The sequence below is a fragment of the Pristis pectinata genome, chromosome 2, assembly GCF_009764475.1.
Source record: "Pristis pectinata isolate sPriPec2 chromosome 2, sPriPec2.1.pri, whole genome shotgun sequence".
Lineage (NCBI taxonomy): Eukaryota > Metazoa > Chordata > Chondrichthyes > Rhinopristiformes > Pristidae > Pristis > Pristis pectinata.
In genome coordinates this window covers 122,206,354-122,494,711 of record NC_067406.1, presented here as the reverse complement: position 1 = coordinate 122,494,711, position 288,358 = coordinate 122,206,354, and the positions used below count along the sequence as shown (strand labels likewise).

General features: G+C 40.8%; 5 protein-coding genes across 10 annotated transcripts in view; 2 read left to right on the top strand and 3 right to left on the bottom strand.

The window, feature by feature from the left end:
• The window catches only part of LOC127586317 (short coiled-coil protein), a 16,570-nt gene extending 171 nt beyond the window's left edge, over nucleotides 1-16,399 (top strand). Inside the window, exons 1-5 of one of the 4 annotated variants that reach the window (XM_052044172.1) lie at nucleotides 518-691; nucleotides 4,724-4,888; nucleotides 5,678-5,749; nucleotides 13,533-13,616; nucleotides 13,717-13,847. In XM_052044172.1, the coding sequence (XP_051900132.1) occupies nucleotide 4,888; nucleotides 5,678-5,749; nucleotides 13,533-13,616; nucleotides 13,717-13,832 (273 nt within the window). In that variant the 5' untranslated portion in view covers nucleotides 518-691; nucleotides 4,724-4,887 and the 3' untranslated portion in view covers nucleotides 13,833-13,847. Of the gene's footprint in view, nucleotides 1-517; nucleotides 692-4,723; nucleotides 4,889-5,677; nucleotides 5,750-13,532; nucleotides 13,617-13,716; nucleotides 13,848-15,561 lie in introns of those variants that run through there. The other 3 variants (XM_052044164.1, XM_052044182.1, XM_052044192.1) reach the window with 3 other exon arrangements.
• A 14,596-nt stretch (nucleotides 16,400-30,995) lies between these two features.
• LOC127567325 (calnexin-like) lies at nucleotides 30,996-64,114 on the bottom strand. The gene is given in 17 exon segments (XM_052010089.1): nucleotides 30,996-32,177; nucleotides 35,558-35,664; nucleotides 37,604-37,730; nucleotides 39,257-39,376; nucleotides 41,025-41,240; nucleotides 43,271-43,321; nucleotides 43,324-43,429; nucleotides 44,548-44,561; nucleotides 44,563-44,662; nucleotides 44,846-45,035; nucleotides 46,850-47,042; nucleotides 47,971-48,052; nucleotides 49,710-49,851; nucleotides 52,268-52,326; nucleotides 52,476-52,549; nucleotides 54,077-54,230; nucleotides 64,029-64,114. Coding segments are annotated over 16 exon segments (1,803 nt in total). The 5' UTR covers nucleotides 54,218-54,230; nucleotides 64,029-64,114; the 3' UTR covers nucleotides 30,996-32,096.
• Nucleotides 64,115-71,651: 7,537 nt separating this feature from the next.
• On the bottom strand, nucleotides 71,652-208,710 carry LOC127587105 (alpha-1,3-mannosyl-glycoprotein 4-beta-N-acetylglucosaminyltransferase B-like). Its single transcript, XM_052045329.1, is given in 16 exon segments — nucleotides 71,652-71,697; nucleotides 74,885-74,997; nucleotides 75,643-75,730; nucleotides 78,104-78,182; nucleotides 79,947-80,140; nucleotides 85,725-85,832; nucleotides 95,654-95,784; nucleotides 102,199-102,313; nucleotides 114,290-114,365; nucleotides 128,550-128,663; nucleotides 130,414-130,460; nucleotides 145,246-145,340; nucleotides 145,343-145,378; nucleotides 154,849-154,989; nucleotides 159,781-159,972; nucleotides 208,466-208,710. Coding segments are annotated over 16 exon segments (1,644 nt in total). The 5' UTR covers nucleotides 208,557-208,710; the 3' UTR covers nucleotides 71,652-71,673.
• Nucleotides 208,711-223,999: 15,289 nt separating this feature from the next.
• Nucleotides 224,000-244,201, top strand: elmod2 (ELMO/CED-12 domain containing 2). 2 transcript variants are annotated; one of them, XM_052042000.1, is made up of 9 exons: nucleotides 224,000-224,078; nucleotides 229,755-229,902; nucleotides 230,935-230,963; nucleotides 232,003-232,100; nucleotides 234,695-234,824; nucleotides 235,370-235,503; nucleotides 239,443-239,511; nucleotides 240,622-240,755; nucleotides 242,682-244,181. In XM_052042000.1, exons 2-9 carry the CDS (start codon nucleotides 229,758-229,760, stop codon nucleotides 242,834-242,836), a joined length of 894 nt encoding a protein of 297 aa, XP_051897960.1. In that variant the 5' UTR covers nucleotides 224,000-224,078; nucleotides 229,755-229,757; the 3' UTR covers nucleotides 242,837-244,181. The 2 variants fall into 2 exon arrangements, with proteins under 2 accessions (XP_051897960.1, XP_051897950.1); XM_052041990.1 differs by lacking the exon at nucleotides 224,000-224,078 and adding an exon at nucleotides 224,081-224,359 and having other exon boundaries at nucleotides 242,682-244,201.
• A 5,590-nt stretch (nucleotides 244,202-249,791) lies between these two features.
• Nucleotides 249,792-262,726, bottom strand: ucp1 (uncoupling protein 1). 2 transcript variants are annotated; one of them, XM_052037496.1, is made up of 7 exons: nucleotides 262,612-262,726; nucleotides 259,226-259,383; nucleotides 258,796-259,003; nucleotides 256,581-256,778; nucleotides 256,387-256,488; nucleotides 254,994-255,174; nucleotides 249,792-250,735 (listed from the first exon to the last, which is right to left on the bottom strand). In XM_052037496.1, exons 2-7 carry the CDS (start codon nucleotides 259,349-259,351, stop codon nucleotides 250,636-250,638), a joined length of 915 nt encoding a protein of 304 aa, XP_051893456.1. In that variant the 5' UTR covers nucleotides 259,352-259,383; nucleotides 262,612-262,726; the 3' UTR covers nucleotides 249,792-250,635. The 2 variants fall into 2 exon arrangements, with proteins under 2 accessions (XP_051893456.1, XP_051893454.1); XM_052037494.1 differs by having other exon boundaries at nucleotides 262,633-262,679.
• Between the last annotated feature and the right edge of the window lie 25,632 nt (nucleotides 262,727-288,358).

The following is a 288,358-nucleotide window of genomic DNA, read 5'->3' as shown; positions in this document are numbered from 1 at the left end:
GAACAGTCATCGAAGCCGTATCTTCATTACGGCTGCTCTCGGTTCATCATTAGGATAAGTGTTCAATGACATTTGAGCCTTTTATTGCAATTGAAGAGATGGGTGGAAAATTATTCGTTTGGAAACATTGTCAAACTTTGTATTAAAAAAGGTTTCTCAGCGTGGCCCTATGGTGACGTGGCAAAAGCATCTGTTTAGGCTTGATTTCCGACCATAGCTGGTTTGAGTTAACTTACTGATGAAAACAAGTTTTTAATTCAAAGAAGTTGTGATCAAGATTGATGGTTTGCAAATTCTTCTGATGTTTCTCTTTTGTTTGAAGTGGCTTTCAATGAATTAACACATTCATCGAAAGACATGTGAAAACAAAACACATAAGTGAAATAAGGCAGAACTGGATTGTTTAACTTGTTGATGCTGCACTGTTTTAATTGCATTGGGTTTTAACCGGGTGGGAGAGGGTTGTGCTGGCTTGCTGGACAGTGCCGGATGAGTGGCGCCGGATGAATGGCACCGGATGAGTGGCAGCGCCGGCCTCCGCCTTCCTGTTCGGGCGGTTCTCCCTCTGGCGGCCTTCTTGTTCATGGCAGTTCCTTCAGCCTCGACCTTCTCTAAACTGCTCCGAAGCCTCCTTGTTTTCCTTCCGTCCGGACGGACCGATCGGTTGACGGCTGGTGGCCGGGACAGGGAGGTGAGTGCCCGGGCAGGGAGGTGTCGGGTCGGCGGCCCAAGCAGGGAGTGAGCTTTCGGTAGGCGCAGTGCTGTCCCGTCCCGACCCGCAGTTCCATGGGCAGGGAAGGCCTTCCTCAGACCGAGGGGAGAAGCCCCAAGGGGGCAAAGCACCCGGGAGACGTGGGCAAACGAGGATGCAAGGCCCGCCTCAGTCTCTGACCAGTGACTCTTCAAAACTGGCCACTGTGCTTCTCCCTCAGTGTCTGTGCCTAGTTTCTATTCACCAAACCATGGTGGTTTAAAACCCTTGAGTGGAGTCACAGTGTATTTTGAGTTTTGATTTGCATAGGTAGAAATTGGATTACACAGCTTCCTTTTCAGCAGAATGTGATGGAAATTCCATTTTGTGCACAATTGATGCATTTTTTGGACTGCATCATTCGTGAAATAGGACTGGACATTTATGGTTGAAATCCATAAATGCCCAGTGTACTTGATGTTTCCTTTGCATCAGTCATTCATGTAGTTAAGTAAGTCATCGTGCAACATCATGTTTCAGAGACACCCACGTAAATTGTAAGATCCCAAGTCTGGCAAATTACTGTGAATTGGCATTTGCAGAGAGAGCGGGTCTCCATATCGTATGGGTTCCACTGGACTGGCAGTTGCATGGCACTCATCTCATGATGTGAAGTGCTGATAGGCACGTTTGATCTTTCCTAGAAGCACTCTCTGCACAACCTCAAGTGCTCAGGGTGGTTTCATACAGCATGTGTGTCAACCATCAACCACCCATTTACAACAATACTACATTAATCCTATTTCTTTATTCTACCCACATTCTCACCATTTCCCCTGTAATTCCACCAATCACTTACATATATGGGCAAGATGGGGTGGCCAATTAATCCACCAGTCAGCATGTCTTTGGGATGTGGGGGTAAGCCAGAGCACCCGAAGGAAACCCTTAAGATAATTGGGAGACTATCGAAAACTCCATACAAGCAGCACCCGAGGTCAGGATTGAACATGGGTGTCTGGTACTGTGAGACATGGGCTGTGTGCCATCCTATTACTTTGAGCTTAGTTTTAAATACTAATGTTTGATAAATGTTTACCATGGATGCTTCCATGATCATACTGCTGGCAGCTTTTGAATGGAAACTTCAAGCCAGATGGCACAGACAAATAAGGCAAGGCTAGTGACCCAGGAGGATGGGGTACAGAAGTGCTTGCGTACAAAGACCCTATCCTTATTGACTGTAGAGATGTAAGATTTCATGTCTTTGTTTCCAAGAAGCATTGTCTCTGCAGCTTTAGGTTTATCAAGCCAGCAATTACTGAGACATTTGACAGCATATATGCCAGTACTGCTCTAACAGTAAAGGACAAGGTCATGACTTCCTACCCCAGGATCAGTTTGGGTTTCTGTGGCTGATCAGTGTCATGCATCAGTTTGCGGCTCACTGTGGTGCTAGAGAAGGTACTAATGTAGCATAATAGAAGAGACAATATTTCATATATTTTGGCCAGTGGAGGGAATGTGGTCATGTAGCAGTGGATGTGCTAGCTTCATCAGAGTACGCACCGCCATGGGTGGCACTTAACTGAATGAACAGTAGGCGTCAGTTCTATGGCTCTCTGCTTGATGTATCTTGTGAAGTCATGATATGATTTTTGGGGGGGGTAGGTCATTGTGCTATGCTTCTGGTTATCACACTCTTAGAGGTCAGAATTTCCTGCGGCTCCTGATGATTAGCTCCCATAGTGTGTGTATCTCTGTCCCCACTCCATGGTGGTTGTAACGTGTTGGTCCTGTTGATTCCCACTGGAAAGTGCCTTTTAAGGAATAAGCACTACTGTGATAACCACCAGCAGTTGAAGGAAATTCTCAAAGGAACCCTCTGGATGGAAGTGTTTGTCAGGTTCAACACACTGTCATTTCTGCACATTCATTATGATTTTTCTAAATGGACACAAGTGTATGTGGGAGTTCCAAGCCAACATGTTTAGCACTTTGAAAAACAGAGCTAATGAATTCCTAGGCCATAGCGCTTCATATTTATTGAAACTTGAAATCGGAGAATAGCCCAAGGTCCCTTTCTCCATCAGTGCTGTTAATAGATCCCAGCTAAGGTAGAGAAGTTGGGAGCATCACTCTTGGAATTCTTGGTAAACTAATTGAGGGAAAATGGACTGCAGCTGTCAAGTGCTGTGGGTAGGATCAGGATGTATAATGAATCCTGTACACATAGACCATAAGATATAGAAGCAGAATTAGGCCATTTGACCTTTCAAGTCTGCTCTGCAATTCAATCTTGGCTGATTTTTTTTTCTCTTGATGCCATTCTCCTGCCTTTTTGCTCACCTTGAGGACTCTAAGGTAACCATGCTGATTTGGAGCAGCAGCTCTCTCTCAAGAGTTGTTACTATCACAATGGATGGCAGGAGAGAGGTGGAGATATGTACAGTATATCCATTTTTCCACTGGAGTTGTTGGAAGTAGAAGTGTTGAAATTTCTGAGGTCCTTTGTGCAACTTCTGATGTCCAGCCAGGAGCTTACAGCATTGACTGTTTCGTCCATCCCAGCATTCCCTCCACCAATTCATTCATTCCCCTGTTGTGCTCTTCATGATTGAGACATTCCAGCCAAATGTATGATGTATCTGAATAGTGCAGACTAATTTGACAAGACATGTAATCTGCCTGTGAGTGGCTGTTCCTGTTGGAAAAATATAATGGCTTTGCAAGGCGGTCATTAAAAAATCTAAGATCCCTCTCTTGTATGTCTAATCTGTCTTTAAATTTTCCACAACATCTGCATCCACCCCCTCACCCCTCCACCCGACTTGCTGCTTGGAGCAGTTTGTTGTACACCTTTGCCAGCCAACAAAGGTGGTGCTGTGGTAGTCTGGCGTACTGACCTCTACCTTGCAGAGGCCAGATGCCAACTCTCGGATGCTTCCTCCTACCTACCCCTGAACCTTGACCCCACCGAAAAATACCAGGACGTTATCTCCCGCACCATCTCTGACCTCATCGCCTCCATAACTGTGATCTGCATCTCCCCATTGCCAGTTGCTTCAACTCCTCCTCTCACTCCATCACAGATATGTCAGTCCTCGGCCTCCTCCACTGCCGGGAGAATTCTTCTGTCTTTGAATATAGCACAGCCTTTCCAAGATTTCTCCATTTAAAGTTAACTCTGCTGCTGTTCAGGCTCTCACTGGTAGTCATGCAGGTGAATGAATTCGCCAACCTATTCATATGTAAAATAAATGAGCAATGTAATTGTCACACATCCTCTAATGGAAACATTTCTTTTGTAATTGGTGCCAAACACACAGTTATTTCTACATAAATGTATTTGAATAGATTTTACATTGGTTAGGGTTCTCTTTTTTTAAAAAAATCGGAACTCAATGTTCTCTTGCTTGTAGGTTCTGGAAGAAAAAATGCTACTTTCTTTCTAGTATGTGCTTCTGTGCAATTGTTTCCCTCACTAAGTATCTGAACTCTTGCCTGGCAGAAGAGACATCTTGTGCTTCCGATCATTTATTTTTAAATTCTCAACCAACTTCTCGTGGAGCAACTAACAAAAAAAGTATTTTTTTAAATGGAGATGAAGAGGTGTTGGGTGAGATAAATTTAGCAGGGTGAAAGCGGTGGTCACTTTCCCAGCTACAGAAATAAAAAGCAGGTGCTGAAAATAGAACATCAGAATGAAAAGTCATTAATTTTAAATGTTTACTCTTTTTCTCTTTCCACAGATACCACTTGATCTGCTGAGTATTTCTAGCATTATCTGTTTTATTTTCGATTTTCAACAATATCTGGAAATGTCCCAGTGTTTAATGATGAGGACAAATGAACCAATACAGATTCAAGCTAACTCAAATTTTGGGCAAAATGGGCATTTGGGTTTGATGATTATGCTGAATAGATATTGCCCTTTTGAATAATTGTTGTAATAGCTTTCCATTTATAATTTTAAACTTGTACTATTTATATATAATGACATTCATTTTCTCCACTCCACAAACCCCCCAGCAATATTATTGAATTGAAAATCAAAACAACTGCAGTTCCTGGAAATCTGAAATAAAAACAGAAAATGTCAGGCAGCATCTGTGGAAAGAGGGCTGATGTTTTGATCAGAGACATGAATATGACTGACTTGATATAATTGGCTTGACAGAATCTGCTTCAACAGGAGTAAGTAAACAATACCAGTCACATACCACCCTTGCAAATTCATCAGAAGTATCTGCTTTATGGTGTAAGGTGTTGATTTTAAATCTGGTTCCTCAGCTGGCATTCCTCAAACTTTGAACATGGTGTTGACAGGCTTTTTGACGTTAATAGTGCATCATTACTAAATAATCCAGTTGTCACCTGATATCGCTAAATTTACACACTCTCCAGCAGAAGTTATTGATTTGTGAACAGGAGTAGGGGCCATTGTTAAATCTTTCCCCTCCCGAACCTATGGTGCTAAGTTTAACTGCTGTTCCAAATGATACTGAGTAACAGCATTCCCTCCACTACTTTGTACTAAAATTTGTTAATTTAGTAGAGGCTGGGGATTAAACCTGGGATTTTTCTCCTCTGACTTTTGGCAGCACCAGGTGGTATCCTCCCTTGTTTTTTTATTCATTTTTCTGGATCTGAACATTACTGAAAGGCCAGCATTTATTGCCAGCACCTAATTGCCTTTGAAAAGGTGTTGGTGAGCTGCCACCTTGAACCACTGTAGTCCTTCTGGTGAAGGTACTCCCACAGTACCGTTAGGTTGAGAGACCCAGGATTTAGACCCAGAAGGGATGAATGAACATCAAGCTATTTCCAAAGTGTACGACTTGGAGCAGAACTTGCAAATGGCGCTCTTGTACTTCCTGGTGGTAGAGGTCACGGATTTGGGAGGTGCTGATAAGCTGATGTGAGAACCTTCAGTGGTATCTTTAATATTCATAAAGTAAACTTTTGCTTTTTATTTCCTTATAGTGGACTCTGGATCAACAATCTCTGACTCAAATATTGACAGTGAACTGTTTACAATGAATGCTGATATGGAAGGTATGATACAAAATCTACAATGGCTGTTGTTACTTTTCAAATGTAATCTTCTCACCTCTTCTTGTTACTCGCTTTCAGAAAACAGAAGGTTTTTACTGTTCTCCAGTTATTTCTCACAGGGAAGGAGGAGATAGGGCAATTCTTACAAAATCAGCTGTTATCCTTTGGCATTCAGTGCCAAAATGTTACCCTTCTGTCTTCAATCTGGTGCCAGAATAGACATTAATCCTCGGAGCTGTTAAAACCCGAATTTGCATTTTATCTCTGAAATATCTCTATGCCAACACAGTAAGGAATTTTGTGCTTCACAAGGTTAGATAAACAGTAGTTAAGTGAATGACTAATTAATTGTTTTTTGACATTGGTTGAGAGAAGTGTTGCCCAAGGACACCATGCTGTTTCTTAGGTAAAGGATACACAGTAGGCCATAGATTCCTTCAAACCTGTTCTACTACTCAGTTGATCTTCTACTTCAACTTCACTTTATAGCCCTCTCTGTGTATACTGTAAATCTTTGTAGTGTTCAAAATCTTTTCAATTTTAGTCTTCAATTTGCTCAACAACTGAGTCCCCATAGTACTCTGAGACAGTGAATTCCCAAGATCTGCAATCCTTTTGAATGAATAAATATCTCTCCATTTTCACCACATCATCTGTTTCCATACGAGCAGTGGCATCTCCTCCATTGTGTCCAGATTATCAGATTACTTGTTAGTAATCTTGCTAGTACTTACCAGTACTAGTCGAGGGACTAATTTTTCCAATTAAATATCGTGAAGTTCAAAACCCTCATCACAAAATTTGTTCCTTAGCAATTGAATCTGTTTTTTTCCCCAGAAGCTGAGTCAGTCTGTTCACAAACTGGCCTTCCTATTTGGACCCTGAAATGAGCTAGAATAGATGAGAGAAAATCAGTCATGTGGATTTTCAGAAAGCCTTTGCTAAAATCCCACATTGTGTGTAAAATTAAAATGCATGGTATTGGTGTATTGTATTGGCAATGATTGCAAATTGGTTGTTAGGAAATGAGAACAGGAAAACAAATTGGTCTTTTTAAGGGTCCAGGCAGTAACTAGTGGGGTACTGCAGAGATCAATGCTTTGACCTCAGCTATTCATAACCTATGTCAATGGCTTGGATGAGGGAACAAAATGTAATATTTTGTTGTTTGCCAATGACACTGAATTGGGTGAGATAGTAAATTGTGAGTTGGATGCAAAGAGGCAAAGATTGTGAATTGTGAGGATGCAGCAAAGTGACAGATGAAGTGAGTGTGCAAAACTGTAGTTGAGGCAGTATTACATGAACAAATGTGCAGTTGTCTCCTTTGGTTGGAAAACAGGGATTATATTATTTAAATGATGACATGAGACTGCAATACTGGAATCTGGAGCAAAAAAAACAAACTACTGGAGGAACTCAGCAGGTGAGGTAGTATCTGTGAAGGGAAAAAATGGATAGTTGATGTTTTGGGTTGAGACCCTTCATCTGGACTGATTTGAAATTGTTGATGTACAAAGAAACTTGAATGTTCTTGTACGTTAGTCACAGAAAGCAAACAAGTAGATACAGCAAGCAATTAGGAAGGCAAATGGTATGCTAGCCGTTAGAGCAAGAGGCAAGGATGTTTTACTGCAATTATATAGGCCGCCTTGGATCTCCTTATCTAAGAAAGAATATACTTACCCTGGAGGGAGTGCAGCAAAGGTTCACCAGACTGGAGAAACATTAGGTAGATTAAAGTTGTGTTTGATTGAGGTAGAAGAGTGAGAGAGAATCTAATTGCAACCTACAAAATTCTGACAGGGCTAGACAGACAGGATGTGAGAAGGATGTTTCCCTTGGCTGAGATTGTAACAAGGGGTCATTCAGGACTTCATTGAAGAGAATTTCCCTCATTCAGAGAGTGGTGAACCTGTAGAGTTTGGTACCACAGGGGGCTGCAGAGGCTAAGATGCTGAGTGTGCTTAAGAAGGAGATGTTCACATTTCTAGACACAAAAGGAATCAAGGAAAAGAATGGAATATGATAATGAGATGGATGTATTGAACAGCAGAGCAGGCTCAAGGGACCAAATGGCCTACTCCTGCTGCTATATTTCTGTGTTTCTATGTCTCTGTTTCAGACTATGCCTTCACTTAGACCAACTACTTCTAGCTTCCATTACATTGCCTGACTCTGCCCATCTTCAGCTCATTTGCTATTCATCCCTCCCTTATGGTTATCTTTAGACTTGACTTTTCCAGCATACTCTGGGCCAATTACCCATGCTGTGCCTTCCAAGAATTTGAAATGATCCTAAAGTCTGCTGCCAAACCTAACTCGTACAGAGTCCCATTCCCTTATGTTTGCTCACCCACAGTGGCTGCTGATTAGCAACTACTCTTATTTTTAGTTTGTGTGAAGTTCTGAAATTTGTTTTAAAGTCCATCATGACCTTGCTGCTCCCTGCTATATTTGTAAGTTTCTATAACCCTCAGTTGCATGCATATCTTCAGCTCTGGCCTCATAAGTATCCCCGATTTTAATCATTCTATTGCTAGCAGCCATGCATTCTACTGCAAAGACCTAAACCTCTTCATTGCTACATTGCTTTTCTCATTTTAAAAATGCTGCTGGACACCTCCTGCATTTGGCCCAAGCCCCTCCACTCATTTCCTATCCATATACCTGTCCAAATGCCTTTTAAGCACTGTGATTGCACCTGCTTCTACCGTCTCCTCTGGCAGCTTGTTCCATATGCCCACTACCCTCCGTGTAGAAAAACTTGCCCCTCAGATCTCCTTTAAATATTTCCCCTCTCACCTTAAACCTGTGTCCTCTAGTTTTAGACTCCTCTACCCTTGGAAAAAGACTGTGAATATCTACACTGAACATGCTCCTCATGATTTTACAGACCTCCATAAGGTCGCCCTTCAGCCTCCTGCGCTTCAGTAAGAACATTCCCACCCTATCCAATCTCTTTTTGTAACTAAAGCCCTCCGTTCCAGGCAACTTCCTGGTGAACCTCTTCTGCAGTCTTGCTAGTGCTACCATGTTCCTTCTGTAATGTGGTGACCATAACTATACACAATATTCCAAGTCTGGCCTAAACAATGTCTTGTACTGCTGCAACATGATGTCCCAACTCTTATATTCAATACCCCTACCTATGAAGGCATGTAAGCTAAACATCTTCATTAATCTATCCACCTTTTCCAGAGACTGGTGAACTTTCACCCCAAGGTTACTATGTACATCAACGCTTCCAAGGTCTCTGTCATTTATTGTATGTGTCTTGCCAGTAATAGATGACCCAAAATGCATTACCTCACACTTGTCTACATTAAATTCCATCTGCCACTGCTACGCCAAACTTTCCAGTTGATCCATGTCCCTCTGTAACCTTGGGTAACCATCCTTGTTGTCTACAACTCCTCCAATCTTTGTGTCGTCAGCACACTTGATCTGACCACAAACATTTTCGTCCCTAAAATGACAAACAACAAAGGTCCCAGCACCGATCCTTGTGGTACACCACTGGTTACAGACTTTCTGTCTGGACAAACACTACCCTCTGCCTCCTATCACCAAGCCAATTTTGGATCCAGTTTGCCAAAACATCTTGGATCTCGTGTGACTTGATCTTCTGGACCAGTCTATCATGAGGGACCTTGTCAAATGCTTTACTAAAGTCCATGTAGAAAACATCCACTGCCCTACCTTTGTCAATCATCTTCACTGTCTCAAAAAACTCAATCATATTTGTGAGGCAGGACCTCCCCTGCACAAAGCTAGGCTGACTTTCTTTAATAAATCCATGGTTTTCCAAATGTGAGTAAATCCTGTCCCTAAGAATGTTCTCCAGTAATTTCCCTACCACTGATGTAAGGCTCACGAGCACATAGTTTCCTGGTTTGTCCCTTTTGTCCTTGTTAAACAAAGGAACGACATTGTCTATTCTCCAGTCTTCTGCGACCTTGCCTATGGCACAAAAGGGTTTAATGATCTCAGTCAAGGCCCCAACAGTCTCCTCCCTTACCTCCCTCAGTATCCTGGGATAGATTCCATCATACCCTGGTGACTTATCCACCTTAATATTTCTCAATACACACATCTCCTCCTCCTTAATATGGACATGCCCTAGAGTATCAACATATCCATCCCTAATATCGGCATCATCTATGTCCTTCTCCTTGGTGAATACTGATGCGAAGTACTCATTAAGGACCTTACCCACTGCCCTCTGTCTCCACACACAAATTCCCTCCTTTATCCTTGAGTGACCCTACCCTTTCCCTAACTACCCTCTTGTTCCTAATATACGTATAAAATGACTTGGGATTCTCCTTAATCCTACTTGTCAAGAACATTTCCTGGCCCCTTTTTGTTCTCCCAATTTCTTGTTTAAGTTCTTTCCCACTTCATTTATATTCCTCAGGAGCTTTGTCTGATTTCAGGTTCCTAAACCTTACATATGCTTTTTTCCTTTTGACTAAACTTAGAATCTCTCTTGTCATCCAAGATTCCCAAACCTCGCCATCCTTGCCTTTCATCCTCACAGGAACATGCTGGTCCTGAATCAGAATCAGGTTTATTATCACTGACATATGTCGTGAAATTTGTTGTTTTGCAGCAGCAGTACAGTGCAAGACATAAAAATTACTATAAGTTACCAATAAATAAATAGTGTAAGAGGTAGTAATGAGGAATAATGAGGTAATGTTCATGAACCGTTCAGAAATCAGGTGGCAGAGGGGTTGAAGCTGTTCCTAAAACTTTGAGTGTGGGTCTTCAGGCTCCTATACCTCCTCCCTGATGGTAGTAATAGAGGGCATGTCCTGGGTGGTGAGGGTCCTTAATGACAGATGCTACCTTCCTGAGGCACCGCCTCTTGAAGATGTCCTCGATGGTGGGGAGGGTTGTGCCCGTGATGGAGCTGGCTGAGTCTACAACCCTCTGCAGCCTCTTTTGATCCTGCGCATTGGAGCCTCCGTACCATGCAGTGATGCAACCAGTCAGAATGCTCTCCAGAATGCAAGAGTCTTTGGTGATATACCAAACCTCCTCAAACTCCTAATGAAGTAGAGCCACTGGCGTGCCTTCTTCATGATTGCATCAATGTTTGTGCCCAGGAACTTGAAGCTGTTCATCCTTTCCACGACTGACCCTTCAATGAGGACTTGTGTGTGTTCTCCTGACTTCCCCTTCCTGAGGTCCACAATCAATTCCTTGGTCTTGCTGATGTTGAGTGCAAGGTTGTTGTTGCAACACCACTCAACCAGCCGATCTATCTCACTCCTGTATGCCTCCTCGTCGCCAACTGAGATTCTGCCAACTACAGTGGTGTTATTGGTGAATTTATAGATGGCATTTGAGCTGTGCCTAGCTACACTGTCATGAGTGTAGAGAGAGTAGAGCAGTGGGCTAAGCACGCATCCTTGAGGTGAGCTTGCGTTGACTGTCTGCAAGATGTTATTACCGATTGGCACTGACTGTGGTCTCCCGATAAGGAAGTCAAGGATCCAGTTGCAGAGGGAGGAACAGAGGCCCAGGTTTTGAAGCTTGTTGATTAGTACTGAGGGGATGATGGTGTTGAACACAGAGCTATAATCGATAAACAGCAGCCTAACGCATGTATTGCTGTTGTCTAAGTGCTCCAAAGCTGAGTGAGGAGCCAGTGAGGTTGCATCCACTGTAGCCCTGTTGCGAACTCTGACCAGCCAGCCTTTAAAAGACTCCCACATATTAGATGTGGATTTGCCCTCAATCAGTTTCTCCCAATCTACTTCCCCCAGTTCCTGCCTAATGTTATAGTTACCCTTTCTCTAATTTAGCACTTTCACCTGAGAAGCTCTTGTCTTTATCTATAACTATCTTAAAACTTATGGAATTATGATCACTGTTCCCTAAATGCTCCCCCACTGAAACATTGTTCACCTAGACAGGTTCATCCCCAATACAAGGTCTAGTACAGCCTCTAACCCTTGATTATATTGTTTCAAGAAACCTTCCTGGAACTAACAAATTCTGCCCTATCTTTCCTCCATTTTTTTTTTAAGCATGTTAAAAGCTACTTAATCCAGTAAATTTCTCTTAATGATTTACTACTTTCCTGATACTTCAGGTATTGTATCCTCATCCTTTACTGAAGAACAATACCATGTATTTAAAGACTACCCTTTTTTCAGTTTGGAGATGACTTCCAAAAGAAGCACTTCTGTTATAAATGAAGTATAATGCTTCTGAAAAAAATAAACATGAGTTGAATGAGATTCGAGGTGCGGGGAAGACAAAATATAGATTTTTTGGGGTTTGTTTGGCATCTTTAGTTCATTCAAGGGTGATTGCAAAATACTGTTAAAATGGCAGGAGTTAATTACCCCAATTTGATAACTTGGAAAGTTATGATCTTGGATGTTTTATTCCCTTCAATCAATAACACTTGGAGTACTTATGCAAAAATACTCACTTAAATATTTGGATGGGATATAAAAAGGCATTGAACTGAAAATCAGTGGTTTCTGTACTACACCTGATTGAGCAGGCCAACAGACAATCTGCTAAGGCTTCTGCTATTGCTATTCTAGGACTGTCTGTTAAAAGGTGTGAGAAACAGGAGACACACTTTACTTTTCCTTTCTGTGGGGAGAATGTTCACTTCCTACTTCAGCTTCCACTTCAGATGGCATTATTAAAAATGCAAGCTTTTAGTTGCCATGAACGTGTGTACAAGACTGATCTTTAAACTTTTCAACTGCAACTTCATAAATTTCTTATTCAGAAAATAAAATGTTAGATGTTGCACAGATAAAGTTATGCTTTTGATATTGAATCAATTGTTAAACAACCAGGTTTAAGAATGTAATACAAAGCCTGTAACATTTGTGTATTTCCAGTGCTGCATAAACTGCTTTAGCAGTCATCTAAACTTTAAGTATTGCTGTCTTTCAACATGCTTCTAAATTCTTACATAACTTTTTTTGATTATAAAAACGCAGAACATGACCACCAGTCTGGTGTAGGTCTAATGTCCGATGGAGAATGTGTGACGCCATTATTGCCTGTTGATCTTTCAATGGGGTTAATATGCCAATACAACTGTAATAGAACTTGAAAGGTTATTTTGTCTTTAATCGTGCTAAAAATGTATTGGAACTTTAAAATAGTACCTAGCTACAACTTTCTACAAAAGCTAATGCTTTGGCCTTACTATTAAGAGAACCAGTCAATGTCTGAGCTTCTCTGATCTCTTTTCTCCTCGTAGATTTGAAATTTCAGTTGTGTTTAGGGAAGTATAACCAAGGGCTGCATTATTGGGGTCCTTGAATCCAGCAAGTAACTGAAACATATCGTGATTATTTCTATGGACAAAAGAAGTATAGGAGAAAACTTTTAATTATTTTTGAGGCAGTCTAATTCTCAGACTTGTCCTTCTCGGAGCACTTTTATTTGTACTGAGAACTTTATTTGGGCTTGCTTACTATAATGTTTTAATTCAGACCACCCACTATGGCAGGATCTGTACAAATAATTAAAGCCAATGGCTACAATTTGCATTCATTAGCTAGATCTAGCTTTGGCCAATTATAAGGTTTTGGCTTTCATCTTGAAAACCTCCTAATGATTAGCCATAGATCTCTTCATAATTGAGGGATGAAAAGAATGAAGAAGACAACATGGCAACATTTATTTTTAAAGTAACTTTGGATGTGTTGGCTAGTAGTCTTGAATCCTATTTGATTTTTTGTTTGTAGGCTTCTGTGTTTATGATTTGTAAAGTTGTGTAATCTTCCCATGCTAGTAATTGACCCCGAGAGTCAAGTAGAATTAGAAGAGAAGACACGGCTGATTAATCAGGTTTTGGAGCTTCAACATACTTTAGAAGGTAAAGTAATTTGTCTAAATGCCACATGTGAAACAATATGCCTTTTAATCCTCAACAGTCTTCAGTGTAAAGTTGCGTTTTCTCACTTTGCCATCTCCAGATTTTGTGTCCAGCCTCCATGAAGTTTTATCACTTTCTGTCCTTCTCCAACAATTGAACACCTGTCAGAGGACAATCAAATGTACTGCAGAGAAAGGTGGTGGTGAAGGGAAATAAACAGATGAGAGAAGAATATATTAATGGAACAAAAGGTATTGATGAGGGCAGTGCAGTTTAAGTAATCTGCATGGATTTCAGTAAGACCTTTGGAGACTGGTTCAAAAGATTATAGCCCATGAAATCCAGGGCAAGTTAGCAAATTGGATCCAAAATTGGCTTGGTAATAGGAGGATGATGATGGAGGGTTGCTTTTGGGAGTGGAAGCCTGTGGCTGGCGGGGTACTACAGAGGTCAGTGCTGGGACCCTTACTGAAGCAGTAATTATTAATAATTTGATTATGAATATAGGAGGTATGACTAGTAAGTTTCCAGCTGACATGATACAAGGTAGTGCCGTTGATGTGACGAGGGTAGCTGTAGGCTATACCACGATATTGATCAGTTGGTAAAGGGTCAATCTTGATAAGTGTGAAGTGATGCACTTTGGGAGATCTAATAAGGGTAGGGCTCACATGATGAATGTTTGGGTCTTGGCATGTATTGAGGAACAGAGAGACCTCTGTGTTCAAGGATCCCAGAAGATGGCAGTACAAGTGGATAAGGAAGTGAAGAAGGCATATGGGATACATGTCTTTATCAGCAGGAGCACAGAATATAAGGGCAGAGAGGTAATGGTACAAATTTATAAAACATTGGTTATGCCGCAGCTGGAGTTCTGCATACAGTTCTGGTTGCCACACTGTAGAAGGACCATGATTACACCGGAGGGTGCAGAGGAGATTCACCAAGATGTTGTCTGCGATAGAGCATTTTGGTTATGAAGTGGGATTGAATAGGCTGGGTTTGTTTTCCTTGGGGCAGAGGAGCCTGGGGGGGACCTGATAGACGTATACAAAATTATGAGGGGCATAGGTAGATAAATAGTAGGAAACTTTTCCCTGTAACAGGCATATCTAAAACCAGAGGGCATAGGTTTATATAGGGTAAGGGGTAGGAGGTTTAGAGGGAATCTGAGGAAGAACCTTTTCCATCCGGAGGGTGGTTTGAATCTGGAATGCACTGCCTGAGGGGGTGATAGAGGAAGAGACCTTCACAACATTTAAGAAGTAGCCATATGAGCACTTGAATTGCCAAGGCACAGAAGGCTGTGGACCAAATGCTAGGAAATGGGATTAGTATAAATAGTACATGATGATCAGTATGGACATGATGGGCTGAACAGCCTGTTTCTGTTTTGTTTGCTTCTGAAAGCATTGTTCTCAATCCTCATCCTTCTGTGTCACAATATCATTGCCTGAAATCTCAATGGAGAAACTACATGTAAGGAGAAACATTTTTGCGAAGAGAATCATTTTATTCCTGCTGAAAAACACGATGATGCTGGAGGAACTCAGCAGGCCAGGCAGCATACGTAGAGAAAAGCAGGCGGTCAACGTTCAAGACAGGTCCTGAAGAAGGGTCCTGACCTGAAATGTTGACCGCCTGCTTTTCTCCACAGATGCTGCCTGGCCTGCTGAGTTCCTCCAGCATCATCATGATTTTCATCTAGATTTCAGCATCTGCAGTCAGTCCTTTGATTCTCTCGTTTTATTCCTGCCTCTCACTCTAGCTGAAATGTTAAAAAAAAATAATTGCCTTTGGTCATAGTCAGCAGCATTTTGCTGGGTAGAATTGGCAAAGTTTATTTCTGTACCAATTTAAAATACTAGAGTACAATTCCACAATTTGCTGTCTTTTATATTCCAGTCAACTGTTAAGCCTTAATATTTCTCTTTTGCTTACTCAGAGCTGTCTGCACGTGTGGATGCTGTAAAAGAAGAGAATCTGAAACTAAAATCTGAAAATCAAGTTCTTGGACAGTACATAGAAAACCTTATGTCAGCTTCTAGCGTTTTCCAAACAACAGACACAAAAGGCAAACGAAAGTGAGGGCTGGCTTGATGTTCACATAGTATGTTCGTATTCTATAGAATATCATGATTCATTTCTTTTTCTTAGGTATTTACAACCTGTAAAACATGTCTGGCACGAAATTTTTAAGACTGTGTATTCTTTCTATATTGACCTCTAGGAATTTATCCAAGACCATGTTATTTGAAAACTCCACTGATCTTAGCTGGTTGGCCCCTGTTAACAAGCTTAAACTTAGTAACATGTTGAAGCATAATCCTTAACATTTAAATGCTTCCATAATTAACCTGATTATTACAGTACGTGGGGTATCTTGTTGGAAATACTCAGCAGGTCAGGCAGTATCTGTGGAGAGAGAAAATTGTTTCTGACCTCGAGTATTTCCAGCATTTTCTGTTTTCAGGTATCCAGCATTAATAGTTTCTCATTTTTCTTTTTTTTTTACTTTGTTGGTACAGCATGTCTACACTTTTAGTACTGGAGCCCTAGAATCAAAATAATTTATATGTTCCTGTTACCTCTAGTTTTAACTTGACTTAGGTGCAAGGTATAACTTAGATTAAGAAAAAAGTGCAATATAATGTTAACATTTAATTGTCTTAACATTGCATATGCTGATCAGAAAATGCATGAGATTTTTAAAACTGTACAATGGCCTCCTTCATGTATAGTGAGGTAATGCTTATAATTCTATGCTGTTTGTACTTGTCATATTAAAATTGGAGCTTATTTTTTAAGTTGCAGGGCTCTGTTGTTTCTTTAAATTCAAATTAATTGGCTAACTTTGTTCATAATAACTGGCATTTAACAGATTTCTCCAAGACACACATTACCACCACCAATGAAAATTTGAATTTGAAGCATGTGTTTTACGGTACTAAACAAAAGGTCAAGGAGTGCAGGAATTTATTTAAATACTATCTAGCGGATTCCCTTAAGTATTTTCCCTCCATACCTGTGAGACAGAAGTTACACTTGTGGGGGAAAAAAAAATAGGTTGTAGGATGTGTAAACAGGCTGGAGCCTGCATCCTTTGTGATTTAATTATGCACGTGCACATAAAGGGTAACCTAGTCCTGTAAAATAGAGATTTTCCACTTTGCCACCTGCATGAAGCACACATGGAGAAACTGCACATTTCAGCCAATATTTTTATTTCCTTTTCCCCCCAGTGAAAGGAGCATTATTTCCTGAAGTGCACCAGGAATTTATTCTCCATTCCAATAGCAGGCAGGTGACTTTCTTAAAAATACATTTGATCCCTCACATCATAAATCTTCCTTTGCAATGTTGGGTTGACAGCTCATTAATGTCTGACTGATTAGGACATACTGTGAAATTTAAGATTTGACCCCTGCTAAGGTTAATATTACTCTTGGTGAATTAAACATGTTTAAACAACTACTTGAAAACAATAATCTAAAACAAATTATCCTTAAGTTGTAATTTCTTTAAAGTAAAGAAAAAATCCAGTTGTGTTCACTGTCTTAAAATGGTTTTCCTAAACACCTTCATTCACAGTACTTGTTCAACAATTGGAGTCACTTGAGCCCTGGTGCACATTGTCGATCGTGCTTTACTTTCTATCATTTAAAAGATTATAGATTCTACAGCCATTTAAAGAAAAAGGAACCAAAAGTTACTATAATTATCACAATACATAATCATGCAAAACATAAAACAGGTATCAACTGTAACAGATGATGTATGTCGGTATGAGAACATGTAGGTGAGCAATAGTGTCTTTGGTTGTCTTTTTGAACTGATAAGACTGTTAGGTCCAGGGCAATATTAATTCTATCTTGGGGAGCTCAATGCCTGTTCTATTATGCATCACCGTAATATTATGGATAGGTTTCCCATTGGTCTCGTACTACTTCAGTTGCCAGTGGACCAATACCCTAATGGTGACTCTTCAATGAGCTGACTGCCATATGACTTCCACACATCTTTCTCCTATCTCTGGGCTTGCTTAGCTCACCTCACCATATCTCATTTGGGACACTTTCCCCAGACACAGTTTGTCAAAGCAACAGTTTATCCCTTGTATCTGTCTGGGTCTACTAGTATGTAGGTTCCCCATTTTATCCCCTGTTCCAGTTTTAGCCACTTTGCTCGCTTTTCTTTGACTTCTGGCTTTTGTGAGCTCTATTTGAAAGACATCTTTTAAGTATTTTTAATAGCCTCTAATTGGAAATAAATTAAAAATGCAACTTCATTATTTCTTTGTTCTTAGAGGACACTTGCATGTTGCTTCCCTTTCACAACTTCTGTTACTATAATAAGCAGGAATATACTGAATTGAGAATTTTAAACATCATGATTATAATTCTGTTGGTTAGTTTTCAACCTAATTCCCAGCATATTAATATATTGTAACTAAAATCCTATACATTTCCCTACCTTGAAAACATGACATATTTATCATGATCTCCCAATTAACCATTTCTAAGGCACTTGCTTGTACACATAAGCCCTCGATCAGACACCATAGGTAGCCACACCAGGGATATTAGGTTGATTAAGGCAAGCCCTTGAACAATTAGCAAGAGCATGCTCAACCAAGGTTTTTGACCAACATTATCACCATCAATTTCAGAACTTCCTTGCATACTTTATTTTGTTGGTTCATCTTAACCAGGTGCTTCTCTTGTCAAGGCATTGATAGTGACAATATTTTCCTCTTTGCAGATGTATGTATCTTGCATTATTTGGGCTTCATCTGTCCATGTTCATTGTCACAAGCTGATGATTCAGAGTCCAGGGTGAAACCACAGGCTGGTTTCCCTGAATTTCTGACATCACAATGGCTGAGGTACATCCTCCTCAGTTGCAGCCATTATAGCGAACAGTCAGAGCACATCCCTCCTCTTAATTCTCTAAGGGCTAATGTAGAAGCATCATTGGGGAGTATGTTTAATCCTTGTTTCGAGATGAAGGACAGTTGGGTTGATGAGTATGATTCATCCTGTCAGAAGCCTGAATGGAATCACCTTGTAGTGTTTAGTTGGCTGCAGCAGAAAATATGTATATTTTTTTCTCTTTCACAGTCTTTAATTGGTACCATTCACTTCTTTCCCTTTTCATCTGGGATCTAATCCAGGTATATTTCTACTCACAATGACGGAGGGATCCATCAATCTTAGGAAAATCAGTATCATAACTACATCTGTCTGGTACTCAAATGGCTTGATGTATTTGTTAAAGTACCTTTTAATTTGTTCCCTGTCTTTCCCAGCGTGCAGGGCCTTAGACTTATTTGTTTTTTGAATCTGTTCAATCACTACTTCGATTTGGCCCTTGGCTGTTCCTTGAGGGGATGGAATAAAAAGGTGAGCTGGACTGTTCATCAGCTGCGCTATCACAATCTGTGGTACAATGCGGGGTCACTCTCACGCCCTATCAGGTGACATTGTGCGGGGCAGTTTTCCATTGTTTTTGATTATTCCTTTCAATGTTCCTGCTGTCTGTGGGTGGTGCAATTATAACTACTTCCCCAAGTTGTTGGAAATCTGAGGGACATTTTCCCCAGTGAAGTATGATCCCTGGATTGGTATTCCCCACCCATAGACCACTCATACAACAGAAATTTTCCTAATATATGTGCTGAGTTTGCAGGGGGAGGCTTTAACCAATTTTGTCAAGACCAAGCAATTCTTAATAGCCTGAAAGCATTGTGGGCAGAGAGCTTAATTCTGTTCTCAAATTTCCTTTTGCTGTCTAGACAGCGGGCCACTGTGAATAATCAGCTTTAAGGCAGGTTTCTCTGAACAGTGGCCCCCAAAAAGGGTGAAAGTAGAGAAAGTTTCCATAAATTGATGCATACTTGACTCTCCGGATACCTGAGTTGGTGTTATGTCTGAGAACAAGAATCAAGCTGCAGGAGAATGGGCTGGAAAGTGGATGAAGTAGAAGATTTGCCATGATCTTACTGAATGACAGAAGAGGCTGAAGGGCCAATAGCCCAGCCTTCTTCCTATTGTATCCTTTATGTGCTGTGTAATGTGATAAAAATTTGTTTGTAGACAAGAGTGACATGAGGTACGCTGTTCGTTCAAATCAGGAACCAGCTTGTAGCCAAGCCTGACCTGTCACTAAGTTTTCAAAATCACTCAATGAGAAACAAAACCATATAAAAATCTTTCTGGCTTCCACCCTCTTCCTTTCCAGTCCTGATGAAGAGTCTCAACCCGAAACGTCGACTGTTTATTTCCCTCCATAGATGCTGCCTGACCTGCTGAGTTCCTTCAGCATTTTGTGTGTGTTGCTCCATATTCCAGCAACTGCAGAATCTCTTGTGTCTCTATGTAAAAAATCTGCTTAGGATACTCTCAAAATATGCTTGAAATCACACTGTATTTCTGATTTGCAGTTATGAGTTTTGAAAGTTACGTATCAAGTTTTGCCTAAACTCACTCTCTTACCACTGGACATAAAATTTTCCATTAATCTGCATCAGAGCAGAGGCCACCAGGCCTCAAGTCTATCAGATGTTGCTTAAGGAGAGAGGCTTAGTCACTTAATTTTCTGCTGATGATTTCAAAGTAAGAGAACACCTCACTTTCTGCAAAACTTGCCACAAGGGCTGATGTATCTGATTGACCTAATGCATAAGTTTTAAGCGAAGTGATTTAAATATAAGCAGTTTGCACTTCTAGTTAATCAATTGCATTGATCTGATTGATTTCAATAAATTTAATTTTGAACACAAGTTTAAGTGGACTGCAAATTATTTTAGGAAAACTGCAACTGGCAGATTTAAATGAACCTGAGTTTAATAATGCATAAATTTTAAAAGGGGTGATCTGAGCATTTTGCAAATTGGTTTAACTATCTCAGCATTGAATATTGTATAATTTTTAATCACTCTCCTGAGCAAGATGCCAACCAGTCTGAAAGTATTTTGTAACATTGCCATCCTGCCGCTGATTGATAGGAGAATATAATCTTGTGAATGGGGGCCTCCTGGACTTCCTCAATGAGAGTGAGGAATGGTGAAGGTGCACAGATGGCTTAGCTGAAGCCCATTCTTCATAGGCATTGAGGAAGCCAGCATGGTAGGAGTGGTGGAGACACTGGTTAGCTTCATGGTGAATGTAAGGCAGATCAACAGAGGGAAAACCTGTGAACAACCTGACAAAGTCAAGGAAGTTGAGAAATTTATTTCATTTCTACCATCACACTTCAGCTGTAAGATGGGGGTGAAGCAGCTAGATCATCATTCTGTTGGAGAAGATGGAACCAATCTATCCCTAAGTGTTGCTCCATGCACAAGCTTTCCTGTTGCCTGTCCCAGCCGGGTATCAGCATAGTACCAGGGGAAGGAGAAAGAGTGGAGGATTAGTCCCAATGAGCATAAGGCCATGGAGTTTAGGGAAGACACACCATCGCAGCTGTTGACAGTGTTAAAGCAGGTTGGGAAATCCAGTTGGCCGTTCAATGCCTGTTAGGCATCCAAATAGGATTATGACAGAGCACTGGCACTTACACACTGCATTCTCCTTCCTGGTAATGTAAATATTCTAATCATTTGTATTTTATCCTACAACACAGAGAGACTGAGGTGATTCTGCTTGAAACATAAAAGGGAATAACTCAGGGATGAGATTAGGGTTGGTGGGGTTGGGTGACACTGGTGTGGGGAACTATGCAACACCTAATGGAATTATGACCACTACCCCCATATTGCTCTCTCCCTCCCACTGCTTCCACTTTCCCTGGTCCATTCCCTAAAACAAAATCTAGTTCTTTTTTCCCTCTCGGCAGATTTATTATGTACATTGGAATCTTGCTTAGCGATCAGGATGCGAACCCAGGAACGAAAGCACTCATATAACCAGTGCTAAAAGGGATCGTTATAGCAATAGAGATGTGTTAGTGACAGCGTTGCTGTGACAGGAACTTAGCACAAATCCAGCAATGAACTGCCTCACAGCTCAATGTTGAGGTTGTCTGTGAGGGCTCATGTTGGGCAGACCAAAGTGTGTCGTATAACTAGGGAATGGTGAGATGTGCATTCTGACAGCAGGGTGATTGTGGACCATTGCTGGAGACTGGCAGTGACTGCCTCATGTGTTGGCAGACCACCTGGATCCTAATGTCTCTCTCATCACCCTCTGTTGGCTGTGATGGAAGCTGCTCTCTCCTCCTCTCTATGCTTGGCTGCACAGTTCTCCCTTCAACCATTCGGTTCTTCAACCAACCAGCACAACCATAATCACTATAGTTTAGCAACACTATGACCACTTTGATCACTTTGCACTAAAATGAACTTTATTTTTATTTTGTTCTTATTGTATTCTTTCTTGTAAAAATTCTGTATAATTTATGTTTAATTTATGTTTTTCTTGTGAATGCTGCTTATATGCTACTGTATGCGCCTATGACGCTGCTGCAAGTAAATTTCTCGTTGCATCTGTGCATACATGATGATAAACTCAACTTTGACTTTGACTCTAGTCCTAGATTCCCCAAGGGGAAACATAGCTACTTTGTCACCACCTCTCAGACTTTTATATGTTTTAATGAGATCCCCTGTCATTCTTCCTGACACTCTAAACCTTTCCTCAGAAGATAATCCCTTCATTCCACAAATCGACCTAGTGAATTGCCTTCAATGTTGGAAAATGAAACACACTACAACTCGGTTCTTGGTATTGGTATTGGTTTATTATTGTCACTTGTACCGAGGTACAGTGAAAAGCTTGTCTTACAAACCGATCGTACAGGTCAATTCATTACACAGTGCAGTTACATTGAGTTAGTACAGAGTGCATTGATGTAGTACAGGTAAAAACAATAAAGGTACAGAGTAAAGTGTCACAGCTACAGAGAAAGTGCAGTGCAATAAGGTGCAAGGTCACAACAAGGTAGATCGTGAGGTCAGAGTCCATCTCATCGTATAAGGGAACCGTTCAATAGTCTATCCACCTGTCTTGTTACATCCTCAAAGGACATAAATAAATTTATCAAACACTATTTCTGTTTTATAAAACCATTTTGTCCCTGCTTCATTGTTTTATGATGTTTTAAATGCCTTCCTTATTGCTTAAGATTTGATTCCAGCATTTGATGTTAGCTTTTGTTAGAAGTTAGCTTTACTAGCTAATAATTTTCTGCAGGGGTATACGTAACAGGGAAAGATGAATAAAGTGGGTCTCTTCTCTCTTGAGAGGGCTGACAATTATGGAGATTTTTAAACATGACGTAAGGTTTTGATGGAATGGATGCAGAGAGAAAGTTTTCCACTTGTGGGGACGACCAATATAGGATAGTCATCAAGAAATCCAATAGGAAAGTCAGAAGGAATTTTTCTTTCAGGTTGGTGAGAATGTGGAACTCACTACCGTAGAGAGTAGTGAATAGTAGGGAAATGTTTAAAGAGAGGTTAGACAAGCCACTCGAAATGAAATGAATAAAAGAAATAAAACAATTGTTTATTTTTCTCGGTGGAAAAGTTGTCTAGAATAGTTTTGTCCATTTAGTATGGTTTTAAAATTGAGGTAGTAGAGAATCAAAAGATACACTGGTAGATGAGCAAAGAGAGGAGGAAGCTTGAGGAGAATATAAAGGTCTGCATGGACTGGTTGAGCTGAATGGCCTGTTTCTGTGGTGCGTTCACTATGCAATCCATAACCCTCTGGCTGTTCACCCTTTCTGCCAGAATGTTCTGCAGCCACACCCTTGACCCTGACACCCAAGAGGCAACACATGATTTTCAAGTTTGTTGATTAGTACTGAGGGGATGATGGCATTGAATGCCAAGCTATAATCAATAAACAGTAGCCTAACATATGTTTTGCTGTTTTCTAGGTGCTCCAAAGCTGAGTGAAGAGCCAGTGAGATTGCATCAGCTGTAGACCTGTTGTGGCAGTAGGCATATTGTAGTGGGTCCAGGTCTTTGCTCAGGCAGGAGTCAATTCTAGCCATGACCAACCTCTCAAATCACTTCATCACAGTAGATGTGAGTGCTACCGGGCAATAAACGTTGAAGCAGCTTACCCTGCTCTTCTTGGGCACCGGTATGGTTGATGCCCTTTTGAAGCAGGTGGGAATGTTCAACTGCAGCAGTGAGAGGTTGAAGATTTCCTTGAACTCTCCAGCCAGTTGATTGGCACATACTTTCAGTATCCTGCTGGGTACACCATCAGGGTCTGACGCCTTGCGAGGGTTCACCCTCTTGTGCTGATGTCGGCCTCAGAGACAGAGATCACAGGTTCGCTGGATGCTGTGGGGATTTGTAAAAGTGTGGTGTTATTCTCCTTTTCAAAGCATGCATAAAAGGTGTTGAACTCATCGGGGAGTGAAACATCATTGCCATTTATGCTGTTAAGTTTTGCCTTGTAGGAAGTAATGGCATGCAAAGCCTGCCACGGCTGTCGTGCATCTGATTGTGTCTCTATCTTCACGTGAAATTGCCTTTTCACTCTCACAATGGCCTTTCCATAGGTCGTACCTGGACTTCTCGTGGGGTTCTGGATCGTTGGTCTTGAACACCACAGATCTAGCCCTCAGCAGACTGCAGATCTCCTGGTTCATCCAGGGCTTCTGGTTTGGGAAGACTCAGTATGTTTTGAAGGCACATACTCATCCATGCAGGTCTTGATGATTTGGGGTAGGTGTGGAACTGGATCCTGCACTGCACTTTCTCTGTAACTGTAACACTATATTCTGTTATTGTTTGTCTTTCGTACTACCTCAATGTACTTTCCACTGTGTCTCAGTACATGCGACAATTACCAATTCGACTGTTGGGAGCTGGGAAAAGAGGAGTAAGGTGGGAGAGGATTGGTGGTGAGGACAGAGGACAAGAAATGATTGGAAGGAGTTGGGATAGGATTGTGGGTGTAAAGGTGCCTGCCGAGTGGAATGAGCTTGGCAAAGCAGTATTGCAGAGAGAGCGCAGTGAGGAGGAAATCAGGCAGTCAAAGAAATGTTCAAGAGGACATGGAAAAGACAGGAGGCAAGGTGGTGGGAAGGAGAGATCTATGGGACCACAGACAACATCATCAGGGAGTGGAGGCCAATCACAGTGATAGGGGGATGGGTGAAGGGTACAGTAAACATGATTACTACAGGAGGCAAAGATTATATATAAAAAAAAGAAATGGCAACAGGATTGAAGCTTTGTTCTTCCCAGCAGTGGGGAAAAGCTGTTTAACGGTGGAGCTGGCCTCGGCTCAAGACCTACTCCAATGCTCGCAACCCACAAGGTTTGTGTTTTGTAAGTTGACACGAGTTCATGCATTATATGGTGATGACATCATACACATGCCCACACGCATGGAGGACCAAACTGATCTGGAAGCCTGGTCTGGAGGCACAAATTAATTGATTGCTAATTCTAATTGAATTTCAGATAAAGTCACATGCATAAAGCATAAAACTTTGTACTATGCAAGAGGAATTCTAGGTGGCTGCCTCTGATGATGCAACATCAACAACTTGCATATATGTACAGTCGTTAATATAGTAAAATATCCCAAAGTAATTCACAGGAGCATTATCAAAGAAAATTTAACACCAAACCACAAGTTATTGAGCAAAAACCACAAAATAGGAAAGAAAGACAGAGGTGGGGAAGATGAGGAAAGGATTCCTCAAGAAACAGGTCTCACTGCTAATTAAAATTGTAAATTACCATAAATCAGAATAGAAAAGTGCAGAGATCCTGAATTGTGTATGGCAGAGAATTTCAGATACGAGGAGCAATGATAATATTTAAATTGGGATATTACTGGCCTGAGGGATAACATTGATCAGCACTGGGTGATTGGGAGACGGCAGAAGTTAACATACTAGCAACAATTTTCAGGTTGCTCAATTCTAGTAAAGGATGGTTATCTGGAAGTCAGCTGAAATAGCATCAGAATAGTGGAAAGAGGTGTTACAAAACATAAATGAATACTTCAGCAGTAGATAAAAGGTGCAAGTAGATGCCGTCAATGAAGTTATGAATAGAGGGGGAAAAGCTCACCTTGGATTCAATAGAACAGCAAAGTCTGATTTTGCCCGAGGATAACTACAGAGGTGTTAACAGTTCCTTGTTAGTTTGTGGCAGCTACTGAAATCAATGGTTTTGGTTTCCCCAACCTCTGTGTATCAATACCAAATACCAGCCATGTATCATTAGACAGTTGAAAGAATAGTACTGGAAAACGGATGGGATTATCTGTATCAATGTGTAATCTGGTGTTGTATTTCGGATGTTGCCATTAAGTGGGAAGCATGTAGTTGGAAATAGGAGGCCAAGGATAATTCTTGGGAGAATTCTAGAGGTAACATCATGGGACGAGGAAGAGAGGCCATTGCAGGTGATTCTGTCTCTGATTGGAACTAGCCAAGGACAATCGTACCCAGTCGGTGGGTATAGTAGACAGTGTTGGAGGAGGAAAAACATGCTCAACTTCAAAGGGTGCAAGCAAGTCAGAAGGACAATGAGAGGTAGTTTTTCAATGATCACAGTTGCAAAGATGGCAATGTGAGAAAGACACAGGTCGGTGCTGCATCAGGATAAACCACTGATTGGAGGAGTTCAGCTATGTATTTGTGAAGAGATATATTTGGTCACTTTTGAGGGGTCTCCCGGTTGAAGTGACACGTATTGATTCTTGCTGGGTCAATACAGTAGACTTGCTGAAATTCACTCCATTGACTTCAGGTGGAATCTTAGCATTCTACTGCTGCAAAAGTATGAGAAGAGTACTTAATTGAAATTATGTGCAATAGGAATGGCATTGAATGCACATGTTAATGAGGATGAGAACAAAAAATAGGTGGAAAGCAGAAATTAAATGACAAAAAATCGTGATGGATAAGTAAGGAAACTAAAAGATCAAGCTAGAAGGGTAAATTAAAGTATATTTATCCAAAAATTCTGTTGGAAACCTTAAATGGAAGAGCTGATTATCTGAAATTATTGAACTTGCTGTAAAGTCATAAAGCCAAAAAAGATGAGTTCAGCAATTTCAGAAGGTGAGATGCTGTCCCTCATGCTTGTGTTTGGCTTCACTGGAGCAGGAAAACAAAAAGAGGGCAACATCTAGAAGAGAAATAGAAAATTTAAGTGGATTATACCTGTAACTGAACAAAGGTGCTCCAAAAGTGTTACTCCTGCTTTTAATCTCTCCAAATTTATTCTAAATTGAAAGCAGGACAAGTAAATCACTGCTTCATGTGGAGAGTGTTGGGAGGGAGATAAGGGAGGAAATAAAAAGGCCTGGGTTGCATAGGAAGGCATTGTGGAAAGTGGAGTGGGTCTTTATAGAGATGGTAGAACATCTCTGATGGAATGATCCATTTGGAATACCGAAGAGGAAGAGGTATGACATTATGGAGGTATTAGAAACCGAAAGGAAAGATTATTTGCATTTGGAGTCTCCTGGGCTCTGGACAGGAGGGATTGGAAGAGTGAGACTGATGGAGTGGGACCTAGAATGACAGTGCAACAGGTAGAGGCTGATTCACATGTAGAAAATAGAACAGTCAAGTCCCATGGAAAGAATAGGTAGAGACAGGAAGGGAAGCATGAGGAGGGCTGGTAGGCTTAACTGCATGTATTTTAATGCAAGTAGCCTCACAGGTAAGACAGATGAGCTGAAAGTGTGGATCAGCTTTCATCCACACTTTCAGCTCATCTATCTTACCTGTGAGGCTACATGCATCAAAATGGGATTATGATATTGTTGCAATCGTAGAAATGTAGTTAGGGAAGGACTAAACTGGCAGCTCAAATGTTCCAGGGTTGAGAAGTTTCAAGCATGACAGAGGAGAGTGGAGAAGAGGAGGGGGTGTTGCACTGCTGACGAGGGGGAACATTATGGCAGTACTTAGGGTGATATTCTAGAGGGATTGGCCAATGAGGCAATATGGGTAGATTTAGGAATAAGAAATGGCTGATCACTCTGATGGGGTTATACGACAGGCCTCCCAATAGTCAGTGGGAATTAGAACAGATATGCAAGCAAATTGCAGAAGTAAAAGCAATAAGGATGTAGTAATATGGTATTTTAAACTTTCCTAATATTGACAGGGATTGCCTCAGTGCAAGGGGCTTACATAGGGAGGAATTTAAATTGCATTCAATGAGGTTTTCTGAAGCAGTATGTGGAGAGATCTACTAGGGAAGGGATTCGTATTTGACATTATTCTTAAGGAATGAGGACAGTCAAGTGATTGAAGTGTTTGCTGAGGAACCATTTGGGAACACAGTTCAGCAAGCTTTAAGTTGGTCATGGAAAGAAAGTCAGTCCTCTAGTTGGCGGCCTAAACAGGAGGAAGGCAGATTTCAATAGTGTGAGACAGGACCTGGGAGAGATAGATTGGGAATAGCTGGTGAGGGGCCAGGGAAGAAGACACAACATCATAAAAATGGGAGGTGTTTAAAAGCAAGGAGTTCAGATTCAGCACGTTCCATAGTGGCAAGAGAAAAAGATGGCTAATTTACATCTTGATATACAGTCCACATGGACAAGGTGGGCTGCAAGGGCCTGTTTCTATGTTGTAGGTTTCCATGATCCTATGAGTAGTGTGGAGAGCCTAATTTATGATGGTAAGATATACCAGAATAACAAAAGGTGACACTTGAGGAAACTGAGAATTTCCTCCAACCACGTAGGTTACAGGAAGCAGGATGGGATGATTATGACTGTTCAAGATTTCTACATGTTTGAAGTCAGAAGAGGTAGTCGGGGAGGTCAGTCTCTTAATCAACAATGCAGAACAGACTTTGTGGGCATCTGGGATGAGGTCCATTTCCCAGGCAGATGGTATATACTGGGCACATAAAATGGAGAATAGTACATATTAAATAGTTAAATGATGCCAAGCCTGATGTTATTCACTCTGTTGACTTATGTTCAGTGTTTTATTAAAGCAGGCCAAGATTCTGCTCCTGCATGTTCATATAATGGGTAACTGAATTACATTGTGAAATACAAAATTGAATTACTTCATCTATCCCTTTTATTCGTATGCTGTCCAGACTGGTCACTCAAATGGCAACTTTCATTACTTTCTCATTGGGTTTCCTCAGTATTTTCCTCATCTTTATTGTTCTGATTTAATAACAGGTAATAGCAGCAAAATCAATCAAGTAAATAACAGAAAATGTGCATTAATAAGGATTTTATGCATTTCCTCAAAGGATAATGGATTGTGAACACCACTCTTATCTGTGTTGTTAGAAGTGCCACTCTTCACAAAAAAATAGGATTCTTTAAACTTGGTCTCTACAGACTAAGATCTTTAATGATGCAAAAAGTAGATAAACACCCAACTTAGAAAGCCTTATAGGGTCTAATAAAAATAGATGATATTGTAACAAAAGCAGATTTCTATGAAAGAAATTCCCATTAACAGGGGATCAATCAAGATTTCTTCTGAAGTTAAGATATTTTCACTTGAGAGAATATCCTAATTATATCACTCTACATTTTGATGTGTGCAAGGCTTCTAAACAGTTCTGATTTCTCATGAATGAATCATCTACCATTTATAAATTATGAAGACCCATCTTATGCTCCAGCTACTTATTTAACAAATTTTTTTGAAAGTGACCCTTCCTCAGTCCACAAAGAAATTCTATGTGATGGTGCCAATAATATCAGATATGGTAGGGATTGCATTATTTTATGCGCGAGGACCTAACAGATGTGTTATTCTTGGATCAGGCAAGAGTATTCTGCTCCTATATTGACCACTGCAAATTAAAAAAACTTATGGCCTTGGGATGTTTAGCCTTTAAACTAAATATACCCAAATGTTTACTCACATCAACCTGAAATTATGTATACCTGCAAAAAAAAAAGTAGATATTGTAGGAATGGACAGAAGTCAAAGGAAAGCCCTACAGTGATGGCTTCCTCCCATGATGCAATTTATTTTCATTGTAAGAATTTGCTTAGACATCTTATTCCCAATTTACTTTGTAGTGCCTTGATAACTGAACTGACAAGAAACAATAGCAGACTCATCAATACTGTGGGAGGGAAATGCTATTTACTCACACAAAATTATTCCCCTTCCATAGCAGTGGGATCAGTTCAAGAAAGAGGCACAGAGGTAAAAGATCAGCTAGGATCTTATTGAATAGTGGAGCAGGCACAAGGGCTGAATGCCTATCCTTGCATTCATGTTCCTCAACAAGAAGTCAAAGTTTCCAAATGGTTAACATCACACAAAAACTTCCCTGCCCCCCTCCCCCCACTCCCAAAATACCCCCAGTCTTTGCCCTTCATTGTCACAAACTCCTTTTCCCAACTTCTGGCTTATTCTGATTATTTTTTTTAAAACCAAATGGCACTGTGGGTCATTTTCATCACATGGACTGCAGGTGCAAGAGGAATCATCATCAATACTTTTAAGACAACTAGGATGGGCAATACAAGCCCTAAAGTCAAAGAATGAACATAAAAAGGAAAGTAAAGTACAACGAACTCAATTTCTTCAGCTACAGGCCTCGATCAATCCAGCTTCAGATCTCCACTCCTCTCACTCCCGTTTGTCATAGTGGGTCCCAACCACATCAGTAAAAAGTCAGGGTCAACTCCAGATGCACTTTTAGGACAAATACTGTGCAAAACAGAGCTCATAGCTACCAACATTGTTCTACCTCCTAAAGGGCACAAACCTAGATTACAAAGAAAACACACACATAATGGAGCAAACTTGAGAAATAAATCAGATGACTAAAAGTTAAAACAGAATAGTAAAATGGCAGGCAGTTAGTTAATCTCCTGCCTAAAATTCTACTACCTAGAGTCAATTCTGGAAAAAAAAGTTTCCAGGGAGAAAAATGCACAACAATTAAAAATAAGATCTGGTAAACAAAATCAAAAGACGAAAGTAATTGAGAAGTGATAGATATTTATAAAAACAATTAAGTAGCATTAGGGATACCCATTAAATGAATGAAGCATTTGTACAGTTCTATGTTCTGATGATGTCCAGTGGGATGCCAATGTGTTGGCTTTTATGAAACATAACTTGCAGTAAAGGGCATTCACCTCGAACTCATTGCTACTTTACAAAACATATTCTACTTGCAAACAATTATATTTTACTGCAATGCAAAAGAGCCTTCAATAAGAAAACATTTACTGGGGAAAATACAAAAGGAATCGAATGCAGGTGCTAAAAGGAAGAGGAATTTAACAGAACATTAAGGAATGGGTGCATCAAAAAGTACTTGCAAGTTGAATTTCAGGTGCCTGGAGTTCGGTCTTGTTCATCATCCCACAACACCAGTTTATAAAATCCAAGTCAATTACACTTGGGAGGTAGATTTAGTATGTAGTCAACACAAAAATAGCCATTATATTAAATATTTATTTCAAAGAGCAATTGTACATTTGCAAACATCAGTGTAAACAAGGATTATGCTAACCCAGAGTAACATTAAAACTATAAAACTCCAGAAAATTCAATACACTCCACACCATTCATCTCCTGAACTGCAGCCATTTGGTTTGTTAAATCAAACATCTGTATTCATAAAATTGAAACTCAGACAGAAGATGGTTTAAGAATGTCACTGCACTGTATTACAAATTATTTACCAAAATACACATGCACACAAAAAAAACTGGGGAAAAGAACTTTTCACAGCTAAGTTGATAATGAGTGCAGATCATGAGATGTTTTAAGTTAGTGGTAAAGATAAAATGCAACACAGCTATTTGTACTACATAGAAGTGTCAGGGCAGGGGGCAGGGGAAAGTAGTAAAGCAAAACACCCTTGTGTGTACCTGAACAATTCATATGTACAAAAAAATTCAGTGCATCTTTTGTTTTGCTACAACAATACAATCCATAGGAGACCTATTTAGGGAAGAGAACATTGGCACTAAAGATAAAACTGAGTTGTGCCAAGAGCTGCATCACATGAATTCATATACAGTATGTACATTGGAATTACGTTCATACTAATTTATCCTCCCCATAATAGGGTGAAAACATGAAATGAACAACATCAAATACCAGCCATAAAATGTCAATGCTTCTCCCCTTTCAATACAAATGTTACCATATAACTGTAACTACTTTTTATTTTATAATATTTGTAATTTTACCCTGGTTAACACTTTTCACAAAAGTTATCAAATACTTGCTACAACTTTACGATACCAGAATATGCTCTCATAACTGGTCATTTGGTGTTAGGCCACATTCTGATACTCAAAGTCAAAAATCAATAATATCTTCAGAGCATTTTTGTTTCTTGCCAGGAAGACTAAGAGGTTTGTAAATGAAGCAGGGAAGATAATAGTATGGAGACTAGGATTAGATAGGTACTTCTACCAGGCTGATTTATCACCCAGCCAAGTAGATCTGCATGCGTTCAGGAAGTACAGAGGGTGGTATGCCCACCTGGAAAGTGAGAATGCCTCTGTTCCAAGAGTACTAAAGCATTTATTCTTTCCTCAGTTTTTTCTTACGGCTCAGTTTTGTGGGACAGTCACCTGAGCCAGCACCTTCATCAGCTTCTTTCATCTAAAAGAAAAAGCAAAATTTATTACAAAAGGTGAGATCTCTGCCAAAGGAAATACCCTCATTTAGCACCATTCACCTCCTTCTGCCAACATACTGTTACCAGAACCTGAGTTATGCATCATTAAGCTTTTTAAATTGTTAGAAAGCTCTTTTCCACCCGATTATACATATGTATGCATGCAAGCTTTTCAATAGAAAGGCAAGAGGGCATAGAATTAGGCATCAAAATTAAACTTTATAATATTAACCAGTTGAAGGTAGCATAGTGGTTAGCATAATGCTATTACAGCACCAGCAGTTGGGGTTCAATTCCCGCTGTCTGTAAGGAGTTTGTATGTTCTCCCCATGACTGTGTGGGTTTCCTCTGGATGCTCTGGTTTCCTCCCACATTCCAAAGATGTACAGGTTAGTAGGTTAACATGGTGTAAATCTGGTGGCACAGGCTTGTTGGGCCAGAAGGGCCTGTTACTGTGCTGTATAAATATTTTTAATAAAAGTTTTTAAAAACTTTTAATCCAGTTCATTTTTGGGTTATTTCTCATTCAAGATCCTTCTCATGGGCACATCCCAACTCAACAACTTGAAAATCTGTTTGGAACAGGGATTTGTCATCAGGTATTTGGTGACCAGATCAGAGACAAAGATTTAATTCAATACTTAGTATACCCCATAAACTTAAAGAACAAGTTAGTTAACAGATCAAGTTAAACTGCTCCAATCTGTCCACTATTGACAATCAAATCATGTGGTTTTCTGGTTAGTAGTAGTCTATTCCTGGGTTACAAACACTCAACTTATGGAGGTGCATATGAGTGAGCTCCATAATATTAAAGTCAAAAGTCCAAATATACATACATTCCTATGATTGGTAGAACTAATTTCTCCCCTCGCCACTTTTAGTAATTGTTCTCTCATCATTCTCATGTTTTTAATGTCATTTGTTACAATACAGCGTAGGTATGTTTTCCATATCATGTGATTTTTGTGTATTTTCTGACATGGACAAAGTTGATTTACAGGCATCTGTAAAATCTGAACCTATTTGTTACCTATGGACAGCCTGCATGGTGAGTAGGGAACTGCACATGCTCAGAATATGCATCAGCAGCAAGGACTTGCATACTGGTTGCATAGAATGGTCTTAATATTAAATGTTTCTTGAAACATGAAGTAAAGAATTTGGTCAGAATGCAAATCTGGTGCCAATGGAAAAAAGATGTCGCCATTAACCTTCAGTACTTGTAATTCTTGTAAATCTCAAGTATAAATTTTTGTTTAGAATTTTAAAGAGTTTGATTAAAAAATTAACAAGTTTAACAAAAATAGATACACTGAAGCTAAGACAATCCAGATTTTTTAAAATCTGAACTGGAGAACATTGGATATTGTTGAGAGAGACACCACCCACCCACGCCCCACCCTTAAATCTGTCTGCAGTAGAATTCACAGGGTCAAATCTTTCTGGCTTAGCCAGATTTGGAGCTGGAAGCACTCAGACACAAGGGAGGGGGAGGAAAATTCAGACAATTTGATCTCAACTACAATAGCACCTCGTTCAGGACCTTAAATGAAGATGGTATAACAAATGGTGTAGAGCAAGGAAACCCAAGAGACATGGAAGCAAAGATTCTTGGAAACTGAACCTTTTACAATGCACTTAGAGGGATAGGGACACAGAAGACTAGCTAGAATGTCATGAGCACCTTGGAGCAAGTGGAGAACAGGACGGGGAGGTGGACAGAAGAGCAATGTGGTAGTCGTGGGGTTATCCAGTAGGAAACCTTGTGTGCACACAGGATCAAGAGTCCAATTTAAAGGTGTTGCAAGGGACATCAAGCTGGTTGAAATAATATTGGAGTGAAGAGGACAATTCAGACTTTGTTGACCATGTTGAGGCCAACCACAGAAAAGGAGGTAGGAAGTGCTATTTGGAAAGTACCAAGTGTTGGAAGCAGATATACCTACATTTGGCATAGCCAGATATTTTGCCTGGGGTGGGGGCCACAAGCACATGGCTAAAGGTATTATGTTAAAAAAGGATTCCATTTCAAGGGACACTGGCATCAGTTCCAAGAAGAGGAACTGGCCTCCCCCAACCATATGAACCATCCTCACACATCCCAGCACAGGTATAAATAGGATGATCACAAGGACTTTAAACTAGCAAGCTGGGGTGGGGGACTCATGTTTAAGTAGATAGCGTTAATTGTTCTTAAAATGGAAAAAAAGAGGTTAAAGCATAACGCTATTACAGCACCAGCGACCCAGGTTCAATTCCGGCCGCAGTCTGTAAGGAGTTTGTACATTCTCCCTGTGTCTGCATGGGTTTCCTCTGGGTGCTCCAGTTTCCTCCCACATTCCAAAGACATACGAGTTAGGAAGTTGTGGACATGCTATGTTGGCACCAGAAGCGTGGTGACATTTGTGGGCTGCCCCCAGAACACTCTGCACAAAAAGAGGAATTTCACTGTGTTGTTTCAATGTACATGAGACTAGTAAAGATATCTTGATAATCAAAGAGGATTGCAAGAGGGAAAACTAAACTTAGGAGGAGAGACAAGTAGTAGATTTTAGAGCAGATTAGACTACTTTCCAAACAAGCACACCTTTTTGTTTGTATAAACACGAGGGCAAGGGATTAAAAAATGTATTTCAGTTACAAATTCAATTTGAAAGTTACAAGATGTTAGCCACTGAGACATGGTTGCAAGACTAATTACAAATGGAACCAAATATATCAACTTCCACAGTGAAGGTAGAAGGGGTTAGTTTGAATAGTTAAAGATAAAAATCATTGATGGTGAGGCAAGTAGGTAGGGGAGATTTTATAGATGGAATAAAGAAAATCAAAAAGGATTTAAAGACTCCAACATCAAATCAGAATAGCAAGTGGCAGAATTCAGTAATTACACAAGTATACAAGCTCTTCCCTCTATCATTTTCCCTGCCTTCATCAACTAGTCTTCCAGCATGTCTCAGTAATAGCTACAGATACCCATCTCATACCTTCCAAACAATATGTGCCTGAAATTCATCCCTAACCACCCTCCACAGTCCATGAATTTGTATAGAGAATGCTTACTTGAGCTGCATGGTCCAAATTGCCTTTGTTCTAATTTTTCTTATTCATTTCTTATTTTTCCTTGGTTTGATTACTTTAGTTCCCCCCCCCCCCCCCCCCCCCCCACAACTTATCGTGCCTATAGAACCACTTCTAAATTATTTTTACTCTTCCTTTTTACATTTGTTTTAATCATGGAGCTTTAAAAAAATGCTTGTAGTCATATGCCCAAAATGCTGAGAAGTTGGATATAATTTTAAATCTTTGAGCATTAATTTATGCACTTAAAAGACAACACCCAACTGAACAAAATACTAACCTCATCCTCTGAGGCAGATTTTGATTTTTTGCCCTCTTCATCCTCCTCATCTTCTTGGCTGCCTTCTCCAATATTTTCATCTCCACTTGCTTTCCCATCTTCTGCTTCTGTACAAAGAAAAAGATAAAAGCAATGGACAGATACTTTGAAAGCCAATACTGGTACAAAAAGCAAATCAGAAGATAACTTGCCAACTTGTATTGCAAGGTATTTTTTTTGGTAGGTGGGGGAAGGGAGAGCGAGCATGCCATGGAGTAGCGGCAAGGTGATTGAATGAAAAAGGTGGAAGAAGTTGCACTTGTCTTACTTGGAGAACTGTACTCAGTATGAGCATGACACTTCAGGGAGGCTACTTTAGCCTTGGGAGGTATGCAATGCAGATTTACTGAAATTAGGCTTAGGAGGAATAAATTAGGACAGGTTGTATAAACTTGGTTTATATAATTCACGTACAAGAGACCAATCAGTAATTTCTGGGCTAGGCTTAAAATATTAAGGATGGAAAAGGGCAGATGTGGTGAACTATTTCCCCTCATTGAGGAATCATGATGAAAGGATCACATTTATAAATTCATTTTTGGGCTTCAATGGATCCAAATTTCAAAAGGCAGACTACAGTGAGCTGTGACCACTATACAGTCCTTTTTGTGAGGGCTACCATCCCAGAATAGTAATCTTCCAAACTAGAATTTAGCTGCCTAGGAATGAAAATTGAAAGTACTCCACTCCCCCACCACACACAAAAGTGTCTTCCTCCCCACACCTCCAAAAGACAAAATATGGAGATAAGGACATTGTAGCTTCCGAAGTTCATGGATTATTAGGTTAAAGTATTAGAGGATTTGGAGCAAAATGCAAGATGGTGGTGCAGATCAGGCATAATCTAACCAGATTGTAGGAGAACAAAAACTGTTCTGCTGTCCTTAAGATGGACCAAGGTTTAAATGTGGGAATAACAATATTATTACAATTGCAGAATCCTGGTTTGAGTGAAGGGCAGGGCTGGCAGCCTAATATTCTATGGTACAAAATCTTCTGGTGACAAGATTTTTTGGGGGGGGGGGGGGTGGGGGGCAGAGCAGGAGGGAAGAGAAGGGTGAGTTGTACTGCTGTTAGAACATCACAGCAGTTTGTAGAAGAGATATTGCCTTGCTGGAGATTACTATAGGCTTCCCAATAGTTAGTGGGAATTAGACAAGTGGATAAGCAAGCAAATAGCAGAAAGCTATAAAAGCAATAGGGTTATAGTAGTGGGTTATTTTAACTTTCCCAACACTGACTGGGAAGAGTGCAAAGAGCTTAGGTGGGGCAGAATGTGCTATGTGCATACAAGGCAGTTTTTTTTTTGAGACAATGTAGACAGCCCTACCAAAGAAGGGGTTACATTGACCTCATCTTAGGAAATGAAAACCAGGCAGATGATGGAATGTCACTTGGCAGAAGTAGTGTCAGTTGGGACCAGTGACCACAATGTTGCAAGTTTCAAGGCAATTAAGGAAAGGGATAAAATTGGTCCTCAAGTCCTAAATTGGAAGAAAGCAGATTTTGATAGCAAAAGAGGACTGTAATTGCTTTACAATGAAGGTCAATGAGCAAAAGGTGAATGGATGAGAACTTGGTGTATTCTCAAATCCAGGCTGCAGAGTTTAGATAAGCAAAAGGATAATGGAATAATAAATCAAGGTAGAGAAACAAAAGGACTGCAGATACTGGAATCTAGATTAAAAACACTATGATGCTGGAGGAACACAGCAAGCCAGGTAGCATCTGTGGAGAAAAGCAGGTAGTCAATGTTTCAGGTCAGGACTCTTATTCAGTAAATCAAGGTATAAATGTGGTATATCCAAATGTAACAAAGGGATTGACAGTTCATCCAAGAATGGATTTTGAACAAGTATTTTGCAACACAGGAAGCAGAAGAACCAAGACAGGTGGTGAATAAGTACTGTTGCCAATGCACAAATGGAAGCTGATACCCAGGTGTTTGCACTGTAATCTCAAATCAACAATTTTACATTAGCAAAATAAGTGAAAACATTCTTTTACCTTTTGTGAGATTATTACATTCTTTTTTCTCATCCATCACTTCTTCCTGCTCATCCTCCTCCTGTTCTTCTCCAACATCAGGCTGCACAGCATCAGTCTTCTTGTACTCAGCTGCAGAGTCTGGTTTCTAAAACAATTAGTTGTAATCATTTATGTTCCAGCTTTAAACTGTATCAAGAACCCCAATATCTCTTGAATAAGGTCATTCCTGGATTTTGGTATCTTTTGGCTAAACAATTCTGAACATCTCCTGGACTGTCAAAAGCTGAAGATGTAGTTGAAATTAGTTTTTCAGAATATTAGCACAGGTATATAAAACCACAATAGCAGTTGAGGCTACAGTGAACTACAACAAAAATTCCCTCCTCTCTCAACGAAAACTGACTAAGTTGGAAAACTCAGGAAAGCAAAATTCTTGTGCAATTCCTCATAAATAAAGTAGCACTTAACACATTAGTGAGCTTAAAGATGGATAAATTCCCAGGGCTGGAAGATATTTATCCCAGACTGCTATGGGAGGCAAGGTAAGAGATTGCTGCAGCTCTGGCTGAAATTTTTTTTTTATTTTATATATATATATATATATATATATATATATATATATATATATATATATATATATATATATATATATATATATATATATATATATATATATAAATAAGTCTTCACTGGCCACAAGTGAGGTACCAGATGATTGGAGGACAGCAAATGTGTTTCCCCTTTTCCAGGAATGGCAGCAGGGAAAAGCTTGGTAATTATAGACCTGCAAGCCTGACAGTAGTATGGAAGTTATTGGAAAAGATTGAGGGACAGGATTAATAATTGCTTGGAAAGGCTGGGACTTTGTCAAGGACAGATCTTGACTGACCAATTTGACCAAATTTGTTTTTTTGAGGTAACAATGTGTATTGATGAGGGCAGTGCCGTAGGAGCAGTTTACATGGACTTCAGCAAGACCTTCGACAAGGCCTCACATGGGAGACTGGTCCAAAAAGGTTAGGGCCCATGGAATCAAGGGCAAGTTGGATACAAAATTGGCTTGGCAAGGTGAGACTGATTTAGGGCAAGGGGCAAGAAATTAGTAGACAGAGGGGAAATTTTTCACCCAGTGGGTGGCAAATACTAGGAATACACTGCCAGAGAGACTAGTAGAAGTAGAAGAATCACTGACTGGATTTAATGTTTAGATGAGTCTTTGGATTGCTTTAGGCATAGAAGGCTAAATGGGCCAAGTGCTAGAAGGTGCAATTAATACAGATGGACGCCCACTGGTCAGTGTGGATGTGGTGCATTGACTGGCCCATTTCCATGCTGTATGACAATGACTAAGACTCAATGGTTGTTCCTTGCAAAGTCATAGTTCTAAACACAGCAAATATGCTTTATCCAACTGAATGTGGACAACAAGTAGTGGAAAACAATATGAAGACGAGCCATTGCAACAGATACTCACATTTCCAGCAAGGACAGCAAATGAACTTGAACCCAATCTATTTCTCCCATTAATCCATGAGGAGAGGGTTCTTAAGTCCAACCAAAAGAACCTTCACCCCCAGCAAGACGTAAAACCTGGGACCTTCCTGAATCCCAGCCAATCACTACCCAAAATCAGTCAAGAGCTATGTCAAAAGCTTTCAAATATTTCTTTACCTTGTTTGGCCAGCAGAACAACACAATTAGCCCCAAAGGCAAAACAGCTGTCAGGATGTAAATAATCCAAAGCCATGGACGCTCCTCTGCAGCAGTTGTCAACTGACCCAACACACCAGGCTGAAAAGGAAAGTCTCTTCAGTTAGATGAAGTCATTAACTTTTGCATTTCATCTTGATACCAATAAGGGATAATTTTTTAAGATGGAAATAAGATCACTGGATAAATTACACCAGAACTATACCTCCACGAATACATGATAGGATTGAATTGTGTACAACCTAGTTGTATTAACAGTTTGTTTTACCACTGGTATATTCAAAAATTTTCCTGAAATAGATGATCAGGGGCATGAAAAATAGTGAGAAATAAAAACTGATTAGATTAGTCACAAGGAAAAACAAGATTACTTAAAATGCAAATGCATACATAATTAAAATTACAGCAATAAATCTACCCAAGGCATACCTTTTAACATTTGGTTATTTTGAGTTACAGTTTAGTAGTCAGCTCAGAAAAATGTTTCCCTAGGCCCAAAAATCACTAAGCTAAAAATAAAACAAAACTGTCATTTGGTACAATTTGGAACAATCTTGAAATGTAATTAAGACAATGAAAATCCACAAAAATCAATGATATTTATGGAATTAATACAGAAGTGTCTTTTGCCATTGTTCTGCACAACATCATATTTGGTATAATAACTATTTATGCTTTTATCAGATTTAAACTGAGTGAATACTTAAGATCAACCTCAAGGGCACAGGCTGGTTAACATTAGTATCCCTTCTAATCCAGGGACATCCAACTTCATTTTCTTACAACAGAGACCATTTTGTCCATCAAGTGGGTTGACTTTCAGCAATCTCATTCTCCCACTGATTTTCTCTGCAATTTATTTTCTTTACATTCCTTTCAACTCCCTCCAAATTCTAACACTCACCTACACACCAGAATTTACAGTGGCCAACCTAACCACACACAGGTAGTTGGGATGGGGGGGGGGGGGGGGGGGGGGTGGGTGGGTGGTAGAGAGGGTGGGAACTCAAAGCGTATGTGCAAGCTCTACACAGACAGTACCAGAGGTCAGGATTGAATCCAAGTCACTGAAGCTGGGAGACAGCAGCTTAACTAGCTGCACCAGTGTGCTACCCACCTTGTAGCTGATGATCAAACCATCCCAAATACTTTATGGCTAATACTTTTAAAGAGCTGTCACTATTATAATGCATCAACCAATTGAGCACAGTGGGCTTCCACTAGTGACTACTGGATTTGTGGAATATACTGGAGGGATAGGGCAACCTGGAACACCTGCAGAGAAAGTAATATTTTTGTATTGTATATATGGGCACAAGATCAAGTGTCATGGTATAACCTTAACTGGTTGCAATATTAGAGCTGGCCCATACGACCCCACTCAACTCTCAGTGCACATCATATGAGCCCTGCGGGGATGATTATATCTTCAAGGAGAATACATATAGTTTAAAGCAATGATCATGCACATCTAAATCTCATCTGGGGCTACTGCACAGATGTGCAAAAATTATTCTGCTCTCAAGACTCTGCTTCTATGATTTGGTTCTACAAAAAGCTTGGCAGTATATCATGCAGTCACTACAAAACTACATGTTTACAGAAACAATGAAGGAAAAATTCCTACCTCAGGACTTTAAAAAAAATAACAGGGAGAGGAGAATGTTATAATGACTGGACATCAATAACCCAATTTATTAACCCATTTCATAATATACAAACTAGATACCTCATTTGCAGTAGCCACCATTTTCTTTAGTCCCCATCCATCAGCTGCCCACTGGTCAGACACTTTCCTCTCAGCACAAATGATAAAGTTGTCAAATAAGATGTCAGAAGTCATGGACCAGAGTTCGAGACCAATAGCAATGATTGGAGTCATCTTGTAAGGTTGTAAATCCTCAAAATAATTAGGATTTTGAATCTTCCTTGGAGTCCACATGCCCTGTATATTTAAAAATAAAAATGTAATCCAAGCAGTTCTAAGCTCATTCAAATTGCACTTTAACTTATTTTTAAGGAAAAAACTTTTCACCCCTGCAAGGAAGAATGACCGATCTAAATTTGCTTGTGTTCTACATCAAATTATACATTTAAAATGAGATGCTACTTAAACTGGTCTTTAATCCAGTAACAAGCTGCTCGACATCTCTTGATACTTCCTGCATGCAGTACTTATATCCTCTGTACAGCAGCTTTGACTCATTACCAAATCACATGTAGGTCCACCCATCCCCCCCCCACCAATATGGCCAAATCATCCTGCAATTTCCTTTCACAAACTTATTTCCTTTTTTTTTTAAAGATGCATGTCTGTTAATGGTCAGTGCATTAGGTCTCCAAATTGAAATGAAACCCTACCAATCTAAATAGCAAAGCATATTTAAATAAAACCTGGCTAGTGGAAGGGACCATTACTTTGGTTGTAAGTGGTGACTGGGAAAACTGGTAGGTGGAGGAATTTCAAGGCAAATCACAAGAAAATTAGAGTACTTAAAAGCCTTTAAGAGAAGAAAGGAGCCCAAGGGACACACTGACACTTGCTCACCCATACAGAATTCAAAAGATGGTTTCAAATCATTTCCTCTTCCCAATTAGTTTGTGCTGCCAACCAGGACTTCCCCTGCATCAATGCCAATATTACATCATAATGCCAATTATAGTGTATGAAGATACATGCCTAGCTTTGACAGGAGCCTCACCAAGATCCAGCATCAACCTTAAATGTCAGGTTTTCAAAATTGTATTTCCTCACCCAACCATTACTGCTGAATGGGAGTTAAGAGTCAAGGAGAATGGCAGCAGGTTTAAAAATGTAGGCCATTAAGCTCTAGGATCCAAATAAAAAAAAAAAAAAAAAAAAAAAAAAAAAAAAAAAAAATCGCTGAAGCAGATGTGAACTTTGAAGACAACTACATCAACTGCTCAGTGTTAATGAATTGTTATACTGTGTGAAGTGCAGGTAGATGAGATGACATAAAACTTTGCATTAAGACTTTGAATACAAATGTTAGTGTCTTAAGCAAATACTGAGACACTAAAAGTGTACATAATACCTAAGAGAAAGAACAGGCTTATCAAACATTGTTTTCAGACTTGGTTTCCCAATACACCAGGGCTCAGTCTGTTGATGCAAAACTAAAAATAAGTGAAGTGGCCTGTGTGAGAACAGGGCACTGACTTCAAATATTTCCAAAATCCTTCTGATTCTTAACAGTATGATCTACTTTATGTCAACATATACTTAACCTCTATACCCAAGATTGCAGTTAGACAACCACTTTTGTATTAATGGAAATCAGATTATGATGCTTTATTCAAAATTCACTCAAATGCAGAAGTGTCAAAAACTAAGCAAATGTGCTTCCATTGAGCCAATAGCAGACTAACTACTTGGCTAATATTAAGTAATATTAAAAAAGTGTTCTGCCTGATGGTATGCTCCCTAGCAGGCTGTGAAAATAGAAGAGTATACAAACCTGTATTCCACAATGCTTTTTAAAACAAAAAGCACACAGTAAAAGCTACTTAAACCAGCACCTCAAGTTTCATGCTAGTGCTTACACTGAATTATCCAATTAAAATGAGGAGTGATCTGAATAAGGTTTTTGCCACAGAATACAAGTAACGGTGGGAGGGGAGGGGAGGGGAGATAGATAGAAACTGAATTGGTCTCTTTTCAAATATCTTGTCAATTCTTGCGTAGCATATACAAGCTTGTAAACAGACACTGAATTGAACAATAGGGTGCAATTACCCCACCCCATCTTAATCTAACGATTCATGAGTATTTATCCAACCCTTAATTTAACACTGCCCCAATTCCTTGCTTCCTTCACACAATTCAGTCCATCAAAATGAATGCCTCTTTTTTACCTTTTACTTCCTCAAATGTTAAAACTTGAGTTTTATGGTCATGTGTGCCTGCTGCAGTGCTGAACGACTTGATTTCTGCCCCCCCCCCCCCCCCAATACCTGGTAGTTGGGATTGTCAATCATCGGTGGCTTCCATTTCCCTTTGTTAGTTAGGATTTGCTCATCATGGGTGGTTCCCAAACTCCACATCCAGGTGCTGTTTCACACTTTGGATTAGGAATCTGAGGAGCTTCCCACTCACCATCCATTTCTTCATCCCTGGAAATGGAAAGGATGTATTTAGTAATGCACACATACAACTATGGTCCCATGTTACTTTACTTTTGCCAACTTCAAAACACAAAAAACTTGGACTACACAAAACACTTTAACCACTTTGGAACTGCGATGTTCAGATGTCAATTCCCAGCCACTGCCACCTTACCAAATATTGGAACATCCTACCCTGCAAAATACATATCTAAACCCCCAAAGATTGGGTCACTCAAGAATTTTATTTGAAACCACTTATTTCTACCTGGATTTATGATACACACTGGCAACCAAACAATTGTGCTGCAATATAAATGCAGTTTTAGTAGGCTGAAAAGAAAAATGTTCAAATGTTATAATCAGAAACCACCTGCTGTATACTTCCCCAGTACTCAAACACAGTTAGCATTATCCATGCAACTTGTATGACTAATGGGTGGAAATCAAAAAGCTGTAGATACTAGAAATCTGAAAATTAAAACAAAGTGTTTGAAATATTCAGCAGATCAGGCAACAACTGTAGGAAGAAAACCAGTATTAACATTTTGGGGTAAAGACCCCATGTCAGAATTGGAAAGAGAAAACAAGTTGAAGGAAATATTCAGCAGATCAAGCAGCAGTTTCCCTTTTCACAGATGCTGCTGAACCTGTCAAGTGTTTTCCTTCATTTTCTGTTTTTTATTAGTGGGTACAGATTTAAGTTTGTTATCACTACTTTTCCATGGCAGACATTAAATAAGTGGTTATACAAACAGTTCTACTCACATTTCCACAAACATGCCTAAATGTATTAGTAATTTTAACCAAACAGAATACAGAAGTGTGTGGATGTCAACTCCACCTCTCTCCACACCCCCCCCCCCCCCAAAACACACACAATGCCTGATGAGCCGACATTAGAAATAGAACAGACCACCACAGCACAGGCCCTTCAGCCCACAATGTAGCGCCGACATTTTATCCTGCTCCAATATCTATCTAACCCTTCCCTCCCACATAGCCCCTATCATTCATGTGTCTAAGAGTCTCTTAAATATGTGCTTAAATAACCTTGCAGAATGCCATTTGTACAGGACATTAGACTTCAGAACAAATAACCCTAATCAAATGCTTAAATAAATTACCAGTCCTCTGGTTTCCTCTGCACTGGGATCAGAGATGTATTCTGCTTCATCATGAAGCCATCCCTCCGGTTTAACAGCATTTGGATCAATTATCTTTGCTGGTGCATCTTCATCCCTGAAAGAAGATTCTTTATTTTGAAGTTGCAACTGTATAAGTATTCAAATTATGTAATATAAAATCCAAGTGCAAATTGATAAAATGCAGAAAGTTTATGATGCCATGCATTCCCAATTAAAACATCAAAATAAATGTGAAACTAAAGCATTAGAGAAGTTTGCCCAGAAGGACTGTACTCACCCGTCTTCAGGCTTGTGTGCATCAGGATCAGGAATCTTTGGGTTTTCATCCCAGTCTTCAGGCTTCCTATCATCAGGGTCATCTATTTCTTTAGGAGGATTAATAGGTGGAGTCATGTCCTCCAGCAAATTTCCCTTGCTAACAACAGTTTGGTCAATTAACATCTCAAAGGTGTTATCTGGATTCAGCACTATAAAAAATAAAAACTGATGTTAATTCAAAGACATAGAACCTTATAGTCACAATGATCCCTGAACATTTTACTTCCTAACTCCAGCCAACACTGTAGAATCACATCTTGAAAAAAGTTTGGGAATACTTGCTCAGTCAAGAACATGTTTATACTTTTGAAAATTAATGACAGAAGCACGTAGGTACAATACTCAAAGGAAGTCAATTTTCAAATAATGTGCACTATTTGCTATAATACTCATCTCCTAATTTGACCATGGTGACAGTTTTTTAAAAAAATTTCATCTTCAATTTGTGTTCTCCCCTCCAGTATAATAATGTGCTCTTGATTATCAATTGACATCAGAAGCTCACTACATGGTTGCATTATGCACATTATAAACACTCATCTATGGGGGGGGTGGGAAAATATTTTTTTAAAAAAAAAAATCAGGAAATGTTGAATTATTTACATTTCTCCAGAGTTTTCAGAAGATATCCCCACCTTTTAATCCTATCCATCGGCAAGGTGTGTGCAACTGAAACAAAAAGATTATGGAGGGCTTGCTGTATTTCACTGGAAGGTGTGCTACATAGACTAGGCAAAATATAAAATTTTAAAGTCATCCAGTAGGTGACATACAATGAATTCAAAGCATTTGATTGGCAATTGCAAAGGTTAGATATTCTGTTCACGGATCTTCTGCCAGACAATTCAGAAGTGCCCTAGGCAGCCTTAAAAGGAAAGCTCAGTGTCGAGTACAAGATATTCCTCACCCACTTCCTGGGGGTCTAAGGTTCTTTAGACTGGCTGCATTTGGAGCCAGGTCTTACTGAAGGTGGGTGGGGGAAGAACTCAGTAGGATTGCAAATTGGGCCGTAAAGCACAGAGTTCAGGAAGAGGGCTACATTCCTGAGATTTGGCAGGTGGTAGTTGGATGAGTGAATAGTCAATTCACTGGCAGCTGTCTGTGATAATCAGGCAGCTAAAGGAGGGCCAGGTGATTAAAATTACTTTGGGACTATATAGGTGCACTGCTCTGGGATCCATGTGGGGAGGTCTCCTTTGCATACAAAGCAGGTTTCATGGGCATAGCTTCTGTATGCACAACTTAAAATTTCAAAATTACACTGCATTTTGTCAGATGTGGCTGTGTACATCCAGAGTCCATCATGCATTCACGCGTAGAACCAAGACGGAACACAGTGGACTTCAAGGCACATGCACCATGTCCAATTTTTAGTCATTTTGTTTCCATAAAAAGTGTCATGCACTGTTCTGCCACCCCATTTCCAGGTTAACATCTTTAAGTTCCAACTAGAGTTCTTGTACATGGTTTCATAAGTGGAGGAGGTCTTAGTCAGTATGGAAGGCCAATGAATAAATTGCAATTTTGTCATAACATGAACAATTCCCCTCCAAAATACTTGATGCATCTTTATCACCACATCTTATTTTTGTCAGATTTTAACACTATATAATAGCAACTAATGCTAAAAATGGATAATTTTTTGTTAAAAGATGTTTCAACAATTCACATGAGAAGCCAACATCCTGGACATTTGCCTACTCAAATGCCATTTTACATATTTGGACTTATGAATGGATACATAAAAGACAATGCAACAAAATTAAACGTGATACTAGGCAATATTTTATTCATGGATTGTAGGGCACTATCATTAACTAACTAACCTTGTTTTCTTCTCCCACCCACAGATGCATCAGCATGAACATTCTATTTAGTTTCCTAACTTTTGGACACAGACAGGTAAATGCAATCATGGGAAAAAAAATACAAATAATCCAAGTCGTTAGAGTGTATATAGTACCTAAAGTATATAGATGTGTGATCTTGTCTGTGTAGAACTTCTTTAGATCTACATCAGGGCGTTTAGCATGCTTTTCTTCATACTCTCCAGTTATTGGGTTCTTGTGTCTAAAAATGAAGTGTAATTTGTAGTCTTCTCCACATTTGTCTGGTCCAAACATTATAGTGTATGGAGTTTTGTCAAAGAATTCTTCCTAGAGAGAGTGAAGCAAAAAGTATTGATTTTGTAATAATATTTGTAATATCCTCTTCTATTAGCATAAATTGCCAATTAGATCTGATACTATCCATATCAACAAACAACTTTGCCTCCCATTAGTCACTTCCAAAATATATCAATTTTATATTGGTGTCCAGTGGCATTTCATAAATCAATGTAATTAGGCACCCTTTGTCAAGTATCAAAAGAACAATTTAATAACCAGCTCCTTAAATTGTCAAATTTAAAACACTTTCAAAATAATTAGCAATAAAATGTATAATGAGCAAGCAAATTCAGTATTCTGCAAAACCTTAGCTGATGGAATTTTCCACTGTTCATAAACATAATTAAAAATATTAAATTTATAACCAAGATATTCCCATGTTAATATTACAAAATAATTAATAGAAATAAAACAAAAATGGACTTATTTCACAAGGAGAAATTAGAATGCCAGACAACTGAAGCAATACTGGATTAAACCCTACCAATAGCAAGTCACACTAGAGGACATAGCTGCAAACAGAACATAAACCACAAGCCAGGTGTGTGCATGCAATGACTTGGATGAGGGGGTAGAAGGGTGGGTTGGCAAGTTTGCAGATGACAAAGGTTGGTGGTGTTGTGGATAGTGTAGAGGATTGTCAAAGATTGCAGAGGGACATTATAGGATGCACAGCTGGGCTGAGAAGTGGCAGATGGAGTTCAATCCTGAGAAGTGTGAGATGGTACACTTCAGAAGGACAAACTCCAAGGCAGAGTACAAAGTTAATGGCAGGATTCTTGGTAGTGTGGAGGAGCAGAGGGATCTGGGGATCTACACATCACTCCCATTTAAATACACTCAGGAAAGGCAGTCATGAAGTATCAATGCATATAACTCTTAAGGAAAAGAAGTCATTCACATATTTGTTACTTACTAACTTCAGGTCTTCAGTATGAGAAAGCAACTTTAGATAAGCCCCACCACATTCAATACCATTTTGGAAGTTTACTTCATACCTGCAAAACAATTTCAGACCTATGCATACAATTCATCAAATCTTTGACATTTCAACAGGAAACAGTTCAGAACAAGATACTTTGCACTTTCAACCAGAAAACCTTGACCCATTGATTTGTGCTGGGAAATATCCCAAGTACAATTTTGTTCTAGAGCAAACATCTAAAACTATAGGTCATGTGAATGAGATAATCTTGCTCTTTTCCTTTGTTCTTTATTTAGCCTCCAACTCAATGTGTTGCATTTTACTTGTTTGTACCAGTTTTACTGCTGCTCTTCATTTTTCCCCACTTCTGAACAGCCTCTGCAATGAGCTACCCACCTCCAGTTACCCAGAGCAGTTCCTCAGCTGCTCTTAGCAATTACTTTTGAGCATCTTGTCACTTAAAGCTGATTAAACTTTAAAAATAACAATGAGTAATGCTTGATGGCCAGATATGGTTTCTTGCTGTAAAGAGTTTACATATTAGAGCACATTACAATAAAATCATTTTCATTTTTCAGCATCCAAGTGAAAAAAAAGACAGCAATTCCTATCGCTGTAGCTGAGTGAAGTCCATTTCCATATTGATCTTAGATTGGCATTTACAATTTCACGTTAATTCATAGGTTATTCCTCACAAATTATCTTAGCAAGTTTATTAAGCTAACATCTTAATTTCCAACATATGCATATTGGTACTTGTGCCTTTCTGCTTCCCAAACCAATGCTTGAACAGTTTTGGGGTTTACAAATAAATTACAGCAAAAGACCCCTTATGTTCATAAATACCCTTATCAGGGGAGCATACAACAATTGAACACATGAAGTTGGTTTTTTGTTTCTAGTCATGTAAAGATATTCAAGAAAATTAAATTTATAATTTTTGCCCTCAACTGAAATTTTCAAAAGTAAATACTACAATCCTGGAAATCTGGAAAAGTGTGTTCAGGTGGGGCAGCCTCTGTGGAGGAAGAAATAATTTAATATTCTTCTAGTTCCATGGCCTTTCACCAGAACCTGGAATGAATAGATAAGCTGTTTTATGATATACAAAGAAAAGGGGCAAAGGGAGGAGAGCTCAAAAGAGAAGGCAGGAGAGATTAAATGGCAATGGGAATTTGATGCAAAGAAATAAATAAAAAGGGGCAAGAAATTCAATTTAAAGAATAAGTTACAAAAAGGAAACCACTGGGGATATTACAGGGACATTACAACAATCCAGACACAAACAATGGACTTAATTTCAGATAGAGTATTTTCAAAATTCTTTTACCATATTAGATTTCCAGCATCCAGTTTTCCTTTTTGCAAGTTCACATGATTCTGCATGCGCTATTTACAGTCCATCCAAATAATCTTTTGTTCCTTTACTTGTCTCATTACTACCCAATCTCACTTTGCAGACCACTTGTTATCCACTATCATAAATGTTCCTTTTTGTTCTCTCCTCCCCCTTTCTGTATTTTAAAACCCCCTTCACACAAACTTTTCCTTATTCTGATGGGAGCCTACTGATCCGATAAACAGATACCATTTCTTTCCCCACAAATACTACACAGCTTGTTGATTACAAGAACAAAAAAAAGTTTCAGCTCATGGAACATACACACAAACAGATAATTTTCAAAACTGACTTGCAAGTCTCCCTAAAACATCACCAATTATGTACTTACTGGACAATTAAAGGTTCACCATTGAACATAAAAGGCTTCTTCAGTGGAGCCGAAATTGCGTGATGCTTTGCTTTGGACTTCAACACTAAACTTTTGTCTCCAGGCACTTTGTTTTCCATCAACTCCTCTACTGCCCATTTTCCTACAAAAAGACAAAAAACAGAAATTAAAACTTATTCACGGGCTCATACAAACAAACCCTGGGAAATAAAAGGCACTTGGTTAACAATCCATTTTAAAATTTCAGCACTACATAGGATTTTGGATTTGGCAATATTACTTGCAGAAATGGTTATTTCTCCTTTGAATACTGTCCTGCTGAACAAAGGGCTCTATACAAGGAATAGGTCATTAAATCTCAAGATCAAAATTACAGAATGTGCACTCTAATTTCAATGCAAATTAATAGAAGCAAATAACTGGATGTGCAACTCAGTCACCCACACCCTAGTAAGCAATGCTGCCGTAAACTCATGATAGACCAAGATAATGGCTCTACTTAGTTAGGAGTTTGAGGAGATTTGGTATGTCAAAGACTCTTGACAATTTCTACAGATGTATGGTGGAGAGCATTCTGATTGATTGCATTACCTGGCTCCAATGTGCAGGATCAAAAGAGGCTGCAGGGGGTTGTAGACTCAGCCAGCTCCATCATGGGCACAACCCTCCCCACCATTGAGGACATCAAGAGGCAGTGCCTCAAGGCGGCAGCATCCATCATTAAGGACCCTCACCATCTGGGATATGCCATCTTTGCATTACTACCATCAGGAAGGAGGTACAGGAGCCTGAAGACCTACAGTCAACATTTCAGGAACAGCTTCTTCCCCTCTGCCATCAGATTTCTGAACAGTCCATGAACACTATCTCATTATTCCTCTCTTGCACTATTTTTGTAACTTAGTCATTTTTATGTCTTGCATTGTACTGCTGCAGCAAAACAAACTGCATGACTGATCAGTGATAATAAACCCAATTCTGATTAAATGTACAAAAAAGTATTCCTCAATCTTAGTCTTATATTAAGAAAACGTGGAATACAGAAAAGGGTGGAAAATTGACAAGAAAAAACTAATTTTTCCAAGTGCTTGTCAATATAGATAATACAATCCTTAAATTCCAACAGGAATACAAAATGCTCAGGTGATAACAGGACATAGAAAAGCAATTTGCACAGGGTTTTCCTTCAGGTATATTTCTCAGCCTATCGCTATACTTCTCTATGAAGAAAAATCAAAATCATTGACTGAACATCTACACTCTGAGAAATGGAAAATTCCAAGTTGTAGTCCTCAAGAAATTTCTCCTCATTTTAATCTTGTGCAGCTAACCCCTTATACTGAAACCAAAGCCAGAAAGCTGGACATCCCCATCTGACTATCCACTTCGTCAAAGCTTTTATTAATTTTATATATTCTACAGTGGAAAAATTCTGTACAACACATGAAGCAGACTGCTAAAGAATAAAGAATACAGCTAGGTCCATAGATCAGACATTTTAAAAATATTACTTCACTACCAGATGCTAGAAAATACCAAGTACTACACAGCAGCAAATGTAAATTTAGCCAAGATATTTTATTTCTTATTGGGTAGCCATTGATCATAGGAAGAAATAATTATGTTATCCTCAATTTTACTTTAGCCAATACTAACAACAACCAGAGATAGACCACGAGCCTCTTTCCCTATCAAGTCAATTTCTTCCAGGAAATCCATATGACACTGTGCAGGAATTTTAATAACTGGTGTAACTCTACAAGGTACTGCCAGATTTCCACATTAGCAGAAGTGAAAATTTTTCTACAGCACTTGAATTATTATTAAATTATTTATCCCTCTACAGTCCAATTTACTGACCATAGCACCACTCCTCCATTGGCTTTTCCTATTTTGTACAATTTCACTTTCATACAACCATTTAATTGAAATAAAACACCATAAGGGAACCCATCTAGCAATTTATACCATTGTAGGTATCATAGTAATGTCAATTACACCACTGCTTCATTACTTTAGATTGTTTGGTCCAGAGTGGAATTAGTTGAAGTAACTGAAAGCTTTCAAGACTTCACACAGATTATATATATTTTTCTCCCCTACAAGTTCAACAAAATTCAGCTCGGTACTTTTAATGCCGATTGTTCGTTGTTCACAGTCTTTGACCAGCCAAACTTGATTGCAGTAATGTTATGGAAGGTTGCCCATCAGTTTACCAAACACCAAATCAATTTGTGGAAAACAACCCAAAGTGGCAGAACAAAATTTTGTGATTACATAATTATCTACTTCCAGAATACAGCTGCTCAACTGCACTGAACATATATTCTTGACTAGAACAAAAAAATCCAAATAGTTGTCTCCTAGTAAAATCATACCAGGATCTGTAGTGCTCCAGCTTGTAATACCAGGCCTCCTAAATCCATTTCAGTGAAGTAAACAGAATGATTGAGACAAATTTAACCTGCTGATAGGACAATACATTATGTTTAACACTACTGATCTGAGACGAGTCTTTAGTTAACTATGTTACTTCATGTAATCTGAACAATACCCACCATCATATTTTGCAATATCTTCATCTGCATCATCTTTCTTTGTTGCGGAGAAAACCCACCTTTATGTGGAGGAACATAAAAGAGTGGAAAGTTATTTATTCCAAGATAATTTCTCTGATGCCAGTGTATTAGCACAGCCATGAGAAATGGTAATAAAGGTGTATTAAGTGGATCTTTACCGATAAGAACAGTGCAAATAAACTCTTACCCATCCAAATTTCCTCGATCAAATGTGTCAGCAAAATATACCTCGTCGCTTGGCACAGGTGTCTTGTAGGATACCTGCAAGTCCAATAATGTGTACCAAAAGTAAACTATTATATAAAACAGAAGATCATTTATATTTTAATAATGCTGTCCTTATGGATATACATCTAACCCTTTTTCAAATCATTTTACAAATTGGAAAATAAGTTCCGGTTATCCAAAAAGTCTGCAATGTTAACCAAAACTAAACATGAACAATTTCCCAGAAAAATACACTTTAAAAAGAATTCTCACCAAGTTCACATTATCAACCCATTATTTGAATCTGAAACAGTCAATTCTGGAAGAGACATAACTGAACATTTTTGCCCCTGTGAACTTGTCAGTTTCACAAATCAAAAAGACTGTAGAACCTCAACTAAAGCACAGTGAAGATAGGATGAAAAAAGGTGTGCATTAGGTGCACACTACACCCCCCTCCACACTACAATGCAAAAATCTCATGAAGATCATTAAAGAAAATGTAAGAAATGAAAAACTACGTGGTCTAGGATATTACCCTTTGTAGTGAAAAAGGTCATGGCTGTCATGTGACCGTGACAACACTGACCCCTCTGGCTGAGATGACACCATTGAGCACCTGACCAAAAGTGACACCACTGTCAATCAAGGTTTGGCTCCACACCACTAGGTAAACACCTTTGTCCTTGCTGGACCACTCGGATTGGTCTGTGCGAGCACCTTTGTCCTGGGCACACCTACCATTGGTCCATTTAAACACCTTTGTCCTTGCTGGACCACCCAGCCCCCCAGCAGCATAGAAGTGCTCCATGTTTGGTTCTCTCTTTCTGTCTCCGAGAATGTTGAGGTAAGCTGTGCACTACTTCAGGGCAGTTAGTTAAAGACTCCCGAGACCAAAGAGCCAATGTTTGTCCAGAATCAGGGTGTCCAAACGTTGTATTGTTTATTCCTTGATCATTTGTACCCAGTTATTGTGTGTGTGTGTGTGTGTGTGTGTGTGTGTGTATATACACGCACACCTCAGCCCCTGTTGTGATTTCCCTCCACATTCGCAATCTCCTGCTTGAGAGTGTGTGAGTGTGCATCTGTTCCCATTCATTCTGTCCCCACATTTGTCTTTGTTAATAAACAGTTTTTAAATTACAAAGACTGTGTCCAGACCTTTATCTTTAAGATACCAAAAGAACCTTTCTCACAACACCCTTAGACTAGAATTGAAGCTTGCTTTTGGCAAATATTGCATATATGGTCATATTTTGCTTAACTTGATTAATACTAGCATGCCCAAAAACCAAATTATTTCTACTACTCTGGACTGTCATCAACCCCTATGATAACCAGAAATGTGATGCATCAGGTGTACAAATACAAAAATATATATAGTTGGCAGTGTAGAAAAATGCTAACAAGAATTTTAATTTTCAGTTGTCTGGAAACCAAGGGCTGAAATTTCAACTTTGAAAATGTGTTACTTGTATACCATTTTCTTCTGTTATAAATATAAACATTACAATAGGTCACTATTTTCTTTTCACTGAACCATTAACTACCTTAGGCAAAGTATTCATAGTAAACAGTCACCTGAATTGTAGATTTACTCTCAGTATTTGTTTCTTCCATCTCCAAGACATCCAATTCTGGTTCATCATCATCATCTTCAGCCCAGACAGCTGCTATTATGAGCAAAAGTCCGAGAAAAAAATAATCCCATTTCAGCCTCATTTTGATCCCTTGCCTGTGTAGAAGACAGAACTAATGAGAATCATTTTGTTGTTTTTATTTCCCCTTTTAAATTGCACTAATTTTCTTCCTTCCCAGAAGTCAACTCTTTTTAGAATTCTCTGAACAGTTACTCTTATTCATGCATGTGCAACAAAATGCAATGAAAGAAGCTTAACCATCTTCAATGTTCAACTAACACCTGCACACATCAGACAGCATTAGGTCACCACAGCAGCAATCCAAGCAAACCACAAAAGTCTGACTTAAAATGTCACAGGCTATGTGGCTCAGCATTTATTGAGTGATAATTTAAAGTAGTTGCATGAATTTCAACATCAATGCAAAACATCCCACACTGAATGTGGACAGTCTTTTTCCCCAGGGTTGGGGAATTAAGAACTAGAGGGCATTGGTTTAAGATAAGAATGGAGAGATTTAATAGGAACCTGAGGGGCAACCTTTTCACCCAGAGAGTGGTCAGTACATGGAATGAGCTGCCAGATGACGTGGGCAAATGGGACTAGCTTAGATGGGAATCTTGGGTGGCATTGACGAGTTGGGCTGAAGGGCCTGTTTCTGTGCTGTATGACTATGACTCACATCACAGAAATACATCAAATTTTGCTTGAGTCATCCAAAATTATATTTGGACAATTGATTGTTGAGTTAGAGGCGCATTTCAAAAAAGGAAACTAAAAACAGGGTTAATGAGAGATTTCCAGTGCTGAACTTTTGTGGCTGATGGAATGGCCACCAATGAGAACAAGAAGCCAGAATCAGAGGAGCACACATATATATGTATATATAGAAAGAAACATTGCAGCACTGGAAGAGATTATACAAATCCAAAGATTCCTGAAGGTTTCAGCACAGGAGGATAAACTGGCATACAGGACGCTTGCCTTCATCAGCTGGAGCATAGAAAATAAGAACACATACTTAAACATCAATTAGGCCACAGCAGGTACATTATGTGCAGTTCTAATTGCCACATTCAAGGCAGAACAGGATTGCACTGGAGAGGGTGCAGAGGAAATTCACTATGTTGCTGCCAGCAATGGAATGTTTCAGTTATGGAGGAAAGATACAACTGGCAGGGCTTGTTTTCCTTGGAAGGGAGGAGGCTGATGGAGGACCTGATAGAACCAGGAATTGGTGTCCAAAATGGGAGTGCCATTTCACAGCCTAATCAAACAATTGCTTGATAGTTATATTTATAGAATCATACCTTAAAATTGATGCTCCTGGCTATCCCATCGATACTTGATACATTCCATCAGAGGACAGGCAGGAGGGAATGGATCTAGCAACCCTCAACATCTCCAGACCCCATAATGTTTCATGGCAAAAGATCAAATACACATATGGAAACATCTTGCTAATTACTACCTTATCATTTTCCTTCAGCTGATGGAGTTTTTTTTTCCCGTGATGAATATAGAAGAACCAGCAAGTGTCCAAGCATGCACTGCCTACAAAAAGGACAAGTTCGATCCAGCCAATTACCATCTAATCAATCTATTCAAAGTGATGGAAAGTTTTAATGACAATACTTTAATGGCACTTGTTCCTCAATAACCTGTATAGTGAAATCCAAATTGAGCATCACTATCATTTGGCTCCACATCCCTCAAGCCAATGAATTAGATTAAGTTGCAAACATGGACCAAAGATGAATGCCAGAGATGAGACAGCAATTGTCCTTGACATTGAGGCAGCATTTGATAAAATGTGGCATCAAGAAGCCCTCAAAACTCAGGATGGGATTGTAAAGTGCACATAAATGACAGTAGCTCATGGTGGCCAGTCATCTTAGCTGCAGGAGTTCCTCAGTTTAGTGTCCTAGGCTCAACCACTTTTAGATGCTATTCCCAATATTCATTCAATTGCAAGGCAAGACATGCAGATCTGTTTGCGAATGTTCAATTCCACTTGCAACACCTCCAAAATTGAAGCAGTCCATGACTGAATGCAGCACAATGTAGACAGTATTTGTGTGCCAAGTAACATACAGGTGATTAAGCTGGGAAGGGCCTAATTATGTACAGCATTTACACATGAACAAGCATTTGGGAGACCAGTGGGATGGATTTGCCAGCTGCTGTGGGATTGCAGGCATCTTCTGCTGTGGGAGAACTCTGGTTGCGGCTGCATTTCTGACTTGCGAACTATTCAGATTACAAACAGTTCACGGGAACAGAACGTCATGATGACCTGGTGAGGACCTGTGCCTGATATTTGTACATCATGTCAAATTACCTGCACTTTATATTCATTAGTATTACCATTCCTCAGTCTCCCAATCAACAACATTCTGGTATCACCCTTGATCAGAGACTCAAGTGCACCAACCACAAAAATCTACAAGACCAGACCAAAGGCCACCTTTGAGTATAATGGAAAGGCTTTGAAGGTTGCCAAAGTTACAAGAGTGTCGAAATACTCTACTGATCTGGATAATGCAGCTTCAACAACACTCAAGGTTTGAATTATTCACTCCCTTCACAATGGTACACGGTGGTTGTACTGTCAAACATTTTAAAAAAAGCACTGCAATTACTCAGCAAAATGCACTGCAGTTACTCCTATGGCACCTCCCAAATCATGGCCCACCAACAGGAAGAATAAGGGTTGCAACACATGGAACTATCTCCAAGGCAGATACCATCTGACTTCAAAATATAATCACCATTTCTTCATTGCTGCTGGGAATGAATCCTAGAATTCCCTCCCAAACAGCGAATGTCTTCATCAGGACTGCAGCAGGCCTGAAAGGAAGCAGTCTCACTGTCACCTTCTCAAGGTGAATTACGAGTGGGTATCAACTTCTGGCATTGCCAGCGATATTCATATCCTATAAATGAATGAAAAAACCTAGATGCCAATGCAGATTTGAGTAAGAGTTTTGGTTTAGGCTACAGCAGGGTTTTGGATGACCCTATGGTTAGAATGAGGGAAAAAAAAAATCAGCCAGGAGTGCACTGAAACAAGAATAAGGATTTTACCCCAGGTGAGCTGATGCACCAGCAGATTAAGAGGAATTATCATGGAAGTGCAGTAATAATGTGGTTGTGATCAGAAACTCATCTGGTGTCTAGTAGGATAACTGAAAAGTCAATGCACTACTATGCAAGTACTGCAAAGGATCTATTCCCAAGAGGAAATGTGCAACACCATTAATTATGAAAATAAATAGTTGCAATTCACACAAACAGAACCAATGCTACTTCCAAAAGCTCTTGTGAGGCTATAGTTTTATATTACAATAGACAAAAAATTTAAAACAAAGGCCAAAATGATCACTTCAATAGGGTGAATACTCTGCGAAAAAAGACAGAATTCCTGACCTTTATCTTTGTAACTGAGGGGAAATTTAAGACTTCTACTTTAAAAGATGTTTGTGCAAAGGTCCAGCGACCCAGGTTCCATTCTGGCCACTGTCTGTAAGGAGTTTGTACATTCTCCCCGTGACTGTGTGGGGTTTCCTCTGGGTGCTCCAGTTTCCTCCCATATTCCAAAAATGTACAGGTTAGGAAGTTGTGGGGATGCTATGTTAACACTGGAAGTGTGGCGACACTTGCAGGCTGCCCCCAGAACAATTCTAAGCAAAGAGGTGCATTTCACTGTGTTTTGATCTACATGTGACTAATAAAGGTATCTTATCCAAGCTATCAGTTTTTTTTTACTGCAAGATTATAAAGATCACTGACCTGGTGCAGGTTCAACAATGCCAATCATTTCATTGGAGAAGAACAAGTTTCAGATAATATACATCTTTTAGATTCAACTTATTAAATATAATTATATTTTTTGTTTTTTTTATTTAAACAAGTATGCTTAATTTAATGCCAAGTATTTTAATCAGCAAGTTTAAGCACAGAACAAAATAAGATCTTATTTATCTAAGCCAAGCAAATTCAGTGGAATGCTGCCTGGGTTCCAAATTGCTTGTGGGAGTTCATTGCAAATGCATAACAATTGAAATGATCCATATGCAAGTGCATTGTCCAATCACACAAGCAATTAACACTTAAAGTTATAAAATCTATCCATGAAAAAGGCCTTTTGGTACTTACAAATACTATTTAACAAAAACAGAATTCTACTTCTAATGGTAATCACAATGCTTTATGCATTTTCCTTTAAAAGCTTAAATGTATACTCAAACCAGTTAAGGTCCACAGAAACAGCATCCACATCCTGCAAATGAATAAAAAGCATTGTGACAGCTCATGCACAAAAAAGGGAAGTGATGAGGAAATAATGAAAAATGATTCTTGCAGTAACATGTTCCATGATCAGTGACTACCAACACCTACTATTCCTCAAGAGGCAAGATTCAACTTTGATTATATCATTGGCAATTATCTAGACGTGTCAGTAGATATGGGCACACAGTTCTCTGGATACAAGTCTTCTTTGGTGGCAAACATTCACTTAACAACTCTTTGCTACTGCTATCTGACTATTTGGAAATACCGATGGTTTGACATCTGGTTCACTTCCCAGGCCTCCAGTTCCCATACACCAAGGCCCTGTTACCCTTGCTCCTTTTAAACTTACCAGGTTCACTGGAAAATTTATTCGTCTGCTTAACATCTTTTTAAAAAAAGTGAATTAAAGATGCTTTGGAGCATTAATAACATCCAGTAGTCTGGAAATTTGAATACAACTGAAGTCCCAAATGTGCCAGATTAAGGGTATTCCTGTATTTTACATTCAGTCAGAATGGCTGGAAAGGCTGCCAGTGCAGATATTGCTGCTGCCCAAAGATATCCTGAAGGGTTGCAGAAGATTGTGTGCCAGATCAAGTGTTTAACAAGACAGGACTTGATTGGAAAAGATGACCAGACTATACTTTTATATCCTGAACTGAGAAGTCTATCTTGGAATTTAAAGCAACTTGAGATTGTTTGACATGTTCCCGAGGGGAGTGTTAGTGGGGGTTTTAAGTCTGAACTTTAAGTCTTATCAATCACTCAAAACAAAAAAAAATGGCCTTGAAAGGTTTATTAATGGTAGCTCTGTAAGTTTACTACAAGTCTAATAGAAAGGTTTGAATGACAGCAAGCATAACTACAAAAAAGGGATACATTGTACCTGCAACTGGATGACACTTTAATATATTAACAAAATGGATAATTAGGATTAATTGATCGTCAATAATGTCCTGGCACCAGAGTCCATCACTAAAGCATGCAATTTCATTGCAGTGATTTCCATCACCGAACATCACACACATATTGCAGCCAATGAACCAAGGTGCCATTTTGATACTTGAGACTTATTATTTTTCTATGATGCATCAAGCAACTAGGGAAAACAAGGTGATTCACTAATCATTCATTGCTAAATAGAAATAAACCTCAAAGGAGGCAATCAACACCTTAGCAGCCACTTGGGATGAAATGAAGCAACTGTCGATGAATGGAGTTTGTTGGAAGTTATGACATGAAGCAGTGAATGACTTCAGTGGTTTCCCTGATGTAACCAATGCCAAGAATGACAATTTTCCCCAGCAAGTTAGGCAGGCATTGATGGTGTCCACATGACATTTTGTATCATGTATTGAAGATATTCTAGAGCTAAGGCAGGCAGAAGCAGAGTCAGAATTTTCAAATCACAAATCCTCAAAAGATCTTAGTGGGAAAAGGTTGGAGGATTTATTTTCTAAATTAGAAGAGGGCTTTGCAATTTGCAAAGATAATGATTTCAAAATGAAATGCAACAAAGATTGATCATGGCATTGATCTAAACATTTGCTTTTACTGAGAGTTTTAGAGACTCAGCACAGATACAGGCCCTTCAGCCAAATAAGTCCATGCTGACCATGGTGCCCACCCATCTAGTCCCAATTTCCTGCATTCGGCCCATATCCCTCTAAGCCCCACCCCTGCATGCACCTATCCAAGTGCTTCTTAAATGATACTATTGTACCTGCTCAACCACTTCCTCCGGCAGCTCATTCCATATACTCACCACCCTCTGAAAAAGTTGCCCCTTAGGTCCCTTTTAAGTCTTTCCCCCTTCACCCCAAATCTATGCCCCCTAGTTTTGGACTCCCCTACTCTAGGGAATAGATTGCATGAAGATTGTATGAAGAAAAGCAGCAAAAAAAATTATGACTCGATACTTTCCTTAAACCATCATCTCTACCAAACTAGTGCCTACCATCATCCTAGACACCCACACCAGAACCAGTTGCCTCATTGCTTGATTTGCCCACCTGTCGTCTTCTCCTCCTCCATTACCACCACCATCAAACTACCAGTAGTCCTGGATATCTTCACTTGCTGAGTTTCACCATAATTCAGATGTCAGCACTGCTTTCAAATTAAATGCCGAGTTTCTGCTGTTTAACACATCAACTGCAGATTTTCTAATACCTTATCAGATCTAGACCCAATAAAAAGCTCAAAGCATTAAGAATTTCTTCAGGGAACTCTCCAAATCATCTTGCATTGTTCAATCAAATTTAAGATGTGTAATTGGAAAAATTCCCAGCATTGTAATCTTCTTGACAAAATTGCAGATACAATATTTTAACTGGACACCCCAGCTGCACCAACAATAGGAAACCAAGGCTTTATACAATGTGGTGTTAGCTGGCAACAGTCATGTGCTTACTTAGGAGAATCTGCAGACTTTAGTTCTGTCAATCTTTACTTCAATTCAATAAGTGGATACTGTTCCAAGCAGCTTCACAGATGTCCAATTAACACCAGCCAAATGGTACATTGGGAATGACCAAATCCTTGGTGAAACTGTTTTAAGGGTGATCTTAAAAGAAAGGCATGGAGAAATTAAGGAGGAAATCCCAATGTTTAAGACATAAATAGCTAAAACCACAACTAAAATGGTGCAGCAAAAAGAATGCACAAGGGACAGGAGAGCATAGGTCTGAAGGTTACAAAGCTAGAGGGATGATGCCACAAAATGGCAAAGCCATAAAGCAATTTAAACATGGATGTAAATAAAAACTGTAGATGCTATAAATCTGAAACATGAACAAGAACTGCTGGAAACACCCAGGTACATCCATGGAAAGAGAAACAGTGTTAATATTTCAGGTCCAAGACACTTTGTCAGAACTGGGAATGAGAGAACAAGTTTTAAGTTGCAGAGTGAGTGAGAGATGGAAAGAACAAAAGGGAATATCTTTGATAAGGTGAGACAAAATGGAGTAATGTAGCAGTTTGACGCAGATTATGCTTCTAGATCAGTGTTAAACTGTTGTTAATAGCAGGACTATGAGACATCATGATAGAACACGTCATTTGCTTTGACAGCGATAGAATGTGATAGCAAGTCAAAGAGGTCAATGGTTGAGGAGCATGTCTGCACTGTATCTGGTAAACAGAATGTTATCTGGGACAGCAGGTCTAGCAGTACTAGACAAGAGAGCAAAAACTGAGCCAAACAAAAGAAAAAGAAAAATCAGTTGGTTGACTGGCAATTGCCTGTTCTGATCCAGAAAGAGAGTTATTTAAACACTGGTTTCTCTCCCCCTTTTAAATTCTGTAGTATGGTGAACCAACGTAGGTCAACGAGCACAAGGGTAATGGGCATGCTGGCAGTAGAATTTAGGATGAGTTAAATTTCAGGAAAATGTGGGATGGAAGGCCAGCCATAAGAACATTGAAGTTGGTGAGGTAAGGAGATACAAAAGGTTTACAATTAGGCTTTCAGGAAGAGGCAGAATTGGAAATAGATGCACTTTTAGATGAACAGTAAACAAAATTAGATGTTCAACTTCCAGTCAAATCTCTTTACAACCAAAGTACTTCTGAACTGTAGTCAGTGGAGCAGTGATCTAAGAAACACAGCAGCTTATTCATTCACAGCAAGTCCTACAAACAGCACAAAATAAATGACCAGTTATTCTGCCAGTGGTGATATTAGACGAGAGAGAGAACAATTCACTGGGACAATTCCATCTCTTACTTTTTTTTGAAAGTGTGCCATGGCATCCTTTTTTCAGGCAGCTACATGGGGCCCCATTTTAATGCTACATCCAAGGGACGGCACCTATGACAATGCAGCACTCCACTAGAACAGCACTGAAATTTCTAGAGTTAATCTCGAACCCACTTACCAAGCAGGACTGGAAAGACTCAACAAATCTCAGAAGTGAGAACAGGACTGCTAGGCTGACCTATGAAAGTGAGAAAGTAGAGGATAATAGATGCAATTGACTACAAAAATTGAGGAGAGCTTGAGTGGATAATACAATATGATACATTACATAACGTCATTTGCAACTTTAACCAAAATGACTGTCATTGCTTTAAGCAGTGGCAGAACAGATAGAGTCAAATATTTGAGTCCCAAGGAAAATAAATGCCAAATTGTGGAAGGTCAATAGTTGGGGAGTGTGTGGGCATTGTATGTAGTTAAATAGAATATCAGTAAGGATCATTTCTATGTGGCTTTGTCTGACCAAAAACATGTCCAGGCAATTGCAATTTAGTAGATCTTTCAAACAAAAAAAGTTGTTTTTGAACAATATTCTTGCATGAGAAAATAGTCAGAAAAAGTACTCCAACTTTGTTAGTGCACTACAAAGATCCAGTCATTTGATTAAAAATTCACACATATTATTGAATTCAAAACCAAATTTCATCAAATTGCTATTACATTAATTAGGATTGCTGTCATATTAGAAACTTGCAAATTTTACAGTTAATATCAGTTATCTGGATAGCACACAACACCAGAAACAAAATACTGCAAATCCAAAATAAAAATAGAAAATGCTGGAAACACTCAGCAAGCCAACAGCTTCTGTGGAAAGAGAAATAGATTTAACATTTCAAGTTAAAGACCCTTCACCAGAACAGTAAATCTGAACTACAAGTAAAAGATGATGAAAATAACGAACAGGTTAAGAAGCACTTGTGAAACAGTATCACCAAACCAACAAATTACAGTCCCCTCTCTTTCGCCTCCCCTCCCCCAGCAATAGTTACTGCAGGGCCTGCTGAGAATTTCCAATCTTTTCCATTTACAGATGACAGCAACTAACTAGCTAAATTATATGCAAACAATTGAAGTAAACACCTCAACCCAATGGGTTAGATTTGTTTTGTTAACTTAAAATTTTCCAATCTGCTCATTATTTTATTAGTAGGTAAAGGATAAACATCTCATTTCACTTGGGTTTATCACCAACCAGGGTTGGACTACAGAATCTGATCAATTATATATACTTTAAAGCAAATCTTATCAAAACCAGATTTTATATTATACGTAAAATATGCCTGCATACAGCCACAACGGGATGTGAAATGAAAAAACAGAGTAGCGAGGCCCAAAGCCTTCTTTTGACAATACAGCAGAATGCTGAATACCCATTTGCCACAAGGCACATTTTCATCTTTATCAATTTGCCACAGGCACATTTTTACCAACATAGTCAGTTTTTATCTTTCGCTTATCCACACCCAATTCACTAACAACACCCCTAGTCCCCCAACCCCTCCAAAAAATTATAAACCTGCAATAAATATTTAACCCACATGATCACAGCTCCGTTAGTATAAAGTACATCACTAAAACAGCCGGCTTATAGGATTACACACAAATAGAAGGTTCACGATCAACAAATAAAGATTTGCCAAATATCAGGGATTTTAATTGGCAGCACACGGTCCAGTTCAGTAATGAATGGAAATGGAGTATCTGCGGTCCTGCTGCAAGCTCTGCAGAAAACACTCAGCAAGAGCTTCTGGATATTGTACCTCCAGATAATCACAACCCCCCGCAATATACCACGGGCCCCAACCTACCCTCTTCCCTGCATTACTCACACAGTATCAATGCGATGCTTTATTTTCCAACCACCTAATTCCTCACTCTCCCGTTACCTCTCGCCTCCTGCTCTCATTTATAACCGCCAGACTCCGCCTGCGCATGCGCACTGCACGTAGCGGCGGACGTCAGATTCAAACGGCAACGAAGGAGGAGGTGCGGGGCGGGTGGTGGGGGCTCGAGCGAGCGAGCGGGCGGGCGGACAACGGGTGAGCGGGCAGCGGGCGGGGCTCGAAGTGGCCCGGAAGGCAGGCTCAGCGCAAGTGCGCAGTCCGGCTGGTGGAGGGTCGGGGACTTGGAGAGAAGAGGCTCGAGGAATGGTAGTTTGAATGGTTTAAAATGGAGAGCTGGAGAAATAAGGAGAACGGACGGTGTGGGCACAGGAGGGGGTGTCTGACGGTGTGGGCACAGGAGGGGGTGTCTGACGGTGTGGGCACAGGAGGGGGTGTCTGACTGTGTGGGTATGGGAGGGGGGTGTCTGACTGTGTGGGTATGGGAGGGGGGTGTCTGACTGTGTGGGTATGGGAGGGGGGTGTCTGACTGTGTGGGTACGGGAGGGGGTGTCTGATAGTGTGGGCACAGGAGAAGGGTGTCTGATGGTGTGGACAAGGGAGGGGGTGTGGCATGGGAGGGGGTGTCTGACGGTATGGGTATGGGAGTGGGTGAGGCATGGGAGGGGGTGTCTGACGGTGTGGGCACGGGGGTGTCTGAGAGTGTGGGCACGGGAGGGTGTGTCTGTGTGGGCATGGGAGGGGGTGTGGGCACGGGAGTGGGTGTCTGAATGTGGGCACGGGAGGGGGTGTCTGACTGTGGGCACGGGAGGGGGTGTGGGCACGGGAGGGGGTGTCTGTGGGCATGGGGTGTCTGACAGTGTGGGCATGGGGGGTGTCTGAGTGTGGGCACGGGAGGGGGTGTCTGACTGTGGGCACGGGAGGGGGTGTGGGCACGGGAGGGGGTGTCTGTGGGCATGGGGTGTCTGACAGTGTGGGCATGGGGGGTGTCTGAGTGTGGGCACGGGAGGGGGTGTGGGCACGGGAGGGGGGTGTCCGACAGTGTGGGCACGGGAGGGGGGGTGTCTGACGGTGTGGGTATGGGAGGGGGTGTGGGCACAGGGGTTGTCTGACGGTGTGGGCACAGGAGGGGTTGTCTGATGGTGTGGGCACAGGAGGGGGTGTGGGCACGGGAGGGGGGTGTCTGACAGTGTGGGCACGGGAGGGGGTGTCTGAGAGTGTGGGTAAGGTAGGGGGTGCTTAAGGGAGGGACGGTGGGCAACTGAGTATGGAGGAGGCTGGGCAATGGTGTGTGGGCATGGGAGGAGAGTACGTAATGAGGTGTGGTCCTTGAGGAGAGTGTTGTGGGGGAGGGTCCGCAGCAGGGTGAGTGTATGGGAGGTGCGTATTGGGGTCTGACTACGTGGGGATTCCACAATGGGGTGCAGGATGAGGGTACACAGTGAGGTATGGGTACAGGAGGAGGGTGCAAGGTGGATTGCAGGTATGGGAGGAGGGTGCACTGCAAACTGGATGTGGGTGAGTATGTTGCAGAGTGTAGGATGTGTCAGCATGTGAGATGAAAGGTGATTACGTGAGGTGGGGATGGTGACTGCAAATAATATAGGAACTCTATCTTGGGTAGAGAAGAATGAATGACACAGTAAGGGTGGGGGCAGTAAGAGTAAATGACTGAGGGACGTTCATCAACAGTTTCAAGCAGTGTCAAAATTAAATTCTATTGCAGTGCAGGTCTGCCAACACTTTTGCTGCTAAAACAACAACTTGGACTTTTGTTGCCTTGTGTCTGCACGTAATTTTTTGACTTTAAATTCATGTCCACATATAAAATGGAAATTTTATGTGAGCTTGTTATAACTACATTTGCCTGGTAATGGTGGATGAGTTGTTCCTCGATCAGTGCAGTAGGGAGACATAATCAAATCCACTTTTCTTTGGAAATTGATTTTCTGTGTATAATGCCACAGGTAACTGACTTGGGAGAAGAAGCTATATGAAAGTGAAATGGCAATTATTCCTTTCAGGGTTTTGCAGGTTTCAGTTGGAAAATAAACTGTTTACATTTGTCCAAATGAGTTTTTATTTGTTACGTCGACAAAGTTATCTGTGTGCCTTAACTGAAAAACAAACAAAAAGATGCAGGGAGTTGGACATAAAAATAGAAATGCTGAGCTGGTTGGGCAACATCTCTGTGGAAAGAGAAATGGAGTTAACATTTCAGGTCAATGATCGTTCATCAAAAAAAAACATGCAGCTGCGATGGTACATAGGCACATAATACCTGGCTACTTATATTCTTTCAGCTTCACAGTGGAGATCCTGAGAGGAGAGGCATTGTACTACTTAGACCCTGCCTTTGAGAACCCAGACAGCCTTTGACTGAAGGCAAAGCTAGGGGCAGAGTTTTGATGTGAGTTCATCTGATCCCTTGTTCTTCCTTTGGACTTGCCCTTGATTTGAGTTGCATTCCATAACTTTGTATCTGGCCCCTCAGCTTTACAGTAGGTTTCGCCATATTCATTTGAATGGGGTTGCTGACCTTCATTAAAAATAAGGTTTTTAATATTTTAAATTATAATACTGTATTCAGGAACTGATGTATCCACCTGGGTCTGCACACAGGCTCAAGTCTGAGTTCTTGAAGTATAATTGAAAATGCTGGAAAAATTCAGCAGATCAGGCAGAGTCTGTGATGAAAGTAACAGGTAATATTTTAAGGTGATGGCTCTTGACTTAACTCTTTTTCTCTCTCCATGGTTGTTCTTGGGCCTTTTATGTATTTCCCACACTTTGTTTCATTTCATATTTCTAGCAGTTACAGTAGTTTTTCTGAGATCTTGTACTGTGGTTTGTAGTACAGTAATGCCCACAGAGAAGATCTCACAGTTGGCACATCCATTAATCAGATTTCCTATGCATTTGGAGTTCTGAGAGAAGACTTCACAGCTGCAAATTCTTGCAAGGAAGGCAACTTCATCTCCTGTCAGTTCTGCTCCTGGTGCAGGCACTTAAGTACCAGTGTAGTACCCTTTATCCAGAAGTTTGGGCTGCAGCATGGGTGGCATTGTTTGTGACCACATTCAGTTGGAATGAGGAAGACCTAGAGGGACCAAAAGGACTTTGATGGGAGCATTTGTCACACTGGGCTGAATTTGGTGCACTGCAGCAGTTCCTGCCTGTCTGCACTTGTTTGTGGTGGATATGCAGAGCTGATCAAGGTCACCCTCCACAACCAGGAAATGTCCAATGGGGCCTGAGTGGCAAATGGGCCTCAGGCGGTGTGCTACTAAGACCCTGCATCTATTAATGTTTTTAGTTAATTTATGTCAGTTAAATTTGTTGCTTTAATTTTTTCATAATTTAAAATCTTTTTCAACAGTTTCTCAATGTCTGATCACTGATCGTTTGCAAACACTGAAAAAGCCTTGTGATAGAAGGCCATCGGAGAAGTCTGTGGGCAGGGTTTTAGTTTGCAAATACTTCTGACCCCTCAGCTTTACACTGTGTATGGATGTTGTATTTGGCATGACCCCTTTCAATTAAATGATTGCTGATCTTGATTGGGTAAGTAGGTATAGGCATTTGGGGTCTACTGCTGGAGATTTGTTTCCACTTATGCCATTCTGCTCTGTAGGATGGTTGCGGCAATGTCATCCAGCATGATCAGACCTACAGAGCCACACAAAAAATGTGTAACCACAGAGGTACTCAGGCAATTATAGGTGGCAGGCCAGATTGATTGCTTTTGAATGTTTCTGAATGCCAGGAATGATCAGCCATGATCATATTCAACGGCAGAGCAGGCCAGAAGAGCTGAATGGCCTTCTAATTTCCATGTTTCTCACAACTAGTGCCTGTTCCAATTGGTTCATTATAAATAATATGCCCTTCTAATTACTCCACAGATACCAGCCAGGGTCAGTTGGAAAGCATTAGTGTGTGAAATCTATGCATTTTATACTTGGCTTAGTTTTGAGCAAGGAAACTTATAAATTATCATCTAATACTCTTAGCTAACGAAGCAATATTCAAGTTGAACACATCTTAGAAGAAGCACTGAAGGCAGAATATACACTGTGAGAAGAACGTGTGAGAGAACCAAAGTGAGGAGTAACCAACTTGATCTTATCCTTGCTCTGTCAGAAATATCTACATAATAGAATGTTGGAAGTGATTGAAGAATGGTTGTTGTGCAGACCAAATCCTGCCTGTGCTGAAAGCATGTTCAGTTATGTGATGAGACACCATTAAATCTGGCAATTCCAACCTCGGCATACATAAAGCAATGTTAGGCATTGGTAATAATAAATTTATATACCACAACAAGTCACTGACTTCAGGAAAGGGGGCAGTGTACATGCACCTGTCTACATCAATGGTGCTGTGGTCAGGAGGGTTGACAGCTTCAAGTTCCAAGGAGTGAACATCACCAATAGCCTGTCCTGGTCCAACCACGTGGACACCACGACCAAGGAAGCTCACCAGCACCTCTACTTCCTTGAGGCTAAAGAAATTTGGAACGTCCCCTTTGACACCAACTTTTGTCGATGCACGTGCTGGATACATCATGGCTTGGTATGGCAACTACTCTGCCCGGGACCACAAGAAACTGCAGAGAGTTGTGGACACAGCTCAGCACATCATGGAAACCAGCTTCCCCTCCATGGACACTGTCTATACCTCTCACTGCCTTGGCGAAGCAGCCAGCATAATCAAAGACCTCACCCAGCCAGGTCATTCTCTCCCCTTTCCCATCAGGCAGAAGATACAGGAGCCTGAGGGCACATGCCACCAGGCTCAAGGACAGCTTCTATCCCACTGTGATAAGACTATTGAATGGTTCCCTTATATAATGAGATGGACTCTTGACCTTACAATCTACTTTGTTATGACCTTGCAGCTTATTGTCTACCTGCAATGCATTTCCCTGTAGCTGTGACACTTTACTCTGTATTCTGTTATTGTCTTTACCCTGTACTACCTCAATGCACTGTGTAATGAATTGATTTGTATGAACGGTATGCAAGACAAGTTTTACACTGTACCTCAGTACAAGTGACAATAATAAACCAATACCAATACCTGTAATATCATAGCCTGGTATAACCCTCTTTCCTCAATTATGATCAAGCCAGATGATGAATCTTGCAGTATGAAGCTATAACTTGAAACTATATGCTTGCAGAATAGCATAGTGTACATAATGGTACATGAGGCCATAACCAACAGATTAGGCTAAATCTCTGGAACCTAGTTATATTCAGCCATAAAAAAAGAGGGTGATTTTATTGGCGATTTCAAGAATCTTTTCTTTAAAAAAAAGCATAAGTAATGTGACTGAAATTCTTAGTAGGACATGAATTTAGTCAGCTGGTTGGATCTTCTGTTTCCCCAATGAGCTCACTGGCCTCTCATCCAATTATAATCAGGCTTGAGTCTACATAAGTTGATTGAGAATATATATTTATTACTCCTTTTAAAGATGTTAAGAGGAATTAATGATAGCGAAATCTAGCATTGGAGTGGTGAAGGTGGTGTGTGGTGTTACCTAAAGCTTGGAGCTAGGCCTTTCTGAATTTCTTTGTCTATATCAGAATTGGCCAGTTCTGCTGTAGGTTTGTCATCTGTAATATTGCCTCATAGAGTCATACAGCATGGAAACAGGACCTCGAGCCCAACTCGTCCATGCCGACTATGTTGCCCAGCTAGCTAGTCCCATCTGCCTGCATTTGGCCCATAGCCTTCTAAACCTCCATGATCCATGTACTCATCTAGATAGCTTTTAAATGTCGCTAATGTGCCTGCCTCAACCACTATTTCTGGAAGCTCATTCCAAATACGCACCACCCTTTGTGTGAAGAAGTTGCCCCTGATGTCCCTTTTAAATCTCCTGCCTCTGAGCTTAAACCTATGCCCTCTTACTTTTAGCACCCCATCCCTTATGCTTTCACCCTGTCTATGCGCCTCATGATCTTATATAGATCTATCAGGTCACCCCTCAATCTCCTGCGTTCCAGGGAATAAAGTCCTAGTCTACGCAACCTCTCCTTGTAACGCAGGCCCCGATCTCCAGGCAACATTCTGCCTCAGTTTTTCTTTCTCAACTGGTACGGTCTGACCTACTGGGCATTCCATGCAACTCTATATTTCACAACTTATCTGTTCGTTTGTTTGTGTTCTCTCATTCTAACTGGCCTCATCAACCTATCATTTCATCAACAGCTTATCCCACTCCCATGCTGGCATCACCCGATCAGATATTCCATTTGTCCTATTCAAACCTTCCCCACCATTTTTGCAACTTAAAACTAAGTTGTTTTCTCCCAAAACTTTAACTTGGTTTCTTTTTCCACAGATGCTGCCTGACCTGCCGAGCATTTCCAACACTTTGTTTTTATTTCAAATTTCCTGGATCTGGAGTTTTTATTGATTTTCATCCTTAAGATGATGATTTTGCAAGAGAATAGGGGCTCCTCCAGGGAAATTCCCAACTGATAGCAATACCCAAAGTAAAAACTTTAAACACAGAACTGATATTATTAATGTCTGTACTTTTGGGCTAAATGTGGGAAATCATCCAGAGTTCCAGCAAGTCTTCCTATAAAATGCATGTATGTGAGTGAACATTGGGTGGAGTCAGGTTTCAGCTATGATGTCCTTCACAGAGAAAAAAATAACTTCACTGTTTATGCTCACCCTTGAAGAATAGGTTCCCAAGTTATTTATGTTACATGTTCAAGCCAAATCAGTGTCCTGAATCCTACTTGCACTGAAAACAACAGGCAGAATTGCACATGTACTTATGGTGACAAGAATGATCATCATAAGCAAAATTTAACACAATTTTATTTTACCTTTTTAAAATATACTGAATTTGACCTTTTATCTACTATCTACCAAACTCCAAGAAAACTCAGTTTAAATGATATCCACCTACATTGCTAAGAGTTTGCACTTTTAAAAAAAAATGTAAACAGATAAATGCCCAATTCAACATTATGGCCTTGACTCCTTCAGTGATAATGTCGTAAATTTTGTCAATTCTTTGGCAGACTTATCAAAGGTTGATGCAAGAGTGGAGTGCTTAATCTCTGAAAAATTAAAATAAAGGCACAAAATACCCTCTCAACTTATAGGACGCAATTGCCCAGAACAATGATCTAACCCAGCTCACACTTTCAGTTGGAAAGAACATTAATGGCAGCAGTGACAAAGAGAAAGTCTAAAAGAACCACCCCCTTCCTTCCATAATAAAGATAAAATGTAATTGGTACAAATGATAATCATAACAGTTCATTACAATTCAATGTTAAATTATTTATCTTAGTGCTAATTATGAAATAACCTTTTGTTTCTATGTAACATCACTGAAGTTTCATTAAAATGACATTTTTAATTAATAAATAAACTTCAATTAATTTGGTCAAAGATAATTTCAAATTTTGCATAGCTACAGTATCCCGCTATTGAGGTTTTTCTTGGTATGTGAGCAGTCTCACTGGATGATTTTTCACTTGATTGCTCTTTCAATATTGTCACACTAGATGGCGCAATTGTTGAAGAAATCCGTAATACAAACTTGACAAAAGTTCAAGAACTAGGTGCAGTTTTGATGGGGACCACAATTCCTTCCATTTATGTCGTTGCTTCAATGAATATCTGATTAAAAAAAATGCAGAATTTAAAACATCAAAGTTTTAAAAAATATTTTGTAAACTTTATTGTGAATCATATACTGTTTAACATTCTTGGGAACATGGGCTCACACAATACAACTCCAGGCATGCAATGGGTACTGCAGCCTATTGAAAGATGCAGGCTCCCAGACAAGGGCCAGCAAGTGGAGATCTGTTTGCAGATGAGCACTTGGAAACAAAGCAACCTCTGAGATACTTCCAGCATTCCTGAAAGGAAAAGGCATAATAGGCAGTGTGCTGCTTACCCCTCAAATAGTTAGACCTTTTATGTTCACCATATCACAAGTTGCTCTTTCTCACAAACACTTCCCCTGAATCGCTCAACAGACGTGTTGTTGCGGCAAGCAGCCCGCAAACTTATGATTAATAGTAGGAGTCAATCCAATGGTTTCCTCTGCCATAATTGTGCCTTCAGGGAGCATTCAGAAGCAAAAGAGACACCATTCTTATTCCTCTTTATGTGTCAAGTTCCATTTGAGGATAGGTGGAATCTTGATATCATTTAGCAATTGCTGGAAGTTCAGAGATGATTTTGGTGAATTTCCAGGTAGGTATTCACCTCAAATAATTTTGCCTCTTACAACTTTTCCTATGTGTGTATTTCAGATGCAAAGTAAACACATAAAGACCTAAATAGTTGAATGGTTGCACATGCATTTTGAGAGAAGCTGAACAGCATTTTATTGTCGGAGGTAGCACTCATGTTAAGGTTGCAGGGTGACAGGATTTAAAAGCAGGCAGCTAAATTTCAAGAAATCTGCAGGATCTGCTCATCATTATGATCAGGCCTGTTATTTGCACACCATTTGTCTACCGATTGATGTGGGTTTGATAAGAAATCATTTGAATATCGCCTTTACACCATCAACTTTAGATCATTAGACACCTTGGGGTGCTATAATCCATGACCTGGCAACAGTGTTCCTGATATTGACCTCATTGGTGATGTCCTCCCACATTCCTTGTCTCCTGAGAGATTAATGATTTATCTCCTCTTCCTATACAATGTCACATCAAAACACTTTTTCTCCCAGCTTTAGCCATTTATACAGTCAGTATCAGTGCACGAAGTCCAAATCTCCGTCCCCTTTAAGAGGGCTGAGTCCTCCTGATAAGTTTGCAGCCCACGAATAAGTGGGTAGCTTTGGTTGCATGCACACATTACTGGAAAGAGTGAAATGAACAGGTTGGCACAAGAAATTCTGCAGACGCTGGAATCTGGAGCAATATAGGTAAAGTGCCGGAGGAACTCAGCAGGTCAGGCAGCATCTATGGAGGGAAATAAACAGTCGATGTTTTGGGCTGAGACACTTCAGGACTGGTAAAGAAGAAGGCAGAAGCCAGAGTAAAGATGGGGGTGGGGGGAGGGGGAGGGGTAGGAGCACACGCAGGCACGTGATAGGTGAGTCCAAGTGAGAGGGGGAAGGTAGGTGGGTGGCAGGGGGGAAGGAAGATGTAATAAGCTGAGAGATGATAGAAGAGGCAAAGGGCTGAAGAAGAAGGAAATAGTTATGGGTTTCATAAACTGCCAATATTCCTATCAAATAGGCATGGGCTAAATCAAAATCACATCATCCCCTTACCATTCCATCCCCTCTGCCCCAAACACTGATATATTTAATGATGTTATTGAATTTCTAGGCTAAGTATAACACTTACGCTGCAGTAAAAAGTCTTTGGCACTTTACAAAAGGAAAAGGCAAAATACTTCTTAAAAAGCCTGGAATAATCCCTATATTGGACTACTCTCACTGTATGCAGTTAGAAGCACATTAACAAACCAGCATTTTACTTAAGACAGAAATGATTCTGTTCTAATAACTTTATGGTGATTTCAAGTTTCCCTTTATGCAAAAAATCTATTAAAAATAAATTTCAATGAGTAGATGTTTCCCAATTTGGCAGAAGTCTTTGTTTTTTCTGAACAGCAGTATTATAGAAATAGAAATTAAAGTGTCATGTTTCAACCAAAAATGAGTGAAGTCTCTGAGAGGTCTCTTATACCTCTGCTTTCAGCAGGGAGATGAGTAGGGGAATAGGATAAGAATAATAATTCAGAGACACCAAGCGGCACAAGCACACCAAGTAGCTTCCAAAACCTGCTGAATACCCATACCTCCCCGTCTGTAGAACTTAGATTGGCTGTTTCATTACAAGATACCTGGGGAGGGTTCCCTTACAATCCAATATCAGATTGTGAGTTGTACCAGCTCCTGGACAGCTATATCTACAACTCAGGAGGTTTCTCAAGATGGCAGATGTGAGCTCACTGTCAAAAGTATCCTGCCACCATGGTACTGTTTTGACAATAACTTCAATGTGATCATTTTTTGACGTTAGAGTCCCCTTCAAGGCCACTAAAACTTTTACCTGGATATACTCCCTTATCCAATTAATTTATTGCATTCTCAATTCACAACAAAGCTGACAACTTTTCTCGTGTTTAAGATAAATTTGACTTTCTAGAGTCTATTGTGTTAATGCTATTGGATCTCCCACTCAAAGTACAATCATCGGAAGTTCTGAGGTGGCTGAACCTTTGAAAAATGGGGCAATAGTTCATTCTCTTTCTGGAAAAAATTGGGAAGGAAATTTGCATTACAACATATAGAATCCAATCCAGTTTTCACAAGTCATATAAAATGGGGCTGAAAGCCAGTTCTTCCTATTGGCTTAGAACTTCCCATTTTTTGGGCCTCATTATATTTGGGTACTTACTTGCCCAATTAAGGACAACAACAGAAGGGCTTTCGCATTAATGGGTCTGATAACCTGAAGAAAACAATGTGAGACAATGCTTGGAATCAAATTGGTTACTTTGACAATATCAGCAACAGCACTGAATTGTTCATTTGTCGCAGAGGTGGGCTATCTGGAGTGGACCATGGACATGTAAAGCAGGTACACTAAGGAAAACTGGATTGGTTTTTGATTATGTTACATTGGTGTTTGAAGATAAGTGTTAGCGAAGGCGAGGAAAATCCATGTTCTGAAGTTTGTGTCTGATTGCTGGTTGCAATGACTGATCCAGGGACCAGTAATAAACTTTGTCTTTACTGCTGCTGGAACAAAGTATATTGGATGATTTATATGTCAACTGCATGACAAGTGTGGTACATTAGAATGATGTATCCTTTTTGAAATATTACCTCATTCAGTAAAACCCAGAAAGGGGAGTCTGAAAGAATGAATAATCGAATCGCCTCAATTTTTCCAATCGATCCATCGACTTCACCTTCTGCAATTCCATTCCTAAATGCATCTTAAAGTGTAAAATGAAACAAGATCACAATTTACACAATAAAATATTAACATAGCTTTAACTACCTACAGGAAGATCATAGAATAGATTTTCATATTCATTGCCTTAATGGAATGCAGAGATGATAGTACTGGGAGATCCCAGATCTGCAGTAGAACCTGTCTGCTTCATCAGAAAGAAATGATGAAAATTAATATATACTGTATGTATTAAATAGAATATTGAAAGAAACCGAGAAGCAGCATTAGTTCAGAATTATTCCTCAACTTATTGTCTTAATTTACCAATAAAATAATAACACCATGTTCAAAGCCTGGAGCAGAATTATTACAATATTTCACCCAAAATTATAACTAAATTCTATCAATAAAAGCATAGAAACTGCTGTTACTAGTGGTACTGAATGAATACCTAGTATATTTACGTGGTAGTTCTTTGTTTTTAATCCCTATGCATTTAATCCCTAGGCATCTAAAATAATCCAGTTAATTCTGTGTTAAAATGTAGTCAAGCAGAAGTTATTCAAAATTCCGAGCTGGTAAGGCTGACAGTACTTTTTATCAAATAACTGGAGATATCAACGTACATTTCCAAGTTGTATAATTTTATTGTTGGATTAATCTTGTTAAATTAAAATAACGTTACCTATCCTATAATAGCCATCATCTGTTTCTTTGTACTTGGAGTATTTTGTGCTATTGTTGTGCAGAGATTTCTTCTTAAAATCAATTCTCTGAAAAATTATGAAAAAAGGTTCATTATAGCAAAGGAATCACTTAACAAAATTATTGAATTTAAATTGCATTTACATCTTTGAAAAATCCTCATTTCACTGTTTAATACAGTATATACAAAGCAATTGGAGTGAGTGATTGACATTGTGCCATCATATTGCTTCCATTAAGTGCAACTTCCATTGCATTTCATTTTGTACAGGATGAAGGGAGTTTATGGTTTTGAACGTATAAAAGCTACTTCTGTGTAGCAATAGTTGAACTTAAATATCTATCTTTCAATAGCTACATAACATTTTCAGTTGTCATTATAAATACAACAAAAGCGGAAAATGAAATGATACTTCTCCCGTGGGCATAATTAAGGACAAATCAATCCTTTTCAAGTTGGTAAGGTGAGTGCTATGACATAGAGATTGTAATGGGGGGTGGACCTCAACTTTTTAACAATCTACATGAATAACTTGGACAAAGACACTGAAGCTATTGTTGTTTAATTTGCTGATGACACAAACATAGGTAGGAAAATAAGCTGTGAAGTGGACATAAGGCGGTTACAAATAGATATAGATAGGTTAGTGAGTGGGCAAAGTTTTGGCAAATGAAGCATATTATCGTGAGAAATTGCAAACCTCTGAGATGCAAAGAGATCTAGGTGTCCAAGTGCATGATTTGCAGATAGAACAGAAAATAAGGAAAGCCAACAGAATGCTATTGTTTATTGCAAAGGGAATTGCATGCAAAACAAATTGCATGCCAAACTATGGAGGTTATGCTTCAGTTATAAATGTGAGGCTTTATCTGGAAAACTGTCCGTAATAATGATATACTTAAAACCAGGGTGTTAACGCAATGAAAGCAGTTCAGAGAATGTTTATTGACTAATATCTGGAATGGGTGGTTTGTCTGATGGGGAAAGATTGGACAGGCTAAACCTGTATCTACTGAGTATAAAAGATTGAGGGGACAATTGAAACATGTAAGATCTTGAGGGGTTTTGTCAGGATGGATGTAGAAAGGATGTTTCCTCTTGGGAAAATCTGCAACTTGGGGTCACTGTTTAAAAATAAGCAGTCACTCATTTAAGGCAGAGATAAGCAATTTTTTTTTCTCTCAGAGAGTCATGGGTCTTCAGAATCTCTTCCTCAAAGGGTGGCAGAAGCAAAGTTTTTAAATATTTTCACTGTAGAGGTAGCTCTAGTATTAATAAGCATGAGGATGAAAGGTTACTGCAGGTAGATGAGAAGGTGGAGTCAAAGTTACAGTCTGATCAAGTGTGACTTAAATGAATGGGGGAGCAGGTGAGGGGCCACCCCTAACTATGCCTTCTGTCGAAAGCTTATCAAAGGTGTGCTGGGGTCAGTGGCACTTCACTATACTGCCTGAGGCCAAATCATCATCCGAGCCTTATCGCCCAAATTGACGTTGCAGATACTTAGCAAGTTTGGCCCTCTGCATTTCACCCAGCAAAATAGGAACATGCAGGACAACGGATAGGATTCTGGATCCAACACAGACTGGGCCAATATAAATGAGCTCTGTTGCTTTTACATGAAAGAGAGTAGATATATACAGCATATGTTTGCTTTTAAATTTTGTAAGAAGATGAATAAGGAAGGGATTAGATTTTTTCAACTGCAGTTAGAGAAAATGTAATCAAGAATATCATATTATGAAAGCTTGTCAAGTAGATGAACCGTTCACAGTGAACCCATGGAATTAAAGGTTTTTATCATTGGTGCACAGTGACATGATGAATTTTGATATGTTGGTTCTCCTGTCATATAATAATTAAAATAATGACAATGCAGCAAAATCAAGGCTTAAGGTCATTTATGTTTGGATGGATGTCCTAAAAACTGAGCATATTATAGCTGAGAGCATCTGATCACTTATTCGACTAGAACCATTCTAACTGTTAGAGACTTGCACAGTTACTTGAATGCCAACCTCCATTTATAGTTCTCATCACAAAGCCAGGCTAATGAATCAGTGGTACAGGCAGATTGTCCAGTTTTAATGGCTACCACTGATTCATCAGCCTGGTTCTGTGATGCCCATATAAAAACACCATGAGAGAAAACAGTTTCCTGGTTTCACACTATTTCTCTTGTATCATAAAACCAGCACCAATGAATGTCAGATTAATCCTGCAGCATACAACATAACTCTCCCAGTTCTCTTTCGTGGTTGTACTTGCCAAGGACATTTGCAAGGGCTACCTCCCATTCAGAGTCAAGAGTTCAGAGTCAGGAACTGTGAGGTACATAGTGGCAAGAGGAGAAATGGTTGCAGAAGTGAAGGACTTTTAGATTTAGTGCTTGCTACTGAAAACACATTTCTACCTAATATTTAATAAATGATGCACTTACATTAGCTGGTAGAACCTCCACTGTTGTATTAAAAAGTTTATCTCCCGGGTGGTCTATGTTGCCACTTCTAAAAAGGTATCTATGAAGTAAAGATTGCAAAAATAGTGATTGAGAGAGAATATGTACCACACTTTCACTGTTGCTGGAAAATTGTTGTCTGATGCACAGTCTGATTATGTTAAACTGTATGATGCCAGCAGATAAATGCTTAGCTTCTTTTGCAAAATTCCTTCTTTCCACAACTTCAGTGGAGTGCTAACCTACTTATTTTAAATAGGCTAATCCCTTTATTAAAATAACAGAAAGAAGAATTATAGATCAAACTGTTAAGTATTACAAGCCAGCGCTCCAGGACATAAGAAGGCTCACTTTTAAGAGTGCCATCATTTTTTTCCTCCCATCTCCTTATGGGGCCAGAATGTTACAATAAACAAAGAACATAGCACAATCCAGAAAGCCTTACAAAAGATCATATTTTCAAAAATGAATAGTATGATTATTTATTTGGCAGTTAATTAATTAATCAGCCCTGGTCTTCCAAGTGGGTTGAGAAGGATATGTGGAGTTCTGACTCAGCTGTGTGAGGTTTCAGCTAGTTTAACTCCCAGACCTCATCTAATTATGCCTAGATGTTGCCATGTGGCTGAATGGAAGGTGATACCCAGATTTGGAGGAGGCTACAGCTGGGAGCCCATGAGAATGTTCACAGGCAGTGAGGCAGGTGGATGGGAGAGGGGAAGTTGGAGGAAGAGATGTGGAGCAGCATATCTGCTTCCAATGCAACCTTCTAAAATATTATTCATGGCCCTCTATCCCAATGTTGGAGTGAATTAAAATAGTGAAATGTGATTTGAATTTAATGAGGTTCTTGCCCACCTGCAACGCTATGCCTTTATTTTAATCCACCCCCAATAACTCCCCACCCGCACCTATTTTCATTGGGCACTAGGTTAAAATCAACCCTAAATGCTTCACCTTTGAAAATATGTATTAATTCATTGGAAAAAATATGACTGACTTACTGAGATAATGATAAAGTTTTACTTAATTCCTCTTTTTCCACCTCCAATCTTCCTGTCTCTCCAGAAAATGTAATCTTGTGCTAGTAAATTGTTCCATAAATACTAGATGAATAGTTATTTCTTGCTAAATATCTGGGAGCATTTCTGTTTCATCTACCACCACTATGTTTGAAAACAAGTGCCTTTCACAGCCAAAATTGACAATTACTCTGATCATAGTGAATGAGGATGCAAGCAGGCAACCTATTCACAAATCTGCACCAAGTCAAGCTACAGCTTGATACTCAGAGAATTTCCTCAAAGAAGCATTGAGAATATGAAATATCTTTTTACTAGCACAGGCACTTCATGTTTAATGGTAGAGCACATATAGAAGGTACAAGTTATGGGTCAACAGGAAAAGCATTGGGTTTTGGATTGGATTGCCACACCAATTTTGTTGCATGGACTCAATGACAAGGCTGTTCTCAGTTTGCACCCTACGTGACTAAGCTTCCCCATTCCTGATCAAAATAAAAATATAATGTGAAACTCATGGACATTAACTATAATTGTCACACCACTTTGCTGCAGTTTATTAGTGCACCCGCATATGACTAGCCAGTTTAAAAGTCACATTTTAGAGCTTCAGCTCTTCTGCTAACTTGCAACTTAGTTATTTTGAGATATAATGGGAAATAATCCTATGAAACAAAGGTAAAATATAACTTCACAGTGGAAATGGCAAAAACTATTAGCAACCTAAATTGAAGTGAATATGGGTGAGTGATCTTCGCAAATCATCTATGAAACATGTTTACATAATACAAGTTTATGCCAACCTTTGTATTTTCAGTGGCTGGTAGAACCTAAATTTGATGAAGTCCCCTGCCACCGGAGTAAATGTCCAGAAGAAATCCTCTCCTGTGTAGGCCTTCTCCAGACTGTGATGTTGGTAGATTTTCAAGCTGCTTGTTAATTCTGCAGTAGGATTTGAATGTCCCTTGTGCAATAATTGTTTCTTAAAGTCCTTATCCTTTAAATTAAAACAAAAAGATTACAATAAGGACTTGAAAACCAAAAATCCTACCTACTCACGAACAGGTAGAGCTCAGAATCATTCAACTTTTCAAAATGAGCGCCAAAACATTGCCTAACCTCTAGTATGCTAAGGTTGTATAGTATCAATTCCTCTGCCTCACTTTGAGGGCAAAACTGAAAGGCATAGATTTCCTCTAACATTCTGTTAGCAAGTGTACGTGCAAGTGGGAGGTATGCCTGAAAATCAAATCCTTCGCGCTGGCGGCTTTACTTTCTTAGGAGGTTAAGGAGGTTCAGCTTGTAACTAAATATTCTAACAAACTTCTACAGATATACTGTTGAAAGTATCTTGACTGGTTGCATCATGGTCTGGTACAGCAATTTGAATGTAAGAAGCTGAAGAGAGTAGTGGACTTAGCCCAATACATCACGGACACATCCCTCCCCACCATAGGCAGTATCTACAGGAGGTGCTGCCTCAAGAAAGCAACATCCATCATTAAAGATCCCCACCATCCAGGCCATGCCATCATCTCGCAGCTACCATCAGGCAGGAGGAACAGAAGCCTGAAGTTTCACACCACCAGGTTCAAGAACAACTACTTCCCTTCAACCATCCGGTTCTTGAACCAACCAGCACAACCCTAATCAATAAAGCTTAGCAACACTATGAGCACTTCGATCACTTTGCACTAAAATGGACTTTGTTTATATTTTGTTCTAATTGTGTTATTTCTTGTAAAAATTGTGTATAATTTATGTTTAATTCATGGTTTTCTTTTGAATACTTCTTATCTGATGCTATGTACCTGTGATGCTGCTGCAAGTAAGTTTTTCATTGCACCTGTGCATACATGTACTTGTGCATATGCCAATAGACTTGACTTTGATGATATTACTTACAAATTAACAAGGTAATTACAAAAGGAAAAGGTTATCTTGATTCATTCTTCCAATCTTATCTAACGATATAACATTCATTAAATTTCCTGGTGTTTTTGACTCTACCATGCTTTCTGGAATTTTATTCCATACAATGTGAAGGCATTTCCTGGAAACCTTTCAAAAAGATTCCTTCATTAGTTTGAAACTGTAGCCCCAAGAATCTACTATCCTAATTTAATGAAAGTAATATTTTAACGCTGTTCAACTGTCATTTTAGATCATGACTGATCGGCACCTCTACTTAACTTTTTTCATATCCCTTGACCTACTTTTAAATTAAATTTTATTTACAGCGTGGTGACAGGCCCTTCCGGCCCAACGAGTCTGCGCCGCCCATTTTAAACACACATTAACCTACCTGTACGTCTTTGCAATGTGGGAGGAAACTGGAGCACCCAGAGGAAACCAACGCAGACATGGGAGAATGTACAAACTCCTTACAGACAGCGACGGGAATCGAACCCTGATCGCTGACGCTGTAATAGCGTCACGCTAACCGCTACGCTACTGTGGCGCCTCGTATTATTTAGCAAAAATCTATTTTTCTCAGTCTTGTAAATTTCAATCATCTTGGTATCCACAGCCATTGGGGTAAAGTTACAGGTCTGCTGTATAAGCTATGATTTCACTCTTAGCTGGTTTTGTTATTCATTGGTTCTGGTTAAAGTCCTGTACAGCTTCCTCACTGGTACATTCCGACCTTCTCATTCATCTTGCTGTTTGCCTTTTGCAACCTGTTCGCCAGGTTTTAATACTGTAAATTGTGTACACCTAATTTCTTTACAACAACTCCTACTCTTTCTCTATTACAAAAAAACCAACAAAATTCTCTTTCTTATACCCAGAGTGTCTTACCTCACATTTCCGCACTTTGAATTCTATCTTTCATAGTTTTGCTTCATCTTCCAGAGTCTGGTTTATGACTCTTGCAACTTCCCTTTTCCAGCTACTCACTTTACTTGCATCTTCGTGTCATTTACAAAACTTGCTTACTTGCTTGGTCTATGCACAGAGTGTTTTGCACTTATCTGCAATATTTCATTTTCCCTTATTCTGCTTGCCTATTTTTGATCTGCTTCTTCCAATTTTGCTTACATTATTTGGTTTAATTTGAAAATTTGGCCACTTTGCATTAAACTTCCTGATGAGCATTATTTATGTAAATTGAGAACAATGTTAGTCCTAGCATTAAGGTCTACTGGAATTCAGTCAGTACTTCCCTTCACTCTTAGTCAGGTCTTAGTCAGGTCAGTACTTATTCATTCTCTAAGTTTATTCTAAATTTTGTGAATGTTGAGTTTTATTTGTGAAGAAGTTTATCAAAGTAAATTTAGAAACCAAGGTGCACCGGAGTGGACAGCTTGGTAAAATCCATCTGGATCACTGAAACTAAACTGAAAATGCTGAAGGTAATCATCAAATCAGACAACAGAGCAAGAAACTGAATTAAGGTTTCAGGTTGATGACTGATCATCAAAACTAATAAAAGTTTAAAAAGAAAAATGGGTGAAGGGATGTGGCGATAATTGGGTGGGGAAGAATGTAGAGATGTTTTAACATTAAGTGATAGGGAGTTACTGCAAGAAAGTGATACTGAGGTAAAAGATGAGCCAAGACCTTATTGAATGGCACAGCAGGCACAAGAGGCCTTCTATTACTTATGTCCTTGTGTTGTTTTATAGAATGGAAGACAAGGGAGATGGAATGTCAAAAAACATTGATGATAGGGCTGTGGCAAGGAAGGTGGTAAATACATAAGTGAATAAAGGTGGATCTGAAGGAGGGGTAAATAGGAAAAGCTAAAAAAAATCTGAAATGATTTGTTGGAAAGAAACCTGAAAATCTTAAGGAGGGGTTTGGAGTCTGGTTGGGAATAAGGTTTATTCAGATGCTGATATTTTAACCCATGACTGTTTCCTGTTCATCAGAGTTGGGTGATCTTTAACTTGAAAACTCATCTTCCTATATGGATGTTGCCAAACTACTGTGTTTTGCAGAATTTTCTGTTTTTGTTATAGATCATCCATTCCTTTGACCACTTAACCAGAGGTTCATTGAGGTAGGAGTGAGCCTACTATGAAGTTGTTTGATTTTAGATCACTTTTCTGATCTCGTGGCTGTGGACCTCTGTGCTCCCCTTTAAATTGTATGATATTTTCTTTAATTAATGTTTCTGTAAAGCAGGGAAACATTTACAAGAAGGCACCTGGGCTCATTGCTTTGGATGGCAGAAATAAACAGGTATAGTTTGCACAGTTTTGCTAAAGTAGAATTGGGAGCAATTACACTATATGCTATGTGAATAGAGTTTAAATGCAATATATAGGTTGTTGCATTCTTCTCTCTGTCATCTATGATAGACATTCCAAGAAGATGTGTGTAGATAATTTGTCAGCTTTCCCTGGAGTTTTTTGGCATTACTACAGGGGAAAACATTGATATTCCAACCTAAACTGAATGCCAACAGGTTTGAAAGTTACATCTTTGTTATATGTCATCCTTTGCTTGATTCTTGTGAATGACCCACATTACAAAAAGAAAGTTGAACTATGCATGGAAACCTCCTTGCTAAAAGATTGACAGCCAGCTGGAGCCAATGTAACTTCACAGCCAGTATTGAATTTCTGTTAGCCTATTGTTCTGAGAATGACCTTGAGCTCTATTTTCAGAAGTCTCTGCAAATGATAAGTCAGTTGTTTGCTTATTTTTTGCTAATAGAGGGCTTTTTATGCATTTGGACTTGCATTTTGCCAATGCTTTCCTTTTGACCAAGGTGCTGAGTTGGTAACTTTGTGGGATTTATCCAAACAAAGCTCAGGTTTGCATGGTTTCAAAGCACATAGAATGTTGAATCCTTTAAGTCTGTTATGTGCCAAATGCAGTTACACAGCCGTTCTATGCATGTGTGGCTCTATTCCTCAAACAACTGAAATATCAGTTGGCTTCAAAGTCTTTCTCCACTATGATAAGATTATGCTGTGTTTTTCTCCTCCATTCAAAAGTCAAAGCGGAGTTTGTTGTCACATGCACAAGTACATGTATGCACAGGTGTAGTGAAAAACTTACTTGCAGCAGCATCACAGGCACATAGGATCAGATACACAACATTCCCAAGAAAAAAACATAAGTTAAACATAAATTATACACAATTTTTACAAGAAAGAACACAGTTGTAACAAAAAAAGTCTATTGTAGTGCAAAGTGATCATAGTGTTGCTCAATAAATAGTGTCATAGCCAACAAATCCAGTAATTCTTTCCCAAGTAACTGAAGTTCAGATAGGCATTTATCATTCTTTTTGTTTGTGTTTTAACTTAAAAGATCCACATAGACTTGGTAGATTGGATTCAAAGCTGGCTTGGCCATAGAAGACACAGGGTAGGGGTGGGTGGCGTTATTCTGATTGAAGGCATGATAACTTGAGGCATCCCACTACACAGATTATTTTCATCACTACTTGCTCTGTCCAAATTTCTATCCCCAGCACAGCAATGAAATTACCCTTATCTAATTAACAAATGAAACTGTGAAACAGAGGGATGGTTGACTTTTGGCTCACTCCTCCCTCTCATTTTTACATACGGGCTATCTTCCCTCTACATTCTCAGTCCTGACGCAGGGTCTCAACCTGAAACATCAACTATCCCTTCGCCTTCACAGATGCTGCTTGACTTGCTGAGTTCTTCCAGTAGTTTATTTTTGCTCCAGATTCCAGCATCTGCAGTCTCTTATGCCTTCAACAAATGACACCTTGTGTGATTGTGACCATTTTGTTTGATGATACCCCCACAAAATACATTGGGATGTGTTAAAGATGCCATACAAACAGAAGTTTCTATTCACATGATGCATTCTTGTACTCAGCCGACTCTTTGAGACAGGTATTATGAGCTTTGATTGGCATTGGAAACTGGAGGTGGCTATTTGCATAATGACAGGCACATGAATGTCAAATTTAGATAGTTCATGCTAGAATCCACGATGTTTCTACAGGCTTGAGACCTGTAAAAAATAAGGGAATATGCCCTATGGATTCCAGTGTGTTTGCTCTAGCCTGCAAACTGACTGCGTCTTGCTGTTGCATCCTTTTCAGACCATGCCTGGGACTGTTCCCTGTAACTGCCCTGTTTCTACTTGAACTGGCATGGGGAAGAGACTTTCTATACAAAACCAGAACTCTAGGTCTCTCTACACCTGCAGAAATTTAACTTTCATTTGCCTATGTATTAAATTTGCCTGGTTAGTCCTTGGTTAGCCAATGCTTAGGGTGGTATCAATGACTTTGGGGAGAAAAACACACAATGTAATTAAGCAGAACCAAAATTGTTTGTAGAGAAGAGTTCTAAACTGTAACAGAAACAGAAAACCTAATACAAGATGATTTACAGTTTCCTGACATAGAAAAGAAGAATTGCATCCACAGTCAAACACAGGAGGAAAAATAACTCATGGCATAAATTTGTGTGGTGGAGAAAGACTCTGGATGACGTCTGATGCTTTAACTGTACTGGTTTACTTTGAACTGGCAAAACATTTTTGTTAACAGCTTGCCATCATGTTAAAATAGTGCATGTAATCAACACACATCAAAGTAATATGCAATAATCTTTCACTACATAGATCCTTCTGCATACCTTTAGGTTCTGAATTTTTCCAGCCAATGAAGAATGAGTTCCCACATGCTGAAAAAGGGAAGGTCTGTAGCGAATTCGCAGATTAGCTTTCTGTCTTTCGCAATGTTTCTGAGAGAATGAAAAGGTGAAAAACATTGAACTTCCTTTAAATAAGCAAATTCAAACCATAGAGTTTCTGATTGATGGCAGGAAATTATGTAATTGGAAAACCAAAAGCACCATCTCCAGAATATTTTGAGACTGTAAATATTTATAAGTTTTCCTCTCAGATACTGCAAGGCAAAACCAACTACATATAACTTCCATCAAATAAACTGCCAAAAATCCCAACTATTTGCCACTCCTACTATTGTTAATTACAAATTTTCTGAATGCTGTGTTAAATATAACAGATATTGTGTGCAGAAACAAGTGTTCACTCAGCAGTTTGCAGTTAGCAAGTACCGGTGCATCAAGGGAGCACTTGTTAGGAACTATGCACTAACCCTGACCTCCATCATTCAAAAGGACAGAAAATCTGTATCTATTGGTGTGTGGATTTTCACCTATTGCTCCTCATGAGTGGCACTCCACAATGGAATTGGCCGAGATGAGTCAACTCCCAGATTACTCCCAGTGTGGAAAATACCAAGCCAAAAACTCATCCTTTCTTTTTCAATCTTTTTATTAGTTTTCAAATTAATACAGATTGATATATAACATCAATGTTTGTACATGTAATACAAAGAGATCAGGAGAACAATCATGGCATAGATAATCATGAAGAACAATAAAATATTTTTAAAAATCTGTAGATCCCACGATCTCTTAGTAAATGAATATAATATAAAAGAAAGAAAAAGATTTATTATATATATATAAAAGAAAAGAAAGAAATAAAAATCCCCAAATCAATAAGAAAAACTATAAACAATATATCAAACCAAACTAAACTAAACAGAAAAATTTAAAAAAAGACTGGACTGAAATTTCTCAGTAGAGACAGAGCAATATTATGTTGTCAACTCCGTTCCTCTAAATTGGAAAGTTATTGAAAGGGGATCTATATCATGTGAAAATATTGAATAAATGGACTCCAAATATTTTCAAATTTAAGCGAAGGATCAACAGTACCACTCCTAATTTTTTCCAAGTTTAAACATGATATAGTTTGAGAGAACCATTGAAAAGTAGTAGGGGGTATTGGATCCTTCCATTTAAGCAAAACGGATTGTTTGGCCATTAATGTAACAAAGGCAATCACACGGTTAGCGGAAGCAGATAAATGGCCAGACTCTATCCTTGGTAATCCAAAAATTGCAGTGATAGGATGAGGTTGTAAATCAATATTCAATACATATGAAATAATGTTAAAAATGTCTTTCCAGTATTTTTCCAAAAGAGGACAGGACCAAAACGTATGTGTCAAAGAAGCCACATGTGATTTACATCTGTCACATATAGGATTTATATGGTGATAAAAACAGGCTAGCTTATCTTTTGACATATGGGTCCTGTGAACTACCTTAAACTGTATCAAAGTGCGTCTGGCACACATTGAAGATGTATTAACTAAATGAAGAATTTTCTTCCATGTGTAAAGATGTCTGGAGTTCGCTTTCCCATTCATTCTTAATTTTGTCCAGTGATTCTGGACATATTTTCATAATTAAATCATAGATTATTGCTCTCAAGCCCTTCTGATAAGGATTAAGACCTAAAATTTTTTCCGTAATTTCAGTTTTGTAAGGTGTCGGAAAAGAGGGTATAGTAGCTTTTGAAAAATTTCTAATCTGCAAATATTGAAAAAAGTGTGATCTAGGCAAATTGTATTTGTTAGACAATTGTTCAAAAGATGAAAAACAGTTATCAATGAACAAATCACGAAAACATACTATTCCCTTTCTTTTCTATATGGAAAAAGCTGAGTCAACTCTGGATGGATGAAAGAAAAAATTAGATTGAATGGGACTTGACAAGTTAAATTTATTCAATCCAAAAAATTTACGAAATTGAAACCATATTTGTTTTGTATGTTTAACAATTGGGCTAATCGTATGTTTACTTAATCTGGTAAGTGCAAAAGGGAGTGAAGCTCCTAAAATAGAAACTAATGAAAATTCAAGTACTGATTGGTGCTCAAGGTGTACCCATTTGGGGCACTGAATTACATCTGAATCTTGTATCCAAAAAACTAAATATCTGATATTAATTGCCCAATAATATAATCTAAAGTTAGGCAGGGCCATACCACCATCCTTTTAAAAAACTCATCCTTTTACAGCACAGAAAGAAACAGTTTTCAAAATATTAGACCTGTGTTGGCTTATTAGCCCTAATCATTCTCATGAAAGTGGCTTTGGAAAAAGAAGGGAAGGGAAATAATGGAAGTTACTCGTAAAACGGGAAAAAATATGTTAATTGCATTGTTTCTTTGCCTGGTGACGAAGTGCTTGTTAATCAGCAACGCACAACTAAGTCTGCAGTTTGTAGAGCTTTGCTCTGTTGATTTTGTTGTGGGAGGAAATAGCCTGGTGTTTAAAGGGGATGTCTAAATCCTGGAGAAATATTAAGGAGTACAGAAGTCATTTGGCAATATCAAAGAACTCACTAAAGTAAATGATATTGTTGGAAATGTATTCTGTGCAACATCATATTTAGGTCAGTCAATGGGGTTAGATCGGATTTGTTGCTATAAATACAGCTAAGAAATACAGTTTCCTTGCAACTGTACCTGTAAATGTGCATAGGGTCACAGAGAGATACAGCATAGAAACAGACCCTTCGTCTTACCGAGTCCACGCTGGCCATGAAGCACCCGATTTTACACTAATACTATCCGATTTTATTCTTTCCACATTCCAGTCAACCCCACCCCCCATTCAGGTTCTCTCACACATCTACACAGCATAGAAACAGGCCCTTCGTCTTACTGAGTCCACGCTGGCCATGAAGCACCCGATTTTACACTAATACTATCTGATTTTATTCTTTCCACATTCCAGTCAACCCCACCCCCCATTCAGGTTCTCTCACACATCTACACATTAGGGGCAATTTATGGTGGCCAATTAACCTATCAATCTGCACATTTTTGTATGTTAGTCACATGCACCATCCTGATTTGGAAACTTGGAAATGTATCACTGGTCCTTTATCCTCACTGGGCCTAAATCTTAAAGCTCCCTTCCCAACAGCACTGTGAGAGTACCTTCACCAGGAGGACTGTGGTGGTTAAAGAAGGCCATTCACCATCACCACCTCAAGGGCAATAAAGGTTGGCCTTATGAGTGCTGCTTGGAACCAGAAAATGAATAAAACTCTAAGTGATCTAATTTCCAGACAATGCGGCAGGTATGGGAGAACGTGTGTATCTATTGTATAAAAGGCATACCATATAAAGAGATAAAGTATAGTAAAATAGGAGCAGGACTAGGCAATTTGGCCCTTTGAGCCTGCTCCACAATTTAGTTTGATTATGACTGATCCATATTGACCTTTTCTAATGCCATTGATAGTCTCTAGGTGTCCCGTTATTACATCATTTATAATAGCCTCTAGCATTTTCTACTTTTGAACTCATGAGCTTTCAGGATTATATGGCATCTAATTTGATATGGAAAATGATGAAAGCCAGCTCATCTTTTCATCTCTGTGCAGAACAGGCAGAAGAGTAAGAAGCAAAGTAGAATCATGTGAACATGTGCAGCATTTACGGATGTGGCAGCAGATATGTTGGCAAATTTATGCAAAGTACATTCTGTTGCTATTAAACACAATATACTGACACACTTTTGCTTAATGCTGGGTCACAGATAATGCAGAGCATAGGCAAAAGTTGATGAAGGCAGTTGCTAGAGAAACTTTATGTATATCAGAAAACATTGTTTGATCTTGCAAAATTGGTGGTGGGAGAATTAAAACTACAAGGAGGCATGTATTTATATAAACAGGAACTTCAACCTCCTTATATTGTAGCCTTCTGGATATACAGGTCTAATTGCATTATTCTTCTTGATTATTTTTTGTACTATCCCTGGCACTTTAAGGATGTATGTACTTTGTGGTATCATGAAACTCCACTGTTTCAAGCTATTCACAGGTTAGATAGTAGTCCAAAGAGTGCACCTTAGAACACAAGAATTCTATACCAGGTTTTACAGTCACTTGCATCTTCAGTCAGTTTCTTTTTTATCTGCAGCCAAATCCATGACTACTTCAAAGGGAATTGGCAGCCTTTAATGAAACAAAATCCAATCACAGGTAGACAGGGTGGTGAATAAAGCATTTAGCACGCTGGCCTTCATCAGTCAGGACACTGAGTATAGGAGTTGGGACATTATGTTGCAGTTGTATAAGTCATTGGTGAGGCCGCACTTGGAGTACAGTGTACAGTTTTGGTCACCCTGTTATAGGAAAGATGTGGCTAAGCTGGAAAGAGTGCAGAAAAGAGTTATGAGGATGTTGCCAGGAGTAGAGGGCCTGAGTAAGACCATAAGATGTAAGAGCAGAATTAGGCCATTTGGCCCTTCGAGTCTGCTCCTCCATTCGATTATGGCTGATTTATTTTTCCCTCTCAACCCCATTCTATAGTTATAGGGAGAGGTTGACCAGGCTAGGTTATTCCTTGGAACGTAGGAATGAGGGGCAACCTTATAGAAATGTTTGAGGGGCATAGATAAAGTTGATGGTAACAGTCTTTTCCCCAGGGTAGGGGAGTCCAAAACTAAGGGGCATAGATTTAGGGTGAGAGGGGAAAGATTTAAAAGGAACCTGATGGGCAACTTTTTCACGCAGAGGGTGGTAAGTGTATGGAGCTGTCGTCCTGAAATTAATTTTCCCCTTCTGTCCGCTGTAAGTAACACAGTGCCACGAGGTCGATTCGAACAAATACCTTTATTAGCAGTGCACCGCTAGGAGAATTCTCTTCAGCACTCACTAAGAGTCGCTTCCCGAGTTCTCTCCGCACAAAGGGCAGACAGGCATTTATACAGGAATTGTCACGCACATCCCATGCAAACGGGCGCCGTGAGTTTCGGTCAAGCTATAGAGATCCCGGGACAGCTATCACACCTCTTGTCTTAGTATAATTGAGTTATAATCAAGGCATTCAAAGGCAGGTATCACCCTTCATTGTTCAGACCAAGCCTTCACCTCGATGTTAATTACACCCAGTATCGCCACCGTCTGACATATCGGAATGGTCTGTTACCCGAAACAAAGGCAGTTAACATACTTAACATTCCAACCTAACTAGTGGGTCAGCAGCTTGCTAGTCCTTGCTAGAGAAATATAAATGCATATATATATATTTTGTTTACCAGTTATAGGTATGGTTGCAATTCTTAACCCTTCACTTCCTCAGAACGAGCTGCCAGTGGAAATAGTTGAGGCAAGTACAATAGCATCATTTAAGAAGCACTTGGATAAGTACATGGAGGGGCAGGACTAAGAGGGATATGGGCCGAATGCAAGAAATTGGGACTAGCTGAGTGGGCGCCGTGGTTGGCATGGACTGGTTGGCGAAGGGCCTGTATTCATACTGTATTGCTCTATGACACTTCTTAGAGATGCAGGGATCATGTTCTTAATATACTCAAAGCACAAGGCAACTAGTTCTATGTAATTATATTTTATTCTTGTTCCTGGTATAATTTTGTTCTGTAATGAGATCACCTTATGGGTGTTGTAATTAATATTCCATAATATATCAGCCTTGAATTTTAGAATTGCTTTGAAAATCATTTAGCAGGGTAACTAAAATATTAATATGATTCTTATTAATCAGGGGGGAGCTAGCTAAACTAAATTTGAAACATATTCTGTGATTAAATGTCTTCAAAACACAGTTAAATCATAGAAGAAATACTTATGTTCATTTTCTTATGTTGATTGATCAGATCATCCACAGGAGTATGAAACACAACACAACCCTTCTCTGGATAATGTACTCCCCAAACCCTGCAAGAAGCTGATGGCCATGTCTGCCACCTGATACTCATCAATCACGTTCTCATATTGCAGCTACATTAATATAATTTTAGAAACTGATCTGAGCACTAAGCAATTGAGAAAACCATTAGAAGAGTTGTTGCATTAAACCTACCACTTATTCCTAAATCCCTAATCACTTCACTGCTATCACAATAAAATCACCACAGCCTTACATCCAAAGGATGAGAGCATTAAGCACTAATGGATTACACATAGTTTGAAAGTCAGTACCTCTGGATGAAGCAAATCAATATTATGGTGTATCATGATTCCTTTAACTGAGGGATAATAAGACACATTAACAAAAGAAAATACATTCAACTTCTCCCATAATTGGTTAATTTAAAAACATAGAAAATTGAGGTCTCTCAGACAATGATTTCCTGACCATTATTTCTTTTAACCAAAACTCCTTCGGCCTGGGAGTCAGATGTAATGCCATAGGTTTGTATAAAGGAAGCACTCACAATTTCTTTGTATTGCACTATATGTCAGCACTAATTGCCAGCAAGAAATTCTTACAACTGTGGCTTCAATCAGGGTTATAAAGACATCTGATTAATTTATGATATCTTGAATAATTAAGACTTGCTAGCACATTGATGCAAAATTAGCACTTGTCAATTGGAAGTTCTATCCTTTTTTTAAATGCTCACAGCTCACAGGAGAACAACAGGATGGCATATCATGTGACAGATTATGCATACTCATGCATTAGGATCTCCATTATACATGAGCGGATTGGTTCTTTTAGGAGAACTTAGAACGTGTTGGCAATGTGGAGGTTGGACCAGATGGCAGAATAAGCGGTACATGTGTTACGAACTGGGTTACTATTGGTGAATGTCCCTTTAAGATAGAGCATAGTGGTGTGTGTGTGTGTGTGTGTGTGTGTGTGTGTGTGTGTGTGTGTGTGTGTGTGTGTGTGTTGGCGTGGTTACGAGAACAGAAGATAAAGAACGTAATGACGTTTTTGAAGCAGTCAGTCGGAATCAGTCAGAGAAGAGAGAGAAAGAAGAGATAGAGACACAGCAGCCTGCTAGTCTCCATCGATGGATGAAAAACAGTAACTGTGCCTGTCACTACAATCCACGTATGGATTTTTGGAGTAATCCGGTGGAGTCCACTTTGCTGCTAACCTGCAGAGGGAAACAGGTATTTGTGTGGACAGCCACATCTTGGATGCCTTTCGGGGTGGCAGATACTTCAGAACAAAGCAGTGGAGTTCACTTTGTTGCTGACCTGTAGAAGGAAACAGGTATCTGTATGGACGGCCATGATTCGAGAGCCTTTCGGGGTGAGGCAGATGCGGTGGAGTAGTCACTGCTGAGTAGACACTGAGGTGTTGTTTGGGTTCCAAAGTGGAACATTTGGATTTCGTAATATCTCTGTTTGCTCTCTACATTTTGTCTTCAGTCAACGGTGGTTTTGAAGAAGCCTTTGCTCACGTTTCATCTTATGGCTTGCTGAACTGAACTTTGACGTCATTACATTCTTTATCTTCTGTTGTCATAAGCACGCCAACACACACACACACACACACACACACACACACACACACACACACACACACACACACACACACACACACACACACACACACACACACCACTATGCTCTATCTTAAAGGGACATTCACCAATAGTAACCCAGTTCGTAACACATGCCACATTAATCTTAAACTTTGTGATTTACACATGCCTGCATGCCCACATATTCTTGCTATTTAAAAATGTAGCACAAGGAACACCAAGATGATGAGTAACTGAATAGCAAAGCATTAACTATCAGTACTTATTCTTAAAGCAGGTTTTTTGAATAGATATCCACACGGTGGGAGAAGAACAGATATTACTTAAAAAACAAAATATGATACTCTCTGCAAGAGACAGCTCCAGCTGTCTTCTATGATTGGCCAACTATTTTGGATATATTTGCATTCTGTTGTCAAAAATTCCAAGTTTACATATGTACTACATTTCCAAATTGCCAATTTATGTTGAACTCTAGCTGTGGATAAAGTTGAGCAATATTTCATTCAATTTGCCTGTTGTTAACTTTTACCCTGTTTCTGTTACTAATGCATATTTATCCTATTACCAATATTAATAAAAGCTAAAAGGTAATGAAACTGTTGAAAATAAATGCAAGCAGAAGTAAGATTGTTTCAAGATATAATGATCATTAGTAACCAGGGACAATTCAATATGCACAAGATTCCTATTAAGCATTTTGCTTTTGACAATAATTTCATTTTTAACAATCTGCCAATATTGGCTGTAGAGCTTTTGCATGACAATTAAGACATGCACATACTTATGTCCTGACTAGGAACCAGGCAGAATAGATCACCTACCTTTCCCAGACCATTATCCAACCCCTCCCTGCAATCTGCACAGCCAGAATCCTATTGTAAAAATGATACCCTTCTTGGAAGAGAGTAAGATATGGTAGATGATTCTATTTAAATGCCATAGGGCCAATTCTGTTACGTCCCACTCCTAGAGAGAAGCTGTGTCTGTAGAAAGTGCAGGTTGAAGAATTAGGGATTTAATGTTATACCAATGTCTCCTCCCCATGCATTTTGCCATCTGCTTAGAATTGTAGAACTGATTCTCATATCACACCACTGAGTTTCTTAAAAAATATGAATTATATCAAAAGAGCACAATGCTTTTATGTGACAAGCAAAATAATTTTATCAAAAATTAATTGTGTGTACTTTATGCAGACACAATGCACTTCACACACTGAAGAATGACTCGACCAAGGTTTTTGGATGAGCACGTTGTCAGCAATGAAACGTGCATTTTTAGCTTTTTGTGAGAGCTCTGGTGTCATTTTGAAAACTTGTTCTTTTTTAGTGCAACTAATTACTAAATATGGTCCGAGTAATAAAAAACAAGTTTCATAATTGCATTAACTGGGCAAAACTGCATTCATTAAGGGCAATTGAAAAATATTTTCTTTTGTTTGTTCTAATTTTCAACAAGGGATTTGAAAATGTGGCAAGAGTGTGTGAATTTGGAAGGGTTTCTAGTGCAGCTTTCTACCGGAGTTGTGCTGTTTCTCCCTTCCACTTCTTTGTCAGTCATTGCACATGGAAGAAAATATCACACTTACTTGGAATTAATAAAATTATACCTCATGTGATGAAATGTTAGGGACTTTCAGGTGAACTTAAAGAGCAGAAGTCACCAAATTGTATCATCTACAGTATATGGTGGTGCCAGATGTTAGTAAATTTTTTTTTTCATTTGGTGCAAAATCCTCTGGAAAGACTTTTCTGGATTTTGTCATGTGTTCAGCTGCAACTGAAATCATAGGCATATTTTATGAGCTTGTGCTCCTGGTATGGGTCTTCACTTAGCGGGAAGTTAACACGATATTTTGCCCTTTGGGCAATGGTGGGTTTGGGCTAGACTGTGCTGCCCTCATGATCCAATAACCTGCTTACACTTGAAGAGTGGCTTTCCACATCTAGTAGTTGCGCTAGAATCCCTGGAACAAGTATCCAGGTAGAAATTAGCACCTTATAAAGGGATGGGCAAAATCAAGGTGGAGAAGAAATCATATGCAAATTCTAACCAAATTGAAGACAAGATAACTAAATGAGCATCATCCCAGAAGACAGAATTGATCATTCTTCCAACACACGTTGAAACTATAAATGAAAATTATTCAAGAGTTTAAACTTAACACTTCTACACTTAAATCTTTTCCTTTTACTAAGTAATTCATTGTACAGCTCTCCCAACAGGTTGTAGATTAATTATAACAATGAAATAATTAGTTTACCTTCATTAGTCTCAAATTCTTCAAAGAGCAACAAAGATACCTTTCAAGCTTCTAATATTTAAACTGAGATTAAATGAAATAGAGGCAGCGGCAGAGAGTTATTTCCAGTTTCATTGGTGGTGTCACAACTACTGACTGTGAGATATAAACATACTTACGGCATCTTTCTCAGGATTGCAAACTTTCACCCACAATATGTGGTCAAGTAACCAGTCTATAGGCTTGTCCTTGTAGAACATGATAATGAATTCTATGATTAAGGTCAGGTCAGGAGACTTGAACAATTTTCCTAAATCAAACAAAACACAAGAGGGAGAATGTTTTAATTTGACTCCATGCATTATGGGGAGATCTTACCCTTAACAGTTGAGGCATAATCATAATTGAAAAAGTAAGTAAAAGAAAACAAATGAAGTGAAAATTTAAGTAATTTTATAACTATAAAAGCAAACTCATTATGAAGTAACATTGGAAACATTTCTTTTGTTTGAAAATCTGTCTTAAAAAAACATATAGTTTTGATTGTATTGTGAAGTAGAGTGATTTACTGTATTCCCCATTTTTAAATTAGGCTAAATATATTGGGAATTGTGAAATAGATAATTGTGAAAATGATCCTGCAATACAAACATCTGAATTACAAGAGTTGCTCAGTATAGACCTTGGTGAACTGATATTTAACCGCATGTGCAACAATGAGAATACAGGTGCATTAATAAATATGAAGAATAGCGAGTGTCTGATACACAAGATATTGACTATGTGTTTAAATTACTGATGAACAAACGTTTTTTAACCAAAAGAATGTTACATTTAAAAGTTATCCCCTTGATTCTTTTATTCATACTGCAGGCAGTGATGGCTTTATAAATTTACAGACTTTACTTCACATTCAAGTACAAAGGATTACAAATATCTCCAAGATCCTTGAATCAGTATCTTGTTTAATAAGAACAGTTTAAAATGTCTCATTGTAAAGAAACTTAGCCAGCATAGCTCAGATATCAGCATTCATCTCTTTAGATTGGTATCAATGATGAGCTCTTTAAAAGCTGCAACTCTATTGAGGCTGTATAAATGTATGAAATTTGATAGGATTATTGCAAACCAAATTCTAATCCAAGTTCTGAAATACAATAGAATTCTTTTGTACTGTATCATAGAGACCTTGCAAAATAATGTTAGGCTTTCTAATATTATTAACAGTTACCATTTTCTTTCAAGGCAATGGCAAATACAGAAACAAAATTATTCAGTGCACAGAGTTAAAGAAGAGCTCTATTACTAAACCGTCATTACAAAGCAATAACGTTTAGTAAGCAGATTTCTCTTTCACCTTGCATGTACAGAAAAACACAGTAGTAGTTTTTAAACAATCAAATGGAGATTTACGTCAAACTATGATTTTAACTTCAGCCAAATTGGAATATTCAACAAAACAAAAGAAAAATCAGTAACTGTGTGAGATCTTATGTGAGAGATTATAACCTGAATTAAAATATTGAGCAATTTAATAGATCAATTTGCATTAATTCTGACTGACATTTTTAGTTCACTAAAGGGTTTGCATCTTTCCCTATGTTCTTTCCATTGAAACTCTCAAGAGACAATCTTGCATCTTTCACGTTCACCTCCTCTCTTCCTTGACTGGGAGAATAAAGTACTCCAGATAAGAATAGTTGCTTCCTTATTATTACTGGCAACAACAATTTGATGAATGTTCCCAGCTTGCTGCTACACCAAGTCCTTCCACTAAGAAGCCTGTGTAGACCAGGCAAATTCTATAGCTTAGAAATTCATTCAAAGTCTAAAGTGCTAGACAAACTACTTTTTCTGTTAACATTTGACTCATTTTTCAGATGTAATTTCTTAAAGCACATTTTTTAAGAGGCTAAAGCCTGTGCAAATCTACCCATTCATTTCTTCATACATGTTGAAAACCAACAAACTGCAGATGCTGGAAATCGAAAACTAGAAAATGTTGGAAACATGCCAGATTAGGCAGCATCTATGGAAAAAAGAAACAGAGTTAATGTTTCAGGTCAAAAACCCTTTGTCAGTCCTGGAGAAGGAAGAAAACAAGTTAGTTTTAGGTTGTAGAGAGCATGGGGGAGAAAAAAGGATAGAACAAGAAGAGACTGAAGGCAGGATTGCCATGGGGATGAGTCGTAGAGGTCGTCTGGTCAATCGGTTAATAGGGACAGTTAGAGAAGGAAAATGAAGAAAAGCTAAGAAATGAGAGCAGTTAGAGAGTGACAACACAAACAAAGGAATGTAAAAGTTTCAAGATGTAGGCGGTGGGATATCCCAGCAGGTCAAGCTGTGTTAATGGGCAGAGATAAACTGAGCCAATGTCAATACTGATACAGACAGATGAATTACAGCAGAATGGCCACTTCTGAAACAGACATAGAGAGTGAGTTACCTGAAGTTGTAGAATTTGATATTCAGTGCAAAAGGTTGTAACATACCATTCGGAAAATGAAACACTGCTCCTCAAGTTTACATTGGATTTTGTTATGACAGTGCATAAGATTGGAAGTGAATTAATGCTTTATGGTCAAACGTTGACCCAAACTTTGGGGGGATGGGAGTGTGGATCAGTGAAACGCTTGAGTGAAGGGGAGAAGCCGCTTAGAGGGAGGGAGTAGAGGAATGAAGATGACCAAGGCAAGAATAAGAGGAGACTGAAAGAGAGAGGAAGTTAGTGTTGGAAGGACAAAGATGGTATGGGCAGGAAAATGTATGTTTCTGCCTCTGTGTGTGTGTGTGTGCATGTGTGCGTGCGTGTCTGTGTGTGTGTGCATGTGTGCGTGCGTGTCTGTGTGTGTGTGTGTGTGTGTGCGCGCGCGCACGCGCGTGTGTGGCCAGACTCTATTTGCATGTGGTCAGAATGTGCCTTGGCATCTTATATGCATGTACTTAATCTGTCTGGTAGAATTCTCTCTCCAGTTGTCTTGGACCTCCTTGCTATTGGACCAAAAGCTCACTCAGTTATGTCCCTGTGGTAACTGGTGTGCAACAGCAATCCCACGTTCGTGTAGTGTAGGCACAGTAGTGTAGCGGTTAGTGCAACGCTATTCCAGTGCCAGCAACCCGGGTTCAATTCCCGTCGCTGTCTGTAAGGAGTTTGTACCCATGTGTCTGTGTGGGTTTCCTCCGGGTGCTCCGGTTTCCTCCCACATTCCAAAGATGTATGGGTTAGGAAGTTGTGGGCATGCTATGTTGGCGCCAGAAGCGTGGCGACACTTGCAGGCTCCCCCCAGAGCATTCCATTCAAAAGATCCATTTCACTGTGTGTTTCGATGTACATGTGACTAATAAAGGTATTTTATCTTATCTTAAAAGAAATCACACACATGCTAATGTGGAAGCAAGTCATCCTCGATCCCAAGGGACTGCTTAAGAAAAAGATATAATTGAGCATTATTTTGTTAACTGGATGACCTGAGAAGATATTGAGCAATAATTTGTATTAAACAATGTCGGGCCGTTGTTGGGTGCATGGTCCAGGCAGGGCATCTCTCCCAATAGGAGTGCATGTTGGGAAAATCATGGGCATGCACCTAGGACTCCCATTCTCAGCAATTCCAAGTGAGAAGGGCAAGTAAGATGATCCTGTCCACCACTTCTCCTCTGCCCCTTTGTCAGGATTCTGAAAGGATTGTTCTGTCAGGACCCTATGGTCCACTCCATCAAGACCAACTCTCCTTCTTTGCTGGGCTTCCCACTTCCAGGTGAGTCTGTAATTTACTTGTATGCTACTTTCAATTTGCCATTATATAGGATTTGTAGCTCACAATGTAGTCTCTTCAACATCAGAGAGACTGGGTGTCAGCTTCATGAGACACTTCCAGGCAGTCCACAAACATTAACCTGAGCTGGTCACCTATCGCATTTACTCTCTTTCCCACCGTCTTCCTCTGCCTCCTTAGTCCTCAATCTCCTACACCATTGAGTGAACCATTACAACATGAGAAATAGAAGCTACTTTCCTGCCCTAATCCTATATCCATTGATTCTCTAATATATAAAATCCCTATCGTAAATACACTCAGTGACTGAGATTCCACAGCCCTCTTGGATAGTGAATTCCATAGATTCACTAGTCTCTGGGAGAAGAAATTTCTTTGTCCTGAATGGTGAATCCTTTATTTTGAGACTGGGGTGCCCCGTCAAACCACTTAAGAATGTTGTATGTTTCAGTGAAATCACTTATCATTTTTCCGAACTCAAGAGAGTAAAGACCTAGTCTGCTTAACGTCCGCTCATAGGACAAACTGTCATTCCAGGAATCAACCTGCACTTCCTCTATCACAAGCATATCTTTCCTTAGGCAAAGAGATCAGAGATGTATACAGCAGTCCAGGCTGCATATAATTGGAGCAAGATGTCTCAACTCTTTATTCATGTCTTATAGCACTAAAGCCTAATGTTCCTAATTACTTGCTGAGGCTGCATTTTGACTTCCTGTGATTCATGAAGGACATCCAGGGCCCCTGAATATAGCACCTATCAACCTCTCAGCATGTTCTGCCTTTCTACCTCAAAATAAGCTTGAACTACAGAACCTTGTCTTTTGATTAGGGACCTAATTGAACATGGAGTTTAAGATAATAATCCTGCTATTTCCGTCTGCACTTCTGCCTAATCCGGCCTCTGGATCCATTAACCCGGTCTTCCCAACTTTCCCCTTGCACCATCGTTCACTTTGTCAGTAAATTACTCCTCTTCTTCACCTTTCCCCTTTGTTCTTTTCTCCTTTATATCTTTCTCTACTTCTTCAAGAATATTTTATTTTTAACTTTTTCCCATTAAAAGATCAGATGGAAGGTTACTGACCTGAAACAATAATTATTTCTTCCTTTACAGGTCTGATGTGACCTTGCTGAGTATTCCCAGCATTCTCTGCTTTATGGTGATATTTTGCTTGTTAGGTAGGACTGAGGGTTCAGCAACTGGCTAGGATATACCTTTCCTCCTTTAACTTCTGATTGACTTTTTCTTTCTACACAGATGCTGCCTGACCTGCTGAGTATTTCCAGCACTTTCCACATACTTCATTTTACCTTTATTAGATCCATGTGAATGTGTGTCCCATTTACCAGCTTCTTGAAGGGTGACCTAATGCCATTTTCCCAGCAGCACTTGATCACACCATTGATAAGCATTAAGAAATGGCTACTAATATTTGTAATTTCACATTACACAGGTAGACTGGAATACAGAGTTGAGGTTACAATCAAATCTGTCATGATTTTATTATCAGGAAAGAACCTGTGCTTAAACCCAGGCTTATACTGACTTCATTGACCCCAACGTTGAAGACAGCTGAAGAGCTACAAATGGCCTTAGTAACAAGCATAAGAAGAATCTTAATATTACTACGTATTGTTTCATGCCAGTAACTTTCCATCAGATCTTTAATGGGAAGAAGTTAAAAATAAAATATTCTTAAAGAAGTAGAGAAAGATATAAGGGAGAAAAGGACCAAGGGAAAGGTGAAGAGGAGGAGTAATTTACTGACAAAGTGAACGATGGTGCAAGGGGAAAGTTGGGAAGACCGGGTTAATGGATCCAGAGGCCAGATCAGGCAGAAGTGTAGACAAAAATAGCAGGGTTACTATCTTAAACTCCATGTTCAATTAGGTCCCTGATCAAAAGACAAGGTTCTGTAGTTCAAGCTTATTTTGAGGTAGAAAGGCAGAACATGCTGAGAGATTGAAAGGCATAGTGTATGGCTTCTCAAATTCTTTTATTGTTTTCTATGGTACTGAATTTCAGAACTTGTGTACAATACTCAGCTGTTGTGTATTTAGACAAACTTCAACTCCAGTTAACTGCCTCAGGTTTCTATGTGAATGGAGAAACAGAATGTTACAGTAAGTGATTGCCCACACTTCACTGCAAATGATGTGAGCATTTTTACTCTATGGGAGGGTATCCAGCCCAAGCATTTAGAATGGGATAGGTAAAGGCTGAATGATAGCTGGAAGTCTTTCCTCACTGCAATTAGTGACAGAACAGCTCTGAGAATTTCCCAAAATTTGCCCAACTTTGCACAAACTATTTGTCAGTATTTGCCCGCATTGCTTTTAACCCCTATTGTCAGGGAATCTAGAACAAGGTGGTCACTATTTTAAAACAAAGAGTCACCCATTTGAGGCGGAGATAAAACAAAATTTTCTCTCTCAGAGAGTCATGAGTCTTTGGAACTCTACTCCTCAAAGGACAGTCGATGCAGAGTCTTTGAATTTTTTTAAGGCAGAAGTAGATAGTTACTTGATAAGCAGGTGGAGGTTGCCACAGGCAGACTGGGATACAGAGTTGAGGTTACAATCAAATCTGTCATGTTCTTATTATCAGGAAAGAACCTGTGTTTAAACCCAGGCTTGTACTGACTTCATTGGCCTCAATGTTGAAGGTAGCTGAAGAGCTACAAATGGCCTTAGTAACTTAAGTAAAAGATAGTTCTTTACATGATGACTTACCATTTATAAATATGAAATGTTTGCCTGGTAAAATAACTTCAAAATTTACAGTTCCATAAAGATCCATCAAAGTCATGTCATTTGTAATAAAAAGCATTAATATAGATATACTTCTGTGCATATGGTTTTTCATAGGCCAAATGCATTTTGAAAATGTATTATTTATTGAAAATTTATTTTGCAGTAGAAGAGCTAATTATAAACATGCTTACCAATAAATCCCAGCTGGGAAAACTCCAAGATCATCCATTCATCAGAAGGCTGATGTTGAGCAAAGTTCAGGATTGTTTGTGAATAGTTGGGTGTTGCTATAATATCATCCTCTAACTGTTACAAAGACAAAACTTGTTATTACGACATGTCTTTAAGATGCCAGAAGACATACAAGAGCTTAATTTCCTTGGATAGGGCATTGATAAACATATTCCTTATGTGCCAAGTGAATAATCATTGAATAAACAATCAAGTAGCCAGTAAAGTTACACAAAAAAATTGTCTGTAAACTCTAGCCGGTGTATCACTAGAGGAAATTTGGGAAGGTATCATCCACCTGCCTCTCTGTATGTTTATCCGAAATCATTAACTCCTATCACTGGTGCTGCCAGATTAGTCCATGCATAGCACTTGAGGACCTCCTGGCCTTTCGACAGTTTCAAGGAAACAGCTACTTGCTGGATCCAGAAGTTTTCTCCAGCTGTTAGCTGCTGAGTTTCCAGACCCATGGTTACCCCGCTGTGCAGCTGATAAATTCTCAAGGCTGCTAACACCTGAGGCACACAGTGCCATTTAAGTATTACAACTACTGACCCAGGATGAAAAGGAGCAAATTCCTTGCCCAACTCCAACCCATCTTAGTTAAAGGAGTGATTGGATTTGCCATTTTTAAGGAGTTAGTCCACTTCTCTTCGAGAATAGATGTTAAAACGCCACCCTACTGACATTGCATTTAATTTGGGCTTATTTTCAAATGAAAAATAGAGGAGAATTTTAAAATCTGTGTTGAAAAAAAAATAATGAGAATGCTCTGAGAAAATTTAATATAAAATCTCTGGTTTCACAAGATCTCATCTTCCATAGTTCTCTCAAATCCCGGCTTTTATCTCTGCAGTACCAGTTCAAAGCACCCTCCTATTGCTAATCCACAGTGGCCCTGCTGTACTTTCAATTCCAGCTCTGTTCTTTCAAGCCTGTGAAACGCTTCCCTGCAATAACAAACTAATAGCCAGCGTTATTGAAGCCCCTCATTTGTCAGTGCGACTGTGTGCCAGATATTAATCTTCACTTGATGCATCTTGAATACCTCTGGATCAATTTTCACTTTAATTAGCCACATCAGTCCAGCATGTAATTGCTTAACTGGGGTGGAAACCAGTTCGGGGATTTCATAGGTAAAGAACTACACTAAAATATGAGGTTATGTAACATCAATAATGGGCAGATAATAAATGGGCATCAACTTACTCAGTCATTGTAAGTTACTAAACCTGATGTTCTACCACAAGGTGCAAATGCTCCTACAGCTAGAAAACAACAAATGCGCTAAGTCACCAACCATTTGTGCACGTTTGTGTACGTGGGTGTGTATGTCTATGTACGCATGTCTTCTTGTCAACTTTCCATTATATAATCTCATGTTGAAATGAATTAATAAAAACTGCCCTTGTGTCACATTTGTAACAACACATTCCCACCATCGGAATTGTTGTAATGCTGCCTGTGAGAGAGTGTACTACCAGATGGAAAAGTTTACATATGAACGTTTTATTGTAATGTGAACAGAATTGTATATTTCATTGAAAATTCACTTGCCAAACTGTATAGTTTTAAAAAGAGAAATGTTGAAACCTCAGTTCATATTTCATATTTGTCAACAGGCTATAGAGGTTAGAATGTTGGATTCTTTAGTTCAGTTAATGTTGTCCATTCATATTTGCATTGCATTGATGCAGCTCTGGGAAATTTGAATAACTGTCATCTGAAAAAATGCTGGAAGATATCTGGTTTGCTTTATAAAACACTAATATTAAATGGAGAAGTAAAAACATAAACTACTGGAATTAATTAGGTCAGGCTGCATCTTTGGGGGAGAAATAGAGTTAATATGTTTAGAGAAATAGAGTTATACAGCAGTGGCTTCCTGAGCTAGTCCCATTTGTCTGCATTTGGCTCATATCCCTCTAAACCTTTCCTCTCCATGAAGCTGTCCAAATGTCTTTTAAGCATAATTGTACCCACCTCTACCACTTCCTCCAACAGCTCGTTCCATATACTCACCACCCTCTGCGTGAAAAACTTACTTCTCAAGTCTCATTCCTAAAACTATGCCCTGTAGTTTTATACTTCCCTACTCTGGGAAAAACTCTGTGACCATCCACCTTATCTCTGCCCCTCATGATTTTATAAACTTTTATAAGGTCACCTCTCAGTCTCCTTTACTCCGTGGAAAGCAGCTCCAGCCTATCCAGTCTGTCCTCACAACTCAAGCCCTCCAGTCCTGGCAACAGCTTGTACTTTGAGTGTTTTCTGCACTTTCTGATTTTATTTCTGATTTCTAATATCTGTAATATTTTACTTTTGTATTCTATGGGAGAGATAATTCATTACTATTTTAGAATTCAGATGAATGAACAGATATCTCTGGAGCTTCTGAAGATATGGAGGAGCAAACTTCTGTATGATATCCACATAATTCTCAGCCAAAAGCTGGGAAGAAAATGAAATACATCAGGAAGTGAAAGATGTAAGGACCCTGTACACCACAGAGGGGACAAAGGTCCCCTCTTGAAGAAATCTCTGCTTAGTTTGGTTGATAGTGTCTGCAAGGATCCTGTTGAAAATATTTTGACTCTTTACTGAAAGGTTCTATCTGGAGGAGAGTGTGGACTCAGAGCTGGACACTCTGTGGCTGACACTTGGAGTAACAGGCATTTCTCTACGTAACAGCAGATGACCTAAAAAATATCATTGACATGGTAATCAGGAATGGCATTTACAAGCTCCTGTTAAAAACCAGCTGCCTTTAAAATGTACTCTCAAGGAATGACATAGGGAATGAAGGCAACCATTCAGTATGACAATGAAACACCATTTGAGGTCAGCATCGATAGTGGCATGAGGCAAGGCTGCACCTTAATACTTGCATCTTAATACATCTTTGGAATCATGGATGGTCAGAATCTGCTTTGACATCAGATCGCTTCCGAGCATAAGACACATCAGCCAGTTCACCACTCACGATTGCTCTTCACAGCTGACACTGCATTCATCTCTGATGGACCAGGTGAATTGCAGATCACAAGGAATAGTTGCTCTGATACATGTACCAAGTTTGCTACAGGAATCAGTATCAGGGAAACTGCTGTCAAGTTGCAGGTTTAGAATATCACACCCCAAATCTGTGCGAAAAATAAAGCTCTGGACAATGTAATCACTTCTGAAATCTCAGTTCATCTCTTACCACCTCATTTGGCCATGGTAAAGAATGTTACAAAGATCAGCAAAGCCTCTGTCACCTATGGCTAACTTACTTCATTTGAATAGCACAATAAGGGCTGGACCTGAACAAAAAGTTGTCCTTCTCGTGGGTTTGTGTCTTCTGTACTCTACTTTATGGCTGTGAAAGCTGATTCATGTGCTCCATACAAAAATTAACAGCTTATTCACCTGGGAGCAAAGCATTGCCAGCAGTGAAATCCTTGAATGTACCATCCTATAATTCATACAGACCTAACTGGATGCTTACAGGTTCTCTGCTTGGGGGACACCTGGAACACACACTTCAGAATCATCTGTTGAAGGCTATGCTCTATGGCCAACGTAAGAGGAAGGCCAAAGCTCCAATACAGACAGAGCCAAACAAGATTTCAAAAAATCCAGCATTCCCAATGATAACTAGAGAACCATGCCGGCAACCACAGTCTGGAGAAGCCATGTTAAGGCAGGTGTAGTCACCAAGGACAGTTATCAGAGAGCCGAGGCTGAGGTCCGCTGAGGTGAGGTAGAAAGCAGAGTATACCTTCATCTGGTGAGTGGAGATGTAACCACTAAGGGAGGGTTTGCTGTTCGTGCATCAAGTTCACCTCCAGCACCATGGCCAAGCACATTTGACCGAATTTGTCCTGTCTCCTTTCAGCTGCAAAATATTGCAAAGCTCTTCTTCTTTAAGACTGTATTTCATTGGAGCTGTTCTTTCAGAGTCTGGTTGCCACATGAATTGCAAAGTAGCAAGCTAACTCAGAAACAAAGCACAAGATATTTGTTTGTCATCTATAGCCCAAGATTGAATTATTGTCTGCTGTAATCCTCTGCTGCTATGGATACAAACCAATTAACCTTTGTCAGTACTGCCTCCTCTGATGCAAAATGGCATGAAATTATGAGATGATAAATTACAAACATTTTGGCCCTATGAACTGTTTAGTTTTATTCCATATCTGAAAGGGCACTAACATATATTTAAAACAAGCCAGAGAGTAAAAAGGATTAACCTCACCTCAATACATATATTTGATAGTAGCATTTTCTGCAGCATAGGCAATCTGCCTTAATAAATGCAGTGCAGAGATGATATTGACAGTCCAAGCAAGGAGTCAAAGAATAATATATGTGTGTGTGCAGTTCAATTACAGTCATCAGTATAAGACCTGCCTAATATACGATGCAGATTATACTGCTGGCTCCATATTTTTCTCTGACCAAACAAACAAAGCTTTGAATGTGTATCCTTTCATTAAAAACAACATTTCTTTTGGATTCAAATAATTCAATCTTAAATTTAAGGAAGAACAAACAGAATAATCAGCTCCTTGCAAATGTGAAGAAGCAAAAAAATAGTGCAAAGTAGTTGGACTACCTGGGAGTTTTTCAGATTGACTTAGTGCCAACGCTGTTTATACTGAAGAGCAGTTAAGGGCAAATTGGTGTCTTTGTTCAATGTGGTGAACTGCACGTTGTACAATTGCATTCTACATCAATTCAAAGGTGAACTTGTTTTATATTAACATAACCATATATACAATAAATGGCTTGTCAGAAACAATGGAGCTTGTGTATAGCTTTGGAAAACAGATGAATAAACCATCAGAGTAAACCATTTGTTCACCTACTTCACTCCTCTCCTGTTGCATGTTAGCACTTGCAGTTGTCAACACTAACAAATGATAGCTAATGCAACAAAATAAACAAAATATTCACTTTGGAATATGTTTTGGAATTCACATGGCAACAGGACTCTGAATAACTCTTGAAAGATGTTTGACTTGAACCTCTGGTGATTAAACAAATGTCAAAAAAATTAATAATTTTGTTCAGGGTTTTAAAACCCATTCTGATATGTTTCCATCCTCATAATGTGGGCAGTAATTTGGTGAAATAAATCAAACATTATACATGCCACATGATTTTCATTCTACTTTATTTAAAAATCATGCACGTCACAGAGCAAGTAGACAATTTGCTGTACTAGATTATTAATTGTTCGAAGAAGACAGACATTTGCCTCATTGTGGGCAGATTATTAACAATTATATTTATGTAAGAAAATAGACAGAGTAGGTCAGGAGCATCAGTGGAAGGAGCAACAGAGTTAACATCTCAAGTCAAGGACCCTTTATCAAAACTCTACTTTTCTCTCCATAGATACTACCTCACCTGCTGTGTGTTTCCAGCGGTTTCTTTGGATTTTCGATCCTATTAATGTATTTGCTGCTGTTTTAATACCAGCATTAATCTTTTTGAGAAATGCTTTCATTTTGGTTTATCATTTATTGAGAAATTTGCAATAATTTATTTTGCTAAAAATGACACCCCTAGCACAATTAAAGTTTATTAGTAAACACAGAAAAGCTTTAATTCAAGCTTTCTAATATTTGAGACCAATTTTAACAGTCCACAGATTCTCTGAACTGAGCTGTGTTAAAAACATTCTGTATTTGTGGCATTTTTTTTAGGGAACATCTTTGTTTGTTTAGCTATTATCCTAATTATTCATTGACAAGACAGCAGACTCTTTCCTATTTGTTCCTATGAAAGTAGCCAGTGTGCAAATTGGTGAATGGCAAAAGTAATTACTGGAAATTATTCAAATGCCATTGAGAAAGAGCAACCATTTGTCAGCCCACATGCTGTGCAACATGAACAAATAGAAGCATTTCACTTTGTAACTAAGTTTGTGTTTATTACATGAATAAAGAATGAGAACGCTAGAAGCAGCTGTCATATTTGACGCTTCAAGTTTTTCGTCTCTCTATCACACCAAAATCCCTGCTGAACAGATTGTAACTGAATCACCTGAAACACTTTGAGCTTTAGAATTGCACAATTATCAGAGAAACTGAAGATACTTTAATGGGCATAGGGAACAATAGCTTCTCATTTCTTCACAGAAGGATCGTATGGCCTACTGTTATTATGACATTATGGCTACAATATTAGTCTCTTGGCAGCGTCCTGTGAGACTCTTCTGGCCATCTCAATAGAGTATGAAAGGATGTGTAAATCTGCAGCATTTGGATCAGAGTTACACAGATATTAATTGCTTTAGGCTGCTTTTGGTTTTTATTGATAGACAAAGACACTACAGAATGAGATGAAGGGAGAAAGGATTTGGGCATGTGGACACTCGAATGGAACAAACAGACCAGATGAAAAGAGACTGTGAAGATTAACAATTTATGTTCTACTAAGGGTTTTTAATTTCCTTTTTGTCAAATTGCCCTATTTACTGTTCACAGTGGATCCTGCACTAATAAAACTATTGAATCACTAATTAGTACACAATTGTTGCATTTGTGGCTTTATCATCGTGACTGCAATTGCAGGGAGTAGCTCTGGTGAAAGTGCAATCCTGCAGCCTGTTCCAGCCGCAAGCAAGTCATTCCACCCCTGATAACATCCATTACAAGTGCCAACACCACAAACAAGTTATCCAGCAGTGAAGAATTCGATGGGGATCAGGAGGTCACGACACCCCAATCACATTAATGTCAACCAATGTGGCTTCAGGAGACTTCCTTCACCTCACTCCTGGTAGCATCTATCACTTATTTTTGGCCTCCAAGCTCACCCATTGGATCACTGGTGTTTACATTGGCAATTTAGTTCCCAAAACTGTTCCTTTCCTAAGTCAGCAAAATCATGAATTGAGCCCACATCCACTTCTCTAGTCAGTCAAATCTAATGCCATCAGTAACACTCAGTAACATTCTCTGTTAGAATGAGAAAGTGGTCAATAACTTGGATAATACTAACACAAGGTCTTTTACCTACCAGGTTGCCTTCAACAGCACTGCATAACTTGAGTGATTTTAGTTTTAATGCAAAATGACACAACAGTGTTAACTCATGGGTCTATTTTTGTTTACTTTTACTTCCTCCTAACATTATTGTAAATCAAAATACCTCAAAATAGATGTCATGCAAGCATAGAATGTCCATTTATTCTGAAAACACAGATCCAAGCACAATTCTTGTTGAAACAAACAAACTGCTGGACGAACTCAGCAGGTGGAGCAGCATCTGTGGGGGGAAAGGAATTGTTGACTTTTCAGGTTGAAACCCTGCATCAGGATCTAACAATTCTTTTCCCCCCACAGATGCTGCTCAACCCTTCTGAATTAGTTTGTTTCTCCAGATTCTAGCATCTGCAGTCTCTTGAGTCTCCACAATCCTTGATGAATTAGTTATCAAGACAAAGCATATGGTTTTAGTCAGCCTCAACACTACAGCCACAAATGTATTGTGAAATAAATAAATAGCTTAGTTATTTCTTTACATTCCAATAATAACAAAGGTTCCCACATTTTAAAATTACTCGTGAGCATAAAGCTCAGTTTGAAGTGATTCCAGTTTGAATTCTACTTCTTATTGCAGGTGACCTATGTACAAGTCAAAATATACCAACTAAACAATCATTCAGCTTTTCCCAAATTCGGCTTGCTGTGGTCGCCTGTGTATAGGGCAAGATTTAGATATAAGCTTATTGTGTTTGTACATTATGCTTTCATACTTTGCTTCTCAGATTCTTCTAGTGTTATTCTTTTTCTTTTTCCTGTCTCTCTATTCTACTGTGTTTACTGGTTTTCATTCTCCATTCTCTCTTAGTATCTCCTATCCCATTTATAAATCATCTTCCTTTTATTGAGGTCCTTGCCTTATATGTGTCATTATATGTTTGCTGCAGGAATCTTTTCTTTTAATTCATAGCCGTTGGCATTACTGGCGAGACCAGTTTTTATTTCACATTCCTAGATGCCTTTCAGAAGGTTGTAGTGATGGGTTGCATCATCCTGCATGGCATTAAGCTTCCCAAGTGTTGTTGGAGCTGTGCTAATGCAGGGAAGTCAAGGGTATTCAACCACACTCCTGTTTATACCTCATCAATGGTGAAAAGCTTGTGGGGAATCAAGAGGTGTGCTGCTCACCACAGAATACCCAGCCTCCAAGTTGCTCATGTAGTTATAGTAATTGTGTGGCTAATTATGTTAGGTTTCTAGTCAGTGGCGATACCTAGAATGTTGAGGATAAGATATTTAGTGAAGATAATGTTTTCAAAGCCAAGGGGAGTTGGTTAGGCCACTGTGTGATATACACATTATTTGCCCAATCATTTTGTATTTTTCTATCCTTGATCAAACACTGCTAAAAATTTAAAACTCTTAAAAACCATATATGTCTAGGATTTGATGAAATATATGTGGGATTTGCCAGTATCATAAGAGTATTTGCAGCTTTTAATAACGTGTAAATCATGCTAGCTCTTCTGGACAGTCTGTTGATCGTTCTCATTCATTCCGTGTTTACTCAATAAACGTATATCAGTGAAGAAAGTGCTTAACTGCAGTTGCTTAAGGAAATCAAGGGGTAAAAATGGGGAAAGAAGTGCAATACAATCAGCTGTTTGTTTCCTTCCCCATTTCCATTTTATCTTGATATATCTAGAAGATAATACACTCTTTTGAATTGCAAATTGTGTGGATTAACTGTCTGCAGTTAAATTCACCAGACAATTCCTGAGAGAGGGAATTCTGTTAAATCATCTCTTTCTTGTGCGATAGTTATATAGTCATAGAGATATACAGTATGGAAACAGGCCCTTCAGCCCTCTGAGTCCATGCTGACCATCAACCACCCATTTTATACTAATCTTACATTAATCCTTTTTTTTATTCTCCCCATATTCTCATCAGCTCATCCCAGATTCTACCACTCGTCTACATACTAGGAGAAATTTGCAGTGGTCAATTAATACATCAACACACTGCAAATTAACACACAATGTCTTTGGGATGTGGGAGGAAACTGGAGCACCCAGAGAAAACCCACACGGTCACAGGGAGAATGTGTAAACTCCACAGAGACAGCACCTGAGGTCAGGATTGAACCAGGCTGTGAGGCAGTGGCTTTACTAGCTATGCCACTGCGCCACCTACATAAACAGTGGACCTTACTATGTAGTACAGTGGTAAACCTATTATGGTTTGAGTATCCAACCTTTAATACTCGTTGATAGCATTATCTCCAATTATAAGCAATGGAACCACATTAAATGCTCATAAAAACAGCGGACTAACAGTTACATTACTGTGTTTCACTTCCCAACAAAGAACAAAATGTGAGAGCCAAAATCATTGCATTCTTAAATAATTTGTTGTAAGCAGAGTTCTTTTTATTAGATGTGATCAGAACATTACAGCACAGTACAGGTCCTTCAGCCCACGATGTGCCAACATTTTATCCTGCTCTAATATCTATCTAACCCTTCCCTCCCACATAGCCCTCCATTTCTCTGTCATTCATGTGGCTATCTAAGAGTCTCTTAAATGTCCCTAATGTATCTGCCGCCACAACCTCTGCAGGCAGTGCATGCCACGCACCCACCACTCTCTGTGTAAAAAACTTATCTCTGACATACCCCTTATACCTTCCTCCAATCACCTTAAAATTATGCCCCCCTCATGTTAGCCATTTTCACCCTGGGAAAAAGTCTCTGACTGTCCACTCGATCTATGCCTCTTCTCATCTTGTACATCAAGTCACCTCTCATCCTTCTTCTCTCCAAAGAGAAAAGCCCTAGCTCACTCAACATATCCTCAAAAGACATGCTCTCCAATCCAGGCAGCATCCTGGTAAATCTCCTCTGCACCCTCTCTAAAGCTTCCACATCCTTCCTATAATGAGACGACCAGAACTGAACACAATACTCCAAGTGTTGTCTAACCAGAGTTCTATAGAGCTGCAACATCACCTCGCGGCTCTTGAACTCGGTGCCCCGACTAATGAAGGCCAACACACAAATATGCCTTCTTAACAACCCTATCAACCTGCATGGAAACCTTGAGGGATCTATGGACGTGGACCCCAAGATCCCTCTGTTTGTCCACACTGCTAAGAGTTCCCTACTTGCTCACAAATATTTTTTTGGTATTTATGAGGTGTTACAACTGAAATGGATATCAAGGACCTGATAACAGTGGTTCTATTTACCCCTTCCATCCTGCTTCACCCCATCCAGGAACAACTCAAAGGACACTTTAACTAATGAAACGGTAATACTGCAGTAAGACCAATTACCGTTTCAGGATTTCACCGATTTGATGTGAGAAAATGTGGAGTGTTCATCAAGGATGAAAAGGGAAAACATGTTTTTATCACTGCAAAGTCAGCAAATTACCATTAGCCTCCACTTAGAGTGAAAGGGGAGAGGGATGGATGGAAAGGGGTGGGGGGAGAGAGTGGGAGGGAGAGATACGGGCAGAGGAAGGAGGGAGAGAGAGTTGGGGAGAGAGATGAGGGAGGGAGACGAGGGAGGGAGACAGGGAGGGAGAGAGGCTCTTAGGCTCCAATTGCCTCATTTTTTTTTCCTTTGTCTGCCTCCATCTATCATCTGCCTGCCACTGTCTCCCAACTCCACTCTTCTTTCCCTCCTCCTTCTCAGTCAACCAATCACCTCAGGCTCCTGTCTCACTGCTGCCCCTCTCCTCTTTATACTGGCCATTCCCCCTATCCACTCTCAGTCCTGATGCAGGATTTTGACCCGAAACATTGACCGTTCCTTTCCCCCACAGATGCTGCTCAACCCACTGAGTTTCTCCAGCAGATTGTTTTTTCTCCAGCAGATTGTTTGGTCTATGTGGAGCCTGAGCTCCACGGTACAAGAACCTGTGCCTGGATCCTAAAATCATTAATAGAACATAGAACAGTACAGCACAATACAGGTCCTTCAGCCCACAATGTTGTGCCAACCTTTAAACCTCGCCTAAGACTACCTAACCCCTTCCTCCCACATATCCCTCTATTTTAAATTCCTCCATATCACCTTGACCTCATTAAAAACTACATTCTTCTGTTATCAATATAAGACTCTCCAATGGCACCTTTCTGAAATTGAATAGAGTCTTCCCAGCTTTTGTAACACAAGTAACCCAAGGACGACGTCCATGTTCATGCCAGCTGTAGAGTGTCTATTTCCACACCTGCAATGTCATTCATTTGGACCCCTGTCCAATCTCATCCATTTTAAAACCCTTATTCATATCTCTGTTCCCTCAAGAAAAGACCCAGCTCTGGAATTCCTTCCCTGAACCTCCTCACCTTTTGTTTGTCTTTTTAAGACCCTTCTTAAAACTTATTTTAGGTTATTTGCCCCCTATATCTCCTTAAAAGCTCAGTGTCAATTTTGTTTCATTCACTTCCAGTGAAATATCTTGGGATATTTTACTGTGTAAAAGGGGTTATATAAATACAAATTTCAATTTTTGAAATGGACCAGTATTTTTTTCTTAAATTTTGTAATAAACAGAGGTTTGCAATTTTTTTTTGCTTTCTAAATTGATTGCTGTTCCTTGCACTTATCTCTTGGGATTTGTACAACTGCTTCCATTAAGATACAAATCACACCACTGATTCAGATGAAAGTTCAAACTCATGATCTTCAGGATGTGTTATGTTTATTCTTCATCAAGAGATAAACTTTGCGTGGGTTTAACATCTGAACATTTTATTAACCAACAACCAGACAGGCTTGCTTTCCCTTTCTTTTTACAGCCACTTCTTGTTCCCCCATGTAACCCATTACATTGCCTACTGGGAACTGTAGTTCTTTATTATAACTACATAATAACACAGTATGGTTGTCATAACCTCCGGTAGCTGTCTTTATTTCATTTGAAAGCTATTAAATCCTTGAATCTAGCTCCCACGAGATGACTGTGAGTGGTTCATACAGTACTAGATGCTTGAATGAAATTGATTTCTTAAAGGTTCTACATTTATATAACAAGCAGCATAAAGTTGCTGTTACTGTACCTGTAAATAAAAAGCTCCTTTGGCTTGAGCATACATCATTAAAAAGCTGTAGTCCAAGTTCTGTTTTGTTCTCCACCTGAGAGCAGAAATGGTCAAGTATAAATAGTTGAAAAATGTCAAAGCATCAGGTTTGCAGAAGATTTTATGTTGGGAAACTAAAAATATATTCAAGTAACTATTATAGCAATATCACGGAGACCAAGAGACTGCAGATGCTGCAATTTAGAGCAAGAAATAATGCTGGAGGAACTCAGTGGGTCAGGCAACATCTGTGGAGGCACAGGAATGGTTGACTTGATGACTCCTGATGCAGGGTCTCGATCTGAAACATCAACGATCCCTCTGCCTCCACAGAGGCTGCTTGACCTGCTGAGTTCCTCCAGCAGTTTGTTTTTTGCATATAGCAACATTGTTTCACTTTTGCATTATCAATCATCTTGGATAACTGAAGTGTTGTGTACATCACATTCAAGACCAATAGCATTGGGAGGAATCTGGCCAGAGTTGGGGCATATTGCACTGAAGTTCCTGTAATGCCATTCTAATGGAATACTGGTAGACAGGGTATGCAGTCTGAGACTGTGTGTAACAGCCATTGGAATTGTGGAAAAGGGATCCAATGAGGCTTTTATAAAGTGAGATGTTGGGGCATTTCCTGGCACACCCTACTGGAATTCAAGACCATTCCATAATGGCCAGATGTGGACTTTGTCCCAATACTATCTGCTCCTACAACAGCACAAACCTCAATGGAAACTATTGACAGGAAGACTTTGGCATATACACAATGCCTTTTGGGTTACCAAGTGTAAGACAAGGCAAAATAATATGTTGTGACATATATTGCATTCAAAAATCAGAAAAAAAACTGCTAGAGATACTGGAAACATTCAGCAGGATGAGCAGCGTCTGTGGAAAGACAAACAGAAGTAATGTGTCAGCTCTTCTGTATAGGTTATCTTGTTTCTAAAGAATAAGAACACATCACCTTTTTGTGATGTCACCTAAAAACACATTGCCTTCAACCTTCTCTTTTCTAGTGTTGCATGCTGACCTTACGGAAATGCACTGCACAGTCTGATCCTCTAAATCCTTCAGTCATTCTGATTGCTTCAACACTGCAAACCCTTTTCTTCACATTCGCGATTAGAAACATATACAGTTAATAGAGTAGCAGGATAACCTATTTCAGCTCAACTTTAACCTTCTAAGTTAAATCATGACACAAACTTTTTTCCCACCAAGGGGAAGTTTGAAAACTGAGCTGAGCCCAAGGGACTTTCGATACCTAAACCTGCTCCCAACATATATAGACACATCGTATTGGGCTCAGTTCAGGTATATAGTCACAAGCATCATCTTGGCCTTGACATGGCCTGCACCTGTCAAGAACAGATTTGTTGTTGCCTGCAACTGGGACAACATGGCGTAGTTTCTAGCTGTCTTCCGGTCATGGATTCTGCCCCATCAGCACTTAGAGCAGTGACTGGCCTTGGTAGCAGTATGATGTCAGGCTCAGGGTGGCTGAAGCCAGATCTCCCCACGGCTGAGACAACAGAGGTAGTCATTCCCAATGCAGGAGGCTGCCCATTCGTATCCGGGGTTTGCTGCCTTCCAGCACTCTGCTTATGCCACTCCTCTCAGCTGAGTGCACTCTCTTCCTGAAGTCAGTGGGGAGATTGGCAGGCGTACTCCTTCAACCCCAGATGGGCTATTCCTTTCTGAGAGGCCTAGCCCTGGATTGACCTCACGTCTAGCTGTGAGGAAGGGGATTTGTTGTTGGATTTTTCACTGCCTCCCTCCATCAGAGATCAGAGCAGATCCAGAGCTTCCAGCTACTGATTTGTTGTTTAGAGACTCTGATGTCCTGGCACCAAGCGCCCCCCTTCCCCCATCTCACCCTACCCTGACAGCCCTGTGATAGGCACCAGCTTGCTGCTCTTCTGCCCAGCCAAGTTGCAAAGAACCTTCTCCATGTAGTGGGAGAGGATCAGGAGCAGGTGGCCTTTTGGGATTCTGGGTCAATGGAGTTTTTTTTAAATTCATTTTTCATTAAACAAATGATCATAAGGAAACCACACCAGTGTCTTTGCTTTTTTAGGAGTTTAAGGAGGTTCAGCTTGTCACTGAACACTCTAGCAAACGTCTACAGATGTACTGTTGAAAGTATCCTGACTGGTTGCATCATGGTCTGGTACAGCAATTCAAATGTGCAGGAATGTAAGGAGCTGCAGGGAGTAGTGGGCTCAGCCCAATACAGTATATCACAGGCACATCCCTCCCTGCCATTGGTAGTTTCTACAAGAGGTGCTGCTACAAGAAGGCAACATCCTCATCAAAGATCCCCACCATCCGGGCCATCCCACCTTCTCACAGTTACTATCAGGCAGGAGGTTCAGAAGCCTGAAGTCCCACACCACCAGGTTCAAGATCAGCTACTTCCCTTCAACCATTCCGTTCTTGAAGCAACCAGCAAAACCTTAATCACTGCAGTTTAGCAACACTGTGACCACTTTCATCACTTTGTTTTATTTTTGTTCTAATTGTGCTCTTTCTTGTAAAAATTGTGTATAATTTATGTTTATGTTTTCTTGTGAATGCTGCTTATATGATGCTATGTGCCTGTGATGCTGCTGCAAGTAAGTTTTTCACTGCACCTGTGCATATGAGAATAAACTCCACTTTGACTTTGATCAACACTTTAGAATGAAGTTAAATGGCAGCGATGAGTACACTTATTTGTAAAGACCTGACTCACTGTAAGACAAGCTTGAAATTGGATGATTTCTTTTCATACCAGATCCAACTCACATGTTATAGCTGGCTGTTGTTGGGCTCATGTAACCAAGCTCTACTAACAGATCCCAATATCCAATCTCTTGTACCTTACGCTCTAGTGAAACTTGCAGTAAAAGGTTTTCAACATGTTACTGTCAAGGCCATCCATTTAACCAATTGGACACACTTGAATTCCTCATCTACTGCCCCACCACTTATGGGCATTGACCTGCAATCTGGGGCCTTGTTCTTAAGAACGATGTAAAAAAAGTAGAATATGGTTACAGTAAAACAGTATTTACTTTGACGTTGAAGACAAATATATATAATTTCATATATATATATATGTATGTATAATTCCATTGTCAGCTAGGAAGGCATGCCTACAGGATAGAAGGCTAGATGGACCTAAGGAAGGACTGAAATACAATTAAAATCAAATCTCATATCTGCTCTCCCTTCACCTAGAGTTCCATTGTGGAGCTCTCTACAGAATAACTATATCAACTAGATCCTCAACCAAACCTACTTTGCTTGAATACAAATTCTTTAGGTGGAGAATTACCAGGAAGTAAATTCAAATTTGACAGAAATGTTTTATGCAATATAGGTATTGAGTAATTAGAGAAAAAAAATACACAATGGCAAAGAGATAGCTGCTCCACAAATACCCTCAGCCACTGCACAAAAATGAGCTACTCACATATGGGGTCAAATGATTTTCCAATAGTGGGGATCCAGAATGTAGACATCTGTGTACAGCAACAAATAGCTGATGGGATATGATAGACCAGCACATCATGGTAGAGGGAGAGTTATGCATTTGTGTTGGTATATTTAGGCTACTTGAGGCTAAACTAAAATGGAGAAGCCCAGATATTTTTCTTTATTGGACCTCTTCTTCAGCACCTGGTACAATGAGAAGCCACTTGAAACTGCAGAGGGCTGTTCCGAGTCTACAGGCCAATCTGTAGGCTTTGTGTCTCCATGCCGACCATTCCATCTCTAGGACTGAAGCGTCCCTTAAGTATTTCAGCAAGCAGCTGTCAACACCCAAGGGTGCAGCAAAGTTCCTTGGTAGGTGTTTGGAATGTTTGGTTTCTATCCAAATAAAAGTCAAACAAACAGACAACACCAGTTAGGCTTTCCATTGGTTAATATTGTCTTTGGGAATATGTTTCAGCAAGTTAGAGAAGAGGCCAAGCTTTCTTTTCAATTTGCTCAATAAAATATCAAAAAGTTGGGCAATGAGAGAAGTAGGCAGTAAGCTGTTCTTCATAACACATGTTACTAGTTCCCAGATTTCTGACCAGAAATTATACGAATGTTCCCAAACATCAGCCTATTGTGGGCAATATTCCCGAAATAGATTGCAAACCTCAGCAGCAAAATACATGACATAATTCCACCAGATGCATCATAGTAACACTGGAACAGCCGCACAATCTATATTGTTGTTACAAATTAAGGAGGAATGGTGTAGGGGATTAATCTGACCCCCTGACTACTGAAAAAGCAACCAAATGGGTACTGCCACAAATGCTGCAGTCATGATATTGAAAATATTTTAAATGGATGTATATCATGGTGCAGAAATATTCTTAGGAATTTTTGAAATGTTTCCAACTTCTGAACATTTAATATTATAACAGTTTTGCCATCATGTTGAATTCTACAACTTTGAGGAAGTTATATAATGAAGTAAGATATTGTTTGATGGCTACAATGGCTCATCATTACTAAAGAGGCAGAGCTCAAACTAGAAGCCTTCATTCACATATAGTGTATAGATTCCCCCTGCCAAGGAAACAGACTCATAATCTATTGGTCTATATGCAGAGCCAACTACAGTACGAACCAGGTCAATTTTAATCACTAAACATTTCTTTTAATAGATAAGGATTATTTCAGACATTAGTTAAGTTCACATTCTGGAAAACAACTTCTTAAAATACTTACAAGAGGACTCACACATCAGAGTTATTTGGAAAGGTTCCATGCAAAAACTTATTGCACAGAACTCATAGCATCATGATAATATATGAGCATGGATGGAGGACTGACCAACAGACAGAAAACAAATGCGGGAATGAACAGATCATTTCTAGATTGGCAAGTTGGAACTGGCAGGGTACCAAAGGGATCAGTGCTCGGGCCTCAGCTGTTTACAATCTACTTTAATGACATTGATGAAAGGAGTAAAAGTTTCATTGCAAGTTCGCAGATGATACAAAGAGAGATGGGAAAACAAATTGTGAGGACACATAGCGACACCAAAGAGCTAAGTGAGTGGGAAAAAATTTGGCGGATGTAGTGTGCGGGGAAACACAAGGTTATCTATTTTGTTAGGAGAAAGACCAGCAGAATATAATTTAAATGGAGAGAGACTATGAATGCTACGATACCAAGGGATCTATCTGGATGTCCTTATACATGAATCCTAAAATGTTAGCAGGCAGATGTAGCAAGTAAATAGGAAGGCAAATGAAAAGCTAGGTAATATTGCAAAGTATGGAGTCCTTGGGCTTCAATTGGTACATAAAAAAGGAAGAAGGTAGCTGAAGTAAGAATGGGATCCCGAGAGAGCAGGACCAGGGAATTAATAACAAGAAACAAGGAAACGACAGATAAGTTAAATCAATGTTTTGCATCAGTTTTCACAGTGGAGGATGCTGCAAATACCCCAAAGATTTCTGATAGGCTATTTTTAAGCAGTATAGAGGAACCTGTAATAGTCACTATCAAGAGGGAAAAACTATTGGAAAATCTAATGGTGTTAAAGGCAGAGAAGTCACCAGGTCCTGATGGCCTTCAGTAGAGGGCTTCAAAGGAAATGGCTGTAGAGATAGTGGAATCATTGGTGAAGTACGACTCCATTGTTCAAGAAAGGAGGAAAACAGAAAGGAGGAAACGATAGGCCTGCTGATTAAAACCTGTTGTTGGCAAGACACTGGAGTCTATAACTATAACTAAAGGAAGAAATAGCAAGTCATTTAGAGAAGATTATTTCTATTCTGCCTCTCTAAAAAATGAACTGCAGTGCTATGTTTACTTTTTTTAATGTCCTTATTAACCAACGTCATCAGTCTTAATAGTCTATGTATGTTTCCTCACAGATTTCTCTGTTCCCTTCCTCACTTTATATGCTTTTCAAGACTTCTGTGGCCTCATTATTCTCCCTACCAACATATATTACATTATATTGATCTATACTGAAACTCATTTACTAATGACAGCCAATTTTTATTAATATTTTCCAGTACTTTGTTACAGTCTTCCTCAGCGCCTTAATGGCTTGCTCAGTCATTGAAGAGGGCAGTTAACATCATTCTCCAATTTGGAGTCGTCCACAGACTTTGGAATATTGTTTCCGATGTCCATGTCCAAATCGTTTTTATGTGAACGGTAAACAACTGTGGCCTGTGAATTGAAAGCCGTGGAAAGCCATTTCACTTCTTCGTCAATCCAATAACTAGATTGTTACGGACTCAGTGAAAGTCCCTTTAAGATAGAGTGTGTATGTATGTGTGTGTGGGGCGTGCTTACGTCAATAGAAGATAAAGGACATAATGACGTTGTTGAAGAAGTAAGAAGAAGAAGGAGAGAGAGAGAGAAGGGAGAGAGACACCAGCCTGCTTGTTTTCTCTATCGATGGATGAGAAAACAATAACTGTGTTTGCCACAGAAATCCATGTATGGAAGTTGGAAGTAATCCGGTGGAGTTCACTTTGTTGCTGACCTGTAGAAGGAAACAGGTATTTGTGTGGACGACCACGATTCGGATGCTTTTCGGGGTGAGGAAGTCACTACCGAGTAAACACTGGAGTGTCGTTTGGGTTCCATCGTGGAACATTTGGATTTCGTATTTACTCTCGTTATGTTTCTCTACGTCTACGTCTTATCTTCAGACAACGGTGGTTGTTGAAGAAGCCCTTGCTCATGTTTCACCTTATGACTTGTGGAACTGAACTTTAAGAACCATTCCGGAACTTGGAGTTTGGGACTTTGTCACACACACACACGACGAGTTTAGTTTTGGGGTTAACGTTCGAGGTTTAACATTTTTGAATTCTAACATACTAATATTTTTACTTTTATTTTACGTATTATCATAAGTAGTAATTAATAAAATAGTTATTAACACTGAATCATGCTCAGTGTGTTTCTTTTGTTGCTGGTTTGTGACAAAATTGGGGGTTCGTCCGGGATAGTTCCCAAGGTTAACGAGATTCGTCCGGGATCCAATCCAAAGATTAACAAGTGTCGTCTGGGATTGTTCCCCAGATTGACGAGATTTGTTCGGGATTAAATCCAAAGATTTTTGAGGGAGGTCTGATAAATTCTTTTTAATTGGCTTGTGTGTGTGGAAACCAGCAGCAATGGATATTAAGGCATTTTTGGAGTCACCAACCCAAAAGGGATTGGAGGTGGCGAAAAAGGATGATCTGATAAAGATTGCTACAAGGTTAAACCTTACAGAAGTAAAGCAGTCTATGAGAAAGGCAGATATTCAGAGACTGATAGCTGGCCATTATGTGGAAAAGAAGGTGTTTGAGAAGGAAGTGTTAAAACAGTTTCCTGGCAGTGAAATAGCAATTTCTGAGGCACAGGTGCAGCTGGCAAAGATAGAGGCTGAACGAGAGCAAACCCAGTTAAAGATAGAGGCTGAACGAGAACAAAGGAAATTAGAAGCTGAACGAGAGCAAACCCAGTTAAAGATAGAGGCTGAACGAGAACAAAATAAATTAGAGGCCGAACAAAAGATAACTCAGATGAAGATAGAGGCTGATCTAGCAATGAAGCAGATGGAATTGAAGAGGATGGAGCTGGATAGTGAGGAGAAGGAAAAACAGAGGCAGCATGAGTTACAAATGAAGTGTAGGAGTTCGGAATCTGATTCTGATGATGGTTTTTTCAGCCAGCAGGGAGGTTCGATTAGTCCCTCCTTTTGAACAAATCTCGTCAATCTGGGGAACGATCCCGGACGAGCCCCCAATTTTGTCACGAACCAGCAACAAAAAAAAACACACTGAGCATGATTCAGTGTTAATAACTATTTTATTAATTATTACTTATGATAATACATAAAATAAAAGTAAAAATATTAGTATATTAGAATTCAAAATGTTAAACCTCGAACGTTAACCCCAAAACTAAACTCTTCGTGTGTGTGTGTGTGTGGCAAAGTCCCAAACTCCAAGTTCCGGAATGATTCTTAAAGTTCAGTTCCACAAGTCATAAGGTGAAACATGAGCAAGGGCTTCTTCAACAACCACCGTTGTCTGAAGATAAGACGTAGACGTAGAGAAACATAACGAGAGTAAATACGAAATCCAAATGTTCCACGATGGAACCCAAACGACACTCCAGTGTTTACTCGGTAGTGACTTCCTCACCCCGAAAAGCATCCGAATCGTGGTCGTCCACACAAATACCTGTTTCCTTCTACAGGTCAGCAACAAAGTGAACTCCACCGGATTACTTCCAACTTCCATACATGGATTTCTGTGGCAAACACAGTTATTGTTTCTCATCCATCGATAGAGAAAACAAGCAGGCTGGTGTCTCTCTCCCTTCTCTCTCTCTCTCCTTCTTCTTCTTACTTCTTCAACAACGTCATTATGTCCTTTATCTTCTATTGACGTAAGCACGCCCCACACACACATACACAACACACTCTATCTTAAAGGGACTTTCACTGAGTCCGTAACAGATTTAAACCCCAACATAACTGGGGTGCACAAATTCCTAATGCTTTAGTTAAAAAGGGTTTCTACTGAAAAGAGTGGTGAAGGTCGTACATTATGATTGAAGTTTTGAAGCCGTTTTCAATGCACCAGTAAAAATTGAAAGAATTATTCAGAACTATGACTAAATCATTAGTGTTTACCTTGATATATAATAGAAAGTGGTATACCACCAGAGGAGACCTTTGCCTAGAAATTCTGGTGCACCATGGCTAATGGGCTGCAGCAGAAGACTGCCTACAACTGTTATGACGGTTGCTTTGCTGCTGATAATATTACTAATGCCTGAGGCTCAAGGTCATTTAAGTGGGCTTGTACTGTGGTTGGAGTGCAGGACAGGTGGAATCGGAGGCGAATTTCAAGAAGGTGGTGATGGGGGTGTGAGTAATGACCAGGAGACAAGCAGATGGACATTACCTGCTGATGGGGTATCGCAGAGTTAGACCGGGGTGGGGTGTGGAAAGGGAAGTGATTGTGGTGGGGAGCGGCTGGAGGCTAGGAATAAATTATGCAATTCTTTACCTGGCAATCATCCTAATCCTGTGTTTCACTGAGAAGACCATGCTGTGTCAGGAGTGCCCAGCAACAGACACACCAACATTTTGTGGTCCATCTTCCCCTGCATTGCCCCAAAACACATATTCTACAGGGAGTGATGTCATCCCAGGTAGCCCTTACACAGAAATCATGGTAGGATATCTCACCCAGGAATCATTGGATCAAATTTCCAGACTAATACAAAACTATTCAGAAAAATTTGCATTTTACTTCATAAAAGTATTGATTCCATTTAAATAATCCCATAAAAACATAATGTTTTACAACAGAATTTCTTGACACATACAGATAGAGATAATAAAATTGGTTGTACCATCCAAACACACTCCCATTGACCTTTCACCCCACACTAGTATACTAATCTAACTGACAATATAACAAACAATTAATATCTCCAAGGAATTAAGTGCAAGAGCACAGTTTCAAGATGTGCTCTCATCTGAAGAGATTTAGAACAGCTTTGCCTTGCTTTAAATTCTTTCTCATGTTCAATTTCCGTTCAAGTATTCTCAGTGAGGTCCCAGGAGGACCCCAGCTTCAACAGAAAGTTCAACCCAAAAACAAAGAGGAAAGAGGCAAACACACAGTGGATCCTGGAAGTCCACAAGAGATTACCAAATATATTTTCTTTGGGGCAGCTGAAGAGGAGTCTCTAGTTGTCAATAACAGGTTAAAATTGCAGGGAACAAAAGTCCACTTACATACAGACTGAGATTTAACCTCCCTGCTTCTTGCTTGAGGCCGTGTTGCAGAATACATGGCTGCTTTGGGGCCCATTGTTGGTGTGGTACAAATATGGCAAATGATGTACTTCTGTAAGTCAATTTTATAAGTGACCACTCAAATTTGACTAATAATTTAGGAATATTACTTCAATTTCTTTGCAAAAATTATAGAAACAGGAGCAGGTGTTTGGGAATCAATAAAACAGTTCTCAATCTGATATTTTTTCTGTCATCTGCTTTTTTTATGATTAATCCAAGTAAACAGAAGGAGAAACTTAGTCTCCTCCCCCTTTACTTCTCACAAAGCCGCCCACAAATTCTATTGCATTAACCCGCTAAGTGCATTATGAAGCCCTGATTATCTTTGTCTGCATAGTGACTAAGAATACCAAGCACTTTGCTTTAATAATGTTGGTAAATTCATCAGATTGATAAACATTGTTAACCTGTGGTATTAAAGAACAGAGACATGGGCCACAGATCAGGCCATGATCTCACTGAGTGGTGGAAGAGGTTAAAGGAACAAAATGATTTATTCCTGTTCTTTCTCAAGGGTAATTAGGGGATGGACAATGACCAGATCCCAACAAAAATGTTCTTAAGCTTTCAAATATGGATGTGGAGAATCTTTAAGGGATATTTCTTGAGTGCAATTAAATATTGTATCATTACATTGCACTTATGGGTGCTTTATATTTAAAAATCCCAATTTTCATTTGATAATGAGTAGTTTTAGTTTAAAAGCATCAGAGCACAGCATTCATTCACAAAATATTGATGCAAGTTCCAATTTCAAAAGCATTGCAATGATCAGGCAGAGCTGAGTTTTACAGAAGACATGGCAAAATAATCAGAATGTTGTATTAGAAAGTTTGCTCCAAAACTGCCTCCTAATTTCCTGAAATCTGCTGCGAACTGTTACAATGAGATTTCATATGCTCTCTTCAAAGGGTGATACTTTGTTGATTTTAAGTGCCTAAATATTATTTTATTTATTTTAATTGGATACTGTTTATAATCAGTTGAGGAAACTAACTGCACCACAGGTTCCTAACAGCTGCTATGCCTTGGTTGATTTACATCAATATTAGTACGTGATTTAATTACTGTTTCCAGTCATTAGTAACAGTCATCTTCCTCTCTGAAATAAAACAGTTGCCCCCCTTATAACACAGGTTTCACCCTCATGCCTGGACAAGAACAAAATCTGACTCAGTCTATGCAAGTCATATCTGATTGGCCCGTTCATCAATATGAACAAAAAGCTTCCAATATGCCACCGTATAAGCCAACGTCTTTGGAATTGTGGGAGGAAACTGGAGCACCCGGAGGAAACCCACGCAGGACACGGAGAGAACGTACAAACTCCTGACAGACAGCGGCCAGAATTGAACCTGGGGTCGCTGGCGCTGTAAAGATTTACGCTAACCACTATTCTGTCATGCCTGCCCATTGCAGAAGCATCTATCCTTGGCTTGGAGAATGGTTTTCTTGTACTAAGTGGAAAACTGGATAAACAAAGAGGAGTTTTGTAGTGTGGCTAGTTGAACAAATACAGAACAAATGATCTGTGTGTAACCTTGCTGACCTGCTTGATTCTTCAAGCTGCACAAATCCATTAGTATAAATAATTTATTTACTCTTTATAATTTGTTCCCTTTCAAGCCACCTCTATGCCCATTGACCACAGAATCCTTCATCAATCTCCTCTCCAGTAAGTTCTCCATATCAAACTGCCTTGATTCCCATCGAGCTAAATTTGGTACTACCTCTCTCACCCTCCCATAACTCATTGCTTCCAATCTGCAGTAAAACTCTGCTTATCTGGCATTCATGTGACTTTGATGGTGCCAGACTGGCAGATTTTCCACACTATTGGATGATATTCCTATTAATAACCTAACACACTGTTAACTCACTTTTTATAGAACCTGGTGTTCCAATGGAGTGTGGGAAACCTCGCCTGGTGAGCCAGATGCTGAACTGTCAGGATTTCAGAATAGTCGGACAGCAGGCCATCGGAGTTTTACTGTACATCAGCCTTGTGGTCCCTGTGCCAGCAAGCAGCTACCTACATCATTATGGGGCAATATTGTGAGTGGCCAGCAGCAATTAACCACTTCAAACCAACATACACTATTTAAAGGGGTGCATTATGGCTACAGTGGATGTTCAACGTTATACAGGAAAACATTCTGAGATGGAAAAAGACCTAACAATAGCACAACATGGGAGAAAATGGCATCCAAGACTTTTTGATGCTGCAATGGATGTCTTGATAGAGGAATTGCAGAGGAGGAAAGATACCCTCTGCCCACAGGCGCCAGATGGTGTCAGATAACTGTGCCACTAAGCAATACTACAAAAAGTTCAATAACCTCACAAGAGAGTTCAATGTCAGCAAGTCAATTTTCAAATATCATTTACCAACACTAACCTCAACAACTGCTCAAGTACCACATCCCAGTGACTCGTGTGCCAGCAACCTCTGTTAATCAGGAACCACACCATGTAATCGCAGCTTCACCTGGTGGACTTTGCACTTTTGCATCATAAATTCATAGAGTTATACAACACAGAAAAAGCCACTTAAGTGCAACCCATCCAGGATGACTAAGATGCCTAGATATGCTCATCCCATTTGCTTCCATTTGGCCCATATCCATCTAAACTTTTCCTATCTATGTACCTGTCTAAATGCTTTCTAAACGCTGTCATTGTATCTGCTTCTACCACCTCATTTGGCAGCTCATTCCATATACCCACCACCATCTATATGAAAAACTTGCCTCTCAGATCTCTTTCAAACCTTTCCCCTCTCACCTTAAACCAACGACCTCTAATTTTAGACTCTTCTACCCTGAGCAAAAGACTGTGACTATCCACCCTATCTATGCTCCTCATAATTTTATAAGCATCTATAAAGTCACCTCTCAGCCTCCTTCACTCCCGGAAAATCAAACCCAGCCTATCCAGTGTCTCCTCATACCTCAAGCCCTCCAGTCAAGGCAACATCCTTGTGAATCTTTTCTGCACCTTCTTTAACTTAGTCACATCCTTCCAATCAGAACTGCACGCAATCCTCCAAGTGTGGTCCAACCAACGTTAACCTGGTGTCCCAAATCTTGCATTTCAATGCCATCGCCAATGAAGGCAAGCATGCCAAACATTTTCTGCACCACCCTGTCTACCTGCGTTGCCACTTTCAGGGAACAATATACTTGTACCCCAAAATCTCTCTGTTCAACAACACTTCCCAGGGCCCTGCCATTCACTGTGTATGTCATGTCTTGGTTTAACTTCCTAAAATGCATCACTGTGCACTTTTCTGAGTTAAATTCCATCCTCGCACCCACAGCTCACACCTTTTACACACTCTCAGCCATTCCAACACACCAGCCACATTTGCTGCACATTTCACTCATGCACATCCTTCTTTCTTGCAGACAAAAGGGAGATCATCTGGAAGCAGAAGCAAGGCATACATGTCACATAAAATTTCCCATAGAAGAGAATTTTTATTACTACTTTGCACAGTTTCAGAATGCCGAGGACTATTCTATTGTGTTTCATGTGGCAACATGGTTTTTATTGTAAGCAGGCTTTCTTGGTGTGTGGATTATACACCAGAGTCAAAGCCATGCTATTAGTGGGTAGCTTTCATCTTCCAGCAGCCAATTCTTTGGTTGAAGTGATGGATCCAATTAAATGGGCACTGTGGACCACTGCAGAATGTCACCTACACTTTTCTAAGAGACCGAGAAGTGGATGACTGTCCTTGTGCCAGAACTCTTTGCTCTAGAATAATTTTTTTCACTTCAGTGATCATGATCCCACGCTACACACTGTTGACATCACCAATCATAAAGAACTGTAGAAAGCACTATACACTTATATAATCAACAGCTAAAAGCAAATAACTAACTTGAAAGTAGCCAATAATCCCTTTAAATACTGATGTCCTTTCTATGCATTCAGTTGTTGCAAGGTTAAGTGAGGTCATTGGCCCAAGTCTTGAGCTCAGTCCTGTAGCATGTTAAATTACATCATCATCTGCTTATTCCTCCTACCTCCAGGAGTGGAGTGGTGAAGATGGACACCGAACACTGACATAGTCATCAACACAGGTTCCTATAAGACTCTGCACCACGTAATATCTCCAACTGCATCAACATCATGCTGGAATTGAAATCTCAGCACAATGCAAGGCTCAGCACAGAGGGGTGTGGACAAATATTATATGCTATAGAAATTAATTTTATAGAGTCTGCTCTGCATTAACTCCACCTTGAACAAAACTCTGTCACACATTCTATTAATAAAATGTAGTGCTACTCGAAGTGGAAATTGTAAGAGAGAAATCTTTGCCAAGACTGAGACAAGTTATGAATAGAATTCCTTTTTATTAGAAAATAGTTTGGTAAGCCACCTCTACATCCACGAATGACTTACTTTACTCTGGTTTGCGAATCTCCAAAGGTTTCCTTCAGATCCGTGAGGTTTGGATAAAAATTTTCCGAGGGGGAGATGATCTCCAGAAGTCCTGACTGTATTTCTTTAGAGTACCTTTTTGTAGCATATCAATAAATCCAGAATTACCAACTTTCAGAACACACATACGAAATACAATATTACTTAGTTATTCCCCATACAGGGAACCTATAAAAATGGGGCAGATCTTCTGCTGACCTGGAGATTGTTGGTCACAGCCCTTGCACCAAGCTGTTTCTTCCAGCATAGTCCCATGCGCACTTCCACTGGGAGTGCAGCCCACAGCACAACACAGGGCCCAGTGCAGCATAGTGCAGCCCTGGGCCTCTCCAGCACAAGTGACTAGCTGCATTGATGGAATAGCTTTGACAGCCAGTGAGACCCTGCTACTAGACTCACCAGTTGCCAAAGCTGTCACTGAAATTGAACATTAACGAACGTCTTTGAGCCTTGAACTACTAAAAAATAAATATATTATAATGAATTTATTGAAAATTAAACACATGTGTAAAAATAACCTACATTTAAAATAACCAAAATAAGGCTACCATTCTCCTGCCAATTGTTTTTTCTCCTTGATTTTGGTGAGACTGCCACACTGGCACTAGCTTGACCTGGCGAAGGTTCAGCAGGCAGATTCCCAGAGAGCACTCTATGGAAGTTTGTGCTGTGCTGTTGGTTTCCATTGGGAGTCCACCAGTGCAGTTCCAGGGCATATGGCAGTGTGGGCAACATAGTTTCATGGCTGACTTAAGCCCATGTCAATACTGGTCTTTGGGACTTCTGTGGGCAAATCCATGGGGAAAAGCTGCCCCGTTGATTTATTTGTAATTTCTTAAAGGCTGAAGTTGTATTCTATGATAATGATCAATACATTACCTTGCAGAAATTTGATACTATCATTAATTAGTTTAGTTAAATAGGTTAATTTCATCACTACAACAAGTCTTTAACTATCACACTAACAAGTTCATAACATCCCACAGAGCAATTTCAACTGATTTGTATCACACAAAGTACGCTATATCGTAACTTTTTTAAAAGAGTGAATTCTTGAAGACATATAATGGTTACTAACAAAATATTTAGCAGAATCCATGAAAAATGGACTAGGGAAATGAACTAAGAATAAATAGAATCATAATAAATGGTTTATGTTAATTTGGATGCAGAAGTAAAAATTACAAATACTTAAAAGACACTCAAATTTAATTCCTCTTTTCGGTGCATGTTGATAGCACCAACTTTCAGTTCAAGGTTAACTCTTTCCCTGAGGCAGCAGAGAAAGAAATCTAAATTAAGTTTATTTCTAGAATGAAGCTGTAGTGGACGAGGCTCCTGACTGTTGCATGTCAAGTCTTTAAATAACCATTTATTGTTAACACGACCATGATTTCTGATTTGCTCAATAAATAGCAATACCAGCGGTGATCCACAAGCCCATAACTTCCTGCCAGCAACATACCGATGAAAACTACCCCATATTTAAATTGTTTTCTTACTTTGTGCAAACTTGGCTGTTTTTTAATTGGTATATTCCCTACGTTCTGCCCTATTCTTCTTTCTTGACCTCCCAGAGTCACACTTCTGCTATAAAAAGGAAGATGAATGTGACCTGCTTTCGGGGTCTCCACTAACGCTACTGTCAGATGATTGTTAGCAGGTGAATCAGAGTGCTAGAGATCTTCCTCTCTTTCTGGCCTTTGCTCAGCACCTCCTTATCTACCTTGGTGAAATTAAAGCTTGTTTAGAGAAGCTTAATTTATATTCCTTTCACAAAATGGCATGCATTGGTATTATCAACTATACAGTACATAATACTTACATATTTTGTAAATTTTCTGCCAGTCCATTTACATAACTTTCTTCCACCTAAACAGAGAAAACAGAAAAATGTATTTAACAGTAGGTGTTTCACAATATGTTTATTCATTTTAATTCTTGATGATTATTGGAAGGAGTTTTGTCTGTTGGTTGTGCAGCATTAGTACAGTCACCCACTGGGTAAAGTACAGAGCAGTGAATGCAAGACAAATCCCATGGTACAGTATTTGCGGTCCTTGATCCACATTTTCTGCAAGTGCTATGACTCACTGCAGAATTAGATTTGCAGAGTAAAGTTTTCTTACTAATCCCAAACAATTTAATCTTGTTTCCAACTCTAAAAAAGTGCTCCCTTCTGTGACATTCTTCACTCCTCTGGGCAGTTTTGCACTCGTAGGTTTGGGGTACATTGGGAACTTGTTGAGGTTATTTTATACAGAAGTACCAGAGCCATCAATCTACATGTGAATAGAACTTCTTTTTAATTTCAAAAATAAACTTTATTCATAATAAAAAAATATGTACAAAGGAAGAAACAGTACAAACACAAAACCTTAACATTCATGGTTGTTACATTCAGTAGTGTAAATTTTAAAGAAAATAAAACACAAACAAACATAGCACCATTGCCACTCACGTGGCTCCCTGAGGTGATAGCCCTTTCATTGTTGGAGGGACATCCCCACCCAACTCTGCCCCTCCATGCGCAGTAGCAGAAAGAGCCTCCACTGTGGTCTTTCCCCACAGAGCCTTAGCATTGGTTGCACTGAGCTTCAGTGTGTCCCTCAGCATGTACTCCTGCAGCCTGGACTGTGCCAGTCAGCAGCATTCCCTTATGGACATCTCACTGTGCTGGAAGACCAACAAGTTTTGGGCAGGCCAAAGGGCGTTTTTCACCGAGTTAATGACCTTCCAGCACTTGATGTCCATCTCAGTGTGTGTCCCCGGGAACAGCCGTCTCAGTGGGTCCTCTGTTAAACAGCTATTGGGGATGAACTGGGACATGGACCCTTGCATCCATCTCCACACTGTCTTAGCAAATCCACAGTCTGCAAAGAGGTGGGTGACTGTTTCTTCTCCACTGCAGCTGTCCCGAGGGCAGTGTGCATAGGGGCTGATGTGTCATCGGTAAAGGAAAGCTCTGACTGGGACGGCACCTCTCACTGCCAGCCAAGCAAGGTCTTGGTGCTTGCTGGTCAGATCTGGCGATGAGGTCTTCTGGCAGATGGTTTGGACCGTTTGCTCAGGGAACCACCCCACAGTCTCCATAGAGTCCCTGACCCGCAGTGTCTGCAGTACGTTCTGCACTGACCACTGTCTGATGGACTTGTGGTCAAAGGTGTTTACTTGGAAGAACTCTTCCACAAAGGACAGGTAATGTGGCAACATCCAGCTGATTGCGGCGTTGCGCTATAGAGGGGCCAGTCCTATCTTCCACAACACCAGCGACAGGTAGAACCTCAGCACATAGTGACACTTGGTGCCCACATACTTTGGGTCCACACACTGACTGATACAGCCACACACGAAGGTGGTCATCAGGATGGGGGCAACATTGGGTACACTTTTGCCCCCATTGTCAGGGGACTTATGCAGAGTGGCCTGTTGGGCTCACTCCATGTTGGACCCCCAGATAAACTGGAAGACATCCCAGGTGATTGCCGAGGCAGAGGAGCGAGGAACAGGCCACACCTGTACCAAGTACAGCAGCCCTGAGAGCACAGCACACCTGATGACCAAGTTCTTCCCAGTCATTGACAGAGAACGCCATTTCCACAAACCCAGTTTTTGTTTTACCTTACCAATCCACTCTAGCCAATTCTTGTTACATGCCTCAGCCCCTCCGAACCAGATCCCCAACACCTTCAGGTAGCCAGACCTGATGGTGAAGGGGACATTGGATCAGTCGGGCCAGTTACAGAAGAGCATGGCCTCACTCTTCCTGCGGTTGACTCTGGCCCCAGATGCCAACTTGAACTGGTCGCAGATGCTGATCAATCTGTGAACAGACCATGGACCTGAGCAGAAGATCCATGGTGACATCGTCCATGTACAGGATGGTTTTGACTTGTGTGCCTCCATTGCCTGGCAACATCACCCATATTATGCTCTTGTCCTTCCTGATGGATTTGGCAAAGGGTTCAATGCATATAAACAAGACAAGGGAGAGTAGACAACCCTGCCTGACTCCAGACTTGATGGGGAAACTATCTGTCTCCCACCCATTGATTTGGAATGCATATCCGTGTAGAGCAGTTGGATCCAACTTCTGATTCCCTCCCCAAAACCCATCTTGGAGGGCAAATCCAACATGTACATGTGTGATATCCTGTCAAAGACCTTCTCCTGGTCCATGCTGACCAGGCAGACATCCACCCCTCTGTCCTGCACATGGGCGATGGTATCCTTGAGCAGCGCAATGCTGTCAGAGATTTTCCTGCCATGTACAGCACAGGTTTGGTCTGGGTGGATCACCTGTCCCAGAGCAAACTTGACCCAGTTGGCGATGGCCTTGGACAGGATCTTATAGTCCACATTCAACAGTGAAATGGGTCTCCAATTCCTGATGTCCTCTTTCTCCCACTTCTGCTTGTTGATGAGGGTAATAATGCCCATTTCTCATGGAGTCTGACATGCTGCCAGCCAGAAGCATAGTGGTATACACTTCCAGCAGGTCCGGGCCCATCCAGTCCCACAGAGCCGAATACAGCTCTGCCGGTAAGCCATTGCTTCCAGGAGTTTTATTCGTGCCAAGGGAACGGATGGAGCCAGTCAGCTCCTCCAGGGGCAATGGCTGATCCAGGCTCTCCCTTTTGTTGTCATCTAGCACGTCTGTGATAGAGGATAGGAAATTTTGGGAGATTGTCTGTGGTCTTACTGTCATACAGACCAGCATAAAAGGATCTACAGATCCTCAGTATCTCTGTCTGTGAGGATGTTACTGAGCTATCCTCTTCCTCAAGGCTGTGGAAGAAGAAGAATTGTGAGCACATCTCATCCTGCTCCACGGAGCAGACTCTGGATTGAAAGTTGATCTTGGAGGATTCCAAGACAAAGAGCACAGCTTGCTGGCTCTTCACCTCTCGGAGTTGTTCTCTCATATCCACCACCTTCAACTGCAGAAGTCTGTCTGGAGTTGGCGCAGTTACCTCTGACTCTGTCTAGCTTTCTGAACACCTTTGAGGATGAAGAACCTCTTGGTGTTCTCCTTGGTTGCCTCCCACCAGTGAATCGGGGAGTCAAAGAGGGGCTTCACAGTTCTTCAGTCTGTGTAATCCCCCTTTAGTTCCTCGATGTTCTCTGGGGCCAGCAGCTGGACATTTAACTTCCACGTCCCCCTGCCTGCCTTCAGGTCCTCCTGTAGGTGACAGGAGGCTCGAAGGAGGCAGTGGTCAGAGAATAACACCGGCGTGACATCGGTGGATCTGACCATGACTGCCTTCGATGTGAAGAGGAAGTCCGTACTGAGTTGCTCGTTCCTGTCCAGGTGTTATTGCAGTTATGCTCCACCTGCAGGGATACTGAAGGCATCGCACAACTTTGCATCTTTCACCATTCCCATCAGGAGTCTGGATCTGCTGTCCAGTCTCCCATTGGCGCTGCCAAATTGTCCAGCGGCATCAATGATGCAGTTGAAGTCTCCAGCCAGAACGATGGTAGGGACATCACCAGCAGTGGTAGGAGCTGCTGGAGGACAGCTAGCAACTCGCTCAGCATGGGCAAGGCATACAAATTAATTAGCTGGAGCAGATTGTTACAGTACTTTATATGAGCTACAAGGAGCCCCACCCTGTACCACCTCTTTGACTTCAGTGATTGAGAAGTTGCCTCCCTGCAGCAGAGCACCCCCCCAACCATATAGACAATCCCTGGGACCATCATCGTGACCACCTCCGACAGTTACAGAGGTGTGGCAGCCCACACTCCTGTAAAAAAGTCACACCTGCCTTGATCTTGGCATGGTATTGCAAGGTGTTAACACATCACACAGTGCTTTTCACACTGCGCATGTTTAGAGATGCCAGTTTTACCTCTATAGTTATTTGAGTTCAGGAATCACAAATACAAATCAGTCAATCAGCCTGAGCCCTCATGCCCACAGCTTTGGTGAACTGCCTCACTGTTTTTGGGCTCAGGTACTGGGAATGGTCCTGACCAGCATGTGGCGTTGCCGGTGGTGTCACTGGGGGGAGATTAGTCCCTGTTCCTGTTCTGCCCTCTGGCTCTGACTGTTCTGCACCCTCCACCTCTTGGAGCTGGGATGCGCCGGACATCGTGCTGCTCCCGGTCTTCTGGATCTGACGGTTTCTGTGTTGTTCTCAGTCTCCTAGAGCTGGGGGCCGATGGCCTCTGTACAACTCCAGGTCTCCCAGAGCTGGGGTGTGCTGGACGCTGTGCTACTCCCAGTCTCCTGGAGCTGGTGTGTGCTGGAGGCTGTCCTGCTCCCAGTCTCCCAGAGCTGGGGACTGATGACCTCTGTGTTGCTCCTGATCTTTGGGGGCAGAGAGCTGAATTCCTTCTTCACCCGTATTTGTCTGTAGGCCCCCCTCCACTTTGTTCCCTCCATTCTGGCACTCCCTCTGCCTGCATGTTTGCTTCATCCTCCGACAAGGAGAGGTTGCTGCCATGTGTCTGTTGCATTGCCCTTTACTTCCAATTACTTGAATAGATCTCAGATCTCAAGGCTAAAGGCGGGTAGCCTAGCCTACCAGTGTGATGTATTATTTCTCATCTCACTGAATAAGTGATTTGACAATGGAGTTAGGTCAGAATGACCAATGTTCTGACTAGACACACATTAAAAAGTCAAAGTACAGGAGAGATTATAGTTATCATGACAAGTCATATGTCTGCTGTAGTCTAATAGATGATCCAAGAATTCTGCTTCCTGCAATCATACCAGGAAATGATTAACCTTGCATTTGATTTGCCACACATAGGAGAGATAATTCTGGGCAGGAAGATATTTGCATAAGTAGGAGTAATTATAGGATGGATTTTGTTGCTTATCTCACAATTTAGATGCCCACACAATATAGAATCAATCTGGCTTTCATTTCTTTTCTTAGGTGAATGAAAATGAAGTGAGCTTGATAAAGGTTGGCACCACTGCTTTACCAGATTACCACCAAAGCAATGAATACAAATAAAATCTACCCACTCGTGTAAATGTCGCCAGTGTAGCATGCACATTTCTGAAGTGCAGCTACAGCAAGAAACTAGAAAATTCTTCATGTATAACACTTTTTATTTTTTAAAGTGTCTCATTATTCTCATAATATCAGCGCTATTGTCTCACAATCCCCTCCCACCCCACCGAATATCAAGTCTCTACTGTCTTGATGGCACTCTTCCTTTTGGCCAGAACACAGGTTCAGCTTGGTGTGTGGTAGCTGGGCATCCTGAACTTTGACTCTGAAAGGAGAACCAAGCAATATATTTTCTATGTTCTGCCCAAGATCTCTGTTTTCAGAAGCAGTGCAGTTTGGGGGAATGGGAGAGGGATGGGGACAGTTGATTGGTACCCGGCTACTGAGACCATCTGGTGCACCTATTGGGTTACACTAGAATTTCTGGGCAATGTTAAGAAGACACCTTGCTGTTAAACCATGAGGCTTGAAATATTTGATCTTAACTGATAACAATGTAACTTGAAGAGTTACTTGTAAAAATCAAGGCTTTTTTCCCTGATAATTTCAGTCAAGCAGAATTTACATTGTCATTCATTCGTTTTGCTTTAAGAATGGTCCTGGTAGTTTTCAAAAGATGTATATAAACTATTAGGTAGTCACAATTTTGTGGGATGCACTGGTCAGTGGAAATTGTTGATGTAGTAGACAATGGTTAGTTATAATTTTGATGTGATTTTGAATGTGCATAAATTGTTATTATTGTCAAGTTCAATTTATTTGAACTTTATAGACACCAACTGTTAATGCAGTTTTTGAGTGTGGTTTATTTTAAAAGCTGGGAAAAACTGATTGTGCCAAAGGTTAATAACAACCAAATGAATACACTCAAACTAAACCATAAAATTTGAAGCCCCATTAGTGATGGGGAAGCTGTGATTCAAAAACCCATGAGAAGATCAAAGAGTGATATGATTGTAAGTGCTATACCATCACGGCAAAATCTGACATAATCTGTGTGTTTAGCCAGCTAATTATGCTAGAGCTATCTTTATGCAAATACTGGATGGAAATGGGGCCATGCTTATTTATAGTATCTATTCATGGTCAGCTTGGTGGCTATCAAACCAGCATATGAATGACTACTAACTAAGTGAGGTGCAACACATTGCCTAGGTAATACGCACACTAGTTAGTTGCTTCACAGAGATTTGCTTGAGGGCCTACTATCGTAAAATTCTGCACCTTACAATGCCCAAGGTATTGTGCACTATGGATCAGGTCTCACATAAAACCAGCCTTTCCTTCTCACATGCTGCCTTTCTGAAAAAGTTGAAGGAAATGTCCAGGGGCCAGGGCCAGATTGAGGAGGATGTGAAAGGAGATCGGGGTAGGGAGGGGTACTGGAGATTGAAAAAACTCTGGGGGTTGGTATAATGGGTACAGAGGTATTGATTAAGGGTTGGTGCTAGGGGTGATTATTGGAGGTGGAATTAGTGATGGGGAGATGGAATTGGTAGTTGGGGAGCATGATTTATGGGATAGGATTAGTAGCTATTGTGGGCTGGATGGAAGGGGCAGTAGATTCAGTAGTCAGTGGGTGCAATTAGTGGTTGGTGGATGGTTTGATTGCTGGGATATGATCAGTAGTTAGAATGGGCCAGGTTCAGCTGTCAAGAAGAATTGGTCAAATAGTTTCAATGCTGGTGGGTGAGAATGTGTGCTTTTCTGGGAGATAAGTGGCAGGTGGTGGGGATACAAGCCTGGAGATTGGTGGTGGTCACTCCTGCTTCTGCACGAATGGCCCCCTAGATAATGCTGGCCAGATGGATGCTATTGAATGCCATTAAAGTGACCAGGCTGGCTTTGTATGTCATTGAATGGAAGTAAATTTTTGTGTAGCTCCTGTTTGCGTCAGTGATGCAGAGCTCCCAAAACAAAAATTGCAAACCATGCAACTCTCAAGAAGCTCCCAAATTTCAATTTGTCATTGAAATTGGAGTACATGGCACTGGAATCCTGGTGCTATACATTTATTTTGTGGGACATAACATTTCCTTTACTGTGTGTCTTTGGAATGTTAAATGTATGCTGTTGTTGGAGCCTCTCTCTTTGATGTGCAAGTCAGGTGTCAAAGCCAAATAAAAACCCATCACAATAGCTGGGAAACTTCTGCTCTCACTTTTCACTTGAATGGTAAAACTGATTAATAATGTAATTGCCTGCCAAACAGAAAGGATGTCTTTGATATTGTCTGTTGTTCTTGGCTGCCTCAGAACAGATTCAGCAGATAAATCATGGTGGTAGGGTTGGAGTCTGGAGATGTCTTTATCATCTGCTCTCCGTTCTAAGCTGAAAACATTTGTTTCTGCCTTGTTGTGCTGAGATGATCTTCTGTAGATTACCAGCAAGTTTTCAGGCATTATGCAGAATGAGTTTAAAGTGAATGCCAACTATTTGTTTTGCCAATAATGCATATCATACTAAAAAGTGCCATCATAAGTTTTAGCCTGAATGCTTGGACTTTTTCGATGGAACAGGAGTGCTGGCAAATGGGATTAGAATAGTTTTTTTTTTCTCTTTTTTTTCCCACCCCATTTCTTTTTCCCTTTTCCTTGGAGCAGACTCGATGGGCCGAATGGCCTGCTTCTGCTCCCTTATCTTGTGATCTTGTGATATAGAATGAATGGCAAACCATTACCACTGGAAATTTCCACAAGGGTTTTTTCCTACCCCTCCCCCATCAAAGTTTCAGCATAAATTTAACTGAAACCCAGATTAGGGAGCGAACTGTCCAATCTTTCGTTCTCTCCATTTTTGTATCTAATTCACTCTTGTTCCTCTTCCATCATTCCTGTTTCTTTCTCTAACACTTACCTCATTAGATGAGGAGGTAGTCAGTTGATCCCATCAATCATTGAGGACCAGATACCTGTTATCCTTGTTATCAGCTTGCACTTTGAGCAGTAATGGGCTAAAATGTTTTTCAGGTTGTAGATTATGGACATCCCACAGAAGACATTTACTGCAAGACCCCACATCTCTGTTAAAATCTGGGCAATCTACAATGGAACAAGCAATAACTGAACAGGTAAAGGAAACCACCTGACTAACTGGCAGCAGTTGATTTTTCTCCTCCTTCCTGTTCAGACAAGAACAGCATATCCAGAAGCTGCTATCCTCATGAAGGGTACTGAGTGTTCAGATGTCCTGGGTTGAACTTATCAGCATGGCTGCAGAGCTCTTCCTACCCCAGGAGCCCTTGCATTGTAACTATAGCCTAGATAAAGGGGTGGAGCTGTAGGCCTACTTAAGGCCCACTAGCAAAATGCCTTTTGCTTGCTGCTGTTGCTGTAGCTAGGAGGCCCCAAGATTGTAGAATTTTGGTAGGAAGAGAAAGACAAAATGTTAATTATATCCAGTCCCTGTTCCCGGGTGATCAAGGGATCACTTGGATTCTCTATTCTGATGGACCCCAGGGCAATCAGTCCGTATCCAAAATAATGTGGGGAAGTAATGTGGGAAAGCAGAACATTCACTCACTTCATTTCATGGCTAATGCTGGCCAAGATGCAATTGCGTGTACAGAGTAGTCTAAACATCTCAGGCTCCTGAAGAAATGCTGGACCAGGGAAAAGGTCATATGAAACAGTTTCTACCCTCTATTCAATGCTCAAGGTTCACCATGCATGTGACTTTAATTCTCCATCATATTCCCACAGACCTCTCTGTTCTTGTTCCAATGAAGCCCCATGAAAGCTCAAGGAACAGCATCTCAGCCTCCTGCTGTGCATGAACAGCCCTCAGGACTCAACACTGAATTCAACAATTTCAGACAAAAAAGCCTATCCAGTTTGTATCAGATTTGGTCAGCTCCAATGTGAGGTTACTGTGACGTTATCTCCTTTTTTTTCCTTCTTTCCACAGATGCCGCCTGACCTGTTGAATATTTCCAGCACTTCCTGTTTTTATTTCAAATTTCCAGCAACTGTGGTGTTTTATTTCTTCAGTGTTTCGTAACAGTTCAAGCACTGTTTTTATTTCTTTCGCTCTTACCCTCTGCCTACAGCCATTTTGTTCTATTTACACCTCCTCCAGGTGGATTAGCTGAGATTTCAGCACCATCTCTCAGTCAACATCATTGCCAGTTCTGCAGCTCAATCTCTCTTGGTCTCCACCTTATCACAGACAATCCCATTGTTCTCTCCATCCCTCCCTTACTCTGCAGCTTGAGAGATTTTTGATGTCTAATTTTTATCAATTCTGATAAAATATCATTGACCCAAATCACTAACCCCTTGTCTTGGCTTTAAATTACCCTGAAATGTCATGTCTTGTTGAAACAGTTTTTAATAACTAAGGCATGTTTAACAATCTCTTTGGCCTTGGAAAAAAACACTAATTTTGTATGCATGGAGTTTAATTCCCTCAGATAATTATTATGTTATTCAATAATTTTTGAACATTTTAAAATCTTCTTTATTTAGTATTTCAGCTTCCACTTTAACCTTATCCACTTAGCCCAACTTTTATATCCCAGTCTGAAAAATTCTTACAGTGTGTGGCGACTCACCGTCTAGTCGGGCGAACTGGCTCGGCAGTCGGGTCGCGCAGCGTTGGAGCGACGAGGCCCAAGATGGTGGCGGGCCTCGTCTTTCCGAGCGACGGGGAGAACCCACGCGCGGGGAAGTCCTGATGACGTAGGACTTACGTCATTGCCAGTTGTTTTGGGCGGGAACATTCTCCCTTAAAGGGCCCGCGCAAGGCGGGAAAATAAACCAGTTCTGTTTGGCAATCCTCCGAGTAGAGTCTTGTTTTATTCCGCGGTAGCAACCACTACATTGGTGACCCTGACGGTCCAAACGGCTTTTGGACCCGCGAAATGGACGACAGCGCAGCAGCCAACGCAGTGGCCCTCAAGCTGCCCACCTTTTGGACACTTCGGCCCAGCGTCTGGTTTGACCAGGCCGAAGCGCAATTCCACCTTCGGCAGATCACCTCCGACTCCACGAAGTACTACCATGTGGTTAGCTCTCTGGACCAGGAGACAGCCGCCCAGGTTGGAGACTTCATCCAGTCGCCTCCGGAGGAAGATAAGTACCCGGCTTTCAAAGACCTTTTGATCCGGACCTTCGGCCTCTCCTGTCGTGAGCGCGCCGCCCGCCTGCTTCATCTGGATGGCCTGGGGGACAGATCCCCATCCGCCCTAATGAATGAGATGCTGGCATTGGCCGAGGGACACAAGCCATGCCTGGGTTCGAACAGGCCTTCCTCGAACAGCTCCCCGATGACATCCACTTGTTGTTAGCTGACGCCGACTTCAGCAACCCCCGTGGGGTGGCCGCCCGGGCAGATGTCCTGTGGAGGGCCAAGCGCGAGAGCAGTTCGTCCGTCAGTCAAATCACCAGGCCGCGAGCCCAACGCCCGCCTCGCCCGGCCCCAGCAACCGAGCAGCCACGCCCCAGGAACGCAGACGATGACACGGGTGACCAGCTGTGCTTCTACCATCAGAGGTGGGGTGCGGAGGCCCGTCGATGCCGCCCACCCTGCAAGTTTCAGGGAAACGCCAGGGCCAGCCACCGCTGATGGCTACGGCGGCTGGCCGCCGACAGAGCCTCCTCTTCGTTCAGGACAAGAAATCTGGACGGCGTTTCCTCATTGATACTGGAGCGGAGGTCAGTATTTTGCCCCCGACAGGCCGCGACACTCGTGACAGGCCACCAGGTCCTCTACTCAATGCCGCCAACGGTACAACGATACGGTCTTTCGGCACCCGTACGCTTCAATTACACTTTGGCGGCAGCCGTTTTACCTGGACCTTTACCCTTGCCACCGTCGCCCGACCACTCCTAGGAGCCGATTTCCTTCGGGCCCACAACCTGTTAGTCGACCTGCGAAGGAAGCGGTTAGTCCACTCTAGCACTCTCGGACCTATCCCCTGGGAGAAATCAGCCCACCAGCCCCGCGCCTGGACTCCATTTCCCTTTCTGGCGACGATTTCGCCAAGCTCCTAGCCGAATTCCCATCGATTTTGGCACCTTCGTTTACAAATTCTAGGCCCAGACACGGGGTACGACACCACATCATTACCACAGGGCCACCCCTTCATGCCCAAGCACGACGATTACCTCCAGACAAGCTCCGCCTGGCAAAGGAAGAGTTCCGTCACATGGAGGAGCTGGGGATTGTTCGCAGGTCAGACAGCCCCTGGGCCTCCCCCCTGCACATGGTCCCCAAAGCCACCGGAGGGTGGAGGCCCTGCGGCGACTACCGCAGGCTGAATGACGCCACCACCCCGACCGCTATCCCATCCCTCACATCCAGGACTTCGCAGCGAACTTACACGGGCCCGCATCTTTTCCAAAGTGGACCTCGTTAGGGGATACCACCAAATCCCGGTCCATCCGGATGACGTCCCCAAAACTGCGATTATCACCCATTCGGCCTGTTCGAATTCCTTCGGATGCCGTTCGGCCTTAGAACGCCGCGCAGACCTTCAGCGGCTGATGGACGCGGTAGGCCGAGATCTGGACTTCGTGTTCATTTACTTGGACGACATACTGATCGCCAGCCGTAACCGCCAGGAACACCTTTCCCACCTCCGCCAGCTGTATTCCGCCTCCGCGATTTCGGCCTCACGATCCCCTCCAAGTGCCAATTCAAACTTGACTCTATCGATTTCCTCGGCCACAAAATCACCAGCGACGGGGCAACACCCCTACCCGCCAAGGTGGATGCTATCCGCCATTTTGCCCGCCCGACACAGTCAAGGCCTACAGGAATTCCTTGGGATGGTCAACTTTACCATCGTTTCATCCCTGCAGCAGCCCGTATCATGCGCCCTCTGTTCTCGCTGCTGCTGGTAAGGGCAAGGACGTCACCTGGACTGACGAGGCTGCGGCTGCTTTCGTTAAGGCCAAAGACGCCCTGGCAGACGCCACGATGCTGGTACACCCCAGACTGACGTCCCGACTGCCCTTACGGTAGACGCGTCCAACACCGTGGTGGGTGGGTACTGGAACAGCTACTCGAAGGCCGCTGGCAACCCTTGGCATTTTTCAGCAAGCACCTTAGACCGCCCGAACTGAAGTACAGCACTTTTGATCGGGAACTTCTAGCGCTGTATCTGGCGGTCCGGCATTTCCGATACTTTCTAGAAGGCAGCCTTTCACCGCTTTCACCGATCATAAGCCTCTGTCCTTTGCCTTCTCCAAAGTCTCCGATCCCTGGTCAGCTCGTCAGCAGAGACATTTATCCTACATTTCCGATTCACAACTGACATCCAACATGTCTCCGGAAAGGATAATGTCGTTGCTGATGCACTTTCCAGACCAACCATCCACAACCTATCCTTGGGTCGACTACACGGCCCTAGCTGACGCACAGCAAGCCGACGACGAACTGCCCAGCTACAGAACCGCAGTCTCGGGTCTGCAGCTCCGAGATTTCTTGGTGGTCCAGGTCAGCGGACCCTACTTTGCGACGTTGCGACTGGTCAGCCCCGCCCTATAGTCCCTGCAGCCTGGCGGAGACGCGTTTTTGACTCGGTACATGGGTTGGCGCACCCGTCCATCAGATCTACTGTCCGACTGGTTACCAGCAAGTTTGTCTGGCATGGCCTGCGCAAAGGTCAGTGAGTGGGCCAGGACTTGTCCGCACTGCCAGACGTCAAAAATCCAGCGACACACCAAGGTCCCCCACAGCAGTTCGAGCCTACCCGTAGGAGGTTCGACCACATACACGTCGACCTCGTGGGCCCTCTGCCGGTTTCAAGAGGAGCCCGGTACCTCCTTACCATCGTGGACCGGTTCACGAGGTGGCCTGAGGCAACCCCCCTGACTGACATCACAACTGATTCCTGCGCCCGGGCGCTGCTCACAACTTGGGTCTCACGTTTTGGCGTTCCGGCCCACATCACTTCAGACAGAGGCACCCAATTCACTTCCAGTCTCTGGGCTGCATTAGCGAACCTGCTAGGGACGCAGCTGAACCCACCACGGCCTACCATCCTCAATCAAACGGGTTGGTGGAACGTTTTCACCGCCATCTGAATCGGCCTTGATGGCCCGCCTGAAGGTCCTAACTGGTTGCGAGCTGCCTTGGGTCGCTGGGGGGGGGGGGGGGGGGGGGGGGGGGGGGGGGGGGGGTGGGGGGGGGGGGGGGGCGGGGGGGGGGGGGGGGGGGGGGGTGCTCGGCATACGCACTGCCCCAAAGAAGACCTCCGCACTTCGTCAGCTGAGCTTGTATACGGGGCGCCACTAGTTGTCCCCGGGATTTCATACCTGCCCTTCGGGACCAAGGGGAACAACCCCCAGCAGTCTTACAAAGACTGCGCGAGAGGCTTGGCGCCTTGGCCCCGATTCCCACCTCACGGCACGGTCAAGCCCCATCCTGCCAGCCCAAGGAACTACGGGACTGTAAGTTTGTTTTCGTTCGCAGGGGCACACCTCGGGCGCCATTGCAACGACCATATGAGGGACCGTTCCGAGTCATACGGAATAACGGATCCACTTTTATTTTGGACATTGGAGGCAGGGAACAGGTTTTCACGGCGGACCGCCTCAAACCGGCCCATTTGGATCTGCAACAGCCTGTCGAGGTTGCCACACCGCGACGCAGAGGCCCGCCCCCCTAAGCGGCAGCTGGCACAGCCCACGGACCTTGGGGACTGTATCGCCGGTTCTGGGGGGGGATGTGTGGCGACTCATCGTCTAGTCGGCGAACCGGCTCAGCAGTCGGGTCGCGCGGCATCAGAGCGACGAGGCCCAAGATGGCGGCGGGCCTCGTCTTTCCGAGCGAAGGGAGAACCCGCGCGCGGGAAAGTCCTGATGACGTTTTGGGTGGGAACATTCTCCCTTAAAGGGCCCGCGCAAGGCGGGAAAATAAACCAGTTCTGTTTGGCATCCTCTGAGTAGGGTCTTGTTTTATTCCGCGGTAGCAACCGCTACAAGTGGGTTAAAAATTGAAGCTTTTTAGCTACTTTTAGACCGGTTTGTTGAGAATTTTCCAATGGGGGTGGTTGCTGGACACTTGAGATCTCCCGTAGCTAAAGCCTGACAACTGGAAATTTTGGGAGCTGGACAATCATGCCACTGAGATTGCAGAATCTTTGTGGGCTGCTCTCTTTGAGGTCAGTGTTGAACATCATCGCAGTCCACAAAATCCAAACCATTGTGTCAGGGAATGAAGTGTTCCCCAGGTGTTGTAAGTAGTATAAGCAACCCAGTGGAGTTGCACTGGCTTCTTTATGAGAGATGTGTGTTTTTAAAATTGAGGTCAATAACAAAGGCCATTGAATGATTGAAGAATTACTGCAAGCTCAAAACCATTTAGAAAATTAGTTTGGCCAAGACAAAAAGAAATATTGCAAAGGCACAGCAAGTTTTGTGGTATTTGACAAGAGCAAATATGGCCTAATTAATGTTTGCTTCTTGGAAATGTTTGCTTTGTGTTTGAATATCTAATTGATGAACAGCAATTCAACAGATTGTCCCTTCACTATTTACTCCTGTTTTTGAGCCACAGGAGCTTGTTCACACAACGTGACTAATGGCAAATGCCAATAGAGTAACTTGTAATTCCACAAACAGATATAAAACATTTGGTAGTTCTCATGGATAAATAATGAACTTTATAACCTCATTTAAAAGTCAAGTTTAGATTAACGTTGTTAAAGTTAAAATAATGTTGAAAACGTAACCAACCTCTGCAATGAGAACAACAATGACACAATCTCTCTTTTCATCAGGAGAAAGCTCATAGATAAGGGAGTTCAGTGTGTCCATGAGGTAATTTGTGATTCTCTCTTTACTGTAGGTATGCCCATCACCAGCGAGACTACAGAAAGAAAAATAAGAGGGTGGCGGTGAAGTAATCTATCACAACTAGAACTCTACATGTAAATTAGAAAACTACTGCATGGATACACAAGGTATTTTATAACAATTTGAATTATTGTGACAATTCACAGCGTGTAGATCCATAACTACATTGAACAGAAACAAATGAGCTCAATTTTTACTTCCAATGGACTGACAAAATTATCAGTACTTGTGCACAACTTTTCAATGTTATTATGAAAGACTAAATATACAAGGTCAGAAAACCTACTTTATTCCAATAAAACATACTTTAAAGCAGCACTGTACTAGGGATCCATGCCTATTTATATGAGACTTAAAATATTTTACTGTTGGACTTAAGGAACTGTAATGAAGGAGACATCGATATAAAATGGCACAAAGCTCACAGCTGACCTTTCTGGCAGCTGCCATAGATTCAAGTGGTCCTTTGTACTCCAGGTACTTTCCACCTCTTATGTTTGATGAAAGGTCAGTTGTGAGGTGTATGCCATTTTATATCAATGTGCATGGTCAACAGCCTAGTTGTACATGCCCATCAAAGGCAGAGAAGACCCATGTCGAACACCTAGATGTCGGTTTCCAAACTGTCAGTGGAATATGTGCTCAAGCTTTAAAGATCAGATTTTTGATAAAATACTAATCTTTGGATTTTGTAGTAAAACTTATAGCTCCCAGACCTTTCCTAAGTTGCTTTATATTTGTTGGCTGATGCAGGAGATTTATGTTACTCTAGGGTTGGAGTGGGAGAGTGAGCGAGCAGAGATGACAGATAGGGATGAGGATGTTCCAGGACAGGCTCAAAAGTCTTCTCAGTTTTTTGTTTTTATATTTTAAAATATTTAAAGTAGGTGATTCCATCATCAATGCAACTTCTATGTGTGCCTTGGTGATGCCAAGATAGGCAGACATGATAACAATGGGGAAATCCATGAAAAGAAGAGATGCGTGTTTGCCAACCCCACTGAGTCTGTTATTTGAAGACTTATGTAGCTCCAAAGAAAGACTAAAAGACAATTGTGTGTGTTTTGTCAAAATAAGGAGAGAAGGCAGAAAAACCGAGAAATGTAAATTGAAGAGCAGGGTCAAAATTGACAATACACCCAGAGCATTGGTCTGTCATACAAGGTTTTTCAGCCTGAGGAGATCTCCAAAGTTAACAGAATCTGAAGTGTAAAGTAAATGTGGTGTTTGCTGCTCATGAGGAAGAAGAAGTGCTGATCAATAAAGTGTATTGAACAATATTGGGAGATGAGATATGATAAAACTTTCCTCAATAACTTAATTATTTGTGCTGGCTATGCAGTAAATTTGACCTTTAGGAAAAACTGCTAAGGAAAGCTGGATGGTGGAGAATAAATAAGATAAGATAAGATATCTTTATTAGTCACATGTACATCGAAACACACAGTGAAATACAACCTCCCCTGCATGGACTGGGTCTACACTTTGTGCTGCCTCAGAAAACAACCACACATTAAAGTCCCCTCTCCCCAAGACATTCTCTCTTCTCCCCCCTTTCATCAGGCAGAAGATACAAAAGCTTGAAAACACACATCACCGGACTCAAGAACAGCTTCTATCCCACTGTTATAAGACTCTTGAATAGACCACTTATACATTAAAGATGGACTCTTGACCTCACAATCTACCTCATCATGACCTTTGCACTTTATTGTCTACCTGTACTGCACTTTCTTGTAACTGTAACACTATATTCTGCATTCTGTTATTGCTTTTCCTTTTGTACTACCTTAAAGTACTTATGTTTTGAAATGGTCTGTATGGATGGCTTGCAAAACTAAGCTTTTTACTGTATTTCGGTACATGTGACATATACCAATGATAAATTAAAACCAAAATATCTTAGTGCATTGTGATTGTACAGAAGTCTTCATATTGGACAAATTTTTTGTATTTTATGAAATAAGCAACCAGAATGGAGGGAAGCACAATTTTTAATGTAGTTAAATAATTAAATAAATTGATCAACGGATGCTTAGGTTCCAAAGAACTTTCTAGATACGCAAAGCAAAAGATGAATATTTAAAGCATTGCCATCTGGTGTGATTTTCAGAATAATTATTGTTTGCCACTGAATTGCAAGGACTTTGTGATTAAATTTCCTTGAAATGCAATAATATTAGTGAATACATTTAATAAATAATGTTGTCATGTTTATTTAATGGGAAAATAAATTAGGAAATCTGATAGATGTATTAATCATCTGGATTTCCAGGTGATTAAATGAATGGCTAGTAAACTGAAGGGGGTCAGAAATTAACTATGATCATCTCTGCATCCAGTTCTCTGATCTGCCTTTCTAGTGACTAAACTCTATGGATGGACTGACCAGGTATTTTGGTACAGAGATCAGAATAATCAGTTTGGAGGGGTCAGTGGCACATCCTTAAACTCACCCCATATTTTTGATGGAGAGATTCACTTACGTGAAATACCAGAAAAGATTAAATGTCTCTTAGGGAGCAGGGGGAAGGTCTGGGTGGTTGGGTACAGTAGTAGGAAGTGGTAGAAGTGGTGGAATGGTCTCACTCAAGGTCCATAACTCAGTTGGAATTGTTTTCCAAGTCAGATTCATCCCCAGTATTGGTTCATTATGCTCACATTTTTTTTAGGGAGGAAATCTGAAAAGGTGATAACTTCAGACTAGTGCAAATTAACGAGTTGTGATCCAAAGAATTAAAGAAAACAGGACCAAGGGAACCCTATTGCTGTTCTGTCTGGAGGGAGGGAGGGTGAGAGCAGAAGTACAGGAAACGGAGGAGATGTGGCTGAGGGCTCCATCAACCACAGTGGAGGAAGAATCCATGTTTCCTGAGAAAGGAGGACATCTCAGATGTCCTCAAGCGGAAAGCCTCATCTCAAGAACAGTTGTGGTGGAGACAGAGAAACTGAGAGAAAGGGATGGATGGTTTAGGCTGGCTGACACTCAGCATTGAAGACACTGGCAGAGAGGCAGTGGTCAGAGAGGGAGTGCAGTCAGCTTGAGACGGCAGCAAGTTCATGGAGCCAGTTACTTCCCTGGGGTGGAGTCATGTCTGTCCTATTAACCTATGCAAGGAGAGATTGCTGGATTACCATGGCAACCTGTAAGCCCTGTGAACCTTGGTATCCACGGGATATGATGAAGCAGTTCTGAGCTCGCTCTTGATTACACTGATCTTCCATCTCAACTTCCACTGCAGCATCCAGACACTGGGTGGTTTCTTCTTGTGTTGCTGCAAAAGCTGAACATTGGCCATCAGAAGCTGCATCAGGGTTGGCTTCACCAGAACGGACTCCAAGCTCCATAAAATACAACGCGTGAAGTTGATCCCAAACTCCCACAAACTCCTTGACACTCTTCATAAGTTTTCTAGCAGACCTGACTGCACCAAGCATTTCACTCACCCTCTGCCTACAGCCTGCCTGACGGAATGCTCACTTCTATCCTCTACAACAGGACTCATGTGCTGCCTCACCCTGTAGCCAGCCTGCTCCTGTGCTCCCCTTTGTCCCTGCCTCATTGCCAGCTGTAAGTTCCCAATCCCTGACCCAAGTACAGAGTCTGTTTCTCAGCCTTCCTCTAAATTACAGTGTTAGTATCTGAGCTGGTGACTGAGTGCGTTAAATCGAGTGAGTCATGTCTTTCTCTCCAAGCTCTTCTCACTCCTCTACTGTTGCTGACAACATTAGATATCAGGTAGGACTGTGGTGGGGAAGTGCAAGTGCATGTTTGTACTTCATTGTTCAAATCAGAAGAGATTGTGGAAGGAAGTGGAAGGAGAATCTGAGGAGGAAAATAAAGTATCTGGATATCATTGCTCTTCACAGTCTTGCCTCCCTGCACCTGTTGAGTACGGAGTTATGGTTGCTCCATTTCTGGCCAGCATCGCGTGTATGAGGTTAAAATGAAACAATTGAGCCTGGCCTCACCAGTTGGCTGCAGCCGTCTCTGATATTGTAGCACTTTGCCCTAAGAGAGAGAGGAGTGTGTCAGTGAATACTGTGCAATCTGATTGAGCGTTGTAGTCACAACAGGTGTATAGTTGGAAGCATGTGCAAACTGTGAGATTGGTCTTGCAGTATTGGTAGATGGTTGAGGATGCAATTTAGCATATGCATACTTGTTGTGTATCCTGATTGGCAGAAACTATAGGTAGAGAGCCAGGGTTGTGTGGTGCAGTGAGCTCTTAGTGTGGTTAGCAGTGCAATGGGTAGGATAAGGGAACTGCAGACGGATTTTCTGACCTTGACTATTTGAACAGAGAATCCTTAAGGTACAAGTACACTATTCCTTAAAGTGGCAACACAGGTAGACAGGGAGGTGAAGAAGGCATACGGCATGGCTTGCCTTCATCAGCCGAGGTATTGAGTACAAGAGTTGGGATGTCATGCTGCAGTTGTACAAAACTTTGCGTAGGCTGCACTTGTGTGTGCAGTCTGGTCAGAAGGAAGTGATTAAGCTCGAGGGCATGCAGAAAAGATTCACAAGGATGTTGCCTAGAATGGAGCACTTGAGTTATAAGGAGAGATTGGATAGGTTGGGTCTGTTTTCTGTGAGTAATAGAAGCTGAAAGGTGACATGATAGAGGTATATAAAATTATGAGCGGCACAGATATAGTAGATAGCCAGAGTTCCCCATGGTAGAGGTGGCTAAAATATAGGTTTATATTGAGAGGGAGGGGGTTTAAAGGGGATCTGAGGGATAAATTTTTCACACAAAGAGTAGTTGGTATCTGAAATGAGCTGCCAAAGGAAGTGGTGGACAGGTACTTGAATGAGCAGGGCATAGAGGGACATGGAATGCAGACAAATAGTATAGAGAGGCATGATGGTCAACATAGATGCGGTGGGCTGAAGGGCCTCTTTCCATGCTGTGCAACTCTATGACCCCATTGCATTTAGGACCTTGGGCATTGACTCCTAGCCTGAACCACTACAGCTGTCTTCTTCCACTGCATTTTAAGTGTGTGCCCAGAGGCTTCTTGGCCTGTTGCAGGAACAGGAAGTCTTTACTTCCATCCACTTCCTGCACCATGGCCTCCAGTGCAGCCATGGAAAACCATCAGACTAGGAGTATTTCACATTGTTTCATTCTTGAATGTGACCCAAGTTATTTGAGCTCCAGAACGCCTGCTCCATTGAACATAACTGTAATCTACTGGTTAAGAAAGGAAGGCTGGTTTTAAGTAATGCAGTGCAGCTTAACAGATGATAGCCACTTGAGAAATTAGCCCGCTGCAGAGGCAAAAAGTCAAACAGACGTGAATTTGACGTGCTGCCTACGTTAGATCAAATAGGCACAGGTTAATTATTCATCACATGCCTACTTCACATTTCAGAGGACATCCAATTTGATTCCCAAAGTGTCTCATTGATAAGTAATTGTCTTGGTAGTTTGATGGCAGTAGTAGCTAATTGGCTGAAAGCCAATCAACCAGATACCTTACTGCTGCCTATGCTGTAAACATACCGTGTTAGTTGAAAGACAGAAGCTTTGCATACTGCTTATTTTTGATGTTCCCTGTGACCACTTACCGAGTCTGAAAGGTTTACACTGGTATTGCTACTGACTTCATGAAACTTGCATAACAGACACCAGAGCCCAATAAAAAAGTACTTTTTCCACAAAGTAGTAGTGGGAATCTGGAACGTCCAAAAGGCTATGGACTGAATCAATAGATTGTCATTACACAAGGGCACTAAAGGAGACTGAGTGAATGCATATAACTGCAGATGAGCTGAAGATCAATTATGATTTAATTGGATGGGGAAACAATCTTGGGATCTGAATGGCTTTATGATTCCAGTATGTTTGATGAAGTCAGCCTTTATGATCAGCTAGTGCCACTCTATGTTGTGACCCAGTGGAGGTTAGACAGCTTGGGTAGTAAATAGATTTTAATAGCTCTTCAATTTCCTCTCAGTCATCATACGTGGGAAGGCAGAGAGATGAGCCGTTTATTCCAAATTAAGGTAACATGAGGTAAGAGAAAGACAATTTCGTGGCAACTCTTTCAATTATACTTAAACCAGGCAATCTTGAGATCTGTAACATACTTTCTCTTTTGTCTTGTTGTGGCTTTGTTGCGATCATTTCAAATAGAACATCAAACAGCTTACTTAGGTTTCCCGGAAATTAAGATACAAACAAACACAAGCTCAAGGTCTTTTAGCTCCTTAGATTCAACACGTTGTATGATTGAACAAGATTGTCCTTGATATCCTCCCATCTCTTTAAAGTACTGGGTCAATGGACTTTTTTTGGCTTCCTATCAAGTTCTCCATTTATTAGCACAGAGCTGATATATAAATAAAGCAATGGCTCAGACACCATTTCAGATTGACATGAAAACTGATGAAGGATCTTTGACCTAAAATGTTCACTCTGTTTCTTGTTTCTGGACCTGCTGAAGTTAAGGAGGTTCACTGAACACTCTAAAAAAACTTCTACAGATGTACTGTTGAAATTATCCTGACTGGTTGCATTATGGTCGGTACAGCAATTCAAATGCGCAGGAACACAAGAAGCTGCAGAGTGTAGTGGACTCTGCACAATACATCACAGGCACCTCCCTCCCCACCATTGGTAGTAGTAGCTACAGGAGGTGCTGCCTTAAAAAGGCAACATCTATCATCAAAGGTCCCCACCATCCGGGCTATGCCATCTTCTTGCAGCTACCATCGAGCAGAAGATGCAGAAGCTTGAAGTCCCACACCGCCAGGTTCAAAAACAGCTACTTTCCTTCAACCATTCAGCTCTTAAACCAACCAGAATAACTCTAATCACTACAATTTAGCAACACCATGACGACTTTGATCTCTTTGCACTAAAATGGACTTTGTTTTTTCTGTTCTAATTGTGTTCTCTCTTGTAAAAATTGTGTATAATTTATGTTTAATTTGTTTTCCTTATATGAATGTGCTTATATGATGCTATGTGCCTGTGATGCTGCTGCAAGTAAGTTTTTCATTGCACCTGTACATACGTGTTCTTGTGCATATGACAATAAACTCCACTTCGACTTTAGTATTTTCTGTTTTTATTTCCCACTTCCAGCATTTGCAGTAGTTTGATTTTCATTTGCATTTTCATATTTGATGTAAAATGACAATTGGCTGATGTCCATTGATACAAATATGTACAGATACATTTTTTCGGGATGGCCATGTTTCCTTATTTTGGTGATATTAACAGTAATTCATTGGTTCCTAAAAGCACTTTGCGATATTGTGAGGTCATGGCAATTGTTATGTGAATGCAAGGTCTTCTTTTTGAGTAAGCGCAATGGAGAACGTGTGTCCTTTCAGCAGGCTCAAGTGGGAGAAGAAGTTCTTCCTACACTCACCCCAGTTCTTCATCATGCTGTTTCTTACCCCTCCTCTACCCACTCCATCTGCCCATCATCCACACACTCCTTCCACTGGTTTCCCTCTCTCCACTGGTTCTGTTCTCCCCATTGTTCCCATCTACCCACTACCCCTCCCTTACTTGATTCCATGCTCCACTTCGCTCTCCTTTCAGATTCCATCATCTTCAGCCCTTTGTCACCTCCGCCTATCACCTTCCAGCCTCTGTCATTGCTTCCACTCTCCCCTGGTCCATCTGCAGATCACCCCCTCCTCACCTGGATCCACCTATCGCTTGCCAGCTCTTGCTCCACCACTTCCCGCTGCCTTTTTATACTAGCTATCTCCCCTCTATCTTTCAGTCCAGATGAAGGCTCTAAACTCATTTCCCTCCATAGATGCTGCCTGACCTATTGAATTCCTCCAGCATCTTGTTTGTTGCTGGAGAATCATTCAGGGTACATTACTAATATTGCAAGGCTGGGGATTTTGATTTGTTGGCACCCAGGAGACAAAGCACATCTGCTTGTGCTCATCATTGCTGAAGGTGCAGTTGTGGTTCTGATACTGAAGTCACTAACGTCAGTGTGGTGTGACTACAACTGCCACATGGATATCCAAAGCCTCTTGCCAGAATTGGGATCTCCCACTGTGGAACTGTACAAACTACCAACAAAATAAGTACCACCAGGTGTTTTCAGGTATGGTGTTGGGGTGCTGGTGGCAAATCATGATCAAGGTCACCCTGAATTGCCTATTAAAAGCAGGCTATAAGCTGAAACAGTCACCCAGCAGTAAGCCCCTTTACTGGGACTAACGTTACCCAACCCATTTTGCAGTAATTACTGTCTTGTGAACACTATGTGTCATAAGTGAAAATTGACCTCACTGAACACTAGAATGTATTGTCAGGATGTTTGAATATTAAATAAGAAGTTTTACTCTATCTCGGTACAAGGTGTCATTTAAAATCTGAGTTTTAATCTCTTCACATGGTGGATTAAGAGTTGACAGATACATAATTAAAAGACTAAATTGTTATTGTAATACAATTAGAGAGCCGGAGAGTTTAACCTGCAATAAGCACAGAGTTAAGTGATTGAGATTTTTTAAATAATGGAAGAATTAGACTTTAAATTATAAAATGCTTAGTCCATGTAGAAACGATTTTCAAGGTAGATGATTTATGGAGATTCAGGATAAATAAGCCAAGAATCGAGCTATGTTTAGTGTTAGGGAATACTTATACTCACTGAAGATTGTTAAGCCAGTCAGCATGCATAGTCTGATGAAATGTATCATTCCCTACGGACTTCATGCCATGGCTTTTGAACTTCAAGGTAGAATTTCCTACAGGTCTTCCCTAAATTGGCAAAAGGATTTTTCTAAGTCTTATCCATTATGACTTAACTAGCGCATTCTTGCCTGGTGGTTCAAGTCCCACTCCAATGAAGCAAGCATAAAACTTGGGTTGACATTCCCATTCAGTACAGTGTAATGTTGCTTTATTGAAGATGCCATCTTTCAGGTGCCAAACACTGTGCCCTCTCAATTGGAAATCAAAGAATCCATGGCACTAGTTTGCAGGGGGTTCTCAATAGTGTTCTGACCAATTTTTCAAGCAGATTACATATTCATTCTTAAATACTATTTGTACAACCTATCATGCACAAATTGACTCTAATTTCCTATACTACTATAGTAACTAAAGCTACAAAGTTATTTCTTCTACTGCAAATCACAGTGGGACATCCAGAGACTGTGGAAGATAATATGCAAATATAGTTTTTTATAGTATTTACATTTCACCTGTGTTCCTAGTCATTCAAATATTCCAAGTTTACTCTATTAAGGCCCAGAGAGAGACAACAATAGTCCACCTGCAAAATCTGAGAAAGTGAAAGGTTTTGCAAAACTGAAAGAAAAGGTGTCAACATTTAATCGCTGAACAGTTTCAAGAGCGACAGGACAATGTGAGAAAAAAATATTGCAATATTTTTAAATTTACCCATTTATGTTAAGCATTCAGACAGAGGGAGTATTTTACATTTGATTATTTTAACATCCACTCTTCTATGTTCCTGATTTCTTACCTCCAGTTCTTCCCTGTCCTATCAGTACTTTTGGCTGAAGGCTGTCCTTGTTAGACATCAGATGAGGAAGGTAATAGAAAATGTTTAGTAGCTGAAGAGGAAGGATTCCCATAGAGTTCAATGTTTTTATCTTCATTATATCTGAAAACAAAGAGATGAATGTTAAGATGTGTTGTGTGAAAAGGTTCTTTTGGATTCTTAAAGATGGAGGACTCTGGACACAGGCTTTGGATTTTAAAAATAGTTTAATCACAAAGGCAAACACGGGAACAGAATGAGTGGGAATGGATGCACACTCACACACGCACACACACACATGGGACCGTGAACGTGAGGGAGGGAATCGCAACGAGGATGAGATACACACACACACACACACACACACACACACACACACACACACACACACACACACACAAAACAAGGTACAGCTTATCAAGGGATAAACACTTAAATGCCTGAACACCTTGACCCAAACAAGCATTGGCTCTAACACTCCCTGGAATCTGACTAAGACGCTCCCAAACCATATGGTGGTGCACACTCTTACCAGTGGTCTCTGCAGCGTTGTCTCACTATTCCTGGGGCAGTCGAGAAAGGAAGGACCAGAAATGTGCAACACTCTTTATAGTGATGGAAGGCTGGGTGGAGCCCAGCCAAGTAATTTAGACAGGCCAATGGCTTGGAGGTCAAGGACAAAGGTGTTTGCCAAGGCCAATGGTCAGGCTAGTTCAGGAACAAAGGCGCTCTCCAAGGCCAATCCCTATGCCCACATCTGATGGGTGGGGTGGAGCCAAACCTTGATTGACAGTGGTGTCACTTCCGATCTGATAAGCAATGCTGTCCTCCAACCAGAGGGGTCAGTGTTGTTACTGTCATGTGACAGCCATGTGCTCTCATACTACTGCTTGCAACCTATTTTTATTTTTGAGTTTAAGATTCCTGATAGTTTTTTACTGATTGTGCCAAGCTGGAATAAGTATTGCAGAGTGTGGGTGTAAATTCTGCTTCACGGCTTCAGAATAACATCCAGACCGTCACTTCAGTTAAGTACAGAGGGAGCACTTAATTAATTTAGCCACTGTATTTAGGACAAAGTTTTCCACTGAATTCTTATTGGCTTGATTAGCTAGATGGGACAAAACTTCGATAGCATTACTTGATGCTGTTTAAGAAAGCCTCTTGACGGCTTGGCCAACATTCTGCTTTCAATTAGCACCCAATTGGCCATTCATCTCATTTCCAGTAAACACAGCCCTGCAGCGTGAAATGAGCTTCCAGATTTGTCCAGGAAACAGCAGGAACTACAATTCAGAAGTGTTTTGGGATATTCTGCAATTGTGAACGATGCTATATAAAGCCAAGTTCTATCACTGGAAAAAAAAAGCTTCTGCTGCAGTTTTACACTGAGTGTCACACAAATCAAACACTTCAGCAGATAATTCTCTGGTTGTGCACATCTGCAGGCCCCTCCACAGCAATTAGCTGGAGGCTCAGTCGAAGGTTAACGTGCACAATACTAAATAATTGAAATTCTGTATTGCTTAAATGTTAACAGGCTTTATAAATGCTTTTATGCTAAATAATAATTTTGTACAAATCCAGGAGAGGCAAGCATAAATCAGGGGACGCAGTTAGAGATGTACAACAACCTTTGCTGAACAGTCCAAGACGAGTTGCTAGAGCAGGATGTTTGCATGCCCAACAGTGTTACTTGCAGCAGAATGGCTCTCATGTACATACTTTGCACCTGTGACCTACTTTGTGATGCGAGTCTGCCTGTAGCTAATGATCTGGTTGGGACAAAACTGGTGCAGTGGACTGTCACAACTTATATAACTTTTGACCACAGCTAGAAAACTGACCACAGACCAGTGGTTGAAAAACTTGTACATTAAGGGAATATCTAAAATATCGCCAGGCTGGTGAAGATGAGCATGCAATAGAAACCCATCAGCAAAACACCACAATGCACTTCCCTGGGATGTTACCGGATAAAGTTTTCAACTAAGCCACATAAAGAGATATTTGGGCAAATGGTCAAAAGCTTGTTCAAGCACTCAGGTCTTAAGTGCATCTGACCTTCCAGACCAGCCTACAATGCGGGACCTTGTTGAAGGCCTTGCTAAAGTCCAAATAGACAACATCCACTGCCTTATCCTCATCTACCCTTTTGGTTACCTCTTCAAAGAACTCTAAAAGCTCAAATGCTGGTAGATCCTGTCCCTCAGAATTCCCTCCAGTAACTTCCACATCACTGAATTGAGACAATTGAGATTCAACCATATTGAGGGGTTGGAGTCACACATTGGCCTTCTCTGAAGAGCATTATTGAACCAGAATGATTTTGTAACTATCCAGTGATTTCATGGTCACCTGCACTGAGATCAGCCTGCAGTTCCCTGGCTTGTCCTTGCTATCCTTCTTCAACAACGGGACAACATTAGCCACCTTCCAGTCTTTGGGAAGTTCACCAGTGGCTAACAATGAAGCAAATATCTCCGCAAGGGCCTCAGCAATTTCTCTAACCTCCCACAAAGTTCAAGGATATACTGGGTCTGGCCCTGGAGATTTATCCACCATAATATGCTGTGAGGCTGCAAATACCTCCTCCCTGGTAATATGAATGTTCTCCAAAACAGCTCCACCAGTTTCCCTTGTCTCTTAAAATAACCACAATTTTCTCGAGGAGAAATATTCGTTAAAGATATCTTGCAGCTTGAGACATAGGTGGCCCTGCTGATCTCTCCTTAGCCACCCTTTTAATATATCGAGAGCCTCTTGGGACTTTCCTTAACCTTACCTGCCAGATCTACCTCATAGCCTCTCTTTGTCCTCCTGATTTCCCTAAGTATATTCTTACTTATTTTAAGTTTATTCTTACTTTTCTGACCCTTGCTGCTCCTTCGCGCCATCCAAACTGCTTCTGGTTTTTGATTATGCTAAGGTCTTTCCCCTCTACTGCTTTTATCCCACTTTTTAATATCAGGGAAATCTCACCTCCATCTGCTTAAATCTTTCTGCTGTAGAGAAAGCAGTGCTATTAAAATCGGTTGTTTTGGGCTTGCTTCAGGACAATCTGACCTCTTTTCCCCAGTGAGCTGCCCAGGGAATACTGTCACTAGCTGCATATCCGCTCTGAAAAGCGCATCACTTTTGCCAGCTTAATTCAAGGCTGGAAATACCCATTTAAGTTTCATAAATGATGGGACTCAACCCAGAAATGACTTGAATCATGTCGCACTCAGAAAAAAATATATACATGTATCACTGAATAAAACCACATTAAAATTACATAATTCTAGACCTCCGCAGAGATGCATAGCATAAATAATGAACTAGAAATCCACTTATCTGTTTGCTAATGACAAAAATTGGCAGTGTTTTAAGCATTAAATTATGAATGGCTAATTGCAGTTTATACAAAAGGCCAAGTGGATTTCAGTGTAGCAAATTTGATGTCAACCACAATAGACCTTAAAAGGATAGAAGAGTACTTACTAAATTGTGAAAAGTGAAAAGCAAATAGATTAACCATCCACGTACACAGATTGTTAAACTGTTATGGCCAGGCACAGAAAAATAATCACAAAGACTAATGGAATGCCAGTCCTTAAATCCAGAAAACTAGAATGCAGATGGTGGGTATGCTATAAAGTCCTGGCAAGATCACACCTACAGTACTGAGTGCATTTCTGGGCACTACATCTTAGGGTGGATATGCTGGGTTTGGAGGGAGGGCAGCATAGATTTTCCAGTGTTATCTAGAGAGATTACATCAACAAGAGTTGCATTCCCAGGAATTTAGAAGGCTACAGGGAAATTTGCTGAATGTTTCATAATATTAAGGGAACTAAAGGGGTAGAAGGAGAGTAACTGCTATTAGACAGTCAATGGAGCATAGCCTAAAAACCAGAGCCAAAAATTAGGAAATACTTGTGTGAAAGATGGTATAGAAATCTGGAAGTTAGCAACTGACAATAGTCTATTGTTAATTTCAAATCTGGGATTGATAATTCATTAGTAAACCTAAGGCATTAAAGGATATGGGGCAAAAGTAAGTACAGGCTTCAGGACCCTGATCAACCAAGATCATATCAGCCAATCTTTTCTTTCTGCTTGTCTGTGAATGTCAACAGCAACAGCCTTCACTCAGAGCATGGTTAGAATGTGGAATCTGCCTCCAACAGGCATCTTTGAGGCAAACAGTTTTGGTGCCTTCAAAAGGAAACCAGACAAGTGCATAAAAGAAAGGAATTGTGAAAACTGATAGTTGCACCGAATGGTCTGTTTCTGCACTGAACATCCTGTGATGTATTATTAGACTGGCTTGTTCAACTAAGCACACAACAGGGTAAGAACCTGAGATCCTTCTGCCATTAAGTATATGCCACACAAGGAGCTATCAAAGAAAGATGCTCTCTTCTTTATTTAAATATGATAGCAGTTTGGTCACACTCAGTCCCCAGGTTAATAATGAATAATGAATCTCTTTCTCAAAAACAGTCAAAAACAGTGCAACATAACAACTCTCAGGAGGTGAGAAAAGTCCATTAGACCTTAAAAAAACCCTCATCTGGCTTTAATAGATTTTCACACAACTTCCCTGCCATCAGTCCAGATTTGTCAACATTCAGCAAATTATCCAGCCTCTACGGAAAGAAAAACAAAGTTTCTAATGCAACTTTGTCAGCCAACTGCTTCTAGCATTTCCTGTTTTTAATTTGGATTTACAGCATCTGCAGTTTTATACTAATCAGCTCCATGTGCTTTATCTTTGATGAACAATTATCATCTGACATGACATTTTTCAGAGCAATTGGTGTCCTGCTTGTTCCCAACCACTACTAACATTTAAAGAGATCAGATCAGCCTGTTTAACCACTTAAGTGCACAGAAATTAAAAGCAAGAGAGCTGCTGATACACTGTACCTGAAAAGTTAGACAGGGTTATGGATGTGTCATTTGTCTTTGGCTTCTTCATCACAGCTACTGCACGTTTAATCTCATCCAAGACACGCTTCAGTTCCTGGGAGTGAATCAGATTTTCTTCTTCTGCTTTGTGCAATCTGTTATTGAACTCTGTAAGTTCTTGTTGGCACAGAATCACTCCATCCACATCATCTGAAAAAACAAATCTGATTTATTTGAATTGCAAAGATATGTCATCTCAACAAATCTTCATTATGATTGTCAGCATTGGTAAAACCATTTGTGGCAATTAACCAACATAGAGTTCCAAAGACTTTCAGTACTGATGTGTGCCAGTCATAAAGCATTTCCTTTACATGTATTTTTTAAATTGCAGTTTCCTTCTTTGTAACTTGTTAACGGCTCCGTAATTATAAGATTGGTAATTGGTTTACTATTGTCACATGTACTGAGATACAGTGAAAAACTGTTTTGCATGTCATGCAGGTCATTTCAAAACATAACTACATCAAGGTAGTACAAAGGAAAAAGCAGTAACAGAATGTAGAGTATATTATTACAGTTAGTTACAGAGAAAGTACAGTGCAGGTAGACAAAGTGCAAGGGCCATGACGAGGTAGACTGTGAGTTCAAGAATTCGTCTTTATCTTAAAAGAGGTCCTTTCAAGAGTCTTATAACAGCAGGACAGAAGCTGTCCTTGAGCCTGGTGGTGTGTGTTTTCAAGCTTTTGTATGATGCATTAATATCAAATCATTCATGAGGATGGCCTAAAACAATAAGGTAATGGAAATTTTGAAATGCAACAGCCAATTTGCACACAGCAAGCCCCCAACAGAAATGTGATATTGCCCAGCAAATGTAGTGTTGAGGAAACAATAATGAGCAAGTCAACAGAATAACACTATTTTTCTTTTTTGAAGGTAATGCCATACGAACTATTACGTCTTGGAGGGACCAGCTTGGATCTTGATTTAACATCTCCTTAGAAAGCTACATCCTCTCTCTGTGCTTGGCCCTTCCACATTGCACCAGGGTTTCAACAAAGGTTTTTGTGCTCAAGTCTACAGAGTGGAACTTCAACACACATCTTGGCTCAGAGACAAGAGTTTTATCAACTACACAGTTGGCACATGGCTCATTTGAAATGCACCAGGTAGTGTGATACCAAGGATCACCATTCTGCACGGTAGCATAGTGGTTAGCAAAATGCTTTACAACGCCAGCGACCCGGGTTCAAATCCGGCCACTGTCTGTAGGGAGTTTGTTCCTTCTCCCTGTGTCTGTGTGGGTTTCCTCTGGGTGCTCCAGTCTCCTCCCACATTCCAAAGACATACAGGTTAGGAAGTTGTGGGCATGCTATGTTGGCACCGGAAGCGTGGTGACACTTGCGGGCTTCCCCCAAAATCACTACGCAAAAGATGTATTTCACTGTGTGTTTCGATGTACATGTGACTAATAAAGATCTTATAATGGCAGGTCAGGGGGAGTTGGCATTGAGCAGACTGATCATGACAGATAATTACTGGATGGCCCATGCCATTTTGGAATTTACCCTCCAGTCAACTCCGTTTCTTCACCTTGAAAAGCTGAACAGGTTCAGCAGAAGGAGAAGTGCAATCCCTCTCCTTCATGCACCCCCAAAATGGTCTTTTAGGGGGTTATCCAGTCCCTTTGGGTCTGTGACTACTTGGACACTGTTCTGACTCTGAACTGTTTGGTGCTTCTCATCAGCATTGCAGACTGCAACATCCTGCAAGGAGTGGTGTAGCAAGCAAGTGCTGAAGGACTTTATTTTGACTTCAAGGCTTCTGTATCATTCAGTTGCTACCTTTAACTGGAGCTTAACTAGACCCTCGTGCCTACTTGGGAAGCTTCATGATTTAACCCCCAAGATATCTACTGTAATGTTTGACTTTGAAACATCAGTCTTTTTTTGTGTGTCATTTTCCCTTAGCCCAATCTAGATTCAAGTAGAGCAGAATGACACAAAAAAAAATCCATCAGCTGCAAGATTGTTACTACAGGTCCTTGTGACCTATGTACCAGGTGATTGCTAATTCTCACCTTACATTGTCCATATATAATTAGCATTATAAATAAATCAGACTCTGGATCAAAAGCAGGCAGTCCTTTGGCACCCTCCCTTTATAATTCTAGCTGAAGATGGTGACCTAGAAATGTTAGACCTCAACCTTGTTCCAAAGTTCCCAGTTGTTCTATTGAGTATTAACACTAAATAAAACAATTGAAGGACAGAGAAGAAGAAGCCCAAGGCAAAGACTTTCAATAGGAATAAGGGATGGCCGTGTGGCTCCACCACATTGAAGGCACTATCCAATCTTCCATCTGTTCTCACAATACATCCCTTTTCCTCTGAACTGCAATATTTCCCCTCTCAAATCATTTGTCTATACATCACAATTTTTAAACCAACTTAGACTCAATGACATTTTGATACAGAGTGTTCTAGATTTATAGATTGTGTGAATAAGCCCTTCACCAGGAATGGCTCCACATGAACTAAGATTATGCACCCACTTTTCTTCGAATCCCCAGAGGAAATTATTTCTTTCTACCTACCCTGTTGAACACTCTAATTACTTTGGCGCATCACCTCATCTTCCATATGCAAGAGGTCACGACATTGTCAATGATTTTGGACAACATTAGTCAATGCAACCTGTCCTCATAACCAAACCCCTTTAAGTTACAATATCATTCTGATTAATCTATGCTGCAACTTTGCCATTATATCCTCCCTGAGGTGCAATGTCCAAAACAGAATGTAGTGCAGCAGCTGAGTCCCAAGCAATCTTTTATGCAAATGTAGAATAACTTCACTTTGAAATTGGAGCTAAAAAAGTTGAATTAAGAGGACAGGTTGCATTGACTGAAGCTGCCCAAAAGCATTTGACAAATTCTTGAGTGGAAGATTAGATGGAAAAGTTAATATTGCATTAGATTAAATTTGATATTCTTCCAGAAGCATTTACTGATTTCTGAGCGGGGACAAATCTGTCTGGTCTTCCACAGTTTCCAGCTTTGTATCTTTTACAAAACATTCCCCTTCTTAGATCCAAAGGGGATGACCTCCTACTAGTGATATATGGGTATAGGAATTGCATTACTTCCTTTTAATGACATTAGAACAACATCATAGGTCAATGTAACTCTCTATGTGAAAGTCATATAAAGTCCAAGAAATTCATTTGGGATGTTCACAGAACAATGTTTCAGATTTCCTTGTGCAACACTGCACCAAAACTGACATTGTTGGTTGTCACACAGCATTCCTTATTGATGCCTTTGAAAATCTTGCAAAACATGCTGAATCTTGCAAAAAACTTGCCCCACATTATCTCCTTTGAACTTACCCCCCTCACCTTAAATGCATGCCCTCTAGTATTAGACATTTTGACCCTGAGAAAAAGATACTGGTTGTCTATCTATGCCTCTCATAATCTTATAAACCTCTATCAGGTCTCCCCTCAGCCTCCATTGCTCCAGAGAAAACAACCCAAGTATGCCCAACCTCTTTTTATAGCACATGCCCTCTAATCCAGGCAGCATCCTGGTAAACCTCTCTTCACCCTCACCAATGCCTCCACATCCTGTCCTATAATGGGGCGACCAGAATTGAATGCAATACAGGTGCGGCCTAACCAGAGTTTTTATAAAGCTGCGACATAACTTTCTGACGCGAACTCAGTGCCTCGGCTAATAAAGGCAAGGATGCCATATGTCTTCTTTATCTCCCTATCAACCTGGCCACTTCCAGGGAGATATAGACTTGGACCCCAAGATCCCTCTGTATATCAACACTGTTAAGGGTCTTGCCATTAAACAGTGTACTGTCCCTTTACATTTGATCTCTCAATACCTCATACTTGGCTGGATTAAACTCCATCTGCCATTTCTCCACTCATATCCACAACTAATCTATATCCTGCTGTATCCTTTGGCATCTTCTACACTATCCACAACACCACCAATTCTTTGTATCATCTGCAAACTTACTAACCCATCCATCCACATTTTCAATCCAGGTCTTTTACAGTATATATTTCACAAACAGCAGAGGTCCCAGTAAAGATCCCTGCAGAACACCACTAGTCACGGACCTCCAGCCAGAATAAGTCCATTGACCAGTACCCTCTGTTCTTCTATGGGGAAGCCAATTCTGAATCCAAACGGCCAGTCACCATGCACCTGGTTGATCTATGTTTACTAAACCCCATGTTGTCCTCTCAGACTTGTAAACGTGAAAAATCTCACTGCAGATGAATTTTACATATTGCATGATTTCTGACATCACTTAGGAGAGTTTTATCCCAGAAAAAGTGTGCTGGATCAAATGAAAATGATAACAAAGTTATTCAGAGTCAGAATCAGCTTTATTATCAATGCGTATGTGGTGAAATTTGTTGTTTTGTGGTAGCAGTACAGTGCAAGACATAAAAATTACTATAAGTTACAAAAATAATAAAAAGTGCAAAAGAGGAATAACAAGGTAATTGTTCATGGGTTTATGGACTGTTCAGAAATCTGATGGCGGAGGGGAAGAAGCTGGTCCTAAAACATTGGATGTGGGTCTTCAGGCTCCTGTACCTCCTCCTCAATGGTAGTAATGAGAAGAGGACATGTCCTGGATGGCGAGGGTCCTTAATGATGAATGCCACCTTCTTGAGGCCACCACCTCTTGAAGATATTCTCGATGGCGGGAGGGTTGTGCCCGTGATGGAGCAAAGTGCTGCATTGTTGTAAAATTCCACCAAGAAGTTAATGGATGAATTCCCAGAAATGGTGAGCAAAAGGTTCTAATCTGGGTTAAAACCAATGTTCAACTGCAGAGTGCCATTTTATTTCTTCTTTCACTTAAGTCATTAGTAAATATAATGAAGGCGTGAAGCACAGGTGCCCAGAAAAAGTATTTCGCCACACACTGCACACTAACTGTCGCATTTTACCAATTTAGTACCACCAGTGAAATTGTGGCATCCTTGCTTCAAGAAATCATTTTACAGCAAGAAACATTAAAGCCCAAATCAATTGCACCCTGTTGGAGGGGTCAGTGCCCAAGTCTCAGAAGCAGAAGCAGCATCGGGGCCACAGACTGAGGGATCACTGAACTGCAGTCTTTCAGTTCACTGAAGCCTTGATCTGTACTGAGGCTGACCAGCAAACGTTTGTACAGTAAAAATTAAGTGGGGGGGGGGGTGATTTTGAAACACGTGAAAATATATCACAGGGAGCATTTTAAATCAAGCATTGTTAACGACTTTTAGGACAATGTACTTCTGATTGAAATGTAAATTAACAAAGTCACAACCATTTTATTGAAGTTCTATTGGTAAGTGGTTAATGAGCTCTGTGCAGTTGACATTATCATCACACGCAGATAAACACGACTGTGAAATGGTCTCAGCATGAGGATGTATCCCAACAGTAAGTGCCAGGTTCCTTTTCCCAAAGACCACAGATATTTCAAACAATCATATGCTATTTATGCATAAGTAAGGTTTTTATTTAATATAGTTTCTAGGCCAGGCATCTCAAAGGCCCAGAGCAGCATCAGTAGCTCATTGTTTGGAACAAGCACGATTGGAGGCTGGTGGAACCACATAGTGGCCAAGATTGCAATCTTGGGTTAGTCCACCAGGGTGGGCAAAACGTTTCTCCCCATGAGGGCAATACCTTTCAAAAGCTGTATCAGGAAGAAGGGAATGGGGTGGTCTGTGATGGGACTGATATTATGACAAAATTTACTTACCATAAATGCCATTCAGGACGAATTTAATTTACTCATTAGAAGAGAACATAATCCATGTTTCAAAATGTTCATCAGTTTCATTCTGTACAGTATTATTTTTGTATTTCTTTCACACATCATCTTAAATATTTCAATCTAGTCTTGTATCCGGAGACTTTGGTTTTGTTCATACTGTTATGTAATTCCTTCACACAAAATCCTTTATACAAAAACTTGGACTTATGCAGCATCTTAGAGGTTTTCTAATTAATGAGACTCAGGAATATAAAGGATTAGTAAGTTTTAAAATGGTGAAAACTGCGGAACGAGGAGGTATTCAGTAGAAGCTGATCAGAAGTAGATTTGAGTTTTCCAAGGAAGGCTTTAAGTGAATGGAATTTACATTTCCAGGTACAACTGGACATTTCTCTTGAAGAAGAACACAATGTCAAGGGCAGTAGGAAGATGAACAAGTTTGATCAATGGGTTCTTTCAGCTGTGATAATCTTCTGTTTCTAAAATGCAACATCACATCTTTCAGACAAATGAATTGTTGTGAACTCCAGTAACTTGTACATTATACACAACAGCCAAATTAAACTTTGCAAGATTTTGAAAAATTAATTGAATGACATGAATGGGTTTGGTTGTCTGAAGTCAACTTCCAGCAGTCATAGAATCGTACAGAATTAAAGAGAGCCATTCAGCCACCATGCCTTTGTTTGGAACTTTCACAGAATTGTCCTAATTCCCTGCTTCTTCCAATAGCCAGCAAGTGTCAGCTGTAGCTCAGCAGTAGCATTCTTGCCTCCGAGCTTAAGGTTCAAGTCAAACTCTAGGGACCTGAGTTTATTATTCAGTCTGGCTCACCAATGCAGTACTGACTGAGTGCTGTACCTTCATATACGGCATCTTTCAGATGAGATATCAATTACAGATCCTGCCTTGCATCTCAGGAGGATGTGAAGTATACAGAGCATGATTTTGCTCAGCAGGGTTCTGCAGTATCCTAGCCAATATTTATCCCTCAAATCTTGTTAATTAAAAACGAAGTTAATTTGGTTACTTCACTGCTGCTTATCCTTCAGAATCAATTCAATAATTGTAAAGTGCTTTGAACCATCTTGAGATTGCGGAAGGTACAATATAAATATAAAGTTCATTCAATATATTCAGTTGTTTTTCTGGAAGTTTCTATTGAATCTGCTTCCACCACACTTTCCTCATCCTCACCACATTAAATAATTTTCCTCATCTCCCTCTGGTTGCTGACTTTCTTTATTTTTAAGCTCTTCTTGATTTTGAAGCCCTCTATCAAGTCTTTCTTTAACCTTCTCCACTCTAAGAAAAAGCACATTTTCCTGTGGCCTCTTGCACTGCAGACATGCTCTGGTCTCTTTTTTAAATACAATAGTATGTATAGCAAATTAAACTAAATTTAGTTACATGTGGTCTATAACTATAAATAGTATGTTAAGTTTGATGCCAACAATATTTGAATTTGTTCATGTTGGGAATATAGTCTAGGTTGACCCTCCTAATATCCTCATTATAGTTAGCCAATTAGTTTGAAAGTAATACAATTCATTAAAGAGGAACTTTCTACAGTAAAAGAGAAATAGGTTTACTTAAACAAGATCATGTTACCACCCATGTGGCAATAGTTTACTATTAAAGCCTAAAAGCTTGGTCAATTCATCCAGTTGCTAAACTGTACAAACCAGGAGGGTTTCAAAGATGCAAACAGGTTCACTGAATAGGGAGTCAAGGACTGGTGATGTTGCTGCTCCTGAGACCCATGATTAAAGCATGCATCCAAGGTCAGAACTAGGCTAAGCTGTGATGTCATTCTCTGGAAGGAGAACCTGATGGTATTCACTGTCAGGCCTGACCTTGAATATGGCCATTTAGGTAGGACTTTAGGGAAATCTCACCCTGTGGCAAGAAATCAATGTTTTCAGAAGATTATGAGGGGTGAAAGTAGAGTCAAGGCAAAAAAAGGAAACGTAATTGGTGATACAGTTTCCATTGTTGTGAGGTGAGGAATGTTTAATTCCTTTTTGCAGGCTCCCTTAATCACCTGTGCAAAACATAAAGCGTGATGAAGAAATAATTCCGTAAATGTCAGTCTGAGGGCAATCAAGATTGGGTTATGGGTCTTCTTGCATTAAATAAGTGAGCAACAAATACCAAGGGATGATGCACCTTGTTGGTCAGAGTCTGACCAATTTTGACTGGCTGAAGGGAGGTATGGCACAGGAGACAGCAAGCAACGATGGCAGTTTTTATAGTGCTTACATGGTGTTCAGTGAACATCTCTATTCATCATGGAATTGACATACAGATCACCATGATCTAACGAACGATGAAACAGTTTCAGGGGCTTTGGTCACCTCCTCCAAGTTCTTCCCATTTCTGTCATTAGCAAAAAGTTGTGATTTCCTTTGAGGTCTTCCTAAATGTTAGGGCAATGATCCAAGAGGACCCACCAGGAATTATGATGTAAATAGAACCATTAGGGTCCTGCATTTAATTGTCCTTGTGCCCTAACCAAGATTTAGCCATGAACAAATAGCAAGAAAAGTAGAGTTTGCTCAAGCAGAACCTGGAATGGCTGACATTGAAAACCACTAATGAATGTTGAAATATTTCCATTGTTTTGGACTTGTGCTGACAGTTTACCTTGCTTCCCATCCAAAGCTAAAGCAAAATACTTAATCTAAACTCAAGGGATTTTAAAAGAAAGCTCAGATTTTACACTGGAGTGTGGATTCATATCACCCAAAATTCAAGACATTACTCATTACTAGATTTAACCTTGAGAAAAAGAAACAAATGTCCACCGGAAGTACAAGAAGCTATCCCCTCCATGAGGGCAATAATCCACTCCCATCCCAACTTATTGGTTACAGGGCAATTATGTTTGCTGAACACACAGAGAAGAAAAATGGAAAGGTAGAATTTATAAAAAACATTCAACAATTAATATTCAGGGACAAAAACAGTAATGGTTCAGTGATACTATTCACCTTGAGACAGAAAGTTGTAGACTCACGTCTTGCATCACAAACTTATTTTGTCAGTTCTGACAATGTAGTGTAATACAGAACGGGTGCATTGCTATCAAACTAGATGAAGGATGGCAGTGACTGCTATCAAAACAAATCAAGTATACTTTTCTTGGTACACCCAATCCCTGAAGATCTGGTACACAGTTTAGAATTCTATTTCCTCTCACCCTCAGTGGAGTGAAATTTTATGCATGGTTTCTGAATGACACAGAAGATCTCAACATGGTGAGAGGTAGGTGTGTTAAAACTTGGCTCGGGGCTCAACTAAGTAGAGGCAAAAAACAATAAATTGATGGGATTCTCTTTCTGCATATCATCCTATGGACACAGAGAGTGTCTTGTGTTGTGTGCTATATATTTGGTATGAGCGAATGTGTGTGCTGTGAGGTGTGTGATACATAGTGCAAGATGTGAACATGGGGGTTGAGTGAGTATGTGCATGATATGCTTGGTGCCCCTGTGTGTGACGTGAATAAGATGTGTGCGCACACGTGTGTGTGCGTGTGTGTGTGTGTGTGTGTGGCCAGCATGTGCGCAGTGTGCAGGTGTCTGATATATGCAAGGTATGTCAGTGAGTGAGCATTAGATGGGCTCAGCTCTCATATCTCAGTATCCTTAGTAGGACTGTCATCTAAGGTGATGTTATGACAAACTATTCTTTGCATGAAGCAGCTTGCAGAATCTGAAAAGGGATAAGTAAAAGGTGTGTTTAGAATCAAGGTGACTGTCCTATCCTGGTGCTCCCCTCTGTCTTGCTATTTTTGCCAAAAGATGCCGAACCAGAAAATGACTTGTCTTAACTCTCTTTTGAGGAAACGATTCACTCTTATTATTGGAACTTACTCACCAATATTCAACTTGGCATTTTATTATTCTAGTTGAATGGTAGAAAATGACTGCTGCCTGTCATTATTCTCCATTTCACAATATGGTTGATCTACAATTGGAGTAGGACTGGCCAAAATTTGGTCATACATTACAAATCAATTAATTCATGTTGTCAATCCATTGTATAGGGAAATTTAAAGAAGTAGTGGACAGCAGGAAACTTGCGTTGTCCACTGCATCTTTGATTTCTGCAGCAATTATTCACTGAGATACTCAATGAAGTGACTTCACGTTATTCCAGTGGTAGGAAATGTTTCTTCTCAAAATCTTCAAATAGAAACATATTTTTCTCAAATGTTCTACACAGCAATCCTGGCAAATTTGCTTGGATTATATCCAATGGGAGTCTGTAATTCCCCTAGACCTCAAGTCGGGAAGGGTTCCCATGTTTACAGATCACCTGTGAGGACACCCTTGACAACCATCTATTCTGGAGAATGTGATTTACAGTGCTCTGTGCACACCTTTTGTGATGAAGGGGGTGGGAGGAGAGCAAGACAAACTGCACCACTCTCACCCACTGCATCTCCCACCATCTGAAAGAAAACTTATGACCTGTACTTAGTAGCTCAATCCTTCAGGGGCAAACATTTAAATAATAGTATTCAATTATTCTATTTACCTAATCCTGCCAATACTGCTTATGAAAACTCAACCCTCACATTCCCAGTGCTGGTGGTACTCATTGGTGGACCTTCTAGAAAAGTCCCCTACAACTTCTTGTTCCACTTTTATTCCAGCCAAGATATCCCACCATCACCTTAACAAGAAGAATGGTTTAACATCACATTCAGAAAATGAAGTGATCTACTGAATCATCAAGGGATTACAACCTTGTGTGAAGGCAAATACAATATGGAAATATCAAGCCCATGGTATTTGTCCAGATCTCTGGCTACAACTGATCGTAACTTCTAATCTGATTCTCCACACCCTATCTACATGATTTTTGGCCACAAGATCCTGTGTTTGCTCCCTTGACCTCAGTGCAATTAAAACTGAAGACCCAACATTGCCTACTGGCATTTATACTAACTAACATTATATATTTCCCTCCTCTTGGAGTTTGATCCTTTCAGTAAAAACCTGAAAGTCTGTTTTTTTTTGTTTGAATAAACTCACCAAGACTCAGCAGCTCCAAAAAGCATGACTGTTTATTTGAGTGACTCCAACTTAGAGATTGACTCTGGAAGCTTGCCCAAACAATGTTGCAATCCAGAGAGCAATCAATCACCTAATGTTGTGGCAGCTTTAAAGCAACAATAATCTTTTTACAATCAATTCTATATATATTATGCTGACTTGCAAATGATCAGCCACCAACTCCAACCGCCCTTCCTTTCAAAGCGCTTGAATGTTCAGCCATCTCCCAAATTCGTGGCAATCCATTTTGCAGAACTTTATCCACTGTTTCCTCTGTCTTGTCAGGCTGTTACTCTGGTATTCAATCCTGCATGATCTACTATTGGTTTTGCTGCAATCTCCATATCCCTGTGAATAAGATTGCAGCAAGGTGTTGGCCTTAGGTGGAACCAATATATGGAGTCATAGAATGGGCCCTTCAGCCCATCACATCCATTGCTGACTTTCTTTCCCATCTATACTAATCCCGCATTAGGACCATATCCTTCTATGACATGTCCTTCAGTCCTCACATCATTTTTGACCCCAAGCTGAACTTGACATCATACCCTTTTCATCACAAAGATTTCTCATTTTGACTCTTGTATTATCTCTGCTTCAACCCCCCATTGCACTTTATTTGCTGTCAGAACATTTATCCATGCTTTTCTCATTTCCATAATCAATTAAAATGCAATCCCTAATTCTCCACACTGTTTATCTACAGCATATCTAAATTGTTGTTCTTCATATTGTATTCTACACTCACTTATCACCCCTGTTCTCAATAGCATCCTACCATTGTATCTCCCAGTGTGGCCAATATAAATTCTAATCACGATGTTTAAGCCTCTCCTTTCCTGAAATCTGCAACCTTTCCAGGCGTGCTTACCTTCCATTCTCCCAGCTTTCCATCCTTCTCACCTGCTTCTTGTGCAACTCCTCACCATTGAAGACTATGCCACCTCCTGGTCCCATCTATAAACTCCCCCCACCCTCTTATTTTTAGATTCTATTAATATTGACATATTTAGCCAAGCTTTTGTTAATCCTTTCCTAATAACTTCCACTTTAGCTAATTTTTGTAGATCAACCTTAGTCACTTTTCTACATTAAATATATTACTACAAATTGTTGTAATTTTTACCCACTAGATATGCTGTGTATTGCAAATATTTCTGTTATAACACTTCACATCAATTGCAGTTCTTTTAAAGTGTATCTATATACTTTACTAATATACTGTTTGTGCACAGTACATGAGTAAAGTCCATAGACCAGAATGGTTTTGTCCACAAACCTTTTTATGCGTAAGTGAAGCATTTTATTGTTTTTATATTTTCTTTCTGTGATCACACTCAAACATACACAGGAAAAAAGAAGTTGCATAGCAGAAAGTTATCATTTGAAATAGCAGGATATCTCAGACTGTAGCTGCCTTCCAAATATAAGCATTGGGATGAAACAGCGCATGATCAAAGGAAAGAATTTTTACTATAACACAGCACCTTATGCTAGAAATGTCTCAATCTCCTAGACAGTAAATTATTGGTTTTCTTTTAGGGAGACAGACACAGATAAAGAAGGGCAAACACAGACACAAGAGATTCTGCGATGCTGGAATTTGGAGCAACACACACAAAACGCTGGAGGAACTCGGCAGGTCAGGCAGCATCTATGGAGGGAAATAAACAGTCGACGTTTCAGGTCAAGACTCTTCATCAGGACTGGAAAGGAAGAGGGCAGAAGCCAGAATAAGAAGGTCAAGGGACGGGAAGGAGTACGTGCAGGCAGGTGATAGGTGAGTTCAGTGATAGGTGAGTCCAGGTGAGAGGGGGAAGGTAGTAGGGTGGGGGAAGGGAGAGATGTAAGGAGCTGAGAGGTGATAGGTAGGAGAGGCAAAGGGCTGAAGAAGAAGGAATCCAGTAGGAATGAGGGAAGGCAAAGGGGGGGGGGGAAGGGGGGGGAGAAGAGGCGAGGGGTTACCAGAAGTTAGAGAAATTGATGTTGCCATCAGGTTGGAGGCTACCAAGGCGGAATATGATGTGTTGTTCCTCGAACCTACGTCAGGCCTCAATGTGGCAGTAGAGGAGGCCATGGATAGACATGTCTGTATGGGAGTGGGATGTGGAATTGAAGTGGGTGGCCACCGGGAAGTGTAGGAATTATTGTAATATATGGAGCCAATGTGAGCACAGCAAAACCCCCACAAACACACCATGATAATAACAAGATAATATGTTTTAATGATATATAGGTTGAGTGGTAAATATTGCCCAAAGACCCCATGAAGTCCTGTTCACTTTTCACTTTCCTGTGTCTTTGATGGCTCTTGGTTCTCCATTGCTAATACTTCACAATTCTAATCCATGGTCTTGAATAGTTTCAGACTTTTCCCCCTTTCTAATTCTCTAACCACTCCCAGCCTACTTCTGGTACCAGTCACTCCAAAGTTTAGATACCCCCTTCATTCAGTCAACCACAGGATGGCCATAACTTCAGCCCAACACTTTGAGGGTGCTACTAAGGTCCTGGAAAAACAACATGCATCCAATTTACATTGTCTTATCAGATTTCTGGAACATGTGTACCAAATATTATCTCATGCCCAATTGAAAATTCACTTCGATCATTAAGCGATGACTTCAAGAAAGTGTTGCGTTGAGGACAGGGCCATTACACTGTTTTGTTTGGGTGGTTGATATAGATCCCAGCATGTTATCCAAAGACTATTAGTGAGGTTACCTAACTTCATGGTTGATATTGCTCTCTTAACCAACATCACCAAACAAAATTGAGTTAAATGGTTATTCACCTCATTTCAATCCTGGAAGTTTCAGTACTTAGATGAACCCAAAACCCTTCAGGCTGCAACCATGAGCTCCTGTATGTCTGCAGCTGAAATATAGATGGATATCTGGGGGGTGGCGGGTAAATGCTGAGGCTCCTTTGTCCTGTACATATGCAGAAAACCCTAGAGTCCAAATAAGAGGGCCAAAGCCCATATCACAGAGTTGCCAGGGCAAATTTTGACCAGAAGAACATGGTAAAATTTCCACTACACAGATATATATTAAAAAAAGCATTATATGCCCAAGTTTCTAGTCTCCGCTAATATCTCAGCACTTACTCTTTTGTAGAATGGACTTCTTAAGTAGACACAGAGTTCACTCCAAGGACTTCAGAGCCCTGATAACTAGAGATTCTGGGAATATCCAGAGAGTTCACCATGTGCAAAAACTGCTGCTACATTTATCTTGTTAGTGCTGCATTTCTAAGTAAATGGGAATTGAAGTTCAATAAATTGCAGGTCACTACCAAAGACTACAAAAGTGTGTTCCTGTTCCCCTAAACAGTTCAGAAATTGGTTACCATGAATTTTTATGGTATAGTGGACTGTTTAGGGAATTGAGTCCTGCAAGGAACTGAATTGTGCTTCTATAATGGTCTCAATCTAGACACTACAGCACAGATTAGTGTTGATTGACCTCAGAAAGACTGCAGGATGACTCGTTTGAGAAATAGGGAAAATAATCTTACATTGGTGTAATGCAAACCCTCTACTGAGTTTCAGGATTAGGTATCCTGCTGAGAGCAAAATAAAGGATGCTTAACTTTGTATCTGACTGTATAATACCTGACCTACAAGTGCTTAATGTTGAAGCTGGAAGAGTTCCATATCTTAATGTGTGCTAAAACAACCGTGTGGGCAATTTTCCAGAAACAATGAGTTGCTCTGATAAATATGTATACTTGGTGAATACAGAACTGAAGGTATTATATTTGAATGTACGCAGTATATGAAATAAGGTAGACAAGCTCATAGCACAGTTAGAAATTAGCAGATATGACGTTGAGGGCATCACAGAGTCATGGTTGAAAGAAGATCACAGCTGGACAGCTAAACATCCAAGGATACGGATCCTATCAAAAAGACAGGCAGGTGGGCAGAGGGGGTTGGGTGGCTCTGTTGGTGGAAAATTAAATCAAATCCTTAGCAAGAAGTGACATAATATCAGAAGATGTAGAATCCTTGCAGGTAGAGTTAGGAAACTGCAAGGGTAAAAAGACCCTGATGGGAATTATATACAGGCCTCCAAATAGTAGCCAGGATGTGGGGTACAAATTACAACAGGAGATAGAAAAGGCATGTAAAAAGAGCAATGTTACGGTGGTCATGGGGGATTTCAATATGCAGGTAGATTGGGAAAATCAGGTTGGTACTGGATCCCAAGAGAAGGAATTTGTAGAATGCCTACAAGATGGCTTTTTAGAGCAGCTTGTGGTTGAGCCCACTAGGGAAAAGGCAATTCTGGATTTGGCGTTGTGCAATGAATCAGATTTGATTAAGGAGCTTAAGATAAAGGAACCCTTAGGAGGCAGTGATCATAATATGATAGAATTCATTCTGCAGTTTGAGAGGGAGAAGCTAAAATCAGATGAGTAAAGGTAACTACAGAGACATGAGCGAGGAGCTGGCCAAAGTTGATTGGAAGGGGACCCTAGCAGGGATGACGGTAGAACAGCAATGGCAGGAGTGTCTGGGAGTAATTCAGAAGACGCAGCATTAGTTCATCCCAAAGAAAAAGAAGCATTCGAAAGGGAGGATGAGGCAACCGTGACTGACAAGGGAAGTCAAAGACAGCAGAAAAGCAAAAGAGAGGGCATACAATATTTCAAAAATTAGTGGGAAGCTAGAGGATTGGGAAGCTTTTAAAAAGTAACAGAAGGCAACTAAAAAAGCAATAAGGGGAGAAAAGATAAAATATGAAGGTAAGCGAGCCAATAAAATAAAAGAGGATACCAAAAGTTTTTTCAGATATATAAAGAGTAAAAGAGAGCCAAGAGTGGACATTGGACCACTAAAAAATGACACTGGAGAGATCATAATGGAGAACAAAGAAATGGTGAACAAACTGAACAAGTATTTTGCATCAGTCTTCACTGTGGAAGACACCAGCAACGTGCCAGAAATTCGAGAGAATCAGGGGACAGAAGTGAGTGTAGTTGCTATTACTAAGGAGAAGGTGCTTGGGAAACTGAAAGGTCTGAAGGTGGATAAGTCACCTGGACCAGATCGACTACACCTCAGGGTTCTGAAAGAGGTAGCTGATGAGATTGTGGAGGCATTAGTAGTGATCTTTCAAGAATCACTAGAGTCAGGAATGGTTCTGGAGGACTGGAAAATCGCAAATGTCACTCCACCCTTTAAGAAGGGAGGGAGGCAAAAGACAAAAAATTATAGGCCAGTTAGCCTGACTTCAGTGGTTAGTAAGATTTTAGAGTCCATTATTAAGGATGAGGTTTCAGGGTACTTGGAAGCACCTGATAAAATAGGCTGAAGTCAGCATGGTTTCCTTAAGGGGAGATCTTGCCTGACAAATCTGTTGGAATTCTTTGAGGAAGTAACAGGCAGGATAGACAAAGGAGAGTCAGTGGATGTTGTTTACTTGCATTTTCAGAAGGCCTTTGACAAAGTGCCACACATGAGGCTGCTAAACAAGATAGGAGCCCAAGGTATTACAGGAAAGGTACTACATGGATAGAAGATTGGCTGACTGGCAGAAGACAAAGAGTGTGGATAAAGGGGGCCTTTCCTGGTTGGCTGCCAGTGACTAGTGGTGTTCTGCAGGGGTCGGTGTTGGGTCTGCTTTTCATGTTATGTATTTTTGGTATTGGTATATTATTGTCACTTGCCAAGGTACGGTGAAAAACTTGTCTTGCATACCTATTGATCTGGATGACGGAATTGAGGGCTTTGTGGCTAATTTTGCAGATGACACAAAGATAGGTGGAGGGACAGGTAGTGGTGAGAAAGCAGGGAGTCTGCAGAAGGACTTAGACAGGTTGGGAGAATGCACAAAGAAGTGGCAGATGGAATACAGTCATACACTTCGGTAGAAGGAATAAAGGCATAGACTATTTTCTAAACAGGGAGTGAATTCAGGAATCAGAGGTGCAAAGGGATTTGGGAGTCCTAGTGCAGGATTCCCTAAAGATTAACTTGCAGGTTGAGTCAGTAAGGAAGGCAAATGCAATGTTAGCATTCATTTCAAGAGGACCAGAATATAAAAGCAAGGATGTAATGCTGAGGCTTTATAAGGCGTTGGTCAGGCCACATTTGGAGTATTGTGAGCAGTCTTGGGCCCCATATCTAAAGAAAGATGTGCTGGCATTGGAGATGGTCCAGAGGAGGTTTACAAGAATAATCCCAGGAATGAAAGGGTTAACATGAGGAGCATTTGATGGTTCTGGGCCAGTACTCGCTGGAGTTTAGAAGGATGAGGGGGGATCTCATTGAAACCTACTGAATATTGAAAGGCCTGAATAGGGTGGACGTGGAGAGGTTGTTTCTAGTAGTGGAAGAGTCTAGGACCAGAGGGCACAGCCTCAGAATAGAAGGACGTCTCTTTAGAACAGAGATGAGGAGAAATTTCTTCAGCCAGAGTGTGGTGAATCTGTGGAATTCATTGCCACAGATGGCTGTTGAGGCCAAGTCATTGGGTATATTTAAAGTGGAGGTTGATGCGTTCTTGATTAGTAAGGGTGTCAAAGGTTACTGGGAGAAGGCAAGAGAATGGGGTTGATGAGAAACATAAATCAGCCATGATTGAAGTCGGAGCAGACTCAAAGGGCCGAATGGCCTAATTGGTATTGGTATTGGTTTATTATTGTTACTTGTACTGAGGTACAGTGAAAAGCTTGTCTTACAAACCGATCGTACAGGTCAATTCATTACACAGTGCAGTTACATTGAGTTAGTACAAAGTGCATTGATTAGTAACAGTACAGAGTAAAATGTCACAGCTACAGAGAAAGTGCAGTGCAATAAGGTGCAAGGTCACAACAAAGTAGATCGTGAGGTCATAGTCCATCTCATTGTATAAGGGAACTGTTCAATAGTCTTATCATAGTGGAGCAGAAGCTGTTCTCAAGTCTGGTGGTACGTGCCCTCAGGCTCCTGTATCTTCTACCCGATGGAAGAGAAGAGAGAATGTCCCAGGTGGGTGGGGTCTTTGATTATGCTGGCTGCTTCACCAAGACAACGAGAGGTAAAGACAGCATCCAAGGAGGGGAGGCTGGTGTCCGTGATACACTGGGCTGTGTCCACAATGCTCTGCAATTTCTTGCGGTCCTGGGCAGAGCAGTTGCTATACCAAGCCGTGATACATCCAGATAGGATGCTTTCTATGGTGCATCAGTAAAAGTTGGTGAGAGTCAAAGGGGACAAACCAAATTTCTTTAGCCTCCTGAGGAAGTAGAGGCGCTGGTGAGCTTTCTTGGCCATGGCATCTATGTGATTTGACCAGGACAGGCTGTTGGTGATGTTCACTTCCAGGAACTTGAAGCTCTCAACCCTCTTGACACCATTGATGTAGACAGGTGCATGTACACTGCCCCCTTTCCTGAAGTCAATGACCAGCTTTTGTTTTGTTGACATTGAGGGAAAGGTTGTTGTCATGACACCATTCCACTAAGCTCTCTATCTCCTTCCTGTACTCCGACTCATCGCTGTTTGAGATATGGCCTACAACAGTGGTAGTATCTGCAAACTTGAAGATGGAGTTAGAGCAGAATCTGGCCACACAGTCATGAGTGTACAGGGAGTAGAGCAGAGGGCTGAGGACGCAGCCTTGTAGGGCACCAGTGTTGAGAATAATCGTGCCGGAGGTATTGCTGCCTATCCTCACTGATTGCGGTCTGTTTGTTAGAAAGTCAAGGATCCAGTTACAGAGGGAGGTGTTGAGTCCTAGGTCTCGGAGTTTGGTGACGCTTGTTGGGATTATTGTATTGAAGGCAGAGCTGTAGTCAATAAACAATAGTCTAATGTAGGTGCCTTTACTGTCCAGACGCTCCAGAGCTGAGTGTAGGGCCAAGGAGATGGCATCCACTGTAGACCTGTTCCGGCGATAGACGAATTGCAATGCAGAATTGCAATCTGCTCCTATGCCTTATGGTCTTAATCAAATTTAGTTTGTGCATATTGAAAATGGAATCATTATTAAAGTTCCAACCACAAAAAGGCCAAATGGCCAATTTTCCTTTATGCTTCTCCCAATTTGGGCCCTAAAGCCATGTTCTGATGCAGTATTGCACCAAGATAAACCTGACCCTTTCTCGTTAGACTGTAGGTCAATGTGCTGTACATCTTGAAACATTTTCTGATGTTAAAAATTAAGTTAAATCTAATGAATGAATTGTAAAGTTTATTTTCCCACATCAAAGAGAATTACAGAATCATATAGCACAGAAGCAGGTCCTTCGGCCCATTAAGCCCATGCTGACTGTTCACTCTAAAGGATAGTCTAAAGATAGAAAAATAGGGGGCTATGTGGGAGGGAAGGGTTAGATAGATCTTAGAGCAGGATAAAGTGTCAACACAACAATGTGGGCCGAAGGGCCTGTACTATGCTGTAGTGTTCTATGTTCTACACTAATCCCTTTTTATTCTCCCAGCACTTCCCCCAGATCCTACTACCCACCTACACACCAGATGCAATTTACAGTGGCTAATTAACCTACAAATCTGCATAGCTTTGGGATGGGGAGGAAACCCAAAGGATAACAGGGAAAATATAAAATCCACATAGACAGCACTGGAGATCAGGACTGAACCCATGTCATTGGAGCTGAGGCAGCAGTTCTACCAGATGCACCACTGGGTTGCCTAATATGAATTGAAATTGCTAACAAAACAGAATTTAAAGAACCATTTTATTCTTTTCAGAGTAAGCCTGGAGTACTGGCCTATTCTCAATGTGGCACCAATACAATCCATTCTGTCCATTCTGTGCCTTGGTTGACAAATCCCCACCCCTTTCAAACTTACCCCAACCCAAGGCACCGAACATCAAGAGTCCAGTTCCAGAACTTGTCTCCCCATCTTAAGGCACTGATCAGTCCAGTGTTCGCACTTCTCACCTCTCGTCCCTCCAAAATAATCGCCAAATCCAAGGCACTGATATTTGCAGGCTTCCCTATACTCCCACTCAAATCAACTCCCAAGTCAAAGGCACTGGCCTTTCAGGATTCCCAGTTCCACAGCCCAAGGCAGTGATTGATCCAGACACCCCAGTGCTCCACGGCCGTGGAATCAATCAACACCATCCTCTCCCTATCTACCCACCTTGATCGACTCAATGGTCCTCAACCAAGCCCACAGCTGCTGACCCCTGAATCCTGGTGCCCAATGATCATTTACAGAGGGAATCCATCATTTGAGTGCATCAGAATTTCTAGATAACATACATTTATATATAGCTGTGTATAACGTTCCTTGGGAATATTGACACTTCCACAGAAATTGGAAATATTTTTGAACTATTAATTCATTGAATCATTAAGACCATTTCACATACCTAATGTTAACATATTCCTTCTTATTGACACTGAACTCACCATTATACTGAAACCTTAGGATTTGGTTTGCCTTAACTCAAGAAATTAAAGTCAAATACTCCTATAACTGAATAGAATATGATACCTGCACTTGAATTAACTCCATTAGGTTTCAAGACAAGTTGCAGAAGGGTGTAGCAGTAATCATGAAAGCGGATGTTTGTGTTTGAGCTACGTGATTGGTTTCTTCTTCAGTTGGCTCAGGTGTACATCTTTGGAGACAGAACAGAAACCACTCAGAAGTACATTGGTTTTAAAATTTCTATTGTGACTGAAATAAAATGATAGCACCAAGCCAGAATTAGAAAAAAAAAATTAATTTTGTAATAATGATATAAACTGAAGCCCTATTTGATTTTCAGATACCCTTTAAAGGCGAGAAATTTATCTCCAATTGCTGGTACTCACTATTAATGGCAGTATCAACCACTTGACATTTAGCTCTCTTGGAATTAACAGAAGTATGTCAATGGAACTGAATTTCAGAAGCAGTTTACAACACAAGTGCTAGAATATTGTGCAATTAGCTTTCTACTCCAATGGAAACATCTTGGCAGGTTATACAAACGGTGAAAGATGCTGCTACATATGTTTAATGTCAGTGACCTAGATGAATGCCCCACCTTTTGGTCCAGTGATTTTGAAAGGAGCTTCCTCTCTGAGTCATCATATTAAGAACTGGTAAATTGGCCACACACTCATTGTCTTCTGTAGAATCCTGTAGAATGGGGAAAACAAATCTCCTGCCACAGAGATACTCCTTAGAAACACAGCAAGGAGCTCGATCAAGTTATGTCATATTTTGTATCCAATTAGATTTGAATTTAAAAATATAACTGAAACAAGAGGAAAATATTGCAAGCACTGGAATAAAAATAGAAACTATTGGAAAACACTCAGTGAGTCAGGTAGCATCTGTAGAGGAGGAACCAAAGTTAATGGCCCCATTGTTTATGGGGAATTAAGGAGGAGCCTGGTTTGCTTTTGTAAGATCTGAAAGAATGGGCTTCTTTCAAAATCCAATTTAAGGACAAGAGGAACTAATAGTTCTTGTTAGCATTTGCTGCCTGTAGGCAGCCAATTGAAGGTGGAACTTAGGCAGCTAGAAAGAAGAGGGGGGTTATTTAAAAGGCAGGGATTGGGGAGGGGCTAAGATAAGTTGAGGATCAGTGGGAGAAGTGAATGCAGGGTGTGGGAAGGAAAAGGGGGGAGCTGGGCAGGGGAAATCTGAGATCGTGATTGTAGATAAGGGCAAGTACAGAGGTAAAAGCCTCCCCCTCCCCAGCTGAGGCCTACGGGGGTAGTGGGATTGGAAAGATCAGAAGGCAGGTAGCTGCAAGGCCAGGAATGATCAATGGGGCTGGAAGTTATTTCTTCAGCTTAGCACAAATGATATTGTGCATATTATTTCTGATTTACAGCATCTGCAGTTTTTGATTAATAAATGATATAATATTAGCAGTAAAGGAATTATTGTTGCAAGACCGTGCATCATTACACATCAGCAACTCACTGCTCACTTATTTTATTATTTACTGCTTCACTTTTGGTTAGCCTGGAATAAAATATTTCAGAACTGTGTTCCCCATTCCTATGTCAGGTTTTGAGATCTAAATTTAACTTTCGCATTCATGCTATTAAAAAAGAACTTGCAACTAAAAATCTGTAAAGAAAATAGGCACAAATTCTGACTTTTTTTTACTTATTCATGGACTACAGACAATCCATTTCAGTGGGTATTTAATGGTCAATGAAAGTCTGAGGTCACATAGAGACTAAATCAGGTAAGGATGGAAGACTTCCTCTCCAGAAGGGCACTTGTAAATCAGGTGGGTTTTTAAGACAATCTGACAGCTTCAGGGTCACCTTTACTAATATAACTTTTTTTTATTCCTGATTTTATCTAATTAACTGGAATTTAAATCAATGTCTCCAGATCAATAATACAGATGTTTGGATACCAGTCCAGTAACTTAACTACTAAGCTACTCTACCCTAGCCTGTTCTTTTACTGGAGAATCTTTTGTTGCATCACTGCGAGACAAGCTGATACCCTTAAATAGGATCTACAGCATTGTCTCCAGCAGATTTTTCGATTGATTGGTATACAATTATTTGTGCAACTCATCACTTACAATGCATGGTGAGCAGCTCGGTAACAAACTCCTTCCATTCAAAATACTAAGTAGATCGCACAATCCAAATAAGCTGCTTTTTTTATAAATTCAATGCCCAACTGTAATGAATAGCTGCTTCTGTAACCAAAGGACAAAAACACCACTCAAGTTTTTCCCACCCTTTCCACTATCAACAGTATAAAATGATCCACAACTGTACTAAAGGTATATGGTCCACAATATAAAAAAAAAGTGCTCTGTATCTCACTGGTTTTGGTTGGGGGTGGCGAAAATTTAAATTATTGACATTGCAATGTATTTTATTACAGACCAATTGTGCTCTGTTGTATATTTGCATGTTTGCAAATGAAATACTTGTTCTATTCAAAGGAAATGAACACCTATAGAACCATAGAATAATACAGCATAATACAGGCCCTTCGGCTCACCATGTTGTGCCGACCTTCAAACCACACCTAAGATTATCTAACCCCTTCCTCCCACATATCCCTCTATTTTAAATTCCTCCATATGCTTATCTAATAATCTCTTGAACTTGGCCAACGTATCTACCTCCACTACTACCTCAGGCAGCGCATTCCATGCACCAACCACTCTCTGGGTGAAAAACCTCCCTCTGATATCTCCCTTGAACTTCCCACCCATTACTTTAAAGCCATGCCCTCTTGTATTGAGCATTGGTGCCCTGGCAAAGAGGCACTGGCTGTCTACTCTTTCTATTCCCCTTAATATTTTGTATATCTCTATCATGTCTCCCCTCATCCTCCTTCTCTCCAAAGAGTAAAGCCCTAGCTCCCTTAGTGTCTCCTCATAATCCATACTCTCCAATACAGGCAGCATCCTGGTAAATCTCCTCTGCACCCTTTCCAATGCTTCCACATCCTTCCTATAATGAGGTGACCAGAACTGGACACAGTACTCCAGAGTTTTGTAGAGCTGCATCATTAACTTGCGGCTCTTAAACTTGATCCCACAACTAATGAAAGCTAACATCCCATAAGCTTTCTTAACTACCCTATCCACCTGTGAGGCAACTTTCAGGGATCTGAGGATATGAACCCCCAGATCCCTCTGCTCCTCCACACTACCCAGAATCCTGCCATTAACCTTGTACTCCACCTTGGAGTTTGTCCTTCCAAAATGTACCACCTCACACTTCTCCAGATTGAACTGCATCTGCCACTTCTCAGCCCAGCTCTGCATCTTATCAATATCCCTCTGCAATCTTCAACAGTCCTCCACACTATCCACAACACCACTGACCTTTGTGTTGTCTGCAAACTTGCTAACCCACCTTTCTAGCCCCTCATCCAAGTCATTAATAAATATCATGAAAAGTAGAGGTCCCAGAACAGATCCTTGTGGGACACCACTAGTCACAGCCCTCCAATCTGAATGCACTCCCTCCACCACAACCCTCTGCTTTCTACAGGCAAGTCAATTCTGAATCCACAGGGCCAAGCCTCCCTGGATCCCATGCCCTCTGACCTTCTGAAGAAGCTTACCATGTGGAATCTTGTCAAATGCCTTACTAAAATCCATGTAGACCACATCCACTGCACTACCCTCATCAATCTTCCTGGTCACCTCCTCAAAGAACCCTATCAGGCTTGTGAGACATGATCTTCCCTTCACAATTCCATGCTGGCTGTCCCTAATCAGTCCATGATTCTCTAAATGCTCATAGGTCCTATCTCTAAGAATCCTTTCCAACAGCTTGCCCACCACAGATGTAAGGCTCACTGGTCTGTAATTCCCTGGACTATCCCTACTACCTTTTTTTGAATAAGGGGACAACATCTGCCATCCTCCAATCCTCTGGTACCGTTCCTGTGGACAACGAGGACTCAAAGATCCTAGCCAATGGTTCAGCAATCTCCTCCCTTGCCTCACGGAGCAGCCTGGGGAATATTCCGTTAGGCCCCAGGGACTTATCTGTCCTAATATTTTCTAACAGCTCCAACACATCCTCTCTCTTGATATCTACATGCGCTAGAACATTAACCTTACCAACACTGTCCTCAGCGTCATCAAGGCCCCTCTCGTTGGTGAATACTGAAAAGAAGTATTCATTGAGAACCTCACCCACTTCCACAGCTTCCAGGCACATCTTCCCACCTTTGTCTCTAATCAGTCCTACCTTTACTCTCTTCTTCCTTCGGCTCTTCATGTACATGAAAAAGCCTTGGGATTCTCCTTAACCCTATTTGCCAAGGCCTTTTCATGTCCCCTTCCTGCTCTCCTCAGCCCCTATACTTAACATTACCTGATGTTGCATTCTCAGTTTTGCAACACTACTCATCTTTCTGCAGGTGTTTCCATCTAACACAGTCTAGCATCATAATTTATCAATTGACTTCAATTAAAATGTGGCAAATCCTAACTTTTCAGCTGGGGATCTAATGAATGAGCAATCAACAAAATGGCTAGAAAACTGGCAGAGAAATAATTAACCAAAAATGGCCTGTCCATTAAAGTCCAAGAAAGAATGAAAGAAGCAAACTAATCCAGTTGCCCAACATACTTAAAGATATTCCTGTCCAGTCCTTTATCCCTCTGCCTACCAACTCAGAGTTCAAAGCAGAAACAATGAGTTAGGAAAACAGTAGCATGTTTAAATTTACTCATAAAATTGTGTTCAGATAATTTCATAATACTTCTAGAGGGACTTACATTCTCAGAAGTTTTGTCTTGTTGTTTTCCTAGACTTTGTTGCCACACTACGTTTCTCAGAATGTCAGATTGCAGGTGCAAGCTTGGTGAGAAATTTCCCACAATCCATCAGCATGACTCATTGCAGCCACATTTGTATTTTCCCCATGCTGTAACATAATTACTGAGATCTTGTTTGCAAAATTGGAATGTGAGGTTTAAACTTGTTTTTAAAGGGAAAGCAGTTGAACTGTTATCAAATGCACTTTGTTAAATCAAATAGAAACCTAGATCTGAAAGAAAGCAATGCTTACTCTTTCAAATGTTGAGAAATTTATTATTATGATTTACAAACAATTGCTCATATCTTGCTGGAAAATTAATGGTGAGTTTACAACATGCCATATTTCATTGACAGTTTGAGAATTATTAATCCAATACCAATCAATTGAGCCTTTCATTATGGGTGACTCTTTAACTTATAGACGTGTCTGGCCACCTCAGTAGTTCTGTCAAGAGGATCCAGCTCCTATTCCAAAAAGTTGGACACCTCAAACTATTAAAAAAACGGAGAGAAATGTTGCCTGGGAGCTGTTACTGCAAGGCTTCATTATGCAAATTTAGTTCATTGATACATCCTGAGGAAACCCATGCAGTCATAGGGAGGGTATACAAACTCCACATAGACAGCACGAGGTCAGGATTGAACCCAAATCACTGGAGCTGAGAGGCAGTGGTTCTACGAGATGCACCACTGTGTACCCCTACTCCACATCAGGAGTACTGTGTATAATATTGTCTTCTTATTTAAGGAGGGACATAAACATGTTGGAAGCATTTCAGAGAAAGTTTACTAAATGGAACCTGGAATGGATGGGTTGTCTTAAGAGTGAGAGGAAACCTGATTTTAACATTGAAGATCCTGGGTGTCGCAGTTATAGAGAGGACCTGCTCCTATACGGATAAAAACTTTGCAACTACTGACATCATTCTTTTTTATAGATGTACAACAATATTTGGGGAGAAAGAAAACCTGCATAGCTGCAGTCAGAAATTTGCAAACAATTTCCTCCAATTAACTGGCCAAACCAACTTTAATAGATATTTGGACTCCCAAAAGAAGTAGTGTGGGCAATGACCTTAATGGAACAGGCTAATTCAGCATTAAACTCCACAAGTGTTTTCTCTTGACAGTAGGGGTGGAAAAAAAGTGCTAAGACTACTGCTAGTGCTGCAAAATGGTACCAAAAATGAGCATGCAGACTTGTGGGGGGGGAACAGCCCTGAATGACATATTGTTAAAGGCATCAATTAAGTTAAGAAAACAAAACAGGTAGATCATGCTGTCCAGTATGTAATGGCAATTTGATGCCAATAATGTCATTGCGGAGGGTACTGCTCCAGGTACATGGCTGAACACACATTGATCAGCAGACTGACTCCCCTCCATCTATTTTCAGGTTATCCAATATCTTGTCAGATAAAATGGGACACAACAGGGTCAGTCAATGGTATTTGTCAGTACTATGGGAGAAGCACCCATTGAGTGGGTGGCAAATTTCCCTACATGACTACAGGCCTGCTTGCCATATGAAAGTTGGAGTGTACTCTTCTTTTTCCCCTCATCTGTGGACTTCAGCCTGGGCTCTCTTGTGGCATTCCAAGGGTCTGCACAAGCCTTGTCCTGGTTTCTCCACACAGAATTGTGGGCAGTGGGAATGCCAAACTTCTTGAGATTTTGCTTGATCTTGTTGCTGTATTGGCTTTGGCTTTCTTCCGTGCCTTGTATCAGCCATAGATGCTGCCCTTGACATCATGATCTTAAGGCTTCAGTTCCATGTGTGCCAACCAGCAAAGCCTATGAGCATCCAATTGATTGTATTAACTGTAGGCTATCTCTCACAGGAATCTTATTACTAGTGAGCAGTCCGTTCCAAGAACTTTTCTGAGACAGCAAAGATGGAGCAAGCTCTGAAATAGAGAATGTGGCTCAAAATTAACAGCTGTTGAAAAGGGCGCCAAGGGCATAGGCTGGACAGACATACACACTGTATTTGTTTCAAAGTTTGATGTTTCACCAAACCCACTTGGCTCCTGGTCTTGTCGCAACTTTGGCCCAGAACATCCAGGCTGACTTTTTTGCCCATTTACACTAACCCCATTTGCTCGCATTAGGTCCATATCCTTCCATGTCTTGCCTCATTAAGTATCTGTCTACATGTCTCTTAAATGTAGTATTGTACCTGACTCCACCACCACCTCTGGCAGCGAGTTACAGCTATCAAGCATTCTGTTAAAAACTTTCCCCTCAAATCCCATTTGAAATTTCTTCCTCTCACCTTAATCCATGTCCTCTTGGTTTTGATTATATAACTTTACTTCTCATGTTCAGCTAAAATATCACCATGCCAAAACAAGGACTATAAAATTGGATTCTGCAAGTACAAACTTGCTTTGACATTATAGACACCAACCTATAAATACCAAAAATCCTCTGAAAATCAACTGAAGTAATCAAACACAGTGATTCTCTTTAAGATTGTTCACTGAATCGGATATCAAGTTCCAATGTCTACAGCTGCAGAACAAGTGCATGTTCTGATTGATGCAGTTATCTCAGTTCTACCATTATATCTACCATGGGAAAAAGATTCTGACTATCTACACTGTCTATGCCTCAATTTTATATACCTCTATCAGGTCACACCCCCAGCCTCCTTCGCTCCAGGGAAAATGTACTCAGCCTATCCAATCTCTCCCTGTAACTAAAATCCTCCAATTCAATCAGGAAATATTCCTTTCACTGGACTGGCGGACATCAATCTTTAAATGAGCTTACATCAGAAACTACACACAATCCAAAAACAAGCACATGTTCTGCAGTGTTATCATGGTTTTATCAATTCTGTTTACCAGTATTTTAAAGTAATTCCTTATGTGCTACGTGCTGTGAAATGTTTCTGAAAAGCAGTGCAAGTTGGTATGTCTGTTTTATACTTGCAGGCCATTAGTTTGTGAGGGATTTCTCCCAAACTACCAAAGGTCATGGCTATCTATGTTGCTTCCTTGGTCATGTGGGTCAGGTGTAATTTCTGCCACTCTGCTGGAATTGCAGTGAATGCTATGCTCCTGAAGGAATACACAGATTCTGACCCACAGATAGTATAGTGATGAATTTGTATTAAGAAATGCTTCATATGGTTATTGCCCAAAGTCTCTAACTTACATTTTACTGGAAATGTCTGAAAAAGCTCCCAACCAAATCTACCTCCCCCATGAAGGACAAGTAAATCAAGGGGAATTAAATGCTATAATATTTCAGGAGAAATTTCCATGGGCTGGGACTAGATGGCTGAAATCACGATGGTCAACAAACAGAATGGGATGTACAAGAGCCCAGAGTTGGACGGTTGTCAATCTATTGAAGTTGTCATTAGAGATGGGGAACGGCAAATCCATGGAGAAACTGAAATACTAGGAAGTAAATTATAAAGTCAAAATATTTGTTGCTGGAAAGCAGCTTAAATCAGCAAACACAGAAATCGTGAGTGAATGGTTTGGGGAGTTCATGAGGTTTTACAGGGCACCATCAGTACATATTGCTCAGACTTGTATGAGGAACAAGGAGTGCACAAGACACAAGAAATCTGCTGATTCCATGAAACTGTCAGGGGAGAAAATATATTGAACAACTAGTCTGAACAACGACAACTGAGAGTGGTAACTTGTATTAAGGGTATTGTTGTTAAAATCACTTTCTTATAAAGTCATAGAGTCATACAGCATGGAAACAGGCCCTTCAGCCCAACTGGTCCATGCCAACCAAGGTCCCCATCTAAGCTAGTCCCATTTGTCCGCGTTTGGCCCATTTACTTTTCTATCCATGTTGCTGTCCAAGTACCTTTTAAACGTTGTTAATGTACCTGCTTCAACCACTTCCTCTGGCAGCTCGTTCCATATTCAGACCACCCCCGGGTGAAAAACTTGCCCCTCAGATTCCTATTAAATCTCTCCCCTCTCACCTGTTGTGAGAAATCCAAATTTCACCACATCTGTAATACACCAAAACAAGGACTGCAAATGTGGATTCTGCAAGTACAAAATTTGCTTTGACATTACAGACACCAAGCTGTAAACACCAAAGTCCCTTGAAAATCAACTGAAATAATCACGCACAGTGGTTCTATTTAAGATGGTTCATGAGTCAGAGATTCAGTTCTAATGTCTACAGCTGCAGAACAAGTGAAGGTCAGAATGTTCCAAATAATGCAGTTATATCTGTTGAAACTGTAAAGGATGTAGCTTAGAAGACTATAAATAATGATGTAGATTTAAAATAGTAATGAACTAGTGACTGTGCAGTATGATCTATAACACAGGGCATATTATACATTCCCACACTCTGCTTCCTTCTTGTGCACGTTTTCCCTCAGATCCCATACATCTAATCTGCCATTCTTTACATCTAATTATGAGGTATTATAAAATGTAATATTCCAGAGGGGAGAATTGCAAATGAATAGGAGACAGAATTGAATTTAGATGCAGATATCGGGTCTTCCAATCCATAAGCTCAGACAATTTACAACCATTATAAATGAATGGAAGGAAAATCGTGCATGCAGTGAATTGGACTTACTGACTTCAACAACTAATTTTCCAACACACATACAAAGAACTGAACAACATGCATTACATCAAGAACTTCAGCACCACATTCTTTTAACACAATGTTAGTAAAACAAAAGATAACAACAAACAGACATAACTTACAAAAAGCCTAATCATTTATTAAAAGGAAACCCTCACAGTGAAAATAAATTATTATTATTAGTGGGAGAGAAAAAAAGAATCAGTAAAATTGTCCACCATTTCCATTACTATATCATAATGAAACACCAGTGCTTGTGAATGTGCTCCATGGGAATGTACATTTGTAACAGTTTGGGGATGTCTGCAGCTACCTGAGCTTTATTTTAAAGCTCTTTTGAAAGGGACAACAACTACAAAATTCAATTTCAATCATTATGGAATAATTAAGTGAATTACTGTAGTATAAAAAGATTAATATTATTTTCCTCTGTAATGTCTTCCACTTAGCCATGCTTATGTTGAGTTATGGTTCCATAAGTGATCACTTGGCATTCATGGGTCTCATTGTTACACCCACTTGAAACCTACAATGCATCATTTGGACAATGACTCAGTTTACTAGATGGTGAACAGGATAAGAGTCTGTGTCATACAGCACAGAAACAGTCCATTGCGACCATCAAATTTCCATCTCTACCATACACCCCCCCCCCCCATAGGAGGGAACTGCAGGGGAAGAAAATAGGTTAGGTGAACATAGGGAGACGTTGAGAAGATTTTTCCGCCTCTATTCTGCCTGGTATCGGTCGACTGGCCGACGGACCCTTGTGGGCCGCCACAGGGGGGCGGCTTCTCTCTCGGTGTCTTCCTGATTAGCCGATGCCGAGGTAGGTGGGCTGAGAAGGTCCTCCCCTCCTGATGAAGTGTCTGTTGGTTCATCTACTTGAACGGTAGCTTCGTCGGAAGGGGCGCTTCTGTGGTTTCGCCGGGTCCTCCGTCGGTTCACTGGCGCACGTGATCCAAATGTCACCTGACAATCCGTCTGTCTGGCAGTTCAAGTTCTGCAACTTGACTGTTACAGTGTCAGACGATGGCCGATTGCCAGTTTTCTTCGTGCGTGAGTTGAGTGTAGACCTTGTCATTGGCACCAGGCGTTCGTGGCCTAGTGTGGATATCGTAGTTTTGTTTCATGGCCTCTTGTTTGCTACAAATTTTTTCCTGGACGGCCAGCAGCAAGAGATCCAATCTGGTGCATAATGTGCGTTTGAACATTAATTCAGCAGGGGAGGCACCCGATAGTTCATTAGAGGTGATTCAGTAATGGAAAAGGAAATGGCTTGATATCGTCATCAAATCACCTTATGTTTCTTCAGAAAGGCCTCATTTCACCATTTGCTCTGCTCGCTCAGCCAGGCCATTTGAAGCTGCATGATATGGAGCCATTGTCAGGTGCCTAATACCATTCTTCTCTACAAACTCCTTAAATTCTGCACTCATGAAAGCCGGGCCATTATCAGACACGATCATTTCCGGAATACCAAATGTAGCAAAGACCAACCATAGTTTAGTTATAGTAGTTGTTGAGGAACATGACGTATAAGTAGGTAACACCTCTATCCACTTCGAATGGGCATCCACAACAACCAGAAATGGTCCAAAATAGTCAATATGAATATGCTTCCACGGGGAATCAGGCCAGGCTTATGGTTTAAGAGGGGTCTTTGGTGATGCTTTTTGTGTCTTCTGACAAATAGGGCAGATGCACACCATATTCTCAATATCGGTATCAATTTTTGGCCACCACACATAGCTTCTCACCAGTGCCTTCATTCTGACCACCCCAGGGAGAGCGTCATGCAGATCGCGGAGTATGCATTTGTGACCTTGGGGGGGAACCACTACTCAACTGCCCCATAATATGCAGCCATCCTGTAGCCTCAGCTCATGTTGGTGATTTGTAAATGGTTGAAACTCAGGTGAAGGGCTGGCAGGCCAACCAACATGTAGTGCTCTTTTTACCTGCGATAGGAGTGGATCATGGGCTGTCCACTGCCCAATGAGGTGACTTTTGATTTGTGTTTCATCTAGGCTTTATAACAGGTGAACAACCTCGAACGGAAGAGTGCCAGATGCTCCCTCAACAATTAGTAACCTGCTTAAGGCATCTGCAATAACATTTTTATTTCCGGGGGTATACTTCATTGTGTAGGAGTAAGTGGATAAGGTCAAGGCCCATCGTTGCATTCTCAGTGATGACATTTGTTGGATACCTCGTGTCTCCCCCATTAAGCCTAGCAGAGGCTTATGCTCTGTGTGGATTTCGAGAGGCCGCCTAAACATATATATAAATGGAAGCACTTGATGCCAAACATAATAGCTAGGGCTTCTCGGTCGAGCTGTGAATAATTCGTCTCCGCCTGAGATATTGTCCTTGAAGTGAAAGCAATAGGCACCACTGCTCCACAAGGCATTCGATGTAGGAAGGTGGCCCCGACCCCATATGGTGAGCTGTCACATTTCATGACTATCGACTTTTCAGGATCATAATGCATCAACACGGACAGAGAACTGAGGGCGTTTTTTATTTGTTCAAGTGCCTGTTGCTCAATTCTTGACCATTCCCAGTGTTGGTCCTTCTGGAGTAGTCGGTATAAGGGCTTTAACACTGTAGCTGATTGATTTAAAAACCGGTTGTAATGCGTGACTAGTCCCAGGAATGAGTGTAACTGTGTCACGTTTCGTGGATGTGGAGCTTCTTTTAAGACTTTGATTTTGTGCTCCTGCGGACGGAGACCTGTTTTGTCAACTTTGAAGCCCAGGAAATCGATTGAGTAGGCCAAAAACGTGCACTTCTCCTTCTTTAGAGTAAAGGCGGCTTCCTCTAAATGGGAAAGTACTCTGTCTAGTGTCTCAAGTTGATGGGACTCTGATGTACCAGTTACTAAAATATCATCAAGGTAAGCACAGACATGAGGAATATCCTTAACTAAATTATCAATAAGGCATTGGAATACCCCAGGTGCAGAACTCACTCCAAGTGGCAGCCGCTTGTACCGAAACAGGCCTCTGGGTGTATTGATTGTCGTAACATTCCTAGAACCTTCATCCAGAGTGACCTGGTTGTAGGCGTGTTTCAGGTCTAGCATTGAGGACTGTTGGCCTCCTGACAGGGATACATACAATTCCTCAACCTGTGGCAGTGGATCCACGTTCAGTCTTGTCTCAGGGTTTGCGGTCAGTTTGTAGTTGCTACAGATGCGCACTGATCCATCTGACCTGAGGATGGGTACGATCGGAGCTGCCCACTCGAGTACTGCAATGGATCTATCACATCCGCTCTCTGTAGGTGGTCCAGTTCTACTTCTCCCTTTGGGCCCACAGTATATGGCGCCGGGCGGGCCCTGTAAAACTTCAGCTGGCAGTTCTCCTCAAATTTGAACTTAGCCACCGGACCACGGTATTGACCCGAAGCCTCGGCTTGGAATACACGCTGGTGCTTTTGTAGCAGAGTATTCAATGCTGGGCCTCCCTCGATATGACAGATGTAGGATAGTACTGATGGAATGTTTCTAATCCAGTTTCTGCCCAACAAATTAGGCAGTTGGCCTCCCCTGACAAAGCGCACCAGTAAGTGGAACAGGTCTCCATGGTGGACCACTTCTGCTGCGAATATGCCCTGTACATCGACGCTGTCTCCAGTGTGAAATACCAAGCTTAGAGGTTGTAGTTTTGAACATGGTGTAAAGATGATTCGCTTACCAAGGTGATGGCTGATCCGGTATCCAGCTCAAATTTCACAGGCCGGTGTCTCCACTGTGAGCGTAACCAAGTACGGAGGCTGGTTCTGGTTGCGCAGTTCATGGGTTTGGAAGATAGTGTCCACTTCTTTGAGACAGCCATCTCCTCGCATGGAGTTAATGGTTGAATTCTGTTGCTTTGCGAAGCACACCTTCTCGGGGTGCCCTACCTTCTGACAGAAGCGGCAGACGGTCTTTTGATGCTTGCAGTTGGACCACTGGACATGACTTCCACCATAGTGATGGTATCGCTGTGGAGGCTGATGTGATTTTGACTGGAAGCTGCCGATCTGCAAATGCTGGCAAACATTGACGTTTTCGGGAGGGGGCTCTCGCTCCAGTACTGCCTGAATAAGTGGTGCTGGGGTCAGTTGAGTCTGTGTAAGGCCTCTTTTAACTGCCTCCCTGTGATGAGGTGTGGAGCACACTTTGTCCAAGGACAAGTCGTGCTTTTCAGACAGGAGGTTCTCATGTGTCTTCTCATCATAGACTCTGATAATCAATGCTTGGATAAGCATCGCTTCTTTGAATTTGTTCGGTAGGACGTCTTTGTATTTGCATTCCTGCACAGCCAGAGTTAATCTTGTGATGAAATCATTTATGTTCTCATCGGCGGTCTGTCACAGCTGCGAGAACCTGAAGTGTGCCATAAAGACATTGTCCTGCATCCCCCAAACATTGTCTAAAGCGTCAAACACGCTGGCTGATTCAGTTTTGTTCCATAAATGCAGAGTGTTGAAGTATTTCTGCCCGAGTTCTCCCAAGTACATGCAAAGCAGCTTGAGTTTGGTAGCTTCCTCCAGCTCCACCGTTGGTGTTAAAACTGGTAGAAGTTCAATGTAGTCCTGGAAGGTTTTCTTCCATTGTAGCCAGGTTTCTGGTGCTGGTTTTGTCGTAGTTGTGGCCCAAAGTGGATTGGGTGCTTGAAGTAGAGAGGCCATTCTTGTTTTTATCCTCGTCACCAATTGTTACGCATGCACGGAGCAAGAATGACAACAGTGCGGTAGAATAAATGTCTTCACTGATTCATATTAATTAAAATACAGAAACTGAGCAACTTACAGTTATAGATCCACGGGGAGGTCTGCGGAGACCTAAAAGTGCGCGAGCCCCCGAAATCCGGTGCCAAAGGTGAAGTTGCGCGTGTCAGAGGCTGTCATTGCTCCGCCAAGCCGAGCAATTGGCCGGCCAGTGCACGCATGTGTATAGGCGTGCGCATGCGTACTGCCATATTCACGCCATCAATCCACTGAACAATGGACCGACTGGCAAGCACATACGCACAGGTGCGCGAATGCACATTCGCCACATTTGCTGCGTTCTCCCTACGGTTCATCCATACGGTTCACTCTTGATACAATAAATCGAAGGGCTTCTGTACTTTGTCATGGCCACCAACATTTCCAATATATCTGGCCCAGGACTGTCCTGCCATTTGTTCTGAAAGCTGCTCCGTCGATTACAAGATTGGTCTTTACTTGGAATCAATTTTCAGTACATTATACTTTTCCCCTGTGCTCTGGTCTGCACCTTAATTCTTTGTGATGGATTATGAGTTTCTAGATTCATGCTACAGAAGGGAATGACTCGGTCACTTTACGTGACTGATTCTTTGCTGTCTCCTCCTTATATCCTACCAGTGTAGGATTGACGTTCTCTGTGCAGTCCTAACATCTAAAAAGGTTTGCTGGCAGGGTGTGCAGGAAAATACACTGGAAGCATAAACAGGCTGTGTCCCCTTTATTCAAGTGCTCCTCACAGACAGGCTCTCTGGTACTTTTTGCAGCTGCCATTGGGCAGGAGGTACAGAAGCCTGAAGTCCCACACCACCAGGTTCAAGAACAGCTACTTCCCTTCAACCATTTGGTTCTTGAACCAACTGGCAAAATCCTAATCACTGCAGTTTAGCAACACTATGACCACTTTGATCACATTGCACTAAAATCGACTTTGCTTTTTTTTGTTCTAATTGTGTTCTTTCTTGTAAAAATTTTGTATAATTTATGTTTATTTTATATTTTTCTTGTGAATACTGCTTATATGATGCTATGTGCCTGTGACGCTGCTGCAAGTTTTTCATTGCACCTGTACGTACATGTACTCGTGCATATGACAATAAACTCCACTTTCCATAAACTTTGTTGCAGCTCAGATAGCAGTTAGTCACATGACACAATTCTTAAACAATAACCTGAAGCAACAATTAACCAATATTAAGTACACTACACAGACATGTGAGATAGTAGAGTGCCATTGTCATGGCAGTGAAGGCTTGGTAACTGTTGTACGATAAAAAAAATAGTTAATTGCAGAAGAGCCAATTTTGAATTGACAAGGACAGATCTGGCTCAGATAAATTGCAATAAAGGTTGGCAGCCATAAACATGTTGGTACAATGAAAGGCCTTTAAAGTGGAGATGGTCCGTACTATTGTATGCATTCCCATGAGGGAGAGGGTGTGTGAAATTATACCTGGAGCTCTGTGGATTACCATGAGGGGAGTAAAATAGAACAAGAGCAAATTGCTAACACAAATAAAAACTTAGTTGAGTAAAGAAAGATCGGAGGGAAAATATTTGAAAAAGAGTGGCAAAGAAAGAGCTTGACAAAAGACCAGCAACAAACATAAAAGGGAACCTAGAAATATTCTATAGACATACAAGCAAGAAAGGACTCGGGGAGAAGGTGGCTGATGAGACACCAAAATGTAAATTTACACATAGAAGCAGTGCCATGGCTGAGATACTAAGTGAGTACACCAGCCTTCACCAAGGGAGAAAACAGTGCTGGAGTTTCTGCAGATAAAATTCTCATTGATATTCTGGGTGGGCTAAAATTTGATAAAGAAGTTGTAGAAAAGTTAGCTGCACTTAAAGTGGCTAAATCCCCTGGTTGGGGTGGGATATTCCATGTTATTGAGGAAAGTAAGAGAAGAAATTGCAGAAAGTCTTCCAAACAGCTATAGATTCAAGAGTGATGCCTCAGGACTGGAAGATTGCAAATGCTACTCCTTGTTCATAAAAGGATGTGGGGTAAATCCAGCTGGTTTAATCTTAGTAATGGGGAAAGTTCTGGAAACAATCATGAACAGAATTGGTAGTCACTTCGACATATGTGGATTGATGAGAGAAAGCCAGCAAGGAAATGTTAAAGGCAAGTCACATCTAGTTAACTTGGAAGATTTTTTTGATGAAGTAACAGAAAAGGTTGATGAGGGAAATATGGCTGATGTGTATTATCTGGACTTCCAGAAGCTATTTGGTAAGATGCCACACAACAGGCTCATCATCAAGATTGTAGTGTGTGGAATAAAAGGAACTGCAGCAGCTGCATGGATAGAAAGTTGGCTAAATAACAATGCACTGCCAGGGTTAGCAGTGGAGGAAGATTCCATGATGGCATTCAAAAGTGTGCTGGACAAGTATCTGAAAGCACAGAACTTGCAGGGCTACAGGGAGAGGGAGATAGAGTGGAATAAGTTGGATTGCTTGTACATTAAGTGAGTAAAGATTCAAGAAGCCAGATGGCCTCCTTCTGTGCTATGACCATTCTGTAAAATGCTGAAGGATGGAAGGGAAGTGCAGGGCAATCTGTTTGCTACTATTGATCAAATGAATGTTTTCCTGCCCAGATCCAGTATGAGATGCCTCTGCTAATGATTTCTTCTGCCACCGCCATCCAATCTCAACTTAGTTTGAAATTGTTTTTCAGACCTTTTTTACCTGACCACCACAGTTAACATTTCAGGTTGAAGATCATTTATCTGCATTATTTGTGGCTTACTATAACATTTAAGAGGAGCAAGAATGCTTCCAAGGGTCTCCCAAAGAAACCAACTGCTGATTGCATCATATTATTGCAGCTACAAATGATTGCAGCTACATATTATTGCAGCTACAAATTGCAGCTACAAATCTTTAGCCCATCACTTTCCTTCTCTCCTTTCCAATTGCTGTGTTGCAACCAACATCCACTGCCAAATCTCTACCAATTACTGGGGATTGTCCCCAGTACTCACAGCTGTCATCCTTTACTGCTGGCTAACCCCTCCAACATCTAGCCACATTGAATGCCTAAACTGGGTGCTAGAGGCAAATAAAAATGTTGCTAAAGTCCTGATTTCCACACTTATTTAACGTTGTTCCTAGCTGGTTTCATGGTAAAGAGGCCAGAAGACCAATTTTAGGAGATCCTTGGGTCTGCCTCTGAGCACATATTATAGTCATGCCTCCTATTTTATGGCAGTGGTTGAACACGTTTTTCCTTTGCAATCCTAGTGCCCAACAACACAAAAGAAAGAATGTACAAAATATTGCAAAACAATGGAACAAGGAAGAAAATTACAAGCTCAATATGAAACATAAAAGGACAGAAGAAAAAAGGAAAGAATGCTTAAGATGTTAAGCACTTGTCCAACTGGATGTAATAAAACTTGCTTGGGCAACAGACAGGAGAATTTATTAACCACTTTGTCCTCAGGACAGCTAACCCAAAAACTGTAACAGACGGAACAACTATGCTTTTATTAGATGTTGCTGTTTAACTCTGGGGTAAACAGGAAATCAATCTGTGTAGAAAAATAAAAATCATAACTGAAAGTATTTTTATTAACTTGGAGTCGTGCTAGTGCATTGCTCTGTGTTATGACTAGGCATTATCAGAGAAAATAAAATCCTTTCCCAAACTGGTAGGGTTGATTTTACCATCACAATAAATGCATATTTATAGATCCATTACAACAGAACTCCATTTGTTGAGATCCTGTGGCACATTTTCCAGGAAGATTTTTATTACTAGCAGAACCACCTCTCAGCTGCCTATAATGATTCACTACTGTAAAGGACGTCATGATATAGATTTATAGAGCTAATGTTTTCAGGTTGCTGATTCAAACAGCTAACATATAACATAAGTGTCCACTGTTACAACATAGTTTATATACTGGATTTATAGGCATTATATTAAGGTTGGTAGGAAAGTTTTGAGTTATTTGGTAATGGTATTGGTATTGGTTTATTATTGTCACTTGTACCGAGGTACAGTGAAAAAACTTGTCTTGCATACTGTTCATACAGATCAATTCATTACACAGTACATTGAGGTAGTACACAGTGTACTGAGGTAGTACAGGGTAAAATCAATAACAGAATACAGAGTAAAGTGTCACAGCTACAGGGAAGTGCATTGCAGGTAGACAATAAGGTGCAAAGTCAAACAAGGTAGATTGTGAGGTCAAGAGTCCATCTCATCGTATAAGGGAACCATTCAAAAGTCTTATCACCGTGGTATTTTGATATATAAAACATTGTGTCATTTTATAGGACTATTGTTTGTATGGTATTGCTTCTTATAGATTTGTTTAAAACATATGAAAATATAATATTTCATAACTGAGGTTATATAAACCAAAGCATGTAAGTGAGGTCAACAAGCAGCAGATCATATTTGCAGCTTCTGACATATTTCTCTAACAGGGGAAAACTGCTCACTTGTATAGAGCTAACAAGAACTCAATGGCAGATCATGTACATCAAGTAAGACAACCAACAACTGGCATCTGCTGTTGTCTCCCAGGGTTACTATGGGCTCAAATGGCTCTGGATTTCGCCAGCACTGTCAGCTCGCCACTGTGTGAAATCCAAGAAGTGAAACTACCTCAGGTCGGAAAATGGAAACATGAAATGCTGGAAATGCTCAACAGGCCAGGCAGCATCCATGGGAATAGAAGCAGAGTTAATGCTTCAGACCAAAGACCCTTCATCAGAACTGGGAAGGAGACAAAAGAAGCTCATTAAGCTGCAGGGAGGGTGGGGAAGGGGGAATGTCTCTAATAGGGTAAAACTGGAGTAACCATAGTGATAAGCTGTCGACATTATCTGGTTACTGAGTAAATGAGACCAATTAGAGAGCGAGAACATAGACAAAAGAACATAGACAAATGAATGTGGGAGTTAATATCACAGATGAATAACTGATACAGGCTGAAAAATCAAGTTATCTGAAGTTGTAGAATTTAGTACTGAGTTCAGAAGGCACAATGTGCCCAGATGGAAAATGAAGTGCTGTTCCTCAAGTTTGCATTGGGCCTCACTATGACATTGGGCCTCACTATGACATTGGGCCTCACATAGACCAATAGGTCAGAGTGGGAGTGGGGTGAAGAACATACAAGAGTACAACACAGGAACAGGCCCTTTGGGCCACAATGTTGCGCTGAACTAATTAAACATGTAATTAAATGCCTAACTAAACTAATCCCTTCCATCCACACAACGTCCATATCCCTCCATTCTCTACAAATTCATGTGCCTATCTAACAACCTCTTAAATGCCTATCATATCTGTCTCCACCACCACCTCTGGCAGTGCATTCCAGGTGCCCACCACTCTCTGTAAAAAAACTTGCCGCGACATTTCCTTTGAACTTACCCCCTCTCACCTTAAATGCATGCCCTCTAGTATTAGACATTTCGACCCTGCGAAAAAGATACCGGCTGTCTGCTCTATCTATGCCTCTCATAATCTTATAAGCTTCAATCAGGTCTCCCCTTAGCCTCCACTGCTCCAGAGAAAACAACTCAAGTTTGTCCAAACTCTCTTTATAGCACGTGCCCTCTAATCCAGGCAGCATCCTGGTAAACCTCTTCTGCACCCTCTCCAAAGCCTTGACATCCTATAACAGGGCGACCAGAATTGAATGCAATACTCCAGATGCAGCCTAACTAGAGTTTTATAAAGCTGCAACATAACTTCCTGACTCTTTATTATTAATTGCCTCAATTAATAAAGGCGAGCATGCCACATGCTGCCTTTACGACCTGTGCAGCCACTTTCAGGGAGCTATGGACTTGGACCCCTAGATCCCACTATACATCAACACTATTAATTCTTCTGCCATTAGCAGTGAACTGTCCCTTTACATTTGATCTCCCAAAGTGCAACATCTCAGATTTGGCTGAATTAAACTCCACATACCATTTCTCCGCCCATATCCGCAACTGATCTATATCCCACTGTATCCTTTGGCAGTCTTCTATGCTATCCACAATACCATGAATCTTTGTAACATCTGTGAACTTACTAACCCACCCATCCACATTTTCATCCAGGTCATTTATATATATCACAAACAGCAGAGGTCCCAGAATAGATTCCTGTGGAACACCGCCAGTCACAGACCTCCAGCCAGAACAAGTCCCATCAACCACTACCCTCTGTCTTCTATGGGCAAGCCAATTCTGAACCTAAACGGCCAAGTTAACGTGAATCCCATGCATCTTAATCTTCTGGAGGAGCATACAATGACAGACCTTGTCAAACGCCTTACTAAAACCCAAGTAGACAAGATCCACAGGAGCCTGAGGGCACATACCACCAGATTTAAGGACAGCTTCTACCCCACTGCGATAAGACTATTGAACAGTTCTCTTATATGATGAGATGGACTATGACCTCACGATCTACCTTGTTGTGACCTTGCACCTTAACGCACTGCACTTTCTCTGTAGTTGTGACACTTTACTCTGTACTGTTATTGTTTTTACCTGTACTACATCAATACACTCTGTACTAACCCAATGTAACTGGACTGTGTAATGAATTGACCTGTACAATCGATATGCAAGACAAGTTTTTCACTGTACTTCAGTACAAGTGACAATAATAAACCAATACCAATATCAATACTAATACACAGCTCTACCTTCATTGGTCACCTTTGTTACCTCCTTGAAAAACACATTCAAGTTAGAAAGACACAACTTGCCCCGCATAAAGCCATGCTAACTGTCCCTTCCACCAGCCACCTACACATTAGGGGGCAATTAAACTACAAGCCTGCACGTCTTTGGAATATGGGAGGAAACCCACACAGTCACAGGAACAATATAAAGACTCCACACAGTCAGCACTGGAGTCAGGATTAAATCTGGGTTGCTGGAGCTGTGGGATAGCAGGTCTGTTAGCTATGCCACTACCACCCTATGATGGAAGGGAGATCATCTATGAAGCAGCTGAAGATGGTTGGCCATAAGGAATTCCGATCATTGTATCCTAGGACTGGGATGATTGATCTTCAACAATCACCACCAGCTTCCTTTGTGCAAAGTATGACTGCATCTTTGGATTTTTCCTCTTGATATTCTTTGGTTTCAGTTTTACCAGTGCATCTTGATACAACACTGTCAAATACTGCCTTGATATCAAGGGCAGACAGTCACTCTCTCATCATCAGCTCTGTGAACTAAGGCTGCGGTGAGATCTGGAGCCCAGCAGTCCAGGTGAAATCCAGACTGAGCATTGTGTGCAGGTTATTGGAGTGTAAGTACCCCATAAAGCACTGTTAAATCCATTGCTTTGCTAATTGAGAGTAGACTGGGAGGTAATTAGCTGGATTGGGTTTGTTTCACCTTTTGTGGGCCAGACATGCTGCCAGTTTTCCACATCTTCAGGTAGATGCCAGTACTGTAACAGCTTGGCTAAAAAAAAGCTAGTTCTGGTGCATTTTTTCAGTGCTGTATCCCATGTCTAGTTATATTACCTTTTATCATATCCAGTGTTTCCAGCTTTTTCTTTGAGGGAAGTGAATTAGCTGAAGACTTTTTGTTTTCGATACTACAATCCCCAGGAGGAAGCAAGATGGATCATCCACCTGACACTCTTTGCAGAAGATGGTTGCAGATGCTTCTGCTCTGTCTTTGATATTCATGTGCTGGGGCCCGGGTCAATTCCAGCCACTGTCTGTAAGGAGTTTGTACTTTCTCCTCGTGTCTGCGTGGGTTTCCTCTGGGTGCTCTGGTTTCCTCCCACATTCTAAAGACGTATGGTTTAGGAAGTTGTGTGCATGCTATGTTGGCACCGGAAGCATGGCAACACTTGCGGGCTACCCCCAGAACACTCTACGCAAAAGCTGCATTTCACTGTGTGTTTCGATGTACATGTGACTAATAAAGATACCTTAGCTTATCTTATCTTATCTTATCTTATCTTATCTTATCTTATCTTATCTAATTAGGCCATGGAGAATTAAAGTGGCAGGCAACAGCAAGCCCATGGTCAGTGCTGCAGACTGAACGCAGGTGTTCTGCAAAGCATTCACCCAATCCGTGTTTCCTTCCACAATGTAGAGGACACCACATTATGAACACCGAATGCAGTACACTAGATTGGAAGATGTGCAAGTGAATTGCTGCTTCGCCTGGAAAGACCGTTTGGGTTCCTGGATGGTAGGAGGGAAAGAGGTAAAAGAATAAATGTTTCACAGCGCCAAAAGAACAGAGGTGGTTGGTGGGAACAGAAGAGGGGACCAGGGAATCACCAAGAGAATGGCACCTGGGAAATGTTGAAAGGGGAGGAGAGGGGAAGATGTGTCTGGTAGTGCAATCTCTTCACAGGTGGCAAAATTGTGGAGAAAGTTCTGTTGAATGTAGAGGCTGGTGGGGTGGAAGGTGAGGACCAGAGAAACTCTATCCTTCTTTTGTCTCGGAGGAGGGGGTCTGAGAGCAGAAGTGTGGGAAATGGACGAGATGTGGTCAAGGGCTTTGTTAACAATGGTAGAAGAGAAGCTGTCGTTCAGAAAAAAAGAAGAATTTGAGAGGCACCTGTATGGAAAGTGTCATGTTTGGGGAAAATGCTACAGAGACTGAGGAACTAGGAGAATGGAATAGAATCCTAACAGGAGGCAGAGTGGGACAAAGGGTGGTCAAGATAAGTCCACAGCATTTTGAAGGGGGAGGGTGAACAGCCAGAGGTCATGGTATATATTGGTACCAATGACATAGGTAGGAAAAGAGATGAGGTCCTGAAGAGGGAATATAGGGAGGTAGGTAGGAAGCTGAAAAGTAGGACCTCAAGGGTAGTAATCTCTGGATTGCTGCCTGTGCCACATGCCAGTGAGGACAAGAATAGGTTGATCTGGCAGATGAATGCGTGGCTGAGGAATTGGTGCAGGGGGCAGGATTTCAGATTTGTTGATCATTGGGATCTCTTCTGGGGAAGGTACGACCTGTACAAAAGGGATGGGTTACACCTGAACTGGAGGGGGACCAATATTCTTGCGGGCAGGATTGCTAGAACTGTTGGGGAGGGTTTAAACTAGTTTGGTAGGGGGGTGGGAACCAGAATGATAGTTCAGAGGTTGGTTCATTTAGTGTACGAGTAGATGCAGAGTGTAGAAAGATTGTGAGAAAGGATAGGCATTTGAAAGGGCAAAATTGCAGTCAGTTGGATGGGCTGAAGTGTGTCTACTTTAATGCAAGAAGTATCAGGAACAAGGCTGAAGAACTTAGAGCATGGGTAAGTACATGGAACTATGAGATGGTGGCCATTACAAAGACTTGGCCGTCACAAGGGCAGGAATTGCCGCTGGATATTCCATGGTTTAGATGTTTCAAAAGGGACAGGGACGGAGGTAAAAGAGGTGGGGGAGTGGCTTTCCTGATCAGGGACAGTGTTACAACTGTAGAAAGGGAGGATGTCCTGGAGGGATCGTCTACTGTGTCAGTGTGGGTGGAAGTCAGAAACAGGAAGGGAGCGATCACTCTATTGGGACTATTCTACAGACCCCCCAATAACATCAGAAACACTGAGGAGCAGATCGGGAGGCAGATTTTGGAGAGGTGCAAAAATAACAAGGTTGTTGTCATGGGTGATTTACACTTCCCTAATATTGATTGGCACCTCTTTAGTGTAAAGGGGATAGATGGGGCAGAGTTTGTTAGGTGTGTCCAGGAAGGATTCCTGACACAGTATGTGGACAGGCCGACTAGAGGAGAGGCCATGCTGGACCTGGTACTAGGCAACGAGCCTGATCAGGTTTCAGATCTCTCAGTGGGAGAGCATTTTGGAGATAGTGACCATAACTCCTTGACCTTTACCATAGCCTTGGAGAGGGATAGGAGCAGACGATATGGGAAAGTATTTAATTGGGGGAGGGGGAAATTATGATGCTATTAGTCAGGAACTTGGGAGCGTAAATTGGGAACAGATGTTCTTGGGGAAGTGCACAGCGGCAATGTGGAGGTTGTTTAGGGAGTACTTGCATGGGCTTCTGGATAGGTTTGTCCCATTGAGGCAGGGTAAGGATGGTTGACAAGAGACATCCAATATCTTGTCAAGAGGAAGAAAGAAACTTACCTAAGGTTTAGAAAGCATGGATCAGACAGGGCTCTGGAGAGTTGCAAGGTAGCCAGGAGGGAGCTTAAGAATGAGCTTCGGAGAGCAAGAAGGGGGCATGAGAAGGCCTTGACGAGTAGGATTAAGGAAAACCTCAGGGCGTTCTACACGTATGTGAAGAATAGGAGGATGACTGGAGTGAGGGTAGGACCGATCAGGGATAAAAGAGGAAACATGTTCCCCGAGTCAGAAGAGGTAGGGGAGGTCCTTAATGAATACTTTGCTTCAGTATTCACCAGTGAGAGAGACCTTGATGTTTGTGAGGATGGCGTACAACAGGCTGATATGCTAAGGCATGTCAATGTGAGGAACGAGGATGTGCTGAAACTTTTGAAAAACATTAGGATAGATAAGTCACCAGGGCCAGATGGGATATCTCCAAGGTTTTTACAGGAAGTGAGAGAAGAGACTGCTACACCTTTGGTGATGATTGTTGCATCCTCACTGGCCACAGGAGTAATGCCAGATGATTGGAGGGTGGCAAATGTTGTTCCTTTGTTTAAGAAAGGAAGTAGGGATAACCCTGGGAATTACAGACCAGTGAGTTTTACTTCAATGGTGGGCAAATTACTGGAGAAGATTCTTAGAAGCAGGCTGATTAGGGACAGTCAGCTGGCTTAGTGAGAGGCAAGTCATGCCTCACGAGCCTGATTGAATTCCTTGAGGATGTGACAAAGCACATTGATGAAGGTAGAGCAGTGGATGTGGTGTACATGGATTTTAGTAAGGCATTTGATAAGGTTCTTCATGGAAGACTCATTCAGAAAGTCAGGAGGCATGGGATCCAGGGAAGCTTGGCTGTGCGGATTCAGATTTGGCTCACCTATAGAAGACAGAGGGTAGTGGTAGATGGAGTGCATTCTGCCTGGAGGTCAGTGACCAGTGGTGTTCCACAGGGATATGTTCTGGGACCCCTGTTCTTTGTGATTTTATTAATGACTTGGATGAGGATGTGGAAGGGTGGGTTAGTAAGTTTGCTGATGACACGAAGGTTGGTGGTGTTATTGCTAGTGTAGAAGGTTGCTGTAGATTACAATAGGACATTGATAGGATGCAGACCTGGGCTGAGAAGTGGCAGATGGAGTTCAACCCGGAAAAAGTGTGAAGTGACACACTCTGGAAGATCGAATTTGAAGGCAGAATACAAGGTTAATGGCAGGAGCCTTAGCAGAGTGGAGGAACAGAGGGATCTTGGGCTCCATGTCCATAGATCCCTCAAGGTTGCCACGCAGGTTGATAGGGTTGTTAAGAAGCTGTATGGTGTGTTGGCCTTCATTAGTTGGGGTACTGAGTTCAAGAGCCACGAGGTAGTGTTGCAGCTCTATGGAACTCTGGTTAGACCACACTTAGAGTATTATGTTCAGTTCTGGTCACCTCATTATAGGGAGGATGTGGAAGCTTTAGAGAGGGTGCAGAGTAGATTTACCAGGATGCTGCCTGGATTGGAGAGCATGTCTTATGAGGATAGGTTGAGTGAGTTAGGGCTTTTCTCTTTGGAGCAAAGGAGGACGGGAGGTGACTTGACAGAGGTGTACAAGATAAGAGGCATAGATCGAGTGGACAGTCAGAGACTTTTTTCCAGGGCAAAAATGGCTAACACGAGGGGGCATAATTTTAAGGTGATTGGAGGAAGGTATAGGGGATGTCAGAGGTAAGTTTTTTACACAGTGGTGCGTGTATGGAACGCACTGCCAGCAGAAGTTGTGGGGGCGGATACATTAGGGACATTTAAGAGACTCTTAGATAGCCACATGAATGATAGAGAAATTGGAGGGAAGGGTTAACATTTGGGAGGAAGTGTTAGATAGATATCAGAGCAGGATAAAATGTTGGCACAACATTGTGGGCCAAAGGGCCTGTACTGTGCTGTAATGGTCTATGTTCTATGTTTTATAACTGTGGGAGTTAATAGGCTTGTAATAGGTTAATGACTGACACCCATCTTCTAAGATGGAGACAGGGAGATCTAGGAAAGGAAGGGAAGAGTCAGAGATTGATCATGTGAAGGTTAGGGCAGGGTGGAAATTGGCAGCTAAAGTAAAGAAACAGTTGATTCTGCATGAGCGCAGGAGGCAGCACCAATGGACACGTCAACCCAGGTAGGACTGAAATAAATGGATGAGATGTGGCCAACAAAGCCGTTCATCACACCTCATCCATTTCCTGTGCCTCTGCTCTTACCCCATCTCCTTCAGGACAGAACAAAGATGGAGTTCCTCTGGTCCTCACTTTCCACCCCACCAACCTCCCCAGTCATCATGTCATTTTCCACAATTTCCACCACTCTCAAAGATATTCCACCATTCAACCACAGGGGCAACCCTGAGCTTCTCATTGCCTGCCATATATCCCATAAAAACACAGGTATAGCTTGGGCCAATGTCAATGCCAGTGCCCATAGCTACACCTTTGATCTGGAAGAAGTGAATGGAGTTGAAGGAGAAGTTGTTCAGTGTGAGAATAAGCTCAGGCAGATGAATGTGTGTGTTGCTGGAGGGGAACTAGTTGGGCCTCCATTCAAGGAAGAAGTAGACCATCCTGGTGTGTGATGGAGGTGTAAAGGTGCACATCCATGGTGTACGTCGTGTAAAGGTGTACATCCATGGTGTACGTGGTGTAAAGGTGTAATCCATGGTGTATGTGGGGTAAAGATGTACACCCATGGTGTATGTGGGGTAAAGGTGTACATCCATGGTGTACGTGGTGTAAAGGTGTACATCCATGGTGTACGTGGTGTAAAGGTGTATATCCATGGTGTACATGGTGTAAAGGTGTATATCCATGGTGTACATGGGGTAAAGGTGTACATCCATTGTAAAGATGAGTCTGCCGGGACCAGAGACTTAGAAATGTTCAAAGTATTGGAGGGCATCAGAGGTGCAACAGATATAGGTGGTAAAGGACTGAACCAGAGGAAAAAGTATAGAATCAAGGTAGGAAGAAATAAGTTTGGTAGGGGCTAGAACAGGCTGAAATAATGCATTTGTTGCGTCAATCCTGCTTATGCATTTTGGGCAGGGGTAGAAATGGGCTGTGTGGGGCTGGAACACTATAAGACTGGAAGCTGTGGAAGGAAGATCTCCTGAGGAAATGAAGTCCATGACTGTCTGGGTGACCATGGCCTGATGTTTGATGGTGGGGTCATGGTCCAAAGGGAGGTAGGAGGTGGCATCTGAGAGCTGATGTCTGGCCTCTGTGAGATAGAGATCAGTTTGTTAGACCACAACAGCACTTCTCTTGTCAGCAGGTTTGATGATGGTATCAGGGTTGGTTCTTAGTGAATGGAGTGCTGCACATTTAGAAGGGGATAGGTCGGTGGGGGGGGGGGGGGAGGGGGGATGGAAAAGTCAATGTCATGTCAGCAGTTAGCAATGAATAGGTCCAGGGAGGGTATCTGGTCAGAAGGAGGTGTCCAGGTGGATTGGGAGTACTGAAGATGGGTGAAAGGGTCCATAGTGTGGGGGTGAACACTCTTGGCCAAAGAAATGAGCACAGAAAGGGAGTGGGCAGAAGAAGAGTTCGACATCATGTTGAGCTAGGAATTCATTGACTTAGAGAGGTGGGGAGATAGAGCTGAGGCCACTACCATCCCCACTCTACAGACACCTTCTGGGGCAGGTGGGTGAATGACATTTAGCTGTTTATTTGGTTTCTCAGGGAATATTGAAGATTTTCCACCAAAGAATCTCTGTGGAATTTCGTGGTAAAATAAATATTTAAAAGATAGCCAAGCAGTACATGTGCTAGAGAGATTTAAAATTATTAGATAGTCTAGAAAATTAAGAAAACAACTGAAGAAGCAGTTCTTTGTTAATATTGCTCCTTCTGTATATTCAGTCTCGTTAATAGCACAGTACAGGACAATGTAAACCCTCGAGTGCTGTAATTCTAAAGGGAAATCCTTTAAGATTTGAGTCTCGGCTTCCTACAAGCTTAATCAATGAGTTGCAATTCCAGGGTAAACGAGTAATAATAACAAATGTGAACAATATCGTGACTTGCTTCTCAATCCGTATATGCTCGTTGCTCTAAGTAGGGTCGACAACAGATTGGGATGGTGTTACCTTGGAGAAAATGGACCAGGTTAGAAATGGCTCACCTACCTTTCATATTCAGCCAAGAAACGAACCAGGATATTGAAAGAAATGCACCCAGACAGAACACCGTTAAAACACTTCCATTCCTGAGCCTCATCTCATGTCATCCCAGAACCGTGCCCATCGGACAGATGATCGTCTTCGCGTGATGAATTAGATAAGTAGTGTTTCTCACTCCCTCCAAAAGCCGTGCTCTCAACTAACTCTTCAGACTGGCTGAGCTGTTAAGGAATCTGATAAAGGCAGTAGTCCGCCTTCACTTCATTTTCTCACATCCCCTTTCTCTTTCAGGTGTTCGGTATCTTCACTCATTTCCGATTTTTATTTATTTCCATATTTTCCCATGCCTTTCTCCTCCGGCAGCTCCCTTTTTATTTCTGACCAGTTCAGCTACACGCGTCGTTTCCCACCAGGGCTCGCTCGGTGCGTGGTAGCTTCCCGCCTCCGTTCAGACCACCGCCACTGTTTCAATCTTTTGTCGACTGTCTTTCTCCGCCCTCACTGCCGTCTCTCCCCCTTCCTCCAGAACTATTCACAACTGTACTATCTGCTCTCACGACACACACAAAGTTTCTTGTTTCACTTCTCTCTCTCTCTCAACTGTTGGCAACTCTATTGTTGCCTCTCTTCAAGATGTTACGCTGTGTGTGTTTACGCGCCTTCAAATGTTAATGTCCGGGGTTGTTTCTCAGACAATGCTTCCAGGCCCTTTTGCTCGTTCGAGTGTTGCTGCCTTTCTTCCTATTTGTTGCACCTTGCGTGCCTCTCTTTCGAGTGTAGTTACTAAAGATTTTAGTATTCTTACCTCTGTGTATTCAAGTTGTTGCTTGTTGTATGAACCTTGTGTGTATCTCAGCCTTCTCTGATATGAAAAGGAACTTACACTGCAAGAGGCTTGCAGCCCATACCTGTCTGGATGGCACACATTTTTATACAACCCTCTAAAGATTGCCTTCAGTTTCAGAAAGTTTTGCATTTTATTTCTACTTTTCAGATGCTTGAAAATGCAAGGAGAAATCCAGCACCAAAATACTGCACATGCTTGACATCTGAATTAAATAAAATGCTGGGAATACTTAAGGCAGACGGCAACTTTGGAACGGGAAGCAGAGTTAAAATTGAGGACGTACAATCTTCATCAGAACTGGGAAAAGTTGGGCAAGAAACAAGTTTTAAACTGCAGAGAAAGAGGTTGGGGGGTGGGGGGATATAAGGAGCAGAGAGAACAAGGAGACTGTTTGTGATCAGGAGGAGACCCTGAAAGAAGGGGTAAGGGAGTAGCTGGAGGAGGTATAAATAGGAGACAAATGAAATCTCAAATACTTTGGGGGGGGGGGGGGGACATGATTGCTGAAAACGTGAGATTTAAGCCTGGAATGAGTGATCATCTGAAACTGTTGAATTCTGCTGAAACTTGAAGGATATAGCTGTTACCCAAGTTTTCATTAAACTTTGTTGGAACAGTGAAGGAGTGGCATGGTGAACTGAAGTGTCAGACAGCTGTAAACAATGGGTCCTGTGAACCTTCTGGTGTACATTAATGCCTAGGTAAGCATTGCCTTGGTTTTAAAATGATCTTCCTTGTTTCCAGCCCCCTCCTTGATCTCCGACCTGTATAACCTCTTCCAGACTTACAACCCTCGGAGATATTTTGTTGTCCTCTTACTTTGATTCCTTGGTCATTCCTGTATTCAATTATTCCAGGCTTACTGGTTGTGCCTCAGTTGCCAAGGCCCTAAGCTCTGGAATTCCCACCCCAAACCTTTCTGCTTCTCTTTCCTCCTTTAAGCTCCTTAAATGCTTTTTCTTTTAATAAATTAAGCTATTGGCCATCTCATAGTCATAGAGTTATACTGCACAGACACAGGGCCTTCAGCCCAACTCGTCCATGCTGACCAAGGTATCTGCCTGAGCTCGTCCCATTTGCCTGCATTTCCCTATAAACCTTTTCTATCCATGTACCTGTCCAAATGTCTTTTAAACATTTTAATTGTATTCATCTCTTCCACTTCCTTTGGCAGCTTGTTCCACAAACCCACCACCTTCTGTGTGAAAAAAAATGCCTCTCAGGTCCCCTTTAAATCTTACTCCTCTTAAATCAATGGCCTCTCATTTTAGACTCCCCTACCCCAGGAAAAAGACTGTGACAATTCATCTTATCTGTACCCCTCAGGATTTTATAAACCTCTATAAGGTCACCCCTCAGCCTCCTTTGCTCGAGGGAAAACAGTCTCAGCCTCACCAGTCTCTCCATATAACTCAAGCCCTGCAATTCCAGCAACATCCTTGTGAAACTTTTTTGCACCCTCTCTAGCTTAATCCCATCCTTCCTGGAGTATGGCAACCAGAACTGCTCACAATACTCCAGGTGATGTCTCACCAACGTCTCTTACAGCTGCAACATGATGTTCCAATTTTTGTACTCAGTGCCCCAACTGATGAAGACAAGCGTACACTTTCTTCACCACCTTGTCTACTTGTATCACCACTTAAGATAACAATGTACTTGTACCTCTATGAACCTCTGTTCTACAACCATCTCCAGGGCCTAGTCATTCACTGTGTATGTCTTGCCCTGGTTTAACTTCCCAAAATGGATCACTTTGCACTCATCTGACTTAAATTCCATCTACTATTCCTCGGCACTTTTTCCCAGTTAATCTAGATCCTGTTGAGGCTTAGACAACCTTCTTCACTGTCCACCACATTACCAATTTGGTGTCATCCACAAACTTTCTAATCATGCCACTTACATTCTCATTCAAGTTGTTGAATATATGACAAAGAATGGGAACCCAGCATCAATCCCTGTGGCACACCACTTGTCACAGGCCTCCAATCTGGAAAAACAACTCTCCACTGCCACCCTCTGCCTCCTACCACCAAGGCAATTTTGTATCAAATTGGTTAGCTCACCCTGGATCCCATGGAATCTAAACTTCCAGACTAGTTTGCCATGCAGGACCTTGTCAAAGGCCTTGCTGAAGTCTATGTAGAAGATTTCTACCACCTTGCCCTCATCAACCTTCTTGGTCATGTCTTCAGAAAACACAATCAAATTCGTAAGACGTGATTTACCACGCACAAAGCCATGCTATTTCTAATCAGTCCTTGCCTTTCCAAATGCAGTTAGATCCTGTCTCTCAGAATCCCCTCCAGTAACTTTTCCACCACTGATGTTAGGCTCACTGGCCTGGAGTTCCCTGGCTTGTCCTTGCAGCCCTCCTTAAATAAAGGTACAACATTAGACACCTTCCAATTTTCCAGTATCTCACCTGTGGCTAAGGAAGATACAAAAATTTCAGCCATGGTCCCTTCGGTTTCTTCCCTTGCTCCCCAAAATGTCCTAAGATACACTTGGTCAGGCCCCAGAGATTTATCCATCTTTATGCACCTCAACACTGCCAGCACCTTTTCTTTTGTACTGTCAATATCAGTACATCACTGTTCTCTATCCCAAATTCCCTGACCTTCTCCACAGTAATTACAGACAAGAAGTATTCATTTAAGCCTCGCCTATCTGTCCTAACACAATTCTTAGCATCAAATTTATATTTATGATACTTCTGTGATACAACTTGGAACATTTTGCATCAAGGATGTTAAATACGATACAAGTAAAAATTGTTCTTAGCTGTATTTATATTGAAAAGGGTTATGGAGCCACTAGGTGGTAATTCTTGTGTAGTGCAGGGTTTACCATAAATAAGAAATGGGTTTACACAGCAAGAGTTGCGTGCACTTTATTTACTTAGTACATAAAAAAATAGATTTATATTTATAAAGTGCCTTTCATGCACATTCTGGATGTCCCAAAGTGCTCTACAACCAATGAAGTACTTTTGAAGTGTATTAATGTTATATCTGTAATCAAAGCTGTTGATAAGTATGCAGGTTACAAATTTCTTAATGTTAACTTTGGATATCTTAAATTCAGAAAGTAACAATAATGATAAGGACTGTTAAATGGAAATTGCATTTTTAAATCATATCTCAAAGACATTTTGTATACTGACATGCTTTTTCTATCTTGCTTTTGAGGTGTACAAATTTGTTTTGGGTCTAGACAAATAAATTGCAGTCTTCTGATGCTGTACTTTCCAATGTTTCCAAAGGGTTGCATCTGCATGGCACCTTTAGTGACTTTGGGTCATCACAAAGCATTTTACATTCAAAGAATGGTCACTAAAATAACATTTAACAAAGCCCACAACCAGATTTTTTTATTTTATTGGTACTGACTGAAGATAAATAATGTGTTGTAGCTGAACACGGCACATTGCTGAAAGGAAAACTCAGAGACGTGGAGGCTGAACCAGAGCACACTTTACTGAGAGAAGCAAAACGCGTGCGCGAGCAAAAGTACCCAAGAACCTCTCCGGCGGATGTGACATAAGGTTCCTGCTGGAAGGCCCGCCCTGCAGTTAGTCTATGACGCGCTCCTGTGTGTCCGCCCGTGGCTGCCGATGGCGGTTTGAGTTCCGTGAGAATGGGCCGCTACACCCTCCCCCAGAAACGTCCATTGGGGGCATGGGACCCCCAGTCTGTGTGTCCCTCTTGGGTGGCCTGCCCCGCTGCTGCTCAATGTCCAAATGCACCAGTTTGAGGCGGTCCACTGAGAAAGTCTCCTCGTGGCCACCCACCTCCACAACACACGTAAATCCGTTGTGCCGGATCACCTTGAAGGGTCCTTCGTATGGCCTCTGTAGAGGTGACTTGTGCATGCCCCTGCGAATGAAAACATACTCACAGTCCCGGAGGTCCTTAGGGATAAAGGACGGTAATAGTGCCATGTCTGGAGGTCAGAACCGGTGCCAGGGTCCCTACCTTGTCTCGCAGCCTCGTCAGCACTTCTGCTGGCATCCCTGCTGGACCTTGGGCCTCTGGTACAAACTCGCCCGGGACCGTCAGGGGAGTGCTGTAGACCAACTCAAGGAGGTGCCCAGGTCCTCCTTGGGGGCTGTGCGGATGCCCAGTAAAACCCAGGGGAGTTCATCTGTCCAGTTGGGCCCTCTGAGGGGCGCCATCAGGGCTGACTTGAGGTGCCTGTGGAACCGCTCGACCAAACCGTTGGACTGTGGGTGGTACACCGTGGTGTGATGTAACCGGGTGCCCAGGAGCTGCGCTGGTGCTGTCCACAAACCTGACGTGAACTGTGCTCCTCTGTCGGAGGTGATGTCTGCTGGAAGTCCGAATCTAGTGATCCAGTTTGTGATGAGTGTCCTGGCGCAGGATTCAGTGGACGTGTCCACTAGCGGCAGGGCCTCCGGCCATCTGGTGAACCTGTCGACCATGGTAAAGATATACCTATATACCTGGTGCCCCGGGAGATGGGCAGGGGGCCGACGATGTCCACGTGGATGTGCTGAAACCTCCCGAGCGTCGGCTGGAACTGCTGGAGGGGGGCCTTCACATGCCACTGGACTTTGGCGGTCTAGCAGTGTACGCAGGTCCTGGCCCAGTGTCCGACCTGCTTGCGCAAACTGTGCCAAACGAATTTGTCCGCTACCAATTTGATAGACGCCCAGATGGACGAGTGGGCCAGGCCATGTAGCATGTCAAACACCCGTCACCTCCATGCTGCTGGTACCACAGGCCGAGGTCTGCCAGTAGACGTGTCGCATAGGAGCTGAACCGCTGTCAGGCCAATGGGGACGTCCTCCAACTGGAGTCCCGAAACGGCAGTGCGGTAGGCCGGGATCTCGGTGTCCGCCTGTTGCGCCTGCGCCAGCGCCAGCGCCGTGTACTCGATCCCTGGGGCTGAGGTGGTCACTGAGTGGATGTGGGGGCGGGACAGCGTGTTGGCAACCACGTTGTTCTTCCCTGTGATGTGGCGGACATCTGTGGTGAGCTCCGAAATAAAGGAGAGGTGCCTCTGCTGCCGAGCAGACCATGGGTCTGATACCTTTGCAAGGGCAAAGGTGAGGGGCTTGTGGTCTGTATACACAGTGAAATCCCTTCCTTCGAGGAAATATCGGAAGTGCTGGATAGCCAAGTAGAGCGCTAGCAACTCCCTGTCGAAAGCGCTGTACTTAACCTCCAATGGTCGCAGGTGTCGGCTGAAAAAGGCGAACGGTCGCCACTGGCCCTCGACAAGCTGCTCCAGGACTCTGCTGACCTGCGTGTTGGAAGCGTTGACTGTGAGTGCCATGGGTACATCGACTTTCGGGTGTACTAGGAGGGCCGCCTTTGCCAGCGCCCCTTTGGCCCGCTCAAAAGCTTCCGTGGACTCCGCGTCCCATGCCACCTCTTTGGCCTTGCTGGCCATTAGACTGAACAAGGGTCTCATGATGCGCGCCGCCACCGGCACGAACCAATGGTAGAAATCTACCATCCCGACAAACTCTTGCAGGCCCTTGACCGTGCTGGGTTTGAGAAACTGGCGGATGGCCTGGACCTTGTCTGGCAGAGGGGTGGCTCCATGCTGGTTGACCCTGTGGCCCAAGAAGTCAATCTCCGTCAGCCCAAACTGGCACTTCGCCGGGTTGATTGCCAGTCCACGGTCGCTCAGGCACTGGCAGAGTTGGCGCAAATGTGCCACGTGCTCTTTGCATGACTTGCTGGCCACCAGGATATTGTCTAGGTAGATGAAGACGAAATCCAGGCCTTGCCCCACTGAGTCCATAAGCCCCTGGAAAGTCTGGGCGGCGTTCTTGAGGCCGAAAGGCATCCTTAGGAATTCGAACAACCCGAAGGGGGTGATGCGGGCTGTCTTGGGCACATCGTCGGGGTGCACGGGGATCCCCCAGACCAGATCGATTTTTGAAAAGATGGTCGCCCCATAGAGGTTCGCCGTGAAATCCTGGATGTGGGGCACTGGATATCGGTCAGTGGTTGTGGCGTCATTGAGTCTCCTGTAGTCCCCGCAGGGCCTCCAACCTCCTGCGGACTTGGGCACCCTGTGCAGCAGAGATGCCCAAGGGCTGTCCAAGCGGCGTATGATCCCCATCTCCTCCATCTTCCATGGCGAGGTGGAGCTTGTCGGGTGGGAGCCTACAGCCATGGGCATGCAGCGGTGGTCCTTGTGTGGGGATGTGGTGCTGCACACCGTGCTTGGGACCGGTAGTGGAGAACTGTGGGTTGATGATGGAGGGGAAATCCGCCAGCACCCTGGTGAACTCGTCACCCAAGAGTGTGATGGAGTCTAGGTGGACGGCTGGTAACTGGGCTTCTCCGAGCTGGAAGGTCTGGAATGTCTCGGCGTGGACCAAATGCCGGCCCTTCAGGTCGACCAGAAGACGGTTGGCCCGTAGGAAATCCGCCCTTAGTAACGGCCATGACACCACTGCTACCGTGAAGGTCCAGGTAAAACAGCTGGGCCCGAAACGCAGAGGGATGGTATGCGAGCCGTACATCTGGATGGTGGTGCCATTTGCAGCGGTGAGTTCGGGGCCTGGGGCCACGTTACAAGTGTCCATGTTCGAGGGGGGAAGGATGCTGATTTCGGCCCCGGTGTCCACCAGGAAACATCGCCCGGAATGTCTGTCCCAAAGGAACAGGAGGCCGTCGCGATGGCCAGCCGTCGAAGCCACTAGCGATGGTAGGCTCTGGCATTTCCCGGAAAGGCACATGGTGGACAGCAGCGGCGCGCATTTGAGCCCTATCCCTGATGGTAAAATCACCATAGATCCAAACGCTCATCCTTGTCCCCCATGGGTCTCAGTGGCTTCGGGCGTGGGGTCTTGGCCTTAGGCTGCGTGGTCGTGGTTAGGCAGATGGAAGCCGCTCCCCGCTACTTACCCTGCCACAAAATGTCCGCCCTGGCCGCGAGGCTGCGCGGGTCGCTGAAATCTACACCAGCAAGGAGGAGGCGAATGTCCTCTGGCAGTTGCTCGAGAAACAAATGCTCGAGAAACAAATGCTCGAATAAAAGGCAGGGCTTATGGCCATCCATGAGTGCCAGCATGTCGTCCATCAGCTCGGATGGCTTGCGGTCGCCCAGGCCATCCATGTGCAAAAGCCGCGTGGCTCGTTCGCGGCGGGAGAGTCCGAAAGTGCGGATGAGGAGCACCTTGATCTTAGCGTGCCTGTCCTCCGTTGGTGGATGGTGCAGGAAGTCGATGATCCGGCCTGCCGTGTCCTGGTCGAGTGTACTGACCACGTAGTAGTACGCCATGGCGTCGGCTGTAATGTTTCTGATACTGAACTGGGCCTCAGCCTGCTCAAACCAAACGTGGGGCTGAGTGGCCCAGAAAGTCGGGAGCTTGAGCGAGACTGCGTTGTGCGAGTTGTTGGAATTCATGTTGCGGGTTCCAGATGCTGTCTGGAAGCGTCAGGGTCACCAAATGTAGCCGAACGCGGTGCATTGCTGAAAGGAAAACTCAGAGACGTGGAGGCTGAACTGGAGCACACTTTACTGAGAGAAGCAAAACGTGTGCGCGCGTAAAAGTACCTGAGAGCCTCTCCGGCGGATGTGACGTAAGGTTCCTGCCGGAAGGCCCGCCCCGCAGTTAGCCTATGACACGCTCCTGCACGTCCGCTCACAGCCACCGATGGCAGTTCGAGTTCCGTGAGAACCGGCTGCTACAAGTGTGTACATTGGGGAAAACCTCTCCTTTGTTCTTTGAAATAATTCAATGAATCTTTTGCATCCATCTGAGAGTTCAGACAGCATCTCCACACCCTCAGCAGTGCACAAATATCAGCCTCAATTATGAGCTCGAATCCATTGAATGGAACATGAAGGCATAAATTTATGACTCTCAAATTTTAGGTGAATAATGATCCATAATTAACTAATGTAGTATGGACATAGTAAAACATTCGAAATCTGCTGTGCCAAATTGGTCATAAATTAACATGTTTGTTAAAATAAATATATTTGTACACATCAGTTAAGTGTCCTCTATGGCTTGGTTTTAGTATGTTAGCACCCTCATACCTTAGTAGATTGTGGTTTCATGCTCAAGGATGAGCATAAAATCTAGAATGAAGTTCAGAACAGATCTGCACTATATGAGTGCTATCCTTCGGATAAATGTTAAACTACAATCCTGCCTGGCTTTAGAGCTGGACATAGAAGATTTAGTCACGTTGTTCCAAAAAATGCAAATGACTTGGTCTGGAAAATATTTATCCCTCGGTGGGTAGCTATGTAGAATATTAGAAAATGATCTATACAGCACTGACTTGAAAAGAGAGGGAGAAAGAGAGAAATAAAAATGTACAGCTTATGAAATTTCAGCAGGATTATTATTAACAGGAGCACTGCACATCAACAGACAGTGCCGGGAGCATTACATATCTGAGAATCAGCAGGAAAACCAACTCTAAGGGACTGAGTGGTCGGAAGCTAATGACCTCTAACCAAATTGAGTTTTTTCTTAAATGGCAGGAAGTTGATGCTGGCCTGGAGATTCCATGAAGTTGCTCACTACCCACCCTTATATGTTCAGTAAATTCATTACCATCTGGAATGGGTCCTCTGGCAAAACCTGCCAGGCCTAAACTGATCACGTGGCCCAGTGCAACACAGAAGGTTTCTAATCTGAAATGCCAAGCCCTGGTCACAGAGATGCTTTAAAACTCGGTTAAGGAGCACCCCCAGGCATACTCACAAAGATGCAGTTATTGTTCTGATGGAAGGTCATAAACCTAAAATGTTAACTCAGTTTCTCTTTCCACAGATGCTGCATGAACAGTTGAGTATTCCTGGCATTTTATGTTTTAATTGAAGTGATTGAATGTTGGTGAGGGGATTTGATTACAAGAGGAAGGAAGTCTTTCTCAATTATACAGGGTCTTTCTGAGACTGCATCTAGAACATTGCATACAGATTTGGTTTCCTTACCTAAAAGACGGATTTGACATTAAGAGAGTGTGGAAACAATCCACTGGACTGTTTCTAGGGATGATGGGCTTGCTGTACAAGGAGAAACTGAGTAGACTGGGACTATTCTTTAGAGTTTAGAAAGGTGAGAGGGGATTTCATCAAAATTTTACAGGCTGCGTGCATGGAAGATGAGTAATTTAGAATCTGGGTCACAGTATCAGAACAAAGGGTAGGATTCAGGAATGCGATGAGAAATTTTTCCAAAGGATGATGAATCTTTGGAATCCTCTACTCTGGAGTCTCAGACATTGAGTTAATTCAAAACAGTGATAGATAGATTTATGAATATCAAGACGATCAAAAGATATAGGAACAGTGCAGGTAGAAGATCAACAATGATTGTGATGAATAGTGGAACAGGTTTGAAGGGCCAGGTGCCCTGGTCCTGCTCCTATTTCTTATGCTCTTATGGATATCAAGACTCTTGTGGGAGTCAGAAAGTTGCTGTACAATGTCAGTATCTTCACCATCCCCATTATTGCTTGACACAAGAACTTCTCCCCTTGAAGCTTCTTTACATCCTCCTCCATAGTGGCAATCCCATGTAATTTAGAATCATCAGATAACTTGAAAATATGACATTTTGTACACACAGTGATCTTTTAGAAAGCATTCTGGAAGCCCAAGTACACCACATCCACCGATTCCCCCAAATCCATTCTATTACTCACATCCTCAAAAGAACTCCAACAGATTAGTAAAACATGAATTTCCCTCAAAACTCCACGTTGATTCCACTCTAACCTAGTATTCTTTCTAAGGTGTGTGTTACATCCTTCATTATAGATTCCAGTACTTCCTCCCCTTTTGATGTTAGCTTAACAGGTTGGTGGTTCTCTGTTCTCTCTCTCCATCCTTCTTAAAAAGAGGCATCATTTTGCTACCCTCCAATCTGCTGATACAATTCCAGAATCTACCGTCTCTAAAGCCATTACTTTCAAAACTCGGGGATATCAGATCTTTGGGATTCATCTTCAAGCTCCCCAACTTCTCTAGTCCTTTTGTTTTGTCCAACACTTAGTTCCTTCAGTTCCCCATTCTTACTGCCCCCTTGACTCATTTAATATATCCAGCAGCTTTTGTGTCTTCTTCCATAAAAGTGAATGCAAAGTATTTGTTCAATTCCTTTGCTGTTTCCTTATTCTCAATTGTAAATTCGCTTGTCTCTTTCCATAAGAGTCTCATATTTTGCCCTCTGTTAGGGAGTAGAGAGATCAAGTCAGAGGGTCTATAGTTAACAAATGAAGCAAGAGCTAGCCTTCAACCTTCCATTGAATGTATTAATACTTACACGTACAAGGCTTTGAAATCACAAGGTGCAACTGTGTAAACAAAGACCACTTTCTATTCTAACAGCAGCTGTCGTGTTACACAACAGGGAGCCACTTGACTTAACTGAGCTGGAAACTAATTACTGTACTCAAAAAGACAATGATTGGTTCACCATATATAATATTTATTTGTTCAATACTGGAACAGAATAAATGCAACATGAGGCATTCTGATTTGGTCAAGTGTACAGGCAACATAAGGGGCCACATGGAGACAGGTGCGGCAAAGAACTATGTTAATTGTCTTCCACTCAACCCTTTGAGAGAGAGAGAGGGACATTGAAATGCCAAGCCATGGCACACTAAAGAGATCAGGATAAGCCAGATCAAAGTACTATAGAGTTATTTGAAATGTAGGAGGTGGCTGTGTACAGAAATAACAGACAAATGATCCAGTTATTAGAACCATGAGGCATTTTAGTGTTCAGGTGCTTGGAACCACTGAACACAAATACCCTCTATGTCAAATTTATGAATAGGACCATGGGAAGTCTTTGACCACACAAAAATAGAAAGTGCTGGATACACACAGCAGGTCAGCTGACAACTGTGGAAAGAGGAACGGTAAATGTTTCAAATCTGGGACATAACTTCAGATCTGAAAAGGAGAAAAAAACCTGATAAGGTGAGACCACAATGTGGCATTTAAATAGATTGAGCTTCTTTGTGTAATATGCTATTAATAGCAAGGCTGAGGGACAAGCCTAGCAGACAAGACTATGTAAAAAAAAGAAATGACCCAAAATAACGATAACAGGTAAAAATAGCCAGTTCAGATACAAACAGAATGGAAGAGTGAGCAAAATGTGAAATGGAGCCAATGTGACAGACAGATGAACAGGGAGAATGGAAGGGTTGGAGGCAGGGTAGGAGAAAGTATAAACAAACTAGTCTGTGAGCTTGTGGTGGATGTGAGCGGCTAGTCTATCCCCCAAGATGGAGACAGAGAGATCCGGAAAGGTAAGGAAAGAGTCAAAGATGGACCATGTGAAGGCAGCAAAAGTGATGAAATTTTGGATTTCTGCATGAGTGTAGGAAGCAGCACCAATGTAGTTGTTGATGTACTGGAAAAAGAGTTGGGGAAGAGGGTCCAAATAGGATTGAAACAAAGGCCATTCTATGTTTCCCACAGAAAGGCAGGTGCAATGGTTTTGCAGAGCAACTGTATTCAGTCTGCAGGAGTGATTGTGAGTTTCTAATTGCCTGCCACTTGAATTCATCATCCCACTCCAACTTTTCTGCGTGTGGCCTCCTGCATTGCTACAACAAGGCCCAGTACAAGCCTGAGGAACAACGCTTCATCTTCTGTTTGGACACACTACAGCCTGTGGGAATTTTACAACTTTAGGTAACTTGCTCTTTCTCTGTTTTTAAGAACAGATTATTTCTGCCTGTCATCATTGTTTTGATTCAGCTTTTCATTTTTTGTACTGTCTGGTTTACAGCCTTACCATTAGTAACACTTTATATAGACACAGCTGAATTCGGCCTTAACTGCTACATTATGGTCTCACCTTATCAGAGATATTCCCTTCAGCCCAGAAACAGGCCCTTCAGCCAACTGATTTGTGTCAACAATCAACAAACCATTTTTACACTAATTCCATTTTTTATTCTCCCCACATTCTCACTAACTCCCACCAAATTCTACAAGGGACAATTTATATTGGCCAATTAACCTACCAATCCACATGTTTTTGGGATGGTGGAGGAAACCAGAGTATCTGGAGGAAAGCCACATTTTTTTTTGCACGATTTATTTATTTTTGTAATTTATAGTAATTTTGTCTTTGCACTGTATTGCTGCCACAAAACAACAAATTTCACATCATCTAAGTCAGTGATATTAAATCTGATTCTGATTCTATTGTGCCATGAATTAATTTACAGGTCCTCCCCAGATTAAGAACACCCAATTTATGGACAGCCCATACATATGAACAAGCATTTGGTAGTCCAGCAGGATGGATTTCTTGGCTGTTGCAGCACTGCAGACATCTTCTGCCAGGTGGGAATGGGGCATTTCTGTGTGCCTTCTCTCCCAACTCCCCACCCAGCAGTCACAACAACCATGCCAAGCAGAGCTGGAAGCACCGAGCAGACTCACTCACTCACTGAATCAGTGAGGCTGGCTGGTAGCTGGTCTTCCCACACCTGCTCGCTCTCTTGTCATAGCTATTTTAGTGCTCGTCTCAGAATTTTTGTTCATATTTGATTTACAAACTGTTTGGATTATGAACAGTTCTCAGGAATGGAACCCTGTCGTAACCTGGGGAGGACATGTACCTTGTTAATACTGTGACCATTCAGACACAGCATCCTTAATTTTTTTGTTTTAACATCTTTCTGAACTTACAAACCATTTTTGCTCCATAGAGTCATAGAGCAACACAGCATGGTTACAGGCCCTTCAGTCCAACAAGTCCATGCTGACCACGGTGCCCACTTAGCTAGTCCCAATTTCCTGCATACAGCCCATATCCCTCTAAGTCCCACGCCTCCATATACCTATCCAAGTGCTTCTTAAATGATACTATTGTACCTGCCTCCACCATTTCCTCTGGCAGCTCATTCCATATACTCACCACCCTCTGCTTGAAAAAGTTGCCCCTCAGGTCCCTTTTAAGTTTTTCCCCTCTCACCCTAAATTTATGCCCCCCTAGTTTTGGACTTTCCTACCCTGGGGAAAAGACTATTAACCTTATCTATGCCTCTCATAATTTAAAAATTCTATAAGGTTGTCTCTCATTCTCCTACGTTCCAAGGAGTAAAGACTTAGCCTGGCCAACCTTTCTCTGTAACTTAGGCCCTCTAGTCCTGGCAAAATCCTCATAAATCTTTTCTGCACTCATTCCAGTTTAACTATGTTTTTCCTGTACTTCAAGTGCAGACTCACCAATGACTTAAAACAACTGCAACATGATATCCCAACTCCTCTACTCAATGCCCTGACTGATGAAGGCCAGCATGCTAAATGCCTTTTTCACCACCCTGTCTACCACTTTCAATGAAATATGCACATACTCCTAGGTCCCTCTGTTCCATTACTGCCCTACCATTCATAGTACAAGTCCTACACTGGTTTGACTTTCCAAAATGCATCACCTCACACTTCTCTGTATTGAAGTTCATTTGCCACTCCTCGGCTCACTTCCCTTAACCTTCTTCACTATCAACAACACTTAATTTCCTGTCATCCTCAAACTTACTGATCAAGCTTTGTGCATTTGCATCCAAATCATTTATATCAATATCGAATAACAAGGGTCCCAACAATGATCCCTGTGGCACACCATTAGTCACTGGTCTCCATTCTGAGGAACAACCTTCAACCACTGCTCTCTGCTTCCTACCTCTGAGCCAATTTTGAATCCACCTAACTAGCTCTCCCTGGATTTCATGGGACCCAACCTTCCAGACCAGCCTACCATGTGAGACCTTTGCTAAAGTCCAAACAGACAAAAATCCACTGCCCTACCCTCACCTACTTTTTTGGTTACCTCTTCAATAAACTCTAAAAGGTTCGTCAAGCACGACTTTCCACACACAAAGCCACGCTGACTCTTCCTGATCAAACTCTGTCTATCCAAATGCCATTAGATCCTGTCCCTCAGAATTCCCTCCAGTAATGTCCCCACCAATGATGTCAGGTGGACCGGCCTGTAGTTCCCTGGCTTGTCCTCGTTACCCTTCTTAAACAACAGAACAACATTAGCCACCTTCCAATCTTTGGGAACTCCACCAGTGGCTAACGAGTTTGTTTCTGCCATCTATTTATTTCACTTACCCCTTTATCAGCTTCCCCTTCTTGCTTTGGCTCTGCCCTCTTTGAAATTCCCATTCTCCTGCCAAACTGGTTTGAACCCTCCCAAAAAGCATTAGCAAACACCCCTGCAAGGATATTGATCCTGGTCCCAATGAGGAGCAACCCCCCCCCCCCCCCATTTGTACGGGAGAAGCAACCCCTCCCCGTTAGTACAGGTTCCAACTTGCCAACAGTTCCAATGCCTGAGAAATCCAAAGCCCCCTCTCCTGCACCAGCCCCCAGCCATCTGCTCCAACCCCCTCCATCAATGCAGTGAGGACGTGGTGTGTGGGCTAATCCTGAGATTACAACCCTTGAAGCCCTGCTTTTTAACCATTTTCCTGGCTCCCTAAACTCTGCCAGCAAGAACATCTCGGCTAGAACCATACCCCTCCCCCCCCCCCCCCCGATAAACACTCAGTGCACATGGACCCATCAACGTTCAAAAGCACTGAAGCAACGGGCCTCCCTACCCCCACCGCCGAGGCGCGCTCCCTCCACTGGAGGCGCGCTCCCTCCGCTGGGCTCGCGGGGCGTGCGCGCGCTCGGCGGCCGTTCGTGACGCACTTCCGGTCGCTGTTGGCCTGGTGACGGAGATTGATTGGGGAGAAGCGAGAGCTGCTGAGAAAGTTAATTGGAGCCCCCTGGCCTGTGAGTAAGAGGAGTCAGGTCTCTCCCTTGGTGCTGCTGTAGAGCCTTTCGCCCCGCTGTTAGCTGCGCGGGGTGTAGCTCTCGGTCTCCGCGGGTTGCACTGTGGTGGTACCTGGAGAGCAGTGCGAACTTGTTGCGCCGATCGTTGTCGCCCCCTCCCCTGATACGAGGGCTGCTTGCATTGAGCAGCTCCCGTCATGGGGGACGTTTCTGAAAATTACTTACTTAAGTTAAGTGGCTTCATCCTGTACTCTCTGCGTTGGTTGCATGCCCCAGACGATGTGAGTTATTGGAACATGGTACAATATATTTGCATTTTTTTTTACAATTCTTCTGTTTAAACTAATTGTAATTAAACTTCAATGCATTTAGCGTTAAAATTTATTCTTGTGCTTTAAGTCCTAAGAACTAATTGCAAGTTCCTGTTACAAAAGGGTGAACAGACCAGCTTGGAAGTTAACTTCTAGACATGACTCCGAAAACTTGTACCAGCGAAACTCTTTATTTGTGGTTAAGTCGATCAATGGGCAAACCGCATTCTAGTGTTGCAATATTCCTCCAAGCATTGTGTTTCAAAAATTCTGCATTCTTTTGGAAACCAGAGAAGCTGATGCTGTTATGTATTGATTAGATCATTTCTGAACTCTGGTGAACAGTTCTGAGCACTACAAGGAGGAGTATTCATGGACTCCACAGATTAAATTAAATGCAGCAGTATTACAGACCAGTGTATTCCCTGGAATTTAAACTGAGAATTAACTCTGATCAGTTTTCAAAATATTAAGGGGAAGTAAATATCAAGTTAAACTGTTTCCATTGGTTGATGGGTCTTGGACTAAGAAAACTCGATTTTAAAATTAGAACCAGGCCTTTCAGGAATGACTTCACAAAAGCTAGTAAAAATGTGCAGCACTTCTGCAAGTGATAATTGGTAATGTGATAATTGTACATCTGATGGTGTTTTTTTTTGTAATGAGCAAAAATGATTAGAGAGACATAGCTCACAGATGAGCTCTGAGCTTAAACAGAACACAAAGTAGGAGCAGGAGTATGCCAAGCCTCTCAAGCCTGCCCTGCCTTGATTTACCCCAGGCCTCTACCCCTTCTGTGCCTGAACCCTCAATCCCCTGATCTTTCAAAAAAGTGATTTACTTCCGCTTTAAATATTTCTAATGAGCAGGCTTTCACCACTATCTGGGGCAGAGAATTCCAGAGATTTGCCATATTCTGCAAGAAGAAATTTCTACGTACCTCACTTTTAAATGATTGTCCCTTTTTTTGAAATTATGTGTCATTGATTGAAATTCTACTAGTGTACACTTCTTGACACTTACCCTGTTGTGCCCTTTTAGGACTCTGTTTCAATAAAATCACCCCTCATTCTTCTCGACTCCAAAGAATACAGACGCAGTTTGTTTTGCCTCATTCTCTCATCCCAGGAATAGCCTGGTGAATCTGTTTTGGATTGCCTCTAATATCCTTCCTTAATTGAGGGCACCAGAACTGTGCACAGTACTCCACACGTGGCCTCTTCGACACTCACAGTAGAGCAGCATCAAGGGTAATATGGTCTCCTGCTGTTTTTATAGAGGGTGTAATTGCAATTTGAATGGTACATAACATGTGGGGGGAAAATCTCATTTATTTTGTGGTGGTGTAGAGAGCTGAATCTCCTATCTATTGCAGTATTACAAGGCACTAAATTGTTTAGCTGTTTAGTTTTTCTCAGTGTTGTGAAACGTGAACATCTTGCCTAAAATTGAATAGTAATAAGTAAAATGTAACCAGTAGTATAGGACTGAAGGGGCAAAACAGCACTATTGTTGGTCAGTACTAATTCATGAATACTACTCGTATGAGGATAAACAGTATGTCTGATTAGCTGAATATTGTAAAGGCTCTGACTCAAATATTTCAAAAACAAGTAAAAGATGGGTATCTTGTTAATAGATGATGGATAATGACCATATTATGATTGGTTTCTCAGGAGCAGGGTGTCTTGGCCTCTGTGGTATAGTCATCCTCACTTTAATTGTACACTTGTGGCACTTGTCTTTCCTAATTTAGCTGTTGATTTTGGTGAATCTGTATTCTCTAGAGATATCCAAAACCATTATTGTGGTTTGTATCAATCAGCAACTCAAGTTTTTTTTAGATTGTAAAGCCCACCTGACTAATATTTCATTGTTGTTTGTGAAGAAACTACCAAAACTAATATCTGATTTTATCAACATTATTTTTATACTGGTAAGCTGCACACTGGCCTTGAATTGCAGCCTGATCAGTACATACAGGTTCATCTGGATACTTGGTACCTAAGATGTGATTTGTTTTTTTTTCTTGTGTATTTGTGAACAGTAAATACATAGTGGCTATTTGACTGGAAGGTACATAGCAATCACGAGATCCTATCCTCTCAACACCTAGACTAATAACAGTTTGCATTTATATAGTATCTTCAATGCTGATAAACACAGGGTTCATAAATAAAAATAGTAAAACAAATATTGTGAAATCTCATGTGATTAAAAGCTTGCTCAGTAGTATTCAGCTTCAAGAAGTTCATTGGGCAGGGGAGATACTATGAAAAAGAAATTCCAGAACAGGGAACCAAGATGGGTGAATGTAAGGCCTCTGATGGTTAGATGAAAGAAGTCAAGAATTTGCACAAAATGGGTTCAAATAAATGTAGAGCTCTTGGAAGTGTATATCTGGATGAAGTTAGAGGAAAAAAGGCAATGAAAGAGATTAAGTTCAGAGAATAAGAATTCTGAAAACCACATGCTTTCATAGTGAGAAAGACTTCACATGAGTTGCAATATGGCAGCAGGGTCTTGAATAGCCTCATGTTTGAGTATGGAAAAGGGAAGGCTGATTGGAAAATATTTGAGAGTCTGGCCTGGAGTTTGTAAAAGTATAGATAAGGCTTCCATCAATTTATAAGATGATATATCTTTATTAGTCACATGTACATCGAAACACACAGTGAAATGCATCTTTTGCATAGAGTGTTCTGGTGCCAACATAGCATGCCCACAACTTCCTAACTTGTATATCTTCAGAATGTGCGAGGAAACCCACGCAGACACGGGGAGAATGTACAAACTCCTTACAACTGGTGCTGCAGTTCATATTTAGGATCCTAGTGTCGGATTTAGTTCAGTTTTCATTTTATACAAAAATCCTGTCGTATTGTGATCACTGTTCCTTGACCTCCATATCATAAATTAAGTTTGTCATTGCACAATGCTCAATTATTGGTTTCCCAACATACTGATGGAGAAACCCATCTCTCATGTTCTCTATGAATTTATCCTCTCCATTTGGTTTGCTTAGTCTAAATAGAGATTAGTCTTTCATCTTTATTTTATTCCCCTTGTTACGTGCCTCTCTGATTTATGCCCTGCCTTGCAATATCATTACTTTTGTGGAGGCTTCTGTACAACTCGTGTCAATGTTTGAGCACAGGTCGCCGCCCTAACGCATTAACTGGTTTCTCTTTCCACAGATGTTGCTTGACTAGCTGAGTTCTTCCAACATTTCTATTTTTGTTTCAGATTCCAGGATCTGCAGTTTACATTCTAACATTTTCTGTTCGTTGCTGTTCTTGGCTTCACCCAAAATGATTCAACTTCCCCTCTCCTACCTTTATTCCACTCTTTAATATCAATGCCACCAGCCTCCTTTTTACATTTTTCTAATTTCTTCTAAACGTCAAATGTCCTAGAATATCTAATTCCTAATCTTCGTCACCTTATGGCCTTGTCTCTGTATGACCTATTAATTTGTAGCTATTTATTTGCATTTATATGGTTAATTCATGTATCTCGTTACAAAATACTGCATCCACTTAGATAAAGAGCTTTCAATTTAGTCTATACCAATATTCCTTTGCCCTGCTCTTTAACTTTCTAAATTTCCCCTCTCCAGAAACCTGGAGGGGGATATCTTTTTGGCAAAATCTCTTGTACTTCAATCTTCAACACAGTCCTTCAAGTGACTTGATCTAATCCATGCCACGATTGCTGGAACACCTACCAGTAAAACGCTACAACCATCTATTTCTACTGACAAAAGTTTATCTTCCTCATTGGAGAGTTCCCCTTGCATTAGTTTTGTTTCACTTCAGTGCAAAGTGGTTGAGGTATTTCTACCGTATGTAATAGAGTTGTACTGCATAGGAATAGGCTCTTTGGCCCACAGTGTCTATTGCATCCATCATGCCTATCTATACTAACCCCACTTGCCTGCATTAATTCCATATAGTTTTCTGCCTGGCTCATTCAGGTCCCTGTCCAGATGCCTTTTAAATGCTATTACAGTTCCTGCGTCTACCTACTCCTCTGGTAGCTCATTCCAGATACCAACAACTCTTTGTGTGGAAATATTTACCCCTCTGATCCCCTTTAAACCTTCTTTCCCTCACCTTAAACCTGCAGTTTTAGACACCCCTACCATGAGAAGCAGAACCTGGCTATTTACCTTATTTATGCCTTTCATAATTTTATCTACCTCTGTCATGTCACCTCTTTGCTCCAGGGAAAATAGACCCAACATCTCCAATCTGATAATTCAAGCCCTCCAATCAGTCTCGCCTTTTAACTCATGTTCTCCAATCCAAAGCCTAGCCTGGAAGTCTTGGCCTACAAAAGACTGACTTGCTGCATCATCAACGTGTGCTTAGCATTCTTTTCATTAATGAAGTGACTTTGAATCATATCTAACTCATCAGGACAATCATTCAATGTTCCTATTTCCATTACTTCATTGTCCCCCTCCACCACATGGATGCTTTCACATTGGAACTGTAGGTATATGGGGACTGCCACCTTTGATGGCAATTGCTTTCTTTATAGACCTGCACCCCTGTGTAATTTTCTCTGTACTATGACAACCTCTTGCTCTTGATTACTGTCCTGCTATTTCAAGCAGCAACATTGGCAATGAGGATGAGATCTTCTCTTTAGAACTGGGATGAGAAACTACTTGTTGCTTAAATAGATTGTGAATCAGCCCAAGAGTGCTAAATGGCTTACTCCTTTTTCTTTTGTTCTCATGAGCAGGAATTCATTCTGATCTCTTTGCATCCTGTAATTCACTTGCAAATGGGTGAAGCCAATTATAGTGATTAGATAAGTTAAAACACAAATAACAGTGCACAAAGCAGTTTTGAAGAAAATAATAACCTTTTTTCTTTTGTACTGTCTTTCATCCTGCTCGTTGTTTACAGTATGAAATGTGTGGGTAGGAGGAAGAATTTAACATCAGAGCTGTTTCAGTAGCCTGGTAGTTGGTTCTTGCAGTTAAACAGCTGCTTAAAATATAATGATACAAAATCTAATGATGACAGTGTTCAAATTATATTTTTTATTTAACTAATGCCACTAATTTTGTGGTATTTTTGAGAAGCGTATTGTAGTGGTATTATAATATAAAGTAAAATAACTTTTTAAAAAGGATTAATTGGACAATTAGTTAGCTTTGTCTTTTTAATCTGGGACTTGATTTTGTGCCCTTTATCACCATTAGTCTGTTTTGCAGCTTATGATTTGTGGTGAACTGGGAAGCAGTTTTAATTTGCATAGGGAAGTGATATAAAGTGGTCAGCTGCATCCAAATTAGTTCCTCATCAGGATACTACTGCTGAGTGAATTATGTTTGTTTTATTTCTCACAGGGCATGTTTGGTTTAATTTGGCATTACCTATACAGCTCCTTTCTAAGGTCTTGGGTGAAGTGGATTTTACGGAAGATCACTGGAAGATGTGAACTGCAACGCATTTGTGCTAATACTGTTCAAGGAGCAGATCGAACAATGAGAATAGGTAAGTATTGGTGGAAACTATTTAACTGATGATTAGGACAGCTTTCTTGCCATGATTTGGGAACTTTTTTTTTTGAACACTTTAAATTTGGTTTCTGGCATTTGGTTAAATCGTTGCCACGTACCTCATTTTTATGAGCATTAAATGAAGAACATATTTTGATTTGTGTTGTTGATGCTGGAGGCTTCATTCTTTAACACTTCCATCTGTACGGTCAACCTGTGTGTAAATAATGCAGTTAATTACCATCTGTAGTTAGTATATAGAATAACTAGAAAATCTGACATTTTATTTGGAGAGAGAAACATTTAATTTAAACCATTAGTCCTTGTAGCTGCCTATATATAATATAAATCTATCTATCTAAGATCATTGGCCAATTTAGCCTACTAAACTATCTTTGTTTACTAAGCTATAATTTAAAATTGATAATCTTTCTGATAAATTAATAACTAAATCTTGTCCTCATTCTTCATTTCTATGCTCATACTAACTGATTACTATGCTCATACTAACTTATTTACATGAAAAGCATAATGATGTTTTCCACCAGTCTTTTTCACAGTCCCAATCTCTTCTAGGTTGGGTATTACTAATACTGTGCAGAGTGTCAGGATTATTTTCATTGATTTACAGTCTGGACCCCTTTATGAGCAATCAAACATCCCATCAATTTTGACTACTACCATGTAATAGTTTATCTAATTGCTCTTTTGACATTAATAAATTTCATAATTTAATCGTTAATAGGAATTGGTCCATACATCCAGAATCAGGCTAAATTTATTTTCAAATGAAAATTGGAACTTTATTTATAGATAATGATACTTAATGCAAGTCCATGGAATTAATAATCATTAATTTCTTGCAGCAGCTAGAATGATTTCCAGCCTGTGCAAGTTTGGAATCTGTCTTTGTATGCTTAACTTTCTGTTTGGTCAAAATCGTATTTGATATAAATTATTTCTTAATCTATTGAATTGTGTCAACCCATTTTACCAAAATATTAAATGTTTACATTTCTTTCTATAGAATATTCCTTGGAATCCTCCAGAAGTGAAGTAAGTGAGGTTCATCTCTAGTGTGTGTTATTATCTATGAGAGATCTATTTATTAAAACTGATAACAAATTACTCTTTGATTACCAATGTAGCAATAACATACCTGAAATGGAACTTGGCTTCATGTTAATCTTCTTGTCTTGGATGATGATCATGAGAACATCAAATTTCTTTTAGGGTTATATGATGTACATGAGCATTTTCCTGTGCTTTGGCTCTTTTTCTGTTCTCCCCATCTCCTACCACATTTCCCTTTCTCCCCTTTACAACCCTCCCCCCACTCCCCCACCTCACCACCTCACCATCACCTGATCCCTTTTTTATTGTCTAATTACACAATCTAACCTTGGTAATATTTGTCTTCACTTTGAAGTGTATAGCTCTTGTATCAGTTGAAATATGAATAAAGTATTTCAATGCATTCTTGTGTGAAGGAAAATGCATTTCACTTGGAGACCTGTTTAGCTGTGGGATCACAGGGAGGGGTGGAAACTAGTCCACAAGATACTCAATTGGCACCTTAGATTAATGAAACTTGGTGTGAAGTTCATTCAAACCTATTAAAATGCACATGCTATTCTCAGCACAGTTATGGTTGTAGCGGGAGGACAGGCAGAAATGGGTATGGAGATTATTGACCTTAATAATAGTGATTTTAGGAAAATTTGAGAAAAAATTCTTCTAATTTTTGTGTAATTGTAATCCCTTTTGTATATCAATCTATGCACTGGGGTTGGAATTGTTTTATCACTAGGCCAAAATATTTATTAATCTATCCACCTTGAGCAAATCAGGTGAAAGAAGAATCAAAGCATTCAAGTAGACATTAAAGCTTAATTTTTACATTTCTGGTATTGTATTCCCAGGATTTTTTTGGTATTATTTCTATCTGAAAAGAGAAACAAGTGAGAGAATAAGAAACAACATTGCACATTTTGTATAATTCACTATTTTAAAAATGTTTATCAGACAATTGGTCATTATTTTGATAGCTTTATGCTGAATAATGTGTGTTTCCATTAATTTTTTTCACATTTAGATTTTAAAGGCCGCAGTAACCATTAATAAGGAAAATGTGGAGAACAGAGTTCATGAGATAATGAAGATCAAAAATGTTTCCACTCAGAAAGATCCAAAGTAGGTTTTTTATCTTGAATCAGTTTTAATTTTGTCATCTATTATAAATTTGCTGTTCATTTAAACATTTCAATTCTTACTATGTTTTGCACATTTCAAATTTTAAGACTTTGCTAACAATTCTGCTTCATGTATTACTTTTAAACATCATTGTACATGAACTAAGAGAACGTTCATAGACGTGCTTAGTAGGTCAGACAAATCTAAGGAAAGAGAATCTGGACAAGCATTGCCCCTGCACCACCACCTGCATTTTAGACTTCTTGTATCTGACTTTTTCCCAGTTTTGCTAAGTGGTTATTGACCTGAAACTTTAAAGATGCTACCTGATTTACTGAGTATTTCCAGCTTTCCCCTTTTATTTTTATTGCTGATTTCCAGCATTCAGTATTTCAGTCTTAAGTTTTTATTGTGACTCTGAATGGTGATTTATTAGTAAATCATTCAATGATGGCAACAATATATGGAGATCCCATTGTGATATGTATCCTGGATTGAATCACCTCAAATCTGGCTTTCCTCCTATGGTTCTTATTTGCCTGCTCTTAACCTGGGCTGAATGCAGAGCAGTATTCAAGATGGCCCAATACATCTGGGAGTCTTGCATCAAGATGCATTGAGGTCTCAGTAAAGAGTTGGTTTCACAGCATACTGCTCAGCCCCACTCTCAATAACCTTGTCCACCCATGACAAAAGGCAAAACTGAAGGTTTTTTAAATAGTTTTGTTAAAGTAATTATAGAAAAATTATTTAATTTGCAAGCTGAATATTCCCACTCGAAATCAATGGGATCTCTGATCCGACACCAGGTATTGCTGGGGAATTCGAGCAAGTCTGCTTTGTCACTAGTTTCCACTTTAAGGTATCTTGTAGTGCACTTAAGACCTTTTCAGCCAAGTCCAATTAACTAAGTACATACTAGCAATTGAATCAGTATTTTTAAACCATAGGACCAAACTGTTCTGTAGCTTAATTAGATGAGCCACAGAAGGAGCAGTCCAGCCATATAATTACCATATTAATGCATATCCTGCAATAATAAACCAGGTAATGGAAGTTTTGATTGTGTATCGAGGCTGTTGATGGAAATTTCATTTGGAAAAATTGGAGATTCTGTTGTAAGCTAGCACCAAAACTTCAAGCTGCTATTTTAACTTAAAACTTGTATCAGAATTAAAATAAAATAAACTTTTGAAGCTCCTGACCCCATTATCCAGTAGAGCCCCAATCAAGTACACTATGATCCATCGCACATCTATATCAGAAATAACATCAGTCTGGTAGTCTCAAAGCATATTTTCAGGTTTTATACCAGTAACTGCTCATTTAACCATGAAGCAAGTTGACATTTTGGTGTGGTAAACAGCTATAGGGGTGGATCTTTTGATAAACTGTCCATTTTCACTATTTGTTGTCCATCTGAATATGTCAATGCTTATTATACTTTGCACATTTAAAAAAGACTTCAGAAATTTTTATAACTTTTTATATTATTATAAATCTTGTTAAATATCTTTGTGCTTGAATCAAGACAGCACCCTTAATATAAGCCACTCTCTTGGTCAGTCAGACAGTAGTAATTGGCCATTGTTGTTTCTACTAGCATGCTCCTGAATGTGAAATCCCTCTAGGTGACAGATCCCCTATGGTTTTTGGGGGGAAAAAAGTCCAGTTGTGAACAACCCTCCACACTTTGAATCTGGGCTTTAATTCTTTACCTGAATACTCACTTTGGTGGTCAAATGAATGGAGAACCAAAGAGGATCTACAACTGGTGACCGTTGTAGTATGTGATTGGGGGTGGGGGGGGGGGCCAGGGGGGTTAAGGGCAGGTGTGTGGAAATGGAATAAGACTACAAAATTACATTAATATTGCTGAACTACAGCTTTGGCAGGGAGTTTGAGTTTCTCCCCACATAATTGGAGAGTGAGTCACTGGGAAATTATAGGTCTATTAGTTTAACATCTGTTGTAGAGAATTTGCTATAATCTGTTATTAGGGACACAGTGACAGTATTTTTACATAGTATGGCTTTGTAAAGTGTCCTTCACATCTCTCAAAATTAGGTGAGGGGTGGGAATGGAGGGGAGGGAGCAACAAATTAGCTGAGCCAATGTTTAATATTGAATTCTACAACTTCAGGTAATTTGATTTACTTCTGAATCTGTGGTCCATCTGTGATATTGGCTCAGCTAGTCTGTTGTCTTTTCCCCTTCTGGGAGTGGAGGACATGCCCAGCCTGACCAGCTGGGTATGTCTTCCTGTTCTACATTTCACCACTCTCACATTCTGTGCTCTCGCCCTCTAACTGCTCCCATTCATTCACTGACCAGATAACCTCGTTTACAGTTTATCTCTATTTTCACCCCAGTTTTACCCTATCAGAGACATTCCCTTCCCCCTCCCACCCTCGCTTAACAAAGCTCTTTCGTTTCCTTCAGTTCTGACGAAGGGTCTTTGACTTGAAATGTTAACTGTTTCTTTTCTTGCAGATGCAGCCTGACCTGCTGAATATTTCCAGCATTTTCTGCTTTTATTTTGGAACTTAAAGGCTGACTGGTCCCTTTGTTGATGTACATTTTTTTTCCCTTAGATTCAAGTTAAGTTTACAGACTTGCTTGCTTCAAATCACCGGCTTTAAGAAACTCTACATTGATGTTGAAAACCTTCGCAAGCAGCCTTTTGACTCTTCAAACAAGCAACATGAAGATATGCTAATAAAGGTATGTTTCTCCTACTCCATTACTTGCTTAAGCAATCATTTCTACAATATCTCATTCTTTGAGAATATGAAGCAAACGTAACTTGAGGTTCATTTTTGGCTTTGTTTTGAAGAAGTTGGATTATGATCAGAGTGACATTTCATGTTGTACCCTGTACCAAAAAAATTCCATGCATGGAAAATAACAGATGGAATCGTGGATCAGTTATTTTAAGTCTCTTCTGAAAGGTTTTTAGGAATCTATTTCTCCATGCAAACAAAAAAATCTACAAGTATTGATTTTATTAACTACCAAACCTGAAACGGAATTTTTAAAATCAGATTGAGCTAGGTTGTACCTGATTGAACTGATTAGGGTTAAACGTATGATTTTTCTGCAAGCAATATATAGTTGAATATAACTGAACAGTCTTAAAGCAAAAGCAATTCCATTTGAAGTACTCTATTTTTCTTTAATTTGTAACAAGGATATGCTTTGTCATGGTTTTCTGGACTGATGGATTATCACATTACTGTTAATTTCTTCCGTGACTTTCTGACTTTCAGCTGTGGAAATTGTTGATGCCTCATGTACCCCTGGAATCAAGAATCACCAAGCAATGGGGTGATATTGGTTTTCAAGGTGAAGATCCTAAAACTGACTTCAGAGGCATGGGAATGCTGGGGTTGCATAATTTAGTGTAAGTCCTTGTATCTTTGTGTCGTATGCAAATACTGAAGACATTTTAATTGCACCATGGTTAAATGTGATGATGTATGTTCTAATTTTCAACCGGGTCCAGATGTGCTCTTAAAGGAGAGGCAAATGTTATTTGGACTATTTACAATCTTGGGATGTCCAAAGCATTTTACAGGCAATGATGTATTTTTGAAATTTTATTTGTGCTAAGGTAGGTAACACAGATACACCCATGGATTTGGGGGGGAAGGGGGCATGAATTACCTGCTAAATAAATTGTAGCAGACAGAACTACATATTTTGATATTAATGTGATCTTACTATGCCCCTTTTTGATATCATCTTAGTTCTTACAAAGTTGAAGGAATCGCTATTGACTTGTTTTAAACCATCTGCATTAAGCATTAGGTAGGCAGGCAGTTTGGTGTAAAATAGAAGCATAGTTCAGGCCTCCCAGTTGGGTATGCATTCTGATCACTTTTAATTTTGTGGTTTTCAGCAAAACTCCCACTGTGGGCAGGGCTTCAATATTTGATAGAATTTTACATTGAATTTGGGATTGAGTTACTTGAGTAATTTTTAAGAAGATAAAGCAAATCAACAAGATGCTTGCTTTTGTTGAAAGAAGAAATTGTGTTACAGTGAAATTGGAATCAGGAGGAGTTGGTTAAGTTTGGGAAGTGAGATGTGACGACAGACAATTGACAGCTATCTCACTTTCAAGGAGTATAATTTCTGCATCCCGCAACTGATTTAAATTTGTGGTTTGGTAAAGAAGTTTAAGGGTGAAATGGTGGCTTGTAATTATTTCCAAAAGTAGCAAGCTTGAGGATTGGGGTTTGCTTTTTTAAAATAGTGTCCAAGAAAACAAAATCAGAGTAAACAAGTAATAAATATAAACACAGATTGCTGGATCTGCAAGTATGTAAAAAGCAAAAAGATGGTGGGGGGGAGAGAAATTCAGAAATTAACTGAATTAACTAGTAGAAGGCACAAATAACATGGTATATGAAGTGGTCTAATGGGAATGAAGAACTAAGTAATTAATACTAGTTTTTTTAAGAAGAACTTGATATCCTGGATCTGATGTTCTGAAAAGTGCTTCTAGTGGATTGAAAAAACAGCAAATGTAACACACTTTTGGGAAAAAAAGGGTGAGAACTACAGGCTAGTTACCTTCATTAGCCTCTGGCAAAATGCCACAATTCATTTTAATGGAAGTTGTAACATGATGCTTAAAAATTCCTAATGAGATTAGATGGTTTTAACATGATGTTGTACAAGATAAATCCCATTTGGCAATTGAAAGTTTTTGAGAACTTAATTAATGGGTAGCAGAGGGCTATGCAGTGGATATAGTTAAATTAATGCTTTTTGAAAATTCAGAAAACGCCATGGGTAAAATTGTTACACAAAATAAAGGCTCAGGGTTGAAGGGAAATATTGCATAGTGGTTTGCATGGTTTATTATCACGTACTGAGGTACAGTGAAACTTTTTGCATGCCATCTGTACAGATTTCATCACGTCAGTGCATTGAGGTAGTACAAGTGAAAAGCAATAACGGAGTGCAGAATAAAGTGTTACAGTTACAGAGAGAATGCAGGCAGACAGTAAGGTGCAAGGCCATGATGAGGTAGATTTGTGAGGTCAAGAGCCCATCTTATCACACAAAGGGACCATTCAATAGTCTTATAACAGTGGGATAGAAGCTGTCCTGGAGCTTGGTGGTACGTGCTTTCAGGCTGTTGGCCTTTTGCCCAGTGGGAGGGGGAGAAGAGAATGCCTGGAGTGAGTGGGGTCTTTGATTATATTGACTACTTTACCAAGGCAGCGAGAAGTGTAGACAGAGTCCACGGAGGGGAGGCTGGTTTCCGTGATGTGCTGAGCTGTGTCCACAACTCTGCAGTTTCTTGGGATCTCGGGCAGAGCCGTTGCCATACCACGCAGTAATACATCCTGATAGGATGCTTTCTATGGTGCGTCAATTAAATATTGGCAAGAATCAATGGGGACATGCCAAATTTCCTTAGCCTTCTGAGGAAGTAGAGGTGCTGGTGCATCTACCTGGTTGGACCCAGACAGGCCATTGGTGATGTTCACTCCCAGGAACTTCAGACTTTCAATCCTCTTGCCCTCAGCACTGATGTAAACAGGAGCATATGCACCACCCCCCTTCCTGAAGTCAATGACCAGCTCTTTTATTTTGATGACATTGAGGGAACGGTTTTTGTCATGACACCAGGTCACTAGGTTCTCTATCCCCTTCAAGTCATCGTTATTTGAGATCTGGCCCACCTCGGTGTCATCCGCAAACTTGTAGATGGGGTTAGAGCAGAATCTGGCCAAGCAGTCGTGAGTGTATAGGGAGTAAAGTTGGGAGCTGAGGACGCAATCTTGTGGGCCACCAGTGTTGAGGATAATTGTGATAGAGGTGTTGCCACTTATCCTTACTGATTGCAGTCAGTTGGTCAGGAAGTGGGGGATCCAGTTGCAAAGGGAGGTGTTCAGTCCCAGGTCTAGGAGTTCAGAGATGAGTTTGCTTGGAATTATAGTATTGAAGGCGGAGCTGTAGGCAATAAATAGTAGTCTAATGTAGGTGTCTTTACTATCCAGATTCTCCAGAGATGAGTGTAGGGCCAGAGCGATGGCATCTGCCGTGGACCTGTTTCAGCAGTAGGCAAATTGCAGTGGGTCGAGGTTGCTGGGAGGCTAGAGTTGATGTGTGCCTTTCCAGCCTCTTGAAGCACTTCATGATGGTGGATGTCGGAGCCACTGGGCAGTAGTGATTAAGGCATGTTACTTTATTTTTTTGGAGAGGCAAGTTTGTGAATAAATGGGGCATTTTGTAAGTTGTTATTCTATTACTACTTTGGTGTCATAATGATCTGTCCTGGAGTCTGCTGTTTGCCTTCCATTTTAATGACTCTGATGAACATAATACTTGGGGGGGGGGCGGGTGGAAGGGATGCATGATTAAGCCAATCAGCCCCTCTTGCTTGCTTTGCAATTCAAGAACATCATGGCTGCTTTCCTGCACTGAGCCCACTTCATTTAATTCCTCTTGTATCCAAAATTGTTGATTGTTTTTAATGTCTGAGCTTCCATAGCCATCTTGAAGAAACAATTCCAAAGATTCACTATCTCTGGCTGACTCTTTATTTTGGAGACTCTGACCCCTGGTTCCAGATGCTCCAGCTAGGGAAACATCAAGTCCACGTGCAATCTGTCAAGTCTCAAGAATTTGGTACCTTTCAATAAGATCACCTGCTATTCTTTTAAACTAGTCTGCTTCCTCACTGTTCTTCAAATGACAAGCTTGCCATCCAGGAATTTGCTGAACTTCTACTTAATTATTGTAATTGAATCCTTTTAAGGAGATCAAGTGTGTACGAGATATTCTAGATGAGGTCTCAACAGGGCTCTATGTAATTGTAGCAAAATATCCCTGCGCAGTGGCCCTGCAGTTCCAGCTGCCCACTCCCACTCTGACCTCTGTTGTTGGCCTCTTGTGTTTGGGATTCATTTGAACAGTATAAACTTGAGCCACGCTTCACCTTCTGGCTAGCCACATTTCAGCCCTTGGGGCTCAATATTGAATTCGGCAATTTTGGATAAACAGCCCTTCAGGTTTGTTGGAAGGAGCTGGTTCCTGTGCATTGGCAGAAAATGTTGAGGGTGCTCTGTGGGTTGGGCAGTGTGTGGGGTTTGGGATGCATGGATCCTGGGGGTGAAGTTGGTGGTTCTGGGTGATGACATCTCATGGTAGAGTTCAGCATTGGATTTGTTTGTCTTTGTGGATGCTGCCCTACCTCCTGTTTGCAACATTTTCTGTTTGCCTGATGTATGCTTTGCTGCACAGAAGGAAGAAAGAAATCTCCAAAGTATTAGATTTTTGACACTAAATGGCAGATGTGAATTTGTGTGTTTTGCTGTTTTAGGTTCTTTGGGGAACATTATCCAGAAATAGCACGCCAGACTCTCTCTCAATCAAATCATCCCAAAATAGGGTAAGTAGAAGGATGTTTTTTAAACCAAGAAAGCTTAGCAAAAAAAGATATGAGCCTGATGGATCCTTTTGCTGCATGTTTAAAATCAAAATTCAGAAGAAAATTCATTCTAAATATAATCTAAAATAACAATCAAGCAGCAGTGATTTCTTGCAATACCTTGATTTTATTTTTGCACCAGAAAAGTCTCTCTAAAAATGCTGTAAAACTCTTGATAATCTACTGTCCATCCATTTGGAAATCCTGATGTTTCAGCATCTGGTTCACCAGGTGCTGATTCCTGCACTCCCTTCCACTTACTGGGACCCTGGTTCCTGTGCTCCCTTGAGCCTTACCAGGATCACTGGAAAATTCTACTGTATAATGTCTGAAGGTGTGTTGGAGTATTAATAGAAAAGCATCCAATAGTTCAGAAAATCTGCTAGTCTGGCACCACTGAAATCCTGGGCATGTTAGATTAACAGTTTTACTGTATGTATAATTTTATGAAGGCCTTATTTTCAGAATATTTTAATTGAGAATCAAATGTATACTTTAAATCTCTTTTGCAACTCCAAACAAACCATTTAAGCTTACCAACTCTTGGATGAATATCTTTGTTGTTTAAAAACATCATTTCAGATGTAGCATCTAATTTAGGGTACCTGGCATTGGTGCTTCCATATATTAGTTTTATTTGTATAGTTGCATGGACAAAACAAAATGCATGATAATTTAGCTTAGTAAACCTAAGAAACTGTTCCATCAAATGTGTATAACCAGGGCCATTAAGCACGAGTATGGAGACCTGAAGTAAAGTGAAGATTTAAAAACAAAAACTCTTAATGGATGGAAGGTGCTCTGATTTAGTTCTTCCCCCTTTTTTTTGCTCATGGACATTCCCCATTTTTCATTTATTTTTCTTTTTCCCCTTTCCTTTCTTTGGAGTAGACTCGATGGGCTGAATGGCCTACTTCTGCTCCCTTGTCTTGTGATTTATGCAAAATGTAATCTACATCGTTTCATTTGCAAAAATTAAGTTTTCTTTTTGTAAATTAGCTTTCTTTTAGCAGCTTCAGAATGTGACTGCATTTAAAATCTATTTGACAAATCTCATGTTACCAATTTCAGATATTCCTATGCTATTGTTGGAATAAATCTCACTGAAATGGCTTATAGTATGCTAAAGACTGGGTTGTTAAAATCTCATCTTTACAACTTGGTTTCTGGGACTCCTCAGTTGCGTCACTTTCATGAGTTTTATTGTAAGTATTTTAAAAGGTTTCCTTTCAGTTTACTGCTTGTTTCTTACTCCTGCAGAATGCATTTTGTTCGCTCCAATGTTAATTATCTTTTTTCCCCACAGTGAATTTAATATCCACATTGATGTAAATTGCTTGAAATTAAATATGCCTTGTGATTTATTACAGGTATATGAAAATTGTTAATTTGTAGCAATATTATTGTGTTCCCTACAGCATATTCCTATCTTAGATTGACAGTGTTTTCCAGCTAGGTAATGTTCACCATACCTCACCATGCAGAAGGACATTTTCATAATTTGTGCATTCTAATAGTATGTTAACAAGTCATTTTTAAATATGACACTAGTCATTTGCTTTTCTTCATTGTTTGTCAGACCAACTCTCATTCTAACCTTGGTCTGGGTTACTTTCATAATCTTGCAAACTTGTTAATGAATTTTTCAATTAATTATTTGTGATCAGAACAGCAATAAACCATTTTACAACAGCAGACCACCATAGGTTTTCAAACTTGGGTATCAAAAATCAAGTTTAGCTTGAACTAATTTAAAATTGCATAAAATTGAATTTTTGGATAGTATAGTATTGACTGGTCTTTGTAAATATATTACTTTGCATAGGCACATTGATGAAATGTTTCTATTCAAACCACTCTACTGTCCATCACTTCAGCTGAAGTGGAAAGCTATTACTTAAACAAGGTCACAGTGAAAGCAGCATTAGAGAATAAGATTTGCAGATAAATTTAGTTTAACTGAAGTACTGTAATTGAGAGGTTTCTCCACTGCTGTTATTTTTCTTCTGGGTATGTCCTTTTATTACTTATTTTACAGCATTGCTATTTGGTGTTTGTTAGTACATTCATAACTGAAATCAATGGGTGTTTTTGATTTGCGTTCTAGTACCATTACAAAGCACTTTAATAGTATTGGGCCACTTTTACCTCACATTTATCTCTGCTTTACCATTTAATTTTTCCTGCATTCTATCCTGTTCCTCTTTTATCTTCCCCCATACTATCTTCAACTTTTCAGATTTGAAAGGTCACTGGTCTGAAATGGCAACTGGAGTAACATTTTTAGTTACTGAGTATTTAATTTCAATTTATGGCATTCTCCATGTTTTTCCAAAAATATATTTTAATGTGTGGTGATTCAAATGGTTCTGTTTCTTAAGTATAATCCAGCCAAACTGTGACAACTGAATAACTTTGCTTTTTGTTATGCTTGCTGGTTTATGCTGGCTTTGAGTTAAGCAATCCTTTTCAAAATCCCTCCATGGTCACGTCAGTACCCTTTGAATTATTTCTGATCCTTCTGTGACATCTCGAGCATGCCCTGGATTTAATGGCTCCATCACTGGCAGCAGCACCTTCAGCTGCTAAGGCTGTTAAGCTGTGCATATCCACTCTATTTCTTTTTGCCACCCTTGCCCTTCTAAGAAGCTATATAAAACTTGCCAATCTTTTGGTTATGTACCCTAACTCTTTGGTGTGACTTTGCAAGCTTTTTGTTAACACTTCTGTGAAGTTCTTGGAATGTGATTTTTTTTAAAAGGTGTTGTGTAAAGAAATGTTGTTTACTACTTTGAATATGATTGTTTTAATCTGGCTGAATTGATGTTAAATTCCTTAAGCCTCCTTGTCCTTTTTTGTGCAGAACTTGAAAATGTGATTATTTTAAATTTTTTTAAGAAGTCTTTTTAATTTCTTAATTGCCTTTTGTGCTCTTAAAGTTCAAATGCAGAGTGCACAATGCACAGATGGTATTAAAATACCAGAGATTTGCACACTGAGAAATTGCTATAGACATTCAGTTGGGCACAGAGGTGAGCACATTAGATTGGTAACTAGTTAATAAATGGTCAGAACAGAAGCAAAACTCAGTGATGTCCATTCTCTGTGAATAAGTTTCTTTTTTGTTTTAGGTTATCTGATGTATGAGTTTAATCAGTTCTGGTTCAAGGAGGAACCATCCAGCATTATGGAATTCAACTACTACAGAGAACAATTTCACAAAAGGGTAAAAGAGCTCCTGATAGATTCCAACATAGTACTTACCCTGAAAGCAAATAGACAGTAAAATGCATGAAACCCATGAAGTATCACTTAGGATTAATTGAACAAAGTGAGTTCATGCAGTGGATCTGTAGTCTCTCAGTGGATTTGTTTCTTTTAAATAGAAACCTATCAACATTATGTGACTGAAATTTAGAATAAATCCTTTTTCAATATACATATATTAAAATTGTTTCAAGGTGCCTTGTGTTTGATAGCACAGATATGGATAATTATGGTGTGATCCAGAATGCAGTAATGGAAGTGGTATTCTTATTGAAGCAAATATTGAAATGTATTTAAATTTGAGTGATTTTTCAGTTTTACTTTTGAGGACAGCCACTTAAAAATATACCCACTTAAAAATATTACTACAGTTTCCTTTGCTGTTAATAAGAGAGCTTGATAAATGTGTCTAAATTTTTTAATTATTTCTGATTTTTTTTTTACTGCATTAATGTCTTGGGCTTATTTGGACTAATTACAAGACTGTGATCTCAACGACTGAGAGCAAAACTTGTTAGATTTCTCATATGAAATTTTCAGTTGAGATTACTGCTTTAGAAACTATTCCATGTGGTTTTTCATGATTTAAAAATACATCTTAGAATTTAAAAATACATCTTAGAATTGGATAGAAAACAGGTGGCATGTTAAACCCCACCAGAGCATTTCCATGTATGTTAAGAATGGGTTATCACTTGTATATGCTGTAAATCTAAATTTTCCAGCAATAATCTGTTTTAATCTGACAGGAGTTTATGTTTTAAAAGTCCTGTGTATTACATAGTTATTAATTGCAGATAAATTTGTAAACTAATCTTTCTATTGGAGCATCATTAGCTGTCAATTACACGGAGCTATGACCAAGTTCAAGTTGTTGACAATCTTGTACTATTGTGGAGGTCCTCAAGAAATAAGAATTATCTGCTAATAATGGTATTCACCATGACTTTCCACAAAGACAAATTAAGTACACCAAAAAATAATTAAAAATTAATTTCAGTGGTTGTCGGTGGAGATTTTTAAAAGGGGCACAAGAACAATAAATTATTTTGTGATTTGTTTTTTGTCGTTTTGAGCCTCCTCTCACTCAGGATGGCAGCAGCAGGTGATGTTTTTTCATGCACCTTTCCTGCTTTTTATTGAGGATTGCTTATTGGTGTATGACCACCAGTCAGATGTTTTGTATTTATTACTGGTGTGATTAATCTAGATAATGCATTTATACTTGAATGTTGATTTAGTTTATTGGATGAGATACTTCCTACCATTAAAAGATGCTCTGTTTAAAGTTTATATAGATTTGTACCAGATGGCTCTCCATATAGGTGGAAGGGTAGAACTTATTTTATGAACTTCTGCTCAATTAAAATTATACCTGCAACAGCTAAGTGTATGTGGTATTTATTTTGGTTTTTTACTTTGCATTTTGAGGTTTTAATTAATAAAGATCTGATTTGAATATTTAGAAAGTAATGTTACTACTTCAAAGGCACTAAGTGCTGTGGGCATGAAATGTGTTTTTGCACCAGGTACTGTGGTGAAGTAACAGCCTTTCTGGGAATTGTTTTGGAGGACTTGGACCTCCTTTCTGTAATTTTTACATTTAATATCTGCAGCTTGCCAAATTTATAGTGATTGGACATTTTTGTAAACTTAAGTCTACCCTCAATGCTTTAAGAATTATCTATTTTTTTTAATTTCTTGAGTTTGCACCACTTCTGCAGTTGAAGGAATTAATGCTGATTCAATGGGTCAAATGCTATTGATGGTTGGCCACAAAACTTCGGCATGATAAATATTGACACTTCTGGTGAACTTTCTTGGGGAGGGAGAATGCCAATATTATTTTCTTAAATGTTTTGCTCTTGGTCTCAACACTGCATCATTCATTTCCAAGTAGCCTTTTTCTATGTTTCCAATGGAAAATGGCAAATTCTGTGGTTAAATTACCAGATTACTAAATAAATCCACCTATGTCAAATGGAATCCATTTGTTTACCTATAAGTTTTTTTCTCCTGTTGATAGTGGTGCAGAATGTTCTTTTGAGATTTTGAATATTTTTTTTTCTCTGATGTTTAGCCTACTCAAAACAGCATGAAATGAGTGTTTTTCAACACCCAGACTGAGTTGGTGGTATTGGCCACCAATATCAAGAGCTTGGCTCCAATGATTTGGTGGCATTGAAATAAATTCAGTAGCATTGCCAGATTAGTCAAAGAAAGAACCTTCCTTCTGATCAATTAGCCTCCACTTGTGCTTATATCCTTAATACTCACAAGAGTCCCTCATCCCACTTCCTTCTGTTTTGGGCTGTTTTAAGTCTATTCTAATGGCTGACTTTCATTTTCAATAGATAAGGAAATGTAAAATGTCCATGAATTTCTTCATTCTACACAATTTAGTGGGATATTATACTCCTGATCCAACAAGGGAATAAGCCATTTTAAGTTATAATCTTTGATTTAGCCTTTTAGTTTTTCCAAGAATGGTATTTAAACACCCTAAAGAAAATTGCTTTTGTTGAATTAGTTATCAATGTAACTCTAAGGAAGCACTAACTAATTGTAACATTGAATTATAATTATTTTTGAGTGGAAGTGGGGTTGAGTATAGCCCAAAGTTTTAAACTTTGGTAAAGTTAATTGATCATGAAAGATTGGATGTAGTCATTGATTAAAACTGTAAATGAGTTGGAGAAATGTTATAATTCTTCTTGATTTAGGCCTTTGGGATTGAGGGTGACTTGCTTCTATTCTCTTTGGCTTCATTTGATTTCTTTCATTTTTTTTAACACAGGGGACTAGGTGGGGGAAGAGCACTTAGCTGCACTCAGATTGGCAACCACTTTGAAATGAATAGGAGCATGCTACGTAACACCATGATGATTTTTTTTTTAAAAGCTAAGGCACAAGAAGCAAAGTGTATCCAACCCCTAAGTGGAACAGAAGGCCAGAGGCACTGCTAGCACCTTCCTGACTTCTGCCCTGCCCTCTGTTTTGCTGTTACATGATGGTTCTGTACACAAGCGCCAACTGAATAGTAGCATCATATAAGCCAATGAAATTGGAAAAAGACACATTTCCAGAAGCTAATTATTTCTACATCAGGGAAATGAGGGGGAATTGGAGATATAGTGCTGATCTTCCAAACCACTGATTCATAAGGATTTGAAAATGTGAAGCACCACTCTTATTTAAAAATAAAACACTCTTGTGCTTGCTGACATCTACTGGTACCTGATTCAGCAACACCTGTTTATAAAGTTATATTTCCAAATCCTTCTGGCATCTTGCTGTGCCATGTCTTTTCCTCCTCTTACCCTCACCCCCCAGCCCCACTCATCACACAACCAAATATCTCTAATCTCTACCAAGTTCTACTGTCCTTCACCATCTCTGCACACTTTTGATTCTTGTCTCTTGCATTTCCCTGAATTTGAGCTACTTCACTTGACAGCTTCCTGGGCAATGAGCTCTGGAACTCTCTCCGTTAGTGCGTCACTGCTGTCCTTTCAAACAATCTTCAAAACCTACAGAAGTACACGTCAGTCAATCTAATGTTTAATGTGGAGAAGTTAAGTAATGAAGTATAGATTTATAACAAAAACACAATGCTGGAAGCACCCAACAGGTCAAGCAGCATCTGTAGGGAGAGAAACTGAGTCAATATTTCAAGTCAAGGGTATGCCATCAGAACTGGAAAAGGGTGGGGGGGAGAAACACACATTTAGAAAATGGGAGGAGTGGAGAGAACAGTGTTTATGAAAGGGTTTGGACCAAATCAAGGTAACAATTACTTCAGGCAACATCTGTGGAAAGAGAAATGGAGTCAATTTCAGGTTGAAGAGCCTTTGTCAGAATTGGAGGTAAGAGAAAATAGGTGTGGGAGGGATGGATAAGACACCTGTGACTGGGCAAGATCAGGGTTACCATGAGGATAAGTTGTAAAGGTTATCTGGTTGATGGGGGAAAATTAGAGTGAGGATGCAAAGAAGGCAGCATAAAAGGTTGCAAAATGCAGGTCTGTAGGATATGTCCAGCAGGTCAGTCTGTGCTATTAGACAAATGGAGCCAATATCACAGATGGATTACAGCAGAAACGGCCAAATACCTGAAGTTATCTCAATGTCAGGTAGCTCACTTTCTCTACATCAACAAAAGATTTTACAGTATCACCATTATTGAATTCTAAGGGGCTTACCTTGCTTTTCACCACCACCTTGCTAAATATAGATATTTTTTCTGCTGATTTTTATAACCATAAGAGCTACAAAATATGAAAAACTTGCTATCTATTTTGTAAATATTTACTATTCTTTGCATTCACATAAAATAAAAATTTTCCATTAAAACCATTTGTTTACCATCTGCCAAAACAAACTGATACCAATTCATTTTATCCTTGTAGGTGCAGATTGACCAAAGTTTTGGATCATTATTGTTTTAGGATATTCTTTACAAATGAAACAGCTGACTCCTTTTTTGTTTTTCCTTTTTTTTAAGAATTCAGGCTTGCTTTAAGAAACTTAAAACAAAAGCAGAGGCCCCTGCGCCATATTTGCTTCATTAGCCACTGGTGAAGTTCCCAAAGATTGGAAGGTGGCTAATGTTGTTCTGTTGTTTAAGAAGGGTGGCAAGGACAAGCCAGGGAATGACAGGCCAGTCAGTCTTACATCAGTAGTGGGCAAGTTACCGGAGGGAGTTCTGAAGGACAGGATCTACTAGTATTTGGATAGACAGAGTCTGATTAGGAGGAGTCGGCATAGCTTTGTGTGTGAAAAGTTGTGCTTGAAGAACCTTTTTAGGGTTTATTGAAGAGGTAGCCAAAAAGGTAGATGAGGGTAGGGCAGTGGATGTTGTCTATCTGGCCTTTAGCAAAGTCTTCAAGGTCCCACATGGTAGGCTGGTCTGGAAAGTTATGTCCCTTGGAATCCAGGGAGAGCTAGTTAGGTGGATTCAAATTGGCTCAAAGATAGGAAGCTGAAGGTGGTTTCTTGGAATGGAGGCCGGTGACTAGTGGTATGCCGCAGGGGTCTGTGTTGGGGCCCTTGTTATTCATTTTTTTTTATATAAATGATTTGGATGTGAATGCACAAGGCTTGATCATTAAGTTTGAGGATGACGTGAAATTAGGAGTTGTTGTTGATGGTAAAGAAGGTTATCATAGATTACAGGGGGATCTTGACCAGTTAGGGAAGTGAGCGGAGGAGTGGCAAATTTTTCAATACAGATGAGTGTGAGGTGATGCATTTTGGAAAGTCAAACCAGCGAAGGACTTATACTATGTATCGTAGGGCACTGGGGAGCGTAATGGAACGGAGGGACCTAGGAGTCCAAGTGCGTAGTTCATTGAAAGTGGTGTCACAGGTAGGCAGGTTGGTGAAAAATGCATTTAGCACACTGGCCTTCATCAGTCAGAACATTTGAGTGTAGGAGTTGGGACATTATGTTGCAGTTGTATAAGTCGTTGGTGAGGCTGCATTTGGAGTACTGTGTATGGTTTTGGTCACCCTGTTACATGAAAGACATGGTTAAACTGGAAAGATTTACGAAAATGTTGCCAGGACTAGAGGGCCTGAGTTACAGGGAGAGGTTGGCCAGGCTAGGTCTTTATTCCTTGAAACATAGGAAAATGAGTGGCGACCTTATAGAAACATTTAAAATTATGAGAGGCATAGATAAGGTGGACAGTAACAGACTTTTCCCCAGGGTAGGGGACTCCAAAACTGGGGGGCATAGGTTTAGGGTGAGAGGGGAAAGATTTAAAAGGGACCTGAGGGGCAACTTTTTCACTCAGAGGGTGGTGAGTATACGGAACGAGCTGCCAGAGGAAGTGGTTGAGGCAAGTACAATAGTATCATTTAAGAAGCACTTGGATAGGTACAATGGAGGGGTGGGGTTTTGAGGGATTTGTTTCTTTCATAATTTGATAGGCAATTTTCAGTGATGTAACCTGGAATTACTGTATGCCATATGATTCTGGTTTGCAATACCAAGCTGAATTTTTCTAATGTTTTAACATTGAAAAGCATCTTGGTGCTTTGCAGTAATGCACTCAAATAAAATTTTATGTTGTGTCACATGAAGAAATAATACAGATTACATTGTTTGATTGAAGAGTAGTTTTTAAGGAGCTTCTTTGAGGGGTTTGAGGGCAAAGACAAATCCAGAGTACTATTACCTTGGCAGTTGAAAGTAATACCACTAGATGTGGAGGGATTGAAACATGGGATGCACAAGGAGCAGAATTTCAGAGGTTCTTAGCCTGGAGGAGGTTACAGAGATGGAGATAAGTGAGGTCATGGAAGGCCAAGAAACAAGGAAAACAATTTTAAAATAAATGAATCAGTAATTAGTGCACATCAGCAAAAAAACAGTGATGGGAAGGGATTTGGAGTTGTTACAATACAGGAAGCAGAGATTTTTATGTTCAAGTTTGGAAGATGAGAGGCTAGTCAGAAAAGTTCCTGTCCGGAGATAATGTAGGCATGGATGGACATTTCAGTGGCAGATGAGTTAAGGGAAGCCATGGAGGGGGTGGCAGTAAGCTGTTTTGCTGATGGCATGATTATTTATCATGCCATCAGCAAAACAGCTGATGGTTGTTACCTTAGGATCAACTAGAACACCAAGGTTGTGAAAGATTTTCAGCATACCAGTAGAACTTGATATGTCAATACATTAAATCCAGAACTTGACTCAGAACTAAACTAAAGATATCAAATTCCCAGTATCTACCTTAGACTAAGGGTTTCCATTGGCCAAAAATGCCAAGAAATAAAGAATGAGGTCATAATGCATTAAGATATAGATTTAGTAATTAATGAGAGGCATTACCACGTCACCTGCAATCAGCTAATACAATTTTATAAAATAAAGATCTAAGTACTCCATACTTGTGATGTGATTTCAAGTAAAATGTAATCAGGAATGATTCATCCAATGGATGTGCATGAATAGCCAGTCTACTTTATTACAAGCTCCCCTGTATTTTTAATGCAATAACAAATGGAGAATGACAACAACTATCATTGTGGACATAGTAACTGTTTATATACAGTAATGCAAAAGAATTAGGATTTGATTTATTCCTCTCTAAATTTAACATGGAAGATAATATACAGCTTTTTGTAAAATGTGGTTTTATTAAAACAATTCCATATAAACACTATCAAATAAATAAAACACTTATTGAATTGTAGCTAGCCAAAATTCAGTACAAGCTAACAGCAATTGCCTAGTGGCTGGACTGAAATTAGCTTTTCAAACTATGTTTTCAATATTTTAATCTTTTCAAATTGTGAAACATTGGCAGTAAAGTGCATTTTACTCAGTTTTTGTTTTGAAAGAACTTTAACCCTATCGGATAGTTTTGCTCACTTACACGGCATATAAAATGAAGATGAACTATTTGATTTTGTCCAGTCAGTTATTGGTTAAAATTGTCTAGAATGAATGTGCTTTTAAATATTTCCAGGAACATTTACATGTACAGACTTTGTAATAAAACAGAATAAGATCAAAGGAATAAAAACAGGAAATGCTGAAGGTCCCTCAGCAGGTCAGACAGCATTTGTGGGAAGAGAAATAGAGATAACGTTTCAGGTTGAAGACCCTTTGCCCTCCAACGGTTTAGGTTTTTTTCTGATTTCCAACATTTTTTTTGATTTCAGAATGAAAGGAATGTTGTTCATGGAGATACATTTCATTCAGAACCCTGCACTGAAGACATTCATGTTATAATAATACCAGTTCTCCATGTCCATGTACTTCTGCAAGCTAGGTGAAGTGCCGAATGGTCCATTGTTCTGAACAATCTTAGCTTTGTCTGACCAACATCATTGCCCTCTTTAGCTGTTCATAGGACACAAACATTACCACATTCCAAGAACCAAGGCGTAGATAAGAGGGAGCAAACCTACAAGAAAAAGATTTATCATAAATCCAGAGGAATCTGTATGTAGTGATGGATGAGCATAGGATTAGAAAATAATTGACTGCTATAGGTCTGCCAATCTTCAAGAAGGATAAAGACAACATAATGGCATTGTTTTCATGAGGAAAAGTAAAGTACTTTTGAAATAAAAATGTACAAGAAATAATACTGCCAAGAAAAGCAATAAAAATAAAATGAACGAATGGGATATTAACAACGAGAACAAAAAACTGTGAGGGCCACAGCCAACTACAAATAATACAATGCTAGAATACATGTTGGAAATTGCTAATGTGGGTTGCAAAGGTTAGGAGAAACAGGAAGAGGATTCCGGATGTGAGTTTATGTTAAGGTGTTAAAAATGAACTTTTACATTCCTGTTTCTGGAACCCTCCCAAGAAAAATTTGTTGAGGCTATGCCAATTGAAAAATTTAAAGCTTTATTACTTAGAAATTACTGTAAAGAAACAAGCTATTTGGCACAAATGGTCAGTCCTGTAGTTTGTGCTCCATTTGAGCCTCTTCCCAAGCTAACCATTATCCTATCAACATATCCTATTCCTTTCTCCATCGCATTTATCTAATTTTGCCTAAAAAGCAGCCATGCAGTTTGTATTAACTAATCCAAGTAACAGCAAACTTCACATCTCATTTCAAAATTCTCCAGTTCCTATTGAGTTGACCAGTAACTATCATATATCTATTGCCCCAAGTTACCTCATTAGTCATCTATTCTCTAGAGAAATTCCCTTGATCCTTTGTTCCAATAACTGAAAAAAATAGAGAAGGTTGCTAAAACAAAAAGAAAAGAAAAAGATTAAAAGATAAAGTTGACATATAAATTAATAATTTGTAGAAATATTTGATGGAGAATATATTTTGCTAATTTGCTAATTATTGTATGACCAGTGTCCTAGATGATCTTCAGAGATGAATAGGCAGACAAATTTGAAAAGTGGAGTGTTTCATGTGTAGCAAATCCCCTGAGCCAAATAGTACATGTTCTAAGGTGTTGAAGGTAAGAAATTGGTCACTGTGGGAGAACTGCTAATCACTCCAAAGAAATTGCAGGATTAGAAGCTGATAATGTACTGGTATTTTAAGAGGACAACAGATTTGGAAAGACAAACCAGACTAAACAATTCCATAATAAATAAAAATTGATGAAAAACACTATGATGCTGGAGGAACTCAGGAGGCCAGGCAGCATCAGTGTAGAAAAGCAGGCAGTTGACATTTCAGGTCAGGACCCTTTAGGACTGAAGATACTGCAGGTAAAGGGGAAGCCCAATATATAGGAGGGAAAAGCAGAGCAGTGATAGGTGGACAAAAGAGGGGAGGCGGGGTGGGCACAAGGTGGTGATAGGTAGATGCAGGTAAGAGATGGTGATAGGCAGGTGTGGTGGAGGGTGGGGGGGTGGGTGGAGAGCAGATTCACCGGGGGAATGGGTCAAAGGGAAGGAGGAAAAAAAGGGGGGTAGAAAAAGGAGAGAGAAGCTAAGAAAGGGAAGAAAAGAAGAGGCATGGTTGGGGGGAGGGAGGGTGGGAAGGGGTGTGGGGATTACTTAAAGTGGGAGAATCCAATGTTCATGCCATTAGGCTGCAAGGTTCCAAGGTGGAAAATGAGGTGCTATTCCTCCAGTTTGTGCTTGGAATTCTCCTGGCAGTGGAGGAGGCTGAGGACTGACATATCTGTGATAGTATGGGAGGGGGAGTTGAAGTGACTGGCAACAGGGAGATGCAGATCTTATCTTCACCCACTCCCACCCCCCCATACCCACCCCCAACCATGCCCCTTCTTCCCTTTCCTAGCCTTTCTCTCTTTTTTCTACCCCTTTTTTCTCTCTCCTTACCTTTGACCCATCCCCCAGTGGATCTGCTCTCCCCTCCTCCCCCGCACCTGCCTATCACTATCTCTAACCTGCATCTATCTATCACCACCTTGTGCCCACCCCACCTCCCCTCTTTGGTCCACCTATCACTGCTCTGTTTTTCCCTCCTATATATTGGGCTTCCCCTTTTCCTATCTTCAGTCCTGAAGAAGGGTCCTGACCCAAAACGTTGACAGCCTGCTTTTCTCCACGGATGCTGCCTGGCCTGCTCAGTTCCTCCAGCATCATAGTGTTTTTCATCTAGATTCCAGCATCTGCAGTCCTTTGTTTCTTATCAATAAAAATTGCAATAGTTCACTTAATTTGTAAGATCCAACTTGGAGAATTGCCTACAAAGCAAAAAACAATAAAGTGGTTGAAAATGGGTCAATCCTGCCAACCAAATGTCACTTGCATCTTTTGAAATGCTAACAGATCAACTAGGTAAGTTGTTGAAATTTCGAGGCCATCATTGACAAAGTTCCACAGGAAAGATAATTAGTTCAATCAACTAGCACAGTGATTTGGGCTAGAAAATGGAATAAGGTAAAAACACAATTAGGAAACACAAAACAGGAAGTACTCAAGAAAGAAGGAAAATTGTTTGATTTCCTCTAATCCTAACCCTAAACTTCCTTTCATTCAGAGTGCTGAATATTTTTGGATCCATTCACCAAACATCGATGGCTGTTGTAAAGGAATGAGCTCTGTGAACTGAGTACCATGTAACCATATTTCCATATGACATAGGAGGACAATTTGGCCTTTTGATTCTATGCCAGTTTGCAGAGCAATCTTATTCCCTCATTAATTTTCCCTGTACCCATTCCCATTGTCTCCCACCGCCTCCCAGATTCTACCACCCACACATTAGGGGGCAATTTACAGAGGCCAATTAGCCCACCAACCTGCACATCTTTGGGATGTGGAAGAAAATTGGAGCACCTGGGGGAAACCCATGCCATTAGAGGGAAAATGTGCAAACTCCACATAGACAGCACCAGAAGCGAGGATTAAACTGGATCATTGGAGGTATGATTTTAAGGTTAAGATTTTTTAAGATTTATTTATTAGTTACATATGCATTGAAACACACAGTGAAATGTATCTTTGCATAGATTGTGCTGGGGGCAGCCCACAAGTGTCGCCACGCATAGCATGCCCACAACTTCCTAACCCGTACATCTTTGGAATGTAGGAGGTACCTGGAGCACCCAGAGGAAACCCACGCAGACACAGGGAGAACGTACAAACTCCTCACAGACAGTGGCTGGAATTGAACCTGGGTCGCTGGTGCTGTAGGAGGTACCTGGAGCACCCAGAGGAAACCCATGCAGACATGGGTAGAACGTACAAACTCATCACAGACAGTGGCTGGAATTGAACCCGGGTCGCTGGTGCTGTAATAGCGTTATGCTAACTGCTACACTACCATGCCTGCCAGTAATCCTTGCTCACTCTGACTTTCCTCAGTTTATAAGGGTGAACTTGACATATCACACATGTAGTGATTTAACTACTTTCTCAAGTGATATTGGCCAGTTCACCACAAAACCTGCAGTTTATATTTAACTGAATGCCACTTCTTACAATACATATGTTCTACACTGAGTCATAAGGGGGGTCTTGTAACAATAATTTGGTGAAACTTTATTCAGTTTAAAGATATATTGTTGATACTTCAGAAGCTATTTATTACTTATTTTGTCTCTTTAATCATATGGGATATCTGTACAAGGAACACAATAGTAAAGGGATGCATTTTCATGAACATTCCCAAACCTTTTCACATTTTAGACTTGAGTAAGGTTTAAAAAATTGGTATGTCCCACTGCTTCTGGGATGGCCTTTAATGCCAGTTTCTCAAAATTACCCTAATAAATTTCTTTCAGTGCTAATGCTAAAGTTCTGGCCCATATACTTAACAAAGCTGGTTTTGTAAGGTTTGATTAAAATCAAGTGAAAATCTAATGTGCAGACTTTCTCTGTTTGCTGGTTGAGCCATTTTAATTCAGCCAAAGCAGGGTTTTCCAGGTTTTGATCCATTCCTGTACTTATACTAAGTTATGTGGTTATCCAGACCAACACAATTAGATCTTGGCACCCTTACATTGGGGTGGAGAGGAAAGTTTATTTAGCTAGTGTTCCTACCCCTGCTAGAATTGTGGATTGATTCTGGTATGAGAAAATTAAAGTTCAGTTGTATAAACCCTGTATTTGAATTGCCTATAGGGCACCTGGGTCCCTATACAATTATCATCCAGAAAGGAAAAGAGAGGGATAGAATCAGTCGAACAAAGGAGAATCAAATAACACAAAAGCAAGAATGTATACCCTACTGCTAATTAAGTTGAATCAGATGTATTTACCCTTTGTAAAAGGCTGTTGGTCCTTCTTTAAGCAGCATAGTCTGGGCACATTGTAGTGCACTCTTGTATTGTCCAGGAGCAGAGTTCATGTATCTTGTCTTTATTACATCAACAGGAGAAGCTACCACTGTTGCACAAAATCCTGCACCAAAGGCTGAGAGGAAGTGGCAGGGAAAGTTATCTGCAAGTTGAGATAAATACTTATCAATTCCAGAATCTCTATATGTATTAATGAGAACATGAAATTAATTCCAGCTTATACTTTCAATGTAAAGAATTTGAAGGGTTGTGGTAATGTGTATGGTATGTCGAGGTTTCTGGATTTTGAAATACAGAAAATTAATAGCTCTGCAAAATCACATAATCAAAAATTCTGGTGGAATTATAATCAGAACTTTTTTTTGATGCAGGGGTTTCTTAAATGAAAATTTGTATCATCTGATGTGTGGATAATTTTATTTGCTGATATTAAACACTACCTAAATATTAATGCTGTAAGAGATTTAATAGTTGGGGGGGTGGTGGTGAGGAGTTCACTGTGTTCATATTCTGTGGTCTTATCATTAAAGATTTGTTATTGAGCCAAACTGTACACATAGTTTATCTTTGAAACAGTTACAACCTATAGGCTTTTAAACACAAGCTCTCTGAAATAACCAAGTAATACAGGGAGCATTAAACTTGGAAAAGGGTGATTGCACCTGATGATACTCTTGATAACATTTTGATCTATTGACACACAAAATCAATGTGGATTGTTTATTCATTGTCTATTTGCCAGGCTGTTAAATGGACACATCCGACTGGTATACTGCCTTAAAAGCCTAATAATGACTCTGCAAATTATGCTGGGAAATCTCTGTGCAGGGTTGGGTGGTAGTTGACTGAGCATGAATACAAATTCAAGCTAAATAAAAACATGAGGAGCCTGCTTTTTCCCTTATTCTCACATTTTCTTTTAATCCACCAGTGTAAGTTTGCACTTTTCACTTCTGATATCACTCTGATGATGCTTACAATTTTTTTTCATTCTTAAAACACAATCCAAAATATAAAATACTCTTCTTGATTTAACTGGTATTGAGAGAAGAGTTAATGGACTTAAATAGAATAGTCTTCCCTGCATGGATTTCTTCATAGTTCTTTTTCTGGAACAGTAGCAGTAAGGACAAGCTACCCACTACCAACATTGCACTTAAATTATTGCTAAAATTAGCCAGCAGCCCGAAGTGTAATCCACGCATTCACCTTGACCAGTTTGTTCATGAAGCAGACAACTATAATGTGATACACTATGTGTACTTCCTTGCACTTGTTTAATAAAAGCACAGGTGAAAGGAGAAAAATAAAACCAGCATTAAGTTTGCCAAGAAGATCAAGGCCGTCAGCCCACCTGTCAACAGTTTGTTCCTCAGAATTGTCTCTTTAATGATGTCATAGGTTACAAGCTCTGAACAGTTGACAATGGCATTTCGAGCAATGTTAGGGCATGTTCCTAAGGGAAGACAAACAAGGTATGACTGATGTAACTGAGATACCACCAAATTCACAATAAGGCAGCTGGATCAATATTGCTGTCATGTGCACCTTTCCAAAGTCCTTGAACTCCCTCTGCTTTGAATATTGATTTATAGGCCTGAAGGGTTCCATTGTATCGTTTCTGAACACCCTGAACGTTCCCCTGTGCCTGAAAACGAACTTTAACCACATCCATTGGTTGAGCCAGTGCCACTGCAAGTCCTCCTGTCGTGCAAGCTGCTAGTGTGGAGGTACCTATACTGGTATCTGTAGGGAAAGATGGGATTAATCAGTATATCAGCATTTCACTCATCACACTAGGACCAAACTATGTCTAGAAATGTTTTTTTAACAAACTATTTAACAGTAAAAATCTTTGTGTTATTCTGTAGCAGATATGATTACCATTGTTTATATTCCACATTTCAAAGCTTGCAGAGGGATCTGGACCAAATGGAAAAATGGTCCAGAAAATGGCAGATGGAATTTAATGCAGACAAGTGTGAGGTGTTGCATTTTGGAAGGAGAAATCAAGGGAGGACATACACAGTAAATGGTAGGACACTGAGAAGTGCGGAGGAACAAAGGGATCTGGGAGTTCAGATACATAATTCCCTGAAAGTAGAGTCACAGGTAGACAGGGTTGTAAAAAAGGCTTTTGGCATCCTGGCATTTATAAATCAAAGTATTAAGTATAGGAGTTGGAATGTTTTGGTGAGGTTGTATAAGTCATTGGTGAGACCAAATTTAGAATATTGTGTGCAGTTCTGGTCGCCAAACTACAGGAAGGATGTCAGTAAGATTGAAAGAGTGCAGAGGAGATTTACAAGAATGTTGCCGAGTCTTCAGGAGTTGAGTTACAGGGAAAGACTGAGCATGTTAGGACTTTATTCCTTGGAGCGGAGAAGAATGAGGGGAGATATGATAGAGGTTTACAAAATGATGAGGGGCATAGACAGAGTTAATGCAAGTAGGCTCTTTCCACCTAGATTAGGAGAGATAAGTACGAGAGGACATGGCTTTAGGGTGAAAGGGGAAAGGTTTAGGGGGAACATTAGAGGGAACTTCTTCACTCAAAGAGTGGTGGGAGTGTGGAATGGGCTGCCATCTGATGTGGTAAGTGCGGGCTCGCTCTTAACTTTTAAGAGTAAATTGGATAGATATATGGATGAGAGAGGTCTGGAGGGGTATGGGCTGGGGGCAGGTAGATGGGACTAGCAGAATAATGTTTCAGCACAGACTAGAAGGGCCGAATAGCCTGTTTTCTGTGCTGTAGTTTTCTATGGTTCTATTTTATTTTAATCTTTAAAATGGCTAACATCTGTTTCATACTAAATGAAATAGAGCACAGCATATTTATTTTCAGTCATTAAGTATTTTGCACCCTCTAGATACCTGCACATTCACTACTTATGAATACATTTTCCTGAGATATTTGTACATTAACGTTTAACAGGCTTCACTGGAAGATATTTGTGTCAACTATCTTCCACCGCAGAATATCTATGTACACACTCAGTTACCTTTCTTCCACCTGACATCCCCGTGCACTCGCCACTGTGTTCACTACTTTAAACTATGCCATGATTCTAAGAACTTGCAGGGTTACAAGGAATGAGCGAGAGAATAAGAATGACTGGATTATTAGATAGAGAGCTGGTATAGACTCGATGGGTCGAATGACCTCCTCCTGTGCCTTGATAATTCTATGATTCTAAATGTGTGCACTCAGTCACTTTTACCTGAGATATTTGCACATTCTCTGTTAACTTTCTACTAGAAATGTTTACATATTCACACCATACTAATTATCATCCACCGGGCATGTCATACCCTCACTCGGGTTTAAGTAGCCTTTGCCGCTGACGCATTTATGCACTCATTACGTTGTGCCTTGTGATATTTATACTAAATCTTTGTTTCAACCATAATAGAAACGGAAATTTGTTTTCACCCCTTCACTCTTATCTATCGTCTACCAATGTTATTTGTGCAGGCACTCGCTGTTTTAATTATCTTCGACCCTCCATGATATTTATAAGCGCTTTGTGTTAACTATCTTTCCCACTGAGAGATCTGAACATTCATTCCAGTGCTGTCTTCACCCTGTGATTTGTATTCATTCACTCATCGCGTTAACTACTTTGTACCATAGAGATATTTCAACGCTTATTTAATATAACAACAATATATTTTATGGTCGTAGTTTGTATATATTAAATCCAGAGTTATTTTTCCAATATAAATAGTTGTTTAATATTTCCACTTCCTATTTATTACTTACGTTCATTCCCCCTGCTGTAAAACTTTTTGACAGAATCATACAGTCCGATTCTTATTGAAGCGAAGCTCATCTGTCTCTGAAGCCCAGCCACCAGTCCACTGTACAAACTCCTCGGTCCCTCTGTTCTGATCATTGTAAGCACTGTCCCCACAGCCCCGCGGTATTTGACACTTTTGGATCCTTGGCACTTTGCAGCTTCTCCTTGAATCTAAACCAGATACGTGAGTTACTTATAGACAACGAGAACAAGTTTCAGGTTGGTAGAACTCTAAAGCTCCAATTAATGGCAAATTCTCTAATTTTAGTCTCTCTCTAAAGCTAAGAATTTCATTTCTTTATCCAGACATATACAATTGGTCGAAAAACGAGTTTCCAAATACACTTTAGAGACAACGTAAATTAACATCGTTTTGTTTCCTCTACTCGTTACCTGTAATCTAACTTTAGCCGTGTCTAAGGGGAATGTGATGAGATCGGCGATGCAGGCTGCTGTACCAGCACTCAGGAACTGCACAGCAGGAGTTGGAGGAACGACGGACGGTTTCAGCCCCACCATCCTGAACAAAGACTGCAAAACTTTGCAAAGTCCTAGGGAGAAATAATGAAGTCACGTTGTTGACTACTCAGGTTACAATCTTCCTGATGTAGGTGAAGCATTGTCTTCAAAGGTTCTTTTTTTTGCATTCATTACACTTAATTTGAACCAAAACAAACTGTTCTATTTTACATATTATACATGTCCCTTTTCCCTTATTTAATTAGTTTTACATCGACCATAAATCCATGGAAAGCTCCAGCACCATATTATTCTCTATTAAATCTACCTGCTCCATAATCCCACCAGACCCTCGCCATCCACTTCCTGAACACCAGAACATATGATTCCACAGCCTGAGGTATGCCCTGCCACCTTTGTTGGTGACAGCTCGGCGTTCAACACCATCATTCCCTCAGTACTAATAACCAAACTTCAAAACCTGGGCCTCTGGACCTCCCTCTGCAAATGGATCCTTAACTTCCTTATCAGGAGACCACAGGCAGTGCAGATCTGCAATAACACCTTTCCTCGCTGACTGTATTGCGGAGGGTTGTGGTTGTCACATGGCAGCACTGCCCATTACCTGGTCGAAAGACACACCACTGCCAATCAAGGTTTGGCTCCACCCCGCCCATCGGTGCACACCTGACCATTGGTCCCTTTAAGCACCTTTGTACTTGGCCTCGGGCCATTGGCCTTTTTGTACTACCTGGGCTGGAATCCCCAGCCCTCCAGCACTATAAAGAGTGCCACATGTGCCCAGTTCATGCTCTTTTGACTGCTCTGAGGGATTCACCCTGCTTCATCCCAGACCAAGGAACTGTGGAACGGCACTGGAGAGATCGTTGGTAAGGTGTGCACTGTCAGTAGGGTTAGGAGCATTCTGGTTAGTATCCCCAGTTGCATAGAGCCGTGTCTGCACTGAGTCAAGGGGTGTAACCTGTACCCAGTTCGTTGTGTGTGCGTGTGTATTTTACCCTTGTTGCGATTTTCCCATACTCGCTATAACCGGTGCGCGTGTGTGTGTATTGTTCCCGTTACCTTTTCCCCGCCTTTGTCTTTGTAAATAAATCATTTGTCTCTAGGACTGTGTTCAGAGTCCTTGTCCTCTGAGACCTCGAATCTGTTTCACAACACTGACTATCAACACAGGCACACCTCAAGGATGCGTGCTTAGCCCACTGCTCTACTCTCTCTACACTCATGACTGTGTGGCTAAGCACAGCTCAAACACCATCTATAAATTCACCAATGACACCATAGTTGTTGACGGAATCACAGATGGCGATGAGGAGGCATACAAGAGTGAGATAGATCGGCTGGTTGAGTGGTGTCACAACAACAACCTTGCACACAACATCAGCAAGCCCAAGGAACTGATTTTGGACTTCAGGAAGAGGAAGTTGGGAGAACACACACCAGTCCTCATTGAGGGGTTAGTGGTGGAAAGGGTGAACAGCTTCAAGTTCCTGGGTAACAACATCTCAGAGGATCTATCCTGGGCCCAATAACTGATGCAATCATGAAGAAAGCACGCCAGTGGCTCTTACAAATTTCTACAGATGTGCAGTGGAGAGCACCCTGACTGGTTGCATCACCGCCTGGTATGGAGGCTCCAATTCACAGGTCATAAGAGGCTGCAGAGGGTTGTGGACTCAGCCAGCTCCATCACGGGCACAACCCTCCCCACCATCGAGGACATCTTCAAGAGACAGTGCCTCAAGAAGGCGGCATCTATCATTAAGGACCCTCACCATCTGGGACATGCCTTCTCGTTACTACCATCAGGGAGAAGGTACAGGAGCCTGAAGACCTAAACTCAATGATTCTGGAACAGCTTCTTCCCCTTCTGCCATCAGATCCCTGAACGATCCATGAACCCATGAACACTACCTCACTATTCCTTGTTTTTGCATTATTTATTTATTTTGTAATTTATAATTTTTTATGTCTTGCACTGTACTGCTGCTGCAAACAGCAAATTTCACGTCATATGTCAGTGATAATAAATCTGATTCTGACCTCTTTAGACATTGGTACATTTTAGCATTCCCTAATGGAAATGCTAAATCCCTGCAACTAGACATGCTACATTTATTGTATTTCAAAAATAATTTAATGCATTAAAAAAAAGTTGCAAGAATTTCAAAACAGTGCCTGGTTTTCTTTACATTCATAGTGTCAAGCCAATATATTCATAGTGTCAGTTTCTATGAGAAAAGCACCAATGCCACGCATGTAGCCTCTTTGAACAATACACCTTCAGGTGTTTGTGGGGCTGTTACACAGGACCCAGCCCTTCAGTGCCCAATGGTGACAGGACCTAAGATTACATTCCTTCCCCACAAAGCCTTTGCATTGGCTGCACCAAGCTGTACTGTGCCCCTTAGCATGTCCTCCTGCAGCCTGGAATGTGCCAGGCAGCAGCAATGACTTGCGGACATCTCGTTGTACTGGAAGACCAACAAATTTTGGGTAAACTAAAGTGTGCATTTCACTGAGTTGATGTTCTTACAGCAGCACTTGACGTTAGTCATGCTACATTGTAGTGCTTGGGTAGAGGGAAAAGTGCTTTACCACAAGCATGGAGGGAAAATGACAAATCCATTTACACCAGGCCATCCCACATTTTGGTGCCAATGTCAAAATTCAGGTAAGCTGCCTCTTGGTCACAAAGACGTAGGAAAGAAAACTATTTTTTTCAAAGCACGTCCTATCAATAGCAAGAAAAACTGCAGTTTTGGAGTAATAAGTTGCTGTCAACTGCAAAACATATTATCTCAATTATCCTGGTGGATCATTCACATGTTGTGAACAAATCAGAATCAGAATTAAACTTTTACATACTGTGAGTATTTACCAAGAGCTTAGGTTGCAATGTTTGCAGTTTACATAGGCATCCATCTGGTCTCCTGGATTGATTTTATGGATAATTGTGATTGTTTTTATTATTTTGTTAACATTCTAGTCCTGGTGGGGGTTGGGGCAGAGATTCCCTTCTTATAAAGTCATAATTTTGTTCATAAAACGCGTTTACAGACAGCACACAGAAGAAACTCCATCATGGCACTGAAAGCACATGTTAAAAATCATTGCTTTAAAGATCTACCCTCTAACCATGTCATTTAGCCCATTTGTAAACCAACCACCAAGAACATTACAGCAAGCTTTTAAATCCTTGGAATAAATAGTCTGTTCACTTAAATTAAAATACTAAATAATTGCATTGAAGAAGTGTTACTCTCGCACTCCAATAGAAAGTAATAGTAAATGTTTACCTTAAAGTATTTCAAAAGTACCTTGAGTGGATAGCTGCTTGATTGCACTGTTCAGCAAGGAGCAAATCTCGGAAAAGTTCTTCCACTGCTCTCTACAGGTACTGCTACTGACCTGGGTTTTGTGCAGTTGCTTAATCCTCAGCAGCTCAGATGATGGGCCAAAGTACAGCCAGAAATGACCGTTCCTAAAGGGGTCATGTGCTTAGATAAAATGATTGTAGCCATTTCTGCCCACTTCAGCCTTGGAGTTTCGTCACTATTTCACCACAGAGGCTGACAACAAGCTTGGTTTACGACTTGTAATTTTAACCTTAAACTTGCAGACAAATTACCTCAATGTTCCAGGACTTTGGTCCTATATGGAACAAGCATCTTGCGAAAAAAAGGCGGGGCAGACAGCAAATGTTATCTTGAAGCTCTTTCCTGAGATGTAAAAGTCAGCATTTTCTGCAGTGAAGGAAAACTGCATCTCAAGATTTCACAAGCATTTTTAATGTTTATTCGCCAATAAGGTGATATGTTATCTCAAAACAATTTTATGATCTGCTTGTAATAAATTAAAGATCCTGCGTGGAAGATTGTCAAAGTCCATAGACTTCTCAAACTAAAAAAGTCTCTTCGACACAATTAAGTTACAAAGAGAAAATGAACAAACATAAAGACCCAGGCACAAGGAAACCAACGTTTCATCGAATGGCCCAAAAAGCAAAGCTGGAAATCTGAAATAAGATCAGAAAATTTTGGAAATGTACAGCAGCTCAGACAACATCTGTGGAGCAAGGGAAAGAATGAAGGTTTCAGGTTGACGAAAGGTCGTCAAACAGAAACATTATTTCCCTCTCCACAGGCTCCTGACCTGCGGAGTAACTTCCAGCGTGTTCTGGGTTTATTCCATCATATTGCATTTTGTGGAATTAAAAGTAGGATCAGTTTTGAGCTGAGTGTGGCGGTGCAGCAGTGTGGTGGCGGTGACCTAGGGGAACCCCTCTGGTGAGTACCGCTTGCTCCCAGCTCCGGATCGGGCCGGCTGTGATCTGGGGGCGCGACCTGACGGACCAATGGCTGAGAGAATTCCGAGGGGCTCGGTCCAGGGCAGCCAATAGTCAGTGGGACCTTTTGACGTTCAGAATGGACGCAACCCTCGCCCCTTGCTGCGTCATCGCATGCAGCGGTCCCTCGGCTGCAAGTTTCGAGGGTAGACGGCACAGTTCACTGAAAGTCCTTGGCCACAGCTGGTCAAACATTGTCTGCGTTTACAATGTACTTTTATGCAATGCAATCAAATGCAGTAACACTACACTAGTAACCGAAACTGTTCCTATTTCTGCCACCGAGTATTCTCAGTGAAATATTGTGAGCAGCATGCATCAAAAATTTAAAAACACTGGCAGCTGATTGCAAATTCTGCTGCAAAAAGCTGACACGTTTTATTTTTAGTTTACTATGACAAAGTCGCAAGTAAATGTAGAATTGCAGAATGCTCTTATCAGAATTTTCAGAAATCCTTTTTATGGCCTTTTGCAGCTTGATTACAGGCCAAATGTTCAATCTTATTACGTATAGAGAACAAGACGCCTCTCATTATTCCTGAACCCGGCTCATCACAAAGAGCCTTGTTCTTGTGTTACTGTAAGACGTAAAGATATGTTTGATTGAAAACAAAATGCAACAGGCGGCATTACCACAGGAAAGAACTCTGTACTAAGCATTAGAAATAGAAAGTTTAATTAAAGGCGTGTGTTGATTTTTTTTTAGAACAATTGCCTAAAGTATTAGAAATACTCAGAGTTTGGCTAAAACGTTCACCCTTCATTAGGATTTGCTTCAAATATGTCTAAACCTTTTTGATAATTTTATTTTAATTAACACCAAGTTATCTGCTGTCATTTTACCTCATTCAGGGTCGATTTAAATTACACTTTTGTGATTTCAAACAAATATTAGAAGTCCTCCCAGGAAATTGGGTGGAGGAGATGGGAGACTGGGGTGAATGGGCTGGGAACGGTGGGGGTGTCACACGCATAAGGTCTTTATTGAACTCAGTGGTCTTCACTTACAAATCCTGCCTTGACATTTCCTGCACCCAAAGCCACTTTGCATGAATGCAAGTCGCAGTAAATAATTGCCAGCTCAAAATACGGCTTTTCAGCCATTCTTTTTCAGCTGATAGAGAGGTACGTAGTTTCAAAGATCATTTGCTTACCCCTGCTTACCCCAGAGAAGCATAGATAGAGTAGATCCGGTATCTTTTCCCCAGAGCTGAAATGTCTAATACTAGAGGGCATGCATTTAGGGTGAGAGGAGATAAGTTCAGAAGAAATGTGAGGGGCAAGTTTTTCACACAGAGTGGTGGGTGCCTGGAATGCGACACCAAGGGTGATGGTGGAGGCAGAAACGATAGAGGCATTTAAGAGGCTCTTAAATAGGCACATGAATATGCAGAGAATGGAGGGATATGGACCATGTGCAAGTTGAAGTAATTGGTTTTATTAGGTGTCATTACCTTAATTAGTTCAGCACAACATTGTGGGCCAAAGAGCCTGTTCCTGTGATGCACTGTTCTATATTCTATTTCTTTGCAAAGTGAGAGAAATAATGGGGCTTCCTGGGGCACATTGTAAAACAGGGCAAAATGAGTGGTGCATAAGCAAGAATCTGACCAATTCTCCTAGGTGATAACTCCCAAAGATGACATGTAATCTCATTAAGGCATATAAGATATAAGGAGTCTTGAATAGGTAGACATTAGGAGGATATTTGTCCTGATGGGGAAATCCAGAACTTGAGGGCAGAGTCTCTGGATAAAGGGATAACCATTTAAGACTGAGATGAGGAGGAATTTCTTCACCCTTAATGATTGTGAATCTTTGGGATTCTACCCTAAGGATGTATGGATTGAGAGTCAGTAAATATATTGAAGGCTGAGAAGGATACTTGGATTATATAGAATCAAGTGTTATGGGGTTTAGGCAGGGATGTGGTTAGTTATCAGATCATGATCATATTGAGTGGTCGACCAGGCTTAAGGGGCCATAGAGCTTACACCTGCTCTTATGCCTTATGCCCTTATATTCTTCTAAAGAATTCTTGATACACAACATCATTGGGAGTGGAAATATCCTGTAAGATCTTTTGTTGTTGTGAAAGCAAATTAAAACCTCAGATTTCAAAGCAGGTGCTGTTTATCATATGCAACCATCTAGCCGCTCTGTATTTTTTAATCAATCAATCTGCTTAACACAAAACAAAGCTTTGGCATAGATATTTTCCATTTACCAAGAACAATTTAATATTAAATGATGATTTCACATTCATTAGTTGCCTTGTAATGTATAAACATAAATTAAATTTGTATAAAAATGTGGTGATACAACATCAGTGGTAGGGAATATTCCACAGTCTATAACAAAAAGGATGTAATAACAGATTACTTGGACATGAGTAATGGGACTGAGCAGAGGCAGCATGGATTCATGAAAGGAAAATTATGTTTGACCAGTTTACTGAAGTCCTTTGAGATGTATACTTTGAGGATGTCACTCATAGAGAAGATTAGGAGGAACCAATGGATATGGTGTATTTGGATTTTCAGAAGGCTTTCATTAAGGTCCCGCACAGGAGATTGATTAAGAAAGTTAGAACACTTGGAGTTGGAAGAAGTGTACTGACATGGATTGAGAATTGGTTATTGTACAGCAAACAAAGAGTGAGAATAAACGGATCTTTCTCAGGTTGGTGGACTTTACCCAGTGGGGATTGGTGCTTGTGCCCCTGATTTTCATGCTTGAGATCATCAATTTGGCTGGCGGGGGGGGGGGTGGGGGGGCTGCTAAATGTCATATTTCCAAGCTTGTTGATGATACAAAAGCATCTGAGGTTATGGTGTTGGGATGAGGATGTAAAGAAGAGAGAAACATGAATGAGTGGGCAAGAACAAGGCAGAGACAATATAATGTAGAAAAATGTGAAGTTGTCTACTTTGGTGCACAAAACAGAAAAGTGTTTTTTAAATGTTGAGAGATTGGATAATGTTAACATTCACAGGCACCTGGGTGTCCTTGTACGCAAGTCACTAAAAGCCAACATGCAAGTTTAGCAAGTGATTAGGAAGGGAAACAGTGTGTTTGGCTTTTATTATAAGATAATGTGAACACAGGAGAGAAAATGTCCCACTGCAATTATATAGGGCCTTGGGGAGATCACACCAGAACTATTATGTACAGTTTTAGTTTCCTTTTGTAAGAAAGGATGTACTTGGCACAGAGGGGATGCAGCAAAGATTTCTAGACTGGTTCCAGGGATGGCAGAATGTCAAATGAGAAGATATTGAGTAGGTTAGGTATGTATTCCCTGCAGCTTAGAAGACTGAGGGGATCTCTCATTGAATCTTACAAACATCTTAGAGTTCAATAGGCTGGGTACAAGGAGGAACTTTTCCCTAGCAGACAGGTCTCAAAATAGGTATCACAGTCTCATAATAAGGGTATTGGCTATTTAGGACCAAGGTGAGGAGAAATTTCTTCCTGGCGAAGGTGATAAGTCTTTGGAATTCTCTACCTTAGAGGGCTGCAGAGGCTCAGCTATTGGGTTTGTTCAAGGTACATTTCTGGATGTTAAGGAAATATGGGATTTGGGGATAGTGCAGGAAAATGCTGTTGAGTTGAAAATCAGACACAATCTTGATGAATGACGGAGCAGGGTTGAAGGGCCAAATGGCCTATTCTGCTCCTGCTTCTTACACTCTTATGTTTTCCTGACATAATGCATTCTAAAATAATTTCAAATACGTCACTCAGTCATATGGATGAGCTCAGTAGTAAGTGATGGACCTTAGTGCAATTAAATGTAAAACGGTGTACTTGAATGCAGGAAACAATAGCAACAGGTGAGTTTCAAAGGCTAAAATGAATACATTGTGTTAAGTAATAACAAGGTAAGTTCATTTGCAGTCATTAAACACTTGAAGACGTTTTAGTCAGTTGCTGGAAGTTGTGTGCATATTCCGATACACTGCCTTTTTGTTGGTTCTCAGGTATATTTCAAAAATTATTAATAGGTTGTGCGCAATATCTCAAATGTCAATTTCACAGAGCAATGATTATGAACACAGACACTTTCACTATAATTATAACTGCAAATTTCAAACCAATATATTTGTTCACGTATCTTTTTGATACTTACCTTATTTGTTCAAAGGCCAGTAGACACAGGAAGTTGTTTGGGATTGAATAGCTCTGTGGACGTAGGCTTGTGAGGTAGTGAGCAGGGAGCTAAGGTTTTTAGTAATACAATTAGATCTGGAAGTCAGTTCTTTCTAATGGGGCCAATGCAATAAGAAGGTTCATGGTAGGATGTAGGGGCAATGGAAAGGGCTGTGGGGCCAGTGGGGGATTATTGGGAGAATAAAATGAGAGATTAAGGTTGTTGGGGTGTTGAGTTAATCTGCAGTAAGGAGGTGTCCTAGTGTAATAGCCGTAAGGCCAGCTGGTGCCAAGAAGGAAAATTCCAGTTTTGTTTAATTTGGGTCTTCTTTCCTAGGATTTATTTGTTGTAGCAACAGTGCAGTGAAGATTGATCATACTGGTTCATTAGATGGTGAGTCAGTCATATGAGGAGATCTCTCTCTCTCTCTCGCCCTCTGTGCTGACATTGGGCACAACTCATGATCTCATATTGCAGGAATGAAAACTCAATATTATTAAATGCAAGCAGGAAATGGTCTCATTAATTTTCTTCGGATGGCGAGGAAGCTGTAAGTGAATCCTGTACTCCACTGTGACAAGTTCAAGGGAGAATCATGGGGAGTTCCAGGACTATCTGAGAATCTACAGCAGTTTCCATCCATGGTTATCTTGGTCAATAAATATTCCAGCTTGGAGAGGGTGATGCTAATACTGAAGGGTAGGCACCTTTCGAGTGCAATAACAATTCTTGGTGAGAGGAAGTTAGGCACGGAAGGCTGATCAGAAAACTTGAGGGGCCACCAGGAAGTTCAGGGAAGGCCAAGGAACAGTGCAGGATGTAGACAAGATATAAAGGAGAACAAGGAGAGGCAAAGGAGCACATAGGTGATGGGGAGGTTAGCAGGATAAAGAACTTTAACACAATTGCCTATGCAAATCTGGTATGTTTTGGATATTGGCAAAGTTGTAAATAATTAGGAAAGATGAATAAGTAGACATATGTTTGAAAAACCTTGAGGACTGTTGGGGAAAGTATATGCATGGGAGACTAAGAAACTTCACACTTCTGAGGACCTTGGAAAGTATGAGTCACAGTGGATAATGGTGGGGGCTAAATTCAATAGCCTTGAATACACTCAAGGCATCAGGAGGTGTGTTTAACCTGACCTGATTGCAATGCAGATAACATTAAGCTATCTGCGCATTACAGTGGTGTCAGCACCCAGTCAGCACTAACCAAGCTGGATGTAATTTCTATGTAACTTTGATTGTTGGTTTTGGCAAGGAGCCCAGCTGCTACACTACTGAATCCCACAGGCCTGCTGGTGTCATTTAACTTTCCTGTCAGAGCTCCAGAACAAAAAATAGTGCAGAAAAATGGGCAAAGGAAGTCAAGTACAAAGAACAAACTGCTGAAGCACCTCAGTGGGTCAAGCAGTATCTGAGGCAGCAAAGGGATGGTCGACATTTTGTTTCGAGACCCTACATCTAGATTCCAGCATCTGCAGTCTCTTGTGTTTCCAAGGAAGTCAAGTAGCTGTAGGCCCTCAGGGATATTAAGTGGTCTGAGGAGTGGATAAGTTTGAGGAGCAGAGTTATCAAGTGGACTTTCCTCATGCTATGCTTTTTCCTTCCCTTATCCCTTCACAAACCTTGCAAGTAATCCTGAGTTGTGTTATTGTATTCTTATCTGTAACAAGACAACTCAGGATTATTTGCAAGGTTATCTTCATTTATATAACTTTATTAATTGCCCCCTTGTCACTCCAGTGTTGCTGCTTGATAAGTTGGAGGAATGTGTTCTGAGTGGAAAGAAGTAGATCACTTAAGCAGCATTGATCAATCAGGCAAATTTTAGGTTCTGTTGTCATCAGAAGCCAGCAAGAGTAATTACTGAACTTGCAATAATGCCCATGTATTCCACAAGAGATGATCTTATACCTAAGGAGCTCAGCTGCAAACATTGGGTCAGAGAACCAAAATTATTCTGAGACACAAGAAATTCCACAGATGCTGGAATCTGGAGCAATACACAAAAAGTGCTGGAGGAAGTCAGCAGGTCAGGCAGCATCCATGGAGGGAAATATACAGTCGACGTTTCAGGAAGGGTCTTGGCCTGAAACGTCAGCTGTTTATTTCCCTCCATGGATGCTGCCTGACCTGCTGAGTTCCTCCAGCACTTTTTGTGTATTGCAAAATTATTCTAAGTCAAACACACACCAATGACATGATTCTTTCTGTTTCCTCAAGCAGCATAGAATTACTGCATGGAGAATAGATAAACAGTATTTGCTTTCAGATTTTCTTTGAAACAAGTTAATTATATTGCTACTGAAAGGAATATTGCTAGGGTTACAAATTACTTGTTGCATTTGTGGCCAGCACAATATCACCTATATTCACTGGTGAGGCAAATTATCCCATGCTGTTTCAGCTAAACCACTGATGGATGAGTAGGGAATTTCTTTGTAATCTGGTGAAAGGTTATTGCAGAAGTAAATTTTTCTACATCAGTGAATTCTGATTGTGTATCTTTAAAACCATGGGCTTTACAATAGTTTCACAAATGGAAATGAAAATCTACCAATAAATTTTGCTATAACATCAAAGAGAATCAGCTTGCAAACAACTTAGAAAACCTTTTATGTATTTATGTACTTAATAATTTGTAACAACTTTACAATGTATTTTATGTTAAGGGAAGTACAGAAATAGAATTCAAACACAGAAAACACAAATAATGTATTTAGGCTTAAACATCAAGTATAAAATAACATGTATGAAAAAAAGTTTCACTGGAGACATGTTTTTTAGGATAAATTTACCTAAGCTGGTCCAAGAAAATTATAGACAATGTTTAATTCAGAGATCAATGTATTAACAATAGAATCTGTAAACTCTAAGCCAGTTGCTGAGGTTAGTAAGTGAATGCAATTGCTTTGCAGTTACAGTAATAGCTTACACATTGGGATTCTCCTCCCACTCCATTTGAGCTAGATGGCCCTAATGTTACCAGCCTGGACCTTCATTAGCCACGGGGGCTGCTTGAGGTCCGTAGATTACCATTCATTTACTTCCAGGAGAGAGGGAATTATGATTCAGTGCAGCCACTTAAAGGGTACCACTACTTAACAGGAAGATGAGAGAAGGAACAGTAATTCTAAGACAGCAGCTGGAAAGATATTCTACTTCTTAATGCATCCATGAAGAAACTGCTGGCAATAGAATTGAGAATTTAATAAAAAGATGAAAATGACTCAATGTGTAATTTAATAGATACTATTGATAGTATCTATTGAAAGCAACATTTAATAATTGAAAAGGCAATAATGCAAATTCTACTCTACAAATGTTCTTAAATCAGGATGCAAAATTCTTCTTAATATTAGTGCTAAATCATCTGCCAATCAAATTTGTTGAGGACATATTAAAAATAGATTTGCAACTATAAATATTCTTTTCATGCTATAATAACATACTATGGTGTTTCTTATATAATAAGAAAGTTGTCTCGGGTTATAACAGAATATTGATCAACTGAGAAAAGGGGTAAAGGAATGAAAGATGGAATTTAACTCAGACAAGTGCAAAGTGATATTTTTCAGGAAGTTAGACCAGCCTAAAACATACACAATGAATGGCAGGGCCCTGAGGGGTGTTATTGAACGGAGAGACCTAGGGGTACAAGTACATGGTTCCCTGAAAGTGGCAACACAGGTAGGCAGGATGGTAAAGAATGGCGTATGGCATGCTTGCCTTCATCACTTGTGGTATAGAGTACAAGAGTTGCAGTGTAGTGTTACAGTTGTAGAAAACATTGGTTAGACCACGCTTAGAGTATTGTATGCAGTCCTGGTCACCAGGCTAATAGAAGGATGGGATTAAGCTAGAGACGGTGTAGAAAAGATTCATAAGGATGTTGCCTGGACTGGAGGGCTTGAATTATAGGGAAAGATCTGATAGGCTGGAGCTGTTTTCCCTGGAGTGAAGGAAGTTGAGGGGTGACTTTATAGTAGTTTATAAAAATTCTTTCTTTTTCAATCTTTTTATTAGTTTTCAAATTAATACAGATTGATATATAACATCAATATTTATACATGTAATACAAAGAGATCAGGATAACAATCATGGCATAGATAATCATAAAGAACAATAAAATATAAAAAAATCTGTAGATCCAACGATCTCTTAGTAAATGAATATAATATAAAAGAAAGGAAAGAAAAAGATTTATTATAAAAATTTAAAAGAAAACCCAAATCAATAAGAAGAATTGTAAACAATATAAACTAAACTAAACAAAAAAAAATTCAAAAAAGAAACAAACAGCAAAAAAAGAAAAAAAATCTGGGCTAAAATTTCTCAGTAGAAACAGAGCAATATTATGTCATCAAGTTAATATAAAAATTCTTGAAGGCTAGGATATAATTTAGAGCTATGTTCTCTGAGTTTAGTTTAAACCTATGGAATCTTGATCTGGTAATATGACAACTACACTGCACTTTGATTGTATTAACCCAGCTACAATTAGTTTGAAATATTTCTGGTCTGTGAATTAACTCATCAAATCATTAAGGATTCTGAGCAGGGATTAAATTAGAATGGAGAGATTAAATAATCGGAATGTTTCTATTCTACAGCACTTTGCCTTTTGTAATGGGAAGAAAATCAAATGGCAATAGTAAAGGATAAAATGTACAGGAAGCATAGATTGGACTGTGCATCCTTATTCAATATATTGAATTGAACCAGCACATAAACAGCTAATGAGACATATTTAATCAACAGATAAGGGGCAGACTTTGCTCAAGGAATTATGTTTCTTCAGCATTAATATGGCACAAGGGGAATGTTGAAATAGAAATTTGTCCTGGGCTGCATGAAGTAAACATGCAACATACACCCACGCACATTGTACTCCCCTTCTGAAATATAGTTTCCTTGACATAAGGAGTCGGAATTTTGAAAGCAGAGTACATTATGGAAATGCTGTTCAATCACGTGTTTGGTGGATTTTGGCTGAGGCTACATTTCAACCCTAATAAACAGAATTGAATTATCTCAAACATATCCCAAATGACGCTGAATGATGTATCAGAGGTACATCAGTGGGGATACTCAGGTCAGGCAGCATCTGAGGAGAAATAGACTTTTTAGAGCCATTCTATTTCTTGGGAGGAGTATCTCCACCATTTTCTGTTTTATTTCAGATTTCCAGCATCTGTAGTTTTTTGCTTTCAATAACTCCATCTGACATCTGGTTCAGAGTCACATAATGGCCCTTTTGTTAAGAAATGGTACATGTTGGAACACAGAGAATTGAAAGCAAGATTAGATATAGTTGTATATCACATATTATAATTTTACTGACTAATCAGATAATATAACTTTTATAAAGTATTCAGCTTTGATCTTTAGTAACTCACCATTCCAAATATCTACTCGGCTGAAACCATGGAGTACTGTATAAAACAAATGGAGACTATTAATCCAGTGCTGGATTTCTTGCCTTATAATTGCCCTTAGAAATAATTCTGCCATTACCTGCATGATTTATTACAGTTTGAGTAGACACTCAATTCGAAGAGAAATCATTAAGGATACTTCCCACTATAATGTGCAGAGGACACAACATTTGCCAATGAGATTCGGATTGTTTTCTTTCCGGCACTTATGGGATGAGCATGAAAAGCTTTAGTTCAAAACCACAAATCCATTCTCTAAGGAGACAACTTTTTGCGAGTGTAGCAGCCAATGTAACACAGATGCATTCATTAAGGTGCAGAGGGAGAATCACATTAGGTTTTTCAAGGTTTTTTTACATAAAGCTAATACAATGACACGTGCTAGAGTCACGGAGGAGAACTGGAAGAACTGACCAGGATTATCAGTGCAGCAGTGACACTCGAACAAAATAATTGCACTTCTTGTGGGTCTAGTTTTGAGCCAGAAGCCTGCAAGTACCCTTGAAGGAGGCAGGACAGCTGTGCTTTCAGGCTGATGAAATGGGTGCTTGGTGGTCAGCATGGACTCAGTGGGCTGAAGAGCCTGTTTTCATGACCCTATCACTCTATGATTGTTTGTGGTTATGCCCTGAGCGATTAGGTTGCCAAAGAAAGAGTATCATTTTTGGCTATACCTCAACCAGAAAGGCACCTGTTCCGATTGTGAGACAATAAGTAACAGAGGAGGTCAATGTTGTGTTACTTTACAGATGTGAATAATGTTGAACACCTTTGAAGAGGTTTAATAAGAAAGCTCATATTATCTCCATGCAGTGGAGTTGGTCTGGTACGGAAACATGTAAGTGTATAAACAAGTATAGGAGTCTGGCCAACTCACATTTTTGTTTCAACCAGCTGCATCCTCACATGAGATGCTCTCATTTTTGAACCAACCAACAACACATATTTATGTACATTTTGCAACTCTGGGATACTCTCTTAAGGACCTATAGGACCTACAATTGCTCTCTCCATCAACCAAATGTATGCTGAATCTTTATGACTCTGGTGGATAGTTGTACAGCTACCGTAGGCCTCAATAGATTGTCACCACTTCACCATTCTCATTGCTTTAATAAAAAGCTCTCCAGAAAGAGGTCCGTAATCAACTGGATGAGTGCACTCTCAATATAATGGGCCACCAATATGTAGAGCTAATCAATAAGGGACTAAGTACCCTTCTTGCAACCTTCAATTCCCTCAAGGAATATATCATTTACTGCCAAAAGGCTTCTTGCCCAGCACCACCATAGAATGTCACTCTGTTGGTTGGCTACTGATACATCCAACAAGAAATGTCATACAGAGTGCCCATAAGCATTGCATTTCCATTGGAATGGGAAACGAGTGACAACCAGGTTGTGAAACTTTAGATTGAGAGTTGGCTAATTGTGTAAGACACATCATCCAAGGATCATACTGGGAAAACATAGAATTAGAGAGAGGGAGAGGAGAATTAGGATAGGCACACAGCTCAAGTGAGGAGCTAGTACGACAAGTTAGCCAGAAACTACCTACAAAGAACAAGAACTCTCTGAGCATTGTTAATTATTTGCACCTTCTAAGAACTCAATCAACTCTATGAAGTTTTAATTCTGATGAGGTATCATTGACCTGAAGAGTTATCCCTGCTTCCCTCACCACAGATGCTGTCTGACCTATTGAGCATTTCCAGCATTTTCAGATATGAGACATAGTGCAGAGGAGTCTACTGCTTATGTTCCTGCTGATCTCTTTGATTGTTTCACAGAACTGCTACTCATCCTTCAATACCAGCAATGAAATCTTCCCTGCCTGAGGCAAGGTCCTAAGTACAGTTATGGGATCTCTCAGCAGCAGCATAACTGATGCTATATGCTAACATTCATTCTCCTTTTTACTGTTCAGAACACATTTTGAGTAAGAAGGAGAGACTTTGTTGTGTAGAATATGGAACAGACTGTTGATACATAACAGTGAACACCCAAGGGAGCAGCTTTCTCGTCGCTTATTTTTCAAGCTCTCTAAATTACTACTGAACAACATGTTCCTTTATAAACCATTGTCTATATCAGAAGATTACATATTGTGGATAAGAATTCATGATGTTTTCATTCCTCAGTCCTTTGGTGACAGTCTATTCATGCCCAAATCTCCTTGCCTTAAACAAGGTTTCCTATGATGAATGTCTTCACACAAGTATTTTGGGGTGTAGACAAGGCTGCTAATAAGTCATGTATTTAACAGGTGAGAATTTCTATCCTGCTCAATCTAAAGCAGGAAATATATGTTACATTTAAAATCAGGTAGAGAAGGCAAAATGAAGGTGGGAAAGAAAAATAGGAATATGAAAGAAAAAGTTTAAAATGTTAGTTTTTATTAAAAATCTCCAGCACTCAATTCTGAAGAAATTTAACTCCACATTTTGTAAAATTAAATTTTCAGGAACAGAGGGATTGTTTGGCAGACTTATCAATCTGTCATTAAAAGTTCACTTCCTTCTAAATGCATCAACTTTAATTTTTTTCTGCAAATTTTACTTGTGAACAAATGGCCAAGAACTACAAAATCAAGCCCTCTGGTTTATTTCAATGCTGAGTCTATTAGCAAAGTACTGTTAGAACACAACTCATGGGAGCGGAGTGCCTTAATTACCAACTTCCAGATTTCTGAACTTAGCCACATGTGATAATGGAAGTTGCATTTTGATTGACACTACAATAATGGTGAACACTGATAACCTCTTATCATAAAATTCAGACAACTGTCTTTTGCAGTTAATTTCTCCGCTGCCCAGTCATTGCATAGATTAGAATTAAGAATATGATTTTATTTTAATGGAAATGAATTACCTCTGTAAAAGTTTTTACAAGTTTACAAGAAAATAATAAGGTAATTATATAGTTTAAAACTGGGAAATTGCTGCATGAGGATCAGCAGATGTTTTTTGGTATCATTATGTAGTATACTGTGTCAGTGTACCATGAATAGTTTATTGCTCAATATCTGCTTTGCACATGAGAGCAGCTTACACAAAAATAAGATCAAAGTAAATTCCTCTGAAAGTTCAATCAACTGGGATTGAGCACTGGCATCATTACGCTCCTGAACAAATAAACAACCAGAATGTTGTCACCACTTTAATAAGGTCTTCAACAGCAACTTCCATTTATGTAGCTCCTTTTAAAACAGAAAAATGTCCAAGAAATTTCATAGAAGTATAATTGGAAAAAGTAAAAGCAAAGAATGGGATGTCCGCTGGTGTGAAGCATGGTCAGAGAAATGGCTTTGACTGAGAGTTGCTGTAAGGTGAAATGGAGCAGATTAGTGAGCAAATTCCAGATCCATTGACCTAGCTGGCTGAGGGTGTAGACACTAAAGGTTTAAGACTATGATCAGAAGAAGAAAGCAGGCCAGAGGGTTGGAAGAAATGTCAGGGACAAGGTGGGACAGTGCCAAACACAAGGGTGAGACTTTACACTTGAGATGTTGGAATATTGAATAGTGTTGATCGGTGGCCACAAGGGTGGTATATGAGATGCAGGTTGATTAAAATAGAGTGCAGAGGCATTACTGAAGTCTATCAATCACACAACCCTAATCAACACACTTGGTTATCTCCTTGAAATATTCAAATTAGTCAGACAGGATCTCCTTTAACAAAGTCATGCTGACTATCCCTGATAAACCCCTGCCTCTCCAAGTGCAGATCAATCTTGTCCATCTGGACTTTTTCTGATAATTTCTCTACCAATGAAGTTCGCCTCACTGGGCTGTAATTGCCCGGTTTATCCCTGTTGCCCTTCTTGAGTAAAGGTACAACATTCGTCATTCTCCGGTCACCTGACACCTCTTCTGTGACCAAAGGAGACTCGAAAATTTGTGTCAATCTCCTCCCTCGCCTCCCCCAGCAGGAATGCATCTCATCAGGCCCTGGAGATTTATCCACATTTAAGCCCCCTAAGACATCTAATACCTCATCCTTTTCTGTGGTAATTTGATCTAGAATTCCACCAACCCTCTCCCTGAATTCTCCAACTACAATGCCCTTCTCCATAGTGCTCACAGGTGAGAAGTATTCATTTAAAACCTCACCAATATCTTCCAGTACATATTGCCACCCAGGTCCCAAATGGGCCGTACACTTTCCTATTTACCCTTAACAAACAGTATCTATAAGGTGGTTTTGGAATTTTCTTAATCTTGCCTGCCAGTGGTATTTTGAACCCCCTCTTTCCTATCCTAATCACTTTTCAATTACCCAGCTACACATTCTATACTTCTGCTGGGCCTCTTCTGAGTTCAGTTCTCTTAACCTGCCAGAAGCTATCTTCCTTTGCATTCCTTTGACATCCAGGGTTTCCTAGATTTGTCGGCCTTACCTTTCACCAATATGGGAACACATTGGCCCTGAATTCCCACTTTTTCATATTTGAATGACTGCCACTGGTTGCATGTAGACTTACCCGCAAGTAGCTGTTCCCAGTCCATTTTTACCATATTGAAATTAGCCTTCCCCTAATTCAGAACTTTAGTTTCCAGTCAATGCATGTCCTTCTTCAAAAACAACTGTAACAGTTACAGAGAATTGATCGCAATCTCCAAAATGCTCTCCCACTGACACACCCTCCACTTGCCTGGTAACATTCCCCAAGATTAGATCTGGTACTTCCCCTTCTCCAAATGGTACTATCCATGTACTGGCTTAAAATATGCTCTCCTGGATGGAATTTAAAAATTCTGTGCCCTCTAAACCTTTTGCACTAAGGCAATCCAAGTCAATGTTTGGGAAGTTGAAATCCCCTACTACTATTACCCTACTATTTTTACACATATCTGTGGTGTGCATATGTAGCTTTTTCCTGCAGACTGTTTGGAAGGTTGTAGTTTAACTCCTACAAGGTGATTGCTCCTTTTTGTTTCCAAGATCCATCCATTTGGCCCCATTTGAAGAACCTTCTAAGATATCCTCCCTCCTTACTGAGGTTATGCACTCTTGGTTAATATTTCAATGTCACCTCCTCTCTTACATAAGCATCTGACATGCCTGCAGATTCGATACCTTGGAATATTGAGTTGTAGTCCTGCTCTTCTTTCAAGCACGTCTTCATCATAGCAACAGTATTATATCCTACTGTGGTAATCAACCTCGTCAGTTCATCTGCCTTACTTGTCAGAGTCTTTATATTAATAGATATAAGCCAATCTTTCATTCCTCCCATGTGCTTTGCCAAGTCTATGTATGCTCTGCCTATTCGAATGACTCAGTTTTCCTTCTATATCTATCTGCTTTTCACCACCTACTGCACTCCTATTCTTTGTCCCATTCCCCTGCCAAATTAGTTTAAATGTTCCTCAACTGCACCAGGAAAATGACACCCCCACCCACTCCCTACAAGAATGTTGGACCTGTTCTGGTTCAATTGCATACAGGTCCCAGCTCTTCGGACACAGTGGTCCAGAAATCTAAAGCCCTTCCTCCTGCACTTAGGTTTCTAATCCTGTCAATAACTACATTTTTTCCTTAATCCCTTCATATCCAGAGTTCCTTGGCCGTGTTAGGTTTAACTTTCACCGATATGGGAACACATTGGCCCTGAACTCTCACCATTTCATTTATGAATGACTCCCATTGGTCTCATATAGACCTACCTGCAAGTAGCTGCTCCCAGTCCACTTTTGCAGGTTCAACCTTATCATATTGAAATCAGCCTTCAGCCACACATTCACCTGATGTATTCGTCTATTCCTATGTTTGATACACTGAGCTGGAGGCAATCCAGAAACTATGACCTTAGGGGTTGTATTCTAACATACAAATGAAACTGTGCAGAAATTTTTTAAAAATTACTTCTCAAAGATAGTGCAATTTTTCTGCAATTTGGGATCAGGTCACTCGTACTAAAGTGAAAATTCTTGTTCTTGAAATTGTTCAGCATTCTAAATGTAGATCAGTCAATCAGTGAGTTGTTTGTGGACCCAGTACTGGGAACTTCAGTAACAGATATGACCCAAGGCGTTGCATGCTTCTAAATAGACCTTGCACTCATGGAGGTATTTCCTCTGGGTGTTTCACCATTGCTGAGTAGACTAAAGAAATTAGATAAGGTAAGCGCAGGAGCTGTGTCCAGGGAGTTCACAGGGGCTGGGATGGAGGCTTGGGGATCCAATAGGTCAGAGACACTAACATCCCTAATGATCATCAAAAAATAAGATAAGTTATCTTTAATAGTCACATGTACATTGAAACACACAGTGAAATACATCTTTTGCATAGAGTGTTCTGGGGGCAGCCCACAAGTGTTGCCTAACCCGTACGTCTTTGGAATGTGGGAGGAAACTGGAGCACCCAGAGGAAACCCACGGGGACACGGGGAGAACGTTCAAACTCCGTACAGACAGTGGCTGGAATTGAACCTGGGTTGCTGGCACTGTAATAGTGTTATGCTGACTGCTACACTACTGTGCCTGCCCAAGTCATGAGATTACACACACACACACACACACACACACACACACACACACACACACACACACACATTAAGGAAATGTGTGCAACCCTTCCCCTCCAAAAGGGTACTTGGGAAGATTGATGGAGGGTGGGGGAGATGGGGTCAGGATGGTTCAGCTATCAGGTCTTGGATAGCCTGGTTGGTCGTTGGGGACATGCTTGGCTAAAAGTAGAATTGACATTCAAGGGATATATTTGTTGGTCAGTAGGGAGTTGATGGTCAGGGATCAGCAGTCACTAAAACAAGCCCCCATTAGGTCATGCAAAACTAGTCCATGGGCATGGTGAGACGCTGCTTCTATCTGAAAATCCTCAAAACTGCTGCAAGCCATTTGATGCCACCGATCATATCTGGGGACCTCTGCATTTTAGCACTTTGGATACACAGAAGACCCAGACTTGTGGTTTGGTTAAATATACATAAATTGCTTAGCTGTAGCACTGATACATGTTTTACCTAAAGTACATGGAACAGATTGTGCAAGATTTTATTGATTGGCTCTTTCTGTTTTTTCACTGCTTTTGTGAGAGAACTGGAGCTGACCAGTTTTTGCAAGTTGTTTGTTGTCCCAGATAACCAACTTTTGATATATTGTATTTATTTTTTGATCTATATATTTGCTTATAGCTGAGTGTGCAGTTTTCAACTTCATACAAAAGAAAGGATTTAATTGCCTCTGTGTGAACACATAGATTCACTTCTCTAATTCCTGGGATTAATGAAATAATGATCAGAGATTGAAGGTAGCATGGTTGTTAAAAGCAGACTTGGAGAAGGCCTTTGATGAAGTGTAATAAAACTGATGTTAACATAATTGATGCCATAAGATTAAAAGAGTAATATAAATGTGGATATAAAATTAGCAGAGAGACATAAAGAAGAATTTAATGTTGAATATCTGATTTTCTAACCAGTGTAACATTTATTATACGCTATACAAGACCTCATATGCTTTATTAACTTCTGTTCCACTATATCATGACCTCTAATCTAATTCCCTACAGTTGGAAGTTAAGTGCATAATGAGAATATTTGCAGTTGACACAAAACTTAGAAATGTAGTGAACAATGATAAGGATAGAAACAGATTTAGGAGGGTAAAGTCAAGCTGGTGAAATAGGCAAATGTATGCCGGATGTAATTTAATAGCAATGAGTGTGAACTGATGAAATATTGCAAGGAAGATTTAAATATTTATTTAACAGTATTCATTAAACAGTACAATTTTAAACAGAATTCAGAAAATGAGACCACAGTTTCGTTCACACAACTTTGACAACAGCAAGACAGAAAAAGGTTTTTGTATAAGATAAAGGTCTTCAGTTTTATAATGAGTGATATATAAAATTGTGGAAATTATGGTAAGCTTTTATAAATCATTGGTTAGGATCAGGCAAGTGTGTTGTGTTCAGCCTCATGGGCACTGTGCATTAGGAGGGTCCGTCCTTTCCAGATGGTCCAGAGGTTTCCAGGTTTAATGTTAGGATTTACACTGCCTTGTAACATTAAAAGGTTTTCTTACAAAAATTTTAAACTTTCCAGTTACTGAGACTGAGAATTATAATCAGTTGGCCCTCTAGTGCTCATTTATCACCATGCTGGTATAATTTATGTATCAAGATTAGTTCTGCAGTAAATTGAAGATTATATCATGCAGAAGCAGTCAAGTATCTAGACTACAATGGCTGTTCAATAAGTGCTCTTGTTAGTAATGCAATTACCATCTGCTGGACCGTTGACCTGAACAGCCTTTTGTTTCTTTTTTAGTGGGATAATCCCAAAGGAACCAAACAGATTGACTTCAGGATATTCTTTCCAATCTAATATTTCACTTCATTCTGTTCCCCTCAAGTGCGTGGATGATGGGTAGAGAATGGCACAAGAGCAGCAAAGCTCATCATGAACCAGAAGGGAACATGTAATATTGGGGCTGTGACTTCTGCAGCACTTACTGTGAAAAGCTCTTGCTTACTGTTTTTTTGCTGTTATTCTAACTGTTAGCTGCATAGTTCATGGTTTTGTATGAAAACTTTAACAAAGCCTCACATACAAATTTATTGGGATTTTGTTTCACATAAATAATGAAGTTTGCCAACTTGCTAAGACCTGTTGTGTTATTAGAGTCAGAATCAGGTTTATTATCACTGTCTTATATGACGTGAAATTTGTTGTTTTGCAGCAGCAGTACAGTGCAAAGACATAAAATTACTATAAATGACAAAATAATTAAATAGCGCAAAAAAGGAATATCGAGGTAGTGTTTATGGGTTCATGGACCGTTCAGAAACCTGATGGTGGAGGGGAAGAAGCTGTTTCTGAATCATTAAGTGTGGGTCTTCAGGCTCCTGTGCCTCCTCCCTGATGGTAGTAACAAGAAGTGGGGTGGGGGGGAGGGAAGGGGGTGCAGAATGCAGAATAGGAGTTCAGAATGTGATACTGGTAAATGAATGATCAGTATACAAGTAGTCCAAAATTCCATTCTGTCTGAAATTCCTTTCTCTGCTACCTTTGCAATAGCATTAGTCAACTCAATTATGCAGTCTGTTATCATTTAGTTGAGAGGAATTTCAGATTAACCTGATAAACTTCATCCCATCGCATTAATAAAGGTTAATTTTTATTAAGGCCTTCTATCTTATCCTTTATGTTTTGAAGTATTACACTGTTGTCCTCGATGAAACAATGATCTCGACCTGCAGCTCATAAACATCCACTTGTAATTAGTTATTAACAAATGAGGTATCATTGGCTAAGGCCAGAAGAGTTCAAAGGATCACTGGAGTGATTGATAAACACAATGTAATTCCATGCATCTTGAGAGCAAAAATGTTGTTTCATCAATCCTCCTTATCTTAATGTAGGACATAGAACATAGAACAGTACAGCAATGGACAGGCCATTTGGCCCACAGTATTGTGTCGATCTTAATGCTGATTTATTCTAATGTCCTCCTCCTATCATCCATATCCCTCCATTCCCTTCATGTTCATGTGTCTACCTAAAGCCTCTTAAACTCCACCAAACTGCCTGTTTCCACTGGTAACCTATTCCAGCCACCTATCACTCTCTGCATAAAAAACTTGCCTCTCACGTCACCTTTAAACTTCCCCCTTCTAAGCTTAAAAGCATGTCCTCTGGTGTTTGACGTTTCTACCCTGGGGAACAGATTCTGACTATCTACCCTATCTATGGCTCTCATAATTTTAAAAACCTCTATCAGGTCTTCCCTCAGCCGCCAACACTCTAGGGAGAACAACCCAAGTTTGTTCAACCTGTCCTTATAGCTCATACCCTCTAATCCAGGCAGCATCCTGGTAAACCTCTTCTGCATCCTCTCCGCAGTCACCACATCTTTCCTATAATGGGGCGACTAGAACTGCACATCATGCGGTCTGACTGAAGTTTTATATAGCTGCAGCATGACTTCCTTACACTTATGCTCAGCACCCCTACCAACGAAGGCAAGCATTCCAAAAGGTGGTCCTTTTTTACCACCTTGTCCACTTGTGTAGCCACTTTCAGTGAACTATGGACCTGTACCTCAACTGCTACCATTAACTTTCTCCTTTTTAACCTCCAAAAGTGCAACACCTCACACTTTCCCAGATTAAACTCCATCTGCCATCTCTCTGCCCATATCTGTAACTGATCTATATCCTGTTGTATTCTTTGATGGTCCTTTACACTGTCCACAACTCCACAATTTTGGTGTCATCTGCAAACTTTCTAATCCGCCCATCTACATTTTCATCCAACTCATTGATATATATCACAAACAGAAGTCCCAGCACCGATCCTTGCAGAACACTACTGGTCACTGACCTTCAGCCAGAATAACAGCCTTCCACCCGTACTCTCTGTCTTCTATGGACAAACCAGTTCCAAATCCAAGTTTGCAATTCACTCTGGAACCCATGTATCTTTATCTCCTGAATCAACCTACCATGAGGGACTTTGTCAAATGCCTTACTAAAGTCCATGTAGATAATGTCCACTGCCTTACCCTCATCAAGCTCCTTTGTCACCTCCTCAAAAAACTCAATCAAGTTTGTAAGGCAAGACCTGCCCTGCACAAAGCTATACTGACTGTCCTTAGGCAGGCCATGCCTTCCAAATGCATATAAATCCTATCCCTCAGTATCCTATGCAATAGCTTCCCTACCACTGACATGAGGCTCACAGTGCCTATAATTACCTGGATTATCCCTATTTCGCTTCTTAAACAAAGGCACAACATTTGTTACTCTCCATTCCTCTGGGACCTTGCCTGTTGCTAGTGAGGACACAAAGATCTTTGTCAAAGCCCAAGCAATCTCCTCACTTGCTTCTTTGAGTATTCTGGGATGTATACCATCAGGCCCTGGGGACTTATCCACCTTAATGCTTTTCAGAAGACCCAGCACTACCTCCTCCTTAATCTCAAAATGTCCCAGCACATTAGCATGCCCCAATCTGCCTTCACTATCCTCCAAATCCTTCTCCTCGGTAAATACCGACACAAAGTACCCACTTAGTACCTCAGCCATGTGCTCTGACTCCAAGCACAAATTCCCTCCTTTATCCTTGAGTAGACCTACCCTCTTTTTCTGAATATAAGTATAAAATGCCTTGGGATTATCCTTGACCGTGCTTGCCAAGGACATTTCATGGCCCCTTTTGCCCTTCCTAATCACCTGCTTGAGCACTTCCCTGCTATCTTTATATTCTACAAGGGCCCAGTCTGATCTTAGCTTCCTAAACCTTACCAGTGCTTCCTATGTATTTCATTAACAGATTCTCACACAAAATAATTACATTGCAGAGCAAATAGAAAGAGCATATATTAAGACCATTTTCACCTGGGGAAAGAAGAGGCACGTCCGCCAGCCCACTGCCTGTAATGGAATGTCCACAAGGTGTCATTGGTGGACTAGGGGCGAAGTCCTGAAGGTTCAGCAGCAATCTCACACCTTCTGAGTATTTCTTGCTCCCAGGGTACACCTCCCCTTCAAGACCATTGACAATCTTGCAAACTCACAGCCAGCCCCCTCCCATACAATGAATAGTAGCTCAGACCCAGAGTCTCTGCTAACTGATGTAAATTATCTGGTCTGATGGTACTTGGTTGAGAATTCAGGCCTGTGTGTAAATATCCTAATCTAGGCCATTATCAGTGTTCAAGCAGGGCAGCAGTGGAGAGGTGAAGTTGATTCCTGGACAGGGAAAGCTAATATTGGAGGTTGTCCATGTGCTAATTGGAGCCTGCAACTGATAGTACAGAAGATATCAAAGTTAACACACTTGAAAAATTCCTGCTGCTAACTCATGATAAACAGACATCATGGCTGATTCTCTCAGCCAAAGTGCCACTTCCTTCCAGCCAGTTTGTTCAATCAGGAAAACCTTTAGCTCCATCTGCCAGTACTAGAATGGAATTCCTGCACTGTTCCATGCAAGTTGTTTTGCTTGTTGGTTTTTGTGAGAAGAGAATAAATTCAAACTTTAAGTCCGAATGCAGCTCCATTTTCATCCACACTTTTAAATTTTCGATTCAAGTTATTACACATGACAAGTACCAATCTGAGACAGATGTACAAATGCAATATAAGTTATGGAATAATTGCATACAATACTGCTAACTTTTGTTTGCTGCATCTCTCTGGAAGATTTTCTGACAACATATTGCAATATTACAAATTTCCAATCTCTCCTGGATATTCTCAAGTAATTGTAATTGATCTGTCCCATAAGGAGTTTGCATTAACTACCCAATCATCAGGAGCTGTAACAATGAGAAGCTCTCCCTTTGTGGACAGAGTAGTACATCTTCAGCATTTCTCCTCAAGAGCATTATTTCAGTACCCTGAAAGATAAATAGATTAACGGGTACATACAAATCACAAAGCTACTTTATTTCCCAGTCAATAAGTGATAAATGTAGAACCAATTATAGCAAATCTCACTTTACCACGGCAGGCGCGGTGGTGTAGCGGTTAGCGTAATGCTTTACAGCACCAGCGACCAGGGTTCAATTCCCGCTGCTGTCTGTAAGGAGTTCGTACGTTCTCCCCGTGTCTGCGTGTGTTTCCTCCGGGTGCTCCTGTTTCCTCCCACATTCCAAAGATGTACGGGTTAGGAAGTTGTGGGCATGCTATGTTGGCGCCGGAAGCGTGGCGACACTTGCGGGCTGCCCCCAGAACAGTCTATGCAAAAGATGTATTTCACTGTGTGTTTCGATGAACACGTGACTAATAAAGATATCTTATCTTAATTTCTTATGGTAAAGAATATATTTACCATGGCACAGACATGGTCAACTGGCTAAATAATACTTTATTGTGATTGACTTTGATTATTGATATTGATCAAGTTTGTCATTGGATGGTCAGTGCTCTTAAGGTAGATCGGCCTAAATCCTAACTTGCTTCACTCAACAGATTTTATACCTTGATCCTAGATTTGTCCCTTTTCTTTGCCCTGCCACTGGGCAGGAAATGTGACAACTTGACCCTTGTCTTCTTTCTTTGCTCAGGGGTTGGCCACATTATCTCCCATCGTGAGTGAGATTGCCTTAAAACAATTCCTGCCGTTGCCACAATGAATAGTGGTACTCCATTACATGAAGCCTAAACATGTCAAAAAAAAGGCTTAACCGCTCCCCTCCCTCTTGTTAAGGTCACATGGCACCATTCTTTTGGCTTATTTGCAGACTGAATATTAAAGGCCCATTTAACTTGGATGCAACATTTCAACTTAACCAGTATAAGATGAAACAGTGGAAAATTCAGAAAAAAAAAGACAAAATCCGAGCTAAGTTTGATCTCAATACACTTTCAACTCAGGTATGTAGATGAGGATTGTGACATTTGTCAAACTTGCATTTATTAAACTTTGATTTTGAAGAAGAAGGGTAATCTCAAACATTTCATAAATTGAATTATCCTTAGGAATGTTAGCTGCAGTCTCAGTCCTTAGTAGTGATCCAAAGCTACTGATATTGATCAGTTATTGTAAACTGTTACCTCGTGAACCTTTAGCTTAACAAAGAGCAAAAATTGAAATTATATTCTGCCTTGATTTCACCATGCAGTAATTTACTTTTGACATATTATGATGGTTGTTTAATGCACGACCATGAACCTTTAAGTTTTGGGCCTTAATTCTGAAGAACCCTAATTTAAAATGCTGTTGGTGTGAATTCTGCTTGTTTTTGACTGGGCCACCAGGTGGTGCATCATTGCAATTTTAGAATCAGTTCAGTGGAGACAACTGCTGGCAAGCAACTTCAGAATCTTCAACTTCAACATTATTCTCATGACTATAGTAGTTTATTTATCATTAAAGATTAGCTGTAAAGGTTGATTTGTTGCCATTTAAATTATGCAGTACCTCACATTAAGATAGCTTGCTGTCTCGCCAGTATTTTTAAATTATGATATGGTAGGGGAGTCAGCTAGTTCCCTGCAGATTGTGGATGTCCTGCTTGGCTGACAGACAGGAGGCATGTAAGAAGAGCAAGAAGCAATTTCTGAACCAGCCAACACATCTAAATAGCTGAGACTGGACAGATAACACAGCAGGAAATTGAATTTGCTTTGTTCCATTCTGTGACTCCATATGTTGATACTAAAAAACATAATTCCACTCTCCTGCCTATACATTTATTTTTAGTCCATTCTCATCTGCATGCAGTCATGAACTAGCCATCTAAAGCTTCTGCCAATACAAAATGAGGACCAAGCTGGAAATCACCTGATGGGTTTCTGCTGCCCTAATAACTTGACAGCAGCTGAACACAGGAAAATGTCCGTGAGAGCGTGTTGGGAAAAGGCTGTGGGCCTTTAAATGCTGCAGGATTTTTCCCAAAACCTGCTGGAATTTTGGAGCAAGCTAGATGAAGATCACAGAGAAATGGAACTGCACACTGGCTTGTCCTCCTTTCATTTTCACCCTTCTTCTGAGGGGGTGGAGGGCTGGGTTAGTAAGTTTGCGGACGACACTAAGATAGGCGGTGTTGTGGATAGTGTGGAGGGCTGTCGGAGCTTACAGAGGGATATTGATAGGATGCAGAGCTGGGCTGACAAGTGGCAGATGGAGTTCAATCCGGAGAAGTGTGAGGTGGTACACTTGGGAAGGACAAACTCCAGGGCAGAGTACAGGGTAAACGGCAAGGTACTTGGCAGTGTGGAGGAGCAGAGGGATCTGGGGGTTCATATTCACAGTTCGTTGAAAGTTGCCTCACAGGTGGAAAGAGCAGTTAAGAAAGCCAATGGGACGTTAGCTTTCATAAGTCGCGGGATTGAGTTTAAGAGCCGTGAGGTTATGATGCAGCTTTACAAAACTCTAGTTAGGCCACATTTAGAGTACTGTATTCAGTTCTGGTCGCCTCATTATAGGAAGGATGTGGAGGCATTGGAGAGGGTGCAGAGGAGATTTACCAGGATGCTGCCTGGATTGGAGGGTATTGAATATGAGGAGAGGCTTAAGGTGCTAGGGCTTTATTCACTGGAAAGGAGGAGGATGAGAGGAGACATGATAGAGGTATATAAAATATTGAGAGGATTAGATAGAGTAGACAGTCAGCGCCTCC

What these genes read in the sequence shown, in the direction of transcription:
- elmod2 (XM_052041990.1), top strand. Translation starts at nt 224,276, where the DNA reads ATGGGGGACGTTTCTGAAAATTACTTACTTAAGTTAAGTGGCTTCATC. An exon ending in CTGGGGTTGCATAATTTAGT is followed by an intron (nt 235,504 to 239,442) that starts GTAAGTCCTTGT and finishes TTGCTGTTTTAG; the next exon opens with GTTCTTTGGGGAACATTATC. An exon ending in TCAAATCATCCCAAAATAGG is followed by an intron (nt 239,512 to 240,621) that starts GTAAGTAGAAGG and finishes TACCAATTTCAG; the next exon opens with ATATTCCTATGCTATTGTTG.
- ucp1 (XM_052037496.1), bottom strand. Translation starts at nt 259,351, where the DNA reads ATGGTGGGGCTGAAACCGTCCGTCGTTCCTCCAACTCCTGCTGTGCAG. An exon ending in CGGCTAAAGTTAGATTACAG is followed by an intron (nt 259,004 to 259,225) that starts GTAACGAGTAGA and finishes TATCTGGTTTAG; the next exon opens with ATTCAAGGAGAAGCTGCAAA. An exon ending in AGTTCAAGGACTTTGGAAAG is followed by an intron (nt 256,489 to 256,580) that starts GTGCACATGACA and finishes GTCTTCCCTTAG; the next exon opens with GAACATGCCCTAACATTGCT.